This window comes from Lonchura striata, chromosome 2 (assembly GCF_050655825.1).
Source record: "Lonchura striata isolate lonStrDom1 chromosome 2, ASM5065582v1, whole genome shotgun sequence".
In the NCBI taxonomy this organism is placed as follows: domain Eukaryota; kingdom Metazoa; phylum Chordata; class Aves; order Passeriformes; family Estrildidae; genus Lonchura; species Lonchura striata.
Genome location: NC_140704.1, coordinates 74,731,201 through 74,963,809, shown reverse-complemented (window position 1 = coordinate 74,963,809; position 232,609 = coordinate 74,731,201). Strand labels below are relative to the sequence as shown.

General features: G+C 39.3%; 1 protein-coding gene and 1 long non-coding RNA gene across 40 annotated transcripts; one reads left to right on the top strand and one right to left on the bottom strand.

Annotated features, from left to right (window-relative positions):
• The first annotated feature begins 23,555 nt into the window (after positions 1 to 23,555).
• TNS3 (tensin 3) lies at positions 23,556 to 209,969 on the top strand. 39 transcript variants are annotated; one of them, XM_085571604.1, is made up of 32 exons: positions 23,559 to 23,855; positions 36,328 to 36,372; positions 57,522 to 57,560; positions 73,453 to 73,565; positions 81,756 to 81,809; positions 82,543 to 82,714; positions 86,736 to 86,786; positions 88,002 to 88,124; positions 89,624 to 89,688; positions 103,353 to 103,436; positions 106,592 to 106,704; positions 108,320 to 108,380; positions 108,534 to 108,609; positions 118,284 to 118,413; positions 119,355 to 119,420; positions 123,232 to 123,336; positions 140,283 to 141,533; positions 159,205 to 159,267; positions 160,568 to 160,743; positions 161,088 to 161,205; positions 161,295 to 161,378; positions 183,736 to 183,904; positions 186,590 to 187,230; positions 187,861 to 187,947; positions 191,819 to 191,947; positions 194,187 to 194,282; positions 198,116 to 198,193; positions 199,884 to 199,961; positions 204,428 to 204,596; positions 205,537 to 205,605; positions 205,710 to 205,736; positions 206,729 to 209,969. In XM_085571604.1, the coding sequence occupies exons 6-32, from the start codon at positions 82,565 to 82,567 to the stop codon at positions 206,871 to 206,873; spliced, it is 4,404 nt and encodes a 1,467-aa protein (XP_085427730.1). In that variant the 5' UTR covers positions 23,559 to 23,855; positions 36,328 to 36,372; positions 57,522 to 57,560; positions 73,453 to 73,565; positions 81,756 to 81,809; positions 82,543 to 82,564; the 3' UTR covers positions 206,874 to 209,969. The 39 variants fall into 39 exon arrangements, with proteins under 39 accessions (XP_085427752.1, XP_085427768.1, XP_085427770.1 ...); XM_085571614.1 differs by lacking the exon at positions 23,559 to 23,855 and adding an exon at positions 24,002 to 24,552; XM_085571606.1 differs by lacking the exons at positions 23,559 to 23,855; positions 73,453 to 73,565 and adding exons at positions 24,002 to 24,552; positions 24,691 to 24,910.
• LOC146768306 (uncharacterized) lies at positions 199,991 to 225,232 on the bottom strand. Its single transcript, XR_014952773.1, has 2 exons — positions 218,688 to 225,232; positions 199,991 to 211,775 (listed from the first exon to the last, which is right to left on the bottom strand). It is a non-coding gene; the product is annotated as an uncharacterized LOC146768306 (long non-coding RNA).
• Positions 225,233 to 232,609: the final 7,377 nt, after the last annotated feature.

The following is a 232,609-nucleotide window of genomic DNA, read 5'->3' as shown; positions in this document are numbered from 1 at the left end:
AAACCATGCATGTATATTAGCAAAGAGCACTGAGGTAGTACCTGTTGTGAAATAAACAGCAGTAAAAGAGTTTAATTTCATTCTTAACAGTTCTGCCCCCAGCCTGTATTATTGTTTGCCTTATATAAATAAATCTGCTTATTTAGTTTCTGAAAATATCCCTTGAGTTAGGGTCTGTCCTAATTTTTCTTATTTTTTCTAATTTAAGTAGGAAATGGTGTTAGTAAGATTCCTAAGAAAATACTTAACAAGAAACAAGGTTCAGTGAAAATAGTAATTAATATTAACTACCAAGCATTCCTATATTGCAGCCTGGAAAATCCATAGGAATGGTACTGAAAAAAAGTTACAGGTGATTATGGCATTAGCCTCTGTTTCACTGTCCCACCCATATTATGTCCATCAGTTACAATAACAACAGTACATTGCTGCACTGAGGAGAGTAAAGGTGTCTCATGAAAAAGTAGATGACTTGGTTCCAGATTATTGTTGGATACATCAGATAAACTACCAGGGTTAGATACTGTAACTAAAGAAGTGACAAAAGTCTTGTCAGAGACTGATGCTGTTATAAAGATTCATAGTTATGTAGATTATATACTTGTGGAAGGTCAATAGTACATAAAACACTATTGTAATTACCATTCCTGTTAATACATTGTCTGCATAAAAGTGGTTAGTTTGTGACCTAAATGCTATTGAAAGTAATAAACACAATGCCCTGGAAAACTACTTGAGGAACTGTCATACAGAAATGATGCTTTAGACCTCGAAGAATGTCTTCAAATATTTTGATAGATACAAGTGATCGTTGGCTCCTACAGTTGGTACAGGATGATTGCTTTTGGTACTGTGACAGCAGTGCTGTATTATGTGACAGTTATTCTCATGCCTACTTGGTCTCATGGAAGAGTTGGTGTTTGAAGGGACCTCTCAAGGAGAACCACCTAAATCTACTTGTCCATAACTACATCCAGGCAGCTCTTGAATGTCTTCTGGGATGGAAATGCTGCAAACTCCATGGGCAAGCTGTGTCATTACTTGACCAGTACAAAAGTGTCTCCTGATGTCCAGGCTATACTTTCTGTGTTTCACCTTGTGTCCATTGGCTTTTGTTCTGTCCCTGGTCACCACTTGCAAATAGTCTGGCTCCATCTTTTTTGCACCTCCCTTCAGGCATTTATAGCCATTAATAAGAATCCCCTCTGAGTGTTCTCTTCCCCAGGCTGAGCAGTCCCAGCTCTTACATCTGATGACTTCCATGCTGCAAGATGCACTTTGGATGCCCTTAGTCAATTTGAAACATTGTTTGCAAGGCAAATGATGTTTGAATTATATGGTAAAATACTGCAAGAGGCATATATCTTAATAAACATTATTTGTGGTTTCTTTAGAAATTATCTTAAACAATTCTAACCAGCATTATTTGAGTACAAAAGGTGATTCTGTATTCTTGATATCACTGAGACATAAAATTTGCTTGTAGCATAACATAATATTACATCTCCCACCACTTGTCTGTTTCTCATCATGTGTGTGACTAGTCAATATAATCTGATGAAAGACCATTTAAAATTTTTAGCGTTGAAAATCTGTTTCAGTAATATAAGGAAAGAAGGCTCAGAATGGTATATCCTAGTGGTTCTTGATTTTTATTGCAACTTCTCCAATTTTAAATAATTAAGCACACTTTGGACTTAAGGATTCTCTTTTGTTTTTGACACATCAGATCAAAACTGCAGCTAATTAGATGAGGATATCCATTTAGTCTTAGTATAAGTTTCTTCATGTAAAAGTTATTTTTGCTTATATCCCCTTAGACAAAAATGCTGGGATATTGAAAGAAAAAATATGAATGTCTGAGTGCAGCATTTGAATTGTTTGCTTCTATCAATATTGATATATAATACAGGATTTCCTGATACTGAGATAATTTTAATCAGTTAAGTTTGTACAGTGTACTGTTTCGTTTTGTTTCCATTCAGCTTAGTACCAGAGCATTTCTCTTCTTCTCTTGTGTTACCTGACATATTAATTACTAGCATACTTTTGCAGTGCTAGGCAGAATGTCTTAGTTTGATCTATGGCAGATTTTAAATTCTATTTATCATGGTTAGGTTTTTTTCATTTCTATGTTTTGGCTGCTCATTTTTCTTCTTTTCTTCCCATACTACTTACAGAGGGGCCCCAATACCACAGAGTGCTTACCTGCATCCAAATCAAAAGGCACTGAATTGTCATGTGTTACCCATGCAGGAGCAAAGCAGCAGGAAGCTGTGTGTGACAGAGTTCTATTATAAATTGCAATTCCCTACTTGGCTGTCCTGCTGCATCAGATAATTGATAACCTGATGCCTTTCCCATCCTGTACCTGTACCCTGGTGACAAAGAAATTAGCTGCCAAATAGCTGCTGTAAAACAAAACAAAACCAAACCAAAACAAACACAAAACAAGCTAAAAAATCCCAAAACAAAACTAACCCCAGAGGTGGGTACTCATTAAAAAGAATACTTTTCAGTATTATCTTTCAACCCTCTACTTAATTTAATCACTTATGACAATTGTCTCATGTCCTCCAGTTCTCTCCATTTTACACACAATTTAAGTTGTGCATCTGAAATGGAATAATCCCATCCAAAAGCAGGGCTGGGGCTGCCTGGGTGGAAACAGCTCAGGGGTCCTGGTGTACAGCAAACATGAGCCAGTATTGACAGAATGAAAGACAACAGTCACAAACTGCAGCACAGCCAATTCTGATTAAATATTGTGGATTTTTTTATTTTCACCACAAGAGCAGTCAGGTTTGGGAACAGGTGCACACTTTGGTTGTGGAATTTCATCCTCATCTATATTGAATCCTCACACAAATATAACCTTGAGAACCTGATCTATTTGGAATTGCTCTGGGTAGAGAGCTGGGCTAAATGGTCTTCAGAGGTCCTTTGTAACCTTAATTTCTCTATAGTTTCAGGATAAGCCATGGTAAGCCCTGCAAGGGTAACAGAAAGTACCTAATGAAACAACTTCATTGTTGAATTTGGAATAAAAAATGATGGTGTTTTTTTTTTTTCTTTCATGTATATAATTTTCAATATAAACTAAATCAAACTTAAATGAGACAAATTTTTCAGGAAGTCCTTTTGAATTTTGTTACTTTCACAATGTCTAGTGAATTTACTCTGGACAACATTTTAACCTGGTTTTTAGGATAGCTAGTGATTGTCTCAAGTTTTAGATTTTCAGCTGGGGCCTTATGAAAGGCTGGAGTTGTAGGAAGGAAATACTTCACACCAGTAATTATATATACACAAGTTCTGTTTCATTGGAGTGTCTTAAAAAGTAGGTTAGACAGGACTATTTTCAGGGTCTCAAAAATTGATATCCAAGCAAAATTTAGGTGAATAGGGCCATGGCAATAAGCATCTGTTTTAAGAATATTAGGAGTGTTACCTCATAAGAGAGAAGGATGTAGATTTCTCTTGTGCCATGATTTATTGTATTTTCCCCTATAGAAGGAAATATAATACAATCCTTGTTTGCTAATCAAGGGAGTTGACATGTAGAAACTCTGATGTTTCATTGGAAATTTTTGCCTTTTGGGTTCTGCCAGAAGGGCAAGACCAAACATCTGTGCAGTATTGATAAATGGATTTTAATTCCTCCAAGGTAACAAGGCCACTTTATTGCTTATATATTCTTGTATATATGCAAAAACCTATATGCATACATATAAAAAAATAGAACACGTGTTCTCTTGACTAAAAAATGAAACCCAGCAGAAATCTTCCCTGTAGGATTCATACATTTATAGGCTTATGATTTAACAGGTAACTTCCTAAATATTCCCTGAGGTATGTTGTTTCTGTCTAACCCAAATATGATCTTTTCTCAAGAACTCTAATTACCACAAAGGCAAAACGAGAAAGGGGAAAAACATCCACCACTATATATATGTCTCCTGTGTGGCAAATATGGAGGCACAAGCTTAATCTGTAGGGGTAACCCCATTTACTGAAATATTTGAACGTCACTCTTTCATGTCCTGTCATTTGAACATTGCTTAACAGTGTTGCTTTGTGGCATTCATTTCTGCATTTTCACTGTTTGTTTTGTTCATGTGTGCGGAATACAGTATTTACTACAGCCAAAAGCAACCAAGAGATGGCAGCACTGCTTTTAATAGTCTGTGCGCGCCATCTGCACTAAGTGGTACATCTGTCAGTAACACTTTTGAACTTTTCCCTTTGTACCTGGCACATGCTTTCACCACTTAGTGAGTAGTTCTTTCTTTACAGAAGACCTGTTAAAATTAGCGGCCTTACTGCTATTGTCTTTTCCCACTGCAAATTTGCATAATGCTGTCTCACCTCTTTGGCGGGAAAAGCCTAACAGACACAGGAGCTCCAGGGAACATCTAAGTTCCAGCTCCAGGGAATATTTAAGGGCTTTGGTCAGTGTGACTGAACAATCTTGCTTCATCATTTTCTTTTTTTGCCTTGCAATGATTTGTTTCATTTTTTATTCCAGAAAATAATTATTTTCATCAGACAAGGTGTTTTGGAATATAGGAAACTGAACTTAACTGCCCATGTTTAGTGGTTTCTTCTTGCCAGTATGCTTAAATACCTTCTACCCTTCTCAAGTGAACATCAGTTGCTTCAGTTTAATCCAAAGAAAGCCTCAAGGGGACATAGCCATCAAAGAATTGTTAACATTGTCAGCAGATTATTAGCATTTCAGTAATTGTTCATAGGCTATATAGAGTCACTTTGTTTCTTGTGCTGTGATGGTCACATCATGTCACTATGTGTATACAAAGACTCAAAAAAATGTAATGAACTATTTTTCTTTTCATACTGTATTTTAAAAGATTTTTTTAGCAACTAAACATCTGTAAAAGATGAGACAGTATAAATGCGGTGATTGAAACTACAAATTAAGTATTTGAAAATTAAATGAAATAGGTTGTGATACAATGTGAGGTTTGATACACCGCATATAAATGTGAGCATTATTCATTTTGTATTTAAAGAAGTCAATAACATGTATATGGCTGCAGTATCAAAATGATTTGGTCATGTTGAAAAGCAAGAAAATTTGACCCTCCTAGAATCAACATCTGTTTCTAGCAAACTGACTTTCAAATCACCTCTTACTGTGATCTGGTAATGTCCTGCTTGATTTTTGAGTTTTGTGGGTTGTGATTAGCATTTTAAAGCCTTCGGTTGTGCCAAGAAAGACACCATAACATGTAGACTACATATATCTTCCAGCCCAAAACCATTAGATGATTCAGAGTGATCTAGAATTTCTTATGCATGTGTGCCTAAACATTCAGAAAAAAAGGCAAAAGCTGATGGGCCTGAACCTTGTGGGTTTTTTGCAATATTTGATAAAATAGCTTGCTATGTTTCTGCTAAGAAATCAGTGTTGTCATGAGAAAATGAGACTATTTCTGGTATTGCTAATCTTCCAGTATTCACCTGGGTTGCTCTTACAGTAGCGCTGCTGAATGGAATAGACCATCATTATTTTAAAACAAGCACATTGTTTTTTTCTTTTATGGAAACTATATAACCCAAAATAATTATCCATATTCAGAATTAGAGTTCTGTTATTTCAGCATTTCTCTTTGCGGCTGCTCTGAAAGTGGCCATCACCAGGAGTCTTCAAGCAGCAAATTTTCCAAACTGCATGTGGGTAATTTTAAATGATCCATTGTAAGCTGTTTCTTTGGATTCAGAAATGGTGATGCCAGGAGGTAAGACAGTGAGGAGACATGGTTCAGGGACAGATAGGTGGTGGGAATCCAGCAGAAGAGTCTGGAGATATTGCCCAGGTTGCATGGCCACTGCGGCAGGGGTGCATGCAGAGGCGGCTGCTGCCACTCAGGCAACAACTGGCGATGCTCTGTGTGAAATCTGTGTGTGTGTGGGAGTGTTAAACAAGGCAAAGCACATAAATTATCAAGTTTTGGGTTGTTTTTTGAATAACTGATTGCTAGCACCTGTGCCTTGCTGCATTGTGGGTGTTTCCATTGACACAAACTGTGAGGAGAGGCACAGTGTGCATGAGCTGTTTGTGGCAGGCTTGGATTTGTGCTGGGAGCAAAAAAGGCAATAGTTTAGGGCTGCTGTTGAACTTAGAAGTTGTCAGATCAAGCAGGGCAGCTGAGGGAGGCACAGGAGGAGCTCCAGCCCTGGCATTGGGCACCTCCCTTGGGATGAGGTAAGGTCAGGTTGGGACTTGGGCCCATGCCTGGGCTGTGCAGGGCTGGGGGAGCTGGAGACAGGCCCTGATGCAGAGACTGGACAGCCCTAGGTGACTGACATGGGGTCCTGAGCTGTGACTAGGTTTGGGGAGCACCAAGGAAGACTGGGCAAGGACTGCAAGGCCTGATGAGTTCCTGACATGTCTGGGCAGCTCATGAATTGACCACTCATGATAATAGGAGTCTTTATTGGCAGCATCTTGTAGGGGAGGGAAAACAAAATGGACATCGCAAACAGCTGCAAGTAGATATTACAGTCTTTGCAATCAAATGTTTGTACACCTTAGACATACCTTCAAAAGCTACAGGAGAAAATGAAGCAAAAAGCTTTATTATGCAATCAGTATTGGTAAGTGGCAACACTAAAGAAAAGTCACTGTGGCTTAGCATTTCTATGGATTTGTGTTGAGTCCAGTGGAGTAAATCATAAGGATGGCATTAGGGCAGCCAGCTGAAGTGAGCAACTTTAGTTTCCTTATTGACCTGTATTTTCTTTTTTCAAAATGGATGTATTTTCAAAAAAATAATTGTTTGCAGTTGGGCTGGAGGGATGCTGTCTTTTCCATCACTTTGTTCTTGAAGTCCCCCTTTCCTCTTCTGTGACTGGGAGGGTGCTGTCATAAATGAAGTAGAAGCCCTGGCAGAATTTAAACCTTTTGAAGGACTTCACAGTCCAGCAGACTTTGATAAATGAAGACAAATGGGAGCACACTGGAAAGTGTTTATCTGAATGATGGTGAACAGGTCTGTCTATAGGCTGGGCCAGGGACAGAGACGTGTTCTGTCAGTGGCTCTGTTTGAAATGTATCCAAACCATACAGTAAAAGAGCTTTATAACAGTAATACTGGATTTTAAATTCCTCATGAAGCCTAAAAGCTTTCAGAACTTCACTAACTTGAAAGTGGTATCTCAGTTTCTTCATCACCTTCAGAGTTCAAAAGATACCACTATGAATAATATGAATGTTGATATAATCCCAATCAGAGAATGTGGTGGTGTGTCTTTAATTTGATTTTTGTTCAATATCTGTTCCCCCCCTCCCCCCCATCCCTAATCTTCTCTCCCTAGTTGTCAGTATTCCCTAGCTCTCCCCTAACCCCCTCATCTCCAGGTTGTCAATCCTTCCTTTCCCTGCCCCTTTCCCTGGAACCTTCCCTGTCATTCATCCTAGCCCCCTCCTCTGCTTCCAGAGCATTCCCTGTCTGTTTAGTGAGACTCGAAACCCTATTGCTTATTTTGTGTTATTTCACTTCCCTGCTCCCCCTGATAGGTTTGTGATGGGTTAATTCTGCCCTAAACTCCTCCCCTGCTGTTCCCTCATTGGTTGCTGTTCCTACACCCGTCTCCCTGAATTCTTGTATAAAAGCTCTGTTCCCGCTCCCGAGGGGGTCTTGGGGCTCACTGAATAAAACCATCCTGTTCACCCCCAAGTCCCGTGTCGCCTTCGTCTGTTCCCGCGCCACCAACTGGGACAGCAGAGCTTCGCAGGGGGAGCGGCCGCCCGTTCTCTTCCCTCTCGCCGCCCAGCACGGCACCGCTCGGGGAATCGCGGCAAGGGGAGTGCATACCGCGCTACAACAAGAGAAAATTATAATAATAGTTAAAACCTCAGTCATTGTTTTAATTCATTAAGTATTTGTAATAGGTTCATCCACCATTGCTAACTAAGCAGAAGATGCAGCCACTTTTAATAAATAAGGTATTTGAGCAACTTTATTGGCAAGTGACTTGAAAAAAACCTTGAAAGCATAAAAGTGATCAAATAAAGATTGGTGAAAGGTGCAACAAAATAGTTTGTGTTCACTGGTCGGAAAATAACTAGTGAAACAAAATCCTGAGTAATCTTTAACAGGACTTGAAATATGTCCAGCAAACCAATAAAGTTCTTCATAACAGAGATATGCAGTCATGCAGTAAAAGAATTTAAACAGCATTGCAAAAAGTATTCCAAGTGTAATAGTAAAAGTTAACTCAAGAATTTAACTCAGATTTGGATTAACAAGAAAGCATACTTTTAACAGAAAATTTGAAAACTTAGTTGAAGAAAAAGAAATTCTAATAATGAAATTCACATTGTGTATTCTACTGTGTAAAGTTTTTAGTCTTTTAGGCTTTATAGCTACTAAGATTAAGCTCAAATATTTATACTTCTTCCCAACACAAAATTGTAAACCCCTACAAAATTATATTTGAGCAAAATATCTGCCTTTTAAATTTTCCTCCGTCGAATCCAAAGTGATGAAGGAATGTCAAATACAGTATATGAAAGCAGTTACTTAGAAAAATTTAAAGTGAAAACTCTCCAGCCATGAAAACCAAGTGTTTTGTTTTTTCTAAGTATTCAGAGAATTAGTTTGCAAATAAATTACAAAAGATTAGTACAGTTATGAAAAAAGCTCACTACCTTTCCACATGTAAACAACAAGCTGAGCATAGAAGAAAATACTGGCTATAGTGGCAGTCTTGGAGTCTTGAACAGTTGGAAACACACACTGTAGAGAACTATGGAGAATGTATTCAAGGAAAGAAGCAATAAATTCTATATGTTTTGCCTAAAAAAGTGTTTGAGACAGCAAATCTTTTATGAGCACGCTTAAGGAAAGAATGAGTCTTTCTCGTGTAAGAAAGAATGGGTCTTTATTTGCAGAATTACAACAGGCTGGGTCACCAGCAATTGCTGCAACACTGATTGAAAAAGCCTTGTCTCTGTAATGGTATTAGTGCCTGAAGGTGTTTTATCTGACACCAGAGAATTTCTAGCTAAAGACACCTATGCAGGGGAGACAGAATGAGGGAGGGTTGAGAAATCTCATCAATGTCCCGCTGTGTGACCTTCCCAAATAGGATAAAATTGAATTTTGGATGCCAACTGCTCACAGTTCACTGACAGGCTGCACAGTTACTTTGAGCAGTTGACTTTAAGCCAGGTAAAATAACTTAAAGGATTAAGCATTGGCAGCTATGTGTTTGATATGTATTTAATGATCTATATTTGAATTTGATTTTTTAATATAGGTGTGAATATTATAGGGCAGGAGTTGAAAAAGGAATCGTAGAAGGGATTAAGAGCAACTAATACAGAAGGCAACTAAACAGTGCATTGTTTAGTTGCCTTGCATAAAGAGAAAAGTCCAGGTCTTTGACTTGCAGCTAGCCCTTCAATATTTGTCGTGTTTTGGTGACATAAAAATCAAATTAATGCACATTTCACAATCAAATGTAAGACCCAAGCGTAAACTTCAACAAGGTCTGCTTTTTTAAATGGAAAATGAAACTCTTTCTAAGAAGTATGCCTTCATCTGAGCAAGCATAATAAAACAATAAAAATTGATAAGGCAAACCTTTAATGTACAAGTAAAATAAATTGAATACTAAATTAATGACTCTTTCTCAGTGGTTTGAAGCATAGCATGATGTTAATGCACAAGGAAAGCTGCTATATTCAAATACTAGACCACACAAATCCATGTTGCTTGGTTTCCATCGTAGAAAGCATATTTACCCAGATTATGTGGGCTGCGTGCAAAAAGTAGTTTTGCTTTGGGTAACAAAGATCTTCCTACAGGCTTTTGTATGTCAATAACTGTAACCTCAGAGTTATAGTTGTCTAAATGGCTATATTAGTATTTTTTTATTTAGATTCTCTGGTTTTCTGTAGCTGGCTTAGCAGATGACCTCAGATTTAAATTCCCTGGAGCAGGGACCATACATTTATATGGGCATGAACAGTGAGGGTTTGATCTTGGCTGGAGCTGTAGGCTGTGACTGTGATGTAAATGTCAAGTCATAATAGAGTAAGCTCAGGCAATTTCTCTTAGAAATAAAACTTGCTGTTTTCAAATGTCACTAGGCTAAATAAATTTCAGCATAAACTGATGCTGAAGTCAGTGGGAAATATATTTATCCATAAGGTAGCTTCAGTATAAGTTATTTAATTATAAGATATATAAAAATTTTATTAATCCAGTTATGCTATATTGCTCACTTTAGCAGAACTATGCCATTTGAGAGAAAAAAAGCTTATTGGATGCCTTTGGAATTGCCACACTTCTTTCTGTCTCCCAGGCACTCCTTGCAATTTTTGGCCAGACAATCTGAAAATAAATAATTATAATTAAAACAAAAATATAGTAACATCTCTAAACATAATCTTATGTGTTAAATCAGCCATAATGCATATCCTTTTTAGAGAAGTCATGTTCTCGAGTGTCTCTTTACCAACTGTGCGATTTCCAATTCATGTTTTCTCACTGCAAGTCCCAAAAATTGTATGTCACCTATATGAGGAACAGTGATAAGTTGGAATGATTGCTCCCTTTTTTTTTTTTTAATTTTTTATGTCTACTTACCCAGAATCTCTAATAGTATTTATTTGCAAAGCATAAATTTTAGTAGTGCAGTTTCAGTGAATGCAAAGAACTCTGTATGTATGTATTTATGATCTTGGATTTTTCTTACAAGCAGCCTTTTATTCCTAGTGTATACCTTTTCAGACACTTAATTTATTGTATTTGGAAGAAGTCACCATACTCTCTCTTGCAGCTCTAGGGCTTCTTTGCAGAACTTAGTTAAGAATTCAGTATGGATTATACCTGAACTGTGAAGAGAAAAAATTCTGTGATATGAGATACAAAAGTTAATATTTGAATTGATACAGGTGCATGTATTTTATTTCTGAAATACATATGCAGTCACTCTCCTCAGTGGTGTCACAAATAGTTAATGTTTGAATTTCATGGCAGATAACTACGTGAAAATTAGATACTGCTGATTTGGAATCATAAAGTCCATTTATCTTAAGTTAAACAGCTGCCATGATTGAAGGGAAATAATTGTGAGAAAAATATGGTAGGTTTCAAAGTCTTTCAGAATACAAAGATGTACTGTGATTTCCTTATCTTTATGCAGACTTGCACATTTTGAAAAGCCTTGTTATTGACTCCAGTAAAAAAAAAAAAAAATTGAGGCATCTTGTATTGAGCTGCTGCATGTCTGATTCAGGGAATGATGTCTGTCATGATGAAAGATGTTTTTAGGGTCTTGGTCTTTTTTTCATGATCATAAAATAGGTAAAATTTCTGGGGTGCACACTATTTTGGATTGTCTAGTAGCAATCCTTCAGTAGGCATTGCTGTTATTCACTACAGCTGTAAGTTGTGACCTTTGCAGGGACAAGATAGATACAAAGGCAGGACTCTGGGTGTGTCTACATCTTTGAGAGGAATGGGAAAAGCTAATAGCAGAAAGCATGTCTCCACCAAATTAAGGCTTTTATGTAGCTCTGTCTACTCCTTCCTGGCTTATCAAAGTCTTTGTTTAAGTAGCTTTGAATAAGATCTGTATGATGTCCTACATCTACTGATATACTGTAACTCAGCTGTGAAGCCTTAACAAAGAGTGAAATTAATTGAATGTAGGTTCTTGGTGGTTTATGGAGCAGTGTTTGCTTGGCATATTTTTCACTGTAGAATTAGGACAGGCCTTGAAAGTATGCAGCTACACTCACATGCACATGTATTGCTAAGATTGCTAAGATTATATATATATATACACATATATATATATATATATATATATACATACATATATATATATATATATATATAATTAATCTCCTTATTGAAAAAAAAAATACAACAGCAAGAAATTCATCTTTAACCAAATAATTCTAAAAAAATTTATTGCATTATTTTTTAACCTGAAATTCCCAAGCTATTTTTTCTCCTCACTTGGCTTTCAAGTTGACATAGCAACTGCCATGGGTTCTCCTGCGTTGCATTCAGCGAGGGATGCAAGAAGTGGTGTCCTGCATAAAGTCGTGTTGATACAATAAGTTATCCTTGTGTTTTGGTCTAACAGGAAGGTTCTGAGGGGAGAGCCTGGGATGGGGGTGCAAGCCAAGGTAGAAATTAAGAGTCTTACAGGAGAAAGTGATAAGCTGCAGATTTATCTGTAACTGTAACACAGTATGTCCACAAAGAGATGTAAGGCATCTCTTGGGGCAGACAGAAGATGAATACTGAAATGCTACTATCCATCCAGGGAAAGAGCTGGTCAATGATTTGAGGCCTTAGTTTAATGTGAAGACCTGTGCACATTTCCCTAAAGCATTGAAGGTGGCAGCCTGTTAAGGCTTTCCCTAGAGTTTCCTGGAAGCCTCTGACCAAGGGAAATGTCTTTCTGGCACAGGTAGCAATTTGTGTTGCTACACCGTTTCCATTCTGTTGCTGCTCTGAAAACAGGATAGAAAGCAGATCAAACAGCCAGCCAAACCTCATGCAGCTTTAGTCTCTCAACAGGAAATTTTTTGAATCCTGTATTGCTTTAGGTGACAAATTGTCTGATGGTGTCATTTCCACTTTTAATTTGGCCTAATTGAACTGGAGGAGTGAGGCTAAAGGAAGCATTGCTGATCTGTTCACTATGGAAATAAAATGGGCTAGTCCTGAAGGAGATTAGATAATCCATAATCCAGTCTACCTTTCCTAATGAAAGTTCATCATTGACTGTCTAAAGGACAGTGTCCTTAACTAAGGACACTGGCTTTGAATCCTGTATCTGGCCACAAGTGTGGATATTTCTTGAAGGACTAATCAATCCCAGGGCTATTAAGTTGTTAAAATAATGAAAATAAAAGTCATTTGAGAACAAGGAATTTATGAAAAATGAAGATAGAGGAAACACTAAGTTTGCATAGAAATGCTTTAAAATCAGTGAAAAAACTGTAAGAAGCAAGTAATTTAGTAGACATCAGTAACATTGTATCTGCAATAAAACTATCAAGATAGTCTACAAGTTTTAATATCCAGAAATTGTTACAAAGTGAAAATATCTGTTCTCGTTCTTGTAATTTATATGCAAACACTGAAAGAAACATTTAAAAGGAATTATTTTAGTGGGCTGGGAGATCCTACTGACTGTAATAGTTGCTCGTACAACTAATACAACAGGTCAATGTGAGTGAAGTATTATTAAGTATTATTAAGAATTATTAATCTTAATCAATTTAGTAGTAGTAAAGTTGCTTGCTACATGATTTGATACTGTTATGACTACTTATCACTTCCTCAGAGTATTGCATTCCAGTGTCTCAGATTTATTAGTAAACTGAGCAACAAATTCTCCTTCACTTTTTATTCAGCCATAGATGAAAATACGAACTTTCTATTCAAATATTTTTTTGTCTTTTAGCAAATATATCACCATTTATAATAGTTGCAGTCATGCTCAATCACAGATGAACACTAGTTATAATCATGGTTAGTGATGTACTCAGTTCCCAATCTGAAGTGTACTGTGTTAAAAATTAGAGAACTATATTCTTTCAATAAACAAGAGTGCATTTCAAGCTTCAATGGAGTGCATTTTCTCCTCACCAGCTTCCCTCAAGGTAACTGCATTTCATCCTTACACTATGGAAAAATTGTTCTGAAATTGGAACATTGATTAGCAGTAAGCAAGTTATTGTATTTTTCATTGGTTTTTATATATCAAAGTGTGATTTAGTCTTAAGTCTTGATTTTCTGATTAACATTAGTACGTCTTCGAAGCCAGTTGGCATGGAAATTCAAGCATGAATATTCCTAATCTTTATTTACTTAAAAAAATTTTTCTATCTGGTCTAAAAAAGCTGATGGATGACTTTGGACTTTCCCAAAATTATTTTCTATAGAATTTTACTGTTTAAATCCAATTTTAAGGGCTGAAATGTCAAATAATGTGAAGACCATCTAAGATCTCTTGTATCCTTCTGTTCTGATCTGAAAGTTCTGTCAGTGAAATCATCCAGTCCACAACTGAAGTTCTGTTGGCAATTTTAAAACTTATTAACTAGTAATGCTACCAGGAACACGAAAAGTTATTTGAAGAAAAAGAAATGGTTGTGGTAGTGTAGAATTTGAAGAAGGGGCTTCTGTGCCATCTGCAATGGCTGTCCTGATAAATTGCCCCTCCTCTCAAAGCATGCCTTGCTGCAATGCAGAAAACCAGGCATTGTAGGATCTGAATGGTTTAGAGGATGACATTTAGGTCAAAAATTGACACAAAAGCTGATGTTCTTACACCTTCCATGGGAGTTTTTCATCTCTTACCCTAAAAAATGATTGCATAGTCACTCACTTAGGATATGATTTCTGAAGCTTCCTGAACTACTACTGCTTTCCATTCATACTTTCCATTCTTACTCAGTAGATTTTACTTAGGCAGGTACATCACTTGGTACATAACATTGAGATATCCCATGAATAATTTCTTTCCTCAAGCTTAGACATACAGTTAGCAGGGCTGCTGAGTCACAGAACACTGTATTTGTCAGAGTAATGACTTTAAAAAGCTGTAGAACCTCAATACTGCGTTTTCTCTCCCTCTGCAGTTATGAACATGCATTTCAAATTGATGCCACCTTGTTTGGTACTTAAACATGATCTGAATTTTACTAATTGTCTGATCCTTGTGACCCCATATTTCATACATGTACTTGCAACAGTTATTCTCCTGGCCATACTTCTTGTGGCTTTTTTGCATTGTCAGCTTTTGTTCTTTCTGTTACTTTTTTTCCTTGGGCTGCAGCTTATGTTAATACTGTGATGGCAGTGCCACGCTGATTACATGCGACACCAAGAAGCATTTGTTAAAGGGGAGGGGAAAACAGTTGCACCACAACACAAAAGCTTACTGCTGTAAGGTTTGCCAGCTCTACTTTGCTGCAGTGTATGTCACTCCTTCACTTTCTGAGGCAAGCACTGATGTGTGTTAGGAAAATGCATGAAGGAAAGAAGTTATGATTTCTTGTTTTCCCTTCCACAGACAGTAGTTTGTTTACAATTCGGATAGGAATCTCCATTTCTTAAAGTATATAAATGGTTGAGATTGAACACTGCATATTCATGGCTATGCCTGTATATGTCCCTTGCATTAATAGAAGAAACCACAGCCTAGCAAGCAGTACAAAATCTGTGCGGCCAAAAGCTTTTTGGTTGGAAATTACTTTGCTTCTCTAATGAAAAATGTTGCACTGGGTTTAAGGTAGAGTTATCACCTACTCTTATTCTTTGAATAAGCCAATAAATGGGAAACTGTGTTCTGCTGTGTCTGAATGCCGTCCCTTTAAAACCAAAGGAGATGTGCTCTCAGATCTGATTTTCAATTGATGAGGACAGCAGTTGATGAGTGAGTAAATGCTTAAAGTATTTTGGCAAGAATAATGACTTTCCAGGAGAAGACATAAGAATGCTAGGCCACTGTGCTATTAGAAGGGACAAAAACAAAAACCTTGCTGGTACATACCAATCAAGCTTTCTGTTTGTGGTCTTATTTTTCTGTGAGAAATATTAGCTATAAACACTTTTTAAAACCTTTATCTTTGGTAATGTGGCAAGATGTTAACTAATTTAGGGAAGTGGATCAGGTTGGCATTATTTGGCTGTTATTACAAGCCAATTTCAACAATCCTGCTCTATGGTTCTATAAATCCAGCTATCTAGGACACAAAAACTACTGCATAAAAAAAGCTTAATTCTCTATTCAATATAGTAATTTTTTAAATTTTAAATATTTTCTTATTAATTTATTATATAGAAAGGTGCATTTTTAAAATGTTGAAAATTATGGAAGCCCTATCTTTGATATACTTCATCATATTGAATTATTTTCTTACATTACTCTGTGCTGTAAATTGGTGAGAAGCAGAAAGGTGCAATTATATTCTATTACAATTTAAATCTTTACAGATAAGAAAAAATAGTAAAATGGCTATATTGATGCTTTTTGTCTTAATCCTAAAAAGATTTGGTACAACAGTTCTAAATTAATTATAGATGTAGAGATAAGATCGGGTCTAAAACATGCAAGATGAGGAAGGAGGTAAGAAAGTTTGTTGGAAATAAACTTTCAAATTCAGATGAAGTATAGAGGGCAATATGCTTATGGGTATTTTTTGCTCTTTTTATCAAAGGTCCAGTCCAGTGTTTTTCTCTAAAACTTACATGCAAAGAGACAAAGAATGGATTATTTGAGGTGAAGTTGTTGTTGTTTGCATTTAGCTAAAGTACATGAGTGACTTTTCTCATGACCAAAGCAAAAAACAAACAAACAAACAAAAAACCCAAACAAAAACAAAACAAAAAAACACCCCCAAAAATCCTCTGGCAAATCCCTTGGAAGTTATAATTTCAAATCCATTTTTTTATTCTCTCTTTGAAAAAAATCATCTTTAACCAGAGAAAAATCTTAGTTATAAGTTCATTTTTATACTTACTAGGTAACCACTATTTCCTAGTATTAACTTTCCTACATGTTTACTTAAGAGAACAGATAAATAACAACTTTTAATTTTTATAGCAAACATAGAAGTGATAGCATCTTTAGTAATTGCTTTAAGGTTTCTATTACTTCAGTTTGGGGGTAATATTATGAAGCATAATTTTGGCAGAAATAAAATAAATGAGCATCAGGTGAATGCCTAGTATAAAGCATTAAATAGGAATAAAATATTCATTATCTACATTCAACCATCTGTAATCAACAGGAGATTTGAAATTCAGAGCACTTTTTAACACCATTTCAAGTGCAGGACCTTTGTATACTTGTGTGCTGAAGACTAAAATCACAGTATGTCATATTGATGCATTTATGTTTCAGAAAGAAAAAAGTTTTTTAGTCTAGACTGCCAAAGCTGCTACAGATTTAAATCTAAATAGCATTGCTACCACAGTAGAAAATCAAGTGAAAATGGTAGAGGGTCCACCTGTAAAGGAATTTTAGATAGAAAAGGAATGGGTTATCCAAAATATATATAATAATAGCAAAATACTGGCTTGGAATAATGAAATCAGATGCACTGACCCTCCCCAGCATTTCCATTAACATAAATTGAATGGTCTATCTTCTGGTATCTAAATATTGCTTTGACACAGAAAGGTAAATACAGTAAGCAGCAGATGTAAGAACTGTCACACCGATAGAGCACACAAGTTTGAGACAAAATGTATGGTTCCTGAATAGTAGTGCTCATAAAGTTAAGCATAATGTTTAATAACTTGTAGGATAAATCAAAATAAAAGTTTTTTTCTTTCTTTTTCCATTGTGAAATATTAAGGGACAATCCGCTTTTTTGGTCCTGCCTTGCCAACATGGACATACCTGTCTTATTTTCCTGTGTTCAAAATATGTGCATATATCTCTTCTGACATCTGTTATCTCACAGTCAAATCCTACAGCTTTGATGAAATCTTTGGGGATGACTGGAATTTTAGCTCTGTAGAAATGGAGTTCTGGTTTTGAGATTTATCAGGAAATGCTTGAAGGATATTAAAACACATTCCTTGTGGATCTTGGTGTCCAGAAAAATAGTGTAATTCAAGATAAGGATGAGTTGTTATCATGAGACCTGTAGCCAAATATTTTTAGGGTCAACATAGTAATAATTGTAACCTATCTTTTGGATAATCCTGGAAAAATATATAGCTTTTAGTATGGTTACGTTTGCTTGTAGCTCATGTTTATGTTGTTACCTTCAATTTCATGTGTATAAGGCTCTGTGAACCCATCTCTGGTGTCCTGGGTTGTAAGATAAGCTTGTATTCTATTTGCCATCTGTTGAAGGCAAACCTGTTGGACAGGTTTTGTTATCTTTTCCAAGAACCGGTTTTGCTCCTAAGAGGTAATGGTTTGTTAGTGGGCCATTGACTGATTCAATGCAGGGCTGGTAACATAACACCATCCCATTGTGAGATGCTCCACCCAGAGGGGGAAGCAAAGCACTCTTTTATTTTTGGGGACAGAGCAGCTCTTTTTTTACTTTTGGGGGATTGCCAGAGAAGCAGCTCTCTTCGGCGGCACTCGCAGCGCTCTTTGCAGGATTCCGAGAGAAGCAGCTCTCTCTCTCTTCTTCGCGGGATCTCGCAGCGAAACAGCCGGGGAGGCGGCGGCGGCGGAGCTCAGAGGTGGCCCCGGCGCAGAGGAAGACCGGCCCCACTGCCACCAGATCTTCAGAGGAAAACTAAACCCTTCTAAAGATCACCACTGCAGCTGCAATTCATCAATCACTGCAAGGGGAGCAATCGTCCCAGCAGGACTGCTACTGGCACCCCGAATCCTCAGGTTCTGGACTTTTTCACTGGTTTTGTTTGTACCGATTGCATTTGCCTTTTTAAATTGTTGTCTAGTTTTCTCCTAGTAAAGAATTGTTACTCCCATTCCCATATCTTTGCCTGAGAGCCTTTTGATTTAAAACTCCTAGTAATTCGGAGGGAGGGGGTTTACCTTCTCCATTGCACAGGAGGCTTTAGCCCTCCTTCGCAGATTCCTGTCTTGTCAAACCTAGACATCTGGCAATCATGGTTTGGACAGGCAGATGCATAGACCAGTGAAGTTACCGCACTCCCAGACATTTGCTGAGTGTAGTGTCGCTTGGTATGCCTGGAGTTTTTCTAAAGTGCACTGTGTACCAAAGATTTTAAATGATGGCTAAAGTAGACATAACTTATCTTTAATTTACTGTTTCTTTGAGCTAAACCACATGAGCTTGTCAGTGTGATGTGGAACTATTGGAAGGAAAGAGGGCTGTGCAGAGAGACTTAGATTGGTTGGATAGATGGGCAGTGTCCAACAGCATGAAGTTTAATAAGTCTAAGTGCAAAGTTTTACATTTTGGCCACAAAAATCCCCTACCAGGTTACAAGTTGGGGACAGTGTGGCTGGACAGTGTTCAGGCAGAAAGGAACCTGGGGTTGCTGGTCGACAGCCAGTTGAATATGAGCCAGCAGTGTGTCCTGGTGGCCAAGAAGGCAACCTGGCCTGCATTGGGAATTGTGTGACCAGAAGGAGCACGGAGGTCATTCTTCCCCTGTTCTCAGTGCTGGTGAGACTGCATCTTGAATGTTGTGTTCAGTTCTGGGCCCCTCAGTTTAGGAAGGATGTTGAGACGCTTGAGCACGTCCAGAGAAGGGCAGCAAGGCTGTTGAGGGGCTTGGAACACAAACCCTATGAGGAATGTTTGAAGGAACTGGGGTTGTTTAGCCTGGAGAAGAGGAGGCTTAGTGGTGACCTTATTGCTGAAGGTTATTGACCTCCTGAAGGGAGGTTGTAGACAGGTGGGGTTTGGTCTCTTCCACCAGGCAGCAACTGACAGAACAAGAGGACACAGTCTCAAGCTATGTCAGGGAAGGTATAGGTTGGATATTAGGACAAAAGTTTCAATGAAATAATAAAGTACTGGAATTGTCTTCCCAGGGAGGTGGTAGAATCATCATCTCTGGATGTGTTTAAAAAAAGACTGGACATGGCACTTGTGCTATAGTCTAGTTGAGGTGTTAGGGCATAGGTTGGACTTGATGATCTTAGAGGTCTTTTCCAACCTCATTATTCTGTGATTCTGTGATTAACTCAGTACCACGAGACTTGCCTTGAAAGCACTTCTGGAGTTGGTGTTTTTTTTTCCTGGACTACAGTTGTGCTAGTATATGTTAAACAAAGCATCAATTATACAATATATTTTAGGCTTTTCTGCAGCCTTCACAATTTTAAACTTGCCAATTTCAGTGTTTCTCACTAGTTTCTTCTTAATGCTTTTTAATGCATGGAAAAAAAAAAAAAGGAGCAGTTCTAGGAAAGTGGAGAATAGAAAAATGTTTACGGGAATATGTAAAGTACCAGGCTTCTTTTGTTGTATCTGTTCTGGTTTGAAAGCAAAACCAGTGAGAGACTCTAAGTTAGAAATAAAATTTATTGGGAAAAGGGAAAAAAGACAAAAATACATGCAATGATACAAAAGGAAGACTACTGACAAAGTCACAATACAACCTGACATTCCTTTGGCCAGTGTGCTGGTAGCAGTCCAAATTGGAGTGGCTGCAGTCCTCTTGGAATGGCAGATGTGGTTGCTGTACCTTCTCGGAAATCTGTGGAAAGGCTGCCTCTCTGTCTAGAAATCCCCGGATTTATCCAGGTGGGAATTCCTAGCTCCTCCCCCTGGGTGGAGCATCTCACAATGGGCTGTTATTCTGAGTCACCCTTAATCACCTGTTAAACAGAACTGGCTCCTGGAGAGTATTACCTCTGAGTCATGTGGCAAGACATTGATTGGCCTATTAACAGGAGATAAGGAAAACTGTCCAGAGGCAACTCCTACTCCGATGGTACTTGGAAACATCTTGGTTCTTCAATCTTAGACAGTATCACAGGGCATCAAGTATTGGATTACATGAATACATATATAGTGCTCATTGTATCATAATGATATAAATGAGCCAACCTTAAAACTGCATAGTCCTGATTTTTACAATAATTTTCAGCATGCCTATACTATCTTGTAGTGGATAATGTAGACATGCATTTACAAGGGTTTGCCTTGTAAGCTGATAACCTGCAAAAATGTAATAATTTATTAGGAACATGATAAATCAGTACAGGAAGAAAATGTAATTACTGTGCAAGATTCTTGTTCTTGTCCATTTTTTATTAAAGAATCGAAGTACCAATAAGAATCGGATAGCTGATAGATTTTTCTGCAACATACTGTTGCTATGGACCTAAGTTATTCACAGTTTAGAGATTTTGTATTTTTATTTTGATTTTGTGCCAACTGAACATTTCAGAAGGTTATTGCAGATTGATGTTTCATTGCTGCACTTGTAACACAATCACGGGTGTGTTTGATAAATCAGCAGATTTAACATTAGCTTTTTAACCACCACAGATACCATGTATCATCTGTACCAGTAAGTCATTGATGGGAAATAGGTCAGCTGGGTTCATTCCTAGAACATAGAACATGGGGTTAAATATGGTCTGTTGGTGTGGTAGCTTGAAAATTTCTGAAATGGTGGTTTAGTGCCCAAAGCTGACATATGCAGGGGCAATTCATAAATCATAGAATGGTGTGGGTTGGAAGGAACCTTACAGATACCAGTTCTGTCAAAAGTACATGAATGAGATTAGCATTTGTTTTGCTGAAAATGAAAAGTCACAATAAAACCAGTCACCAGAGAACTCTTTTTCTTGTTACCAAAAAAAAAAAAAAAGTCGTGGTTGTTCATGCCAGCACACAGAGCTGCTGGAGAGACATTTATGAAACACTGTAAATTCTTACACTACTGTTTATGTTACATTTGGAGCGACTTACTTTGTGATCTCTAACACTGAAGTCAGATTACAAATTTATATTAAAATAGCCTAGTTTGAAAGAGTAAACTGAGTTTTAGGAGATTTGCTCAAGGGAAACTTGGTATCTATCAAGTGCTCTTGATGCAAATGTGATCAATATATATGCCTTATGAGTGATTATAAACATAGCATATGCCATCATTGTATGTATTTTATGCGCATGAAAGACTACTGTTCTGGTCTGTGTTATTTAAGCAAAATAGCAATAGGACTGAAATCATTGTTCTGTGCCCTGATTTCTGCATAACTTGCAGAACCAGCAAGTTCTTGGTTGCTGGTAAGAATAGATGGTTAGTTTTAATGCAGTGATAACTGAACAAGCAATCCTTCTTCCTTCTGATATAAAAACTTTATTTGATCATCTGATACATTATTCAAATTTGGTTTCTTCTCTAGAAACCAGTAAGAATAAAGCACATCAGGGCAAGTGGTAAGCCAGTATGAATCACTACCATAATTATTCTTACTCCATTCTTTGGAATATTTAAAAGTGTTTGTGATGTCATTAAAGTAGAAGACAAGACTATTTTGATAGCAGGTTAGCACAGCACACAGCAGATTTCTTGATTCACCAAATTTTTGTCTGAGGTGAGTATTTAATGTGGTCAGTGGCAATATCTCCAGGCAAGTTCAAAAACACTGAAACCTCTTCAAAACACAGATACAGATTTTCTCCTTTCCTATTCTTCTCCATTTCCATGAAAAAGCAATGAAGGGAGGAATTCACAATATAGAGGTGATAATTACAGTTGTAAAAATATAAGAAGGTAATATTTACCATAGACATACTGTAAAATGTAAAGAACATTTATGCTAGGCTAACACCACAGTATTACCCCTACACCATGAATTTCCTGGCACTGAGCCTTCACATTGCAGATACTGTGAACAAATAAAAAAACAGACTTAGCACTGAACTTTGAAACCCATGTCGGGGATTTCTAGAGATCTCTGTTTCTTGGTGGTCCTATGTCCTCAATGCAACGGAATTGTAAATATTAGCCACTGTATTGACTAAATCAGCCACAGGAAACACCTAGTGCTAGAATAGGCTGGCTGTAAATCTAGCCTCTAAGAGTAATAAAGTATTTACTATTGCTTATCACTTCTATGAGTTTGTTTCTGGAACAAGCTACAACAAGGTCACATCATGTTTACGTGGGGTCCTAGTCATAAGAGGCATGCTCAAATCCTTTCTTAACTAGTAATATGCATTTACCTCAAATGAGGCCTCAGTTACTATCTGACAGTGTGGTGCGTGTTAGCAAATCCCATCCTATTAAGTTCCATTTTGCTTCAGTTGATATTTGATTAACTATATATATATGCAAGGAATGGCCTCAAGTTATACCCATTTCAGCTAAATTTCAGGGTGCCTTTGGGGGTGAAATTCTACACCAAAGGAAAGATATGAACTCTCATTTTTTTGCAGCTGGAGTAAAACCTCTGCTTTCTGAAATGTGGAGCAAAAGGACAGCAGTACTTGTAGTAGTATTACTTCCCTGCCCTATTCTTTGGCTGCATTATGTCACAGAAGTTACTCCTTATGCAAGTGGAAGAAGCTGTGAACCAGCAGGTACAGAGTACAGTGCCGTGTGTTTATGTCCTGCAGAAACTCCAGGTGTGGAACTACCCTTTCTTGAGTTACTTCAAGGGAGAGGTAATTCTTGGCGTGTAAATAGCATAAATATCAGTGTAGTAAAGAACTGCACGTGCATGAACATATGTACACAGGGAATCTACAGCCTTACGTAGCATCTAAGCAGTGATTTTAGGGATCATCTTTGCATCTCTGGTGCTGTGCTGAGAAACTAACAGGTGCAGACCTCTCCGCACCCAATTGATTTTGGCTTCCTTACTGTGGCTGCTTTTCACGTAGCTGCTCATGGGTCTTAGCCTCAATCCTCTACCGGCAGCCACAGCAAGCCGTCCCAGAGAGAGGTAAATGCCCGTGTTCCAGGAGCTGCAACTTCTAGCCTTGCACTTAAGCTCAAAGTCGCCGAGGTACAGGGAGAAAAGCGAACCCATGCAGGGCCCTAGGGATGGCGGCGCTCTCCCGGCCTGAAGATCCCCCACCCCCATCCCAAGCAGACCAGCCTTCCGAATGAGGCAGTCAGGCTGCCGCGGGGAGATGGCGCTAGGTAACAGGCCAGAGGCGGGGGCTGGTGTCGCCGCCTCAGGGTGCGGGGCAGCAAGGCACGGCTGGTCTGCCCCGTACGTCCCGCCGCCCCAAGCCGGGAGCAGTGCCACGCGCCTCCTCCTCGCCTCCTCTACACACTTGATCGATACGCTGCAGGATTCTCACGGCGGGAGGGAGCGCAGGAAATAAAAACAAGTGTGTGAAGCGCTGGGGGAGGGGAATCCCTGATCCTGCTCCCCGGCCGGACCGCCTTGTCCTGTCGCGGAGCAGGGAAAACGAGGTAAACTGTCGGCCGGCGTGATCCACGGGAATGAGAACGCACCCAGCCGGTGCAGCGGCGCGGGGCTTTGTTCCTGGTGGGGCGGAGGAGATTCGGCAGCGGAGAGGGGAGGGAGGCCGCTCGGCGGGCCGCGGGGCCGCTGCGGTGGGGATTGAGGAGATGCGAGGCCCCCACAGTGGCGGCTACCGGGTGCCAGGGCTCCGCGCTCTCGACCCGGAGCTCGTTAGGGCGGGAAGGGCACAGTTCCCGATGGTGGGGCCGGGCGGGGGTTCGGACAGTCCAGAGGGACTGGGAGGGCCGTCCACTGGGACAGTATTCGGGAGTCCATGTTACCGGGAGGGTAGAGGTGGTGGAGCGCCGCCGTAGGGAAGGCAGGATGACGCCGGGGCTGAGGGCCGTACCGTCCGCAGGCAGGCTCCAGCCGAGAGGGCGGGAAGGCCCTCCCATGTCTTTGTAGTCATGCTTAGCTCTCTCTGTGCTGGGCAACGTAGTGGCCGGGCTTCTCTCTTAGAAAGTTACTTCAGCCTGTGGATTTGTCAGGCAGGGAGACCCCCTGGTCTGGGGCTGGGGTGCGTCCGCCAGCGGGCAGTTCCCCCCCACCGCGGGGAGCCCCCCCGCACCCTGCCCCGGGTCCGCTTGGCTCGTCGTCCAGAGGCAGCCCTTGCTGAGGCTGGCCTAAACCTCAGCACATCTGCCGGTATGTGTGATAAATGGTGGTGTCTTTGGTACCCACCCAGATCTCTCCCGGTGCCCAGCTTTTCTGAACTGTCGGCAGTGTCTTGTCATCGCTGACTAAAACTTCCAGCTGCTTGAAGCTTTCTGGTCCCTTTTTTAGATAAATAAACCTTACTGAAGACCGAGATTCAGGATCTTTGTATGTCTTCTGACAAACGTCCGGGTCTTAAACAGCTTTTGACATTGGTGCTGGCCGATAGTGCAGGCTAGGTGGCTCAGGCTCCATAGCTGTGATCCTCCGTGTCGGGTCGTCTCCTGAATGTTAAGGAGTTGCACGTTAAGCAAGAGTCTCGTTTCCAAGTCTAGGATTAGGTGAGAAGGTGAGAACTACAGTATTTTCTGTAACTTGAATTTTTTATTTTGGATTACTGCTTATATGTTTAACAGCATGGGGTTTCCTTCCTTTCCTTCCTTTCCTTCCTTTCTTTGCTTTTTAATGTAGAGAAGTGCCTGGTGGTAGTCATTACATTTGTAATTGCAGTGTTTACTTCCTACGAGGTATGAAATGAAACAATAGTGAAATCTATAAGGGCTTTTGGACTATTTTATATGATATTTGATAGGAAATTTCTGTATGCTGCTCAACTTCGACTGATTACAGATGTCTTAAGCTGGGTAATTTTTAAAAGAAACAACTACAGTTAGTCTAGGTTAAGCAGGACTTTTGCTTAAACAAATGAGATTTTTGATGAGGTTGAAGCTGTGAAAGAGAACCTCTGAGTTTTTGAAAGTAGTGAGTTTTTCTTCCTACATAGGCAGAATTGGCAATTGGCTTTTTTTTTTGTGTAACTAAATTGATAAATTGATTACTTCTAATAACTCATGTTTATTGGAAGGTTTAATTAGTCATGTAATTTGTTGGAAGTACATGTGCTCATGAATCAGTGCTGCATTACCAAGAGTTTTCTATGATTTAAGTTAAAAGATTCTATTTCAGTTCAGATTGTGCATGTGCCCCTGGAAATTATTATTTAGAGAAGGCAGCTGCCACAAGAAGTTTTATTTGTGTTCCTTGCAATCTCTGATTTAATCCAAAGTACCTTTGTGCAGGTTACGCTTTGTTTTACTAAAACAGCTGTGATATTTTTGGATATCATCACCATTGGCATAACCTTCTTTGACCTTTGCTTGTTTTCTGGTCATTCAGAAAATTTTTATATCTCAAACACAGAACTCACAATAGAGGTCTTTTTCTCTCTGAGTTGCTTGCAGGGAGGCGAGTCCGTTCCTCAGGGTTATCTGCCTCTGACTATAACCTCTATAGCTAGCAGATCAGAATATACCACTGAGATAGAGATGTAATAATGCCTAATATTGGAAAAAACAGCAATTTCTTTTGCATTAGAAAAAGCTGATGGAGAGTCTTTTAATATCTTGTCTGAATGAGTTGATATTCTTGAGAAATGGGTGGCACTTGTTTGGATAAAACCTTGTTAGTATAACTACCATGTGTCTCCTAAATATACTCTTTAACAAAAAGAGAGATGGTAAGTAAAATAGAGTAGTTCTGAAATTGCAGAACAGGTATAATGAAGGAGAACTAATATAAGGAAATTATTTTAGAAGTCAGTAAAAATGCTATAGAAACCTAATAATTGGTAGCATTTAATTTTAGGGCTTACAGTTCCATATTATTCCTGGTGAGAATTTCTACTGGTGTTTTTCTGCTACACACTTGACCTATTGCTGAAGAGTCTCTAGGAAAATACATCTTGATGGAGATTGTCCATCTGTGAAGGAAGATGTGTGATAGGAGAGGTGGGAGGGAGTGAACAATTCAGTTTCTTGGGGTTTTTTTGTGTTTTTTTTTTTTTTTTTTTTTCCTATTTTTTTTTTTTTTTAGTTTTCTTTTGGTTGGGCTGGGTTTTGGATATTTTGTTTTGTTGTTTCTCCTGGTATTAGTACCTTTGTGGGTGGAAGGTGAGAAGCAAACCACGTGCTTGGATGGCCTCTCTGAAGGTTAAGTTTGGTTCCTGCTTAGTTATTTCTTACACAGCAGGCCTGTAACAGGGATTTGTATGTAAGTATTTGCAGGTATTTGGCAGCAAATTATTTTAGTGAGGGGTAGGGAAAGCAAGCATCTGGGAAATGTCAAAGCTATTAAAGGTTTTGGCAGGCCAGCATCCCCAAAGCCTGCCATTTGATGATGAATAAAAACTGAGTTTTAGAGAAACAGCCTACAATATATTATTTTACACCTAGGGATAGAGCAGGCTGTTTCTGATAAAATATGTACAATATCAACAATTTGTTAAAAATTACATTTCAATTGCAAACATGACAGGAAAGTCCACCAGGTAAACAAAACCTAGCATATATTCTCAGAAAATCAGATGTTCCCAGAAGTACACAATACCCACAAATATATTCTTTATAGCTACTATTTCCCTGACACTGACTGTTTAGAAAAGTATCCTATAACAAGTCACTATCAGCATGAGGTAGGTCTGAGGTTTTCTTACATTTATGGTAGTGTGAGAATGTCTGCAGTGATAATGGTAATACACTTAATCCATGTCAGTGCCCCCTCACCCTTTTTTCCCACTTGATTTGGTCATCATCTGTACTGATGTATTTCACAATGTAACTGCTTTTAAAGTTGCTATTTTTTCACAACTTAAGAATATAACTGGATTTGCATACTCATGATTTGTTAATCTCTAGAAAAGCATATAACTTTTCTGTGCTTGATATATTAAGCCAGAATTTTCAGTCTGCAGGGTCTGTTGTACTGATCTGCCAGTGACAGGAAATTAACATTGCCTTGCTTCACAGGGATTAGGTGTCTACCTTTCTTCTTGCCTTTGCTCACTACTCCCTCTCTCATCTTGCCTACCCCACCATCTAATTACCCTGCAGGTACAGGCCTGTGTGATAACAGAATTGAGATAATCAATTGCTTGAGGCATAAGGTGGCAGATTGATATGCAGCAATCTAATGGACAGATGTGTTGATGCAGTCTGCTTTCAGTGTACATCCACTGAAAAGGATCTGAGGAAGTTAAGCAGCCTCAGAGACAGAGGAAGGGAAGATACTGTTATATCTTTGTAGTTCCGTGAGCTGCTCAGACACTCTCTTAACTTTGGGGATGGCAGAAAGAGGATGTGAATCCATTTAGGAATGTATTTATTTGTGATTTGGGGAATAAGAAAAAGATTGGTGGTGTTAGGTTTTATATATATAAACCTGTAGATCTTAGCTTTTTAACTTTCAGTCTTGCATTAATTTACTGAAAAAACATGACTTCGGTAATGATATCTTTTAAGTCTTGACCATGAAACAAACAAACAAACAAAAAAAGCAGAGTAGAGGGCATCCTTTTTCCTCTCCATTTAGTCAAATCTATCTGCTTGCAGATGGACTGAAAAGGTGATTGTAGACATCTGATTTTACTTTCAGTTAAAATGCTGTATTATGGTTTTTCTTGAAGGATAATTTTAGTTGAGGAAACTATGGAATCTGTGATGTGAGTTTGAGCTATTTTCAATACAAGGAAGAATGTACATTAGACCATATACAAAATTTTCAGTGTACCATACTACCTTGCATACCATGTCTCAGATTCTATGCTTTGTAAGCACATTATTGTTGATCAGTAGAAGAAATGTATTTACAGCTTCTTTTTAGTTGAAGTAAAATGGACGGCTTTCCTTCTTTCATAGGTCTTTCTGTACTTGTTCTTTTTCTGCAGCTAGTACTACTAAAATTCTTTTGAGGAGATAAGGTAAAAAGAAATCACTAGTGTCTAATTGGATGAAGGATATTTATATTTGTGTAATATTGCCTTGTTGGATGCCAGAGTCTCTGCTGAAATATTTTCTATATAAGTGTTTCTTTATGCCATATGCACCTTTTATCTTTTGGCAGACAAAAACGTCAGATTTTTGCAAGGCTTCTTGGTAGCCAAAATAGGACATTTTTATGTCCTAATCACTTTATTAATCTCAGTTAGTGCATTTTGGGACCTTATTTTATGCACTCAGGTTTCCATATCTCTTGGTTTAGTGGTTCAGCAAATTGCTGCAGTTAAAAGTTGCCGGAGCTCACCTCTAGGTCAGGGGTGGCTCCGTGTGGTGGAAAAGTCTCTCCTCCAACCCATGCTTTCAAAGAAAGACTCAGTAGTCTTCTGTTATCCGGTCTCAAGGTAGTTTATTGCATGTTATCTAAAAGATTTTCTTCTTGAGCTGCTGCGATCTGCTCAGGCAAAGGCACACACACACCCTGACATCCTCTCTGACTCCCCTCTTCTTCTTCTTTCCCCCCGCCCAGGGCTGATTCTATCTTTTATATGGTACATTATGTGTTAAATGTTTATAGTTTTTCCCCAATGCCTATTACCTATATTAAATGATGCACTTCTTTAAACCAATCTGTGAGTGCCAACATCACCAAGAACATGGAGGTAAGGAAGAAGAAAGAGGGAGGACAGGGCAGACCCAAATCCCTCCATCTTAAAACCTCTGACCCCCATGGACAAGACCTAAAACCCCCCTGTACAGCACTCAAAAATTCTTCCCTCTACTTTGTGATTACTTCTACTATAATATCTAAACTTTTGTGACTTCTTGTTCTTCCTTCAAGGTTGGTAAATCGTTCCGTGGTTCAAATCCAAAATCACAGCTGTTTTCAGCTGCTTGCCAGGGTCTCAAATGCTTCTGACCTGGACCTGGAACATCCAAAAATGTCTGAGGGACATTTTGAGTTCTGACAGAAAGTGACCCAGAGAACACTTTGATCTGACTTGCCACTTGTTCACTGGCGAGGATGAGGAGGGCCCAGAGAGCTGTGTTCTGCATTCTGCACCTTCTTTCATGCTGCTGGCCAGTGTCAGGATGCTGCTGTTGCTTCTTGTCCTTGCATAAGTGGCTGCATCCTCCTTCTCCAATCCTCTGGCAGCAGTAGTGTCAGTAGCTCAATCCACTGATATACTGAGGTTTTTTCCTGTGTCAGGGCTGTGGCTGTGTTTGTAATGGTTATCAGAGATAGCCTGCTGCTGTTAGAGAGGTAAGTTGGTAGTTTAGCAACATAGGGGGAATTGAGGCCAGCCCACTGTGAAGAAGGGGGTTAAAATTGGTGTTGGAATCTGAGACTAGACCTCTGTGGTAAATAATCCACTATTCAGAGAGCCAAGAAAAGACAGATACCACAACACTGTGTTTGGAGTGCTTATCTGCAATCTGGAAGAAAAGGTGAAAAGGAGCTTGAAGGTGAGCCTTCCACATCAGAGGACAGTGTACTGGCTTAGAGGTCTTCCAGTATGTCTCTTAGTATGCTGTACATGCAGATTTCTCCCCTTACTGCTTCAGTGCTTTAGTATGAAGAGCAATTGCTGTAACAGAAGAGACTGAGATGTGCTCAGGTCAGGCATTCCTGACTGTTTTATACCAACCACAAGTTAGTGGATTACTCCATTAGAGATTTCTTCCAGAGCTGGATGGTCTGTAATGCCTAGCTTTAGCAGTATTGGGTTCTGTACCACATTATGGGCATCCTTGTTTTCTGCCTCTCACGGAGCTAGTGGAGAGGGAGACATGATGTGTGTTCCGAAGTCTGGTGTGATTTTTACCGTAATTGTAAATTAGTTAGTCATGGAAATACAGCTTTTGTGCATGCAAGCTTTTGATGAATGGTTGATAGTGACTTGTTACAGGATACTTTTCTAACAGTCAATGTCCTGGAAATAGTAGCTATAAAGAATATATTTGTGGGTATTGTGTACTTCTGGGAACATCTGATTTTCTGAGAATATGTGCTAGGTTTTGCTTACCTGGTGGACTATCCTGTCATGTTTGCAACTGAAATGTAATTTTTAACAAATTGTTGATATTGTATATCTGTCAGGTTATGGGTGATTTTCTGTTTTTTAATTTATTATATATACATGAAGAAACTTTAGCTGCCTGGATTTTTGTAACAAACTGTTCCCGCTGGCTTTGATGAATGTGTTGTTACCTGATTATAGCTAATAAACACATACACTGTTGTAATGGTCAAGAAATGAGAACCTGGGTCTATGGTTTGATTAATTGCTGTTGATTTTAGTATGTAATCAATTTAATTTGTGCTTGAAAAACATCTTAAGACACTTCCTTCAAGAATACAAAATATTTCACTAAGTTAGAAATAAGTAATTTCTGAGGCATGCTATCTTTTTTTTCAGTCATTCAATTATTTTTGCAGTTATCAGCCACACTCAGTCTTTAGCATTGTTTTTATTGTCAGTTGAGATGGATTTGATTTGGAAGATGAAAAGTCAATTACAACCTATTACTGCAGGTTCTGGGAAACCTGGCATTTCTAGTGGCAAATTCAATAGGTTAGAGTGTTTAGGATCAAACTCTGGGGTGAAAATGTAGGGGTTATTTTAGTAGTAGACTGGATTTTAAATAATGAATGTTTGGATTAGTAGATTTTAGTTGAACCACTGAGACTGTTATTAGCCTATTTCCTAAAATTTCTCTCTGTCCTCTACTGGGGCTCTGGTCTAGCCCCAGTATTGGATTTTATTTGATCTGTAAGGTTATAAGCATCTAAAAACCACCCACTATCCTATTATAGCAGCTCTTGCTCTTTGAGTAGGATTTGTTGAAATAAAACTGGCTTTCAAATATCAGCCATATTCATGTTTTAGAAGTACATCTTCAATCTATAAGTAAAATAAAGCACATAAATATGGGCAAGTCTTGCATACTTTCTTTATGACTGTGGAAACAAATGACTGACAATTCTGTGCTTTTTGTAACTTTGCAGGTATTCCCTTTCAGCAGGTATTCAGCAGTGGCCTTGCTGCAGTTGATTCTAGATGTTCTGTGTTATTTTGAAGGCTTTTTTTGTTCTGCAGTAGTTTTTGGATGCTAGTATTCTTTTTGTCTAATTTCTTTCTGTCTTATATACTGTGGTTACATAAAATATTTTAGTGCTGCCCTGCTGCTCCTTTGCCTGCCCGCCTTCCAAAAGTATATTTAAATGTGTAAGCTTGAATCTTATGTTAAGATTTAACTGTCTATATAAAATTATGTATGTGTTTCAAGACACTTAATGATGGGGCAGAGGAGGAAATAGTTTTAATTCTGACTTGACACTTAATATTCTTGCTTAGAGTTCTTGCCATTTGCAGATTAAAAATTCTGCCTTTTCAGTATAATATTTTGCTTTGACTTCTGTACTGCATTCTGGAATGTGCTTAATTTGTGATGTTTTTTCCCCTCTTCCCCAGCCTTGATAAGCACTGGACTTTTCTCCAAGGAGTAGCTTTGCTGAAGCACAATAGTTTTATTGTTAGCATTGATAAAGTGCATAATGAAATTTATAGCTCCATCTAGGAAATGAACCTCTAGAGGAGTTATGCCAGAAGCTACTTAAAACTCCATTCCTCAGGAAGTGCAAGAGTAGCATGTCAAAAGCTTTTAGTTTTAGTGGAGAGTATTCTTTTGTTTAATACCTGCTCTGTCTGTTGTGTAAAGATAATTTGAAGAAAACAAATTTTAAAAAGTTGCAGTTTTAACTTTTTAATTCTATGTCATTGAAACATTTTTACTGTTCCCTGTGTGTATACATGCTGCTACTCTATTTTATTTTGAAACGCAGATGCTCATTCTGCCCTGAAAAGAGAATGTTGTCTTTGTATGTTAGGATAATAAAATGTATCAACAAGCTGACCTTTACTGAAAGCTGGAGACTACTTAATGAGGCACTCCAGCTTTCATTAAGGTCTGCAGGAGATTATATACCACTTTACCAAGAAAGAGGATTTGAGGGCTAATTGGGAAAGAGTGGCTGTGTTCAGCTCTGAGATCTTGAATCTGCAAGTACAGAACAGTACTTCTGTGGAAATCCAGGACTGAAGCGTTGATTCTTAGTCTAGTTTAAGACTAAAAGTTCAAAATAGTCAATGATCATGTGGTGCAAGATCACGTGTTGCTAGAATAATAGATAAATAATCAGAAAAATCTTTGAGAATTGTTTTCTAATGGCTTGTGCTCATTTGTGAAGAAGGCAGCTGCTAGTTGAATTAACTTCATATAAAAGATCCAGTTGTCCTGGTGTGCCTGTGGGGGAGGCGCTCATGCTGGTGCGGGTGAATGTTTGGAGGAAGTTGCAATCCAGTGGGAGACCGGATGGAGAGAGGGGTTCCCTGCTTCCAGGATGGAGCAGCCTGTCCTTGGAGGACTGCGCCCCGTGGAAGACTGATCCACACTGCAGCAGTTTTGGGAGGACTGTTTGTCTGTGGGAGGGACTCATGTTGCAGTGGTTTTGGAAATACTGCTGCGTGCGAGATTGGAATCACATTGGAGAAGTTAATGGAGAGCTGTTTTCCATGGGAAGGAACCCCATGGCCTCACAGGGGAAGGACTTCTCTCCCTGAGCAGTTGAAGATCTGAGGTTACAAACTGACCAAAACCTCTGCCCCCTGTCTCTGTGCACTGTTGGTAGGAAGGAGAAAGGCATTGGGGGAAAAGAAAGTGGTTTTAAGGACTTATTTTACTTCTCATCATCCTCCTCTGATTTTGTTAATAATAAATTTACTTTGTACCTCTAAGTTGAGTCTGTTTTGCCCTTGGAGTATCTTCTCAGCTCATGAACCCGGAGGGTGAGTGAGTGACTTCCATAGGTGCCTGGCTTTTGGCCAGTTTCAAACCATGACAGCATTCTGGGTAATCATTCTAATTTCAAAGACTTTAACTTTTTGCTCTGGGAGGGACTAGAGGGATATAGTATGTGTGGATGGGAGGTAGTGAACGTTCCTGAAGGGGATTAATTTTGGGGTGACTTAGACACTTTGATCTTTTCCATCTTCAGGTTGGCTTGTTTTAGCTTGCTAATATAGGGATAGCAAATTCCTGCATTCCTTTTATGTTTGGAAAATTGCTTATAGCCCACACATGACTCTGTAATTGGGAAGAGATTGTTCATTCTTGCCTGCTGGAAGACATTTCTCTGCTGACACGGAGTTCTAGACTAGATAGAGGGAATGCAAGAAGAATGTAGATGGGAAGCAGAACTACACAACTCCTAAGCTACAACTCTTGAAGAAATTGACACTAGTCCAGAACAACATCACATATTCTGCAGGGTGAGGGAAGTAAAATTGCTCAGTAGCACTCGGAGCTGCCTCTGTAATATTTGGTTACTGTGTAGAAACTTTAGTGATGTTTTTCTTGTTTATTTCAAATTCAGACCTCTTAAATGTGGGTAGAAGGGATCATATACATAGACAAGGGGCTGGTGATAGCAAAATTTATGCTCTGCTTCTCAACCAAGCATCTTGAAGACTGTTAAGCTTGTTCTCTGTTGAACATGTATTGCCCTGCCTCCTCTCAAGTTGCTCTTTTATAAGTCAAGATTTTCTAAAAGAATGAGGATTTTCTTTGCATTGTATTTTCTCAGAATTCTGCTTGGGTGTTTATCCTTCAGATAAGATAGCACTCATCGGGTTACGGGGAGATTTAATCCCTTACCTTTTCCCCACCCTAGAAAATATTTTCAAAAGTTTTTTATGTGCGCATGTGTCATTTGGAACGTTTCATCTCTCTGAGGGTATTTATTTCTTACTAAGATACAAGCTAGCAGCACATGAGTCAGAGTCCTGGCATAAGCTTATAGATTTTTTTAGTGGAATTTCCCCCAGTGTTGCTTCTACATTTAGAGATTTTTAGGAGTTTGCTTTGGACTGGGATCACGCTTTGATTATTTTAAGATCTTGCAGAATTTTGTTCAGAAATGTGTTTGACAAAGGCCGTGTCTAGGATGAATAAATGTAGTCTCTCCAGATTTGATTAGATGATTTACCTTGATGCTTTTGTAGTTTGTGGCTCATTCTAGGTGCATTGGGGTCCTAAGGAAGGGATATTAAGCGCTCTTCTCACCCACCTCGCAAAGATCTTTTTAAAACAAACCAGGGGCAGTTGAAACCTCCTGAACTCACAGGGACTGTCACCTGCTGGTAGCTAGGCCTCTGCTAACAGGAGATTGTGTACTTGGGGTTAAATTTGAGTAAACTGAATAAAGCTTTTTTTTCTTTTTTTTTTTTTTGTTTGTTTGTTTGTTTTTGTGTTTGAGAGACCTTGGGGGATATAGTAGTGTTAGAAAAATTAAAATTAAAAGAATTGACAGTTCTGCCATCTGCTACCATTTTTCAGGAGCAGTAAGTGGTTTCTAGTAATTGAATTGCTTTCTTAACAAATGTCTCTTTAAGAAAAGAAGCTGATGACTAAAGCAAGTTGAGTGAGTCAAAGAACATAAACTGCAATACCTGTAAAATTTTTTTTTTTTTTGAGGACTGTGTTAGTTAGATACTAGCACTTATTATAGGAGGACCTTTGGGGGACCTTGGAGGATAATTTTTTGTTGCTGTCTCTGTGGAAATATTTGCTTCTAGATTTAGATAGGGCAGTCAGTGGTGAAGAGGAAGTTTTAGCATAGGCCATGATGCAAGTAAGCATTGCAGTAGATGATAAGCTATACAAGCTTATGCTGACTGGAATGCTTCTAAATGATGCCATGAGTTGGACAACTATGAGTCTAAATTCCAGGTCATCTGATTCTGCTAGAAGTTTTTAGTTAGATGACCTTGTAGGTTTATCTTGCTTTCCTGAGAGTGGGCTTATTGGAACATTGAATCTCAGTTCAGGCAGCCTGATGGTTGGAGGATGCTTCACATAAACCAAGAAGTCTGTAAGGGGTTCTCTCCTTTTCACAAAGCACATTCAGTCACAGAGAGACAGTTAAACACAGCCATCCTTCAAGCGGCAGCGTAATAGAAAGATAATAAATTTTCTGCAAAGTGTTACTATGAGAAAGCGTATTTAGTCTGAAGACCTCTGTCGGTACTCACAGCACCTGCAAACAGTAAGAGCAAAAAGAGCATCTGTATTTTGTGGTACAGAAAGTATACAATTAATAGATTGTGTATATGTGCATATTTATCATGGTTGGGTGAATAGAATAGACTAGTTAAGGTTATAAAATCACAGAATTTGTTTTGGCTTAAATTAATTCTTAATTAAAAAGAATTTTATCACTTATTCTAAGAAAAATACTTTATCCTTTATTTGCTTGAAAATGTTATTTCTTTGTTAAAAATTTCTGCACCGGTATTGATGTGTTCTATCAGCAGTAAATTTTGATTTCCGGAGTTCAAGCTGCTACCATATATAAACACAGTATGCTTGTGACTGTATGGAGGACATAGAGACAGGTTGGAGTTTCGGATTCCCATGGTGAGCTATGGTTATTCAAGGTTGTGGAAGAATAACTGGAAAGCAAAAAGGTGGACAACTAATTGCAGGTAGGGGAAGGTGACAGTTGCAGTCAGTGTAATAACAGGCTGTGCATTGAACTTAAGCTGAACCTAACATTGGCTGTCTGGCATTTTGCTTTCCTTTACACATTTCCCCCTGTGCTGCTCCTCTTCCTTCTGCCCCCTGTAAAAAAAAATCATACCTAGTAGGATCTGATACAGGTCTGAAAATATTTCCTTCAGCTCTGCTAATAATATTGGGAAGCTTTTTCAGATGCTTTGGTAAATATTTTTATTTCTCACTTAACTGTTTTTTTGAGGTACAGAGGAGTATGTATGTACTTAGAGCATATCTGTGGCTGTGTAGGTGTTAAGTACTATTTAAAAATTGTTTTAGTGAGGGGAAAAGGGTTTCTAATTCTAGTGAAATAGTTTTGGAATTTGCCCTGTCAGTTAGTAATATTTCACTAATTGAAGCAACCCTTTATTTAAAACAGGCTCACAACAATCCATCTGGAGAATTGGCTCATGGACAAACTGAGGTATGTTCACTCATCAGCAATTCAACATATTTTATATGCTGTTGTTTCTTAAGTAATGCTTTTAACTTGGAAGAATGTAGTCAAATCTGTGCATTCCTTGTGGTTTCTCTACTGCTGAGAGTTGCAGCTTATAAAAAATTTTACTGCCTTACAATCTTTTGTGGAGTGAAAATTAACAGACAAAACAAGCATGTAGCCACTAGGCTCTCTGGCTGTTAAGTTTGTTTGGCAACATTAAGGCATTGTAAATTTTGCTGAAAGAACATTATGAAGAGGCAGGTCTCTCTTTTCCCCTTTCTCTTCTGTACACTTGCTTGGGAGAACAAAGTGTATTCTGACTCTAGTTTGCTCAATATCCTTACATGTGTTAGTAGGAAAGTGAGTTATTGTTTGGAAATTCTGCTTTTCCTGTAAGGGAAAGGACAGGGCCTGTGTTGATATATACTGACAGCTGAAAAATGTTACAGATTTTCCTGCCCTAAACTGCATTATGAGAAGAAAGTCACTGTCATGGTTTGACACTGGCACAATGCCAGTGACCCCATGAAAATGCAATCTCTCAATTGAATGCTGTGAAATGCAATCGAGAATGGAGCAAAACAGGCCCAAGCTTAATAACAGAAAAAAACTTTATTAAGCTACTACTATAAAAGAAAGAAAGGAAGAAAGAAAAAAAAACCCCACACACAAAGATCAAAATTAAAACCTTGCAAAGCATTCCTCCTCCCACCACCCAACTCCAACAAACCACAGTGAGACACAATCTGGACCCAAATCAGATTTCCACCCTCCAGACAATCGATACTCAGTCCACTGAGGGAGAGAGGAGCCTCTCCTGTGCCACAGACCCCCCAAGAAACACAGCTGCCACATCCTGTGCTTCCATGTCACACATGGCACCGCCCGGAGAAAAAGTTTGCCATGGTGACCTTTCTCCTTTCCATGCACAGTGCTCTCACCACCAATGCATGGATGGACAAACTGCTTTTAGGGTTTTTTTCCTTTCAAGGATGCCTGCCAAGAGGGGAGAAAAACAACAGTTCAGTTTTTCATTTTTTGGGACCACAGTCCCCCCCATGTTCCCCTGGGCCCGGGGGTCCAAGAACAGAGATCTTCTCCTTCTCTGAGGACAGGGGGCACCACCACAAACCCCCTAATTTCTCTGTTCACTCCACTTCTGTCTTTTCTCAGCTGAAGCAGGTCTCTTGGCTCACTGGCATCCTCCTAAAATGCAGTCTCTCTTGGAGGAGATTAATTCTGTCTGTGGCTACCAAGGAAAAAGTCTAGCCAAAAAGCCACTCCTTCACCCTCCCCCCGCCCCCCCCCCCCCCCCCCCAATCTAGAATTTCTCCTTCTAACATCCCAGGGTCCAAGGTGTCCCTCTTCCTCTCTTTCAAACTGAGGAGGAGAAAAATTTCGCAAAGCTTTCATTTCTCAAGGAAGGGTTAAAAGTCCGAACTCTCAGGATGGCTCGATGCCCAGATTCTCCTCTTCTCCTTCCCCGTGGTGAACTGCTGACAAAACTCCTGCTGTCTCTTTCTCTCTCTCTCAAGGGAGAGAAACTCTGTGGGGGGGAACAGAGACATCACAGATTTCCTCCACCCTTCCATCTGCAGGGGTCCAGCCCGGTTCCAGTCCCCTCCACCCTTGGGCCCACCTCAGTCAGGCCATGGGCCTTCCCCTCCCCACCCAGCCACGGGCCAGGCAGGGGAGAGGCTGCACTGCGGCTGACCGGAACCAAAGAGAGCGAGTTCTCCTGGGAATTCTGCTTTTAACCCCTCTGTGTTCTCAGAGACGTGTCTACATTTAATTGGTTAATATCCAAATTGACCTCTTCCTTCCGGAAAAATTATTTTTCTGTGTCAAACCACGACAGTCATGTAATTCTAAAAGGTCAACTGTAGGGAATGCTGTGCTCCAGGACAGCTTTGATGAATGGAGATGAGAGATCTCTGAAGGCTGCTCTTAGGATATAAAGTTTATTAGGGCTGGTGAAAGGTCTTGCTTGGAGCTGCTAGACACAGCATGTGGCAAGGCCTGAGGGGATGGGGGAGGGGAGAGACAAGGGGTAGAGAGGATGCTCTAGGAGAGGGTGGAAGTTCCAAGAGGGGGGAAGATCCAAGAGAGCGTCCAGCCCCTCGGAGACCCCTTATCAGAGGGCTTCAAGGTGGGCTGGAACAAGACTTGAGCCAATGGGGTCACAGACACTTGATGTTTCAGGGAGGGTTACAGGTGTGGGATGAATCATACATTTTGGGGGTTGAGGTGGAACAGTCCATTTGACTTTTGGACCTATCTGTAGGTCCAAAAGCTGGCTACTGTCCAGCCAGTAGGGGGGATTGTTTTCATCCTGGCTGTACTATTGTAAATCTTTTGCCAGGCAATTATATTTATCCATCCTTTCCAACAGTCAACATACAAATCTTGAATAGCTAACTGTACACTTGTAGATGGTGTTTTCCCAATACTGCAGAATCTCTGCTTGTTCTTAGTTGCTTAGTTTTGTCAAATAGCTTGCTGCTTGTTAAGAAGTATACTTTGCCAGATAAAAATATTTTGATATAGTAAAACCTCTAACCATCTGGCTTTTTGGGTGAAATCTGTGAAGTGATGAAGACGTTCTAATACTTTTGGCTGGACTGAGACTTGGTAGCTTTTTTTTGAAAGATTGCTTCTTCATTAACAGATGATTGCGGACACACCTCAGGTTTTGAGAAAAAAATGTGCTTTCCCTTCACAACGTTTATAAAAATGCCAGCCTGCACATCTGCCTTGTCAACAGACCTGCAAACAAACATGTCCAGGCAATAAAGATGCTTCAGAAGTTTTAGTTTATTTCAACAGCAATATTGATATACTACAATATTGATATACTCTGTAATAATTAAAATGTTACCAAAATAATTGGATGTCAAAACTAGCTAAGCCTTTTAAATAAGCATTCTGTGGTCTCACATGTTTTTTGTTATTAATTTCCACGAAATTTCAGATTTTGGCAAGTGTGTCATGTGACTATTGCTTTTGTAAATTGCTGTTAGAAAATTACTTTGTTTGAAGAATCTGTTCTAGAAGTGCTTTCTGGTTTTTTTTCCTGTGGGGCAGAAGGAGTAGTAACTGCTCTGATAATGAATGAAACCCTCTAAAAGTGCAATAATAAAATTTATCCTATGATAAATTAGAAATTATGAAGGCTTTAAAGGAAACTTGTTTTCTGAGAAAAGAGTAAAAAAGCAGAGTACTTTTCCAGTGTGCCAATATGAAAGTACTCTTGGTGCTACAGATCTGGATGGAAACCAGAGATCCCTGATGAAGTGATACTGATGAGATTGGAGAGTATTTGATAAGAATAAGGGTTTGTGGAGCTTTATTGTTGGTAGAAGGAATAAGTTGGTGTTTCAAGTGGATTCTTTGGGCCTTTGAAAAGGATCATGAAAATCAAGTTAAGCATGTGTCTGGGTGAGTTTTTCTTTACTTGCAGTAATAAGAGATCCTGATTTCAGTGCCAGAGAAATAACTAGGATAGCTATTTAGAAATTTAAAGTGTGTAGTTTTCTGAGCCAAAAGAAAAGAGCAGGTTAGTTGAGTTAAGCAACAGTTGCATTTTGTTTAATTTTCTTGATGTAATAGTTTAACTATTTGTCCTTGGGTGAGTGTCCAGGTTAATCAGCTACAGAGCCGCTCCTGTATAATAACTTCATAAATGTCTCTTGTGTTTGATTTCCTTTTCCACAAGAGCTTTAGGTCTTGTAGCTGAATGTGATCCTTGTACTTATGCCATCTTACATTATTCTAGTTCATTCATATGGTAGAGGAGAGGAATTGAAGTTCCAAGCCTCAGTCCAGTCGCAACAAATATTTTCTTAGTTGGATGAGAACATAGAGTGATCCCAGTTGGTTGCAGCCTGCATTTGTCAGTGACCTAAATTGATGAAATTTGTCAAGATGGCTATTTTCTTGTACTCTTGCTAGAGATCAACATTTGAATGAGAATAGGTAACTAACTGAAAAGGTAGAGACCATTTGGAAAGTCAGGCAAGGGTGTTATCCCATCTCCAGCCTGTGACTGGTGACTGTGAAAACAATTATTAATAAGGTGGGGTTAAGGTTAATGTAATTAAAATTCTTTTATGTATAAAAATCTGAGGTTCAGCAGAAGTAGGTATAATTATGTTTATTAGCTTGCTATTGATGCATTCTTTTACCATAAGAGGGTACACTTTGGTGCTAAATATTTCTTAACATTTGCTCTCTCAAATAGAGGTAAGGTTGAACCTGACATGGCAAGTGCTTTCCCTTTCTGTATGGCAGAGTGTGAGTGCATCTTGTGCTCAGCATGTCTGCCAAAGTCTGAACAGCCTACTTTCCTTAGTACTGATTGGTGTACCAGAGTGTAAAGGCTGTTTAGAGATGGAAGCAGTGTGCAGATTGGAAGAGGAGCCTTATTTTGCTGTTTGTCACAGTGAGCAGCAATGTGTCTGTTACCATCATGCGAACACTGATTCCTCCTTAGCATTTTTAAAAATCATTGTGCATCATGAAAATGTTGTTGTAATATAAATTATAGTTTTAACTAGAAAGTTTTGACAATAGTGCTTGCTGGTTTTTGTTTGTTTGTTTTTTTTTTTTTGTGTGTGTCATTCATGTTCTTCAGTAAAAAATACAAACCTACCTTGTACCTGCACTATCTCAAAGTTTCCTCTGATTTGCTTAGGTGGCGAGTGTGGGTTCTGTATATTATCTGTGGTTAGTAGCAATAAAGGGAATATGATCAAGGCTTTGATCCAGTATACTGCTTTAACAAGAAACACTTGTATTCAATGGTTAGTACCACCAATCTTGTATTATCAAAAATAATAATAATTAAAAAAAAAACAGAAAAACCCCAAAAAAACCCCAAAAAACCCAGAAGGTATGCAAAACCTACAGTTCCAAGTAGAGTGTTTTTCATCAGCTTGTGTTTTCAAAGACCACACAGGAACACCAGGAAAAATACAAAATAAATGACTAACCACCAGTTGTCTGCTCTCTAGTGAAAGTAAAGAATTTGCATCCCAAGCAGGATTATTGAGTAAACATTTCTGAGTTTTGGAGTGACACCTACCCTATAATTTTTTTTGTAGAAGTCTGTGTAATACTAGTTAGATTCTGTTTCCTGAAAATGGTTCATTATAACTTGATGGAAAAAAATTGTCAAAGCTTCAGTAAAAGAGCAGGAAAAAGTGAAACTAGATGTTATGAAGGAAATTAAGCTTTACCCAAAAGTGCATAATGGAGATTTTAAGTTTCCACATGAGGTTTGCTCCTGCTTCCTAAATTATTGAATAAAAAATTTTGTAAGCAAAAAATGTGGAGTCCTTGGGTTTAATGAAATGCAAAAAATGTTTCTATTTTAAGTTGTTATGTAAAATATGTTGGTTTAGATTACTGTTTGGAATAGTCTAAAATAAAAATAAAAAGAGGAAATAGATAAGGAAATAATTCCAGGCATACACATGGAGTGTTGTTTTCAATATGAGTTACTATCATTAGTGCAGATGGTAATCTGTATGGGATTGCTTAACTAGAGCTGTTTTCACATCAGAGCAGGAGTGTTTGGAGTACCATTGCTTCTGACCTAGAAGAATAATTTGAAGTACCTGCTTTGGTGCGGGGAGTGAAGGTATGGAGTGAAGATGTTTTGGCCACAGATGCTGGCTTGCACTCTGTTCTTTGCTTAGTGTAACTCCAGCCTTTCAAAGTATAGCAACCAGGTAGACTTCATGCAGTCCCTAATACTGTCTTTGTGAGTAGGTCTTATAAGCCATATTGATAGCCTTGGTTAAAATGAAGTAGGTAAATAAGGATATGTGTGGGGAGAGGAGGAAACTGAACTGAGATTACCATTTCGTCATCCTGCTGAATACCTTTAATGAGATCTTCCTGCAGACATGGACAGAATGATATCTTCTGCTTTTAAAGATGTAATGGTCTGACTGATGGCCTCCTTGATAAATGCACTTTCAGTGTTTATGCTTCCTTAGTACAGCAGCTGCTGAATGCACATATATATGCACTGTGCAGCTGTCAACTTCCTTACCTCTGTGTCCTTCTATGCTGGATGCTGATTTTTTTTCTGGTGGATAGTGGGTAGAAAAGATACATCTGTAAGATATATCTTATGTTCTGCACACATTACCAGCCTGAAGTGCTACACTAGAATATGTATTAGTGTAGCACAATTGCCACAAGCAGGATTGTTAGGGTAGGAGAGAAAACTCAAGCTGTGAGCCTAAATTAAATGGGTAAAAATATTCACTGCATTAGTATCAGTAATATTTTGTCAACTTCTGAGTGACTGATTTAGTGACATACATCTTCAGTCCTCTCAGCTGTTTTTCTTCTGACCAATGTTCTGACACATAGCTGCTTCTGTCTGTCCTTTCTCTAGTGCAGGTCTGACCTCTTCTTTTGCTTTCTCTCTTTTCTCTGCAGAGTTTGATAAATTTCCTGGTTATTCCTTTTTAGATTGTTCCTAGTTGTTTCCTTGGTTGATTTGCTAGTTGGGTTTTTTTGTGATTTTTGTTTTAAATTATTGTTTTGTTTGTTTTTGTTTTTTTTAATATCTGGTTCTTACCACATCAGAAATCACTACAAGAGAGCTCTTGGTAGCTCTTTGGTATTTGGCCTTGTAGCTGCATTATGCCACAAGAGGGTTAGGTCATGCATTGCTGCAGTCCTTTGTTGCTTCTGGAAGCAATCTCATTAGGGACTGTCAAGACAGAGAGAGGAAACATGTAAACTCAATGTGTTTGTGTACCTGCAAGAATTCATCTGCAGTGGGAAAAGATTTTTTTTTTGGAGATTCTAAGTGTAAGATGATTTTAAAAAAGCCAGTTAGCTGGCAACATTTTGAGGGTAGATGCCTGATGTATCTGAATTTTAACTTTTCTTATGCTTTTCATTTTATTTTTCTGTAAACAGAAGATAAACCAAGTATGTTCAGTTATGTCCTTTTCCCCCCTGTTATTTAAATACGTGAATTCTAGTCTTCAGCTGTGTAGTTCTGACTGTGTGAGAGTTCCCATCATTATGTAGTAAAAGCAGTGTTACAGTCTAAGAGAAGACAAGGTCAGTTCAGTTAACAAAGAAGAAAAATAGCCATTGACAAACAATGAAATTTCATGGAAAGTGAAGAATAGTCCTTTGCTACTTTCAAACATTTCTGTGGTATTTTCCCATACAGAACAAATGTTGGCTTGCCAATGAGATGGGGATAAAATATACAAGTTTTTCAGTGTCTGGAGTAATGATTGTCTTAATGGACTGCCCATCTGTCTCCTAATTACTATTCCGCTTACACAGATGCATGAGCAGTGGAAAAATGGAGGTGTTGAAACAAAAATGCAAAGAAGTGATGAAATGAAAACATGTGAGATCTGCTGCTATTTTATGTGAGGAGTGAACCTCAGGCTACCCCGTTTGTTCTTGTTGGGAGGAGTGGAAATGAACTACTGCTCTATACAGGTGATTGATTCATAGGGGTATTAGGATAAAAGAGAGCAGTGAGGATTTGGCTGAGAGAAGCAGGAAGGTTGCCCAGTGTGTCGCTCTGCCTCCATTCTGCTGGGAGGAATGTTAGACTACTAAAGGGCATGCATTCAGACAATCCTGGGTACTGTTTTTCTTCAGTAGGTGTTACCCACCTCTGTGCAGCTCTGGACCTATTATTATGGGCTGAAATCTCAGCCAAAATCATAAGGGGAAGAACTTTTTGGAAAATTGCAAACATGATGAAGTTTCTATTTGTTGTTTAAAGTTGGAGGTCGTCAACTTCAAAGTTTAGAAAGGGAAAAGAAATTTATCTAATTACCAGTCTTTTTCAAACACTTTATTCTCTTACGCTACATTTGCATCCTGTAGAAATAATTTTTCAAAGAAAGCTGATAGTGCTTTGTCTCAAGAATTTAAAATGATGAGAAAAGCACCTGCGATTGATGAAGGACCTAGATGGTCTAGATAAAGGACCTCCTCTGAGGTGGACTGTCTACAAAGGACAAATGCGTGTGAAAGAATTGTACATGAGACATAGATCTCTTATTAGAGAGCAGTGCAGTTGCTGTTATGTTTAGTCATGGGTCTCTCTGGACAAGTCACTTGGTAGGGTAGCTAAGGCTCTGGACCCGCATTCCATAACTCAGTGCAAGACTAGATTTGTTCTGCTTCTCTGTGGCATCTTGTGCTGCCTTGTGTCTGGCTTTTAACTTATTCAGAACTGTAAGTGAGAGAGCTCAGGTGAAAAGCTTTGTGTGTGAGGGCCAATACAATTTTCCTTTCAAGCTACCAAGATGGTTTTTTTTTATTCTGACAGCAGGAATGAGAAGCAGCTATGTCTGGAAATCTAGATCTAGAGAGCTAGGCTGTATGAATAGGCTGTGGAGCAAATTTATCATTTTGAATTGTTAACTTGAAACTTTGAATCATGTGTGAGATCTCAGCCTGTATAAAAAGCATGTGGTGGGGTTATGGAAATGGTCAAGGGGATGGAACAGTTGCTTTTTGGGAAGGAACTGATAAAATGAGGACTCTTCACTTTGGTTTTCCAAAAACATAAAAGCTGTTGGGTAGGTTAGCATACACAGCAAGCTATGCAGTCCCACAATGCAGAAACTAGTAAGCATCAGACACAGTGGGAGTTTAAAGTGTACAAATAAAAATACTCTAAACAAGGAGAATATGACTTTTTGGAGCATTCTGTTGCAGAATGTTGTGGGGCAGACAGTACCAGCATGTTCAAAGCAAGGATTTGACAGAACTAGTGGGAAATGGGTCCGTTAGCACAAACGGGGAGGATAGGTCTGTGATGGACCTTCTAGCATGCATGTACATGCAGGAGCATGAAGGGAGTGGGACACAGAAGAGACAGAGCTGGCTTGCTCTGCTTGAACAGTGTGTTTCTGAAAACCCAATTAAGTACTTGTGTGAAGGAGGTGGATGTTGTGCTAACCCAGTACAGCAAAGTTTATGTTTTGAGCCATGTTTTTTGCAGTTGGCTGTTGATACATTGAATAAACATTGAGTGTTGGTGCTTTTAACTTCTGACTTTTTTCTTTAAATCTGTATGGCTTGTAAGGTCACTTGGACAGAAACTTGCTTTTCAGGGGCTGTTTTTTTTTTTTTTTGGTTGGGTTTGTCTCTTTGTTAGTTTTTTAAAAGTGTTTAGGTTTGAAACCCTGGTACCTGGGCAGAATTTCTTATTAAAATAACGAAGACCTGGATCTTTAGTTTGAGAAACTACAAAGGCCTCTGCTACTTGAAAATGTAACACCAAATATTTTCAGCAAGCTGGGAAAAAAGTACTTTCTGTCATTTTATGTTATTTTTTGGCCCCTTATGCTTGTACAGTAAGGCAGTCTTATACTACCAAATTGCATATTTTTTTTTTATTTTTGACATGAACTTTACTCAACTGGTTTGGCGAGACATTTTTTTCCTCACTAACTTGTGAGGAAAAACTTCATGTGCTCTCACTTGAATGAAAAGTCGGGAGCAGACTCCACTTGGAGACATATGGCTGATTCAGGTTGTATGATCCTAAGTCATAGCTCTCTTCTCTAGCTTGGTCTACTTGTTTATCTTTCTGTGAAACATCTTGAATGAATGAGGAGAAAATGGGGTATCTATAACAAAGACTCCATTGTCTTTGAAATTGCTCTTAAGTTCTTTAGTAATAGTGTTAGTAGTATAACTAGCCACTTGTGTACGTTTAGGATGTGTGTGTAAAAATAAAACCATATTTTTATACATACATGCATGCATACATACCTACATGTATATACAGCCAGAAATGCCTTATTTCAGCCAGTGTAAAAATACTTTGGTGTTCTAATTGTTTCATCACCATCTCATATTCTTGTCATTTAGCATAGGCTCTACAGTATTTATATATTCACTGGTGGTACTTGTGGAAGTACTTAAGTGTGCATGATAGATTGAGTTGATTAGCCATTTGGTTAAAATATAGTGCTACTTTTGAAGCAATAATATGTTTTCCAAGAGACTCTCATATGAGAGCTGCAGGGAGTCTCATATGCCAAGCTCTTTGCTATTTCTGGGAAATTCTTCCTTGTATTTTCATATTATCCTTGTGTGAGACTTTTGACATAATCACTTTTTTTAGTCACCAAGAAGTTGCAGTCAGCCCTGTTCTAAAAGCCAGGTTTAGAGGAGAGATGGACAATATATGACTTGGTCTGTATGCACAGTAGGCATTCTTAAATATTTTTCTGGAAATGAAACCTGCAGCAAATGTGGAGTACTTGTTCAGGAGGAGGAAAATTAAAACATGCTTTTACTGCGTGAAGAGTAGAGAAGCTCTAAACTATTTTGTTTAATCAGTATAATACCAACTGCTGTATTCTGGGAAGCTCTGTCTCATCATTATTTGCTTGAGGAATGCTGATTATTGGAAAGTTTGGGTAACCTGAAGAGATTTTATTATTTGATTTTTCCCTGGGATCTTTAAGTAACTGGGCAGAAATCATGCAACTTCTGTGATGTATTTCAAGGAAAGAAGGAAGAGAGGAAGTGGAGAAGTAACAATGAGCAAACTTTACAGAAAGGGCTGAGAGATTACATTCCTCTGTTTGGTGTGCTGTTTTTTTGTTAGTGATATGGTTTATTTATATAGCTTAGTTTTGCAAAGGTTTCCTTTTTTGAACTGGAGCTAAGACTTTTCATGAAGACTTCTTTCAGTCATCTCTTGTCTGAACCTTTCTTTTGGAAACACCTATGGACATTTCTTTAGCTGATAAAAGGTGTTGAAATACCTATTCTGCTCATACAATGCTGTCCCCTCCCTCCATGTATTTAAAATAATAGTTGTAAGCATTATATAATCCAGTGGATTTAAAGCTGCCTTGGAGTGTAGAAGAATGCACAAGTAGAGTCCTAGGAAATTGCAGTATAGGTTGGTAAGTTAGAGGATAAAGAAAGGAATTTGTATGACCACAGGTGGGAAGTGAACAAAACATATTTTTGCTTTATATGATTCTGCTGTTATGCTAAGAGGCCATGTAGAATTCAGCAGGACTAGAGTCTGCCATAGGGAAAGTTAACAGGGCTTTGTATATTTATAATTTTCCTGTAGCTGGAATGTGACATGGATTTTTTTTACAAGTTTTGGAGATGGAGAAATAATGTGCAAAGAGGTTTCGGCTACCTTGTCAACACAGAGTAACACCTGAAATAAATTATTTAATTTCAAAAGTGTAATCATTTTATAGTCTCTTATGGAGACCAAAGATCAAGACTTAATATCTGTGTTGTTACCTTGATGTTTGCAAGCATTTGTTTGTTTTAGTGCATCCAAGGTATAAAACTAAATTCAAGAGAATAATCTTTGCTTTGTGAAGGACTTAGAGATTTTTCTGGACATTTTGGGAAATTCTAGTAAATACAAGTTTCAGTAGGCTAAGCATTTCCCATTTTAAATAAAAATGGTACATGTGCATTTGAAAATCACTGTGTTGTGTGGTATGCTGGGTAAATGCAGAATTCTGTTTTTTTTTTTTATGAAATAAGATTATAAAATACACAGTGGTAATTATATCTTTAAGTAAGATATTCCTTTTAAAGGGTTTCAGCACCTATATACATTCAATAATGACTAGTAATAATACTATAATAATTGTGGTCTATTGGTAGATGCAAAACAGTTTAGTAGAAAGATGTACTTTTTATTAGACCAGATCCCTCTTTGCACTGTAGTTTTGGTTCTCCAAATAGTACTTGCAGTATGGAATTCTACCAGTTGTATAAGAAAGAATCTGTTTTGTCAATAGCATTGATAGCTCGCAGATTTACTTGGGTAGGTGCGACATAGAACTAGAGTTTCCAGAAGTGATGATATTTAAATGATTCTAGGTACTGTTGTGATTCTTTGAACTTGTTTTGGAGATGAACAATTTAATATGTGTGCCTTATGATTAAAACAGGAAACTCTCATTTCAGCTCTCAGCCATTTGGGTGTTGACTGTTGAAAACAGTAGCATATGGACTACCAAAAATATATAATAGCCTAACACCTAGATAGTGACTGGTATGTTTTATGATTTTTGAATAACTAAAATGAAATTATTAGCATTTGTTACAGAATATTAAAAAATTATGAAAAAATAAAATTCAATTATCAATTATTTCTTACAGGAGGCTTATTTTCTGATTTCCAGAGTAGTTAGTCAGCACATAGCTTAAATTCAGGATTTTTCTATGAGTTTTTTTTCCTGACTACTTTCTAAGGCTCATGATTTCTGCACCCATCAGTGTATGTAGTTTCATGTTGTAATTGAGACAGTCACAATACAAAGCAACACTATTTTCAGAAGGCTTCAAACACAGTTTTACTATAGCATGCATGCTTTTTATACATTCTTACAAAACTCATAATTTTACACCTTACCCATTGTTCAGGAAAGACAAACAAGATGTTTATTGGAATAGACTGTTGCAGGTTTCTCTTATTTACCCTTCTTTCTTTCTTGGTTTCTATGTCAACAACCCTGGTAGAAAATTCTTTCAGGAGTAAACATGGATCCTCTTATCAAACTTCTCTCTGGCTCACAGAAGTCACTGTAAAACCTCTTCCACAGTTTCAGATAGTTGGTTGTGTTGTGTAAGACTCAGCTGGTTTAAAGGACAGGTGTCTGCTAAGGAAGGTGGGAACTTCCCTTGGAATGGAAAATGTGACCCTCTCCCCTGCAAATTATTATAACTTTGGACTGAGGCTTTCAGACAAAGATATAGGGAAAAGAATAATAGTTCTTTATTAGTGTATATATATATGTATCTGTATGTATGTATGTCTGTATATATGCACAACAAGGAAAACAAACAACCACAGTGGAAGCAACAACAAACAGAACCAGAAACCCAGTACCACCCTGTAGGAACTCAAAATGCCTCTCAGACATTTTTAGAGGCTCCAGGCCGTGGTCAGACGCAGTCTGGACCCCAGCAGGCAGCTGGATTTAGCTGTGATTTCGAGTTTGAACCATGGAATGAATTACCAACTTTAAAGGTAGAACAAGCAGTCACAAAGTGCTAGATAGTATAGTAAATGTAGTCACAAAGTAGAGGGAAATATTTTTTGGTAGTGTACAGGGGGGTTTTAGTGCATGTACAGGGGGGTTTTTACTTTGTACATGGGGGTCAGAAGTTCTAAGATGGAGGAAAGTGGGCTGAACCCATCCTTCTTCTTTCTTCTTCCTTGCCTCCATGTTCTTGGTGATGTTGGCACTCACAGATTGGTTTAGAATAGAAAAACACTTGGTAACGTAGGTAATAGGTATTGGGGAATAATTGTAAACATGTTATACGTAATATATCTTATAAAAGATAGCAGCAGCCCTGGGCGGGGAGAGAGGAGAAGAAGACACCAGACAGTCAGGGTGTCAGGAGTGTGTGCCTCTCTGCCTGGGCCGCTGACCAAAGGGCCGCAGCCCGAGAACTTAATCTGTTAGATAACTAGCAATAAAACATCTTGAGACCGAACAAGAAGAGACTGTGGAGTTTTCCTTTGGGAACGCGGGTTGGAGGAGAAGCTCTACCACCACACAGGAACCCCAGCCAAACCCGGGGTTCCGACACCACCCTTCTCTTGGCTGTTAGGCACTTTCCCTTTTGTTGTAATTTCGGTTACAGCATCAGGGGCGCTGGTGGCTGCTGGCCAGACAGGGCAGGTGTAATGATTCCCCCACAGCTGCAAGGGCGCTGTGGTGTGAGCTCAGCTGCCTCTCTCGACATGTGTAATGGTGGGCACACTGGTGGGACAGATAGATGAGGGACTTCCTTTACAAACTCACAGGGGCAGCTGGTCTGGTGAAATGGCAGAGGCAGGGACACCCCAGGTGGCAAGCAAAATGTAACAGAAAACTCCTCGCCCTTAGCAGGAGCACAGGGTGGGGGAGGGCTGGTTGGGTGGACCCTGGGTGTTGGGGTAGAGTGTAGCGAAAACCCAGGCAGCGGCAGGAAGCTGTGAAGCTGAGCAGTGACATCTGGGTTTCTCTGTAGCAGCTGCCGTACACAGCCGGGGAGATGCCTTGCTTGGGGAGGGGGGAGGGGTCCTGTGTTTTTCCCCTGAGGCACCTAAGTAGATGGTGAGGGACCTTTCCAGTGCAACTGGGTGTTACTAAGGTCCCAGTTCCCCAGCTGGTCTTATGAGCCATGGTACAGAAGAAGCAGAACCAGGCTGGGCTCCATGGTGGCAATGAATTCTTCCCATGGTAACAGGAAGTCGACTATTCCCCTCCTATCCTGAGGGTGAGAGAGAGGAGCCAAGCCCACCCATTCACCACCACCCCTCCCCCCCACCCCCCACCAAAATCTGGCTGTTATCTTTGTTCTTCCCAAGAGAAAGCCCCTCAGCTACAGGAGTGCAGCCAGCTCTACTGTCCCCCTTCTCCTTGACTAAATTTTTTTTTCTCTCTTAGGTATTGGTCATTATCATCTCCTAGGCATCAAATGGGACAAAATTCCCTTAGAGAAAATGAAAAAAAAAATCCTAACCTCCAACATATATGAATAACTTTGCGGTTGAGTTTTTTTGGTTGCTCTTTTTCTTTGAAATAAAAAAATATGCTGGCAAGGGGAAAAGATGTTGAGATTATATTTGTGAGAGAAAGAAACAGAATTGTGATAAATGGATGTGATTCATACTGAATAAGTTGTACTTATATCAGTAATTTGGGAAAATAATTGGGAAAATATATGTGATTATTGTTATGAAGCAGATGGGTTTCTTCAAGAAACATGTGGAAAGCAGGATGCAGGAGTTGGATTTGGCCTTGGGAATGGAGGAAGTCAGGAGCTGACTCCCAAACCAAAATTGGCATCAACTGAAGTTATAAGACAACTCCCAGAGCAGGATCGACCTTGAATATGAATAAAATTGGGACCATTCCAGATAGGGAACCTAAAATAGTGGTCTTATCTATGAAATAATAAGGCTCAATTGGAACATAATGCATCAAGCTCAATGCGCATGTGCCACCTGCCAGATTATTCAGAGGACATGTGAGGAAGACCTTTGGCCTCCCTCCAAGAAGACTCCTGAAGAGACAAGCAGACCCCATGGCAACAATGGGAGCATGTGCTGTGCAGAAGAATGACGTAGACTTCAAGAACTGAAAATGGGAGGAGATTTATGGGAACTATTGATGAATATGTATTAACATAAAGTATAAAAATTGTGCTTGGATTCTTTTGCCCTTTGTACAGATGGTAGGGTAGGAAACCCTCCCCATACCCCAATTGGTTTCGCTTATGCTTTATCTGAACTATTGCCAGATAACTCTTTGTAACCACTTCATTATATTTGATTGTATTATTATTATTTTATACCCCAATTAAAAATTGCTGCTAAATTTCAGTCTTGTGATTTATGAAATTGGACATATGGAACCCCATTCATAACAGAATGATTTCTGCTTGTCTTTGTTCACTACCAAAATATGGATTAGTTACTTTTTCATTATGGATTTGAACTTTCTACTAGATATCTCAGAATGCTTTAGAATGTTTTTAGGAGCTTTTTTGTTTTTGTTTTTTGTTTGGTTTGGTTTGGTTTAGTTTTATCCTCCCATGACCTATCCTGTTCTGCATAATTTGGGGTAAAACCTCTTTTTTGGTACAGTTATTAGCTGATTAGCTCTGATTCTTTTTGTATAGATGCAAGAAATCTCACACAGACTTGCTGTGTAACTTTTTTTCTTTTTTTTTTTAAGAAGAAAAGCATCCTTTAGATTTTTATAATAGGATCAAAGAACCTAGGAGCTATGCATTTTACATTGCTGCTGCTTGGAACTCTCCCTTAGATAACATTGCTTAGCTCATGCCACATTTGTTTCTGGGAAGTGGGAATTAAGTAGCTTACAAAAATATACCACTCATTTCTTCTTCAGTTTCTGTTACAAAAAGTTGTTTGCCCTTACTTACATTGTACTCCAAGCTTCTACTAAAGAGGCATTGACTGCACATGCACTATTACAACTAAAGGCAATAGCAAGATCTTGAAGGGTATTCTGAGTATCAGCAGTGGCTGTAATTGGGTAGCAGGCAAAATGCACTGGGACCCAGTGATGTGTAGCCTTCTGCAACATTGCTGTGTCATACTATATTGCTTTTGCTGTGCTGCTTTTATTTACTGTGTTGCTTTTGCTGGGTATTTTGATGAAGCATACATACACTGTAGAAACTGGTTGAATTCCTTCTTGCAGTATTGCATCTGAAAGATTTGACAGCATATATTGCAGCTGTCTTGGTTTGAAAGACAGGTGCCTGCCAAGGTAGGTGGGAACCTCCTTTGGAATGGAAAATATGACCCTCCTCCCTCCAAATTATTATAACTTTTAAATTGTGAGGCTTTCAGGGAAAGATATGGGAAAAGGAATAACAGTTCATTACTAGAATGCACACACACACACACAAACACACACACACACACACATATATATATATATAACAAGGCAAACAAACAAGAACAACAGCAGCAAAAACAAACAGAAAAAAACCACAAAAACCAACAGAAACCCAGCAACAGCCTTCTCTCAACTGTCAAGCACTTTCCCCTTTGTTGTGAGACAGAGTGAAAATTTAACAGGGTAGAAGTCCATTCTGCATGGTAATGGCAGCTTAGCCAGCAGGAACGATAGAAAGTTGCACGGGGAGCAACTGTCCCGGTACCCCTCCAGATGGCAAAATGGGCTGTAGCAGGAACCTCAGAACAGCAGGCTGGAACAGCAGAGGCAGGCACAGCCAGGGTGGCAAACAAAATGTACCAAAAATTCCAAAGCCATAGCAGGAGTTGCAGGGTGTCCCAGCAGATAGAGGGTGATGGATTAAAATGATTAAAATGAAGCAAAAAAAAAAAAAAGGCCTGAAGCAGTGTCAGAAAACAGTGAGGCTGGGTGGTAGCAGCTGGGCTCCCTCAAGCAGATGGGAGGTGCTCCCACCAGAGGGGAAGAGGGTCAGGGTCTCAGATTTTCCCCTGAGATATCTGAGTAGATGGTGAGGGTCCTTTCCAGTGCAATCAGATGTTGAATAGGTCCCAGTTCAATGGCCGCTGTTAAAATCAAAGGCTCACCCATGGTAAGGAGAAACTGTGCAGGACAGAACTCCATGGTAACAGTGAATTCTTGCTGTAGCAACAGTCCCACACTAAGATCACGACTGTCTCCCCTGTGATCCAGAGAATGAGAGGGCGAGTGAGGATGGTGGTATCTCTGCATTTCTCAAGAGAAAGCTGCCCAGTTAAGTGATGGTAGCAAACTGTACCCTTCCCCCGCCTCCTCCCATCCACATCTTTTGTCTCTTAAATGTAGTTACCAAGTGTTGTAGTTGCCTATATGTAAGAAAAACAAAAACAAAACCAAAAACAACCCCCCCAAAACAACAACAACAACAACAAAAAACCCACAAAAAAAAAAAAAAAAAGAAAGAAAGAAATTCTAAAATTCTAACCTCCGTCAGTGAGGAGTTGCCTTATTGGCTTGATAGAAGATTGAAAACTGGAGACAGACATAATGAATAACCACAATTTGGTGGAAACGGAATGACTGCATTATGAAGCTTTATCCCAGTACTGTTTATTCTGTTTTTTATCAGCTAACTGAAATGTCTTAAGTTTTGTTAGAATTTGCTTTTACTACTTCTGTTGACAATGTAGCATTTAATAGTATTTTACTAGTAATTATTTCTAAAAGGCTGCTTCCTTTGTCTTGTTCTGTGTAGCTGAAGAAAGCATTTAAAATACTTCCTATAGTTAAAGCATAATAAAGCAAATTCAGTCTTAGTCTGGAATAGCTAGTTTTGATGATAAAGTATGTATTTAAATGTCATTCTGCACCATTTTATTGCACTATCTCTTTTCTGAATAGCTGGAAAACTAAAGATATATTTGGAATATAAATGTTTAAGACTTTAATGTGTTCTGAGAGGAGGACTTTTTGAAAATTACTGGACAGCTGTTAAAGTCAGTATTGTGATATATGACAGTCAGAAATAATGCTGTAAAATTCAGCCGTAAAATAATGCTATTTCCACGTCAACCTCCAACAAAATGCTCTCCATCTCAAAAACAGGCGAATTGGGTCCTCACGGAGGGGACCGTATCTTTAAACCATGACATTTTCCCACTTTTTATGGGAAAGTGGAAGGGTCCCGCTTGGATCACAACTCTATGGGCTAGTTTAGCTTCCTCTGGCTTGCTAAGCAGCATATTCCTAAAGTGTTTGCAAATGTTTTCTATAAACTTCCTGCTGGAGAGGTCACTGCCCTTTTTGACATGATTCTTGGAGACCTTCTGTCACAGATTGAAATCAGGCCTGTGCTAAATTGCTGTATGCATCTTATACAAAGAGCTATCTTTCCTTCTTATGATTTAATACATTAAATACTAAATTTACCTTAGAAAGATGCAAAGAGTCATCCTGTAGATGGATGGTTTTCAACCATCCAATGTAGGGAAATAAAGCAAAAAAACCACAATGACCCCCAAACTAATTTTTGATTTTTACTTTTTACCAACAAGTTTGACATGTGTCTTCTGCCTTCATATCTTTCTGTGATGTTGAGTAGAAAAGACTGACATGGCTGCCTTCTGGTGTCCTTCTCTACTACCCCATTCCTTTCTTTCTTGTAATATATATTTTAAAAAAGAAAACAACTCACACTTCTCCCCCATTTTAACCTGTGCTTATTGTTTAAGTATTCCTTTTACATTATCTTTCATCCTTTTATCTGATGAGCATAGATCTGTCCCACATCCTAGACGTACACTAGATGCAGTGAAATCTGTGGTCTGAGCAGTGATATCTGCAGTTTGTTGTGACAAAACTGTCTCTTCACCCTAAAACTTCTGATACTGTTGACTGAAATGCTATTTATGACCATAGGAACCATAATGTCTAAAGCTCTCATCACTGTAATTCAGATGTTTGAAGCAGACTGAAATCCTGAGAAATCAGACCGATACATGTGTTATAAATCCAGAATTCTGAGATACAGCCGGTCTGGTACACTGTTTCCATTCAAGAAAATTCAATCCATGGTAGTTTGTTCCTTTGGGAGAGGAAAATGTTTGCAGAACAAAGAACCCCTCTGCTTCCTGATCCCCTCTGTATCTGGTAATGTTGCAAATTTTGTTTGGCTTTGCAAATGAAGAATGTTTTCTCATGGAGATTGTATCAAAATAATACGTGGCATCCTTAATGGGTAGCATAGTTCCCCAAGAAATCTATGCCTCAAAAAGCTTGAAGAGGTCAGATCGGATACAAAGAAATCAGAAGTTAAGTTTCAAACAGATGTATACAATTGTCAAAATTAGGACTTTTTAGCTGAAGAGGCAGCAAAATGAGACATTTTGAGCAAGTATGCCATATTTTTGCACTTATTTGTGTTAAATAATTTTAACCTACTTTATAAAGCTCTTTCATCTGTTAAACAGATTAAATGAGATGGGGCACTAGCTGGCATCTACAGTTCAGGTTGGCAAATTAAACCACAGTGCAGAGAGCTAGTGCAAAGTCCAGTAAAATCTAGTTTTAAGGTCTTGGTTCCTGCTGTCTGGTTTAACCCCTGTTAGCAACACCCTAATTCTGACTTTCTTTTCTTTTGCTTCTGAACTAATTCTAAACAAATCCTATTATTTGAAGAAGGAAAGGACTTCATCTCTGTCTACTAGTTTACAGTTACCAAGGGAAACTCATCAATTTTTGCTTCTAACTACCTTCTGTTTTATTAGACAATTTAAAGAATTTTTTCCCCCAAATAACCTATGTACCAAGTGTCTTTGCCTTGTGTGTATTCTTCAGAGAACTGAAGAACTTCCATCATGTAGGTCAGGACTATGGCATTGCAAAATAAAATACCACAGCATGCAGAAATTCGGCATTTGTCTTGAGTGTTTTGGAGGATTGGTTGGAAAAGGGGAACAATAACTGACAGGCATGCCAGAAGAAGAAAACTAAACAACTAAGCAGATTTTTTTTCCCCCAGGCTTAACCTGAGAGTTTTAGATTGGAATAAAGAGGTTTGTGTCATATTTGTAAAAAAGAAAAAAAAAAAAGGTGATATATTGTAACATTCAAAAAAATCTCCAAACATTACTATAACTTCACAGTATTTGCAGGATGTCAATGGCTTCATTTTGCTGGTCTTTTCACTCTTTCTCCTCCATTTTGTCACATAAGTAGTGACCTAGAGTGAACATGTTTTTTAGTAGGTTACTTTATCGGTGAAGATTCTTCCCCCTGCACATTGTTTGTGTTACACATAACCTGTGGCAAACATGCCAGAATTTCTTACTTGATAAAACTGTAGTTTGGAAGAAAGTACTTGTTAAAGTGAGCATGCATGATGACTACTACTGTAACTCAGCTGAGTGGTATAAAGGGATAAACCTACAATCTTTAGACTGTATGTGTGAGATTTGAGGGTGCCTGCTATATGAGATTGTAGAAATAATCTAACACTTAGTTTTTCATAGATTGTCCTGCAATCCAAGTTAGTCATGCTTTTCCTGGCTTTCTTTCGTGTTTTGGTTTCTGAATATCAAAATAAGGTGGTTTGGGTTTTTCTGGTGTGATGTATACGAACTAGGTTCTTCATAAGAAGTGTTTTTAATTTGGAGACAAATCTGTGAAGATATGTGAGTCCACAGAATATCTGTTCTGCTTTCTCTGCTAAATCCATGACCCAAAGTCAGTTCCAGAACCAAGGATAAAGTGTTGGGAACTGCTGAAGTTCTAGAGTTCTTGAAAAGCAGAATATTTACTCACTGACTAAAACCGAGGTGATGATTAAAGAATGCTATAAAGGATAGAGGAAGGGATAAAAAAAACCTTCATGTTTCCCTGTATATGTGATGTGAGGGAAGGCATTACTCTTCAACCTGTTTCAGTGATTAGAGTATGCGAGCAGGGCACTGAGTTTGCATTGAGCTAATGCTCACTTTTTAGGGAGCTGAGAGTAGATAGAACAGCTGAGAGCAGCAGTGGATGCTCAGGCTCTGATCTGATTGGTGCTTCTTTGTCTGGACAGAGCTTAAACAGTGCAGCTGGGACATCTCCAAAGGTACTATCTTCTTTTCCTTATTTTATCATCATTTTTTATTGCAGGTGGTGACACCCTGCTTTCTTCCAAGGAGCTATGAGCTGGTAAGTATTTTTGGCACTACTGATAACCATCAGGTTTTATTAGGTTATAGGTTAGATTATTCTTGTAACCTCTTATGTCGCTGTGGGACACGTGAAAGCACAACGCGGACCACCTGCTGCTTGCAAGGTAAAAAAGGGACGTTTATTATCTGACTCTGTCTTTTATACGTTCCCAAGTGTGACATTGGATTGGAGAGTGAATGGGCCACCTCTCCAAAGACATTGGACAAACCACCAGTACATCAAGTGTTCTTCACCCCCATAAAAGAATGTAAACAATATGTTGTTTACAGAAATTGTGTGGGAAAGTTCTCCAAAGGAATAAGAATCAGGGTGACACTCTTATTATTTCAGTACTGTGCAATCACCTTTCCTCTCTGAAGGCTTGACAAATCAAGACACTATTTCTGAAGCTTGTTATTGTGTGTGTCCTGTCCCATGCAGGAATCCACATGTTTTATGCTTTTATTTGTATGTTTTATATATAAAAAATACTTCAGTAGTTATTTGTTTCAACATACTGATGTCTCATGTCAGTTTGGAAGTACATGTAGTGTAAGATTATTTGGGACCTGTTTTATTTTTTTTTTTCCTTCCTGGTGGAACCCATATTTAGTTTGGATAGGGAAATCTTAAGCCTTTTCTGGCTTGCAATACTGTATTTGGTTGTTTTAGCTCCAAGGGTAATATGAGTGATGCTTGGAAGATGGATTGTCACGGTTACTTATTGAACCAGCACTGGCAGCTGATAGTGTCATTATTAGGACTAAGCAGCCAACAGATGATGCACAAGTGTCAACCAAGAACTCTGTGTATTGTAGGTAAGTGATACAACCACTGGCAATTAGGAATCCTACATCTCACTTCTGCATTGCTGTGTGAATTGGCCAAGTTACTTTTATATTTTTGTGTCTTGATTTCCCTGCTGGAAAAATAGAGGTAATGATGCTTACCTATCATGAACCACAGAAGTCAAAAAGTGCTTTTAAAATTATTATCATGTAAAGCAAATCCTGGAAACCAAAACCAGTAATTTCTGGTATTATGAGGAATGTGAATATCAACTCATTGGAGGTCTCTCTCAGATTTGACTCAGTAATTTTATGAATTAACCCATATCAGAGTCTGAGGAACTTATATAGCATCACTGCTAAAATTATAAATAGAAAAGAAACCCTTTCTTTGTAGCTCACAGTATTAGGGACATATTAGCAATTGCAGTTGCTTTCTTTTGTGTTGTGCACACAACCCAAGTATTGATTCTGAAATGCAAAACCAGTTACTTTGGTTCAAAAGAAATTTTAAACATATAGCAACCTGGGATATGTTACTAGTCATTAATAATTCTGATTGAACTTGGTTTATGTGAACTTGGTTTATGTGTACATGGGGCAATGCTGATAATGTAGTCCCAACAGACTTTGTGATCTGCTGGCACATAAAGAGTGTAGATGGCATAAGTGGCCTAACCTGTTTCAGTTTACTATCATGAATGTAGACAGAGGTATATTCAGTCACCAAATAAACATTTACTAGTTTGGGCAGAAGGGGTGGAATTCTATTTAAATGTCTTGCAGGGATATCTGTAGGTGAAATACTTTCACTACATAGTATACAATATGTTTTATTGCTGAAAGAGAGATTGAATAATGTGGTTTGCTTTTGGTGAGAAATGTGACATTTTTATATTAGGAGTCTTTGTTCAGCACAAGTAAATTTTGTCTATTTAGTGAAGAGTTCTGTTGTTCTGAAGGAGGAATAGCTGCAAGCAGTTTCTTTTACAACTGTTTTGAGTATAAAGTTTTGATAAGATCAACAAAAATAGTTGAGAGATTTAGATAATAGGGAAGCCAACTTCTATGCAAATTAAGCAAAACTTTGTGGCATCATAATTTGCTGCTGAACCATGGATTTATCCCCATTCACTCCAGCCAAGGAATTCCAACCTTTTAGTTTTCACATGAATAAATAATACATATGCCTTCTTTAAATCAGTGTTGCATCTATTTAGTCAATGTAAAAGTTGCCTATATGCGCTCCTTAAACTGGCTTATAGCAAGATAGTAGTTAGACTCTCAGTGACATATTTCTTGGAAGACTGTTGAAGCCTGATGAAATTTACAGATGTTATTTTTCTTCAGAATATGTATTTTATTGAATTTTTTTTTTTGTCTGTTACCAAATGGGCCCTTCCCATTTCTTGTGAATCACATGTTGTGAAGCTTTGTAATGACATCAGGAAGCTCATATATCAACTCAATGCAGCTGTAGATGCTAAAATACAAAGCAGTTCCTGTGTCTAACACTACTTAGTTTATGGTATCATGCACATTCCTCAGAATGTGGGATGATGTTAGTTTAGCTCTGTTCATTCAATTAAAATGTTTAGCAAAGATGATATATTCTGTTGCACTTAATTTTGTTTCTCAAAGAAACAACGGACTATTTGTGGAGATGGTCTGTCATTATGGAGATCTATGGCTTAACCCAAAAACTGAAAAAAAAAAAAAAAAGGGGTGGGGGAGAAAAAAGTGGCATAATTGGCATGGTTTCTGTGTTTGTTTGTTTTTACTTTAGAGATGAGTGAGTTTATAGAGATGAGTGAGCTTATATAGTACTTCTAAAATGAAATAAAAATCAAAGATGGTAGGTATGTTTAAATGGCCTTTACTGGAATTATTTGATCTTATTTTGAAATATTGTTAGTTATTCAGCTGATAGTATTTCTTAAATTGATGTTTTTAATTTAAAAAAATGCTGACAACTTTAAGTCTTTTTCTCTAGTGCTGTCAAAATAAGAAAATGTTTAGGCCCTAACTGTAAAGGTCTGGATACTTGTTTTATCGATTACTTAAAAAAATATAAAAATTAAAAGGAAAGCCAACGAAAGGGGATATTATTTTAGAGATAATTTTTAGATTCCAGGAAATAGTCTAGGGTATTTTAGGATGCTTCAAAAGGATAGTAAGCTAGTCTTCTTCATTGAATTTATTTTTTGTCCTTTATGATCTTTAAAAATAATAAAACAAATTAACATTAATTCCTCAAAGTGCCATCACCTATACTGCCAAATTTCTTTGAAGTAAAGAAATGTGTGAAATCCCAAACCTCTTATTTACATGAATTCTTATCTTAAAATTACTTCCTTGATGAATGATCCTTATGACTGCATGACTTGGCAGTTTTAAGACACGTTTAAAAATTGATCTTCAGCACAGGAATTTATGATTGAATTCCCCCCCCCCCTTTTATTTCTATTTTTTTTTTCCAAATGGTACCAAAGAATTCTGCATAACTCTAGTCTGCCACTTAAATATCACTTTTCATAACTAGCTCTAATAATGCGGACATATTAAATGGGCACATACCTGTAAAATGTATTTTACCATAACAGTCACCTCAAGCTGAAGTTTGTCTAGTTGTTTTGCTAAGTCTTGAGTGGACGTTTGATAATTGTGATAGAAATTGGAGAAGGGCATCAATGGTTCTGATTCCCACCCCCTTGTCCTAAATTATACAAGCCTCATTTCTGCCTGTAGAAAGAAAAATCAAAGACTTGAACATTCAGGCCCCTCCTAACAAACTAAAACCTGATTTTGAACAGTGAGTCAGATTGTGCTCTGTACTGTTTCAAAATAGGAGGAGAACAGAATAAGAGTAATTGTGGGAGAAATAGAGATTAGTTTGCTTTGGGTTTTTTGGGGTGTGTGTATTTTTAATTTGTTTTTTTATAAGAAGCTGGAGCATACCTTGAAAAAAATTGCTGAAAAAGTGAGTGTGAAGTTACAAAGGCTTAATTTCAATTGCCTATCTAATTTTTAACTTGAAATCCATGGTAGTTTATATATACACCTACATACATTAAACCTAGTGCCAATATTTTCTCAAAAAAAAAATTAAAACTATGAACTGAAAATCCATGTTGATACATAAAAGTTAAACCAAACTCCCAGCTATATATGGGTAAAGTGAGGAAGAGAACAGGAAAGTTTAAGAAAATTCAGTACTCTTAACAATGTTTGAAGGAATGCTTGTCCCCTGTTGCAAAAGAATCCTTCCTTTTTTTGGTGCTGTTGTTTTCATGCTCTCTGGAAGCTTTGTATAAGAAAGATCAGTGAATATGAAAAAATGAATTTTTATCCCTACTGCATTCATTTTTAAACGCATGTTTTTAGAGAAACATTGTGAGACAATCTACTATTCCCATGGAACACAGTCAGTCTGTTTTTAATGTGGGCGTGCAAGAGATTTTTTAAGAAATGGGAAGTTGAATAATCATAATATTGGGAAGGTCTGTGTATGTAGATGAAGGATTGCATTCTCCAATTTCATTTTAAGTGGGGTCTCATTACTAGAACATGTAATATGTTAATTTGCGTTAGTCAGGCATTACCTTCAAACACAGTGGAGTATGATGACAGTAACTAAACTGAGCTAGAAACTAACATATACAGTGATGTTTCTCTGCCACCTCTGAGTTTCGTTTCTGGCTTACATCAGTAAAAGCTTTTGTGAAAAATTTTTGAAGTGGGTTTGTTTTGTAATTAATGTCTGTGACTAATGGCTAACTAGTTCTCATTTTTCCTGCCTATATTCTTCCAAAAAATAGTGTGGAAAGCTTATGGAAAATTAGGAACATGCTCAGCTTTATTTAGGGAAACTTCTTTTTTTTTTTCCTATAGGCTACATTCAAACTTTAGCTCACAGGACCTGTGAGATGCATGCAAAACAAGCATTATATGCATATTCAGGTATGATTTGGTGAAGGTGAAGGACGTGCCAAATCTACCAGACTTTCCCATTGATTTGAACTTTCCTGGCTCATTCCAAGACTGTCACCAGAGCAGTTCTTATGGGAGTGCTGCAGGCTATAGCTGCCGGTCTCATGCCTGTGCCTGTGCATCATGGGAGGGTAAACACAACAGCCTTGTTCTGTTCTCTGGTTTGTTTGCAAAGGGTGGGAATATCCAGTAGAGGTTTGTATTTGTCTGTTCAGTTCCTGCTCTGTCACCATCCAGAATCATAGTGCTCATGTCTCCATGAAAACAGTGGGCTTTGGATAAGTGTTAAAGGAGGAATGTTTCTTCACTTCTGGTTCTAACAGCTTTCCTGAACTCACAAGGAAGCAAAGGTGCCTTGAAACTTTTTGAAACTTTTTCTTAAAACTCTTGCTGTTCAGTTTTTCTTTATTGAATTTTGGCCTGTGCTTTTATATTCCTTTCCTTTTTTTTTCTTTCAGCTTCTTAAAGAGATTTTCCTAATTTTCTCAATTTCTTGATTTGTAGTCATAGATATGCAGAAGAACAGACTAATGAGAGCCTTTCTTGACAAAACCTGTGAGCTGATTCCTGAATTGAAATACTTGATGTGACTGTGTTTTAAACATTTTTGGATTTCAGTTCTTCAGAAGTGGGCTGGTGTGGGCCTCCTTATAATGCATTTCTGTGAAGTTTGTTTTTTAGTTTTAGATTTCAAGTGCTTACCAGAGTAAGGCCATACTCTTCAGAGACATGCAGAGTTGAGGTTCCAAAATGCTGTTTTAAGTGTCAATGCCTTGTTCTTAAATGTCTCTGACTTAGAGACATAAGAGAGCACAGAAAATAAAACTGCATGAATTGGCTACCCCAGTCCCTCAAATTAATGAAATGCAGTGATCCTGGATTGAGTTGCACAAGGCACACTCAATTCAAAAGCTAGTCATTGCATTTGCCAGGAGAGAGGGCTCACATTGTTTCTAGGAATATTAGAGGATTACATGATTTAATAGTAATTCAAATATGAAGTTTTGTTATAATACAGTATGTTCAGTTCCAGGCATTCATCCAAAATGAAATGAAAAGTAGTCTTTGAACAATCGACAGAAATGGAATCAGCAAGAGGGAAAGGTTTGGTAGTTTCCAGAGCCAAGTTCGCTTGCTTGTTTATTTTCTCCAAATTGACTTCAAACTTTTCTACTGAGTGTAGTACTTTTTCAAGGCAGAAGCATCTGCTTTTTAGAAGTGTAACACTAATTACTATAGTAGATAAATCCAGAACCATGATGTTCTTTGAAGGTATAGCATATTTCTTTCTGCCTTCCCAGCTTTCTTTTTCTAAAGCAGTGTTATCCATGTTTCAGATTTCTCAGTATTGATAGTTTTTAGATGGCATAGAAATTTTTCTTTTACGTTTGACTTCACTAAAAAGCAAATGGGCTTGCATAGGTTTAGCTTGACAGCTCACACTGGAAAAGAGAAATACTCACTAGGTGTATATTTTTCTGCTTATCTGCATATTTTTCTATTCTTTCATAGCTTATTCTGAGAGTGACAGATCTTATGGCCCTTGTAAAGATGGCTCTGGTTAATATTTGAAAATGATTTTTCAACATGGAAATGTGTGAAAGGAGAGGACAGTACTAATGCCATCACTATAAGGGAATGCTGGCCAAATACTGAAATAATAAATGATTGTGGCATTAGTTATTGCAATGTAATTGAGGACTGCCACTTGTCTTTCAAAAGGAAAAGACAAATCTTTAGTGTTAATTTAAAAATCAGTTTTTCTTATGGTCAGAATTCATTGTAATAAGCATAATGAATCATGTATCTATGTGGATAATCCTTCTCTTTAGATAGAACTATGAAGCAAGTATGATACTTTAGGTGATATTCTGATGTTTGGTCTGACTGCTATATAATGGTGGATTCTGTTTATTGCTTAACTAAACTTCAGCCTCTGGCATCCCATTTAATTTTAGTTATCTGTCATGTCAGAAACCATACTTGTTTCATTTAATTTAGATTTTTCACATTGGTGCAAAAATTTAGTACTTGCTCATAAGTAAAATGGTATGGCAGAAGTGTTACATATGAACTTGCTTTTGATTGTTCTCATTTAATGTCATTGAATGTTGGAGTCAAACCTCAGGCCAGTTCCTTGTAGAAATGTCACAACACTACCTGGTAGATTTTGAGGGTGGAAAGGGGAAATTAATTGGGTTTTGGATGTCCTTGAAGTGCAATCCAAATGAGAAATGTTCAGGGTAAGGTAGCCCTACTGATGAGTGAAACAAAATTAACAAAGGTGAAAAACTATAAGTGGTGTCGTTTTATCTTTTGCTGTAATAACTTCATTTTTCCTCCAGAGAGGCTGTGATGGTTAATTATTTTAGCTAGTTCTATGTGAAAGTGGTTTTTATTTCTAACCGCGTCAATCTAATCTCCTTTGAACTGTCTTTATTGGGGGGTGACAAGGATGTTTTGTTGTGTTTGATACTGAAAGGCTATGATCAGTGAGGTGCAGAGGTAGAACCATAGAATCGCAGAATAGTTTGGTTGGGAAGGACCTTAAAAGATTGTCTAGTATCAACTCCCCTGCCGTGGGCATGGACACCTTGCATTAGACCAGATTGCTCAGAACTTCATCCAGGTTGGCATTGAACTCTTCCAGGGATGGGTAGCCACAGCTTCTCAACCTGTTCCAGTGCCTCACAGTAAAGAATTTCTTCCTAATATCTAATCTGAAGCTACCCTCCTTCAGTTAAAGTCATTCGCCCAAGTCCTATCACTGCATACACTTGTTAAAAGTCCCTCTCCGCTTTCCTTTTAGGCCACCTTTAGGTACTGGAAGGTTGCTTTAAGGTCTCTCTGGAGTCTTTTCTTCTGCAGGCTAAACAACCCTGTCTCCTTCACCCTGTTTTTATAGGAGAGGTGATCATCTTCATAACCCTCCTCTGGATCCTGCTGCACTGGGTCCACATCTTTCTTTTATTGGGGCCCCCAGAACTGGATGCAGCACTCCAGGGTTCTCACAAGAGCAGAGGGGCAATCTGCCTTGACCTGCTGATCATGCTGCTTTTAATGCAGGCCAGGATATGGTTGGCATTCTGAACTGGAAGCATGTTTCTTGAGACATATCAAGCTTCGTGTTCATCAACACCCCCAAGTCCTTCTTCCCATGGTTGCTCTTGATCCATTCTTGGCCCAGACTGTATTTATGTTTGGGATTGTCTCAACAGGACTTCGGGTTTGCCCTTGTTGAACTTCATTAAGTTCACACAGGCCCACCTTTCAAGCCTGTCTAGGTCCCTGTGCATGGCATTTTTTCTCTCCAACATGCCCATCACATCACACAACTTGGTGTTGGCAAAGTTGCTGAGGGTGTATTTGATCCCACTCCATGTCACTGAAAAAGATGTTACAGTGCCAGTCTCAATAGCTACCTTAGGAATGCCACTGGTCTCCACTTGGACATTAACCTATTGACTGCAACACTGTGCCTATCCAGCCAATTCTTCATCATCCAAATGGTCCATCTGTGAAATCTATGTCTTTCCAATTTAACGACAAGGGTGTTGTGTGGGATAATGTCAAATTCAATGCACAGGACCAGGTAGATTATATCAGTCACTTTTCCCTCATCTGCCAGTTCTTGTAATGCTGTCACAGAAGACCACCAAATTTGTCAGGTGAGATTTGCCATTAGTGAAGCCGTGTTGGTCATCACCTTGTTTTCCATGTGCCTTAGCTTAGTTCCCAGAAGGAATTGCTCCATGATCTTGCCATGCACTGAGGTGAGACTGACTGGTTTGTAATTTCCTGGGTCTTCCTTATTTCCCTTTATAAAAATGGGGGTTATGTTTCATTTTCTTCCAGTCAGTTGAAACTTCAGTAGAATGCTACAACTTCTCAACTATGATGGATAGTAACTTAGCCACTTCCGGTTCCCTCAGGACCCATGGATGTTTCTCATCATGTCCCATGGACCTGTGCTCCTTCAGGTTCCTTTAATGGCCATGGATCTTGTGGTCTTCTACAGCAGGCCTTAATTTTTCCAATCCCTGCCTTTACCTTCACTGAGTACCTAAGCCTTTTCCATGTCTTGGGTAACCAGGTCTCCCATATTCTTCCTGAGAAAATGCACATTTTCCGTAGTCTGTCTTTCATCACCAGTATACCTATGGAAACTTAATTTTAATGCCCTTGGCCAGATTTAATCGTGTCAGTTCCTTGGCTGCTAAGACAATTTTTCTGTTTTTTTAGTCTCTAGCTTCACCTTTTAGAGTGTACCTTTTTGTGTTTGAGTTTGTTCAGATGCAACTTGTTCATCCATGCATACCTCTTGAAATTTATGCCAAATTTCCTCTTGGTAGGGATGCATTTCTCTTGAGCCAGGACAAGATGATCCTTGAATTTCATCCAGCTTTCTTGAGCCCCTTTTCCCTCCAGGGCTTTAAGCCCATAGCATTCTACCAAGGAGATCCCTGAAGAGTGCCAAGTCTTCTCTCCTGAATTCCAGGGTAGTGAGCTTGTGTTATCATGGTGTTCAATATCTTATATTGAATTGAAATATAATGACTACACATGGGGCTAATGAAATGTGATAGGCATCAAATCTTCTGTTGTCTCTGATTTCTAGTGTTACATCTGGAAAATAATTCTCTTAATACACATCACAGTTTCCCCATGTAAACCTCCTCTTTCACATAGTATTAGAAAAAAACACACCAAAAATGATGTGTTTTCATATTTGGTGATGTTTTTCATGTGATATATCAGACCTTTTGCCTATGGCAGTATGTCTTCCAAATGGAAGAGAACTCAGAAACTGGAAACAGCAGCCATGAGATGAATAGGGAAGGAGAGAAGGGAGTAACTTTCACGGTTTTGTTACAGAGATTGTAAAATTGGTTTGAATATTCTTTTTTTTTTAATACATTTTTTTCCTTTACTTTTTTCCACTTGGATTTATGTGTCATCTCTTCCTTTTTATTTTTCATTAGGACTTAAAACCAGAAAGATTTATAGTTGACACAGCTATCTCTTAGAGTGGTTAGAATGGTCACCCCATGTCAGTGTAGTAAATAATGTTCAAGTTTCAAAGGAAGTGTTAAGCCTTCACTAAAACTTTAGGAATTTGAAGTTTAAGTCTTCAATCTCAATGAGGCTGATAGTCTTGGTTAAGATGTTTAGCTTGGATATTAGAATATACTTTCAAAGCCCCTCTTCATATGTGTTCAGTCAGAGACTTTAAGCTGGTTTATCCACATCTCTGACAAAGATACCACAGAAGTTAGCTAGTCAAGGAGTTTATTTGTAATTTTAGTACTAGAGCTGATGAATAGGCATCAGGAATAGCAATATTTGACTTAGGGGCAACAATTTTAAAGCTGTGAAGGTAGTGTATGAATGCTTGAGTGTAATCCCTTACTACATACAGCGTACAGACACTCCATGTGTATACAAATGCATCTGTTTACCTGGGATGGTTCTTTCAGCACAACTCATTTCAGCAGTCTTCCCCTTAAGTCAGAAGAAAAAGGAAACAGTGTAATCCTGCACTGAGATAGTTATGTCAAGCCCTGTGCTTTTAGCATTCTGTGTTTCGCCTCAGTACAGGAAAGAGCTATTGTGTCTAGCAGCGTGAGAGAATGAGACATTTCAGTAGAAGCTTGACAAACTGGAGAAGAAATTCAAAACATTAAAAAAGAAAGAGAAGAAGAGCTTCTTGCTTCTTATTCCGTATTCCACTTTACAGCTATCCTAGGAAGCTTGCAGATTACACCAATCCAATGCCAGACTGAGAAATACATGACAAAACCCCTTTTAATTGGCACACATTTAGGTGTAAGCCTCATTTATGTCTCTGTATGCAATTACAGAAATAGGCTTGTTATGGAAGAGTGGATGCTGAGTTCAAATTATGTATGAACTTTCTTGTGAAGGGCCAAAGTGGGCAGTGTGTTTTCCCAAGTGCTCTGCTCGTGCACCTCATGAAATCTCTTTATAGAGATTTCCAAGTGAATGCAAAAATTGTATTTTGTGTGTTTTTCTTTTTTAGGTTTGAGTCTGTGTATTTTTCCTAGGTAGCAGTGGATGTGCTAAGACTGAAATAATGATAATTAAAATTACAGTTATACAGTTGTTTGTCCTATATATCACCTTTAATCTGCTGATAAGAACCTGGAAGTTTCAAACAATAGGGTTCATGGGTTGAGTTAACAGCACTGATCAGTCTATATGTTAGTTCATCTGACTAACACATTTGTACTTTCAACACTGTGGAGATTTGATAGCTGATAAGGTAAATCAAGCTTTTAAGTAATAAAATCAAACAAATGCAAAGCCTGTTCTCATGGATTAACTGTGAGCCAGTCTCACATTGTAAGCATTATAGTTTATGTAGGATGTATGCCCAGGTAAATTGTGTGTGGTTCATTTAACTAAGCAAGATTTTGAAGGTGTTGGAATTTATACACACTGAAAACCTATAGCTCTTTCCTGTTGAGATTTGTAACTAGAGTGTGTCTGGACTTCAGTGACAAAAAAAGTTGACAGTTATGAAACTGCTTCTCTAGTTCAAAACATCTTTCCCACAGTAGGATTGAGAGGCCAATTTTTAGTTGTACCACTGTTTTAGACTTTTTATAGTAATGCATTGGCTCTTTCATTTTAAAAGGTTTGTTTTAAGCCTCCATTGATACAATTTAGTATGCTTTAAAGCCTTGATAAGATTTTTTTGTACCATACTTACAGAAAATTCTCAGCAGTTTACTTCATTAATGTCCACTCAAGTGTCTGTTTTAATGGAAAAGCATAAAATGAGAGATTGGGTAAAAATACAAAAGAGAATAAGTGGTTAGCAATGTCTATCTCCATAGATATTGTACCTTGGAATAAACACTCAGTAGCTGAGTACTGTCATATAGACCTGAATATGCAGGACAATAATGCAAAACTAATTAATTTTCCATATCTGTTTGAAAGGTCGTTAGCTTATTAATACTGTGGAATGAATATGTACTTCTGAAAGATTTTTTATTTGTGTGTATGTGTATGAATGCGTGTATATGCCATTAGGAGGGGATTTCTTAGAATGTACTTAAGCTATCTGGAGAATTAAAGTAGTTTGTGTTAACTTTTCTCCTTTGTGGGCTAGTAACTCTGAGATGGTTAAAAATCATGTAACCAAAAATGTAAGTAATTTATTTTACTTATTCTTTTTTCTTTTACTTGACGTGATTTATTTTCCTCCTTGTGCCTGCTTATTTGTATCACATCTTCATAAAGCATTTGTTGCTTGCTATTTTCAAAGTACACACTTTGGTTTTTGTACTGTGTACAATTAGCTTCTGATTAGGACCATTAGTGTTTTTTTCCACCACTGAGTTTTTACAGAAACAATGAAATGAACTCTGCATACCTTGTTTTTAAAATCAAACAGGGGAGAAGTAAAGGGAAATATTATAGTCTTCATAGACTGAATTGTATTCAGAGGCATTCAGAAAGTCAGGAGATTCCTTTTTTCAGTAAGGATAAAATTAATTCTTGTAGTGTATTCAATATGAAATTGATATTTTAGCTTATATTTGTTCCAGTTGCTATGCCATGTTATTTAAAAAACAAATTAGGTATCACTTCCTAACCCTTCATTACTATGGCTGTAGTACTCCTGGTAAAAGTAGTATTAATGACATTTATTGAAGTACAGTAGAACCCAGTTGTCCAGTTGATGTAGAAATTTCTGCAAATAGGAAGTACAGCTTATTTCAATACTAACAGCATTTATAAGTATACTTTTAGCACAATTTCTGTAAAATAAGTAAGACAAAAAAGTAAAATTTTTAAAGTTCTTTGGAGTTACCTTTTTACAGAGATGTCAAATATTGTAGATTTCTAAATTAATCATGGGAGATGCCAATAGTTAACTATCTACTAGTAGGCAACTGTGATGCAGGTGTTTGATTCGCCACTGTGAAAATGAGGCTAAAATTTAAAAAGGGACAGAAATAAGGACTTGCAAGATGCACATGGTCTTCCCCGATGTATTGTTCAATTTCAGACCAGCTCTCTATTGCAATAAATGAGCATCTGTTTCACAGTGTTAGTCCTGTGTGCATTGCAATTATTTTGTGATGCTGTCTGTGGTTCAGTGCTGCAGGCTTCTGCTGCTGCCACTCTGTGCAGGGCATGAAGAGTTCTGATCCCTGACTACCTATGTAGACAGGAGTTGTTCAAAGATGTTACGTTTGTATTAGCAGCATTTCCCTTGGCTGACAATAAATGTTTTTCTGCAGCCAAGGGTATCTCTGTGTTGGATCCATGCTATTATCTACTCTGTTTCAGTAAAATTAGAATTATTTCTAATTGCTAGAATGTATTTGATATTGAGACCAGCTAAAATGTCTAGTGACATGATTGTTTCTCCTTTCAGTTCACTGTTCTCCTCCTTAACTAGACAAATAGACTAAAATTAAAAAATCAGAAAAGAGCAGACCTCTTAGTTATTTGCATATGAATAATTGGGTTTGACAGCTGTTTATAGTGAAACAATCATGAACCAAAATAATGAGATCACTCTCTGATCTAGTTGGTAGTTGGAAGTTTTTAGCATCTTTGTATTACATATGAATACTTCAGAGGGATTCCTATTTTAACTGGTTGTTACATAAGCCAAGATTCTTGGCTTTTTTTTTTCTGTACATGTAATACTTTGTGCACAGACATTTTGAATGCAGCCTTAACAGCAAGCAATGTTTTTTCATCTGTGCCTTTTGTCTTACTGCGTTTTGCATTGATTATTACATGACCATTAGCAAACTTCCTGATATTGTCTGTAGTTACTTTCTTTGAACCAGTATATTCCAAAAGCAAAGATTGACATGGACTGACATGCAGAAGGAAGGTCCAATATGAAACACAGATATCTATTTGGAAAAGAGAGGAGGTGTGAAGCTACAGGGCTGGGTGATTTATAGAACACTGTCCCCAGACGGTGGGGCTGGATGCAGCCATGAGATAAGGCTTGGCTGAGGCTTTTGCAAGTCTTGTTCTGTGACTCCAGCACACATCCCATCTGTGTGGTGCTAACGGGAGGTGCATCTTTCTCTTCTCTTCCTTCTAACTTTGTGCCATGCTACTTGTTCTTTTTTTTATTAACTAAACTGGAAGAAACTGCTTTAACTGTTTCTTGTCTCTGGGATTGCTCCTTTCTCTCTCTCCTTTGCATATTATTTCATGGCATCTGGTCCAGGAAAGAAAAACTCTCTTGCTTTTTTTCTGGCAATGTGTCTGCTAATGGAATATTTCTGGTGTCAGCACTTACTGGTTTATAGGAAAGTTGTGCGAACATCAGCCAAAACAGTTTTACCTTGGCTGTGATGCTACCTAGAATTCAAAATTTTGTTAGCTTTATTCTAGTGTTCAGGGTAGCTCTGAGGCATGGATAGCACATTCTTACTTGGGAAATCGAAAGTGCACTTTCTTACATTTAAAGGACTTCCTCATGGAATGTTATTTTATTCTTAATGTTAGCATATTTAAAACAAATAAATTGAACTTCCTGTTTCAGCTAAAGGCTAACAGAAATTATTCTATCACTTTCTATTCAAGAATTGTGTGCACATAATTTGTTTAGGTGCTCTAAATTCGTGGTGAAAGTTTTACTTCAGTTTTGATCACTTGCATCTTAACTAGGTCTGAGAAAAACTCAGGAGATCACTCTGAAGGCTTTCCCTCTGCTGCCACCTTTTTTTTTTTTTTTTCCTACTCTGCACATAACTATCTCTTTAGAGGAAATAGAGCACATACATACAAAAACTTTGTGTTAGCTGCTACTTTGTCATGCCATACAGAGCCTCACAATGTGGTAGGTATGAATTAACGTAGAAACCTTTACACTCTGCTGTGTCTGTTGTGCTTAATTACATTGCCTGTGAATAGTACTCATTAAGAAAACAGTTTCAAAGTTCTAGCATAATTATGAAACTATGCTACAGCTGGTGCTGGAGCACATACATTATTTTAGTCAGTTGAGGCAAGCTCCTTTCCTAATACTTAAAGTAGTAATACTTACATATGGATATACTTATTTTCCCCATAGATTTGTAGAGGAACACAGTCACTTGAATGTTGACACAACTTTGATTCACCCAGGCAGGTGTGCAAAAGACAATAGTGCTGATTAGGGCTAGGTGCTAACCTCACAAAGTTTTGTGTGAACTCCTATTCTTGAGGTATTGTAGAACTAAGGCTTCAAGAAATATGATTCCCTAAATGTAAGCATGTATACGTGTAAAATTTTACAATAATTAAGACACAATTATATCTCATTCTCACGTGAATAATGACTTTGCATGCATTCAGTATTTTCTTCTAAAGAGTCCTTAATAGCAGAAATGTGCTACGTGCCTTCTCTCTGTTAGCCCAACTTTACAAGGAGCTTTCAGGCCATGAGCAGGGCTGTTTTCTTGAATCTAAGTTGGAAGATAATCTTTCTGCCCTGGTTAGTTCCTTCTTGCCCTGGCAGATTGGTAGGTAGAACCCTATATCCAAGGGCCCAACACATTTTTTTAAAATTGAGGTGGACTACAAAGCCCCACAGTGAACTTGTTTGGGGAGCCTGGCAATTTTGGATGAAGTGTTGTAGGAAAGAATCATGGGAGCAGTTTGCCAGCTACTAAGAGACAGAGAGAAAGCAAACTGGGATTTATAAGTTGTGTTGACACTGCCATTTGCAAAGGTCACATCTGTCTGGATTCCTGCTGTTACACTGCACAGGGGAGCAGATCAGGATTTTGATGGACCACGGTATACAAAACTAAATTTGCTCACAAACAAATAGCTGCTTGTAGTAGAAATAACTCTCTTCTGTGGAGTCAACTAAAACAATATTTTAAATTAATATTTAATACTTAATATAGGAATTGATACACAATAGCATAGAGAGAGTTTTATTTACAAAGCATGAATACTTTCTGCATTTGGAATCATTCTAAAGGCAGAAGCCAAAAGATTATGCAAATTATGGTTCTCATCCAAAACATTCAAGCATATTTCACTGTATCAGTAGGAATTATTATGGTGAGCAGTCCAACGATCAGTGTAGGTCATTGTCCTCTCTTTTTCTGCAGTATGCTGGAGTGTATAGAACTGTTACACTATGCCTTGAAGAGAATTTCTTCTGATTCCTGTCCATGTCTTGAGGAATGAAAATGCATCACAGAACTGGTTCAAATGCACTCAGGTATCCTGCTGATGAGTCCCTCTATTTGTATTTTTATTTATGCTGTTTGAATGGTGAACGATCACACAGAAAAAAGTTTCATAAAATGATTAAAATCTGTGTAAAACCCATGTAATTTTATGCGGATTAGCTAATCAAATCTTCTGTTGCTTATTGCAGCATTAAAAATAGGCACAAATAAAATACTTATATTTGAAGTAGTTATGTGTCATTCCAAAATGTCCTGATACCTTTAAGCCACAGATTTGTCATTGATTGTCATTTCAGATAGTTGTAGTTTCTACTCATCAATCCTTATGCTTGTTAATACTTTCATTCAAGAGCGAACCCAGGAGAGGAACAGATGAGGTGCATGAATGCATGCTGGATCTTGTAGCTCTGAGTTTGCAGCAGTGCAGTTCCTCAAAGGAACATGTTGATATACAGCTGACTCAGCTGTTTAGAACAACCCAGTCCTTGAAACCAGATTTTCTTACATTCTGCTGAGATAATTTTTAAGCAGATACTATATCATTCTACTAATACTATTGTACTGTAGTTCAGTGCCAGCAACAGGGTCTTAGAAAAGGTAGCTGCTTGATTTTTCATTTGGCTTCCTTAGCCTGTCTTTTATTCCAGTCTCAAAAGGGGCAAGTCATAATCCCACGTAGGATTTCCTAAGCCCATGTGTGGCCCACATGTCTAGTTTTACTTTGGTATTGGAAACTAGTAGGTCACATATTAGGTTTCTGATTTACTTACTTTTCCAGAGCTGTGTAGTAATTCAGTATACTGCAAAAATGTAAGTGAATTTGTCTGAGGCAAAACTGAACTCTCTTCTATGTTGGGGTTTTTCACAAACGAGGCAGGACTGCTGGGATACATTTCTTCAGCTTTACTGCAGCATCAGCCTCATTATATGGTTAAGACAATAGAAAGATGTCAACAGCTCACATGCAACTGGCAGCAGCCAAAGATATCTTTGTTACAGAGCATTTAAAAAACTTTTTAGCCAATAGCATATTGCTAAAGCTTACAGACAATTGTTCTAGTCAATCACTAAAAGCGTATGTATTCCTGCTTCACACAATGCTTACATGTATGCCTTCTATTAACAATACACAATACACCATTATTAAGCTTAAAACCTTCTATTATCTTGCTAAGCATATTTTCCTGCAGTCTTGAGATCTATCTTAGCCAAGCCTCAAGCTATTGTTTCATGTCCTTGCTTGCTGTACTATTGTAACTTTTTCTGCTTTCAGACTTTGCAGCTGCAGCTAGCTCTTAAGTTTTCTGTTCTTTCCGTTTCTAAGGCCTGCTTTTACAGCTTTCTGGAAATCTTCTTACCTTTACTATTTCCCATGTTTCCCTCTCTTGGTACAACTACAAAGTATCTTTCTTAATTTTGTAGTTTATTACCTACTGTGTGTTACATAGCTCTATTATAATACGTATTTCTTTTTGTTTGTTTGAGGTACTCTTCCTTGTTTTAAGCATTGCTATTTTACACTACAGCAATTTTAATGCTGTAAAAAATCCGGTCTATTCAAAGAATATAAGTCAAATCTGGTAGTAGTTACTATTTACTGTTCTAATAAGTCCTGTTTGTTCCAACATCTTTACTTAAAGCCTTCATTTATGTCTATGCTTGCATCTACTATCTCTGTATGATCTTGAGAATTTTCTGTGCTTCTATTTCTTACATCTTTCTCTTGTATGATAAAAACTTCTTTGATATTTTGTCTATCATTTGTTGCACACACTGAAGTATACAAGATACTACTACTAGTATCACCACTAAAACTCCTAACACATATAAACGTATTTTATAAAGTTTCTTTAACTAAGGTGCAAAGCTCTATCTTTTGAACAAATCATCTAACAATGATCTGCTGTCTTCTTTGATTTAAGCTGTTAGATCTTTCAGCTTTTGTATGCTTTTGTGAATGGATTCAAAATGGTCAGACAGATTCATATTACATAATCCTTCAAATTCCTCACAACGATGTCTATGTGTCAGTAAAAGAAAATCATTTGCTACTCTATTTTGAAGGGTAGTATGTCTAACACTGCTGACATCTGTTAGCATATCACTAATTGCAATGGAGGTGGCATTGGTTTGTTTGCTCAGGCGACATATAACAAGATATAACTGTTTTGATGCCATGGCAGAAGTAAGTTGGGGTAGAAGCAAACCTACTGAAACTCTTCACAGCTTTCTAGAGCCTAAAATCCCTGTTACAGTTTTCTTCATATTGATGGGTGAATCTTTTTCCTCTATGTTTTTTCTTAATTACTGTTTTAGTACTAGGTGCTAGCACAGTAAGTTGTCTAATACTGCATGGACTACCTTTAAGGCATGGTGGAGTGCTTTGCTTACCCCTAGCTCCACAAATGAGCTAACATCCTTTTGGTAATTGTCATGGATATTGTTCAACCCTGGAAAATCCACCCCAACTATCTGAGTAATTACACCAAAACCTCAAGTTTCTGTAAGCAGGGTAAGTGGGAGTGACATTTTATTTTAGAGGATCATTGTCTCGCTAATTGCTATCTAAAAACATAAGACAGAAATCTATTGTTAAGGAACTAAGAATCTCCAATTCCTGGGGTTTAGAAGGTGCTTTAGGAAGTTCTTTAGTGTAAATGTCCCAATTAACTATAGGATTGCTCCCACTGGCAACTTCACCTGGCTTACAATTGTTTTTTGGTCAAGAGCTCATAATATATAGGTATTGGCTAATCTTTTACTGGCACACTGACTAGACAGGTTGAAAAAGGCTTTTCCGTGTTCAAATTGGACAGGCATATGGTGTCTGAGCCTGCTACCTTGGCTAAGGTCACCCAGACATTTGGTTTTGGTTGTTCTACAGACAAATCTGTACTCCAAGAAGCAAGTAAAGCTAGCCAGCACCAGTATAACACTCTATTTTGCTCTGTACCTTTCATGAATTGTTTTTTGGCAAAACATTTCCCCATATATTTCAGTTCACAAATTCTGCTTTTGTTACTTCTTAAAGTTGCGTGAAGACTAAACAACTGTGTTCAAAAAAAAAGTGTTCTTTTTGTGTATTCTTTCTAAGTCCTGCTTTTACAGCTTTCTAGAAATCTTCTTACCTTTGCTATTTCCCATGCCTTCATCCTTTGTCCTTTTCATAATCTTTCTGGTGTCAGAAGCTCTATTACAGCAGACTTTAGCTTATGAACTATGTAAGCCTAATGAGGTATGTAAACCTACTGGCTGTAACCCAAGTTTCCTTATTCTGTTCTTGGAAAAGTTGAGAATGATCATCTATCTGAGATAATGACTTTTTTTACTATATGTTTTTGGGTTTTTTTGTGTTTTTTGGGCTTTTTTTGCAGGCATTATTTTTTATTCGATTGTCTCAATTTCTTTGAAAGACAGCCTTTCAGCATAGGACAGGGGATGCAGATTTAGCAGAAAGGTTATTTCTTATTCCTTCTGTTTCTGGACTTGTAGAAAAGTTATCTCAGTGCCGTCTTTGTGCCACATGGTGTGAGATGTCATGTATATGACCTTTGTCGTGTTTTTGCTCTGAAGCTGTGAAGTGGGTCAAAGTAAGATTATAAAGGTATGGGATGTTGCTTGCTGTGTGGGACAATAACAAGCTTGCTATTTGAGACAAGCCAGAAAATCCATGAAGAAATTCACCCTCTTTGGTGTCAGAAGAAGGTGAATAAACAGGGCTGATCTCAAAAGTCCACTTTGTTCAGTCTGTGCTTTAGTTTAATTGGACTGCTTGGCTCACTTTCTACACTTGCATTGGCAGCAGGCTGTACTGGGAAACTTAACGTCTAGTGGCTGTTGTGAACTGGTGAAAATGATTCAGAATTAAATATGGGACTATTTCTTAGTTTCTGTATCATGTCTTGGCTGTAGGGGACCCTGGGATAGTGTCATGGTTTGACGCTGGCCCAATGCCAGGCACCATGAGAGTTACTTTCTTGCCCTCCCCTACAGGTGGGCAGAGGAGAAGGGAAAAAAGTTAACTAGGGATTCATGGGTTTAGATAAGGACTGAAAGAAAACACTTCAGGGGCAAAACAGGCTCAACTTAAGGTTGCAAAGTGAAATTTATTACTAACAGAATCAGAGGAAGATATTGAGACGTAAAATAAGCCCTTAAATCACTGTTTCCACTCAGCCCCTGCCTCCTTCCCACCGACAGTGCAGGGAGACAGGGCATGGAGATTTAGGTCAGTTCATAACCAAGATTTTTCTCCCACTGCTCTCGGAGAAGAGTCCTTCCCCCATGAGACTGTGGCGTCCCTCCCATGGGAGACAGTTCTCCATGAACTTCTCTGGTCTGTGTCCACTTTCACAAGCAGCAGCCTTCCACACCTGCTGCAACGTGACCCCCTGCAATGAGCAGACAGTCCTTCCAAAACTGCTGTGGTATGGGTCTTCTCTTTCCATGGGGTGCAGTCCTCCAGGAACAGGCTGCTCCAGCCTGGAAGCAAGTGCTGTCTCTCTCCACTGGGTCTTCCATTGGATCACAGCCTCCTCCAGGCATCCACCTGCTCCAATGTGGACACCTCCCCCATGGGCTATGAGTGGATCTCTACATCCCCCATGGACTGCAGGGAGACAACCTGCTTCACCATGGTCTTCACCATGGCCTGCAGAGGAATCTTGACTCCAGTGCCAGGGGCACATCTTCCACCTCCTTCTCCACTGATCATAGTGTTGCCATGTTTTTGTCCTTCACATGTTCTCACTTCCTCTTCTCTGACTAGGAGCAAAACCTGTGACTTTTCCAGCAGCTCCTGTGGGAGCCATCTTTCTGGTCCCCCTGCTACCAAAAACCAGGCTGTGCAAAATCAATACAGATGGTTTTGTCTGAAGACATAATTTTGAGAAAGTTGGCATCACAACTCTGTGATGACTCCAGTACTAGGTGCAGGAGCCAAAGGTGGTAAAAGAAGGAATACAGTGTGTGTCAAAGGAGAGAGTTGTATGGCTTGAGTTTTTACTGGAAAAGGGAAATGACGTAGTACCTTGGATGCAATGAATTTGCTTATTAATTCAAATTTATGACTGGAGAGAAGATGTTTGTTTGTTGAGAAGCTATTGCCTCTACCTGCTGGCTTTCATACAAATGCAGGTAAATTTGACCAAATGGTTCCTTGCACTTGCTTACGTAGAGGTAACTTCTATGTGGTATTGTTTAGAATATCAAAATTGCTTAAAACTGAATAAATAGGTTAATAGAAGTTGTTCAGTTTATTGAAAATTGTTTCTTTTATGACTGGTTATATTGTCAGGTGTAAAGGTTATGGCAGCGTTGCCAGGCATTCCCAGGGAAGCAGGGGAACAAGAATCATGGGGAGAAATTAACAGAAGAATACTCTCAGGGTGGTCTGTCCTACTCACAACATATCAAGTGCTAGTTTCACTGAATCAATTGTAGTTGCAACTCTAAATTTTTAACCAGGTATGGTTAAAAAACTCCCTATGGAACCACTGTTTTTTGTTGCCTTGCATCTTCTCTACTGTTGTTAGTTGTCAGGAAATTAAAATCATACCTAGTTTTGTGAGATTTTCTGTCTACTTGTCCATTCTTGGATATGCCAGATGATATTTGCTGTCTTGGAAGGTTAGTAAAATTTTTTGCCATTATCCCTCCAGTATGTAGCAAGAAGCAGTGTTTGTTTTCACTTAGATGGAGATGATTTACCTTTTTGGATGGTCTGACCTGTGCTGCTGAATCCTCTTTGGGGAAACTTGTATTCTGATGGTTTAGTGACACAGCATGCATACAGTATATATCACACTAATGGTTTTTTTTTGCTAATGATTTGCATTATGTTATTGTTCATATACTTACTTACTGCATGCTGCTAGGATTTATTCTAGTTTATCTGGCACAACAGTGTGAAATAGAGAATTATTTTATCACTAACTTTATTACCAGAGGAAGCTGTTTTAAGTGTCTGATTATTTAGGATACATGACAGTTTAGTCATCATATTTTTAGAAAATCACAGAAGTACTTCTTAAGCATTGGATACATCTGTCACCAACAGAAAGGTGTGGTACCAAGGAAGTGTAGAGTCCTGCTTCTAATTGCATTCTATTTACAAAACCAAAACAAAATACACCAAAAGCTATGTCTTGAATTTCAGGTATAGTTATTTACTTGTTTTGCCACCCATGGTATATTATCTAAAGCCTTTAAAATTCTAAGAAGGGATTGGGTAAAAAGAGGCTGAAAATAACATGAAGTTTCCTCCTCTTCTGTTGTCTAAGTAAAGACAGAAACTAGTGAAACTTGGATCAGACACTTACATGAGGTGCACCTTATGCTATCAGTTGTGCTTTAAAATTTGCCAGAACAGTTCACTTTGAGAAATTTTGAAAGAAAATGTACCACTTTCATGCTTACATGTTTCCTAGCTATTCCCAGATTTTGATACACAGCATCATTTTATGGAAAATTCTAAGGCATCTTCCATTCAAACTCAGTTTATTCGCTTTGGAAATATTTATGGTCTGTAGCCCAAATAGATAGGGTTTATCAATTTTTCAGCATTAACTCTTAATAAATAAGATTTTATGTGGATATGTCTATATATTAAGCATGAATTCAGGGCTGGGAGAGGAAGGGAGTACTCTTTCTCTTATTGATTTACTGATGCATGATACTAAATTGAACTTCTGATTTTCTGTATCAAAATATATCAATTTCTAAATGCTAAATTAAAAAATATATAAAACACATGCATTAAATAAAATAAAATATACACAAGCTAAAAATATATATAGACATAGTTAAATGTAAATTGAATAATATAATTTATTTTTGTTTACTGTTTTTATGGTAGTAGCTGTCTTTTTGTCGGGATTTTTTCTTTTTAAACCTGTCCTGGAAGGAAGGGATACTGCCCCCTCCAGATGTCTCTTTCTGTTTGTTGCATGTATAACACATTGGGTGACAATCACACTGGAGCTTAAATCTAAGACAACTACAATTAGTTGAGACAAATTCTATTACTATGGTTCATATGGGAGTATATTTTTACACTTTTTCATTCATAGTTACTGAACAAATGGAACTACAAAAGTAAACTACTACACATTCTCAGGAATAAATTCTCAGGAGTCTGATACAGGGGTATATATTTCAATATTGTCATAAGAAGATCAGTGGAGAGGAACTTCTTTTGCAGGTTCATACAAAAATTCAAGTTACATTTTCTCAAAGCCCACTATGCTTTCTCTAATCTTAATGCCAAGAAGAGCACTAAAAATGTCACAAAAGACTTTTCTGGCAGTAGTGAGTTGGAAGAGGCTCTTAAAGACAAAACTTGAGCATAACCACAGTGTTTGCATTCAAAACATAGGGCAATGATCCTCTTGTGTGAGAACCCCAGCCTTGCTCTGGGGTCTCATATGGTGGTGAAATTCCTCCTTCAACCTGTGCTTCCAAAGAAAAACTCCGCAGGCTTTAGCTGTTTGGTCTCAAGGCAGTTTATTGCTAGTTATCTAACAGATTATGTTCTTGGACTGCAGCTATTTGATCAGCGGCCTGGGTAGAGGCACACACACACACTGACATCTTCTCTATCTGCTGTCTTCTTCGTCTCTCCCTCCGCCCAGGGCTGCTGCTATCTTTTATAAGATATATTACGTATAACATGTTTATAATTATTCCCCAATACCTACTACCTACGTTGCCAAGTGTTTTTCTACTCTAAACCAATCTGTGAGTGCCAACATCACCAAGAACATGGAGGTAAGGAAAAAGAAGGAGGAAGAACAAGATCAGCCCACTTTCCTCCATCTTAGAACTTCTGACCCCCATGTACAAAGTGAAAACCCCCCTGTACATGTGCTAAAACCCCCCTGTACAATACTAAAAAAATTTCCCCTCTACTTTGTAACTACTTTTACTATACTATCTAACCTTTTGTGACTGCTCGTTCCACCTCCAAAGTTGGTAATTCATTCCATGGCTCAAACTCAAAATCACAGCTGTTTTTCAGCTGCCTGCCAGGGTCTAAAATGCTTCCGACCAATGCCTGGAACCTCTAAAAATGTCTGAAAGACATTTTGAGTTCCCACACTCTTGTATCCTCTTGTTGTTATAGTCTTTCAAATCATAAATGAGGAAAAAAGGGAGAAACATTGACATCAGTGACAGCAAGTTAAGGTTCTGGACTGATTTTTCTGCTTTCTTTGTTCCAGAATTCCAGCAGTGTTTTGAAGAACTTGGTCTTTCAGTTGTGACAAAGTATCACGGCAAGTATTTCTTTCAAATTTATGTAGCAGTGTCATGTGGTGCAGCAGTGGGCGTAGGCTTTGTTGTTTGTGGTTGTGATTTCTGTGAGTTCAGTCTTCTGGAAGATATGATCTGCTATGCAAGTTCCATTTTTACAAATATCTTTGTGAGACTAGATGTATTCACTGAGCTGATCTTCTGGTATTTTATTGAGAAGGACAAAGTTATGAAAAAGTTCCATCACCTGGAAAAGAAAGACAAATATTTGTAGACTAACCAGTGAAATTAATTTAATTACAGTGATGTCTGTTGTACTTTGGAGACTGGTTTTGGATTCACTTCAGTTTTACTCAGAGCATGCTTCAAGATCTGCAGTGTTTTACAGATTGCTGGTCAAGCTTCCAGTTTGTAAAGCATTTGCAGAATTCTACAGAGAGATATGTACAGACAGAAGTACCTATACATTTCTATTTGACTCACAAATTTGTTGTGCTAGTATTTGTCACATTGCTTGTATTAATTTTCCACATTACTGTTTGCATAGGTTTTTTTCCTACCGTTTTGTTGTGAAGAGGTGAAGAACTCCATTTGTATTCTGAACTGAATACTTTGAGCTCTGTAGGGATTTAATGAGTTGTAATTGTAATGAAATTATTGGAAATATCTGGTGCTTGGCTGTAGGAGTCTAAGTTGCAATTTCTCCTTATTAATATGCTGCATTGCTCTAAATTGCCACATCTAATTTCTTCCCAGAAGTGCAGACTTTGATCACATTATGGAGGAAGGCTCTGAACTTGACCTCACATACATCACAGAGCGGATTATTGCTGTGTCCTTCCCTGCTGGCTGTTCTGAGGAAACTTACCTCCACAATCTACAAGAAGTAACACAAATGCTCAAATCCAAACATGGTGATAATTACTTGGTATGTGTAAGATCAGCCGTTTGTGACACACCTTTCTTTGTCATGCAGGAAGACTACTTTATGTCCACATAAACCTTAATAAACTAAAAGTCACTCTTTGGGCCATCTTTACAGCCTTGTAAGAAAGTTCAGGATTTTCAATAGCATTTTAAGCTGCTAGATATTAAAAACACTTTTTTTTGCTGGGACAGTACAGTCTCTGTGGTGATGTGGTGATAACACGTAGACAAATGCTGAAGAATAATTTCACTGACCATTTCTATTGTCCAAAGCATGCTTTTAAAAGATACACACCCTTCAATGAGGAATGTGTTCTTCATTTGTAGCAGTGACCTACATCTGGGTTCTCAGGTGGGTATCTGATAGTCTCTCACTGTCATGTCTTCAGTTGTGAAGGCAACATTGAAAAGTAGGATTGCTGTTGATGTGTTCTGTCCATCTCTTCCTCATTAACATGTTTTAGGTGTATTTTTCATGCCATTTAATTTTCTATAAGAAATCAAACAAACGTATAGTGAACTCCATGTGCAGATTTATTTTTTTTCAACGTTGATAAAAAACTGTTAATCTCCTGTGCTGTTTACTGGCTACTGCCCTGGCCTGTATTGTCTCAGCTTGTTTTATGATGTTGAATTTAAAGCAAGGCCAGTATTTAATTTTTTTTTTCTTGTACTGTCTTTTTAGGTATTGTGTGTAAACTGTTAGAATTAAATCCATGACTTCAGGAACATTAACTTTACTCACAGTGGAAATTAGTTACTGGAGAGATTCCACTAATTATTTAAACATATTATGTTCTTCTCACAAACTGAGATGTCATAGGTGCGTTATAAACCAGACTGAACTTGTGATGTGGACTGATGTCCTCAGCATGCTGCCTTGCTGCCTTTGGCTTCCCTTCCACCAGGCACTGGTAGCTTATAAGGCACATGATAATAAGTTTGAAGGTGACCTGTGTGTAAAGCTTTATAGGTTCAAATTCACCTTTTCTTTTGCCATTTTCATGTAATAACAGTGTAAGCTTGTAGTATCTCCACTACACTTAATCTCACTTAACACTGGATTATATTACAAATATTTTATATATGGTAAGTCTGGTTTAGCGTCTCAGAAGGATTGTAGTCTCTGCCTCTGAGAGGAGTTAGTTACTCTTCAAAGTTGAGGTTTATTTTTTTTTTCGTTTTAGTTCTATTCTATTTATTAATTTATTTTCTAATGGGTACTTTGGAAATTAGCTGTCTTGATAAAAAGAAAGCTTGATGACATCTGCTCCAAATGTGTCTCTGCAATTTTGCAAAATAATCTGACAAAGCACTGCCAGGTTGTAGATTCAGAGAGCTTGTTTTTGAACTACCTTCTGTTTCTCATATTTTGAATACCTCTTCAGCCTGCTCAAGAGGTGCATGTGAATCATCAAAGAAAAAAAACCCAAAACCTCCACAAAATAGTATTCAAGTCAGCAGTCCTGCTGAAGTTTATAGGAACAATTCTACTCTTCTATTGGGTCAGGGTCTCAGATAACAGAACATATACTACAGATTGGCATTTGTAATTGTTTTCTAGCTGTTTCCTTTCACTACAGTGAAAGGAGCGAGCAGAGTGCTTCCTGTTTGTGTCTGAGTTTGTTATGAAGAGTATGAAAAAGACCCGTAAGTATCTAATTTTCTTTAACAGTAGAGGATTATACTTTGACAGTCTGAGAAGAGAGTCCTTTAGGGAGAGATTAAAGTCTGTTGATAGCTTACAATGAATTTTTCTCTGATTTGACATCCTAAAAAACAATATTCCCTGTAGGCTTTGGCTCCCAGAAGAAACATGACTTTTCCTACAAATGAAAAGTAGAAACTGAAGTTAATGCTCCTCTTTCTTGTACCAAAATATAAGTAAGTAGACCTAGAATATGACAAAGAGGAACCAAAAGGGATGCAGTCAATCTTCCAGTGTGTCGTTTCTTAGCCCCACACAGCTGCTCACTTGCTTCCTCACCATTCAAATGGGGGAGAGAATCGGAAGAGTAAAAGTGAGAAAATACATAGCTAAAACAAAAGCTTTACACATGAGCAAAGCCAAAAAAGGAATTATTAATTGCTTTCTTTGGGCAGGCAGATGTTCAACCATCCTCAGGACAGCCAGGCTTCATAAGCCAAAATGATGACTGGGAAGCCAAACACCACCACTCTGAATGTCACCACTCCCTCCTTCCTTAGGCTTATATGCTGAGCATGTTATGTGGTATAGAAAATCCCTTTGGTCTGTTGAGGTCACTTGTCTTGGCTGTGTCCATTATCAGCTTCTTATGCACCCCAAGCCCACTCACTGGTGGGGTGGTATGAAGGCTCTTGAAAACAAAAAATGTTCTTGAAAAAGAAAAGCTCTTGACACTTTACAAAGTGTCCTCAGTCCTCAACAATAATGAAAACACCCCTGTTTTATTAACACCATTTTCAAGAAAAGCCAAAACACAGCCCCATATGAGCTACTGTGAAGAAAATTGACTCTACCCCAGCCAAAAACAACACAAAATGGCATCTATTTGTACCATATAGTTCTCTTCAAAGACTTCTGTGATGTCTTGCTTTGTTGTATGCAAAATGTTGGTTCCTGTACCTTCTTGTCTCTATTTTGTGCTGTTTGGATTCCTGGAGTATCTCAGTGTGATCACTAGCTTGACAGGGACTTGGGTACAACAGCATCTTTGAGTTTGGTGTCTGACCCAGAAGTTACAAATACCCATCATGAACAGGACTGTATCCTGACACAGGAATTTAACATTATTTTTAAATATAAATATAAGAAGAAAGATTAATTTTAAAAGTTTTTGTTAAATACCCCTTCTTTACCTGTGGAAAATTTTAGGTAATCAATTTCATAATATAGCTTTAGCACTCATTTTAAGAATTCAGTATTGAGAACTGTGCCTCTCTGTTGCTTTATTATCCAAATATGAAATCTAATGGAAAATTACAAAAAAAATTGTGTCATTTATAGAAGACAATGTTCATTTAATTCCTGTTTTACTATTGGTATTTCAGGAAGGATAAGTACAGTGATGTAGTTGCTTTAACCTGTTCAGGTTTTGGCTTCTTTGCTTAGACAGGTGATGAGAGTGCTGGTTAATACGAAAGGGTAATACTTTAAAAGAGTGTTACACTTTGGAAAAGGGTTCTTAAATTGTCCTTGGGTAGTACTAAACTGTTTTATGAACTTGCCTCATATTTACTCTTTCTTATATTTATGACCTGTTTATTCCATTCTCTCAATGTAATTAATGAGACTTTTCCAATGATTATGCCGTCTGTACATAACTTGGCATGTAAAATAGCCATCCTTTGAAGGAGAATGTGCGTCATTAGCATTGTTTCTGTTCTTGAATAATGGTATTTGTTACTGATTGAAACTAATTTAAGGCACTTTCTAATGAAAGAGTCAATTATTCTTGTATACACTGCTTTCTTTTGTTCATTTTGCAGTCTATCTTTTAATTTATTCCTTATTAACCACTAAGTGGAGGGTAACTTGAATACCTCTTCAGCCTGCTCAAGAGGCACATGTGAATCATCAAAGGAAAAAAACCCCAAAACCTCCACAAAATAGTATTCAAGTCAGCAGTCCTGCTGAAGTTGATGGAACAATAATTCAAATATTTAACAGTATACCACTACCAACTTCTCATTGTTAATTCTGAGAAGGTCTGCATTATATTTCATGGTAGCCAGGTCTCTCAGTATACCTCTGATTCAAAGCCACGTGAAATAAATAAGGTGTAGTAGAATTTAAATTGTCCTTTTTTCAAAATGTGCATTTAAGTTTATCTTTAGGTTTATTGTTAATAACTGAATATCTAAAATACATTTGCTAGTGCTACCTAATGTCAAATGTTAATTTAGTTTTGTAGAACAGAGGGCAAACCTGAAGCTATATCATTGTAGTTTCTGGTAATTTTTATGTTTCAAATACATCTATTTACTGCATAAATTACAGAGTCTTGATGGTTAATATTTTTTTCTTTCTTTCTGAACAGGTATTAAACCTCTCTGAAAAGAGGTATGACCTTGCCAAGCTTAACCCAAAGGTATCAACTGTCTTCCATAACATAGCTTTCTAGTGTTAAATACAACTTAAATGGCCTGATAAGCCCTGAAGATATACAAGTGTTGATATACAGAGTAAGAGAAGAAGTTTTGGAAGATACTAAAACACCCCGCATGCATTCTTTTTTATGTTTTCTCAAGTTCTGTTTTGTGTCTGTTAGATCTGTGTTTTACACAGCTGTTCCTGTTGTTTTCTTAGACTTTGTATATAGGACCATAAGCCTGTTGTAACTTCTGAAAAATGTCTGTTGGATGATACAAATTTTACTTAAAGTACACTTTTTTTGTGCAGTCACAGGATACTGGGGTTGTATACTGTAATGTACAGTCCGCTGAAGCTAGTGAACTTGATTCAGATAAGGACTTTTGTACTATCTTTGAGTAGGTGCTTCTCTGCACAATAGAGACATAAAGAATTTCAAAATGATTGATGTCTGACTCTTGTTCCTTCTCACCAATTTGTTTGTTGTAAGAAGTGGTGTGCAGGTACACTTCAGCACTTCAGCATCTGTTACAAGGCCAGAGAGAGTGGCACAGATGCATATTTACAGCAGTAGATTTACGGAGAAAAGCTAACTGAGGAAAGTACTAAAATGCCTCTTAATTTTAACTTTTTGCATGCTTTATCAATCACGAAGGATGGATTTTTTAATATTAGACATATGTTGAATTCATAATATGTATGTATTGCATATGTTTTGTTAGTAAATATTCATATAATAACAATAGGCTTAGTAAACTGTATTATGTAGTGAATAGAAAATCTGAAAAAAATTTTTATATGCTGTAATCATGTTGCACATGAAGGAATTAAATTGAAAGTAAAATGAGAGCCATCAAAAATCATTATTTGCTCTAATTCTAATGGAATTTACTGGTATAAAATACCAGAAATTCTACATGAAAAATCATGTAAGAAATCAAGACCTTCAGAAATGTTTTCAATTCTAAGTGGTTGGTGAGATTGGGATGGGTGAGGAGGAGGAAGTTTTTTGTTTATTTTTTATAAAAATGCTAGTATCTTAAAAACCCACAAATTCCCTCTTCCCCTGCAAGCATCATGACAATTGAATTGCATGATTATCTGAAATGGGAAACATTGAGACTTTCAATCATGACATTTATTTGAATCCAGATTTTCGTATGTGATACTACGATCAAGGTGTTTCTCGTAAATGTTACTTATTTAATTGCAGATTATGGATGTGGGGTGGCCTGATCTCTATGCTCCACTTCTTGATAAAGTATGCACCATCTGCAAGGCCATGGAGTCCTGGCTGGACAATGATCCTCAACATGTGGTGGTGATCCATTGCAGAGTAAGTGCTGTGGACAAGTTTGTATTCATTTTCAAAAACCTTGTCCTTTACTCTTCTTATTAAAAAAAAAAAAAAAAAAAAAGATCAGTTTTCAGTGTTGGCAACAGTGTGTCAGATGTTCTGTTGATGTAAGTAAGCTTAAATCCATTGATCTTCCATGCTTGTTAAAGATTTCTTTTTTATTACTTAAGTCCTAGCCCTTGCTGCAGGTATAGTATGAACTGATGTTACTTCATCCTTCAAAGGTCACTGTTACTTCTGTAAATGTATTTAGAAGCTTGAGGTTTTTCCAGCTTGATGGAAAACTCTCCATGTTCTGTGACACTCATTAATTTTGTGGCTGGAAAAAGATAGGCACTGTATCACAGATCATCTCTTTAGACTGTGTATAGTTGTAGGAAATAAGGTCATTAAGGACCTTCTGGATGCATTTCAAAGGTTTTAAATGAAAGCATCATTGCATTGCATTTGAGCTAAGCTAGCAGTGTGCTGTGTTGCTTCCTCCTGCTTGCTCACAATAAACAGAAATAAAGAAAGACCTTAGTTAAATTTGGATAAAATGAATTTAGAACTGGGTTGGTAGCTGTGCTCTTGACACTTGATGCAATCTTGGTATCTCTGTATCACTGGCACATGTTACTCTCAACAAAATGAACAAAATGATGGTGATAATGGGTTGGAAACTTCAAATCATGTTGTGTAGTCTCCAGTCCCAAATTTCTTCCAGGCAGAATGTCATTGTATGAAACACTGGAAATCTTACTAGTTGCAGGAGTACAGCCAGGAAAATGGCCCATACGTGGGACAAAAGGGAACAAAGTATTTCTAGGTACATAATCATATACAAATTGATAATTCATATTTTTGATTAATACCTTATGCAAATATAGGTTTCTAGCCACAGAGGTAGATACAGACAACTACTATCAGCTGAGAGACTGAAAATATTTTGAAATCTATGATAATGACTGCTTGTTAAATTTTACTGCATTTGTCATGTAAACTATTTAAAAGTACTTTAGAACATTTTAAAAATTATCCATAGAAAATCAGTTACTGTACATCTCAGGTGCTGGGGAGGTAAAAATGTGAAAACATGCCAGAAAGGCCTATTCTTTCTAAAATAAGTATTTTATAGCATTTCATCCTGGGAATTGCAGCATTGTCTAGACTTGTTGTGCATGATCTCTGGAAAAAAAATACAAAATTAGTGTTGTTCATACATTTTTTTTTCTTTTTTTCCAGTTGATTCCTCTTAATTGGTAAGATTTAACAGGCATGCACATAGAAATCCTACTTAGTGGGTTTTTTATGTCATTTGTCAGCCAGCTTACATTGACAGATAAGCTGCTGCCCATTATTTCCACCATTCCAGGGTGCATGAGCAACAGGACCCTCAATTACTTGCCTTGAAATTGTATTTAGTATGATTCTTAAATATAATAATGCCCAATAATGTAATACGTAATATAAGTTATGTTCCCTTTTTCCTAATACAGGGAGGAAAAGGAAAGATAGGTGTAGTCATATCATCATATATGCACTTTATCAATGTTTCTGCAAGGTAAGTGTGAATAATGCATGTTGTGTGTTTTTTTACAATAAACATTGGGAAAATTGCCTTTTAGTTGATTACTGTCTGTCAGCTTACTGTTTGTCAGGTTTTCTTCTCAAAGAGTTTTGGAGCATGTCTTTCTTAACTGAGTCTGCTTTCATGATAGTTTTCTTGTAATCCTGCTTGCAGTAGGAGACTGGATTAGGTGACAGCCTAAGGTCACTTTGAAACTGAGATTTTACTGGTTTGCAGAAAACTTTTCTGAAGGATGTTTTCAGATGAATGATAGAATGTACAATAAACTATTTTTAGGTCATGGTACTATCTTTATTCTGTTAAACCTTTCTGTTTGCCACTTCCATCAAGTGGCCTCTTGAATTGGTGAGGAATTATTACTTAAGTACTTAAGAAAAACTGTTATTAAAATCTGGAAAGAGTGTTTGAATAGGGAATTCCTAGACATTGATCTAAGTGCAGAATGGAGTGTAAGGAATAATCTAGACTTTAGTTTGCAGTCAGTTCAAACAGTAGGTATCTGATTACTTAGTTTTAATAGTTTCTTTTGGAGTCCTCAAATTATGAAATGACAATTGACAATTTATATCAAAAATATACAATTTGATAAATGGTCTCAAAAAGGATGAAATTCATTTTGGAGATTTTTGTTGGGATCCTAATCATATTGTTTTCCCTTGGGGTTTTTAAATTTATACACATACATAAATGTATGTATATACATTTTATATACATACATAAATGTGTTAAAATAAGGATACACTCTAAATGTCATGGTTAAATTAAATTTGGTCCTGAATTCACAACAGTATGGCAATAATAGATTTGATCCACTACTGTAGTTGATGGAGTCTTGAACTGCTAGAGGTTGATGGCAGATTATTCATGGATGTCAGGCAAATTAGAATCCAGGAAAATAATCTGTGTTCATTTGGGTAAACCAAATTTATAAGTAATTAGGGACCCAGAAATGAAGTGCATTGTGTACACTAATATATGCTGAAAAAACCACTTGCTTCAGTGATTGCCACAATTTGATATTTTATTGAGAAGTATTGTGAATGACAAAAACTGTCAAGTGAGTGTAGTACAGTTGTTGTGGTGTGATTTCAGTGTTGCCGTATTATGTCATCCTTAAAGGTGGTACGTTGCTATAAATATATTATAATAACATCATTACAGTGTTGCCTTCAGGTGAAGGCAAGGCGACCTGGTTGCAAGGAACAGCACGGCAGCCCGGCCTAGCCCGGGCTACTCAGGCCAACAACAGATGCTGACATCAATGTGGTGGACGGTCGAAAGCGTTTATTATCTTATCTCATGGGTTTAAATAGTCTTGAGGGACTTTGCTACGTCAGGGGGGGTTGGTAGGGTCTCTAGGGTTAGTCAGGAGTGGAAAACTACTGGGTTAGGTGTGGTTACATTCTTTGGGGTAATAGATAACGTGCTGCAGGAGGAGAGGGGGAAGGGGTCTTTCTTTCTGTCACATCCCGAAATCTTCCGTTCGCCTGTCCCTATCTACTATATCTCCCCCATCCTTTTCATAAATAAAATGAGGTAGTCGTAGATATAGGCACTGGAGTGAGGTACAAACTTGTAACTTGGTAAGGAAAAGGGGGTTTGGTAAATTTGAATAATTCTCGCAAGGTGAGTTTCGAAGGCTTTTGCGACTGACTGTGTTCGCAGTTTTTGGTTTACAGCATTTGTTGCTGGCCTATGAACAGAATGTTCGCCCGTTCTACACGGGCCTGAACAAACGAGACTAGTTTGTTCAGCAGGCATGGTCCTATGGTAACAGCTAAAAGCAGTATTGCCAGTGGACCTACCAGGGCGGAAATTAAAGTGGTGAGCCAAGGTGATTGATTGAACCAGGATTCGAACCAGCTCTGCTGGGTTTCTCTGTCTTTCTTTCTCTGAGCCAGTCTATCTCGGAGTTCTGCCATGGAGTCTTTAACGACTCCCGTATGATCTGCATAAAAGCAGCATTCCTCTTTCAAAGCTGCACACAGTCCTCCTTGTTGCATGAACAAGAGGTCCAGTCCTCGCCTATTCTGTAAAACTACTTCTGAAAGCGAAGAGACTGATTTTTCTAGATAGGAGATGGATTTCTCAATCCTCTGCAGGTCTTCGTCGATGGTCATTTGCAGCTGAGAGAGTCCGTGCTGTTGGGTTGCGATGGCTGAGACACCCGTGGCTGTGCCAGCTGCTCCCAGGCTGAGCAGCATTGCGATAGTGATACCTGTGATTATTTCTCTTTTGTGGAGTCTGTCGGGTTCCTTGAAAAGGTGATACACCTCTTCGTCTGAGTGGTACAGGACCCTAGGAACAATCAGAACTTGGACACAGAAGTCGATAGAGTCGTTAAATTTGGCAAGGAACACACAAGGACTCACTCCTGACCGTTAGCAAACTCACATCCCAGATGCAGATGGGACCACCCACTTAGTGATCTTTCTGTTGGGCTTGACAACTTTAGTGCAGAAGTTGCCTTTCTGCTTTGCTAAAGCTGCATTGCCAAAACATCTGCCCTGGCCTGTGATTTGACTCAGGGTGATTCCTCTGCGGGGGGTGTCCCATCTGCACTGGTGGGGGGCACTGGCTGTGGAGTAACCGAAGGGGCTGTCTGAAGCAATGCCTTCGTAAAAAGGGGGTTTAACATCATAGCAAAGCCAACAGGAATTAGTTAGGTTTGGTTTGGTTTTGTTTAGGGTTAGAAAGGTAGCTTCTAGCATGCGAAAGATTGGGTTTGGGTCTGACTCAGCTGTGCGGCCTATCTGGAGGGATTCCGCATGGCCGGTCGGAGTATCGGTGACTTTTGGGGGCAAGGTCTTGGGGTGGGTTGTGTTTTTCCCTTTTAGCACGTTCTTGATAACTTTATTTGGTCCTACTGGTCGAGGTGCTGGTGGTTGGAGCCTGATAATTCGTACATTCACCCACCTTCTCGGTCCTCTGAGGACCACTGTCCACGTTCTACCTGTGGTCCAACTAGGGTGGTCTGGCTGTAGAATGGTCATGTTATAACTTACACATCCCCGATATCTAGGCTGTGCATTGTGATCTCCACAGTCAAAAGGTGCCCAGGTGAACTGTAAAAATTTGTTGGGCTCCTGCGGTTGCCACCCATCTCCCCATGGTCTGGCATCTGTAACAATGGTTTCGCAACCCCAGTATCTGCAATGTCCCCACCGCAGGTAGTCACAGTACCTTTTCCCTGGGTTGGACGCTGGGCACCAGTAGGATATGTACATGAATACGATACGTGGGTTTATGGGCCGTAGTTTTGGTTGTCTCGGAAACAGATCAGCTATGTGGAACACGAAGGATGGGGTGTTCGCTGTGGTGACCTCTTGTCACTCTAAAGATATTGCATGACCCACCTGAATGGCTGGTATGGGTAGTGGCCTGGGTCGGCTTGCCCCCCGCCACAAGCCCCAACAGCAAAATCGCACAAAGACACTGTGCATGTCTGGGTCTCACTGGTGTGGCACTCTTGGGTTTTGTCTGGTGGCTTGGTGGTCTGTCATCTCCCTCTGGAACAGGGGTGTACGCGTCATGGGGACGATCCACGAGCATGTCCTGCAAACAGAAACTCACAGTTTTTCATTAGTTTCATTCTGAAGGTCAGGTTTGATTGACCTGAGTGGACACCACCTGATTCTGTCCTCTTTTTTGACTGCCGTGTACCCTCGTCCCGTAAGCACCAGTCTCCAGCCCCGTTCCCATTCGCCTAGCTCGTTTTTGATCATGACCTGCAGGCCCTCCTCTAGTGTCCGGGTGGCCCAGTGCTTTCGAATGAGACTGTTTGTCTCATCTCCCCTAGGGAATTGGTTCAGTGCTAGCAACGTGGTTGCCAGCATGCGCATTTGGTCTCCTGAGGGAATGGAATTGGCAAAGCCCTCTGCCTTTGTCAATACTTCTAACTTGGCTTTTAGGGTCTGGTTTGCTCGCTCAACAATGGCCTGTCCAGTGCTGTTATATGGGATCTCCTGTACTAAGGTGATGCCCCACACCGAGGCAAATTCCTGCACTGATTTGGAGATAAAATTGGAAGCATTGTCAGTTTTAATTTGCTTGGGGATACCAAGCCATGCCATAACTGTCAGCCAGTGCTGGATTGTGGCTTTAGAGTTGGATTTGAGGTGCTGTGTTGCCACGATCACTCCGCTGTAAGTGTCCACTGTCACTGCAAGCCGTGATCGGGGCTTCAGCAGTTCGCAGGAAGTGAGGTCTGACTGCCAGATTTCTGAGGCCTTGAGACCTCTCGGGTTGACCCCACCGGTCCATAGGGGTGACTTCTGGCAGTGAGGGCAAGTGGCCACCACGTGCCTTGCGTCTGCTGTCAAGATCCCGCATCTCTTCGCCAGTGCTTTGGCTCCGATGTGGAGTGACTCGTGCAGTTGACAAGCTTCCTGCAACGTCCACACACCCTTTGCCACGGCATCTGCTTTGTCATTGCCAATCTGGAAGAAGCCCTTGACTGGGTTATGGCTGTTGATGTGAATGACAGACACAGTGCCTTGTCGTGAAGAGAGTGCCTCTTCAAGCATCGAGGCTGCTGCAGATGTTGACACACCTGGTCTCGACATGGCTAGGCAAAGCTTTGCCACGAATATAGAGTCTGTTATGATGTTGAGGTGTTCATCTTGGAAGAGTCTGCACGCCAAAACCACTGCTGCTGCTTCTAGCTGTTGCACTGACAGTGTGGGGTCACATGTTTTGACGCAATGCCATGTTTCTTCTGCCTGCCACACCACTGCTGCAGTAGAAGTCGTGGAGGAGGCATCTGTGAAGACCGTCGGTCCTGGCTGCGGTCGGTCCATGACCTTTGGTGGTACGTCTGTGTCGACAATGGTCAGTAGCTGGGTCCAAGGTGGTCTGGTGGCGTAGGAGATTTCTCCTCCGAAGCCAGTGAGAGCAAGGGCCAGGTGCTCCAATATCGCGGTTGACTCCATGGTCAGTCGCTTGCGGAAGGGGAGGTGGATCCTTGCCGGCTCGGTCCCCAGGTGTCTCAGGGTGAGTTTTCTGCCTTTCACGATGAGGTTAGCAACACATTTGATTCTTGGTGAAAATGCATGAGTTGGTCTTCCGAGGACCACCCATTAGATTGGTTGGGATTTTTCGGAAGGTCTTTGGGCCAGTGCTCCCACTCCTCCTTTCTGCGTGAAGTGGATGTATAAATCTAGCGGTGCGCTTGGGTTCCACCTGGCAAGTGTGCCAGTGGACATCTGACATTCGATGAAGTTGAGAGAGTCTGTTGCTTGTGGCGTCAGCTCCTTGGGGTCCCAGGTGTGTTTTCCTTTCAGGAGGTCATACAAGGGGTCTATGACCTCTGGAGGAACTAGGATGACATTGCGGAGCCACTGCAGAGATCCCACAAGGCACTGCATGTTATGGAGGGTCTTGATGTCTCGTCAGACCTTTACCCTGGGTGGAGTCACGTAGGAGTTTGTGATCCCCACTCCTAGGAAGGTCACGCACGGTCCTCTCTTGATCTTCATGTTCGTGATCTCAAAGCCGTTGGCCTGGAGAGTTTCTGTGATTGTGGACACTAGGTGGTCCACTTGGCTTGCTGATGGTGCAGCGACAAGGATGTCGTCCATGTACTGAATGATGGTTGCAGCAGGGTGGGACTGTCGGACTGGCATTAGTGCCCTGTCTACGGTGATCTGGCATATGGTCGGGCTGTCCACAAGACCTTGTGGTAGCACCTTCCATTGGAAGCGGAGGTTAGGTCGCTCGCCATTTGGGAACATGACGGAAAAGGCGAATCGTTCTTTGTCCTCAGCATGCAGGGGTATCGAAAAGAAACAGTCTTTGATGTCCAGCACCGCGCATGGCTGCCCTTTGGGGATGGCTGAGTTCGTGGGCAGCAGTGTCTGAACTGGACCCATGGGTTGGATTGTCTTGTTCACCTCCCTCAGGTCGTGGATGAGACGATAACCTTCTCCAGATCTCTTGGGGATTACAAATACAGGGGTGTTCCACGGGCTGGTGGAGGGTTCTATGTGACCCTTTGCAGCTTGCGGTCGACCAGTTCCAGCAAGGCTGCCATTCGAGGCTTTGACAGGGGCCAATGCTCAACCCATATGGGGTCTGCTGATTTCCAAGTCAGTCTGATTGGCAGCAGTGGGTGTATGGCAGTGGCCCTCATTATAAATTTGTAATCCTGACTCCTAACATGGCAAGGACGTCCCTTCCTATCAGGGGTGGAGAGTTTTGCAAAGTGTAGGGGTGGATTGCTACTGTTTGTTCTGGTCCCTTTTTTGTATGAAGTGTTATAGCTACTAATTGGGTGCTTTTTCAAGCTCGGGACGGCCCTCCCACTCCGTTCACTGGGGGGATTTCTTTGCATTGCCAGTGTTGGGGCCACAGTGCTTGGGGAAAAATTGAGCAGTCTGCTCCTGTGTCTGCCCAAAACTGAAGCCCTATGATGTGGGGGTCCTGACTTCCATAAAGGCGGCATGTCCCACACACCTTTGGGGGCTCCTTCCCTATTTTCATGGCCAGGGCCACCCAGGGGTCCCGCTCTGGGGCGCCCCTTGCTGGCCCTGCGGCACAGGCGCTGCTTGCGGTGGTAGTGGGTACGAAGGTACCGCAGGCTGTGTTGCAAAATTCTGCAATTGTGTCGCTGGCGGGGGTACGAAGCTGGCTGCCTCCTGTGGGGGTATGGGGTATAAGGGCGCCCCGCCCCACTGGGGGTTGGCATAGATGGGCCGCCTTGCATTCGCGGTGGGAGGAGGCTAAGTGCGGCCCACGCGCCCCCTCCCTTTCCTGTTTCCCTGGGGCCAGGACCTGCATTCCTTAGCGAGGTGCCCCTTCCTCCTGGAGCCCCAACAGGCTCCTCTCGGGCGTGTTTGGGGTGGAGGCGTCGCGGCGGGCTGCCGTGTCGGCTGGGGACAGCTCACCGCGATGTGACCTGCCTCACCACACTTGAAACATGCCATGTCACTGGTCAGGGTGTGGACAGCTGCCTGAATGGGTGTCAGGTGCTCTTCCCTTACTACATGTCTGATCATGTCAGCCAAGCTGGCTCCGGCTGGCAGGGAACGTAAGATATCCTTGGTGACAGAGTTGCACTGCTGGCGCAAGCAGTCAGCTACCACGGGGCCCTTTGCCTCTGCCAGCAGGGTAGAGGAGTCTATTGCTGCCTGCAGGTGATCTACGAACTGCGTGAAGCTTTCGCTCTCTGCCTGCCTCACGGTGGACCACAGCAACGACTTGGCCACGACCTGAGAGGTGGCACAAATAGCCTCCCTAGCAGCCCGAGTGGTCGCCCTGACCTCCTCAGCCTGCATCTGCGTGGCTTGTTGCAGAGGCGTGATCATATCATCGTGCTTTCCTATCAGCCTGGATAAACTCAAGCCGTGCAGTGGTTGCCTCGCGCCAGATGCTTGGGCTAGTAGCTTTGTACAATTATCCTCCCATTCCTGTCTAAACACAATCATTCCTGCACCCTCAAGTATCATGCGACCTATTCGTTTAGTATCAAAGGGAAGCAAGTTGTCATTACCAAAAAGACCATCGATTAAAGTGGAGACCATGGCCGAATTGATTCCTTTTTCTGCAATGGCTTTGACAATTGACTGTACATCTTTTGGGTTTACCTCTGGTGGTTCCCTTCTGGGCCGGTGATCCTCACCGGGAAGGCTTGTATGGCAGCCGCTGGGGACCATTCAGCACAGGCTATTTTTATTTTTCCCCAGTCGGGCTGGTTCGTATTGTGGTTGCTTTTCGGTGCGGCTTAAAGCTTTACTTGGTTTTGTTTTAAATCGCATTGGCTCCGTTTCCTCCGTTTTAGAGTCCCAGCTCGCTTCCGTCAGCTTTTCCGAGCTGCTGGACCTGCTGCTGGACTCAGAGCCGGAAGTCGAATGCCAGCGAACTTCCGGGGCTCGGTGCCTTTTTGCCTGGCTCTGAGCCCTCTCCTCCCCCTGGGGGTGGCATTGCTCCCGCCCCCCGGGCTTGCCCTGCCTCCTGCAGGGGGAGGTCTCTCCCTTAAATGGTAGCAGCGTCTGACGTGGCTGCCGATTGGCTCCATGCCCTCTGCCGCTCTCCTCCTCTTTCTCCCCCATACGTGCATTAGCAAAACTCCGTGCCTCCGGGCTTTTCACGCTGTGACCGCCCGCGCCCCACCCCTCTCTATGGCTGCCAGCTCCATTTTCAACGGAGTAGGGTGGCGGCGTGGTTGGGATTTTTTCCCAAGCCGCGGTTTCTGTGTCTCTGGCTTCCCTCGCCAGCCCCTGCCAAAAGAACTCCGCGTGCTGCTGCACCTCCGGCAACGGGTCACTGATCGGTGGCGGTGGGACGGATGGGGAAGCCGTGGATTTTTGGGAAGGTTCCGCGGGGGTGTTTGGGCTCTGGCCCGGGGAGGGGGGTGACGCGCCGGGCCCCCCCGGATCCCCGCTCCCGGGCGGATTGCCCTCAGGGGCAGTTTGCGTTGCCACTCCTACCCCTAGCTTGGGTGTAACCAATAAACACGTGCGCGCTGCGCTCCATGCCTCCTGCTCTTCTATTGCTCTGCGCAGGGCTTTCTCAACTTTGCCCCATGCCTTAAGGCTTCTGCCACTGCCTGAGGATTTCGTGTCCTCAGCCAGCGTTTTTTCCCATATTTCTGGATGCAAAACATCCATGGGGCGGTCAATTGCCCCAAGCACAAGGAGCCTTGCTATAGCAAGATAAAAGTCTTTGAGCCTGCACTCAATACTGCACTGCTTATGAATCGCACTTACGACGCTTGCGATGGCGTCCATGACGATCGCGGGTCCCGGGACATCTCCCTCACCGAGATACGGTTTTACCGCTCCGGCCGCTGTTCTTGTCCAGGCGACACCCGCTACCCGAGCGAATCTTTCCTGGGTTTCGGCACCAGATATGTCGCCTTCAGGTGAAGGCAAGGCGACCTGGTTGCAAGGAACAGCACAGCAGCCTGGCCTAGCCCGGGCTACTCGGGCCAACAACAGATGCTGACACCAATGTGGTGGACGGTCGAAAGCGTTTATTATCTTATCTCATGGGTTTAAATAGTCTTGGGGGACTTTGCTACGTCAGGGGAGGTTGGTAGGGTCTCTGGGGTTAGTCAGGAGTGGAAAACTACTGGGTTAGGTGTGGTTACATTCTTTGGGGTAATAGATAACGTGCTGCAGGAGGAGAGGGGGAAGGGGTCTTTCTTTCTGTCACATCCCGAAATCTTCTGTTCGCCTGTCCCTATCTACTACATCACAGTCACATTCAGGTGGTGTTGTGTTAAGCCCAGCAATGAAAGGTACTACCTTTTACCCCAAACAAATTTAGCATTCCTCCAGTGAAGTTGCAGGAGAGAAGTGAGCTTGGAAGCCCTCTTTAACTTTCTGGATATCTGGCAGTTGCTATCCAAAGCTTAACTTTTCTGTGTAAGGATGAGGCTGGGTGATTCCCAGTTAGGATTTGTATATCCCTAGCATCATCAAGACTCTTGAAAATGGTACACAGCAACCTTGCAGAAACAGAAATTACTGCAGATGCTGCTGTTAAGGGTGCCATCTTCTGTGTCTGAATTGGTACTTAGAAGATGATACTTATCTTTTTTAGCCAGGTCTCATAAGCTCTCACAGAAAAGTACCATACAAAATAGCTCAGCTATCTATAAAAGCAGCGGGATGGCTTCTGCAACAGTGTTGTAAACAGAAAAGTTTTAATTAAAGGCAAAATAACAAAGCTCTTTACAGAGAACAACCGAGCCAGGGCAAGAGGTTCTTGCGCCTGCTAAAACACTTCACAAAAGTGATTACTTCTTTTGTTCTCTTCTTTGTCTAGTGAATTGCTGAGGCGGGACTTTTTAGCTTCTGTCCAGTTAACTGTCCTTAAGTTTGAGATGAAGTCCCCAAGGTCCTATGAGGTGTCTTTTAACCAAGTTGAGGAAAGAAGTTTCTAGGCTTTTTTCCTTTTTAAGGAGACAAAGAGTAATTTGTTCACTCTGTCAACAGGGAGCACATTCGTTCAAGAAGACCTTGAAGATGTTGGCACTAAAGAAAGCTCATACTTGTCAGCATGCATAGATGTCCTGGTTCTGGCCAGGACAGGGTTAATATTTTTAGTATGCTTGAGGGAGCATGGCTAGTACCCAGAGGTTATTCTATACCACCTCATGTCATTGCCAGGTGTGGGGGGAAGGGGATCCTTCAAGGGAGAAGGGGTCCCTTCAGTTTGAGAATGTGTGGCAGACGGAGCCATCCAGCATTGTCTATTGTTGGGGATTTCCACAGTGAGCAATAATTTTTCCTTTCTTCTACCCTCTGTCATTAGTATTGTTGTTACAATTCATTTTTTTCTCTCATTCCTGTGTCCAGTAAATTGTTCTTATTCAAAGATCAAAACCTCTGATCTTTGCCTTGTGGCTCCAATTCTCCTCTCCATCCCACTGCAGGGAAGGGGAGAGGAGGGAGGGAACAAGCAGCAGTGTGGTTTGGAGAGCATCAGTAGGACTACTAAATTAGGGAATTCCCTTCCTAAACCATGACAACATGCCAAAAAGATCTAGGCTTAGTGAAATCCTGTGAATTTATGCTTAGCACCTCTGCTGTAAAGACAGGCTAAGAATTCATGTTGGGGTTGTTCAGTCTGAAAGAAGAGTAGGCTCCAAGGAGACTTTCTGGTGGTCCTCCAGGACGTAATGGAAGCCTATAAGATGGGTGGAGTGGGACGTTTTCAAGGTAAGGCAGTGATAGGACAAGGGGGGAATGGCTATAGACTGAAGGAGGGTAGATTTAGATTAGATATTAAATATAAAGAATAAATTCTCTACTGTTGGTGTGATGAGACACTGGAACAGGTTGTCCAGAGAAGTTGTGGATGCTTCATTTCTGGAAGTGCTCAAGGCCAGGTTGGATGGGGCTTTGAGTAACCTGGTCTGGTGAAAAGTGTCCTTTCCATGGCAAGAGAGTTGGAAAACTATGATCTTTAAGGTTTTTTCTTAGCTAAACAATTCTGTGATTCTATGAAAAATCCTTATTGATGCACCCCCCTTTAGTTATATCTTGTAATATCAAATTTTCTTATTTAGGAAGGAATAATGTGTCATCAAATTTAATGAGGTCAAACAGAGTTCTTTGCAATTGTTGGTAAACTCTGTTTTAACAAGTGAAATGCTAGCAGTTTTTGGCTATTATGTAGAGACAGGCAGCCTAAATTCTGGATGGCAGCGTGGATGAAGATGAATGAAAATACAAAATGGATTGGGTGAGAAAGAGGCTTTGGGTCAAGAATATTTTAAGTACACACTATGTAATTTTTAACACCCATTAAGAAAATGCTTGAGTTTCTAGCCTGATCCAGCACCCTGTCAAGACAATTGACATCTTCTGATTAATTTTGGAAAAGGCATGAATTTCATTTTTATCCTGATATGCATATGTGTACTTGGCACAGTTTTTTTTTCCTCTGAACTCATTTAGGTTGATCTAGTTGGGGAAATTAAAAGTTGAGATTTTAGTGTGTTCTTATATTTTGGATGAGCCCCCAATTGAATTGAACAGGGCTTATGCCTTTATTAATGTTCAGATCTTTATTAAAAAGATCAGCTGGGCAGGGGGCTTGACACAGAGCTCACCCTCGCTGTTGTAGCTTTTTCCAGGTAGCCAAAGGGTGAAGAGGTGTTGAAGCGATACGCGGAATAAATAAATAGACTCCACAACTCGATGTAGTTATGAAGTGGGTATGTATGACAGCAGCCGGCACAAGTGAGATCGCTCTCCAAAATCTTGTGCCCCGAGCTGGAGTTTGTCCCACAATTTTATTCACAAAGGTGTTCCATATGTAATACATTACACAACTTTTCTATGCATATTCAACCCCTGGCCCCGCCTGTCTTCGCCTCTCATGCTAAATAGGTCCACGCCCTTCTGGGCATGCGTGGTTTTCTGTGGTGGTCTTTATGGGGATCTCTGGTGGTCTTCTGAGGCTGAAACCATAGTCTTCCTCTGCATTGAACTTTTGAACTCTTCTCCTCTGCGCATGCGCTTTTGATCTTCTGCTATCTTATCTGGGTAAGTCCATCATCCTTGACAGAGGGGCCTCCTTATCTGAGTTCTTTGCATTCCTGGTCTTCTCTGGTATTTGTCTTTTTGCAAGAAGCTTTAAAGAATTTTTTTTTTTTTTCCTCTTCTCTCTTTCCTATGTCTTTTTTTTGCGCCATGGCAGAGGTTTCTTAAAATTCAACACATGATTCTACAAACATTTGATACATTCATTTTTGATACATTCATTTTTGATACATTCATTTTGTTAGCTCAAGTGATCTCTGGAAAATCTCTTATTTCAGTGTGCAGTCTGTATCTGAAGTCCCAATCAGCAGACCATCCTCTCTCCTTTCCTCATGACACCCTGGTAGGGTGAGGGGATGTGCAGAGCCTGTTGCTGAAGTCCAGCAGCAGCTGTCCCTTCTCTTTTCCTCCTGGTAACACCAGGAAGAGCTGCTTTTGTTCCTGCTTCCCATAGCCCAGTCCAGTCCAGTCCTCTGGAGGCTATGGTGACAGGTCAAACATAGACTAGGGATGTGGTTCCATTTTCCCCAACCAGTGCACCCGTCCAGTCCCTCCACTGTGCCCAGCCTTCCATTTAGGGGTGTTTTCATCCCCAAAACCCCCTTCCATGATTCTACTGGTCCCTCTATTTTGCATCCCAGTCCTAGAATGGCAGTGTGGGTGGGGGTGTAGGTGATCCCCAGGAGCAATTAGCTAATTAACATTTCAATATCAGTACTTAGCTCAAGCCATCAGTGTCTCAGTATTGCCATGGGAACCAGGAAGGCTCTTTTGTTCATAACAATGCAGATCTTTTTCGTTCTGATGCAAACTAAAACTGTGAACTCTATCTGTTATGAAACACATTGGTTTTTTAAATCTGGAATAGATATAAAAGAATCACAATATAAAAGAATTGCATGTTACTTGGCATACCGATGAGCAGCATTCTTATTGATATTTTTCGCGTCTTTTTTTTTCTTTTTTTTCTTTTTTTCTGTAGCCTCTTGCCTTCCTTCACCCAAAACAGACCCACATAAGAACCATTCTGGATAAAGAATAAAATAAAATATATTTTTTGGAATATGTTGCTCCTTGATTGTGTGTTTGATGAGTTTATGGCTTTCTGATGTAAAATAGTTCCTTTTCAAAGAATGTCTCTTCCTTGATGGCTCAGGGTACAGCAAGCAAAGGCTGAATGAATTACTGACTTCTTAAATTAACCTCTATCCTGGTACTAAAGTTCTTTCTGAAAAAGAAAATAAATTTGTATATTTTAGAGAGAATTCCTAGTGGCACGTGCAAGAAATTATGGCAAGTATCCTTCTTTGGGAGCGTAAACGATTTGGGTCTGCCAAAGGTTTTGCATTATGATTTCAATGTATTCGTGTTGGAAGTATGCAATTCAGTTTATTAAATAAGGAAGTAGATGCTTTGCTCAAGAAGGAAACTGTCTTGAGATTTTGAATAAGAAGGTGTCAGTGGAATAAACATCATTGTCCACAATGTCCAAATTACTAGATCTGCTAGTTAGGTGCTTGTTTTTTTGTTTTTCTTTACTTCCCTCCTTTTTCCTTCCAAATATTTTTGCATGTTTCAAGCAGTAGCCTGCTGAATTTTTGAGCTAACACTGAAGCAGAGTAACATGTGTCTCTTTCTTGACAGTGCTGATCAGGCTCTAGACAGATTTGCTATGAAGAAATTCTTTGATGATAAAGTTTCAGCTTTAATGCAGCCATCCCAAAGAAGGTATTCAATTTGTTTCTAATTTATATCAATAGGAAATGTCATAATTATCTTCTCCTCCCATCCCTTAATCTCTTCCCAGGTATGTGAAGGCCATTTCTACAAGACCCTCCAGTGCTTCCTGAATTCTCAGTACTTTATCTTATATTATTATTCCTTGATTGATGACATCTCTCCTTCCGTTCCTGCATGTGGTCCCAGACAGACAAGACCTTTTGTACCACGCTGTTATCTAAATGGGTTCTCGCTGCATTGTTTATTAACAAAGAGATGTCACAAGTTTGATTGTTCCAAGATAACAATAAACTAATTTTTCTGTGGTGTAATGATGAGTATGGGAAGTTTGCTGATTAATGTGCAATAAAGGTTTTTTTACGACTTGTTTAGAGGATCAGCAGATTATGCACTTGACCCATGTCCATTCTAGTAAATGTTTGTCAGAGCATGCAATATTCATTATGTTTATCTGGATGTGTTACCTTTTCAGTTTGTCTGTGTCACAAAGGTTGAATTAGAATTTGAAGTAATAATCACTTTGGAAAATGAATAGTTCTGGGATTCACTGTGTACCTTGTTTTTATGACAGGTAATTGAAGGATTCAGTACCAAAAGAGACTGATATTCATTAGACAAGTAATTGTGATATAGGTGAATCTCTTTTAGAAATATAAAATACCATCTAGGTTTGATTTGGTAATTATTGTTTGGGGTTTTTTTTTTTGGTCTTAAACCATGTGTGTGCAGTAGGTTGTTTAGAAGTGGTTTAAAGTATAGGAATTTGCTAGTAATTAAAACAGAAAAATCATTAGTAACAACTAGTGTAAGGTGTTTGGTTCTGTTAATCTCTAAATAAAAACGTACTATTTTCTTTTTTAATCCATTAGGCGACATGCACAGCTCCTTTTAACTTGAAAAATAATAACAGAACATTCCATTTGACTTGAAATAAATTTTTCGTTAGTAGAAATTGACTGGTCCTTTTTTGTTTCAATTTTGTGATTGCATTTGTGTATTGCATTTTAGCAATAAGGATTTGAGAATGCTGCCTACCAGACAGAGAAGTGTGAACCATAGCAGCAAAATGGAAGAGATATTGTTAATCTTCCCATATAGAAGCTCTAGACAGCAGGCATATTTCAGTGAGAGCCAGGAACCTCCACAAAAACCTGTGAATTGTGCATCAGGGCAGTTTTCCAACCATGTTTAAGGAAGCTTCAGTAAATACTAACTTAAGTGAACTATGTGTGAGCCCTAAAGCTAGATGCTAGGTATAAATGGTTGCATCTATCTTTCCTACACCCCCTTCAAGGACACTTGATTAATTCTTCTGGGGGGTAACTGGAGGAGAGGGCCTCAAAGATACTCAGTTTGCTTCTTGACTGATGGAGTCAACATCTTTGCTCGCCAGTACTGAACTTGAGCTGCCCATACCATCTTCCAAACATATACACATACTTTGGCGTGTGATTTCTCATGAGAACAGGGGTAGTTTCCAAACTGTTTGTCACAACTGTTTTCCCAAATCTCACCTCTCCTACTTTGCCTGGCCTGGCAGTGGCCACTAATCTTATTGCAGAGAAAGGAAAACCAACTCTCTTAATATTTGTGGATATATTCCTGTGTTCCCATTCTGATCAGTCAGTGGCCTTTTAATATGCTTTTTCTCTGAAACCATTGCTGGGTAATTAATTAGTGATATCCTTGTTAAAACCCAGTTGATGTATAAATGGGTATAATTTAAATGGATCTCAAAATTGTGAAATATGAAAATATACCCATTTTTCACATTTTGAAACCTCTTCTCCACTGAATCTTGTCCAGATCAAAATAAACTGTGGCCATTAAGTCACTTAGCTTTTCCCTGCTGCTAGTTGGGTATTGTAACAATGGTAAGAAAAGTAGCTGTAGACCAGATCTATTTTGAATCCATTCTCAGATAAGCAGTTGAAGATTTCTCTGAATGAGAAATGCAGATAGAGACCCTTCATATGAAAAAAAATTCTCATAAACCTTCAGGATAAATCTTTCAACGCTCTTCTCAAAAATAAGCCAGCTATCTCTAGGCCCCTTAAATGCACTGCCTACAGAAAGGTTTTCAAAAATTCAGTCACATTTTTGTAATAATTAAAAGCTGGTAAAGAGAAAATGTTCACATTGATAATAATTTATTAAAGTCGTGAGAGGTCACTGACAAAACATTTTAACACATTATTTTTTTGTCATGTTAGGTGTGACAATTTGTGCTTTTGATGTATCAAATCCTTTCAGAAAGACTGAAGGAGAAAACAAACGAAAAAAAAGTTGCCTTTTCTTAGCATTTAAAATAAATAGAGCTTTGCAAGCTGTCTGTAAAATGAAACCTATTTTAAATTACCCACAACCCCTATTCTGGGGTAGTACAGCTGTTGTTACTTGGCAGGATACCCTTCGTTGTGGTATTACCAGGAGTTCAGTTAATGAGATCTAGGTGAAAAAAGGTGATTTTCCTCTATACATTCCTGAGAATATTAAGGAAGATAAATTAAGATCTTCTCATAGCCGTGGAAAAAAAAGGGACTCAAAGCCAGTCATGATGCAGTGTTGTTTACTTGCATGTATTTACTCATGAGCTTGTGACCAAACCATGTATTAAATCACATAAACAGAATAATTTTCACATTGCTGTGGTAGTTTTTCTCTTGTTTTGTGCAGAAAGAGATCACTTCTTATTATGAAGATGTTAATTGACCACATTGCTCTTAATGTTAAGATATCTGAGAAGGGCATTTCTTGCTATTGTTTTAATGAAGATGACTTCAGTGTAAATTGGATGGAAACCGTATCATGCTGCTGTGAAATACATTTAGGACTACAGTTGTAACTAGGAATGTGTACCAAAACAATTGACTTGACTCTCTTCTACTTAATTTCTTACTTAGAGTAGTAATGTAAATAACCAAAATAAAGCTATCAACAATAGCAATATAACAGTCATGGATTTAATACAGGGGTAAATTAAAGTGTCTTTTCATGCTGTTTTTTGAAGATTATTATTTTGGAGTTATGTGCATTATCACAATGCTATTCATTACCCATAATCTGGAAATGCCATTGTGTAAATAATGTATTTCCCTAGTATTAGTAGTTTTATATAATTCAGATAAACTTTTTGTTTTCAGATATGTGCAGTTCTTAAGTGGCCTTCTATCTGGATCTGTGAAAATGAATGCAACCCCTCTTTTCCTGCACTATGTTATTCTTCATGGCATCCCCAACTTAAATGCTGGGGGAGGTAAATTACCTAATTTTTCCTGTTCAGGTGTAGGATCAAATTCTTGTTTCATTTTGGAACTTTCTAGAAAGCCTGCATGAATCTCAAATTAGAATTAATATCTTCTTGATATGCATCCACATATTGCCAATAAAGTAGCCAGAAGAGAAGCATTCCAAGAGTAAAAATTGGAGCAGATGAAATAAATTTCTTGTTCTTTGTTAAATGAATAGTTGATGCTATTCGTGTCTGCCTATCTCTGAACAGTTGTGGTCCCTGTTACTGCAAGAGATCTGGGAAGCTGGTCAGCTTTCACAGTAATTTCCTCTTTGTTTTGGGAAATTATTATAATCTATTTTCTGGTTTGAGATTGGATTTTGTGTGGATAAGCTGTTTGGATAGGGTGTACTTGCAGAATTACACATAATCATTTAGTTTGGAAAAAGACCTCCAAGATCATCGAGTCCAACCTTTGACCCATCATCACTTTGTCAACTAGATCATGGCACTAAGTGCCATACAGGGATGGTGACTCCACCACCTCCCTGGGCATTCCATTACAAAGTTTAACAGCCCTTTCAGTGAGCAAATTCTTCCTGCTGTCCGAAAGGAGCCTTCTCTGTGCAGCTTGAGGCTATGTCCTCTTACTGTGTAGTTCGTTGCCCAGGAGAAAATCCCGACTCCCACCTTGCTACAACCTCCTTTCAGGCAGTTATATGGAGTGATAAGGTCTCTCTGAGCCTCCTTTTCTCTAGGTTAAACAACCCAGCTCTCTCAGCCTCTCCTCACAGGACATGTGTGGAGACTCTTCACCAGCTCCCTTGACTTTTCTAAGCACACCACTTCAGTGTCTTTCTTGAAGTGAGTGGCCCAGAACTCAACACAATAGTTGAGGTGTGGCCTCACCACTGCTACTAACATGGTTTGCTATCCTAAGTGGATTTAAAATTAAAATGATAGAATGAGATAATGTGCTAGAGCACAGTGAAGGAATACAACTTTAATGGTTGCACTTGATGAACTTAGAGGTCTTATGATTTGTGTTTCTGCATTTTTATTATCTGAAGGTAAAATAGCACTTATCTTTTGTAATATAATCAACATGATTTTGTGATGACTATATTGTCATTGCTGTTTACTTGGATTTTATTTCTAAAATAACTGCTTTTATAAAGCCAAGGTATTGCTTGTTCTAGGTAAAAATTTAAGGGCCTTAAATACTGATTTTGAAACAAATCTGAAGATCAAATAATTTGTTTTTTTTGGAAAATGTTTTTATTTTATATTGGGGGTTTGCTTTCTTTTGGCCATTAACATTCTTCCTTTATTAATTCTGTTTTCATGCAGAATTTGTTTTCTTCCTTACTAGAATCCTTTAAAGTCCCTCCCTATTGAATTCAGAACTAGTATAAAAATAAAATAAAATAAAATAAAATAAAATAAAATAAAATAAAATAAAATAAAATAATAAAATAGGCTAAAACGTTTTAGCCAATTTTGCTTTGAAGGGTATTTTGACAGTTCAGTATTGCCACTTATGTGCCATTTTGCTCAATCTGGATGTGCATGAAACTTCTAGGTGTAATTGCTTCCTGTATATGAATGTTACAAAACATTTTTGTTTGCTTCTTTTCAGCTTGTTGGCCTTTTCTGAAGTTATATCAGGCTATGCAACCAGTTTATACATCTGGAATATAGTAAGTTCTAAGCATTTTCCACTATGTTTGAATTTAGGTTTTAATTTCCATGATTGCAGAATTACATAGCCTTTTTTAGTTTTGTTTATGAGTTTCTTGTTTGTTTTGTGTTTTTATGTCTTTAAATCATGTCTTTTTTTTTCTTCTGTCAAGTAGCATAGGGTCAGAAAATCAAAGTCGAATCTGCATTGCTATAGCCCCTGCCCAGCTTTTGAAAGGAGATATTATGGTGAGTTAATTGTATGGAATGAAAATCTATTGACATGACAGTTTACAGTTTCTGACCTATTTTGTGTTGTAAAAAAAAATTGTTTGGTTAAATGCCTGGAGATAACAGAATAATTTAGATTAGTTTAGTCATCATCTTTGGCTTTCATGGGAATAAAAACTCCTGTAAAACTTAAACAAGAAGGTTTTTAGGAGCAAATTGTTTTCAAAACAATTGCTTTTAGAATTCTCATTTTATGGCATCACCAAGTCCAGTAAGGCCTGTATTGCTCTTTTCTTTATAAAGATTACTTTGGGGAGTATTTGTAATTTGGCATTAAAATATCTTGCCCTATAATTTGGCAGGCAGTATGCACAACTGTAAAACTGTCTTCTATAATGAAAATACCTAGGTAATTCTAAATTGTTCTGGCACTCAAAAAAATGTGATACCAACTAAGGGATAGATATTGTCCAAGGTGTGGCCAGCATAGGGTTACATTTTGCAGTAGCCAGACAGAGCATGATTTGGACCCAAAGGTTATTTTGTATGACCTCATGTTATTTTTCAGGGACAGGGGAAGGGCTTCCTTCCTGGTCAGGTAGCATGATGAAGGGGAGTGCTCGGGTATTGCTGGGGTTTCTGGGAGGTAGGGGGAAGGAAGAATGGGAGACATCTGTGAGTAATCATGTGTGAATTGTCTAAGTTTTGTTTACTTGTACTCTCTATCATTTCTATTGTTGCTGTTACTGTTTGTGCATCCAATACTCCTCTCCAACCTGCTGTGGGGGAGAGGAGGAGGGGTAGTGCTTGAGCAGTGTGCGTGGTTTGGAGTGTTTCAGTGGGAACACTGAATTGGAAAACACCATTCCTGAACCACAATAGTCTTATTTGGCACCCAGTGTGAGACATGAAGGGTTAGGATGGCAACAGGTCTGCCCAGAGTGGGTTTGAAACAAATTTTCATCTAAGCATTTTGTTGCATTAGGTCCAGAGCCACTGGTCACAATGTTGCTTGATTTGTCCATGTGGTGTAGTACCTGACTGTGTATATTTCCATACCTCATGGTATTTTTCGGATCAGGGATAGGAATCAGGATTGTTTTGTTGTATACTATGGGATACAAGCTTACAATGTGGTAACATCAAAGACAATGGGGGTCATTTGGGATGTGTATTGAGTGCTTCTGTCCTGCCCTTACCTCCAGCACTGTCTTTGGGAGTCCATTAATAATCATCATACCCAGTTTGTGGGGGAAACAAGGGAGAATGATTTTCCCCAGTTATTCACCTCCTTTTTATCTTTCAGACCTCTTATAACAGTTTTTGAGAATTTTGAATTCCCCTTAGATACTTAGGAAAGCTTGTTCTTGTGGCTAAGTCTGCCAGCTCTCCTCAGTATGGTTCACATGTTAGACTAACAGGAAATGTTTAGGAGGGTCTTTCAAAGATCTGCCCTGAGGGTATGTCTTCATGAGTGGCATGGAAGGTAGGAGAAAATGGGCCAGCTTCTGAAGGACTGTCCTGCTCCAGTGGTTTTTAAGTTCACCTCTGAACAACTACAAGACTCTGTTGAAGTGCTAAAATATGCAAAAGAAGAAATGCTGTGTCAGTTCCAGAGAGGAATGAAGTTTTGCAATGTGCTGGGCTTTGTTGCTGTTTATTGGACATTGCTCATTAGCAGACAGCATCCTCAGAGGGAAGGGAGGAAAGCAAATCAACAGGCACTGTGGCCACTCAAACTGCAGCTGAACCAGGGGAACAACATGTGCTGGTAGCAGTAGCCCCTATACAGAAGAAGAAATACAAGACTGAATCAATTGAGGAAGAGGAAGAAGCAGGGCTAGAGATAATCACCTGATCTCTGTCCCTGGGTGAGCTATGAAGTATGAGTAAGGATTGCAGCCATCAGCTGGTTAGCCCCTGGTGATGCGGCTTGTCCAATACTGGGATATTGTGGCCCATGATATGAAACCAGCTGGTAATGAAGCCAAGCTGGGATCCCTGTCCTGGAATGTGTACATTGGGATTGGGAAGAGGACAGCGCCTCAGCTTCAGAAGGTGACTCCTGTCAAATATAAGGAGAGTCTTGTATTTTAACAAGGGTGATATATTAGTGCACTGAGAGAAGTGGAACAACATGGAGAAAGGTATCCAGTACTTGAGAGAATTACCTGTGCTGGAGGTACTTTATGAGCAATTCTCTATAAATCTGGATTAAGTCTGGTGTACACAAACACTGCATGTGGTGGAAGTTCCTAGGAAGTCACCATTGCTGTGTATGAACTCATTGACAGTGATGTCATGGAAAGAAGGTGAACAAAGAGTGAATAATTTGGTTGCCAAACTCCAGCTATATGAAGAAAGTACCTTTTCCTCCCTATGGGTCTGCATCTTGTCCATGGAAAGGCTGTCCCAGGATCTCCTGCAATTTAAAGAGGACTACCAGCAATTTAAAGAAGTGTCCCATGCCCTGCTAGTACAGACCAGGCTCTGCTATTAGCAACAAGCGTTGTCTTACTCAAGAGAGAGGGTACACACCACAAAGTAACCTGTGGTTTTACCTGCATAACCATGGGGAGGATATATGGAGGTGGGATGGAAAGCCCACCTCTGTCCAAGCAGCACTGGTGTATGAATTGAGAGGAAGCACAACTACTGCAGGAAATTCTTCAAGGGTATATCCAGCTCAGAGAGAATAGGAGGACTGATGCTACTTCCAATGCTCTTGAAACAACCTCCATACTTAAAAGAAATGAGCAACAAGTACTGTTACCAGCAGAAGCCCTACCTTCAACCAGGTGTGGGAAAGGGACAGACCCACATGAGTATAAGGTTTTAGTGACACCAGCATTCGATGTACCCTGATGCTTTCAAGGTATGTAGGGGAAGAATCTTTTGCTGTTTCTGGGGTGACAGCTGACTGTAATGGAAGTTGTAGTGAGCCTGACTGGGAATGAATGGCAAAAACACCCAGCTGTGACTGGACAGAGACCCTGTGCTTCATTGGCATAGATTACCTTAATAGAGGGTTTGAGGACCAAAAGGGCATCACTTGGCTTTTGGTATAGCTGTTACAGAGACAGAGGAAATTGGACAGATGAATACCTTGCCTCGTCTCTCAGTGGACCCTTCTGCTGTGGGACTTATAAGAGTTGAAAAACAATAGGTACCGATCACTACCACAACAATGTACCCACAGTAATGCAAGAAACTGTGACACTGTGATTGAAATTATTCACCCTCCAGAGAGCCGAGGAGTGGTCAGCAAGGCTTGCTCATCCTTTATTAGTCCTGTATGGCCAGTGCATAAGTCCATTGGAGAGTGGAGACCACTTCTGAGTGCTGCTGTACTGGGCATGCTGGAACTTCACTATGAACTTGAGTGCAAGGCAGCAAAGTGGTGTAACTTTTCATAATGCTAATGCATTTTTCTCCATTTCTTTATCAGAAAAGTGCAGGTGACAGTTAGTGTCCAGTATACCTGAAACTGACTGCTCCAGGACTTGAAATAACTCTACTCTTTGCCATCAGTTTTGTACTGATCCAGACTGAACTGCAAAAGGGCAAGGCCCAGAATACTTGCAACACATTGACAACATCATTCTGTGAGATTACACAGCAGAGGAAGTTTTTGAGAAAGGCGAGAAGATAATCCAGGTCCTCCTGAAGGTCAGATGTGCTATAGAGCAGAGTAAGGTCAATGAACCTACCCAGGAAATTCAGATTTTAGGAGTAAAATGGCATGATGAGTGTTGTCAGGTTCCAATGGACGTAGGCAAAAAGCCAGCAGCTGTGTCCCTGCCAGCAAGAAGGAAACACAGGCTTTCCTAGCTGTTTTTGGAGGATGTATTTTCCAGATTTCAGTTAGATTGTAAGACATCTCTATCAAGTGACCTGGAAGAATAATGATTTTAAGTGTGGTCCTGAACAACAACAAGCATTTGAACAAGTCAAACAAAAGATTGCTCATGCAGTAGCTCTTGGGCCAGTCAGGACAGGATAAGATGTGAAAACTGTACTCTATACCGCAGCTGGGGAGAATGGTCTTTCCTGGAGTGTCTGGCAAAAGGTACCCAGGAAGACCTGAGGAAAAGCCCTAGTGTTCCATAGTCAGGAATCTAAGGCCTGCTACACCCCTTATGAAAAAGAGATCCTGACAGCTTATGAAGGTATAGTATAATATTTATATTATTCTAGCAGTTCATGAAGGTTTGAGCTGCTTCAGAAGTGACTGACATCAAAGCACAGCTCCTCCTGGCACCTTAACTGCCAATGCTGTGTTGCATGTTCAAAGGATATTTCACACATGCCACTGACACTTCATGGAGTGAGTCATGCTGATCACAGCTAGCTTGAATAGGAAACCTCAATTGCTGAAGGATCTTGGAACTCAACACAAACTGGCCGGAAGGCAAAAATTTTATACTAACGTCAGAGAAGCAGGAGAAGGTGACATGCTGAGGAGGCTTCACTATATATATAATCAGCACCAGAAAATGAAAAGCAATATGCTCTTTTTACCAACAGTTCCTGCTGTATTGTAGGGATACATTGAAAACAGAAAGCTATGGAGTCCTATGTGACAAGCTGCAGAAGCTATTGAGGGACAAAGTGGATCAAGTCCGGTCACAGAGCTGAAGGGCATCCAGTTGGCTTTAGGTATGACTGAATGGGAGAAATGGCCAGCACTCTACCTGTACACTGATTCATGGATGGTGGCAACTGCACTGTGGTAGTGTCTGTACCAGTGGAAAAAGATTAATTGGTATCATAGAAGTAAACCTATCTGGTCTGTTGAATTATATCAAGACATTGCTACCTGGACAGTTGGCTGCAAAAGTACCTCATGTAGATGCACACAGGCTGAAGAGTCAAGCTACTGAAGAATGTTGCACCAACAAGGTGGATCAAGCTGCCAAGATTAAAGTGTCTCAGGTGGATCTAGACTGACAACATAAGGGGGAATTACTTCTGGCTTGGTGGGCCCATGACACCTCAGATTGTGAGGGAAGAGATGCAACATACAGATGGGCTTGTGATTGAGGGGTGGATTTACCAAGAGCTCTGTCTCTCAGGTTATCCATAACTGTGAAATGTGCTGCAGTCAAGCAGGATAAGCAGGTAAAGCCCCCATGGTATGGGGGACAATGGTCAAAATACAAATATGAGAAGGTCTGGGAGATTGATTGCATCACACTCAGGCAAACCCATTGAGGGAAGCATTACCTTCTTAAAATGGTGGAAGCAACCACTGGAGATGTGGTCTGTGCCTCACGCCACTGCCAGGAGCACCATCTTGAGCTTTGAAAAGCAAGTCCTGTGGAGACATGCCACCCCAGAAAGAAGTGAGTTGGACAAGGGGACTGATTGCAAAAATTGCCTCATAGGTACCTGGACCAGACAGCATGGTATGTAGTGGGTGTATCATACTCTTTATCATGCACCAGCCTCTGGGAAAATGGAACATTACAATGGACTGTTAAAGCCATATTAAAAACAATGGATGGTGGGACCATCAAGCATTGGGATATAGAGGAGGCTACCTGGTTAGTTTACACTACAACTCTACCAGTTGAGCTGGCCCTGCCCAATCAAAACGTCCATGTACTGCCGAAGGGAATAAAGACCTTGTAGTGCATGAGGAGTATGTTAGGCAAGACAGTTTGAATTAGTTCTGCTTCAAGCAAAGGCAAACCCATCCATTGTTTTTACTCAAGGACCTAGGTGCACTTGGTGTGTAATGCAGAGGTACAGGGGAAATGTGGTGTATACTTCAAAGGGACTTGATTTTTGGGTGAGAACAATAATACTGAATTGAATAATGTTGGTTGCTGAATGACACTGCCAGTGTATGTCGTAACTGCCATGAACAGTGAGAATGGACTGCTCCAGATACACCAGTCATGAGCTCCTGATGCAGCTTGCAGCCACCCAACAGCCCAACAGCCCTTCTGCATTAGAAGACACCTAGGACAGATGGAAGTGGCAGTTATAAACTGAATTAACTCAGCAGACAACTTGGAGGGATTAGGCCAGTGGCTATGGAAATGATACCTGTCCTTGTGTGTGTGTGTATGTACACACATGTGTATATATATATATACATACATATATATGTGTGTGTGTGTGTGTGTATGTATGTATGTGTGTGTGTTTATGAATGGAAGGGTGTGGGTTTTGGGCATGATGTAGATGGCATAGAATAAGGGGTGGATAATATCCTGGTCCTGGTCAAGACAGGTTTAATTTTTGCAGTAGCCAGAAGGGACATGGCTAGGACACAGAGGTTATTTTATACCACCTGGTTTCATTTTTTGGGGATGGGGAAGGGCAGCTTCCTTCTGGTTTGTATTGCATGGTGGAAGGAGCAGTTGGGCACTGCTGGGGATTCTGTTGGGGGGAGATTTGAGCAATTGTATATGCCTTGTTCATTTTTTGTTGTTGTTTTTTCTTGTACACTCTGTTATTATCCTGTACACTCTGTATTGTTGCTGTTACTGTTCATTGTCTTATTTAACTGTAAATTGATTTTATCTCAGTCTGTCATCATTACCTTTTGTTACTCCAATTCTCTTCAGCATGCTGCTGGGGAGAAAGAGAGAGGGTGTGGTTGAGTGGTGTGTGGTTTGAAGTGTTTCAGTGAGAACATTGACTTGGGGAATAGCATTCCTAAACCACAGCAGTGATCTTGGTATCGAAATATTTTTATTATTTTCCCTCCCCCTTCAGTTCTGTATATGTTTTTTAAAATATACTATTATAAATTGGCATATTCTGAAAGTTTGAGACAGTTTCAAATTAAGGGATATTCTGCTACTTTTTGAAGGACTGTTGGTGCCTAAGGAAATGGAATAGATCACAACAGAAATCAGTCTGAGATAAACTCAGTATCTCTCAAATGAGATTTTAGAATGGAAAAAGAGCATGTAGCTTTTCAGTAATGCATAATTTTAAAAGAGATAATCTTCCTTAATCTCATGCTATTATTTGAGATAATTCTGTGCAAACCAGTGTATTTTTCAGCACTTCAGTATTTCCTAAACAAAGACTTCAGTTTTGATTTTTTTATTATGTCTAAACAAAATTTTCACTGGTATCAGACAAAAATAATAACCTGTATGATGCTCCACCTCCAATTCCAAAAGGTTTAACTACTTGAAATGCATGTTTGGTTTTTTTTTTAAAGTAAATATCCTCTCTTGCCTTAGATTTAGGGAATTTGTTAATATCATGTGAATAGCATGTGGTGGTAAAGAACAGATGCAGCTGTTGAAAAGCTGCACTGACATCTGTAAATGCATATAAGAATTTTACAGCACATTACAGTGGCTTGCATTAATTCTTGATTATGGCATCAAAAGGTAGTGAAGTCAGAATTCAAAGTTACGCTTAGACTTCATTGAAAGTTTATTATGCATACTGAGCACTAAAATATATTTTTAGTCTGTGGATATAGAAGTAAAATATTACTGATTGTAAGAGAACAGATTTTCATTAAAAATTACAATTCTCTGTGGGTAAGTTTTTTAGAGCAAAAATTAAGTTACTTTTAACTTAAGTGAATTGAAACTTTAAATTATTTAATTTTAAGCTAACCTACGTTAAATCCAAGGCTGGTACTTTGAATTGGAAAGTAAAAAGAAGGAGGAGCTCCTCTCCTTCAGCATTTTTATAAATGAGATTATGTAAAAGACAGTACATTTTGAGTAAATCCAACCAGTTTGCAAAGCCAAAATGGATGAATGTATATAAACTTAAAGATGCTCTTTTCAAGTATTTTTGCTCACATAATACAATTACATGGAATTATCACAGTTACTTTCATACCAGTTCTACATTTCGGAGCAGGTTAATGTGGGAAATAGATTTGTAGAGACCCACGAGGGTTAGTTTTAGATTATGAGCTTTAAAACATCTACATCATAGTGTGGCAAAAAGCTGATAGGCCAAGAAACACTTATAGTGTATTGTAAGTGAGAAATAGTAGGCTTCTGATTGTGATGGTGTGAATTAGAACATCTGTAGTGTCTCAACCTTCTCAGGAGACTGAAAATAAAACAAAAGTTTTTAAAACACCTCTCGATTGCCCCATCTCCAGATAAAAAAAAAAAAAATACTGTTCAGTCCAACAGGTTAGCTCTAATATCTCTCATCAGGGCTCTCTTAATTCTCTTTCTGTCCATTTTTCACTTCTGGGCAAACTTGCCCTTTTCATCCTTTATGATGGTGTTTTGTCTTTACAGAAATGTTTGGCATGCTGGAGATTGAGCATTTGTTTGTTGACTCAAGCAGTCAAACTGTTACTCATACTTTACCCTTTGGTAATTAAGAGTAGTGAAGTCATGCTGGTAGTTGCGTTGGACTAAAAGGAAGTAGATCCCTTTAACAGGGGTGTGTACAGAATTAGTGCACGTAAAGCACTGTCCAAAAAAAGAAGCAAATACTATTTTACCTGGTATTGCCAATATACTATAGGGAATTCTCTTAACACAAACGAAGAAAGAAAGAAACAACCTTCTTCCTTTCAGATGAAATAGAGATTGCATGCATAGAGGATCTCCCAGCCCTTATAATAGTTTAGGAATATGTGATTTGCATACAGAAAACGTGAAAAAAAACATTTCTGGCATATGGGCTGAAATATTTCAGAAGTTGCCCTGTGAGCCAGGTATATAGTGAGTGCTGATTGACTTCTGGAATGTAGGATATAATTAGGTTATTATAATGAAGGCTAAATATAATTTTTCAAATTTTGTAGTGAGAAGAATTTCATAAGTGTGTTTTAACCCATACTTTCAGAAGCATTGTTCGTAAGCTCCTACATCTTTCTTGTATTATTTCATTTAAATAACTATTCTGTTGTTTGGCATTTTCTATCTGATGCTTTTCTTATTCTGATTTTAATAAAAGTGATATTTGTTTTCTTTTTAATGCATTTGAGTAATATCTGCTTTATCATAAAATCCTGATATAATCAGGATAGTATAGCAAAATTTTCATTCCTGTGACTTAAGGTTGCCAAAATTTTTACATATTCCTGTAAGAATTCTTAGTGCCTTTGTATGACAGTAGATTTAGAGAATTACTAGGTGAAATATCAATAGATTTTGTCTAAGGGAAGCTGATGTTAAAGCATGGCTATAGTATTCACTTGTAGCTACTGAAATTCATACTAGATGTTTTTGTAGAGTTCTGTGTTCCAACCAAGGTGTGAAAACTACTATCAACTTCCTTATCAACCTAAAATAAGATCCTGTCATTAGAGCAGGATTTTTACAAGTCCTAAAATAGATATAATCATCTTGTGGGCTTGCTTTGAAAAAGTCCTCATATTCTTTAGTTATTTGGAAAGGGGTGTGCTGAAATTAATTAATTTGGTAGGGAAGAAGTCTGTATACAAGTCAGAATTTCAATATTGTACTGCCAGATATTATGATTCTGGCTCATAACCTACTGTTATGACTGATAATGGTGAAAATAGTGATTATTATTTTTTACATATCTAGAAGTATCCTGCCTTGGGCCTCTATAATCTTAAAGAATTGAATAACACATACCCTGCTTGTTCCAACATCAGAGGTGTCTACAATAAATTGTGTTGTGGCTGCTTTAATTAGCAACTAATATATACACATTTGTTCAGAACTGTAAGAAAATACTATCTGACATAAAACATTGCTCTGTCTTTCTAGATGAAGTGTTATTACAAAAAATACAGGTCAGCTACTCGTGATGTGATTTTTCGCCTTCAGTTTCACACTGGAGCTATTCAAGGACATGGCTTGGTGTTTGGCAAAGAAGATTTGGATAATGCCAACAAAGGTACTTGTCTTCTGTGGTTGGTTGGACGTGTATATGTGTGGGCATGCAAGCATATGCATGTGATGATCTTCTTCAGCACCCGTTTTCAAAGGAATTCTTTTTTTTTTCCCTTACTTCTTTTTGGGGAAAAGGAAACTGCTTTGAGTTAGTTAAATTGTAGTGTGTAATATTAGTAAAACCCTAATGACAGAAAAAGCTCTTCAAGCGAGTTAACTTGTCAGAATAATTCAGATACTCCTACACAGTCCTTATCACCTTTTCCCTCATTTAAATGCTGACTCACTTTGTCTTCATTGAAGGAAATAAGATGAGCTAAATAATTCCCTTTTCTGGCTAATGAAAACAGTCATAAAGTCTGATAATGTGTTTGTGACATAGTCTGAGTCTTTAGAATATCAAAGAATGGACACAAAGTTTTCAGACACACCTGAAAATGTGTCACACTAATACTCATATTTTCCAAATCATATTGTCAGTTTTATTGTGTTTATATGCAGGATTGGAACTTTCCCAGCCTATGTTACTAGCAAACTAAAATCAAGTGTATTTTTCTGCAGCATGCAACATAAGGATACCAAAAGTTTTGTGGTCAAGTATTGTGCTTTAGGCAACATGGAGAAGAATTTTAATTTTTTGGGTGTGTTTTCTTTATAAGTCACATCTGTCTACTGTCTAGAGAGAGGGTTAGGAACTGTACATCTCTTCTGCTTATGACTGTTCTAGAAAGCCAGCAAAACTCCATCTGGCATTTATATGGACTCTTCTGGAGAATGTATGGCACAAAGAATGTGGCTTTTAAAAGCAGATCAGTAAGCTGCAAGTGGGAAGGGAAGAGTGATGAGGGTACATGCATAGATTGCCATAGAGAATCCTGATTTCTGAGTGCTCTGAAACTGCTCTCCTGTGAAACATCTTGCTGAATTCCTGTCCTTTGTTCTCAGATGACCGTTTCCCTGACTACAGTAAGGTGGAATTAGTGTTTTCAGGAACTCCAGAGAAAATTCAAGGTGAGCATAGAGAACCAAAAATATGCTTGATTTGAAAATAAATTACATAGAAATACACATTTAAAAAAAAAAAATCCTTTCCCCTCTTTTCTTCCACTTCTCTTGTAAAAAATACGGAATTTTACTTTTTCATTAAAATATATTAGTTACTGGTTTAAATTTGGAAAAGTTAATAAAGACTCTGCATTTATATCAGCATAGAACTCACCAGATTTTGTATTAAAGCTATACCAGAACACTTGCTACAACTAGTAGAAAACATTTGTGTATCTGTGTAGAACATAGATAGTAGTGGTTTGGCTCAGCATAAGTGACAGAAGTGACCTATCCCATAACCCTTTCTGGATGGTGTTATAATAGATTATGTTTGCAGTATTGAAGTTTGGACTGTCTTCAGTTTAGCATAAAGAGATACAGCTGTAGTTTTCTTGGAAATGCTTCTGCTTTGAAGTTGGCTTGTAGAATATTCTTCATGCCTTCAAAATTCTGTTTTAATGTGTTTAAGATTATGTGATAATTCTTACTTGTAGTAAGAATTTAAGATTATGCAGATTATTTCAGTTTAATTCTGTTAATGAATGTGTTCTTAATAATTTTATGTAGTCTCAAAATGTATGGATTCTGCCTAACACTGATTGAAAATCAAATACTCTTTAACTGTCTGTCTCATACATATTCCCATTTCGTGTCCTCGCTGTCCTGTGAATTGCATGTTTTCCTCTTTTTTTTTTTTTTTCCACATGAGTTTGATAATCTATGAAATTATGGCCATAGCCACTAAGAAGTTGGATTCTGTCCAAGTGAGCACAAAAATCTCACTTAGCCTGTTTGAAAGCCATAAAAGAAAACCAGTTCTATAAGTGATTTTTTCTGGCTTATTCTAAATGTTTCTGAATAGTTTCTTAAAGACAGGCCAGTTAATATGTCTAAAAAAGCACCAAAATTTTTTTAAATTTCTCTTCCTTAGATGATAAGTGAGAGGTGTGGATTTTTTAGTAGGCTTCAAGCTGTTGAAAAGTAAGGTTCTAAGTAATTAGATATTTCTATTCATTTGCTGTCTGAGGAATTAACTGGCTAGGAAGAGCAGCTCAACCTTGTTACTCAACAAGTAATATTTTTTTAAGAAGTCTATGCAGTGGTTTGGGAAAAAAAAATTGGGAAAAATTCTTTAACTTTAGCACAATAGTATATGATCCCAGTATAATGGTTAATGCTTAGTTTTGCACCATACAGTGCTTAATACAAATACCAGAGATAAATGTGACCTTATGTTAATTCTCTACATCTGTGACTAACAAGTTTTGTGCCAGCTAATGCTTCTTTATTTACTTACATTAGTGATTAATATGCTGTAGTAGAGATCTTAGTTTTGAGAACAAGGATCATCTGTCAAAACAAAACATGATAAGAGAAGTACATTATGACATCACAACATGTTTGAAATACTCTCAAAGATAAAAGAGTAATCAGAAAATCTGGAACCATATTCAAGTAAGTCCGCAGAAATAATTAGCATATATGCATGTATTCAGAAAATGTGATGAGTATGTGTTTGTTTCAGGAATATAACCTGGTCTGTTAGGTTACTGGGAGTACCTGCTTTGAGGAGAAATCCCCATGCAGCCAGTGCTGCTAGTAATGTTGACTTTCTAACCTATGAATTGGTTGGAGAGTTTATTTCCTGTTTTTTGGTGGCACCTTGAAATACTTACTTACAATTTCTACAAAATGAGTTTTCCATATCTGAAAATATTATAGAATTACAGAATCTAGTATCTCTAGTCCATACTCCTGTAGGGAGCACTGCGCCCCAGGACGGTTTAGATGAATGGAGACTAGAGATCTTTGCAGGCTGCTCTTAGGATATAAGGTTTATTAGGGATGGAGAAAGGTCCTGCTTCGAGCTGCCAGACGCAGCACATGGCAAGGCCTGAGGGGATGGGGGAGGGGAGAGACAAGAGGATGCTTAGGAGAGGGTGGAAGTTCTAAGAGGGGGGAAGATCCAAGAGGAGGGGAAGTTCCAAGAGAATGTGTGGCCCCTCGGAGACCCCTTATCAGGGGGCTTCAAGGTGGGCTGGAACAAGGCTTGGGCCAATGGGGTTACAGACACTTGATGTTTTAGGGGAGGGATACAGGTGTGGGGTGAACCATACATTTTGACGGTTGAGATAGAACAGTCCAATTGACTTTTGGACCTATCTGTAGGTAAGGGTATTGTCCAGCCAGTAGGGAGGATTGTTTTCATCCTGGCTGTACTATTGTGAATAATTATATTTATCCATCCTTCCCAACATCCTCCTGCTGAAACAAGGCTCATTTGTGGGATCAGACCAGTTTCCCTGGTCTTTGAGGTCTTTGAAAGCTTTGTCCAGTCAAATAATGAAAAACTTCCAGGACTGAGACATCACAGCCTCAGTGGGTGGACTATTTAAATGTCTGACTGTCCTCACATGGAATTAGTTTTTTCTTATGGTGATTCTAAATTTACCTAGATTCAAATTTTGCCTGTTTCTTTTCCTTCTGCCTTGGTCCCAACTGTGTCTCCTCTATGGCCTTCAGGAGGCTGCTGTCAGCTCCTTGTCAAGACTATCTAATCTCCAGACTGAAGCCCTGACCCCTCAGCCTTTCCTCACAGGGAAGGTCTTTTAGTCCTGGGCACCCTGGTCATACTCCCCTGAATTTACTTCAATTTATTAATATAATTCTTGTATTCTGTAGCTTGAAGCTGGACACAGTGTTCTAGAACATAACTGACAGTGATATTTTTAAGAAAGAATGCAGTTGCCAAGAATATAAGATCCCTGAATATTTAAAAATAAAGTTTATAAATCTGCCTTGTGACAAATGCATCACAGAAACTCTATAGATGGCTTTTTCCAGGCTGCACAAAGGTACAGGACATTCTTGTCCTAATTGTAACTATTTTTTAAAATGTCACAGTATGTGCATAATACTGTTGCTTTAGAAAAAATTTCATTAGGACTTGCTTTGTAGACACAGTCAAAGGTTTGATAACTGAAGATTTCTTTGTTCCCTAATCTAGACAGAAGAGAAAAGACAGTCTGTTTGATTTGTATCAATATCAAAGCCAAGTTCAAGGTCATGAATTCTTGATGCCTGTGCTTTGCTTTTGAATCACTGAACTATGCCTAAATTCCTCACTGTATCCATTTAAAACCTGAACATTATTTAATGGCTTGTTAAGGGCACAAAAACATGGGTTACTGCTGAAAATTGCAGGTATGTTCAGCAGAACATACTTAAATGCAGCAAAACACGTTGAAATCCAGCGTTCTAGTCTCAGATTCTGCAGAGCTGCCATCTTGGGGAACTGGAAGGGACATGAAATCACAGTTTTCCTCTCTATTCATCCTTTGTTCATAAATTGCTCTGGTATCAGAATGATAATCTATATGAATCAGAATGAAATCTGCAATAAAGTCTAATTTTATCATTCCTTTAGAACCATCTCCTAATAGATACTCATGGTTTCATTCTCAGAAGGTCTTTATCATGTCTGACCCTCTAGGGCTGGGTGGGTCATCTTTGTTAGTTGTGTTTAGGGACTGATCCAAGTTATCAGCCTACATCATAATCAAAAAGCTCAAGTTAAAATTCTCTGAATGATAAATTAAGGTTTTTGTCTTTTTTTTTAACCTTTCTTCCCCTTTTGATGCTTCTTGAATTTCAGAATAGGGTATTGCCATTCAGGGACCAAACGTCCATCAGAAGGCTACATACATACATCTGTGTTTGCATATCATTACATATGTAACTGATAATTTTTGGTTTCAAACACATCTCATTTTAGGGTGTGAACACCTTCAGAATGATCATGGAGTAATAGTTGATTACAATACATCAGACCCACTAATACGCTGGTATTCCTATAAAAATATGAACCCTGATGGGGAAGGTGAGTAATTTTGTCACATTAGACCAGGGCAAAATCTTTTGCAACAGTTCCATAGTGTTTGAAAGAAGAAAGGAGACCTCATTTACTCGAAGCGATGCTACTTTACTGATACGTGAAGTAGCTGTCTATCCTTCCCTATTTGGCGTTAGTGGTTCTATTTTAGGAAAGAAAGCTGTAGTAGTTAAGTGAGATCCCTGTCAATACACAGAATGAACTGAGATACAACTGATTGATAGAAGTTACTTTATTACTTGTAAATTTGCCTAGAGACTTCTTCTCTTTGTTCAAAAGCTTCTAGTTGGAATTCTAATATAGAATTTTAAGAACAAAATTATATGGTGAGTTTGTAGCTTTTGGTTACTATGTTATCTGGAGTATTTCAAACGTGCACTAGGCTGTTAACAAACAAACAGTAAAGGATATGCCTATTTTCATATCATTCTTTGTAAATATACTTGTTTACAGGTTTTTTAGATTTTTGTTTTTTTGTAATCAGGTGGTATGTACAAAAGATTAAAGCCTCCAGTAGCTGCCTTCAGATTCTGACTCCAGTGTGAATGGTTTCCTGATGTTTTGTTTGAGTGAATGCTGTGTGTTGAATGGATGTAGTTTTCATGTAAGGACTCAGAATGTTACACCTTTGGCTACACATGTCAGTGCACATATAAGCCTGACTTCTTACAAGTAAAAATATGAGATAAGGTATTGAATAGATGCCAGAGTTCTTGTTTTTACAACTTGCCTGTTATCAAATCAGAGATGCATGAAGCTAGGATACTTAGGTAGCTGCTCTCTGGATTCAGTTTCAATTGATTTTTATAGTCTGGACTTAGCATCTAATGACCGCATCAGTGAGGGCAGAAGCTTACTGGGAGCTTGACCTTCCACTGCCTCACTCTTGTAATAACAGTATTTCCTAATGCACAGCAGACTACCATATGCAGAAAACTGGGGGAATAGAGAGGGTGGAAAGAGAATAGTCATTGCATGTGGCAGGTAGACCACTCCATATGGAGTCATAAGTTGGATGAGACTGTGCAGTGTATTTCAGGAGTAACGGCAGAGAGACTGAATCTTGACTGGAGGTGATGTCTGAATTCCTACCCATGATGTTTCAATATAATTTATTATTCCTTTCCCTTCCTCTCTCTGCCATCCTTTCCCTCTTCCTTTGCATATACCTAGTCCTCAACAAGCAATGCATTGATGTCAAATATTTTTTAATTGCTGAGATTAGTTGGCTAGGTGGATTTGACCTTCCCATCCTCATGCATTGCATTGTAGGTAACTACAACAGTACAGGAAGTTGAAAGCAGAGATAAACATGCAGGCAGCACCCTGTTGGAAGATACAGAACTGTACGCTGCTCATGTCTTCAATAAGAGTTGGTCAGAGACCATTTACAAGCACAATCAACTTGTTTGCCTGCTGTTCAGAAGTCATATGTGCTATTTAATAGACTTTTATATCTAATTTGTGTGCAGGGTACTTTTTTTAATTACCTGAGTTAAAACAGAAATATGATGTGATAGCATAGATACTGAGAATTTCATTGTACATCTGCAAAAAAACCCACTTGAGTTTAAGCTAGAAAATATACCACAAGATTAGATGTATATAGTTATTCTTTTCTCAAGGAAATATTTATGAGGCAGACTGTTACCTTATGATATTCAATAAGGGAATTGCAGGCAGAGCAATGTCTCTTCATAGGCTGGGCAAAAGATCATGAGGAGCACATATACAGGCGACAGCTGTATTTTTCTCTTAAGGATGGGGTCTTAACACAAGTTTGAGCTTAGTCTGCTGCTTAAGGTACATACAGTGCAGTTAGGTCATCTTCTGTGCAAGATTTATAAACACCAGGACAAGCTTCTCTTTAGGGTTTGTGCAGATTTTTAGTATCATGCTTGTGTGTTAAAAACGTGTATTGCATCCTTGTTTTCACTAAGGTGAGAGACTAAGAGAAGATGCTGATTTCAGAGCCAGAATGTGATCAAAGTCAATAATGTTAGACTATGAGGCCTGTAGTTGTAATCCTCAAGTCTGAGAGAGAATCTCTTCTGTACTTTAGAAAATATAAAGGTGCAATATATGGTACATTTGAAAGTGCTTAACAGTGGTGAAATATTCAAGGTGCAGGGAAGTCTTACATAGAGTGTATTTTTCAGTTCTACTTTACATTTATTTAAACTCCTAGCCTTATGTAGGAGCTTGTCTTCATGGATTTACTTGTACCTGTTTTACCACAGGGATTTCAGTAGGAATAGTATGAGATGTAAGTGTAAGATGATTCTTATATTACAGTTATACACCTTTTTGTTAATTTCAAAAAATGTGGGCCCATGAAATTCTTTACCAAGTTGGTCAGGAAGGCTACAGCAGAGCCTTGTGAACATGAATTGTTTTGTAGGTATATGTGCGTGGAATGTGTATTTCCAAGTTGCTGTGTTAAAATGGAAATTAGAAGTGAATTAGAGACTAGTATCTCTTTTGAAATGGTACAACTATTTGACTTTATTACCAAAAGAACAAAAGATGGGAAGACATGATAAAAGAAAAATATTCCCAAAGGCTCTTGATTTACTGGCATGATACAGTATTATGGATATAATCAATTGCCTTTTAAATAATCTTGAATCCTTTGTTAATAAGATTGTGTATGTAGGTATTGAGTGTAGCCAGGCTATATTCAGTTTGTTATCGGAATTTAGTTCCTTATTCTTCATTCTTAATATTCTTAAGGAATTTTGACAATTGGAAAGCAATAAATTATTTGTATTTCTTCTTATAAATACTGTTTTCAGTATTTATAAGAATAAATTTTCAGATCCCTTGGGAAGTGGTCCTCCATAATAGATGAAAAATTATATTAAGTTCCTAATTTTCAATTTATATCAGATTTTCTCCTTCTTTAGCAGTACATTAGCACAGAGACTTCTGTTACACTGATGTAAAAGTATGCAATTAAGTGTGGTATTTGGAACAAGAAAAATTGGATCTTCCCAATGCCATGTAGAAGTCTCACATATTTGCCATTGCTTTTCCTGTGGTTTTGAAGTTAGGAAGTACTTTTGTGATAGAAAGGAACAGAAATTACTTTTGATCTTTCTGAGCACTCTTATTTTTTCTTCTAAGTGTCACTTACCACACAATAAATGTGTATGGATTTACAAAAGGTTGTTGATGCAAAATAGCAAGATACCTGTGGCCACACATGTAGTATCTTTTAAAATCTCTCTCAAATACAAAATGACAAATATTATTGAAAAAAATTCCCCCGACCCCTCTCCCCAAACCAGAGGGATTGAGGTAAACGGTAAAGGTTTGATTTGTCTTTTGTTGAGGAGTTGTCTTGGTTTGACAAGACAGGAGTCTGTGAAGGAAGGCAAAAGCCTCCTGTGCAATGGAGAAGGTAAACCCCCTCCCTCCGAATTACCAGGATTTTTAAATTAAAAAGCTCTCAGGCAAAGATATGGGAATGGGAGTAACAATTCTTTACTAGGAGAAAACTAGATAACAATTTAAAAAGGCAAATGCAATTGGTGCAAACAAAACTAGTGATAAAGTCCACAACCTGAGAATTTGGGGTGTTGGTAACAGTCCAGTTGAAATGATAGCTGCTCCTCTTGCAGTGGCTGATGAATTGTAGCTGCAGTGGTGATCTTTAGAAGGGTATAGTTTTCCTCTGAAGATCTGGTGGCAGTTGGGCCAATCTTCTTCTGCACCGGGGCCGCCTCCGAGCTCCGCCGCCGCCGCCTCACCGCGCTCCGGCCGCTTCACTCGGGAGTCCTGCCGAAGGAGCTGCTTCTCTGGGAAATCCCGCAAAGAGAGAGCGAGCTGCTCTGTCCCCCAAAAGGTACCCCTTTTATCCAATAAAAGAGTGCTTGGCTTCCCCCTCTGGGTGGAGCATCTCACAATGGGATGGTGTTACGTTACCAGCCCTGCATTGAGTCATTCAATGGCCCATTAACAAACCATTACCTCTTTGGAGCAAACCATTGTTCTTGGAAGAGATAACAAACCTGCCCAACCTCCAACAGATGGCAAATAGAATACAAGCTTATCTTACAACCCAGGACAGGAGTTTATTTTTAATTTTCAGTGATAATTTCCAGGATAATTACTTGGCATAGTGCATAAGAGATACTGTTCTTAAACACTTCTCTTCTGCTGAAAATGCAGGTCTTTTTTGAATAGGAACCATCAGTTTATATGAAACCTGCCAGTGAATCCTGGTAAAAGCCTGGGTTCTGAAGTGTTATTAAAATGAAATCAGATTTTTAAAAGAGATGAAAATAAAACTATATTAAAATAATATATATTACTAAAGAACATAAACTCAATTTAATAGAAAAGGTGAATTACTGGAATAACAGATTAATGCTGTTCTTCCTTTAGCACTGTCTGATTGCTTTATCTCAAGTTTATTCTAAGTATCCTGATAGCATGCTAAAATTATTCTAGAGAGAAAATGCCATTTGTGTGTATGGCATTCAGTTGCCTGAGATACAGGATTTTAATTTTTTTTTTTAATAAAGAAAACTGGTAATACCAAAGTTCATTGTTGGCCAAAATACTATTTGTTTTGGTTCAACTGAATTCAGTGGATTTGCAACAGGAATGCACATGGTTCTTGTTCAGTGTTCCATTTTAAGACATTTCACTTAACAACTGCTAAATCCCTTTGCACTCTTTTGTCTTCCAACTCTACAGTCTGTGGAAAGAGAAGCACATGTACATGTTAGAATTGCTTAAAATGACAAATGAACGACTTTGATTTACTCTTTACAAAGCAGATACTTAAATATCTTTCTCAACAAAGCCTGCTCAGTGGTGCTTGACAGTTAGAACAGAAAGAGCTTTGGCATAAAAATGCTGTTTTTAATCCAAATAGGATAGAGCTGAGTGAATCCAAATTCCCCTGTTTCAGGAGTGTTGCTTTCCAAATTTTCTAGTCTTTTGTAACTGTAATCCACAACAATCAATCAAAATTTGCCAAATATTTATAAATTGGTTTGCTCCAGCTTTTTTTTTTTTTTTTTTATCATGAAGTATTTGAGAAATGTCTCCATGTACGCAATAAATGTTTCCATGGAGGAAATAAATAACCAACATTCTGGTATGCACCCATGTCATGTGACTAGAGAGGATGTTTGACTTTTACTGATATTTTTTTCTCCTCTTCAACTCAAAGTAAATAGCTATTTAGTAGGGAGGTGCCCTCTTATGTTGTTAAACACTTGTTTTTCCCAGAGGACCCGTTCAATATTGCAAAACTTAAAAGTTAAGGCAAAACTGCTTGGTTTTGGTGCCTTAACAGGAATGCAAATAACTACCAAAGAAAATGTCAGCTTTGATGCCATTTATGGTGAGTGAAGCTGAAGAACAAATTCCTAGTGAATAAATGTTAATTTCAGGTTTTAGTCACCAGTTGGAGGCAGTATTTTTTGGGACAAAGAGAAATTTGGTTGAACGTAGGGATAAAATTGTGTCCTCTAACAATTCCCCTCTATTTGACAGTAAAAATAGAGAAGCCTATAGAAGATAGACAATTTTACACTATAAAATGCTGCCAGCTTGAAACAGTATCTGAAACATTGTGGAGTGTCTTCTTTCAATTGACTTTTCTTTGAGAAAACTTAAGTCTTCTATTTCTTTAAGTTTTGTAAGTTCTTTTTTTTAACAGATCTAATTTAAATTAGTTCATCCACTTAATAATGAAGCTGACAAAGAGTTAGAGAAAAATTAGTATAAGATGGTTTCTTTAGTATGTTATAAATATTGAATGGAAACGTAGGATTACAAGGTTTCATTTCTTAAGTGCAGCAACAGACAATTCTCTTTTGCCTTCTTCATTAGTACAGCATTAATTTTAACAGTACTATGGCTTGGATTTTTTGTTACCTCAGTATGATAAGGAGTAAATATAATTTCACACAGATGTTTTCAAGTTTGTGCTTAATAAACTAACATTTGTCTGGAATGTATTTTCTCTGGATTTTTGCTTTGGGGATTTGGGATTTTGGTTGTGTTTGATTTTGTTGGGGTTTTTTTGGGTTGCCAAAAAGAAAATTATTATAGTATTTTACATAAGTTAGATAGGAGCCAACAGTTAAGTGCAGCCAGGGGCCACACTTTCAAAGGATTTACTCGTTCAGTTACTTTCTTGTCTCTTTTAGGAATATATCATAAGATATACTGAGCACTTCATTGAAATTCTAGTGTTCACTTAAGTGCTAAGATGAGCTCCAGAACTTTGCCTGTCCAGTTCTGTTGAAAATTAGTTTTTTCCTTTTACCCAAACATATAACCATGTTGATAAGACAGTGTCTGAAGTGAGAAATTATGTGTAATTTACTTAGTGCCCTGAGACAGTGATTTTCTTAGGTACCATTTGCCAGTTCTGCTGAGTTTAAACTTAGATAAATAGAGTATATTCCCCAAAATGCTAAGGGCAAAAGAGGAATAGTGATACCTTACCTAACTATTGAAAGTCTTATATTTGAAGACAAGAAGAGATGAGAACCAGGGTTCCCCAGGCCTCTGGATTTTTTTCTGTGAGCCTCCTGCCTCTTACTACCTTTACTTCCATTTCTGGAACACTTGCCTCCACAACCCTTGGTATCAATGTTTTTAAAAACGCACAGGTTTATCTGAAGCACAGGTTGCACTTGTCAAGTATTTCCAAGCTACTGCAGAGCCAATTTTTTTCTTTCAAAAGAAAAAATGCATTTTAATGTCCTCCAATTTATTTCTGTCCTGTCTCAGTAATAAGCAGTATTGTTATCCCAAGGATTTATTCACTAGCCCTTTGTCAAAAGCTTTTATTACACTTCTAAACCCAAAGACCATAGTGTGAAATTTGAGTGGTTTAATAGATGTTAATGTAGTTTATGTGACATTTAAATGTTCTCTGCAGTTCTATTTTCATAAGAGTGTGCAAAAAATCACTCTCTTCAGCACAGCAGATTCAGATAGTAGAAACTAGGAGGAAGGTAACACATGTGACTGTGACTATGTGGTTTTGGTTTTGGTTCAAAAACAGGGCAGAAACAACAATTAAATGTAGTGGTTTTGGTCTGCCAATCTGAGTTTCGTGGCCAATGCAGCAATGTAGTGGGTCTAGTGCTAGCCAAATCACCAGTGCATCCACTAGAATTATTAACTCATTTTCTGCTGTAAGATAAGGATTAAGAGGAGGGCAAAACAGGCTTGAAACTTTAAAGGATATAAAGAAAATTTATTAACAGAAGTAAAAAAAAAAAAAAAAAAGAAAATCAGAAAATCAGAATAAAATTTCTGTTTAGAACACTTCTCCTCCCACACCCTCTTTCACACTGCCAATGTAAAGACAAAACCGGGGACTTGCAGTCAGTTTGCCACCTCTAAAATTGTGTTTTTTCAGCTCTCTTACGAAGAGGAGTCTCTCTTATCATGCTATGGAGACTTCTCCACAAGAAACAGTTCTCTTGTGGCGTTAATGTCACAGCAAATCAGCAGGCATCCGGAAATCTGCAATCACAAAGTCCCTCCCACGTTTTGGAAGTTTTTTCTCATAATTACCGCCATAGGTCATTTCAGCTTATTGGGGTACTATTTTAAGGATGAGCTGTTTTAGTATAGAAACACAAGTTCTCTTCTTTTATCTCTGGGAGCAGAGGTTTTCTTCTCCCATCCCTGGGGCATTTCTCTCATCTCTCCCTGTTCAAGCTTCTCTTTGGATTGCAGCTACTGCAACATCTGCTTATTTCAACACTGGTGCTTCTGCTCATGGTTGTAGTTAGAATACTACAGCCTTCCAATATATTCCATGAATTACAGGGAAAAAACAAAGTCTAATATATCAATTATATCTTCACCATAGCCTTACCAGAGAATTTTAGCCCAAAACCTAAGGCATCTCCTCCCATCTAGAATTTGACTCTGTCTTCACTGACCTCAGTGTCCCTTGTTGTTTTCTTTACATGTCTTCACCCTTGCCTTTTCCTGATTTGGGAGAGAATTGGTGTTTGTAGGTTTGTTTGTTCTCAAGCTTTATCAATTAAAACAGTTTTTACAGAGTTCTGTAGCATTGAAAGGTTAATAATCTTATCCGCGCTCTGCAATCAAGGAAGTGCTGTGTTTCTTGCTGCTGATCATAGGGTCTCTGCTGGCACTGCTCAAGTCGTGCTGGCTGATGGTGCTGCCCTGCAACTTTCCTTCAAATGGGGTGCGCTGGAAAAAGAAAAACTGCCACTGCTTTTGTCCTTCTGTCTACAGCATAGCTGGCTAAAAGCAGCTAAGCAAACAGAGTCGATGGTGAGCCATGTCGACATAGCTGTGGCCATGTGGCACCCCCCTGGTTGTGCCAATTTTGGCCGCGCAGTCCCAGCCACATGGCCACTCCTGGCCTTGGGGCCACTCCGAGCGCTGGCCATGAGGCCACTCCTGGTGCTGGTCCTGGCTGTCTGCTTGTTCCCAGTGTTGGGATGGCCCCTAGTAACATGGACTGACAGATTCTGCTGGGAAAGGGCCTCGTCCCGCCGGGAAGGGCCCCTAGCTACCCACCAGTATGGGGCTGGCAGACTTCTCAGGAAGGGGCCAGCCTGGACAGTTATCTGTTCAAAGGCTGGAAATAAGAGAGCTTTTCCCAGGCCTTGTTTGTTTCTGAATGTGTTTTTCCACAGAGGAGTGTTCAACTCTTTTAAGTGGTTTAACCAGGTGTCAATCTTCAAAACTAGCCCATTGACTGATTCCGCCAGGTCCCCACAGAGAACCACCCCCGGAGCCCATGGACTGCCTCCCCAACTGAAAACCAAACAATCTGTTAAAAACCACGACAGACTAGCTTTAACTTAGGGACTACATAACACTGCTTTTTCAGCCAAGTCTATATTTGCCCAGCTTATATTTTTTAAGTAGGTTTGTATTTATCTTTTAGCATGTGCCTGTTTCTTAGTCGTGTCAGCTTCAATCTGTGGTTGTTAATGTTGTTTATTTAAACACTTATGTCCAAATCAATATCTCTTCCCATGTACACATATGACAGGAGAAGCCTCCTCATGCAATCTTATAACCTTTTTAATGGACCAGGTTGAATAAAAAGTTGTGAGGGGTGATGCCTTAAGATTTTAGCCTTTTTAGTTTTCAAATCCTGTATTGCATTAGTGCACAGCTCTAAACTCCATATAAAGTGTTAGCTTCTGTCTACACATTTTGGTCAGACAAAACAATTCCTCTAGGCCTGAAACTCAAGGACACCCAACATGTGTACATTTGGACTTAGGTTTAGAGTAGAAATTTGTGGGCTGCTCTGTGGTGAGATACAGCTGTTACTAAAGGAGGAACTAACAGCTTCACTTCCCCTAGTTTGAGGTGATTCATTCCAGAGACAGGGAAGGTAAAGTCTTCTGGGATCTGGGAGCTTGAGAGCAGCAGCTGCCAGATAAAAATAAGTGTTACTGCTACAGGACTGCCAGAAAACTTTTCCTGCCTGAGAATTCCAGCAATACACAAATTCTTGAAGATGTGGATGAGTATCTAGCCTGATTGGTCAGTGTGGGAGAACAACTTCTTCTAGCAGCTGTTTATTTTGGGAAGAATGATGTCAGTAATCAAAAAACTGAAATTCACTCAGCTTTGTTTGGATATTCGAACAGAATGTGAAAAGAACCACTGTAAGGGAATAGCTTGTAGACTGAATTACCTTTTCAGCCAACTTGTTTCCACTTCTTTGCTGCAGTAGTTCAGATTTCATTGAACATGATTGCCTCCTCTGGCTCCTCCCATGTGTTTACATTTTCATTTGCTTTTTTTGGCTTATATAAGTCTCATGATTCTTTAGCAAAACTACTTACCTCCAGGAGCAGAAATGGTGGCTGCAGCTCAAACAGCAGGGGTAGAGACATTTCTGGCCTTTTTAAGCTTGGAGATTTGCCCTGACTTTTGTTTTCCTATGTGCAGAGTTTTGCTTAGGGAATGTTAACTGATGTAAATAAGGCAGTGATTGACTATTGCAGAAAATTCCTGGTCATGCCTAGTAAAGAGGTAAGCGGCTTTGTTGTGGTTCAAGAGCTGAAAATACAAAACACATGTATTTCTCCATGGATTTTGTAGGAGTTACACAGGAAGAGCTTGTAACTCTTTGTTAGAGAGGGAGAAAGGAAAAGACAAGCACACAAAAAATAATTTAACTTGAAAAGAATGCAGCTCAGGAGTTACCCAAGTTTGCCTGAAAGTAAAAATATTTATTTATGAGGATGATAAAAGATAATCCAGATCTTCTGTAATGTTTCCTGCTGCAACATGAACAAGAGTACAGTTTGAAAAAAAATTGTGTATTTGCAATCAAATCTTCTTTTTGTTCAGGTAGACTGGATCAGAACAGCTCTTGCTGAATTTGTGGTGTATGGGTTTACCTAGCTGGCTTTCATTTGTGTGTGTTTTCCCAAGTGATTAATGGACAGTGGGTAGCTGTGGGGACAAGTCAAAAGGCTTAGAGACTGAAATATTTTTAATTCACAAGCCTGCCTTTGGATATTTGGATTTCAAGAAGAGAAGTGCCAGGAAAACACAGGCTTGGAAGGATGTCACTAAATTTGGTATGTGTTAGTATTTCAGGTCATAATTTTGAAATAAGTTACTCTTTGTGTATCAGGTAGAGGAGTGAAAATACACACATAACCTTTCCTCTGAGATTTTCAGTTAGGAAAATAGATAGTGTGTGTGTTTAATTCAGATTCAGCATGGTAATGTTGTTGGACTTCAGTGAGTTGGGACAGTTCAGAGAGTTGGAACAGCTTCTGGGAAGAGTGGTCAGGTTGAAAGCAAGTGGGCCCCTTTGGTTTAGTTAATTAAATTCCTGCATTACTTAGGTCACCTCTGTTGTGATCTTGTTTTTCGACAGCTGTATTACTGTGCATTTTAAAGTGTTGCTTCCTTGGAAAAATGGTAGCAGGGATTGAATTGTGCATGGAGATACTGAATTTATATGGTGTCTGTGGTACCATAATTTAGCAAGGTGTAAAGAATGAAATTTTGCACTGCTGTTATTACATTTTTTCATTTTCTTTTGTCCAAACTGTTCCCTGCCTATATGCATAGCTTTGCTTTTACAATTAAGTTGGTTGTCACATGTTTTGGCAAACACATGGATGAAGACCAGGGTAAAGCAAAATCCAAAAGTTTTAGTGCAGAGGTGTTCTGAAATTGCATTTAAGAAAGAGGTAGAATATGAAATAAAGATGTTATGTAATAGAAGAACAACTAGAAGCACTTGTATTTTGTAGGTTTGTAGTATTTTAATAGTTCATTTGTCCTAGTTTTGTGAACAAACAAACCATATATGTATATAGCTTTAATATATTTTTGGTTGTATATATTTATTGGTTTCATATATATAGTTTATAGTTTAATAAGACCAAGTGCAAGATGCTGCACCTGGGCTGGGGCATCCCCCAATATCAATACAAGCTAGGTGATGAACAGATCCAGAGCAGCTCTGCTGAGAAGGACTTGGGAGTGCTGGTGGTTGAAAGGCTGGACACAACCCAGCAACATGCTCTTGGCAGCCCAGAAAGCCATGTGTCCTGGGCTGTGTCAAAAACAGTATTGGCAGCAGCATGAGGGAGGTGATTCACCCACTCCACACTGGCAAGATCCCACCAGTAGTGCTGCATACAGCTATGGGGTCCTCAGCACAGGAAGCAGGACCAGAGGAGGCCACCAAGTTGGTTGGAAGGATAGGTGGTTTTCCTTATCTCCTGTGAGGAAAGGCTGAGAGAAATGAGTTTGTTCAGTCTGGAAATGAGAAAGGAAAAAAAGGGTGACCTAACTGTAGCCTTCCAGTACCTGAAGGGAGCCCACAAGAAAGATCAAGGGCGATTATTTACAAGAGCATGTAGTGACAGGAGAGGCTTTGAACTGAAAGAGGAGAGACTTAGATGAGATACAAAGAATAAATAGAGGGTGGAGAGACACTGGAACAGGCAGCACAGAAAAGTTGTGGATGCCCCATCCCTGGAAGTGCTCGTGGCCAGGTTGGATGGGGTTTTGAGAAACCTGGTCTAGTGAAAGGTGTCCCTGCCCATGGCAGGGTGGTTGGAACTAGATAATGTTTAGTCATCCCTTGCAATCCAAACCATTTTATGATATATTCTGTGGTGATAGTTAAAATTAAAAACTCCAAATTAATCTAAGAATGTTTTCCTTCAACTGTGTAAATTAGAAAATAATTTTGATATGTGCAATATGCATTTTATTTTCACAATTAGAAGCTGCAAGTTTAAATATCCAGACGCCTCAGGAACAGCTGGATTTTTGTTTAGCTATGAGTTTCATTCTTTGTTATATGTTTATAATGCAGAGTGGTTATATTTTGGTTCCTCAAAAGGTAGCTGTCTATTAGAGTAAATTGTCTAGTTGCAAGTAAATTGTCTTGACCCACAATCACAGTTGTTTTCATGTGACGTCTAATAATATTGCATTGATATTTAAATTTAGAGCCAAAAATCAGCAGGTCCCAAACTCTTCTATTTCTCATTTCATTTGTAGACAGATAATATGGCTCCTCAAGTTCTAGCGTAAATATCAAAAGTAATGTCTGTCAGGCTCACCATCCTACTTGTGATCAATGAGACTTCTGTTTGGGAAGACATTATTTCAAGAAATTGCTTTAGGGATTGTGAGAAATGACTGCTCACTTTAAAATTTTAAAGATTCTTTAAACCTTAACAACACAACAAAGGACTGAATAATGAAAAAGGGATAGCACTGGGAGAATGGCTGACTGCCAGAAGCTCATCCACAAAATGGCTGCTGCACCTTTTATACCCCTGGTGTTGCATCAGGCAACCCTAGCCCCTCCCAAAGTCTGCCAGTCAACTCTTCTTTGGTATCCATTGGTGGAAACCTTCTTGTAACTTCATTGGAGGTGAGATGTTCCCCATTCCCAACTGCTCCATGCAAGGGATATATGTGCATGCTCTCCCTCCACATGTCCTAACAACTAAGGCTGTCCGGTGGCAACAATACAGTAGGGGGGAAAGGGGACTATGGGGAGAACAAAAGGTGTCCAAACAACAAACTACGATGAGATAACCATACATAAACAAAATTTCTCTTAACATACACACAATATTCATCCCTTAATTTTGAGCGCTAATCATCATATTACCCGACTATAACAGGATTTTTGAAACTTGGTAGTGGACCAGACTTTCCTCACTGACGTCTTTTTTCCTAAAATGGTGTCCTGGCATCAATGTGGGGTGACCTGGCCCTGGGGCTGGCTCAGGCTTTTTGCTGCTGACAGAGTTTGCAAAATTTACTCCAAAACAATTTCAGATTGTGAAATTCAGCTTTTTGAGTTTGTTGGTTTTTTTTTTTTTTTTTTTTTTTTTTTTTTTTTTTTTTTTTTTTTGTGAGCCCAGAAGAACCTACCTGAAACAACCTCTGAGGAAATCAAGCCTCTGCCTTCAGCAAAAGCCACCAGGGAAAGAGAACCTGGCTTAGTGCTCCAGCTTTCTAAAGAAACCCAGGCAACCTCTGACTCTTTTTCCAGCCACAGAACTGGGTCTTAAGGAAACAAGAACAATCTTGGACACAGATAGATATGGAAGGCAATAAAATTTTTGTTACTCTGAAGAGATAGCTTTTAAGTAAGTTTTAAAGCTATTTATTTATTTATTTATTTATTTATTTTATTATTTAAGTATTTATTATTTATTAATTTTTAAAAGCTTTTAAACTTACTTTAAAAATGTCTGAGAATCCTGAAGTAGTTTAAGGCTAAGGCTAAGTTAAGGTTACTAACACACAAATGCAGTACTTAATTTTCTATTTGTGGGTTTTGCTTTTTTGCTTTTGTTTAGGGTTTTTTTTGTTTTTGTTTTTTGTTTGTTTTGGTTGTTTTTTCCTAAGTGAAATTTTAAGTAAGCTGTACTTGTGTATATTCTTCAGAGTGGAAGCTGTACAACTCACAGCTGGAAGACCCCTAAATATTTGAGGTTGCCTAGCATTCCTAGCAAGATGCAGAATAAATTTGATAATTTTGTATTAGTGGAAGAAGTAGTGGACAAAATTATCTCTGAATCTTTCAAAGTGCACATGTGCAAGACCCTTGGGTCAGTAGCCTGCTGTCAGTGTGTTTGTCTTTTTGTCTGTACTTCTGTCACTATGCTTGTGTGGTAATAAATGATGATAGTGGAAGGACCATGGCTGTACTTGAGAATTAGACAGTTTTTTTGTACTTAACCATTTCTGCAAGGAGAACCAAATCTGCATATTAGAATGTTTGATCTTGTGTAAGGTATTGTATCTGGAGCTGGAGTTAATTGTCCTTTGGAAGCTCTCACAGTGCTGTGCTTTGCATTGGTAGCCAGAAGGTGTTGACTACACACCAGTGTTTTGCCTGAAGCAGCACTGGCACACCATCAGTGCTGCCTCTTTAACAATTCTCTCATATCCTCCTCCCATCAAGTGGGCTGGGAGTGGGCAGTACTCTGGAAGGGGACAAAAGTAGGCAAAAATAGCTGACCCAAATTAACCAAAGGGGTATTCCAAAACATATGATGTCATCTCAGATATAAAAGCTATGGCAAGGAAGAGGAATGGGGGCATTTGTTATTTTACAATGTTTGCCTTCTGGAGCAACTGCTTTGTGTGGAAGTCCTGCTTTCTGGGAAGTGGCTGAACATTACTCTCTGCTGGAAGATGGCAATTACTTCCCCCCTCCCCCTTGCTTAAGCACACAAACTTTCTTTTTTTTCTTGCTTTAATAAACTGTCTTATCTCAACCTTTTCCACCTTATTTTTTTCTCTGGTGTCCTGCTGGGAAGGGAAGTTAATAGAGTGGCTTGGTGGGCACGAGACCTTGCCATGAGAGCCAAGGTCAACCCACTAGAGTGTTTAGGCTGACTAGCATTTTTAAAGCACAGAGCCTAGTTTTGAGTTACAGAACAGGCAGAGAAGAAGACTTTGTAATAGTCAAGTGTACTGGTTCTGTATTTACTTCACTGCATTCCAGTTCAGACCTGTAACTTTTTCAAGTCTGTGTTTTGTCAGGATATACAACTATTCCAAACAAAGCAGGGTTTTTTATTGTTTTCTGGTTTTTAAACTCAAAACCAATCATACAGTTAAAAAAACCCACCTAATAGTTACTCCTGGTTCTGTTTTATGTTTGTTTATTTGTTTTGTTTTTAAAATCTTGCACTTTATTGTGGTAACTGTATCAAAATACTTCACATGAAACACCAAGTATGCTTCATAGTCCTAGAAGGTTGTGAGAGCGTATGAGAAGTCACAGCATGAAAGAGCCTGAGAAACTATCTGTTGGCTTTTGATGCATCTTCTTTCAAAAATGTTGTTTTTAAGTATCTGTATACAGACATTCAGCCTCATGCATAGCAGCCCTTTTCAACTTGAATTTACACATCAGACTTGATCCACAGAGAAATTTTACAGCAAGGAAAGTTGCTTTTCTTTTTGCTCAGCTTGATAACTTTTTCTGAAAAGGAGTATTTTGGTATTTGCATGTGCTGTTTTTAAAATCAACATCAGACAAGTTCCTAGTCCCTAGAAAGTAAAAGATTGTTCTTTACTTTAGCTGAAATCTATTAAAACTATTGTATATAAAACTTTAGTATGTAAGTATTTTATCTGATGGAATCTTGTCAGTGTGTCCCCAAAACTTTTTCCAACCAGACCACTTTTCTTGCCATTATAAAGACAAATTAATTAATTACCATTGTGAGTACAATTTCTGCATAATGCTTTTTCTAAATGGATATTGCCTAGAAAAGTTCCTAGTTTGGAAATTCATGATCATGATGACATTTTACATATATTTTGAAAATGTGTGGCAAAGTTGATGTTGAAATGCATTTGGCTCCACATGGGACGTTTGATTCTGGAACTACAACAGATGTAATTGATGGTTACCTTTGAGAAAAGTCTGCCTGATCCTAAATTGTAAGGGTTTAATTTTCTTAATCTCAAACCATTCTCAGACTATGAGTAGGAAAAGTTTTTCAGAAATATCTGCTTAATATAAATATTCTGATAAATTACCATTAAGTCCTTTGAAAGTGGAACTACTTACTTTACATTCTTGGCTTTGCAGACACTAGACATATTTATTCCTAAAACTTTCTCTGAAAAATAGAATTGTGCTTATTTTCAGCACGGGATAAAAATTCAGTAGCCATACTATAACCTCATGGTTGGTCTAACCTCTTAGTCTAACCTGTGTGATATGTTAGATGGGAGTAAGACAAATATAGTTACTTCTGTGGAGGCTTCCACTTAAGTTCATTAGTCCTTCTTTGAAACAAAAACATGACATGCATACCAGGTCCTCCATATATGTAGAAATGTCATACTCTAAACATTTACTTGTGCCTTCTTTGTGAAGAGGCTTTATGTATATTCCAAGGATTGCAACTCTGATTAAAAGCTTATATTTTCCTTGCAACACCAGGAAAAGGAGAAAAGTAATCTTTGTAGTATAGTCAGACCATCAAGTAAAAATGGACAAAGTAATAATTACATACTATATATATATTAAAGGCAAGTATTGCTGTTAGGTTTCTACCATCCTAGCTCTCAATGGAATGCATAGTAGCTATCTCTCAAATTTCTAGTGCTATAATAGTGGGATTCTTTAAATTAGTATGAAGAATTTGTGGAGCCATAAACATGCACTCAAAACAGTATTAAAAGAGAGGATTTTATTTGATCTTAAGCAACAAATGGCATATTGTATTTCCATCAAGAAAAGTCTTGTGAAATTAAAGAAGATAATGTCATTGGTCATTGGTATTTGCTGTAGTTGTAGAGTTGATTTAGTTTTGCAGAAACAATACCATTAGTGTTAACAATACTTGTGGCATAACACTAGTCGAAGCCCTTATATGATGCCTTGTCCTTATCTTGCCTTTTCCTTTTCACTTGTATCTCCACAGTATTGCATACCCAAGGTCCCATTGATGGCAGTCTGTATGCAACAGTGAGAAAGAAGAGCTCTTCAGACAACAACATCTGTGGTGTTGTTCAGGGTATTCATGTTACAGGCAGTCCTGATCACAGTGATCATACCCTGTCTGTCAGTAGTGATTCTGGACACTCCACAGCTTCCATCAGAACAGACAAGACTGAGGAACGCCTTGTCCCAGAAGTTAAACGGGGTCTGAGCCCACAAGAGAAGGCAGAACTAGACCAGCTACTTAGTGGCTTTGGACTAGAGGGTTCTGTCAGCACCACCAAGGATATTACTGATGCTCAAAGCAAGTACAGTGTTACTCACCACATAGTGCCAGCTCACATTCACATGAATGAAGTCACCGAAATGAAGGACAGGGAGACTGATATTCTGGATGATGAAATGCCTAATCATGACCTTCACAGTGTGGACAGCATTGGGACGTTTTCTTCCTCAGAAGGGCAGCACTCCACCCACCTAGGGAGCTTCAGTTGCCACAAGAGCAGTCAAAATTCACTTCTTTCAGACAGCTTTGGAAGTAATGCTGGGGAAGAGCATCACAATGCTTTTGCTGCAGATATGGGAATTGGTGTGGATTCCCTCTTTGAAAGATCATTTGGAAGTACTGAGCCAAAGTCATCTGAGCAATTGCAACAGAATCCTTCTGTCTCACCCCATCTACAAGCCTATTGCCCAAGTAACTACTCTACTCAGACCTGGGTACGCCAGCAGCAGATGGTCACTGCTCACCAATATGGTTTTGCCCCAGAGAATGAAATTACAGTTGGCATTCATTACACTGTGGAAAATTTGGGCAGTGTCCAGAGGCAGTCCCAAGTCCCAGATGCTCCAACACGTGGCTCTAGCAGCAAAGATGCTGTGCAAAGAGGGCTAGGAAGCATGCTGGGTGCTGCACAAGCTGAAGAACATGCAAGTGCTGAAAATTTTAAGTCAAGTCAGGGGAACACAAATGGCCTGGATCTAGGACAAAATGCTGGAGATGTACCAGCTTCTCCAATTTTGGATATTGATCAGTCTATTGAACAATTGAACAGGCTGATCTTGGAGTTAGACCCTACATTTGAACCTATCCCAACCTCCATTAACACTCTCACCAGTGACAGAAATCAAGTAAATGGCTTCAGCAGCCTTGGTGCACACATGGAAGAGCTTAACAGTAGGTCTGGCTTCCATGACAAATTAGAGATCAGAAACAGGAATGCCTCTGGACATGGTAAGCTGTAATACTTTCTGAAAATCATTATTTCTCTAGCACCTGTGCGTTCATTACATTGTACAGCAGGACCCTCATATCATTGCTTCAAACTTTGACAGTGATTATCAAGGGGTTATTTCTGATGTCCTCTTTACATAATAATCCAAGATATGGAATCAAATGATGTAAGGTGAGTTTTGCAGGTACTTGACTTTTGGCTTGAAAAAAGTGCTTTTCAGCAAGTTCTTACCTGTTATAGATCATCGCTTGGGATTATTTTGCTGCTGTGAATTTAACTTATAAGGGAGCAGAATTTGTACATTGCGACATTCTTAGAAGGCATTGGTGGTGTAGGTTTTTCATTATTACAATTTCCATTTAAATTAGGAGAAAAAGTTCCAGCCACTTTATCTTCAAATACAGAGTAATGATACTGGCATTAAATTTCTATGCAATATTTTCACAAATAAAGTAATATTTGCCAGTAAAGTATTTTAAGACATGCTCTTTTGGAAAGTTTTTTGTTTAAAAATGTACAAGTCACAGTGCTTGTTTGTTATTTCTGACTCTGAAATGATTACAGCTGATAGAATTAAATACACAACACTTGCTGACTATATTACCTAAGTAATGCTAGTAAAACTAGCAACTTTGTAAAAGAATGAGTAGTCTACCTCTGGCTAAGTCCACTAAACCTATTATTAATAGTCAACCTAAAATTTGTGACAAATAAGCTCTTGCCTGTCCTACTGTCATATTTGAAAATTTTATGTGGTCTAATTTCTCTGGCAAAACATATACCCTTGCCTCTCTTTCTCTCCTTTCATCTTCCTCTTCCTCTTCTTCTTGTCTCCAGTCGTGGTGCAATGAAAGACTTGCTTGTGTCCCTAGGATTTGACTGAGTGTTAAGCCAGCATGACAGAAGATCTGCCTATAGCCTCAGTGGACACAAATGAGTTACTCCAGCTCAAGCCCCGCAGGACATGCTAAGCCATGAATATGCCTAACTAGCGTGTGGTGTCTGTTCATGGTCAGGCCTATGTGATCAAGGATGGTGTATTCTTGCAGGGAAGTTGAAATCACAGTTCTGTGTTTAGAAGCGTAACTGAGGAATGAAAAAGTCCAAAAATCCATGACTAATAAATGTGAGATGCTTCACTTCTTATTTTTAATACACAATAAGTTTTTTGTGGCATTAGTTTGTAATTCTCTTGAATCTTTCCAAATTATTAGCTGATGGTCAAATTGACATTTTTCCAGCAGGAGAGAACTCTTTATGTACAGTCAATCTAGTGAAGGGGATAAAGAGATAATTTAGAATAAGCCACCTTCTACAGTTCAGTGTTTGAATATATGAAGCTTAAAAGAGATACTTGAAATTTTCTCAGAGATTCTGGTCATCTCAAAAGATGTAGAAGTCACTGTAATTTCCCTTCCATTTTTAATGTCAGGTAAATAAAGACCAGTGAAAATGATTGTACTTGGGGAATGATCTGGAAGAGGATGTATTTTAAAGAATTAAATTATGGAATTTCTGTATTTAAGGGAATTAAATATAAGTGTATAGACAGCATTTAAAATCCTGGATATTGGAGGGGAGGTATCAGAGCACAGTATAAGAGGAAAGACTTTAATAGTCAGGAACATAAGAATAGACTTTAATTAAACAAAATTAGAAAAATAATTTCTATAGCTTTAGAACAGTACTATTTTTTTTAAGTTCGTCTTTATGTCAAGTGCTAAAATGTTCAATTTCTGACTTCTGCAACTAACATTCAATTTATACTAGCAAGAGTTTGATTTTAAAACTACTCAGGGTTCTAGAGGTAAAACAACACATATATGTGGCATGCTACCACCTCTGGTTGAGACTAGAAGGTCACCAGCACATACTGATTTTCTAAGTGCTGTAGAATTTATTTATTTATATATCTGGATTTACCCCACTGAAATATACAGAATCATACATTTATTCATGTGTGGTGTGCACAAACCAGCATGGGGATAAAGCAATTTACCTGAATGAATATTAACAATAAGGAAAACTCATTCTTACTATTCATTCAGGTAAATTGAATTAATGTTTTTCCCTATATAGATTACTGTTCTGAATCACTGGATTGAGAACTGGCTGCATATCAGTTCTCAGGGGGTTGTGGTCAGTGGCACAGTCTACAGGTGCCTGCAGTTCAGGTGTCTAAATCCAGTTTTGTTTAACTAATTAATCAGTTGGATGAAAGGGTAGGGTGCCTCCTCAGCAAGTTTGCTGATGCACAGAGATGGGTGTCTTAACTTGAAGGTTGGATTACAGGAGGATGGTGGAATTATCTGGTTTCCTGCATGAGTGTGCAGAAAATACATCTTAAAGGTGTGTATGCATGTTTCCAGTTCCCTGCAAAGCTGGAAGAATGTGCCTAAGAATGATATGTGTGTGTCAACTGGGATGTACATTATGGTGCATTCTTGCTTCTATTTGCTCATATGATTCTGCACTGACTGAGATAGGGAACTGCCTATCCTTTCATGCTTCTTCCTGGATGTTCTTATACACATATATCCTTAGCATAGGTCAACCTGGCACAAACTACTGACTGCCCACGCAACAGAGTTTTGGGTTCCGTCTGAAATGATTTCTTGTGTTAAGTGCTTAGCATTTTTGGATCACTGAATTTCTTTTTGCTAGGATGTATCTTTATGAACCATGCAGAGCAATGGTTGATGACCTTTTCTCTCCTTCAGTGTCATGTGTGTTGCTTATCAGGGGTGAATCACTGCACTGTTTATTTTTTCAATTTTTATCTTTTACTTGAGCTGAGTTATGCACAGATGAGTTCCTGATAGTGAACGAAGCTACCATTTACTAGTAACACAATGCTACAGGAGTGCTTAATTCTAAATGACAGGAAGTTCATAGCATGAAAAAAAAAATTGATGTGTGTATAAGCTTTTCTTTCAGCCTTACGTTCCCCATTTACTTCACTCTCTGTATATTCTTTTATGCCTAATAATTAACACTTGACCTCAGTCTACTGCTAAAGACATTAGTAAGACTTATTTTCTCAAATTAGCTATCTTTTATCACAAGGCTGATGCTTGTTCAGTAAAAAAGGAAAGCTAAATCAATGTTTTGCTTCAACCTACAAAACCGTAAAAGCAAGAATTTAATAAATGTAGAGAACAGAAAGGTTTTTATCCATTTTCATTATAACCGACCATCATTGTCACCCATGTCTCATCTGTATAGCCCACCTTTTCACTGTTAAAATGTTACAATTTGCATCTTTAGAAAAGTACTAGATGCAGGTGAGGAATTATGTGATCAAGTGAAGGCAGAACACAGAAATGCATGCATTCAGTATTTGGGGTATTTTTCAGTGACTGTGACCAAGATATACATTTCTATCTGAATTTGCCGGCATGATGAAGAGAGGTTCTGTATTTTGCCAAAAGGTTGAAATTATATTCTTGCTCTCAGGTAATTCTAATTCTTCTGCATGCATGAGTTATGGTGTTTGACCATCTCAAAACTTCCCTAGGTTACCTACTGTAGGAATAACAGATACACAATTCATACAGCCTTATATTTTGCTTGGAGTTTATCAGCTCAAAACAAAATTGAGCATTAAACAAAGCCTCCGTCTCTCAAAAAAATAATGCAAAATGAATAAAACTGAGGTGACTTAGGATCTGACTGCATGTCTGGAATACCTTCACAGATCTTTCCTCTATCAAAAATAAACCTTTGGAGATGGCCCAAGATAACAGTATTGTAAATCATGCTACAGTGTCTGTTCAGACAGAGGAGAGAGAAAGAAATCCTTTTTGCATACCGTGTTAAATAATATTTTTAAATGCAGTGAACTGTTGCAAATGTTCCCATTTACTGTGCTATTCTGTGCATAAGCACAGTCCCTCTGAAATAAGTTGTGAAGTGAGAGAAAAACAAAGCATGTCCAACTTCTCACCTGCCTTATTTGTATGTACAATACACTACAAAACTTGTAATTTCTGTTGTACAGGAAAATTTTGATGCCTGACTTGCCTGACTTGGGAGTTAATTTTACAATGGTTAAAAGTAAATTTGAGTTTTTAGGTAAATTAAAGATAAAAATTGAATTTTAAGTTATAACTGAACTAGAGTCAGTTTCTAAATGAAATTAAATAACTTTTTAAGCTACAGTTAAAACCTGAATTTTAGTTACATTTAGCAGCACGATAATTTTTAATTTATGCCATATACTTACACCACAAATTTTTAAGAGTATTGTAATTTTCAGCATATGGGCCTGAGTCTGCCATCATTATGAATTCTTTCTATGGGTTTAGAGATACCAGTTCAGATTTTGCACTGGGCTTGCTCCCCATTCTTAGCATAATGTAAATGGGCTATGAAACTGAAGTGATAGATCTGCAAAGCTGCTGTGTCCTATGCTTGATGGTCTACTTGAATTTGGGATAGAGTTTAGATATTTTCATTTGCTTGTTAGACTAATTGGTTATAAGGAGTTTAGACTCCTAGTCTACTAGCTGTTAGAAATTGGGGTTAAAAAGAATAGTTTGCTTATTAATAATTGCTTTTTATTTGGTAGTTTTTCAAGAATAAAGGGATTTTCTGACTTCAGCAGCATTTTGTGTTACATTTTAGAATGTAACACAAAGTGTTTAGAATGTATTGAATGTATAACAGGCACAGCACAGTTGGCTTTTTTCCTAAGTAACACTTTTGAAACAGTATTCCTAAAGATCTGGGAATCTGAAAGTTTCGCGCATATCAAGATCCTTGTTTAGTATTTGCATCACAAATCCACCAAATTCATGGGTTCAATCTTCATACTTCATTTAAGATTTGGATTCAGTGATCCTGCTTGGTCTCTTTCAACTCAGAAGATTCAGAGATTTTGTTTTTCAACTGGCTATATATTTGATTATCCTTTTTCCACCACAGCAATATTTAGTTCAAGTTTTGTCTTGCTTTCTTCAAAGATGCTTTTTCTTTCAGTATGTAATAATGATTGTAAAGCTGAGTCTAAATTTTTAAAGTAGATTTGCTATGGTCTAAGAATAAAGCTGTTTTGAAAGTTTGATCATTACATACCTTCTTTAAAAATATTAAACTTTGTAGAAGATAAATGGCGGCAAAGGAGGAGATCACTTTTGGTTTGGATGGCATTGTTGATAACATTTTTAGTATGTGGGATACTCCCTGAAGGCTCCTTTGTTAGACGTTAACTTACAGACTTATTTTTCCTTATTGCATTCTTAAGCCTCATGTTGTTTCACAGTAATTGATAGGTCTTTTTAAACTGCTGTGTAGGCATTGACTTCTGGACCTTCTGCAATGCTAACACAGTTCTCCCCAGAGTGTTATTTTAGCCTTCACGCCTTCTGCTGATGTCTGTGAAAGAGACACTGGAAAACCAGTTTTGTGGAAATTTTCACCATTCCTTTCACAACAGAGCCCTGCATTTTATTGCTCTGTGGGTAGAACTGGTAGAGCTTCTAATGTCGTGCTAGCTTTCCACACCAGTTGGAGCTGTGGTAAGAAGCTCACTTGAAGTGCAAACACTTTATCTTTTCCTCTCTGTGTGTAACATGCTTGTGCACAAGCAATGAATTCCAGCTTGTCTGTGTGCAGTCTGTTAAGTTGTATTGATTGGTTGATTAAGCATACATCCTAGTAAATTTTCCTTTTGTTTCTTAAAAAAATATATCATTTTGTTAAACCACTTAAAACTGTCAGATTTTCTTGAATGTATAGATGTTACTTGTTTCCTCTTGTGAAAGGGTTAGAATTGAAATTAAATGCAGGGGGTCTATGTACAAATCATGAACAAGATGGGACTGCTGAGGAACAGTGTCAAAGACCACCCTAGATTGTGGGGTGGCTTCGTGTGGTGGAAAAACTTCTCCTCCAACCCATGCTTCCAAAGAAAGGCTCAGCAGTCTCTTGTTGTTCAGTCTCATGGTTGTTTATTGTAAGTTATCTAAAAGACTGTCTTCTCAGGGTGCTGCGGTTTGCTCAGCAGCTCAGGCAGAGGCACACACACACCCTGACATCCTCTCTGTCTGCTGTCTTCTTCTCTCCCCCCGCCCAGGGCTGGTGCTGTCTTTTATATTATACATTACGTGTTACATGTTTACAGTTTTTCCCCAATACCTATTACCTATATAAAATGGTGTTTTTCTGGTCTAAACAAAACTCTGAGTGCCAACATCACCAAAAACATGGAGGTAAGGAAGAAGAAAGAGGGATGACAGGAGGGGCCCAGATCCCTCCATCTTAAAACCTCTGACCCCCATGTACAAAACAGAAACCCCCCTGTACAGGTGTTAAAACCCCCCTGTACAGCACTAAAAACTTCTTCCCTCTACTTTGTAACTACTTCTACTATAACATCTAAACTTTTGTGACTTCTTGTTCTTCCTGCAAGGTTGGTAAATCATTCCATGGCTCAAATCCAAAATCACAGCTGTTTCCAGCTGCCTTCCAGGGTCTCAAATACTTCTGACCGGGACCCGGAACCTCCAGAAATGTCTGAGGGACATTTTGAATTCCCACAGAACAGCAGTTTACAAAGCTGTTTATTTTCCAGCATCAGTCCATGGTTATGGCAGTGGGAAGATGCCAGCATCTCACATCCCCAGCAGCAAAGAACTTAATGTTACAACTTACTTTAAAAGCACACAAAATCACACAAAGCAAAAGCATATTGATAGTATTTCTTTCCAACCACTATAAGCACATATACTGAAATGAACAGGGCTTATGCCTTTATTAATGTTCAGCTCTTTATTAAAAAGATCAGCTGGGTAGGGGGCTTGACACAGAGCTCACCCCCGCTGTTGTAGCTTTTTCCAGGTAGTCAAAGGGGGAGAAGGTGTGCAGAGTCTGTCCCTGAAGTCTTCATGGCACACTGGTAGCCAAAGGGTGAAGAGGTGTGCAGTCTGTATCTGATGTCCCAATCAGCAGACCATCCTCTCTCCTTTTCTTGTTCCTTGTGGCACCCTGGTAGCTGAAGGGTGAGGGGATGTGCAGAGCCTGTTGCTGAAGTCCAGCAGCAGCTGTCCCTTCTCCTTTCCTCCTGGTAACACAAGGAAGAGCTGCTTTTGTTCCTGCTTCCCATAGCCCAGTCCAGTCCAGTCCTCTGGAGGCTATGGTGACAGGTCAAACATAGACTAGGGATGTGGTTCCATTTTCCCCAACCAGTGCACCTGTCCAGTCCCTCCACTGTGCCCAGCCTTCCATTTAGGGGTGTTTTCATCCCCAAAACCCCCTTCCATGATTCCACTGGTCCCTCTATTTTGCATCCCAGTCCTAGAATGGCAGTGTGGGTGGGGGGTGTAGATGATCCCCAGGAGCAATTAGCTAATTAATATTTCAATATCAGTACTTAGCTCAAGCCATCAGTGTCCCAGTATTGCCATGGGAACCAGGAAGGTCTTTTTGTTCATAACACATACCTTTGGTTAAAACAATGCTTGCTTATTTTGAATACAATACCTGCTTGGAAGCCTTAAACTACAGTGCACAGAGCTCCATTATTAAGCTTAGAACTTTCTATTATCCCACTAGATACACTTTTCTGTAGCTTAGGGAGTTATTCTAGCCAAGCGTTGTTCTATTTGTCCTTACTTTTATACTTCTTATATAATTTTTCTGCAGACAAATCTTATGGCTACTGCTTAACTCTAATGGCAGTTCTGCTGTCTCTGAGGCCTGCCTTTTGCAGATTTCCCCAAACCCTCTGATTTTAAGGATTCCCACACAGATGTTACTTGTTTGCTCTTGTGAAAGGATTAGAACTGAAATGAATTGCAGATTCCAAAAATCCTGCTATTCAATAAATGAAGTTAAGTAAGTGAGAAGCTCCCTGTGAAATAATATAGTTAACACTGCTTAAGCTATATCCAGAGAAAATAATCTTAACTGTTGCTCAGGTATTGATGATTGAAATTCAAGTGGTTAAAATCAGTTTTACAAATTCAGACATTTATATTTCAATACTATCACAAGGAATTATATTTGCAACCAGCTGGATAATTGCTAATAAATGAGATACACCACTGTTATTGGTAAGCCACTGGAGACGAGATTTTAAGCTTAGTGTTGTTTTCTTTCTAATAGTTATAAATACCTCTCAATAGCAGTTGAGGAAAGCAGTTAAAGAAACCAAACAATGATTAACCTTTAACCCCTGGCCATGCTTCTGTATGCTGTAGCTTTTGCATGGTGATGTTATAAATGAAAATTAGTACAGCCAAATTAAAAATGAAATAATAAAAAATTTATTTAGGATCGAATTCTCTCTGAGCCAGCCACAAGAAAAAGGACAGCGCTGAGCCCGGGTTCGGCGCTGGGTGCGTGACAGGAAGGACGCCTCTCGGCAGAGGTTCCCCTGGACACACACGCCACCCTCCTGGACCCTGCAGTTCTTATAGGAAATTTTCTGCCCAAGGCCAGGATTTCAGCCATCCACCTTTTCTTTCTATTCAGAATCCCACATATTCATAAAATTCTTTTCTCTGAGCCAGGGTTGAACAAACGATCCAGGTCCAGGTGTGGACGATTTTTCCTAATGGTTACAGGAACCGTGGCATTCAGATGTATCAGCCCGGAGGTTTCCAGGGATCCCAATCTTGGGTCGTTACCAGAATGATCAGCTTCCAGGTGTTCCAGTATTGCCTTTTGGGACAGCCCATCTCCAGACTAGCCACATGTATTAGATTGTAAATGAGGCATTGTCCAGAGCAACCAAATATTGGGGGGGGGGGTGGGGGGGGTGGTGCAAAGGGGCAGCTCACAGTGCCGGTGTGTGTATTTTGTAATAACTAAATATTATACATGCCAAATCATATTTCCCTTGATTCCATACAATATTTCATTGGCACAAGTTATAATAATACATAAAAATTCCTCCCCTTTTACATTAATCTTTACATTAATCCATTAATTTGCACCCTAAAAGAAACTACATTTGTTTCATCCTTTATTTTTACAGTAGCAAATTTCACATTTAATTTTCCCCATCCTTGCCTGGCACCTCATGATAGAATTTATATGACTTTCCTTCTCTTATCTGACCCTCAAATTTTGCCAGGGCTTCTGCCGCTCTGTGGTGTGGGTTGTCTTTCCCTAATTTCATTATTTGGGATACTTGGGTAGTTCTTCCTATTGCAAGTTCCAGATCTGTGGGCATAGCCACTACTTGCATTCCCTGCACCACTGAGTGTATCAGCCGGATAAAGCAAGGTGTGTGACAAGGTAGAAAAATGAACCCAGCTACTGAACATAAAATAAAAAATATTATTTTCTTCCACCATGCTCCGTCAAACAAATTATCCCACCAAGAGGCCTGAAGTATTGAATTCCATTTTTGTACAGGGACATGGGCCACCTGTTTAATCTTTGTGGCTAAATCTCTGATAGTTTCCCTGTAGTCATCTATTTCCACACATCATTGTGATTTGTTGAACTTTCCACAAACTCCACCCTCCTTAGCAAGTAGGTAATCGAGGTCTATTCTATTTTAGTAGACAAATGTCCTCATATGGGAATGCTGCTTAGATAACAATTTGAGAGCATCAAAGGTGCGATTCGATACAATCTCCACCTCAGTCTGTAATCTGATGAGACAGTTCAGTAAGTAAATTGGGGTCCTATATCCCCACGTCCCATCCTGTGCCCAGGTGGCCAGGCCATAATATTCAATAATTCTTTCAGCAGGCCATTCTTCCCCACCCCAAGTTTGTCATACATTGGGGCCCCCAATGAGCTACTTTTGGATCGGGGTAGGGTGAAGAAAACGGGTCTTATCAATCCTACCATACATGATCCATTCCAGCGCTGGGGAAGTTCACCATAAGCTTTTTTTTCTTTAGATCCAGTATAAACCATTCAGTGCTTTCCACCTTATTTTCCCAGTACCTACTTAGTTTGCTTAAAGATTTGAAAGGATTTGCCCCAAGGCTTGTATACCAACAAAGTCCCAACCTCTCACTCTGTTCACACTGATCTTCTCTCTTTACTCAGTGGTGCTTTCAGGTTGCCAGATCTTACTTTTCCCAGTGGAATTTACAGTTAAAATGGATACACACGAAGCGTACCCCACAACCTCAGAGTACTCCCCTCCCTCTTGGCTGAGACAGAAAGTTCCAGTCATCCTGATATCCAAAACCCATCCTTCAGGTCACTGAGTGATTTTTGGGGCTTCATCATTTCTCCAATTCAGTAATTGTTCTGGGGTTAAACTTTCACCCTTCTAGGGCCATTTCTCGGCGGACTTAAGTCTGCCACAGATCCAGCAGTTAGACAGGCCCAGTTCTGTAGCAATTTCTTGCATTAAATCCACAAGTAAGTTTTGATCCAAGGCTGGTAAGCCCCAATTCACATATTGTTTCTCTAATTGATCATACTGTTCACTTAGGGTTCTTAATCTCTCTTGTTCTACTCTCTTTTTTTCTCCTTTCAGCTTCTTCTCTTTTTATTTCTTGAGTTACCTGTTTAATCTTATTCTCTGGTTTATTCCTTCCTTGTCCCTTGCAAAATGTTCTCTTATATTGTAGGCAAGCCCTGTCATCCTGATCCTCCAAGAGATCCAGGATGATGAGCTCATTTTTAAGGGACTCCCTTTTTTTTCATATTTTAAATTGTTTCCTACTCAGTATGTTTTGCCCCCCATCATACAAATTTCTAGTTCATTGGAATCATAACATAATGCATTTGCTTGGGAATAGGCTACAAAAATTGATTCCCTCTTCCCTCCAATCTACACTGTGTGGTTACATTTGTCACAGGCTGGAATTGATATTACCTCAGTATTCTTTCTATGTATTTTGTGCACTGACTGCCCATCTTTAGGGGTCGCCTTCAGTAAATGATCCTTTTTGTTTCTTTCTTCAATTCGTATGTCCCCTGTTGAGTGCCGTTTGTGGAGCGATGCTCATTTGTTTTACCCTTGCTGCAGCTTCTTGGGGCTGGGAATGCCTCCAATTCCCCTTGTCTTCTCTGGGCAGTCTGTATGCATGGTATTTCTTCGCTGCCAGGGCCTCATACATCAGTGCTGGGTAGACAACCTGAATGCATACTAATTTTGAGGTACATTGCTAGACTCAGGATCATCAGGACCCCCACTATGAAAACTCCTCTGCCTTCGCCCAATCTGGGTTGCAACCAGCAGCGGGGTAAACCGTCTTCTCGGCAGCAGGAGTAGTCGTCTGTGGTGTCGTACCTGGCCCGAGCTGCATACCTCTGTTAAAAGATGCCCCACCTTGATAGTTTAACTGAGTCTGCACTGCAGGGTACCTTGTTTAATTTCTGGCACTCAACAGTAATGATCTAAGTTTTTGACCTCAATTTTCCCCTTACCCCATTTTGGAATAGGCCAAACCACACCAAGGATACCCAGACAAGTGGCAAGCCCTAAAACAAGGCTAGTCAGGCACTGTTCTTGTTCTAAATACTTATGACCCAATCCTTTCCCCCAAACCCCCTCCCTGCAGTGTGTAACCCAAACCGCATTACAGTATTAGCAAATGAAATGCACAAATGGATAAATTCACAATCTGGTATAGAGCACCTGATCAAGTCACTGTCAGTCATTTACTTGGCCAACGCAGAGTTAATTTCAGGTCTCCTGGGGGTAGGTGACTCCCTTTCTCGCAGCTTTGTCTTTCTTCATCTTCACTCTTGATGCATATGTCCACCCCTTCTCTGCAGTTCATATTGCTGTGCCTGTATTGCTGTGTCTGTGGTCAAAAGGACAAGATAGGGGTGGGCCCTCCCAGGCCTCCCTCCAAGTCTTTATGAGTACCTTGTCCCCCCAGCTGTATTTTGTGTATTGAAAAACCCAAGGGGGCTGTTCTGTGATCACTCCTTGCCTCCGCAGTTCCTGGAGATTTTTGTTCAAGGCTGTTAAGTATAGCTGTATATGTCCATCTTCTAATCTTGGATGCCCTATTGGCATCCCATGTGCATGGGGCATATAATTCAGCATTTCAAAGCGGGAGAGACCTATTTCAGAGTGCGGCATTGTTCGGATGTTTAATAGGGCCAAGGGGTGGCATTTTATCCATCCATGTCATTTTTGTCTCTAACATTAGCTTTGCCAATTGAGCCTTTAAAGTTTGGCTCATCTGTTCAACATGGCCAGAGCTCTGGGGGTGACATGGGGTGTGGTATTCCCACTGAATTCCCAGAGTGCCAGCTAAATTTTTTATAATTTTTGAAGTGAAATGTGTCCCCTGGTCTGAGTTGATGTAATTTACCAACCCATATCAGGGTATGATTTCTTCTAATAAGAACAGAGATACTGTTTAGGCTGTAGCCCAGGAACTTGGATAAGCTTACACCCAGTGGAAGTTTCTACTATTACTAGTAGAAACTTATACCTTCCCACCTTTGTTAAATCAGTGAAATCGACTTGGATCCTCTCAAAGGGTCGGTAAGCGGCTACTGAGCGGCTCCCCAGAGCTATCTGTCAAGAGTTTGCCCAGTTTAACTTTTGGCATATTAAATATCCCTGTACTTCTTGCCTTGCCAACTCATAAATGCCCTTGCATCCAAAAAATCTCAGAAATTGTTCAGTGAGTGCTCGAGCCCCCCAGTGTGTTTGTTGATGTAGCCATCTCAGGATTTTCTTAGTATATTCTTTTGATAATTCTCTCCCATCTGGTAATTTCCACTTACCATCTTCCAAATGACCCCCAATCTTCTGATAAATATTTGCCTCCTTTGTAGAGGGGAGGGGGGAAACTCTTGGGGTTCCCCTTCGACTTTTAAGTTGTTCCCTCAAGTCCTAAATTGCATTCTAATTTGATGTCCCCTTACATGGAAAAGGGCAATGGCCTTTGGTTCCCTAATTGCTGTCAAGATTTTCCTGATTATTTCTTCATGTACCAATCCCTTTCCCCAGGTGTTAAGAAGTCTCCTCTCTTCCCAAATTTTCCTGAAGGTGTGTACCACTCCAAATGCATATTTTGAGCCTGTATAAATAATTCCCCTTTTGCCCCTCAGCCCTTGCAATGCCCTGTACACCGCATATAGCTCACAAGCCTGAGCTGACCAACCTGCATCCAGAGGTCTCGATTCTATCACTTCCCTGTTTTTTCCATCAATTACTGCATACCCAGATATCCCTTTTCCACTCTACGACCCTCGCCAACCCATCCACAAACCATTTCTCTCCCCCCTCAAGTTCCTCTTCTAAATCCGGTCTAATTTTGGTTTGTAATTCTACTACTTCAGCGCAGTGGTGGGTGGGGGTCCTTGTGGTTCCCCAAACAGAAACTGGGCCGGGCTTTGGGTGGAGGTAGTTTTCAATTCTAATTCATGTGAGTGAATTAAGATGGCTTCATATTTTAGGAGCCTTGTGTCTGTCAGCCATTTGTCAGTTTTTTGTTGTAATATATTTCTTACACTGGGGGGTATAGACAATTAATGAGGCCCCAAAGGTAACCTTCTTGGCTTCTTCCACCAATAAGGCTACAGCCACGATTACTTGTGAGTGGGCCACCCCCTGCTGACACGATCAAGCGGCTTTGACAAATACCCCACAAATTCCTGGTTTCTGCCCAGTCCTGAGTTAAGACTCCATGTGCAGTGTGGTTGCTGACATCTACAAATAATTGAAAGGGCTTTTTTTACATCTGGGAGACTTAGCACAGGAACTGTTGTGAGGGTTTCTTTTAATTTCTTAAAGTTCTCTTCATCTTGGGTAGTCCATTTTAGTCTATCTGTGGTAAGTTTTTCCTCTAATCCTACCTTTTTACTGTAGCCTTCAATCCACTACCTGCAGTGTCCCAAGAGTCCCAGTGTCCCTCTTGGTTTGTGAAGGAGGTAGGGTGATTATACCAGCCACCTGGATCTAATTTCTTCTTTCCCTTTATTAACCAGTGCTCTAGGTATTTTACCTTGGGTTCTGTAAACTGTAATTTAGATTTTTGAAAACTTTAAACCTTTTTTTCCCAAGAAGTTTAATAGGGCTATAGCTCTGCCCTTACATCCTCCTCCTTAGGACTAGCCACCAATAGATCATCTACATATTGCAACTATTTTGTCCCAGGAACTTGGCACGAACTCAATAATTTTTCAAGGGCTTGGCCAAAGAGATTAGGTGAGTCCACAAACCCTTGAGGGAGGGAGGTCTAGCGTAATTGCTGTTTTCTTTGTGTCTCCAGGTCTTCCCACTGGAAGGCAATGTAGTCCCAACTTTCCTGAGCTAGAGGACAAGTCCAAAAGGCATCCTTTAGGTCAATTACACTATACCAAGAGTCTTCTGGAGATACGTTATTCAATAGAGTATAAGGATTAGAGACCGTGGGGAACAGGGTGCTGATTTACAGCCCTTAAATCCTGCATCAATCGGTAACTGCCATCAGGTTTTGAATTGCCAATATAGGTGTGTTATGTCTGGATATGCAGGGTTCCAATGTACCCTTTTTTAATAAATCCTCAATTATTGGCTTCAGCCCCCTCCTCCCTTCTAAACGGATGGGTTATTGTTTGATCCTTATGGGATCTTCTGTCTCTCTGTTTCTATATGTATAGGTTCCATGTCCAATCTCCTGGCTGCCTCCAGAGTGAGCCAGACCCTGGGATCAATCCTTTCCTCCTCCTTAGTAGTTAATGTATACAGACTTGCCATAAGCTGTGAATCCCTTGTGATTACACATATTTGTAATACTACCATCAAATCTCTTTCCAATAAATTATAATCTGCTTCCTCTATCAACAAAATATCACCCAAACAAATTTTATCACCAGATTCAATTTTCACATCCTTTAAAATGGGAACTTGGAAGGGTCCCCTTTTGCCCCAGTCACCATCACAGAGTCTGCTTTTTCAACACCCAGAAGACAACTGTTGAACTGTAGTCCTCTCAGCTCCTGAATCCACCAGAAAAACCAACTCCTGCCTTTGGGGTCCAACTTTCAATTTTATCAAGGGCTCTCCAGATGTCCTGGACTCCAAATTGTAGAGCCCTTGACATTTCTTCTTCCTGAAAAATAATTTCATCTTTCATTCTCTTTTCTCAATCGCTCCTCATGTACACCTTTTGGGCTTCCCTCAACAACTCCTCTTACCAATTCTTTATTTTCTCTAATTTCTTACTAATGTCCTTCCATGATTTTGCCAAATTGCGTTTTTAATAGAATCCCCCTTTTGGCACCGCCCCCTCCCAAAAAACTCACAGCACAACCTTATACTCACTAAAAACAAAACAAATTCACTACTAATTTCCAAAACCGGTGGCTGAGAAGCGAAAGCATTTAGATATCAGCCCTGCAGAGCAGCAGCAGCTTCTAAAACTGCTGGCTGCAGGAACAGGGGCTCCTCCACGCCACGTGGCCGAGCGGTGACCAGCGCTGCCGGCTCCTCGGCACCCACGCCCCCCCGCCGCTATCGGGGTAGGCAGAAGCCCGCTCCCTCCCCCTCCCGCCACGGAGAAGCCAAAGCCGCTCCGCACCGCTGCGAAGGCGAGGGGCGGGCGGAGCCCCGCTGCCCCCGAGCCGGCACCGCCGCCTCTGCCGCTGCCGCGCGGGCTCTAAAAACTGCAGAGCCGCGCTGCCGGCGGCTGCACGGGGCTGCGCAGCTTTCTAACATTAACCCCCAAGGGGCTTTCCCTCGGAACCTCGGAAAACCCGCCCCTTCCTCCTTACTCAGGTTTTACAGTTTTCTCATGGGTTTTCTCCTGAATTTGACTTTTCTTTTGTCCCATGTTTTTAGATTCTCCTTACCGTATCTCCGAGTCGGTTTTTCCGCGATTCGTCCAAGGCCAGTTAGTCGATTTCCAAGCGTGGATCGGTCTGTCTCCTGACCATGCCTTACCAACCTACTGATCCCACAGCGAACCAGTCTGTGGGTGTTCGGTTTTGGTAATTTTGAGCTTTCTTACCTGTGTATTTTTCTGCACTCCCCGAGTCCTGGATCGGAGGGGTTTACCAGTTTCCCGAACCCACAGGAACGTACCTTCTTCCCCCGAATATGTGTGTGTGGGGCAGCTTACAATGCTGGTGTGTGTATTTTGTAATAACTAAATATTATACATGCCAAATAATATTTCCCTTGATTCACTACAACGATATTTCATTGGTGCAAATTATAATCATACATAACAGTGATAACCATCTGATGAGGTTTTTCTGATGCCAGTTTGTTGGAATGTTATTATTTGGTCATCGGGGAAAACAAAATTACTTTTGTAGGGAAAAATTACTTTTCACATGGGAAAAGAGAGAAAGGACAGTATATTAAGTGCTTTCTAATAAATAAATATGTGTTCCTGGGATATTTATGAAGCTCTGCCAAAACTTTAAGCTAAATGATAAATCAAAAATGAATTTTGTAGCTTCTAGGAAGTCTTGGCAACTGACACCTTACACTGTAAAAGGTTCCTTTCAAATTAGTAAGTCTAAAATATTAAATTATTATAATATTAAAATATAAGTCTAAAATATTATGAAGTACAGTTTTGAAACTAATGAAATAAGTAGAAGTAATTTTTGCTCACTCCTTCACTTAATTTTAATCTCTTAGATTTATTTGCTTTAAGCTTTACTGAAATATATCAGCTCAACTTCTGCTCTCTGTTGTCCAGCATCTGATGGTAATTTGGTGTGTAAAGCACTTTCAGTCTATTTAAGGAAAATGTCTATTTTCACAGAGGGACCTATTTGTAGCTTTCTGGGGACTACATTAACTTTGTAGAAATTACAAGCTTTGTAAGTGTATCAATATTATTGATGATGAAATCCTCTCATTAGTATGACAAGCAAAACTTCCATTAAATTTCAAAGGTCTTTTTTGACCCATCCAAAATATAGATATTCTTTATCATAGTCTACAAGGCCATGTTAACTAAGAGAAATATTCAGAAAAAAAATTATGCATGCCTTTGTAACTTGGTTACAGATGGAGTGAAGCTCTTTTGTACTGTTCCTGGCTCCTTCTGCCTCCTGTGGATAAGTGGTGGTACTGGGAGTGTCTGGTCTCAAATCATCCGAGATTCTGTAGTGATTCTCACTATTTTTTCTTTACAGAAATTACAAATAAGAAAGGAAATGCAATGCAAATGTTGGTAAATGCTGGAATAGTATGAACTCAGTCTATATTCATAAATGTCTCAAATTTCATTGAGTTCACTGTGACGGTTTAGTATTGTGTAAGAGGTTTAGAAGATATTTGTGATTTCATGTCCTTTTCTGGCTTTGAAAATCTTGAGTGATGCATCTAGTTTGCTTACAGGGTCTTCAGCACATACTCCTTCCATAAATGAGAGATCACACATAAAGATTCAAGTTGAGGGAAAAGGAGTTAAATATGGATGCTTAAAAAGTTTTTGAGTTTTCCAGTTTGGAGCAACCATAAAAACAGAATCTCAGTTGGTGTTGTGGTGTTTTTTTTTTGGTTTTTTTTTTTTTTTTTTTTTTTTTTTGTTGTTGTTGTTGTTGTTTTTCCTAAATGTGCTAGGTTTATAAATACTGACTTGTTAAAATTAATAACTGGCTGTATTTGGACCCTAAAATTTAACCTTACTGGTGGAATTCTCAAAAATTACTAACATCATTTTATGTATTTATTTATTCGCTTCAATAGTAGTTATTATAACACTGCCTTGAATGCTAGTAGAGATGGGATTTTTTGTAAGTGTCTAATTCTGTAGTTTAACAAGAGATTTGTAATATTTTTAGGACAAGCCACTACTTGCCAGCAAGTTACTCAGGTTGATACATACATATGTCAATGCAGAATCAGTTAAGTATCATGAATTTTAGTCTAAAATCCCTGTTTCAAGCTTGAATAAAAACTGTTCAACTATACAGAAATGTATTTGTGAATTAATGCTTTATAATTGTGTGGTGTAATCAAGATGGAATGTCTACAACACAGACTTGTATGCTGCATGCCAGATATTACACCTTAGCTTCTATCAGCTACTTCAGATTAAGAAATTGATTTGTGTGTAAAGTGTATGCTATCATTTTTCTCTACCCAAGTTGCTGATTAAGCCATCCTGCTGGTTTAGATGTTATGGCTAATGTTATGGCTCCATGGTCAGGGAGTGTAAGAGATGTGCTTCAACAATACATACTTATAGTTGGTAATTACTGTAAAGGTTTAAATGACACCAAGCAATTAAAGTAACTTCTTGTGGAAATACTCAGCTCTTTTAAGAGAAATAGCTAATACTCAAAGATCTTTTTGCATATATATAGACCATAGAAGCTTTCAGAGGAGTATTTGAAAAGTTGCTATGCATGTGGTTGTTTTAGTGACTACCCAGTAAGTTCTATGGATCCTTATTGTTGATTTAAGAAGGGTTGAAAAAGCAGTTGTTGCAGGAATAATCTGGAAGTGCCTGCTGTTTTGAGTGGATGACCACATATAAAATCCTGCTAATCATAGCTCTGTATCTAGTGACATGCTCTTAGCATCTTTGGAAACAAATAGTGCTTTATAGTCTTGAATATCCTGGATCGTTCTGCTGGTTAAGGTTACTCTTCTGTGCTGTTCCTCAAAAGGATTACAGCTTCTGTGTGTAGCTAATACCTAATTTTTGTTATTGTGATTGCTGTGTGTGTCACAAAAGGTGTACAGTGAACTGAGTTTATAAGGTCCAGGATCTGATTTAGCTAAAAATAATCTGCTTTTGGGAGGGGAAAGATGGGGGAAACACAGTCCTGGACAGCAGCAATGGTTTTTCTGCCAAGAGCCACTGTATGTCAGAAATGACAAGAGAGGCTTCTCATTCGAGTGCCAGTAGTGGCCTCTGCTGGCTTGCTCTTCCAATTGCACTGGGTGTGATCGCTTCAAAAATGAGTATCAGGAGAGCTATGCTGTTCAACTTACTCCTCTAGAACAAAGGAGACTGCGAATATTTTCCAACTGGTGTCAGCAAAGAAACTACAACTGGTATCTTTTCCCTAACTATGTGGTTTTGTAAAACAGTTTGAACATTCTTGTTTATAATGACTACAGACAGAATAGTGAAGTTTGTTTTAACAGTTCTAACTGAAAAAAAATTAGTTTTGTAATCAGATTGCCTGTTTTCAGCAACAGGTATGCAAAATGATGATGCAACAGGGAGAAGGCTCAGAAAGTTAAGTGTTGGGCAGTATGACAGTGATATTCCTGGGGAATTGTATAACATGTGTGGATGGATGAAGTCTCCTGCTAGTCACCAGGCTGTAATTCCAGGATCACCAGTTGCTGGAGGGAAAACCAAGGAGGTAAACAATCAAGAATTTTTCACTAAATACTGAAGTGAGTGGCCAGTAGGAAGTCTTATGTTTTGTGTTCAAAATTAATGTGAAGCAATTGGGCAGTTGCATCATGGCAATAAAAACAAGTAACTGCATTCACCTCAGAAATGCAATTCAAAGTTGAAGGATGCTCTTGTCTGTTCTGTTTGCATGTTTTCAGTGTTCCAGGATCTCTCTGCTGGAATAGTAGATTGCATTATGCATCTGATTACAGAAACTTTTTGTAATTTGATTAAGAGTGCTCCACTGTGTCACAGAGTTAAGTGAAAATTATCACACTGTAATTTTGCTTTTTTTGTGGCTTCTCTTAGATGATTGTTGTACATTACCAAGATGAAATAGATGGGGGAGTCTTCTCCACAATAAAAAATGGAAATGAAGCTGTCACATTCACATCAGCTTTTCCCCTGTCACCAGAGGTGAAATATGGTAAGAAAACTACTCTATTTATTTGTTTATTTGTTTATTGACATTTTAGCAGTTAACTGAAGAGAACTGCCGTTTTCCCTCTCTCCTAGTGACAGCACCTCCACCATGCCATCAGCAGATTCCTTCCAGCCAAAAGGTCAGCAGCCCATCTGAGCTGTACAGAACCATTTCTGGTAAGATACCCCTCTTTCCTAAGTCATGTGAAAATGAACTGTGTATGAAGGCAACTAACACAACAGTGGTTTATAAGTAGGACATATAAATGGTGAATTTAGACATGCAAGTCAGAGAAACGGATTTTAGCAGTCCTATTTTAATCACACCAAAAACAAGTGAGTAATGAAGAATGATCCAAGAAATATTTAATACCTTCCAGATTTTAACTGCCAACAGGGAGTCCAATGTTCACATTCATTTTGCAAATTTAGTGTGAAGCAATTAGACAGCTGTGTCATGGAAATAAGAGGAAATGCAGCTCAGTCTTTGAGGCTATCCTGCTCTTGTTCTCTCTGTGTTTGCATGGTTTCCTCAATCTTTCTGCTGATATTTGATGATGTCAAAATACCACTGTCAGGAGACTTGAGTTCTTTGTGATTTTAAGCAGATTTTGTCTCCATTTGAGGAAAGGCAGGTGATATCCATGTTGCCATCTTTCCAGGCAAGTGAAGCTGACAATAGAACTTGACAGTATCTATGCTCAAGTCAAGGAGATCCTTTATCAGTGGAATGGATGTTCTGAAGGGTTTTTTTGCCATGATACAGTCTGTATCATGTAAATACGCAACCATAGGTAGTGGATGATTATGATTTTTTATAATAAAGGATGGTTTTCAATGCCTTAATTCTGCTAATAAAAATAGCCGCTAAGCTACTGTTACCTGTCACGTTTTTTGTGCAAAATTATTTTAAAACAATAGGATTTAAAAGAAAAAAAGTATTTCTGGACTGCATCAGAAAGTGATGGACTTAGCAGAAAGCCAGCTAATGTATTTAAAACTTGAATAAAAATCACAGTCATTAATTTTTCATGTTATGTGATGTTTACATGAAAATTCAGAACTTCTTTCATGAAGTTTTACTGCTTAGGCTGTTACTCCCTTCTTCAGGAGGATCTTGATAGCAGACTTTTCAATAAATCTGATGATGGGTTTTGATGCAGTAATAGCATTTCAGTTTTAATTTTAAAAACCCTTTATGTTCAATTTGCCTCACTTAATAGTTGTCAAAAGCAAATAACATCAACATAGAATAAAATTATCATTAGCTTTAGAAAAATCTTCTACACGGTTCAAGACATCTCTTTATGGTTCTCCCTACTTCTAAATAATTACTGGCAGATATCCCCCTGAGGACAACTTCATCAAATAAATTATAGGTTGATCTACCGAACTTTGTTGATAAATGGTTTCTATTAATGTTGATAAGGGCTAAGACTTACCCTGAAAAAATATTTGGCTTTCAATGTGTTTCTCTATTTTGATTCTCCTGCTAAATTTTAAATGATGTCATCTCTCAAATGCTGGTTCTAGATACTCAGTTAAAGAAACACTGAAAATAATTATTCTAACTATTAGAAAAGGAGGCAATTCTTCCTTTGAGTGCCTGTTTTAAAATGAAGCTCAAGGTGTACCGAATGCTGCAGGTTAAGTGCTCATCTCCATGCAGCTTTGGTTTTAGCTGTAAATATAATGTACTTTGACATTAAAGACATTAGTTGTTATTTAGGTGAAGTTAGAAGTTGTATGAGATGGGTCAGCTAGAAAACATGCAGTAAAGACACCTTTTTGCAAGCATCTCCTAGCAATGTTCATTGGGTGATCTTCCCATCAGAGCACAGAAACTTCTATTGTCAGAGGCAAGTAAGAATCATACTTTAAGTGTTTTTAAATTTTCTCCTCCCTACCCCTCCTCCCCACTCCTCCTCCTCCTTCTTCACTTCTACTATAGTTATTGCCTGCATCTACAGTAAGTATATACTGTATCTACTTGCTTCTATGTCTTCTGATGTATTTCGCAAGAAGTGCTTCTTATTTCTTCTACCAATCCCTAATCCATGCCCTGAGCAAGAGTGTTAATATTTTGTGTGTTGAAGAGGCCAAGAATCTGAAGGGAACAGACACAGCTGTTCTGGGTTCAGACTGCTTTAATGCACATGCCATAAAAATCTAACTCTTTCAAAGTGCACACACTCTAACAGTGTGCACTTTGCAAGAGTTCTTAACAGCCTCAATTTTTAGTACCTTCCCTTGCAGCACAGCTCTTCTTTTAAATGCTTATGTCATCTTTATTTTGGTACAAGTCAGGAAACATAGTGACTTTTTCAGAAATTTTCAACAGCGTAAGGCCTTTTGTGTCATAGACTCTGGAGTCTTAATTTCTGCCATTAAGATATTACTACTTTTGTTTCAATTCAGATCACCCTTTGTTATAAATGAGAATTTATTCAGCCAAATTAAAAATAAAAATCATTTTATTTGCGGTCAAATTCTATCTAGTCAGCCACACGGAAAGGACAGAGCTGAGCCCGGGGTCGACCCTGGGTGTGCAACAAGGAGTCAGCCTCAGCAGAGGTTTTCTCCTATGCCCACACACCTCCATCCTGGCACAAGCGGTTTTTATAGGGAAAATTCCGCCTGAGGCCAAGATTTGAGCAGTTAGTCTTTTCTTCTATTCAGAGTCTATAGGTTAATAAGATTTTCTTTTTTCGGTGATGAGGAGAAATAATTCAATGTCCGGAGTAGTTGAATTCTTGAGGAGAGTTTACGGGAAGGCTGCATTCACATGGATCTGTCTGAGGATTTCCATGATATCCATCTTGGACGATCAGCACTGATGATCGTGATGATTAACACCTGGAGCCCAGACATGGCCCATCTCCTGGCCAAGCCACATCCTTTTACTTGTAAATCAGTTTCTAATATACATCCAGTCTTGCCTATAAAGGGGGCGGGGTGGAACTAATACGACGGGCATGATTTAACAAATATCCAATATTACATATTTCATACGAGGAATGGCGCGAATTATATTTATTACACATAACACCCTTGAATTCAAAATTGCTTTGTTCTGCATCTCAGCTTTGCTGTTTATCTGCTTTTTAAGTTATCAGGGAGGATGCCATAACCTGGTTACCAATTAACTAGATGTATTACTGTTTTATTTCCTCCCTGTTTCCTTGTGGAGAATAGCACTCAGTGTAATTAGCACTTACAATATCAGGAGATTCTGTTGTGCTTTTAGAAAAGTCCAAAAGTGTATATTTTAAAAGAAAGAATAGTCAGTAATTGCAATGATATCCAGTCCTTACATATAAAAAATTATAAAATTCTCTCTTCTTTAAGTTATTAATATAAACTGTGTATCTAGTATCTTGAATGCATCTGATTTTTAACCTGTTTACGTAAGGACACTGTCTTTAATAAAGTCTTATAAAATGGAGTCTGTTATCCCTAGAAATCTTAATTTTCTTTCTAGTCTAGTAGTGCTATGTATCTGCCTCCCTTACATTAGCTATGCCTTAAGTCTTCATTCTCCCTGTACATTTATTTGAGATGTCCTGCATGTAGGATTTCAGACACCTTTGTCAAACAGGTATAAATTTAACCTCCCTCAGTCTGTATGCATGCAGTCAATTTTGTGTCAGTGCTACTGCTCCAGTGATCACTTGCTGCTATGGTTTCATAGCCCTTTTCTTTACTTCATGTAGATTAAAAGTAATACTGCACCCACAGAATTAATTCTGAATTGTCTTTGAAAGACACCTTGTTTCTTGAGATGAACCTAAGTAGTCTATAAATTGTTGAGTGGACTATAAATTGGCTAGTTTTATAAATGCCCCTCAAAAAATAGGGCTGCTGCACGTAGAACCCAGATACAGATCTCTGGAATTTCACAACAGCTAATGTATATTACATGGGAGGGAGAGTCCCACACATCAGTGAAAGAACTGAAGCACTATTTGTAGACCATTTTGAAACTTATAAAGGCTCTTTTTTCTCAGACAGCAGACAGCTAATTCAAGTCCTTTTGTATATAGAAGTAACAATAAAAGCGTAGCAAGCTCTTTGCCAGGGGACTGAATGCTGGCTCACTGCCCTGCCACTCCACCCCTGAGGCTAGATGTGAAGAACTGTCCCTTCTTCAGCCTTGGTCAAAGCATAGAGAGAACTTTGCAGAAGGTCTGCATTCACAAACAGGCACTGTCTTGCAACAGAGGGGAGGGATCTGTGGAACAAGGGAAGATTGTCTATAATCCTTTATCAATGTACTGACAAAGAGAAGACATTATGTCACTTTTCCCCATCTTTTCTGAACAGCCTAACTAGACTCAACTTGTGTAGCTCAAGCAGTGCAAATGATGAAATTGAAAACATTGCTGCAGGTATAAGGAATCTCTGAGCCTTCAACCATGTGTAAAGCCTTGCCTTCTCATCTCTTTCATGGAGCTTAGACTATGTTCTGTACCCAAAGCTTGTGTATGAGCTGCATCTATTCTAAAAATTTTAGAAAGGGCAACTTTTTTCCTCATACCATCATGGAACACTTCAAGACCACATACTGGAATATTTCCACAATTTTTCTCATACAGACTCTGTTTTTATCTGACAGAGACATTGTAGCCCTAATTCTCCTCATTGACTAAAACAGACTTACTATATTACATCATCCAGCAGAGTGATGACTGTTTAATAAATGTATTTGAAGGCAAACCCACGACCTAAGAGCCTCATTATTTCATAATTCCATTACTGATAAGAATTTTATGCTGTTGTGATATCATACTGTTATTCCAGGATTGTCATTTCTTCTAGTCATTGAGTTGCAAGGGAAATGATAGATACTGCTTAATTTTTTGATTAAAAAAATATCAGGGTTCTAAACTGAAGGTCAGTTTGGGAATAAAAGTGAAACTAATTTGTGGAAGGGAAAAATTCCCTGTTTACGATGGGCAAAAACTTTCTCCACAATGTGAAAAGCTTGCATGCAATATTCATTTATATTTGTCTTTCTCTCCTCCTCTTACCTGTTTTTGTAAGACATACATGTCCAAAGCAAGTAATAGATTCAGAACTTATCCAGACATCTGGGTTCATTTGCTTAGAACATCAATGCATCCGCTTATGTGGATCCTTAATATAAACTCTGTCCTCCTGGAAATGGGTTAATTTTCATTTTTGCTATTGCAATTTTCATATTTAGTTTTATTATTATTATTTGTTTATTTTAGTGGGTTTTAATTTGTTTATTTGTTAAGGCTATCAAAGAAAAATAAAAAATACAAGTAGAGAAAGGGAATTTATGATTTAATGCTAAGCAGATACACCAGATTTCTGTTATGTTTTCCATTGTCCTGCAATTGCCCTTGACATGTTTATGTTGTGGCTGAATACAGTGTTCATCTACACAATATTTATAATTAAACACCTAATGTTTCTTAATTATTATAAAATAAACCATTTACTAGTGCGTAAGAAGCCTCCATAGGCTTCAGGAGCAAACAGGAAATTACTCGGATCTCCTGTTGGGATTCTACCAGCATGAACTTAATAAGGGCTTCCTGAAAGAGCATTTGGAATGCTGTAAAGCAAAATCATAAATGTTCAGAGACCACTTATTGGTTGTTGTAAGGACGGAAGTCAATATAATGGGACTATGATCTATCAGACTTTGCTATCTCTGGGTTACTTTCATTGAAACATTCAGCTCAGTAAAACTGATCTAAGTTTTTATTGCAGGAAGGTTGGAGATGACTTGATGTGTTTTCAAGTCTTCATTGTCACAGATCTCCTTCCTTTTGTGTCACTGGATTATAATACAGTTAACAATATATCTTTCAAATACAATCATGGAAATATTCTATTTCTTTGGCCTGCAGAGAAATAAGCAACACTTATTATCACTCTAGTAGTCCAAATTCTCAGAAAATGTAATAATATTCCATCTCATGTGCTAAAAAGCTTAACCATTTCATTTGGTTTATATCAATTTGAATGGTGGAAAATATCTTGTAATAATAGAATGGAATTGAAACTGAAAATAACTTAAAATACTTGTAGTCTATGCCTCCACTGAGTGGTATTAACTACAATCCTTACAGTGTGTCTACAACTGGGCTTATTTGATAATCAGCTGTAATTGAGCTTTTCCTCCCGCCTCAGTTTGTCTAAGATTTTCATGGGAGGAACTCTCCCAGTCTATACTACTTAACTTCCCAAAGTTTTAGAGATTAAATTACTTAGAATTTAATCCATTTAGCTAGCTAGATATGGACAGGTTTTGTTTACAGCTATATGTTTCTACATAAAACTTAAAAAAATCTTCACATATTTTAGCCACTGAGCAAACATTCTAATATGTCATTGATTCAGAGGAGAAAGGAATATTATTATACATAATGGAAAATAAAAAGCTAGGGCATGCCAAGTCCATGGCAGATAGTATGTGATGATAAACCAGTGGGAAATATAAATGGGTGTTTTCTTTGGCTGATACATTCAAGCTGACAAAATAGACCACTCTCGTTACTGGATTTTCATAAGAAAACTCATTCTCTAAAATATACTCTCTCTTCCACTGGCTACTAGGATACTACTTGGATACTCTAGCTTGATAAAATATTCTGGAACACAAATACATTTTGGTTTGTAGCCAGTGTTGTATCTGATCACAGACTCAATAATTCTTCAAATCTGATGTTTATGTTAAGACAAAGATATTTCATTATTAAATGTTCTTACAGCTACCCGAGCTAAACTGCAAAGGGACACAGTCTGCTGTAGCCTGCAATGTTGAACATCACATTGAACGTAAGAAAAATTCAAGTACTACAGATGGTCATGGAAAATACTGTGCTAGCAGAATGCATAATCTAGTGCACATGTATATAATTCCATGTGCAGCTTCTATGTGATAGTGAAGAATTTGAGGGGGGGGAAAAAAAGATAGGTGTTTTTGGAGGTTTTTTTAATGAACAGGATGGGACTGCTGGGATACGTTCCTTGAGCTTTTATTACAGCATCAGCCTCATTACATGGTTAAGACAACAGAAAGATGGCAAGAGCTCACGTACAACCAGTAGCAGCCAAAGATTTCTTTGTTACAGAGCATTTAAAAAACTTTTTAGCCAATAGCGTATTGCTAAAGCTTACAGACAATTGTTCTAGCCAATCACTAAAAGTACATGTATGCCTGCTTCACACAATGCTTGCATGTATGTCTTCTATTAACAATACACAATACACCGTTATTAAGCTTAAAAATCTTCTACTATCTTGGTAAGCATATTTTCCTGCAGGCTTAAGGTCTATCTTAGCCAAGCCTAAAACTCAAAAAAACCCCTTCTTACCTTTACTATTTCCCACAGATAGTTCTTCAAACATTACATTGGAGAGATGTTTTGCAACTATTCACTGTCTCCTCTTCCTCCCTCCCTTGCTTTTATGGCAGGATTTGCATCTGGGCAGAAACACTGTGACCATAGATCAGAATGGGCCTTAAACCATTAAACCTGCCCTGTTAAACTGATTTGGAAAGACTTTGTTTTATACTGTGTGTTTAATTTTCTGTGCAAGTATTTACATTGATTTGTTTGTTTGTTTTAATGGATGACTTTTCATTCCATGTGGGCAAAGTGCTGATAGATATGTAAATCAGAGAACTGAGACTGTTCTCCTAGAAATGGCCCTCTCAGAGGTCCCTTGGCACTGCTTGCATTTTCCATTTGAACGAAGGCACTTATGAAAAGTTACATGGAGTCTTCTGCCTCAACCAGTAAATGTGAATTAAGTTTTCTCACGGGAAATGAGCATCCAAGTATTGGAGACCCTAAATACAGAAAGAGGCTCTCTATTTTCTCATCCATTCATTTTGTCCTGAATTCAAATGTTGAACTGAATTAAAGGAATGGCAGATCTTGTAACAAAAGAGTTTTCCTACAGGAGTTAGTATGAAATAATATTTCTAGCTTGGGACATCTTTAAAGTCGCTTGCATCTTATGTCTTTCATCAATGGTACCTCAACAAGTCTGATTGGTCCTTGATCCCTCACTACTAGCATTAAATCAAGCAACTGCTGATAGGTTCTTCATTAAGAACCCACCCACCCTCTATGCACTTCCCTTAATTAAGGCACCACACTTTAATCCAGTCTGTATGTTACTTGTTTTGTCTTGACTAAACTTTGTCTTGACTTTTCATACCACTGTGAACTGAAAATTAAACAACTGCCTTATTTCAAAAGGATTATTAACTGAGAAAAAACTTGAAGTTTTGCATAAGACATGTTATTGCCTGTTGTAGTTTCATTCAGGAACCAATACAGCTGAAAGTTTAATTGTGCAGCCTGCAGCTTTCATCCTTCCTGTAGCTCTAATCCAAAGGTATTTTCTCTAGAGAGAAAGCCAGTAGCATTTTCTGGTGCTTATTTATTTTTGTGGTTGTTTTTATTTGTTTATTTTTTAAATACTTGCCATACAAGATAACTGAGTGTACTTGGAATATGCATTTATTAGTTGAAAAGATGATGGCATTCCAAGAGTGCTGAACACAGTTTCTTGTTATGTTCACTAGTATCTGTGAGAGCTCAAAAATTCTAAAATTCGGGCAATAAAATAACCTGTATAATTCTGAATTTCCAAATACCAAAAAAAGTTGTTTATATAATCAAATATTACATGGGAAAAATATGTTTATACAATGCTTCAGTGTTGTTACTTGATCATGGTCTCAAAGTGTATGTGCCTCTTCAGGTAAATTTGAAATGCAGCCTGATAATGCACTGGTGGGTGGTGGTGGTGGTTTGGTTTGGTTTTCTTCCTCTTTCTTTTTTCTTGCTAAGAACCACTGAAAAAGTGATTACTTGAGAGGTTTTTAAAGCATTCTGTTTTAGAGAGTTTGGTTTCTCTTTCTTTTGCTTTCCATGGGAAAAAGTAATGCATTTCCCCACATAAATCAGTCATTTGATAAATAACTATCTTTGTATATATTCACTGAAATATAGATGAATAATATCTTACACATATATAAAATTCAAAATAATCTGAAGCTGAGAAATCCATCACTAATATTTGTTTCTTTTGAAAATGCAAACAATAAGTCATTGACAGAAACTTAAAAACAATTTTCATAGAAATATGGGATTGGATGAGCAGACATCCTGGCAGATGTGTTTGTTTTTACACATACCTGAGGTTGCTTGTTTGCAGTGCATGTGCATAGCATACATTTTTGAGGTATTGCTAGTCACTTTGTCTGGAAAAGGTTAAATTAACAAAAACCATGGGAATGACTACTGCTCTTGCTATGATTCTATAAAATTTTTTCAACTTTTCCAGGGTGAGGCCTCCCACTGTATGACATGGCACTTCATGACTGTGATGTGCCAGATTAATCCATGTAGTTTGAGGGAAGGCAGAAGAAGAGACCTCAAAAAATCAAAGTACAGCTGTGAGCACATATTTTCAAAAAAATTGCAGTTTTAAAATGATCCTCTGTTTGAGTGAATGGGAGGGTCTGTCTACTGCATTCACAAGTTAAAGATATTCTGCAGTTTCAGAATGACAGACCTTCCAGTGTTGAGTGGGAACACAGAGGAAATACACATTCAGTTCCACTTAATTGTTTATAGTCTAAAGGTTGTATTGCTCTTTGTTTTTTAGGATGCTGTTCTCCCCTATGTTAATTTTCTTCATGCTTATTGCCTCTTGCAGAGGAGGAGAAAAACAAATTAATCTGTGTTTTTCTATGCCTGAGTAAGGCATCTTATTTCACAAAGACATTATATTCAGGCATCTTGTAGACAAAATCTGAAATGAGCAATCTTCTTGACATTGACACCTACACTTCTGTCAATCATCAGAGCAGCAGAGAAACACATGACACATGACATTCAATTATGGAGTTTGCTGAATTTATGTGAAGGACACGGTATAGCCACTGCGCTTCAGGGGTTCTTGCTGGAGAAAGGTGCATGTTACAATTCAAGCCCTACATTTTAAACAATTTTCATTTTAATTTGCAGTGTAATGGTTCTGATCAAACCAGGAATGTTATGAACTGTATCTGGCAGAGATTGAAAGACCTAATCCTGACTTGCTGTGCTGTGCCTGGAACAGCCATGAAACCAATTCTTCTTGCCAAATAACAGACTTTTCCCTCTTGAGATGGCAGTATCTCAGACACTGACCTAAACCAAATCAGTTCCTCATTGGAGACATCCAACACTGCCTTTTCTTCCCTTCCTAACTCTTCTTTTGTGTGCAATCAACCTTGCCCTTTCTATCTTCTGGCTTTAGAGTTTCAGACTTCTATCTTCCTTGGAGAAAAAAGTCTCATTTGGTTCAAACTTTGAATTTGTGACAGAAAAACAAGCAAAAGGTGAGATTTCTGTTATGTGTCCTTTTGTTTGTTATTAATTGTCCATGTCAGAGGGTTTTTCTTGATGAGTAGCCCCTTAAGTATAACTGAGTCTGTTAGAAGGATCCATGCAAAAAATCTTTAAAAAGGGTGAATTTGATAAATGCTGATAAAACTCAATTATATTAATATTTTTAATTACATCATTTCTACTTACATTACATCCTCATGTTACTTTGGAAAGTAAGTTTCTTACTTAACCAACCTTCTTCATATGTCATCTCAGACCACTGTTATCTTCTTTGTTAAAGGTTACTATTCTTGTTCCTTTCTGCCCTGGTGCAGGGCAAATCTGGGACAGAACCCCCAAAGCGGTTCCTCTAGGAAGCAGATTCAATCAGCCCCTCCCTCAAATGGTTCAGGAAAAATACCTCCTTGGAGAAAAGCGGAAAAAATTTTATTAAACAAGAAAACCCAAACAATATTAAACAATAAAATCTCTTGCTGCCCCAAAATAGATGACAAACTCAGAAAGTCCCCTCCCTGGGTTGCAGCTCAGCTCACCCAGTCTCTCTTCAGTCCCTCCAGCACTGGAAATGCCGTGGCCCAGGCCCAGCCCGGTGGGCCACAGGTGTGAGCTGCTGGTGCTCCTCTGGATGTTCAGTCCAGAGCAGTTTTAAACAGGTCCAAAGAAAAGGGAGAAAAACCCCACAGTCCAGGGAACTTCTTTGCCTTGGCTAGCTAAAACTACTAAAAGCAAAGGAGAGCTCTGTCCTGCTGTCTGTCCATCCATGGGCGGCACAGTCCAGGAGCAGGAATGTGGAGGAGTTTTCTGAAAACAAACGGTGGCGTGCTTCTTCTCTCCCTGCTTTGCTCTCAGAACAAGTCTTAAAGGTGCAAAACTTATTATTGAGCATAAACAGAAAGGACAATTGGGGATAAAAACATCATACAGTCAACCCAGGACACCCTTTAATTCAGCAAGTGTAAATAGCCAAACAAGCAAAGCTTTCAAGATTTGAAAATCAGGGAAGAAATAAGATATCCAAAGGTCCTGTGATTACAGTGCTTTTTATGTAGAGACAGGGATGCTTCCTATGGAGACAAATTTTCTCTAATCATTATTCTTTATAGGAGTGAGAAGACTTTGCATCTGGCTCTGCCTGGAAGCATCCAAGACAAAGTGTAGTTGTATAATAAATTATTCAAAGTAACTAATGTCACTTCTGAACTGCTGCATAATAACCTCTTGTGACTCTGTGGCAAGGATTTTGTCTTCTTTTTACCCGATAATATGGTGTATATCACAACTAACCTTTGTTTTTGGTTCTTCTGAGTGCAATCTTCATGCAACTTGTTTAATACAAGCAGCTGCTATGAAGGAAAACAGTGGTAGGAATGAATATTCTTATAAAGGAGTAGTTTGATTTACATTATGGTCTGTGGAAGAAAGCAAAATGCAATTACTTTGCCAGTACTCATCTGTATAACCAAGTCGGCTTGTGTATTTTAATATTATCAAAATGGTTTAGTACATGCATTCAAACCATGGTACCAGTAGAAATTTGAATGCAATAGAATAATTCATAATGGGAAAGTTTTAAGTGGTTGTATATGTTTCTGTGTAGATCTAGTAATTTCCTGCAGTGATCCTTTCTGAAAATATGGTGTGCTGGGCACTGATGAACAATCTGAAAAGGAAATGTGCTGCTCATTGTGGAGCTGCACTGTTTGCACTCGTCTTCCTGACCTGTGAATAAAACCTCCTCAGAACAATGCTAAGGGGATGTTGAAAGCAACACAGTAAGTCTTGGGAAGCAAGTAAAACTTTATTTGGAGTTCTGTATGCTAAATTTATCCGAGAATGTTGGGCCATTTTGGTGTATTAGAGTAGTTGGGCTTTGGTCAACATTAAAAAGCACTAATCTGACAATTCTTGGTTTTGTGTTTTGCATCTCTCTGAAGGAAACAAAATAAGTGAGGTGGTGTTGAATAAGTTAAGTGGTGGGGGAAGAACAACACCCGCCCCCACCACTCAACAAAACCCCAAAAATCAACCAAATACCACCACACACACCCCCTGCCCCCAGCCCAAATTCCCAGACTCCCTCGTTCGTGTGCCGGCCGCTCGCTCTCCGCCTCCGCAGCGCTGCACGGAGCGCAGCACCCGCTAGGAGCGGCGCCCTGCGTGGAAGAGGCGGCGAGAGCCGGGCCGGGAAAGGTCGGGGGGGCGGGAACAAGTCAGACGTAAATGAGGAGTCAGCACTGGAGGCATACACTCAATGGGCAGTCGAACTGAAGAGCCAGCGGGAAGCCTAATCTAGTAACTGTCGGGGAGTTACTTTCTGCCTGGACGAAGTGAACTCTGGCCATTCTTTAATCTGGCTGGCTGTATTGAGACAAGGGAGCCTGTGCTTCTTTCGCCACAGACACTGGAACCCACTTTGCGGTGAAGTTCTAACATGCGAGGGAGAGTGGCGAGTGCTGGCATGTGCGGGCAGTAGCTTTTCCTAAGTCTCTGCGTGGCGGGTCGGCGCGCCCCGCCGCCTCGATGCGGTGAGCCACAGGCAGTATGCGGCACGGAGGAGACGGAAGGACCATTTCGCACGGGCCCATGGGAGAGCAGCTGTCACGATGGCTTCCATAGGTAGGTTTGTGGTTCCCTGCGTCCCTGCTTTGTGCATTTTCCAAAGTCTGAAAACCGGTCTTGTGTTTGGCTGGTTGCGCTCGCCGCAGCGGCAGGAAACGTGACCCCGGGACAAGGGGAGGGCGGCCCGGGTTCCTTAAAGCGAGCCAGCCTCAGATAGAGGCCGCCGGGGCCGCTCCGCTTGCAGGGTGGGGAGCTGGGAGCACGCACGCTGCCTGCGGCCTGCTGCTACTGCGAGCTCTGTAGAAATTAAGTGGAAGGAAGAGTAGTAGTCATGTAACAACGTTGGGAGTCTGTCCAGAAACAGAAGGTTTGCAGACAAGGAGTTCTGTCAGTATGAGAGTTTTCTGCAATCGCTGACAATGATTGAGTACATGAGGCAGGGCTCGAGAGTTTTGTCTAGTCACTTTACTGCCGAAGAAGCCGTGTAATTTTTTGTGTGCCGTGTTGGGTCTTTTTCAAAGTAGAAGAAATGAGGGCTGCCTGGAATATACATAATTTCTTTCTACGTAGAAAAAATTTCTTCAGGCTGAGTCTTTTTCCTCCCCTTGAGGAATTTTTACTAATGTTATAGCAGCATGAATTTCTTTTCAAAAAAATGAAAGGTGTAAGATTTTGTAAACATTTTAAGTCTTACTTAAATGAGGAATATAGCATAGCTTTTCTGCTTTCTTGCTTAGTGAGAAAAACACTTTGTCGTATGTGCCATTAGGACTGGAAGAGTAATTGGTCTAATTTATGCATCTAAGACAAAGTGTGTTTGTTAATACATGTAAAACACTCTCTTACTTCAGATCTGAATTTTCCATGAAAATATAATAGAGTCTTAGAGCAGTCAGCTATTACATGCTACAGTGTACAGGATGCAGCAGAATAAAGAGCCTGGTTCCTACTGCCTTAATACAAACAATTTTTCTATTCAAGCAGTAGCAGCACATGGTTGGGTAAAAACTGCAGCCCTAAAAGGAGAGTTACTGAATCACAGTTCTCGAGAGACAGACCAAGAAAAAAAAATGCAAGACGTTCTCAGTCATGTGTTTTGTGAACAACACTGAAGATAAACTGAACTGAGTTTGTTTTTACCAGTTTCAATTTTAGGTTATTAAAAGCAGCCTTTGAAAAGTCAGGGTTTTTTTGGTTTTAAAATAAAATGGTTTAGGTATACTGCTTGAAAATCAAAAACAACCCTCACTTTTGTTATTCAGGCTGCAGTGAGCTGGGTTCAGCATTTTGTTGTAGGCAAGCGACTAGAAAAGTGAACAGGTTGAAGATTGTCACATTTAGGCAGAATTCTGCTCTAGCAGAAGAACAGGACCAAAGTGAGAGTTTTGATAGAAGGTCCAAACATTTTGATTGCTTCCTCTTGTTCTGTGAGGCAAGTATGCCTCAGACATCAAAAGCTGCATACTGGGACCTCTCTGGTTCCTCTTCGCACCAGGGAACTGGACTGAGACAGAAAAAGGGGAGTTTAAACTCCTTCTTTCGCTCTCTTTCACCTTAGGAAACGTATATAGGATCATAATACAAAATGGAAAATGACAGTGAGTCTTTGTGCTTGCTTCTCAGAAGTGTCAAAAAGTCAGGCCCAAGCTCTGTCCCTTCTTCTTTCATTCAGTGTGCCCTCTCTACCTTCACCCTTGCCTCTTTGCCTTTGGCTTTGCAGTGTATCTTGTCAGTAGACATGAGTGGCACTTTCCAATTCAGCCCAGACATCTTAGACCCGCATCTCTGTCATTTCAAGCAATTTTAATTGGTAATGAACTTTGGAATACAAGGCCGATATTTTACTCTTTTCTTGAAAGGTCCTTGGTCTTTCAGTGCATTCTGCCTGAAAAAGTATTACTGTTCATTGGAAGGTACCATTTGCATGTTTGATAGGTTCTTTTTTTTTTTTTCTTTAAAACTATTGCAATTTAATTTTATGTTTTGATGAAAATTTTCATATTCAGCAATGTGAATGTTTGAAATTCCATTGTAAGATGAACCATGCTAAGAATTGAATTGTCTGTCTCTAAAGCCATTTTACTAATTTGCTGTGTAAAATTAGTGTGGACATGTTAATAATTGTGTTCTAATTGTTTTATTGGATTTTTTTTTTTTTCACTACTGAGTGTACTACTGCTGTATGTAGAGACAGAATAGGGGTACTGATAGTGATTCTCTCCTAAAGGGTGTTTTAATCACATTTTATGTTACATGTGATCTGGAAGTCTTAAGGACATGCCTCTGCAGCTGATTTGCATTCCTATGACAGCAAAGCTTGCTTAAAGTCAGTAGCACAGCATCTGCAAGATCTTTTAAAATACATGAAAAGACATATGCTACTGATTGCTTTAGTCCTTGGGAAAGTTTCTTTTTTTCCCCTGGTACTACTTGGGAGAATGAAATGAATTAGTATAAGAAAGCCTTTCAGAAAGTCATGATAAGGATTTTACTGCTTTCAAGATGCTGTATTGTTAATTCTGTTTAGCAAGTAGGAGTTATTTGTATTTTGATGTTTGAACGAATGTATGATACCAAGTTACCTGTAAAACAGTCTACCTATTTTCTCAGAAAATAAGCCATATAGTACAGGTGTTAGGGCTTTAGGGTGGGGTAAAATGTGGTCTGGTAAATCATACTTTTGATTCTGATTGATGTGTCAGCCTGTCGTTGCCTGGAGATAAGCTGACACCTGGCATAGCTTCAGAGGCTGCATATGGCTGGTTACTGGCAGGCTGTTACGGGAGCTAGAACTTGCAGACGACAGGAATGTAGCAATACACTCCCACTTTTGTCATGAATCTCCTGACAGGCCAGAGTCTCCACTGATGGTGGTGAAGTGCTGCAGTACTGGCTGCAGAAGACTGCTGTGCCAAGGATGCTTCCTCAAGGGGCGACAGCTCTCTTTACAACTCTCTTTAGGGCATAAGGCAAGAATGATTTTTTTTCTTAAATTCTAAATTAATCTTACAGGTTCCCAAAACGCAGTGAACACTTTTTAAATGCACACAGTAAATAATTGCATGAAGTTAAAAACCTTCAATACTGTAATGTACATTACATTTAATTATTAGCAACTTGGGTTCTGATTGTTGAACATATTTTTTCTTCCACCAAATAAACATCCCTGAGAAATACTTTACTACTTCTCCAGATGTGCTGTTTTATTTCTGAGGTTGTCAGCCATTCCATTGTTGTATTTTCTGTAATATCCAAGCATGTAATACATATTCCACTGAGATTCTTCTCAGATGAAGCAACTAAAGCTGACCTTTTTTTGTGCAGAGAGATTAATGCCTGGATACTAGATCCACTGTCTTAATGACTTGCCCCAGGTTCAGCCTGACTGATTACTTGCAAAGAGAGTTGGTCCACTTAAAACAGGCATTAGCAGAATCTCCTAGCAATAGTAATTTTGTCTTTTCCTTCACAAACATGAAAAATCCTTTTACATTTTCTCTGCTTGGTATTCGTGGGTTTTCAGGATGTGTGGGAACCAAAGGTGTCTCTGTATTGGTACATGACATGTACTGCTTCTGAATGAGAAGTGGAGCTACTTAAAATGAATAGGAAAGTGTGTACTGTGTAAAAGACAATAAAGTTATTCCATTCACTGGTATCTGAAATTATAAAAGACAAGACTTTAGACTTCCTTTATTAATTTCCACGCATTCTGTGAAAGGGAAGGAACAGTGTGACCAAAGTTGATGGGTTTAATATAAGGGAATAATCTGGTTCACTGTATTTTAGTGAAATTGAAAGCACAATGTAACAAGTTTAAAAGGTCAGAATTTCAGTGAAGTTAATACTTTGGCCAAAAGCAGGAGAGACTGTTGGTCTCTCTTACTATTTTTTGGCACCTTTATATTTGGAAAAGCAAGGGAATGAAAGAGAAGATAATAACCTGTAAGGATCTTGGAGTGCAAATAGACATGGAAAAGCATTGGTATCTGGCTCAAATGGGCCGTTACTTTGGCTTAGTTCAAAACAGTATTATTTTCTCTGTCCATTCATACTAGCCTCAGGTAGTTGTGAGGTAGTGAACTCAGTGTTTTGGAAGCAGAATACTGACTTAAAGCCCCCTTTCCCCAGAAGATGTAACTGAGGATCTTTACTTGAGTTTTCAAGCTAATATAATCCACATTAACTAGCACCTTCTCATGAAACGGATTACAAAGTTTGAAATGTATGAGAACCTACTAAAATGCAAGGAATGACGGCTTTTACTTCCCTGCTATTGTTGGGTGATTGTCTCTAAAGGCATGAGGTAATTTGCCTTTCAGCTGATGCAGGAAAAGAAAAGGAGTGTTGTTATCTATCTTTTATCTGGACCATAGTGTGGGTTAAGCTACTCTGGGTTTTTTCTTTTTCTGTAGGTTGTTTTTTTGAGTGTGTGTTTGCAATTTTTTTGTTTGTTTGTGGCTTTTGTTTAATTTTTTTTTTGGGGGGGGCGTTCTTTGGTTCAATAGGTTTAGTAGATTAAAGTATGGGTTAATCGGTAAGATCTTTTTATGTCTGTGTTGTTGGCACACCCAGCAGTTTCTGCTTACAACTGAAAAAAGCCTGCAACTTCTACAGATTTTACCTCTTGCTGCCAAGTAGAAGAGTGGACTAGATATTTTTGTGCCTTGCATGTTGACACAATTAGTATTATTTTATTTTCTTAATGTCATCTTTCAGTAGGGTATGGTGCAAAACGTCCAGCTCCTTTCTAAGGTTCTGCCGTTAAAGTTGATGGTTAGTGATAGCAAACATAAGTCTGACCTGGGTGCATGAAGAGATACAAATGTGAATGATCCTGGCTTTGTCATCTCACTTCCTGAAGTAGGGAGCTGCACTTTCACGTTGTCAGTGTTTTCACAGCTATAAATAGCATGGTAGGGGCCTGAACCAAGAAGAACTGATGCTTTGCTTTCTGTCAAATGTGCCAGGCTAGTTAATTCTCTAGAAGCTATGAAATTGCAGAATTATTGATTCTGTGAGGTAAAGGGTTAACAGCTGACCAGTGAACTCTGCATCAGACAATGAGAGGACATAGCTGAAATATCCAGCCTGTTTGTTTTTAATTGAAGTAAAAATAAGGCTACTTTCATGGGAAGTTCCTTTAAGATATACTTGTTTCTAGCCTGGGAAGAGTTATATGGAGTTTGTGTTTTTTCTGCAGTTTACATGCCTGGCTGCCAGTAGCTTTTCACTCTGTGTTTTATATTTTACACCTGTGAAAATGGGGTGTGAAATGCATCTGTGAGCATGACAGTGGTTGTTCCCTCAAGCTCTAAAGATAATAGCAACAATCCAAGGCCTGAAACAGGGAAGAATCAAGCCTTGGTCCCTTTATTCAAGTAAGTGCTGTGGAAGGAATGGAATTTGCTGTGTAAATCTAACTCTTGGAGTAATTTATGCACGTAGTTGAGCTTGTATTAGAGTGGGAGATTTTAAGCTATTCCAGAAGGAGTGCCACTCCCCTGTTTGCCTCCAAGACTCTTGGTAACTGGATTCCAGTGACTCCCCTATATAGTCTGGTATCAGGAGAACAGACAGAGACATGAAAACAAGCAAGCATGTGGAGAGAAGCTTGGAATTGTAATTCCTGTTCATGTGGGGAATGCATTCAGAAGCAGAATCATCTCAACCTGCAGTGTAATTGGGAAGTATCTGGGCAAGTCCATGTGCAGAGATGAGATGCTTGTTGCACTATAGATACTTTGTCAAATGCTGGTCTCTGGAGATTTGTCAAAGTTGTGTGTCTGGGGAGGGTCTAGTAGTCTTCATATGTACGTCACTTTGACTGATACGGGTTTGTACAGCCAGCTTTTCTGACTCCTATTTGCATCAGTATGAGGATGACTGTAATGTAGCCGATCTGGTAAAGACAGATTCAGATTTCTGTAGCTCTTCCACATGAAACATTTCTACAGTATTTCCTTAAAGTTCACTTCTATTGCTGTTATGAATATCATTAAAGTAATGGGGTAGTTAAAAGATGGTTTCTATTAAAAGGCAGTTTTCCGTTTCCCTCATCCAGTTAAATGTTTGCTCTGTTCAGCGTGTGCTGTGTGATGAATTCAGGTGGTTTATAGTCAGGGCACTAACTTGCAGATTTTCTTGTCTCAGACATATCTTTTAGGTACCTTGCACACTCCTCATTCAAGTAATAGCAGAATCAACCTCTGCCATGAATTGAAGGGAAAACAATATTCATTTTGACTTGTTTTCAGTGTTTTTTTTACAGTAGGAAAGGTGCATTTGTGTGATCTAAATTCTTTGTAGGAGTGGAATTATTCCCTCACTTCCTTGGTTTTGGGTTTTTTCCCCCTTCCCTGATTCTTTGGAAGTGTATCAACTCAAGACGCAGTAATTAGAGATAGTTTCATCTGTGATTGTCTTACTGGGTTTCGGTCCGGCTGGTGTTGAGGTCAGTAGGACTATTCAGGTGAATGAAGCTATTCAGATGCATGGGCATTTGTAGTGTTATAGTCTTCTGTCATAGAAAACAGTGTGGTTTAGCTTGGACCTGTGTGAATAGGTGTTGACATTTTAATACTAATACAGAATAATTAAATGTAATCGCCATTAGAGCTTGAGTGATGATTTAAGTGTACCTCTGAAAAACAGGGTGCAACTGTTCCTGTATAAAGCTCTGCAGTAGTAGCATTTACATTATTCCTCGTCTACATGCGTCTATTTTAACTATATCCTATAGCATTTATGTGCTGTATAATTAAGATGAACATATTTCATATTTCAGTCAGTTTAGAAACCAGTTACTCTGATGCTGTTTGCAGGCTATTAGGAAATAATGGTTACAGTTGTTTTGCCTCTTTGTCTGTGGTGTGGACAAAGTCACACCTGAAAACTGTAGCTGCACAGGTGTCACGGTTTAAGCTCAGCCAGCTGCCAAGCCCAATGCAGTTGCTGGGCACTCTCCAACCCTTAGGATTGGGGAGAGAATTGGAAGGGTAAAAGATAGAAAACTCATGAGTTGAGATGAAAACAGCTTAAGAGGGAAAGCAAAAACCCTATACACAAAAGCAACACAAAACAAGGAATTACTTTACTTCCCATGGGCAGACAGATGTTCAGCTATCCCCAGGAGAACAGAGCCCATCACATGTAATGGTCACTTAGGAAGACAAACGCCATCACTCCAGATGTTCTCCCCTTCCTCCTTCCTCCCCCATTTTGTATACTGACTGTGATGTCATGTGATCTGGAATATCCCTCTAGTCAGTAGGGGCCACCTGTCCTGGCTGTCTCCTCCCAACCTCCCATGCACCTCCAGCTGCCTTGCCATTGTGGCAGTATGAAAAGCAGAAAAGGCCTTGGCTTTGTGTAAGCCCTGCTCAGCAATAACAAAAGTATCTATTATCATTACTGCGTCAAGCACAAATCCAAAAGATTCACATACTAGCCTCTGTGAAGAAAGTTAACTCTACCCTGGACAAAACCAGCACAACAGGTAAACCATATGCTGCTCTATGCTGCTAAACTTTCAAAGGTTGTGTACTTTTCTCATCCTGTGAGCAGAAGGCACCTTTGTGCCTTTACATCAGGTTTATATACACAGTGATAATATGCCCCTGAGCTTTCTTTTCTCCAGGCTGTACAGTTCCAGCTGTCTGAAGCTCAGCTGCTGCTCCTATGAAAGGTGCTTCAGTCCCAGTGATGGTGTCTTTGTGACCTTGTGCTGGACTTATTCAAGCAAATCCCTGTCTCTCATGTACTAAGAAGTCCATAAATATGCTTCATATGTGGTCTCTAATACTAAGCAGGAAGGAAAAATCTGCTGGCAGGACCCTTGACCTGCTGACAGGACTTTGTGATGCAAGCTGGGGTACTATTGCCCACCTTTGACATGGAGTAGTATTGCTGGCCCATTGTCAGCTCATTGTCCATGAGAACCACGAAGTCCTTCTCCACAGAACTGTCTCCAGCCTGTCAGCTCCCAACATGTACTAGTGCCACGGATTATTCCTTCTCAGTTGCAGGGGTTTGTATTTCTTCTTTTTGAACTTAAGATTCCTTTTTTCCCATTTCTTCCATGTCTGAATAGCAGCACAACCATTTGGTTTGTCAATGACTCCTCACAGTTTTCTGTTGTGTGCATAACTTGCTGATGACACCATCCCATTATCAGAGTTGTCAGTGAAGGATGTTGATGACTATTTCTCCTTGTACCAGCCCCAGGGTATAATGCTGTGACTTGCCTTCTAGTCAACTTGCTGCAGCTGATCACAAGCCTCTGGGCCCGGATCTTCAGGCAGTTTTTATTAGATCTCACATCCACTTATCAAACCCTTGTTTTATCAGTGTGTTCATGAGGATATTATTAAAGACAAAGATAAAAACCTTACTAAAGATAAGGAACATCCACTGCTTTTCCCTTAGCCACTAAGCTAGTCAGTTTACTGAAGAAAGTTATCTCAGTGGATATGCATTATTCCCCTTTTGTAAATTCATGCTGACAACTCTCAGTCCTTTTTCTGCCATGTGTTTGGAAGTTGTTTCCAGGGTTAGTTACTCCGTCGCCTTTCCAGAGACTGGGGTTAGGTTAACCAAGCCTGCAATTCCCTGGATCATCCTTAGTACCTTTTTTGGAGGAATGAGTGATACTTGCTCCCTTCTTGTTATTAAGAATCTCTCTGTCATTGAGACCTTTTAAAGATTATTGAGAATGGTGTTGAAGGGTATCAGCCAGCTCCCTCAGCTCTCATGTGTTCAACCTCTCAGTCCTCAGTGGACTCAAATATGTCAAATTTGTTTAAGTTTTCCTTTGCTTAGTCCTTCTCCACTGAGGGTATGTTTTGATCAAGATTTTTCCTGTGGTCTCAGGGGCTTGAGGTTCCCAAAGGCCTTTCTCACTGATAAAGACTGATATGAAGAAGGTTGTTCCTCAGTGTCATCTGTGTCCTTATCCACCAGGTCCCCTGCCCAATTCAGCAAGTGGGTCGCACCCTGAGACCCTCTAGCTTGCTACTACCACCCCCTGTTCCCTCTTACATGCTTTCTTAACCAGAAGGGACCCTTTCTCCCTGGAAGAGACTCCCTTTCCCCAACCCCAGCAATGACATGAGGTGGTATACAGTAACTCCAGGTCCTGGCCATGGCCCTACGGTGTACTGCAAAAAGTAACTGTTGTGGCTGAGACCAAGACACCCAGTATTCTACTGGTATTTTAAGTGCAAATGGTACACTTGACTAGACATACCTGATTAACACTGTGGACTGTGAAATGCAAAGCATCTTGGAACAAACAGTCCATTCTCATCTTTAGGGCTAGAGAATGTATTCTGGAGAACTGATCAAACAGTTTGAGTGTAGCAATTCTGTAATCTCTATTCCCTCTGTTATGTGACCTGCTGGATGTTTTCAGCAATCAACATACTTCTGTGAAATAATATCTACTACACAAGCAAACAAAAAATCTTCCTTATAATCTTATTAAGAGAAAACCAAACTATTTTATGAGTACTTTCTTCAGTACAAGGTTCATAAAAATGCATGTTGTTTTTAAATTTGCATTTATTTTGTTTTCTTTGCTGCAGAATCTCAAAGTTACACAGAAGCCATTAACCTCTCTGTGGTGATGTCTGACAGCACCGTGGGCACTAACTCTTTGCTGAGGGCCAACATGCAGACTGATCCCTCCTTTCAGAGCTATTTTGCATCTTCATGTACTCTTGCAAGTAGCAGTCCTATCCCAGGGGCAGGAAGGTAGGAAAAGATTCATCTACATTATTGTTTACTTCTCACAATGATAGTTCCCAGCCCAGACGTTATGCTTGCATCTTCCCTGCAGCATTTTCTAAGAACTTTGAGGTGGGTTGTAACTGCAACTCTCTGGCTACAGAAGGCAGTACACAACTTTCCCAGGCATTGTCCTGGGGAAAGCTGTGAGAAGATAGAGAAAAGAATGAGAAATAATTTTTATCTTCACTTGCTGTACTTGTTGTTGTGAACATGTAAAATGTGTTAAAGAGATTAGTGTACCAAAGAGTGATTTCTTAATTGGCCAATAGTAATAGTGTTTAGATTCAAAGACCAATCTAGTCTGTATTGGACTGTCTGAAAAGGCGATAATATTCTTAAAAAGTATAGTATAGTGTAGTATAATAAAGCGATTGATCAACCTTCTAGAATCATAGAGTCAATGCTAATTACTACCCCATCAAGGACATCATGCTATGACAGTGGGTTGTGACATTTAATGTTGGTGTCCATTGGCTGGATTTTAACACATACACAGGTGTTACTTTTATGTGAGTGACCCAATTGGTTTTGAAGATAAGTGAGAAGACAAAAATAAATAGAATTTTAGAGCTCAGCTATGTTATTTGTTCTAGCACAAGCTCATATATATTTTTCTGTGTGCTTAACTGGCATCTTTGATGTTTAACTTGAAAATTCACTTGGGAATAAGCTGTATATGAGAGAAAGGGAGCACATTTCTCACTGCAGACATATGTTTTTAGTCAGTAAAATGTCAGTAGATTTGCTTTGGTAGTGTATAGCTTACTCAACTGGTTAGCAGGCTTAGAAATTTTATTATTTTATAATGAAATTGTGGTAAACATGTAGGGCTCTGGACAATTGTGTGAATACTATAAATTTACAAAGTAGTTCTTGTACAAAGGAGCTTACAGCATAAGCTAAGAAATGGCAAGAAACAGCAAGCAAACACGGAGTGCCTAGTTACTGTTAGAATACTGTTAGAATGTTCAGAAGACAATAACAATGCATGATCAGTCATTGGCTGTGCACAATATTTACTCAATGGACAAGGTGGTACATTAAACCTGAAGAAGTTACCTTTTCTATCACTCTTCAAAAGCATTCATTTCTGGTTAATAATCCTATTCTTCTTTTTGGCTATTTGGCTCCTTTATCACAGCAAGTATTTGGGAATACTTCCGGCTATTTACTTTTTATTTATCTTCCAATCTAATTGGTTTCATTTTCAATTGGTATTAAGACTGTGACAGAATGTTTTGGTTTTGTGATTACAAACGTTAAGAGGGAACAAAATATGTTGGTATTTGCTGCAGAAGAGGTAGTGTAACAATTACAAGTCAACATGTATTAAAAGCTTATCAGGCAGTTCAGTCATTATCAAGTTTACATTCCTACTTAAGACTTTATCTAGAAAATTTTGTAAACTTCTTTATAAATATTTTTTCTATATTTTTTTTATTTCACCTAGGAGGTAGCTACAGCTCTAGAGTTTTTTTTTCTTGCAGCAATGCATCTTTCCATTTGCTTACCTTCCATGTCTTTAATGGCCTTTCTGATTTGAGCTGTTTAAATGTACTGGCATTCATTTCCACAACTCCTTTTAATTAAAAATCCTTTCTCTTTTGATGTATATCTTATGTCAGCTTTTTATCTTTGCATTTTGCAATGAGTTTGTTCTCTCTGGATTTGGTAATATTAGTGATATTTTCCAGCTACTGCCTAAGGGCATTTGCGTTTTAGAAGCAAGGAGACAGCTTAAACTTTTACCAAATGATTTTATCAGATGCTTAGTTTCCTTTGTTTGGAAGGACATTTTTTTTTTTTTTTACTTGAACACGTAGAATTGCTACCCAGTAGAAAAACAGAATGTTTACTGTTGAAATATTTAATTCTATAAATCAGAATTTTTCCACTGTCAAATAAATTAACCACTGGACCTGCCTCCTTTCTTTTTGTTTTTTTAATATAAATTGTATTGAAATAATCTGGCCCACAAGTTATTCCTTGTGAACTGTGTTCTTGCCATTATCATAGTTACTGATTTGTTGTGTGATGGTGCATAACCACTTCCTCAGCCCATTTATTTTCATTTTTATTCTGGTGAGTATAAGACACTGCATGAAAGAACTGGTATGGTCGTGTCATATTTATTCCATAAACCTCTACCTCTAATGCAGCTTTGGCATTAGAAATTGTTGCCTCATATTGTTATTTTTCAGGTAGCACTTTAAAAGCTCATCAGGACCACTGTATGTGAACCAATGCTGCAAACACCCTCACTAAACTGATATTAAAACTAACCCCCTCAAACAGGGAGAAGTATTTTTAGCTGTCATTAATTTAATGGATTGGTTTACAGTGCAAACTCAGAAACTATCCCATCCACATGGCTAGGTGAAGGATGAGATAAGACAGAGCATAATCATATACATTGAAGAAGTTACAGGTTAGGGTAGGGTTGGAATCCTTGATCAACTGCATTGCCTGGTCCGGCATAAAGAGCACCCTGAGATTTTTGTCCTGAGTGTGATGTTTCATTTCTTTCAATGACTACTGAAGTATGGGTTGTACAGTAACATTTTAAAGGAATGATATGGCTGGTGTTTCATTTTTGTGTTCAATTTTTAGCTTTTTTTTTTTTTTTTTTTTTTTTTTTTTTTTTGACAGCTCTTCTGCAGTAGAATATCCTTGGCTTGAAAACAGCTCTAAAGCTTCCCTGTCAACCCAGTTTTCAATGGCCAACACCAGGCAGCCAGGAGGTTACCTTGTGCCCTCTGAATTTTCAAGCGCTGTGCAGGATGTCTCTCTCCTGTCTCATTTCCAAACTCCAGGAATGCAGATTGTCACCCTGAGCAACCTGGAGAGTTCACCAGCAGAACCACACCAAGAACATGATATCAGCAGCAGTGCCTATGCCTACCTGAGCTACAGTATGGGTACCAGGGACAGTAGCTCCCCTCAAGAGGAGACACAAGCTACTTACATAGCCAATGCTAGCACATCTAAAACGCTGAGCTCATTAGTGGCAAGTGCTGATGACAATGACTTTTCGACGCCAAACTTTGTTACCATGGCCTCTGGACACAGCAGCCAGAACAGTACAGTTTTGCATCACCATGGAGGGAACCTACATGCTCAGCCACCTCTTCCAGAGAAGAAGAGGTCCTCTGAAGGAGAACGTTCCCTTGCCTCTGTGTCACCTTCTTCAAGTGGCTTCTCTAGCCCTCACAGTGGAAGCACAATCAGCATTCCCTTCCCAAATGTCCTCCCAGATTTATCAAAAATGTTAAGCCCTTCCCCGGTGCCAGGTAGGTTCTGTATCAGAGAAATGCAAAATACATTAGATTTTATATGAGTTTATAAAAATAATTATGGGGGTTTTAAAAGTGGAGAGGGGAGAAAAAAAGTAGTGGAATGAGAATTCCGCAGAGGACTTGAATGTTTGCAGTAAATGGTGCCAGTTCACTATCTTCAGATTCATTATTCAGGAAGCAAGGCTTCAGATTTTCTTCTGCTTCCTAGAAGTCAGTGATTGGGCAGCCTACCTTTTTAGCTGTCAGACTACAATGGACCAGTATTGAGTCCAATTTCTTTTAAAAAGGGCTGACTTCTCTCTACACCTTTTAGAGTTGTACCAGGAAAAGTAAAATATGTACATGTGTGTTCATTGTGCCCTGTTGAGAAGTTTGTATTTAATGCAGCTTTATAACTAAAAGTTTTTAATATTTTATAGATTTTGCAAAATCAAAACATCAAACATGCTTTCAGAATCGTAGTGTGTGTTATTATATTTGCTGGTTCTAAAACAGCTCAGTTTCTCTAAACTGGCCTAATGATGAGTTTTTTGAGTAATCATGGTGATTGGAAGCTGGAAAGAAAAGTAAAAACTATTTTGTATTTTAAAAAATTCTTGACTTTCTTTCCCTTTTATTTCACAGAAAACACAGCTGATAAACATGTGACTGTAAAATTTGTTCAGGACACATCCAAGTTCTGGTATAAGCCAGATATTTCAAGAGAACAAGGTATATCAATTGATAAATATTCTGACATATCTGTTCATAGAAAAGCTGGTTGGTAAAGTCTTGATTTTAGATACATACCTGATCTCCAAAAGAAATATAAAACCTAGAAAGGCCACAGACAACCCCTCCTGTTTCTTTTGTTGAAAGCCTGAATTTGAGTATGGAGGGCAGTCAAATAGTCATGAAAAATATTCAGTTAATCAAGCAAATTATTAGCCTAACTGAACTATGAAGTAATACAGATCTACATGTGGTAGCTGCTGCAAATGCTCTTTGATGTGAAGCTGCAGATTTTCTAATGGTAGATATGCATGAAACAACACCAAATGGCTGTCTGCTCTCTGAAACCTTTTGAGTATGTGTTCTGACATGATCTCAGAATAATTCCTTAGCTAGGTCACCACAAAGGTATCCTCACCCACCAGTACTTTTGTAGCCTGAATTTCACTGTCAAGTGATATACATTATTAAGTGACATACATTAAAGATCACTACCATGGAACAACATCTTTATGATGTATGATGCAGATACAGTACTTTTATATGTAGATGTATTATTGAGTGAACTGAAGAAAACTTTTATTACCTATGTGAAAATTAATAATCATGAGCACCAGGAGTACTGCATCTGGCATATAGGAAAGACAGACAGACCTGTTGGAGCTAGTACAAAGGAGGGCCACCAAGTTGATTAGAGGAATGTAGTATGTTTCTTATGAGAATTTTTCAGTCTGGAGAAGGAAATTCTCCAGACTGAATTCAGAGTGATCTGATTGCAGCCTTGCAGTACCTGAGGGGAGCCTATAAGAAAAACAGAGAGGGACTTTTTAAAAGAACATGTAGTAGTGACAGGGCAAGGTGAAATGATTTCAAACAGAAAGTATGTTTAGATTAAATATTAGAAAAAAATTCTTTACTGTGAAGGTGTCGAGGCACTGCCCAGAGCAGCTGTAGATGCCCTCCGTCCATGGAAATGTTCAAGACTAGAGTGGATGTGGGTCTGGTGTAATTAAAGTTGTCTCTACTCATGGCAGGAGCACTGGAAGTAGATGATCTTAAAGGTTCATTCCAATCCAGGCCATTCTTCATGATTCTATGAATTTACAAACTCTCCCTCCAACACTACGTGTATAAGCATGCTGGGTGCTTGTTACAATCCACTAATCATAGAAGAGCAAAGTAAAGTTAGCTCTCTGTGGATTACAGATAGAAACTTCAGGTTTGAATATTCTGTGAAATGAGACTAAAACCAAACAAGGTTAAATGTTGTTACCAAAAAATTGATATATTTTATTTAACAGTAAATGAGAGAGAAAGAGAAAGAAATAGAAGAAGAGGTTGTGGGGGGACAGGAACAGATTAAGTAGAAGTATATCACCCCTCTGTGGGTCCCAGGGTTAATACAAGTAGGGCCAGATGGGAGTGCCCAGGTACCTCCCCTGAAGGGGGACAAGTTTGCTACTCTATCTTGCAAGATTCTCAATCTGTTGCATCACTTTGCGTCATGTATAGGGCTGTGGTGCAAGGCCTCAGGAATGAGTCGGGGGAGTGCTTTAGGGGTCTTTATTGGATTATGACACTTCCTCAGCTTCCCCTCACGTGAGTGTCTTGTGGATGTGGCTTTCCCAGAGTGGGGGGTTTTACAGCTGAGCCAGTTTGTGTAATGGAGGATGGATCTTCACTGCCTCTGACCAGAGGTCATGACGTACACCTGTGGGCTATGGCCTCCACCCTGAAGCCATCTAGGGATGACTTTCAGAACAGCTGCTGACCTTGGCCCTCCTGTGAATGCATCCTTCTCCCCCAGCCTTATCAATTTCTTTGCAAACCTGAGATGATTGAAAAGCAGTGTCACTTCTATCTTATCTTAAGCTTTTTTAGGTGGTTAAACTCACAGTTCAGGGTTTCAGTCAGGAGGTCCATTCAGGGTGTGGTGGGCTTTGGTGGTGCAGCTTTGTTACACACTTTTGCCATAATGGGCAAAAGTTCTTTATAACAGTGTTTCAGCTACGAAACAATACCATTTCAGTCTCTGACAGTGCTTTCAAATGCAATTAATCTGACTGCGCTTGTGTTTATACTATAATACTCAGCTGTAGTGAATTGTGATTAATGAGCTAAAGCAGGACTTTAAACTGGGATTTTTTTAAAATGTGGTTGTCAGGAAAAATCACTAACTAGCTCTGCATTGAGAAGGATATTTATACTAAATCAAAATAATGTGAACTTCAGCTATTGGCAAATGTTGAATTTCTATGTCTGTCTAGTTACTAGGTTCTCAGATGGTGAGGATGTTCTTTTGTAGTGGTAAATATGATGCCAGAAGAACAGTGATTATAGAAAATAGAGCATTAATTCATTTTTGGATGATACATTGCCGGTCCTTTCACTCCAGTCCCCTTCATGTTATCTACTCACCACTCATGATGAGAACTGAGTGCTTAAATATACAGAAAAATACCTCATGTGATGTCTGTCCAGTGAGGGAAGTAGGTATAAAGCAATTTTAAATCTAACTGTTTGAACAAATGAAACAACAGTCTTCCCAACCTTTTAATATGCCTATTTTCATCTTTGAAGTAAAACTTCTTTAAAAAATGTTTTAAGGTACTCTTACTGATCTTTTTTGATCTTCTTTCCCCTGTGTTTAATAGACTGCTCCTGTGACAAATTATTACTAAATAATTACAAATTATTTAGAAGTGTTACATACTGCTTAATTGCAGGGGTTTGTGTATCCTCTCAAAACAAAACGTATTGTGAAAAAAGGTTCTTTCCTTTACCATCTGACAGATGAAGAGAATAAAATGCATATGTGTTTGCTTTAATTGCTTTGACAGAAGAGATAATTATGTCTGCATTTTCCTGATTTTTTTTTTTTTTACTTTCCTTTTTTCATGAAAAGAACCTTTGCTTTGTAAACATTGCTCAGGCCTTGCAAAATATGCCTTTGTGCCCCATATGCATAATATCCATGTTCTGTATGAACAGTCAGTTAAGGAGTCTAGCGTCCAATTTGGCTTCTTTCTAGGGTTTCTCTGAAGGCATCCTGATGGTTGGAAATTCTAGAAACAAAGTATACTGGTATACACAAGTATTTCTAAAACTTGTATGAGGGAGAAAAGAAAGCAAAGTACAAAGATTTATTAAGATAAATAATTAGATTAACTTTTTGTCTCTTTTAAAAGTAAGTTTAAAATTTTGGGCTACTAGATTTCAAAGTCTGCAAGTGACTTGTGCAAAGTAGCAGCAATTTCCCTGGAAGTGTTCCCTTTTGGAGAGGACTTCATATTGCACTTTCAGAAGAGATCCAAAATACAGATGAAAAACACTTCAAAGAGCAAAATATACACTTACATTCCTTCCTTTGCTTTAAAACTCCTAAGGCAGTAAGGTATCTTTGCAGGGACAAAAACTTGGTGGTGGATGAAAATGAATCTGTTCTGCCTGTTGAGGCTGAATAGGAAGTGAAAAACAGTGCTGTCTAGTCAGTGGGAATTACATAGAACTATGCACTCTTTTAACAAATTGACAAAATCTAAGCAGAAGTAGACTTCCTCTTGCACTGGTTGTAGGAATTCTGGTGATATCTGAGCACTCTTCTTAGTTTAAAAACCAGTAAAAATCAGGGTTCTGTACTTCAGGCTTCTTTTAAAATAAGTATTTGTGAGATATGGACAAGGTGTTTCTGCTTAGGTCCCCCAAATATGCTTGATTGTGTTTTGTTGTACAGCAATGAGGACAGAGAAAAAGCTCTTACTTCTTCTGGTGTCCTATTCATTATACATTTGTACTAATGTACTTTTTGAGTGTGTGCATTGTTCTTAAAGTGTTTTTTTGTGTTTTGTCTCTTTTCTGGAATCCCTTGCAGCCATTGCTGTTCTCAAGGAAAGGGAACCTGGGTCTTTCATTGTTCGAGACAGTCATTCTTTCCGGGGAGCCTATGGGCTGGCAATGAAAGTTGCCACACCACCTCCTTCTGTGCTACAGTTAAAGAAAGGTACTTCTATATATTATTTTAAAAGCTATACATAGTATGTAGTCCTTATTTGTGGGTAGCAATCTGTTGGAATCTTCCCCTCTTCTCATAAGTGCAACTTGAATTGCAGGTTACATTTGATGTGTTGTTAAATGAGACTGGATACGATGCCTGTTATACTATATGGTTTGACCTTGATTTCTGTTGTGGCTGTGCATATGTTGTACCTCATCAACCTAACAAAAATCAGTGTAATCTCAGCAATTGGTCTTCCCTAGCAATCAGAAGTTTGCATTTGATTCACAGGCTACAATGTAAAGTTTTCACTCAGCTGGAGGGCTGAATATTTTTGATCCCAAAGTTTTGTTTTGAGACAGTTCTATCTCAGATATAAATCTGAAGAGATTCCTAAGGGTTATTCAAAAGAAGTGGTGATTTATACATCTACTCTGTCAGCTCTAGTGCCTCCATGTATAGCTCATGCCTGATAGTTGTGAAACATAAAGTGAGAAGAACATGCAGAAATCTTTACTTGGTATATGGAAACTCAACAGCCATTATCTGTAGTGTTCTTGGTTCCATGTGTACTACTGCAAGGTTAGTGGGGTGGTTTTTATTGCTGCTGTTTTTCTTTTACAAAGCTTATTTCGTTTCATTAGTACACAATGACTGGTGAGGTAGGCAATTAAGATTACAGGAAAGCATTTATTCTTAGTGCTGTTTTTATGGAAGTATGGTTTTGGCTGGTTTTATTTGTTTTTTGTTTGGCTGTTGATTTGCATTTGCTTACTCTGCGGCAACTTGATCAGTTCACCTCTATCACGGTAACACTTTGAATTTGTTTTAATCTGGTGTCTTGAAACACTTTTTAGTAACAACTTGCCATGTAGTCCTTTTTGTTGCCAATAAACATCAGCAGAACCAGTCCAATGACTTAACTTAATGAACTCAGTGTAGGCGTACTGGGGTGATGATAGCAACAACTAGGAGGCAAATTGTAAGGTGGCATGTAAGTAGTCTTTTCTTACAATCATTGGTAAAGTCCAGGAAGACATGAAAAAGCTCAAAATCTGCCAGCCTTTAAGAGACAGTTTATGTTAGTAATAGTAAGACTAGCATTCTTCCACTTCTTGCTTCATGATACTTAGCATTTTTGGTTTCTGCTGTTTAATCCCAGAAGGCACACATGGTTGTGTTTCCTGTAGTGTTTCTTGTTCCAGGCTTTTCCTCCCTATATATCTTGTAGTAATTTATTTTTAATTTGTGAGAGCATAACAGCAGTAAGCTATTTGAAAAAGTGATCAGTGCAATATTTGCCTGCATAGCCCGTATTAATATATTCATCTGTATTGGCCTGAAAGTCAACCTTTGACGTGTTTCCTGATAGATCAAAGAGAACACCTGTTTGTAGCTCTTTTGTTAAGGTTTGTATGGTTTGTCCTGTTGGTATGAAATAACCTTTTAACTATTTGGAGAAGGTTAGTTTTGTAGTCAGTTATGAAATACTGTGAATCCATCTTCCAAGAAATATTTGTCTTACTTATATGTCTGCATATATATGTGCGTGTTTAAAAGAATGCTAAATCTCAAGGGAATTTCTACATGTCGTGGACTTAGAATCTCCTCTTTTAATCCAACTTTATGGTTTTGGTTTGTCTTAGATTCCTGAGATTAAAACTGTCTTAAAATTCAGTGAAACCTTAATGCTTCATGTAAATTTTTATTTTCAGGAGCAGAGACTTAGCATGAAACTGCAAGCATTTGGAAATGTAAAAATGCCCTGAGAGAATTACCATCATTACTTTTGTGTAGTTTACTATTCTTTGAATCTAGGGAGCTTCTGTGAACAAAAATGTCATTGGAAATGGGAATATTTTTTCATACTTTTCTTTCTTTTCACTTTGGATACAAGTTCTTTTAGTGGGCAAATGCATCAAAATTTCTAACCATTCATTTTTCAAATTTCTGTTCCTGTCTGTAGCTGGGACCATATTTGGACATTTTTGGACACATGTCAGTCATTTAAGAATATAAAACTATTTCCTCTGGCTGTCTTAAAAATGAGCTGTCTGCTTGTTTGTTTTTTGAAAAACGACCTTTTAAATACATCTTGTATCTTGTAGAGTAGGTCTAATTGTATTCTTTTTATTTTGTATATAAAACATTTGGTAGTAATGTGGAAAAAGTGCTTCATAAAGACCTAGTTTGTGAGAGGTGTCTGTTAATTGCTTCTTTTCATGAACTTTCTTTTTCAACACAGTTGGAGATTTGTCAAATGAACTTGTAAGGCATTTTCTGATTGAATGTACTCAGAAGGGGGTACGCTTGAAAGGATGCCCAAATGAACCATATTTTGGTAAGTACTGTGCATCACAGAGACTGAGAAGATGGAAACAGTAGGCATTTGCCAGTGCTGACTTGGATGGAATACATATGAGAGACTACTTTGTTTGAGTTCCTGATGACTTCTGTAGGAGCCCATTCCAAGGTTTTGAGAGCCTTTTACACATTTACCGTAAGCAGATGTGCAGGGCACTCTAGCATAGATGCACATGACCAGGCTTCAAACAGTCAAGCTTGTCTATCACTACAATGTTTCTGCAGAAAGCTGACCTAAATCTCTGCTATCATCCTAATGGATTCAGGACCTTTTGTCCAGTTTTTATTTATGCCACATATTAGGTGGCTAAAAATGACACCAGAGTGAGATAATCACAAAGTACATTATGCTATGTCAGTACAGTATTCAATATAATATGATGGAAGTACAATACCTGTCACGGCAAACAGCCGAAGACCTACCTAGCTGTTGACTCATTTGCTTTCCCCTCATTTGGGGTAGGAGAGGAAAACAGATGTGAGAGTTTATGAGTTGAGATGAAAATAGGGATGCTAACCAGTTACAGGGCAAAAGAAACTCAATTGGAAAAAATTATTTTAATGTTTTTCCAATTAAAATCAATATTCAGGCAGTCAGATGTTGAGGGATAAATTTAGTGAAGATAGCTGGATTTGCAAGCTGGAAGTGCAAACTGCAGATTGGTCTATGGTTGTCCCAGGCAAGAAGGAGGCCATGACCTGCTGACTCTTTGCATAACAAAGGGCTCCAGGACCTGTGTGGCCAGGTGACCAGACAGTCAAGAGGTGCAGCAGCAGCAGCCAACCCCTAGACTTTCCTGTCTTTTGATTTGTAAGAGTATCTCTCCTCTGAGGCACCCAGTTTGAGCTGTTAATTTGTTATTAAGTTGTTGCACCAAAATTAAATTGTTTGAGCCTGAGACTGCTAAGGGAAACCTGGGGTTGAGCTTCTGAGGAAACATCTGTGTATATACAGTGTGTATATAAGTGTGGAGTGTGTAGCTGTGAAGAGGCTTTGAGCACCCGCTCACGTGATGTGAGAGTGACTGCAAGAATGGCTCCTGGATGGTCAGACAGGGAAGTTTCCTTAACGTGAGGAAAAAAGGCAAGTATTAAATAACGCTTTTCCTTCCCCTTTTCCAAGCTCAATTTCACTGCTTCCTCAAAGACTCCTCATGCCCACTGCAGTGGGTTTGAGTGCATATGGTCATTACTGAACAGTTCCTCTGCTGCTTCATCCCTCTCCCAGTTTTTCCTTCCTGGGATGTGGGCTTTCCTTGTAGGCTGCCATCCTGCAGGGAAAAAAAAAACTGTTTGAGCATGTGCTCTCTGTTAACCACAGAAAATGTCCCATCTGTTCCAGTTTGAGGTCTTCCAGAGGCTACAGGGTGGGGGATGGCAACTTGGATACCCAGAGCATCTCCTTCTCCTCCTCCTCTGTCCATGGCAGTCTCTCTGCTGTATCTCACCCAGCCTTTTTTTCCATAGGTGCCCTGCAGTGGATCTGCTGGAATGGGCTGTGTTTGGCATGAAAAGCCCCCCTGAACTTTACCGAGAGGTCATCCTGCAGCCCTCCCAGCCCTTGTTACAGGCCTTTTCACGTACACCAAATATACCTGTGAAAGGGTCATCTACTATAAAATTAACAGATGTGAAATTAAAGTAGTATTTAAAATAAAGGTGGATTGAATTTTATCAGTATTTGCTATGAGACTTACCTTAAATGAGAACTTTTAGGCCATTCCTACCTCAATCTTGTTTAGGCACCTATGTAGCCCTACTAGTGATTTAGTTTGAACATCTCCTAGTCTTTCAGTTTGCACAGCCTGTGCTGGTTTGAAAATAAACCACAGTGAGAGATGAACCCCACACAAATACCTTGAGAGCAGGTCAGAGTTAAAATTTAATAAAAAATATTACAGTAAATACAGTGATACAGAAAAGCTGGCTTAAATTTACTAAGTCAGAGTACAATCTCACACCCTGTTGGTCAGGGTGCTGGTTGTAAGCTGATTAAATACTGGTTGCAGTCCTGTTGAAGTGATGATTGCAGTCTTTTTGAAAGCCATGGTCCTGTGAAAGGTCTGGTCTTCCTCTGGGTCTGTTGAGCAATGGTGGTGGTGCCTTAAGTCCCCAAAACTCGAGATGATAAACAGTCAGGTTCAGGTGGTACCTCCCTTGGGATGGGGAGTTTCACAATGGAATGATGCAATACTCTTTGACTCATTGCAGTCATCCATTCTTGCTGGGGTCATTGAGTCTGGGATGGCCTCATGATAGCCCCTGAGCAGAGATGACCTCCTCAGGATGGGTGTAGTTACCACAGCCTGAGTTAATTGTGAAGACCATTGTACCTTGCAGGGTTTGCCTCTTCTCCCTTATCTAATACCCAGCTTGCAGTCTGAAGGGTTGAGTGTACACTGGGCAGCTGTTAAAAATGACCCATTGTTAACACTTAATCAAGAATTATATAGATGGGCGTAAGACAGGAAAACTGGACAGAACAAATGCAGATCAGGCCAATGTGGTCAATCAAACATTCTCCGTTTATTAGTTAGAAGATGGCAGTTTATATACACTTCAATATAGTTTACAGTTTACTAAGGCACTCTCAATGGCAAGGTAACATTGTTTGTCTTTGTCTTAAGGTGAACTAAATTCCACACTATAAACCTATACTAATTTACACCCAGAAAACCCAGTGCTTCATGTCCACACCTTATAATTTCTAACTGGGCCACAAACTCTTTTACTGTCATAGGCTTTCAAGGCCTCACAAGGCCCATACCTGAGGCCTAGGCTGGAGTAGCTCAAATCTCATTCCAGACATAAATCATGCCTTCTCTCTCTCAGAAATTCTGCAACAGATGGGAGTAGAATACATAGCTTGGTTACACCCCACATAGTAACCCAAGATGTAGGCTCAAAACTGGTTCACAAAGTAGGTTAACAGGCACTATTACACGTGTTTATGGGTAAGATTGTGAAGGGCTAATAGTATCGAACAGTCTTTGCATTTCTGTAAGACCCTTGTAAAATTGGGTTATCATTCTGTTTCAAAGAAATTTTTGATGGATTGTAAAGATGTGGTTGGTTTTGGTTGAACTGGGATTTTTCTCCAGCACATGGTTGTAATGTTAGTAAGTGGGATTGAAGAATGTAGTTTTGTACAAACAGGCTGATGAATATTATGCCTTCTTCTCACTCCTTATAGTCTCACGTGCTAATATCAAAGATAACTAATATTGAATGACTTCAGTTAAGCCAAGACCAAATTGCAAGGGTGACTTTGAATAAAAAAGAATAATCATTTAATAGAGAATGCTATGTACATCACTTCTGCATTGAAGAGGTTTTACCTGGACTATCCCTTTCAAAACTTTCAAAATTACAAAATAGAGGTGTGTGTGGACAGAACATGAGGAAGACTAGGTGGCTAAGAGGTAGAGCTTTCTTACCTCATCATGTAGCATAAGCAACCTCTTGTGCTCTTGCCACCTTCATAAGAATTTACTACATTTAATGTAGCAGAAGCCAAGAGCCTTGAAAAGAATTTGCTGACTTGTGTATGTTACTGATTCTGTAATTTTTGTGCTTTCTTCATTTGAAGTACAGACATTTAGGTTAGGATCTAAGTAGTGTATATAGCAGGGAAAGGGAACATATGATTGTGATTAATGAGTTCAAGATCTTGGCTTAGGTCCCAAGAGATTTTTAAAGTGAAGCAGAGGGAGCCCTTATTCTGTAAAATACTTGAGAGTAAATATAACTTAAGCATTCTTGTTGCCTACCAAGTTAACTGTGCATGTCTTGTTACTTTTCTGACCACAGGGAGTTTGGCAGCTCTGGTGTATCAGCATTCCATCACTCCATTGGCATTGCCCTGCAAGCTCCTCATCCCAGACAGAGGTATGCTTGTTGAAGTACAGATGACATATTCCCAGCCAAGTTTTGCTTCAAAGTGTCAGTGTCTGAAGGCAGGTGAACGTGTCACAAGTTGACATCTAAGCAGAAACTCACCGAGGAGGAAGCTGTGGTGTTGTCTTCAGTATTGATGATGACCCTTTATCCAAAGTGTGGTTATGAGCATACTGGTACTGTGGTATTCCAGTCATAAACATATATTCATCATGGAAATCCATGCAGTAATTTACCACGTGGGAAGACAAATATATTTCTTAGGCATAACATTATGCCCATGTATGGTTAGGCTCAACCACTCATTCAAGTCCAGATAGCAAAAGGACAAGTAGATGAAGAGTAGATGGTACCCTGAGTGCAACACTGGCAGGAAGAGTGTAGCAACTTGCACAGGTTCAAATGTTGTTCAAGTAAATGATCAAAAAGCCTATGTTGCTTCATGGGATTATGATTCTAATTTTGCTTATACCGATTTCATAAACCACTCTAAGACAAAAACAAAATGCTCATGCTTGTACAGTAATTCAGTTGTCTTACATTCTCCCACATGAAGTTAACCCTAGACACATTATTGAAATATTAAATGTTTTTTTGGTTTATGACTTCAAAGACTTTTTTGAACCCTTTAAACTTTTGTCACAGACCATATGTTAATATACAAAAATAGCATTTGACTTATGCAAATACATCAGTGAAACCATTTTAGCACAAAGATATGCTGTGGTTGATGTGACAAGAGATCTCATGCATCTATATGGCAAAACTGTGTGAAGGTTGGCTTGTTCTCTTTATCCCCCCTCACCTAAGATGGAAAACTTACTCTGTTCTTCCAGAGGCATAGGTCTAGAACATTTGCCTTGTCTTGAATAAACATACTAAAGTGAAATTTTATTTTGCTTTTTTTTTTAAATCAAATTTGATAATGCATTTTCAGACGATCTTCTGTAGTTAATGACATGATACAATGCCTGGAGTATTTAAAATGTTCAGAAAACTGTAACTAACCATATGAATAGTGTTACAAACTGTATTATGGCTCTCTTCCTCATTTGATTATATTCAGAGACAGCATGCCTCATGCTAAATGCAGCAGTGAGATCTTATATGCATTTATATAACTGAAATAACATGCTGGTGGACATTTTTCTTACTACATTTAACAGTCAATTGGGAGGAAATGTTCCACTGCTATTTTAATGGTTCAGATGGTTCTTTTTCAACTTAAGAAGAAAGTTTTGTTGTCATCCTCTGCATCAAAATATAATTAATTGATTTCATCATGGTAACACAGTCTTTCTGTATAAATTACTGTAAATTATACAAATCAAATTATATAATTAAAATCACACTAGTCAATATATTTTTGGCTGTAGTGAGAGAATAGAGCTATAAGTATTGTCTTAATATGTAATCATGTGAGTCCCTACAGCATATGCCTGTGTTATGTCTTTTATTGTCAGGAAACAAAAGTTAAGCAGCCTGCTTTCAGTGCTCAAGGCAAAAAAAAATCTGATGCAGCACAAAATGTACATAGATGATTATAATTGCAGATAAAAGGTGGTTTTATGTTTCTGGTCAAGAGTTGTCCAGGAAATGAGATAAGTGTAACAGCTCATAAATGACTGTGACTTTGGTTTGTTGATTTAAGTCCCTACAAGACAATGTTTTCTGTTTGCAGATCCCTTGGAGGAGGTAGCAGAAACTTCCCCACAAACTGCTATAAACTCAGCTGCGGAGCTTCTCAAACAGGGTGCAGGTCTGTTAAACTTTTACCCTTTTATTTGACTGTTACCAAAGTTTGTATCTTACAGGCTGGGAGAAGCTGAAGCTTAGACTGGATTAGAGGATATGTAAAAGTAGCAGCTAAATTTATTGTGCTGGGTAAAAGTGTAAAGGGTATTTTGAAGGTATGTACCAAGTTTCTTATGTTTTCTGCAACCAGGTCCTACATTCTACAACCCTGTGTTTCATTTCCCATCATGTGTCTCATGAGAATATGAGATATATGTAGGTTATTTCAAACATAGCAATTTTTAAGCGGGACATTGCTTTCATAACTGATAAACTTTAAGAGGATCTTCTCAACCTGTGGTTGCAGAGGTTCAAGAAGACCTATGTGTGAGGTCTGCAAAAGCCAACTAAGGAAGGTGTTCAGTTAGGATTAAGTTCTCACCATAGGAGTTAACAATACCACTGCAAAACGCTTACTGTTGCATCAATCTGAAAAAGATATTAAAGAACAGATTTTTTTTTACTTCACTTGGTGCTGCATGTTCTTAAGAAATGTCATGTGTCTTTTCCACTGGATGCTTTTATGGATTCTTACACATAGTGCATCACCCATTCTGGCAAATTGAATTGTGTTACTGCAAGCTTATTTGATGTGTTAAGAGGAACCATGACCAGAGTATGTTCAAATTATGTGATGCTATGCCCTGTTACCATCTGTATGGCTCTAATACTGGGGTGTTTGCAAGGGCTGTATAAAGGTGTGCTCTGCTTCTTATCTGCTTTGTTAGTGTGCAGCTGATCCAGAGAACTAATTAAACAGCCTGTCTGAAGAAGTGTGGTGGCATTCTAACTCACCTTGTTGGATGATGCTCCAAGAACTCCTGCATAATCTTAAAGTTGTACTTGGTAGAAATGCAATCAATGGTGTTACTCTGCTGTACATTGGGCATGTCCAGGGGATCCTGCCCATGTCCTGCAGTGGTGTTTGGTTTTCAGGTTGCTATGCATTCTCCTCAGAAGCCACCCAACTAGTGACATTAGAGCACAGGAATACACTACATTTGCCACTTTCTTTTGAGTTTAGCCTACCCCTGGATCCACAAGTGAGTGTTGTGGCAAAGCATGTGTTGATAAGAATGCTGCCTCATTGCCCTTATGCATTTTTAGAGCACTTCTGAAGGGGCAGTTGTCAAACTAGCCAGCTCTGGAGAGAGTGATGCTCCTTGCTTCTGCTATAATTTGCTTTGACTTCAAAACTTCAAAGAAAAAGAAAGAAGTATTTCTTCAGCTGGGGCGGTAGTCAGATAAGTCTTTATGGGAGCTGTTGTATCATGGATCACTTAGGGTACTTAGTACATTTGATTTTAACCTGTTTTGATGATTTTGTTGATTTTAAACAAGGATTTGGAACCCAAATAGATAAATTAGCTATGAGAGGTTCTCAGAGGTTGTTGTTTGTTTGGGGTTTTTTTTGTTTTGGTTTTTTTTTTATTTTTTTGCCTTGATACATCAGGGGTCCCTTTCCAGTCACAGAAGCATTCAAGTTGTGGAATTCAACACTGAAGTGCAGATCCAAACCATGTAAATTGAATCCTTTCAGAGAAACTTTAAAGCACATACACTTTCTCCTTGCCCTTCTATACCCACACTTCTCTCTCTCCACAAGCAAAAAAATGATTATTTTTGTATAGCTCCATGAAAAACCTGATGAGCATTTTCAGGTTCTAAGTGCTGAAGCTGACTAGAAATCCTTTGCTTCTTAGACATTGACAATTGAAGTCTGGAAACCATACAGATAAGAGGCTTTTCCTTAAAATATACCTTGCTTTTTTAATCTTCCTGTTCAGCAACAAAATTTTCTGCTCAAATAAATTACAGTTCTTAATTCTCTTTACGCTGATACAGTCAAGAAACTAAGCATTCTGAACAAAGGACATTCCCAGTCTGAAAGCAGCATTGTTAAGCTGTTGCTGGTGGCACAGATGTGCTCCAAAATGTCACCTGTGAAAGACAAAGGCAGCAACATTGCAGCTGCATTGAACAAAAGGTCTTCTTTTTGTTGTAGCTTGGAGCATGGTCTCTCCAGCATTACTGTTCTCAATATCTTGTCCAGCCATGCATGATGTTCTTTAATAACAAATCTTTCTGTGTTTCTCATTATCTCTCCTCTCCTTTTTAAGCTGACATGTTTTCACTTTGCAACACTTTCATAAAAGTTTCCATTTATTATCTTCTGTGCTACAGAGGCAAAGGATACCCTGTATTAGGTAACTGCTGTTTGAACTATCACTTTGAGGGCAATTGTTGTGTTTTTTTCCCTTAAATTGATGTTTATTCAGTGTTTGTTCATTTCCTTTTTCCCTAACCTCCTCCCCTCCCCAGTTGTCAATCTTCCCAAGCTCTTCCCTCTCCTTCTCCTCTCCAAGCTGTCAATCGTCCCTTTCCCTGCCCCTTTCCCTAGAACATTCCCTGTAACTCCTTCCAGTCCCCTCCTCTTCTACCAGAGTGTTCCCTGTCCATTTAGTTATTCTCAACACCTTGTTGGTTACTTTATGTTATTTCACCCCCCTATTTCCCTGATATGTTTATGATATGTCAGTCCTGCCTTAGATTGCTCCCCAGCTCTACCCTCATTGGTTATTGTTCCTACACATCTCCTCCTGAGTTCCTGTATAAAACCTTTGTTTGCCCTCCCAAGCTGGTCTTGGGGCTCCATTATCTTCACTGAATAAATCCACCTTGCTACACCCCAAGCCCTGTGTCGCCTCCATCTGTCCCTGTGCCGACAACTGGGATTGCAGAGCTTGCAGGGAGATGGCCACACCTGTCTTCCCTCACCGCCCAGCATGGAACCGCTCAGAGCATCCCGACAGGACACAACACAACAGGCAATCTAGATAAAATGCTTGGAAATTTTATTTAGAAACAAAACCTGAAAACAGTCTGTCGACAGCAATGCACTATGTGACAGAAGAGGAAGGGACTCTGATGTGTGTGGCTGTAAAAGAAGGGAAACTTCCTGTTCTGGGGAAAGACCCACAGGATAGTGCTTTAGATCTGTAGTGACCATACGTAGTAATGAGGCAAGAAGAAGAGAGCTTATGGTTTGGAGGGTTCATTACAGTTTTAGGTTGTTACTCATCATCTTTAGACTTCTCTGCATGAGTTTAATTGATTCAAGCAAAAATTATGGCAATTTTCACAGCAATGCAAAAATGTATTTTTTAAATTTTAGACTTGCAAATCAAATAAATGAATTCTCAGGATCCCTTCCTCCACTGATGGACTCCAGAGCTTGAAGTTACTGAGCTGATCATTATGCTGGAGTCAAACATAGGCTTATGCACTTTTAAACTGTATGATTATTTGGTTGTCTTGAAAGTGACAGTGTCTAGCTGTATAATTTTATGTAGATAGTCATAGGAGAAATCTTAATACAGGTTACAGAATAACTAAATAAAAAGATAAATTGTTAGATTTAATTTAATCTTTGCTTTCATAGTAATGTTGGCAAACCAAATGAAACTGCTAAACAGATGAAATGTAACCATGGTAATTTGTATGTGTCAACTGACAGAATTGTAAATTTTGTCCTGGATACCTACACAAGTGTTTTTACCAAACACATCTCTTGGTGCTAGTGTTTAGCTATGAATGTGTATAATCATTCTTGCTTGTTCTTAATTTGTTTGTAAATTTGACTTTGTACCACAGTTCTATAGTAAACATGAATCATTCTGTTATTTCCATTTAATAGTTCATACTTTAGATGGCACTGTACTATGTAGTATTATACAGTAGTACAGTACTACTATATAATGCTATATAATATTAATACATATTTTTGTAGTGTTCACTGCAAATTTGATACAAAACTGTGTAAAAAAAAGTAACTGTTTGGTAACCTTAGAAACCAGTGCACATCTATTTTATAGAGATATTTCAGAAGCTGCTAATATCTCTGGAAGAGGAATAGTACTTTTAGAAGTAAATGTATGCTGAAATAAAGAAAAGGCCTAAAAATGTATGTCAGTAATTTTTATCAGTATGGAAATTGTTTTACTTGCTCTAAAATCATTAAATGTACAGAACACTATTAATGAGAATTAATGAGAAATGAGCTTTGAAATAATCCTCAGTTATTTTTGGTGTGAAAACAGTCTTGTCTTGACAATCAAGTGAATGGTTTCCTTTGAATATCGTTTAAATTTGAAACTGTAGATCATGTGAACATATGCTGCAAATGTGTATTTTCTTACTGGCTGATGTATTTGAACTTAAAAGCAAAATATCCCCATTCTTTCAGGAATGCCTTTGCTCCAGTACTACCTACATGTGTACTCTCTGGTGTTGTCTTGTACATATTTTAATTTCAGGATATCTATGGGTAACAGATAAATATAGTCATTGGCTTTGATATAAAAGTGTTAAAACCAAAGGGAGACTAAAAGGTCTATGACCTCTCAAAATCTTTTCCCTCTTTCATTACAGCTTGTAACGTTTGGTACCTGAATTCAGTAGAGATGGAGTCCCTCACAGGATACCAGGCAGTACAGAAAGCCTTCAGCCTGACGCTGATGCAAGATCCATCTCCTATCTCAACCACTGTCCATTTCAAGGTTTCTGCTCAAGGAATCACACTGACAGATAATCAGAGAAAGTAAGCAAATAAAGATGGGAAGGGAATATCTGGCCTTGTCCTTGTCAGGTGTTGGCCGCTGTTGATTTGGCATTCCTAGTGACATTTTGCAATCTCCGTCTCAGAGGATACCAAGACTATAGGAATGATGGTGACTGTGTTAAGATGGCTGTAGTACAGGAAAATACATTTTTAAGTTGTGGACTTTATTTCCACCTGGTGTATTTTACCTTTGGAAGGTCATTTTGATATGATATTTTTTGTTATTTCTTAGGAAAGTAATGGCTTTGCTAGCATTTAATATTGAACCTATTCTGTGAAATAATTTTATCTTCATGATGTCTTTCGCCAGTATCACTGAACAGACCTGACTTAAGCAAATTATGTATATCTCCAGGATCTGAAACAGGGTTTTGGATAGCCTGTAAAAAACTATGACAAAAGGTTAACTTATATTTACTTTGTTCTAAGTGCTAATTAGGCTACCACAAACTTTTCAAATTCAAAAAATTGCAAAAACAAAGGAAGGACAACAGGAATTCATTGTAGGTTAAAAAAAAAGTGCCAGATTTCTTAATTCCATGGGGTTTGCAATCATTTGTAGCAGATCAGAGAACCTTTACCTTAATTGTAATGCCTAGGAATATTTTGAAACGTAATATGATCAAATTATTCATAAGTTCCACAGGGTTGTCTGTCTCACTAAAATAGTATCTAAATGGCCAGTTTTTCATACTCCTAGCTCTTAGGTTGAGAATCAGTTTTCCTTTAGTTCAAAAAACTTCATGTTAGTCTTTCAAATGTATTTATTGGGTTGAAACAGTTCAGGTAGATTTCAAAGTCACTCAAAGATAGCAAAAAATATTGTATTAAATTAAATACAATTTATTTTTCAGATTATTGTTTAGAATTGTAAGCATCTGTACTGTTTCTGAAATTTGTTTTCTTTCTTCCTATCCAGACTCTTTTTTCGGCGACATTATTCAGTCAACACTGTTATTTTCTGTGCTTTGGATCCACAGGACAGAAAGTAAGTATGACAAGCAGCATTTTTAATATGTTATTATTACAAACTAACTAAAACGAATATTTTTATTTCTCCATTCTATGTTTACTGCTTTCTTAATGGACAAGGTGGTTGAAAGATGGCCTTTCTGCAAAGTAAGTAGCATCTCTTTTAACTGAATGTTTTAGGAATATCAAAGTGATCAGTTTCTTGGTGTTCTAAATTACTTCTGTCTGAGATGTGGAAGGGAAGGCGTCTGTTCAGAGACAAAAGCCTCTCCACCCTCTGTAATTGGTTACTTCATCTACATCTCTGCAAATTTGGGCCTAATTATGTGATGAGTGGGGGTGGGAAGTCTGGAGCCAGAGCTAGCATTGTTTATTTAGATTTCGAGTCTGTGATTTGACTGTGGTTTCAGGCATCGGAGATGTTTGTTCTCTCAGTTTTGTGTTCCACCTGTCCAGTAAGACTTGACATAAGCTTTTCTCACTTAGACTCATAGCTTTAAAAAAAATCTGTCTCCTGGTACATAGATGAAAACACTCCTACTAATATTAGTGTGTGGCATAAATACATTATTACCTTTGGATTGCAGATTGTTTTCTGTTGAAGGCAAACATTGTTGTCACCCTTTAATCAAAATAAATAACTTAGGCTCAGCACTTGTTTCTGGAAAAGAGCAGAAATAGATGGCTTAAATCCTTTTTCCAATATTCTGTCCACTGAGATGTGTGCTCCTCAAAATCCTCTCTTTGGGCAATCCCTGACACACCACACCACATGCCCCCCCAAACTAGGTAGAGAACAGCAGTATTGAATCAGATTATATCTGTTATATAGAGATATATATATTCTGAGATATATATCAGAAATACATCTCCAGGGTTAGCAGCATGTCTCTGAGAGCAAACAGTACAGGATGCCATATGGACAGAGTAGAAGGAGGGGGACAGTCTGCTTCCCTGATTCTGTCATGAGCTGGCTGGTCCATATGGACTATTGTGTTTAGCACCACATGGAAACTTGTCCATCAGAACAGAGAAGTCTGCTATGTGTGCTTGGTTTCTGCATTATCTTTTCTGTTTTATGAAGTGAGGCAATGCCTATCTGTCATTTCTCTGACATACTTTGATTGCTGCCCTTGCAGAGTGTTTGGGTTCATTGCCAGGAAGCAAGGCAGTGCCACAGACAACGTATGCCACCTCTTTGCAGAGCATGATCCAGAACAACCTGCCAGTGCCATTGTAAACTTTGTATCAAAGGTCATGATTGGATCCCAGAAGAAGATCTGATGCCTTTCCATCCTTGATTCAGAATTCATCGCTGACTTCACGGAAGGAAATCACTCGGAGAGGGAGAAAGGCTATTCAGCAACGTCTGAATATTGTCATTCCCAATAAGGAAAGCAGAGAATGATCTGTGTATTGTGTTTGTGAGAGCTCAGGCTTTTATTTCAAGATGCTTCACAAAGCACTATTTCTTTATTTTTATATCAGAGGACAAAACAAAAGAAGCTGGGTGCCACAGTAAACCACATAGCCTTTACATGAAGCATAAATGAAGAACTTTTCTCCTGATGGGTTTCTAGTGTATCTTCATATGCTGTTTCTCATAGTTTATTGGAGCAGAAATACTTAGTAGATTGTGCTACTTTTTTGTTCGGGAAGTGTTTTGTAAAACCTCAGCAAAGGCACTTGCCATGGTTGCATCAATGGTAGTTATAGGCATTGCAAACATGCTTTTAGGAGAATGATCATCTGAGGAAAATTTGCTCTTCCCTATGTTTTTGTGATCAGTGATGATAACTGAATGGAGAAAGGGGAAGATGTATGTGAAGAGAAGTTTTGTGCAAGTTGTTTCCTGGTAAGAAAGGAGTGGCAGTGTGGAATATTCAAGAAGATTGCTCTGTATTTAGTGTTAAGAAGGCTGAGCTGGTTTAGTTTGAAACTTTTTCAATAGAGCAGAAGTGGCAGAACAAAAAGAGGTGTGAAAATCTGCTCTATTATTAAGGGGGTTTTTGTATTTTTTTTAATACAGATAACTAAGCAGGGGAGATTAAGCATTTTGGTAATTACCGGATAAAAATTAGGAAAAAGCAAAGAGGAAGATTGTATAATTTATGCATTTTTACCAGTGACAGATTATTTATAGTGGATCTCAGATCTTGGTATATCAGAGAGGTAATTCTTAAACTAGACCACTGTTAAGCTTTACCTTCAGCACTATTTTGTGTACGTAAATGTGTGTGTAGCTTGTGCCTTGGTAGAGGCAATAGTTGGATATTTTGTCTTTTGTCTTACAGTGACAAGACACTTCCCATTTTCTGCCTCTGCAATACTGTTTTATTCCCCTACATTTATTTTTATTCCCCTATATTTATGGATTCTTCTACCCCATTATTTTGCTGGAGTTTTGAGGATTATTTTACCTTTTTTTCTTTTCATCTATAGGAACTATATTTGATTTGTTATTCCTATATTTGATTTGTTATTCCTTGTTATTCTGAAAGTGAATGGAATTTATTTTGTTACTTCATCCCATTTCTTGAGAGCATTTATGTCATGATTTCTACATCCATCACACTTGTACATATCTCTTTATCTTTCTTAACACATTGATATTTGAAATGCATAAGAAAGTGCTATTTAGCTTTATAGAGAATCGATGCAGTAGGTTACAGTGGAAGCCTGAACAAGGAGAGTAAGCCACTGAGATCTCCTGTGTAGTTCCCATTCACTCAAAAAGAGCAGTACTAGACCCCTGTATGAGAACTGATGGTTATATTGCAAGTTCAGTGTGGCAAGTGCTGAAAAAATTCATTGCTTCTATTTCTTTCATGTGTAGCTGTCAATATCATGTTAATAACCTGAGGAATAAAATAACATCCTGTATTTCGCATGTTGATAGATGAGCCACTTCATTCACATGTGGATTTTAATCCTTCTATCCACCAGTTTGAACTACATTTGTCCTGTATAAAATATGTGTTTTTATTTTAACAGCTCTCCTTGTATTTCCTGAAGTATTAGGACCGTGTTAAACCTTACTCAGTGACCATGGCTGAAGTGTTTACAAATTATTTGTGTAACTACAATTTTGTGCAAATAACTTTATGTTTTTTAAGAGGAAAGTGGTGAGGAAGAGAGAGAAGAAATATTTGAAGTTTATTGTATTTGGACCAGTAGGCATTGGATATCTGTAGAACGGTGAAGCAATCCAAAGTGTGGCATTTAATAGCTACCATTGAAGCAACAAAGGCAAGTACCTCTGATTAGTAACATATAATCCTGTTCTTTTGACACAGAAGTATACTACTTAAACAGTGTTTATGTACCATCCAAAAAAAAATAAAAAATGCAGTTCGTATATCTAGGAGCTTTGCTCCTTTTATAAAATGTGAGAACAAGTTTTCTTTTAAGATTCTTTTGGTGTACAAAGATTCCAGTTGCCTAATCTCATCACCCTGTTGGAGCCCACAGAAATTCTTCAGCTGATACCTCAAGTAGATTTAAGTCTCAATTAGATTTTGATCTGATGTGTTGTAAAAACTGAAATGAGGAGGATTTTTTTAAACTATATTTTTTCACTTATGTAGATAATAAATTCTAGTGTGTCTTCTTAGACACTAAGTGGTGGCCTTAGGGCTGAAAATAAAATATTTTTTTTCCCCGTGTATTGTAATTTCCATTCACAACCTTATTTTTTATTCCTTGTGCTTGAATTCAAAAGCATGAGGGATTGCATGCTGACACTCCTGGTGGTATTTTCTGGGAGTTTAGCTCTACTTGCTAAGTGGGAAAAAATAAGTTACCTTGTTTCTAAGGGAGATTTTCTATTTTGCATTCCTTTGGATGGTATATTGCCATGTGCATTTGCTGTTTAATTAATTAAAAAATTGACAAAGCAAGATAGTTCAGTATGTACCATTATATAGTCTGTAGAAAAATATTCATGCAACTTACATGTTCATAGCAAATACAAGACTAATATTTATATAGCACTTTTTAAAAAGATTTTTGGTAGATGTATGTATACAATTTCATAACTAATGGCAGCAAGTTGGCACATAATATTTAGCCAGACTCCTGCTAATGTGGTTCGTAAATACACTATTATAATCATACAGTGTTAAACTACAAAAATTCTGAAAGCCACGTTTGTAATTAATGGTTTCACTGTATCCAATACTGTCATTAAATATTTAATGTTTCTTTCTTAGTTTTTCCTACTAGTGAAAATTTTTACTTTTTTCTTGAAACTGTAAAGAAGCCTCTAAATGTCTTCATTATACAAATGAATGTTCTATAAATGCTTTGTATAGTCATTTTCTCTGCTCTTCAGATACCATGTCTTTCAGATTATAATAAAATTATGAATGTGAAATTCCACCACACAGTGTCACAGGGCAGTCTGTTCTGAATGAAGTTACCGTCTGGCATTTGAAATCAGCTAATAAGCAAAACCTTCTTCATTAATTAATAATAATTTGCATGCTGCAGTTTAGTTATAAGAAATATTTGAGATTTCTTTCAAGGACTTCAGATGATCTTGTATTAGTGGTTCAAGTCAGTTGAAGCATATGATTTTCCTAGTTAATTTGTGGTTATAATGGTATAAAAGTATCTATTGCTTGCATTGCATATTTCAGTGTAAGAAGGAAGAATATGATACCATCCTCTGACATATTGTAACCATTTAACTTCCCCTCCACTGACCTTATGCTGGAAAACCTTCCAGAGGGGGCTGAGAAAACCTTCCAGAGGGGCCTGAGAAGTTTAACCCCTGGCTGAAACAAGTACAAAATCAGTACATCAGACAGACAGTGAAGGTTATACATGCTTTATCAGGGTTATTTCTGAGGCTGATAAACTCTGGTAGGTCATGTTTATGCCTTTTCTGTGTCTTGGTTTGAAAAGACAGGTGTCTGCTGAGGAAGGCAGGAGCCTCCTCTGAAATGGAAAACGTTAAACACCCTCCCTTCAAATTGTTATAGTTTTGAAATTAAGGGGCTCTCAGGTAAAGATATGGGAGCAGGAATAACAGTTCCTTATTAGGGAAGAAAATAAAAATAAAATAAACAGTGCAATAATACAAAACAATACTGACAGAGTCAGAATATGACCTGACACCCTGTTGGTCAGGGTGTTGGTAGCAGTCCAGTTGAATGTCTGCAGTCCTCCTACAGTGGCAGGTGTGGTTCTGTTGAAGCAGTGATCCTGTAGAATGGCGTAGTTTTCCTCTGAAAATCCTGTGGTGGTGTAGATAGGCCTGATCTTTTTCTGGGAATCCAGTGGACAAGAAAGCTGCTCCTCTGGGAATCCAGTAGAAAAGGCTGCCTGTGGTGTTCCAAATCTCAGATTATATCCAGGTAGGAATGCTTGGCTCATCCCTCTGGGCAGAGCACCTCACAATAGGATGATGTAATTTTATCCGTGAGTCTCAAAGGCCCATTAGCAGAAGTTATCTCCCTGGAGGGAGGATTGGTTGTGGAAGAGATGAAGAAAAACAGAAGATAACTGCTCCCACCACTAACGGATGATAATAGAACACACACCCCCACCCACATCTTGCAACCCAGGACAGTGAGGCATACACTGGCAGGAATTTTTCATTCAGTGTGCTTGGCTGTCATTCATCAGTACAGGTGATTGCGAAGTTTATGCATGGTTGTAAAGTGGGATTTATCCATTAAAAGTGTTGGTCTTTTATTAGAATAGATTAAAATGTGGAACAGATGACAAGGATGCAATAGTGAAATGATTTTCTGTGTCGAGTGCAGTCTCTCCTGTTAAACTCTTGTCCTTGAACCTGGATGCCTTTGTGTATGTGTGCTGCTGTTGGATGCCTTTTAAGGCTGCTCTGGAGTCTCTTCGCTCTAGTGGAAGAATATCTGCTTTTAGGATTCATCCTAGATATTTTCACAATGTTTATATGCAGTTGTTCTTATTAGCAGTGTTCCTCATAGCATCAGTAACTGTTCTCCCGTTGAGATATTTATAGCAGGAAATCTGCTTCCCCTTGTGTTCCTCAGTCTTCTTTTGGCAAGGCTAAACAATTCAGCACTCTGTATAAAAGGGGCAGAAGCTGCTGCCTTGTAATTTTTTGTGTGTTTGTATTCGAAAACTCTTGGAACAAGAAAACTTGACCCACAAGATAGGCAGGGTAAATCCCTCATCTGTTTCTGCTGTTGATGCCTAGAATAAAGGTAACAGTAGTGTAAACTGTATCAAGCAGTGTGGAAAAAGGAAATAAATTACAAAGGCAAATAGCTGAAGAAGTTTTTTAAAACCAAAGTCAGAAACAGGAAGCTTGCAGGAGACCTAGCATATCTGGCAAACTACCAAGAGGGTAAAGGGGAGCTTTTTAGAGAATTAAAAGATATTGCTGAATAACTGAGAAAAGATTTGCATCATATATCACAAGGGATCTCAAACCAGAACCCTTTTTTTGGAGACATTTAGTGTTTCACAATGTACAAATGTTTGGACCAGTTTTAATGTTATATTATTTGCATAATCACAGGGTGGTTGAGGGTGGAAGGGGCCTGAGGAGATAATCTAGTCCAGCTCTGTTGTTTAAAGAGGGACATCTAGAGCCATTTGCCCAAACAGCTTAAATTCACCAAAGCTAGCATCTCCAGTCTCCCTGGTCAATTGGTGGTAATTCTTAGTCACCTTCACAGTGTTTCTTAATATTCAGAGGTAATCTCCAGAGTTTCAGTTTGTACAAATCACCTCTTGTCCTGTTAAGGAGCACCACTGCAAAGAGCCTTGCACCCACTATAAATACAGTGTGTATTTATACACACTGATGAGCTCCCCCTGAGCCTTCTTTGCCAGGCTGCACAGCTTCCACAGCCTCAGTTTTGTGTCATCGACAAACTTACTGAGGATACATTCTGCCTGATCATCCATCCAGATCATTGATTAACATGGTATAAAGGATCCGACCCAGTATAGAGCCCTGGGGTAGAGCACTAGTTACTGGCCTCCAACTAAATCTTGCACTGCTCCATCAGCAGTGTTAGTACCCAGCTATATAGGCAGTTTTCAGTTGTCTTTATTGTCTGCCCATCTAGCTACATCAACAGCTTGTTTATGAGGGTGTTATCCCATACAAGTGTCAAAGGCCACACTGAAGACCAGGAAGACAGTATCTATTCGTTTTCCCTTGAGCTAAGCCAGTCATTTCATCACAGAAGGTTGATCAGCTATGACTTCCCCTTAGTGAAGCCACGCTGACCCCATAGAGGTGGACAGAGGGCTGGAGTATTTCCCCTATGAAGACAGGCTGAGTGACTTTGGATGGTTTAGCTTTAATAAAGTGAAGGTTCCAGGGAGACCACAGCCTTCCAGTATTTAAAGAAGGCTTACAGCAAAGATGAGGAAAGATTCTTTATCAGGTAGTGTAACGATCGAATGATGGGTAGCAGAGTAATGGCTTTAAACAGAAAGTTTAGAAGAGGAAATTCTTTGAGTCAAAGGATGGTGGGGTGCTGGAACAGGTTGTCCAGAGAAGTGGTGGATGCCCTATCCCTGCAAGTGTTCAAGGCCAGATTGGATTGGGCTTTAAGAACCTGATCTAGTGGAAGGTCTTCCTGCCCTTGTAAAGATATTTAGAGATCTTCTCCAACCCAAAACCATTCTATGATCTATGGTTCTGTGGCCCACAGACAGGGGGTACTTTGCTTTGTGAAGATTCCTTCTCTATGTATACATTTTGGCAGTGTTTTATGGAAGGTGATCTGAGTTGCAGCTAATTACTGGTGCCTTTACAGTAAGATAAGCAGTGTTTGCAAATGGTTTCACCTCAAATTTCTGCATGACCTTTTAAAAAAATTAAGTCTTTAAAATCATTAAAATACATTTTCATAATTGTAAAAATCTCCCAATGTTTTTGGTAGCATTATTTGAAAAGTTGTTTAAAAAGCAGAACTAGCTTTTTATGTAACAATTACTTACTTCATGTTACATACTGTCCTCAAATTTCATTGTACATATCTACAACTATTTGTATCCACTTTAATTAAATTTGACTTTTAGATTTTTTTCTGTTGCCACTTATATTATATACAAGTCACAATTTGTTTGTAAAGCAGATGGCAAGTATGAAAGTAAATACAGGAAAAACTACCTTGGATGAAATATTCTATGGATGGGGCATCAAAATGAGGAATTGAATTGGCCCAGGAGACCTGTACACTTGTGTTTACTTTAGTAGATTAATCCAGCTTTAAAAATAAACAGGACTATGTTGATTGAAGTGGTCGTTTCAAGCCTTTCTGTTTGCAAGCTAATGTGAAACTCCCACTAAAGCACATGGTAACCCCTAATACCTAGGGTATGTGAGTGATGAGAGGAGGCCCTCAGATTTCAGCAGGAAGCTTCACAGGACACAGATTTCTCCCTGCATATGAAAATAGTTAAAATGCATTTGTATAACTTAATTCTACCATAAACTTGGAGTCAAATTCTCATGTAAAAGCATGTTTTGCCCCAGCTGACAAAAAGACAACCCCTAAAAGTAACTACTAGATGAAATAATTTTCCTTGTTGGAGCACTCAAACAACTTCTAAACACTTCAGTCTCTTTTCATAACAACTACCTGGTACCAGGTATTTCAAATAGCACTTAAAAGTCTGTTAAAGTTCTTTATGAGGAAATGTGGCTTAACATGTGTCAGTAAATTCTGTCACAAGGCAGTTAAGAAAAAATCCCTAACGGTGGTATTGATCATGTAGTGGCATAACTACAGTATATGGTATATGCATGCTCTGAAACCTGTATGTAAATTTGTTCCTGTCAAATATATATTTGATCGCATGCCAATTGAAGAACATCCAGGTTTTTTTCTGTATTACTTCTTACATGGGACTCATCCATACGTGTTTCTCAGCAGAAATGGAATAAAAATTGTTTGAATCTCTTCAGTGGTAATATTTAGTCACCCTTCACTGTAACTTAAAACTTTTGTGCCTGATTTTGTTAGATTAAAGTGGTGAATAGCTGAGAATTTTGCTTGCTCGTACCTCTGATACATTTGTTTAGTGTAGAATACTTCCATGCCTAAATCTTAGTCCAGTTCTTTGAGTGATATACAGTCTGAGTATACATTTTCCTGTGTGCACTGTTACACAATGTATTGGTATTGCATGGCCTGGTTTTTGGTAGCAGGGAGTCCACGGAGGTGGCTTCTATGAGAAGCTGCTAGAAGCTTCCACCATGTCTGGCAGAGCCAATCCCTGATGCCTCTGAAGATGGACATGCTGCTGGCCAAAGCTGGGCCAATTAGAAAGGTTGGTAATGTCTCTGTGATAACATATTTAAGAAGAAAATCAAAACAAAGTGAAGGCACAGTATTTTCTAGCCTATAAAACTTAGATTGAAGTTACAAAGAGCTTATATAGCTTGAGTTATATCTATATAACCTGGTATGTCTATATAACCTGATATCAATATAACCTAAATAATAACTTTTTATATATCTGTATAATCTGATATATATGTAACCTGAATCATAACTTTTATACCTATATAACCTGATATAAATAACTTTTTATACAAAGTAATGGCTAGTATATAGTTAACTAGTTGCTTAATGCTGAAGAGACCAAATAAGAAGAAAAAACTTACCAGGTGTATAACTTTAGAGATAGATAAATATAGTGCTAATGAAAAATTGGCAAATACAAAGCCAGTTAGCCACAAAAAGAATTTAAGCTGGCTAATACTGTCAGACCGAGCAACACCATAGCTGTGATGCTTCGAAGACAAAGTTGAAAAGTTCATATTCAAACAAGACTTTGGAAGCCTTCATCAAAGACCCTGACGACCCCTGAATTGGGGAGATGCAAGTGCAGTGCAAAAGAACTAATAACCATGAGATCATAAAATGTAAATTAGTTCTGGCATGTACATGATAATGTAAGTACATAGTGATGCTAAGCAGTACTTACTGTATAGATATACCACAGTGTGGAGGCCTATGAGCCTATTAGGGAAGCTTCTAGGGTATTTCCTTGGAAGAATTTACTAGAGGCTTCAAGAATATCCACTCAGGGTGAGTCAAAAGGGGCTTCTCCCATGATGGCCTGTAAGCATTATGTTAATATGCCCTTTCCTCATAGGTCACTGCCCTTTGCCCTGCCCTTGTACTACCCCTGTGCCCCCAAATGATTGGCTCCTGACCCCATACTTAACACAGGGCCCTGCAATGTTTGCCAGTCTTTGTCCCTGGAATCCTTCAGCGTGACTCTACAATAAACCTTACTGGAATTCTATACAGAGACCCTTTCTGTCTTTCTTTGCTTACCTATCTGTGGTGTGTGTGAGTGTGGATTGAGTGACTGACTGTACTTGCCGAGTGGCTTTCTCAGAAGACACTTCGGGAAGGTAGCAGCTACCACCATCTGTATTACCACGCTGCTACACCGCAGCACTTGACAAAGGTGGGCAAGTTAGGCAAAGCCATCCCACTCACCACCACTGCTGCAGTAAACAAATACCTGCTCTATAGAGCAGGGTACTAGGGATTTATTTCCAGCCTATCTTTCAGGCATCACAGAAGAGGAGGCGGTTGAAAACATGTGAGGAAAAACAACATGGCAACACCAAAGGTCAATGGAAAAGGAAGGGGAGAAGGTGCTTGAGGTATTGGAGCCAAGACACCTCTGCAAGCTGTGGTGATTGATGACCATGGTGAGGCAGCTGTCCCTTGCCACCCATGGGGATCCACAGGGGATGCAGAGATCCACCTGCATCCCATGGGGGAGGTGCTCATGCTGGAATGGGTGGATGCGTGGAGGAGGCTGTGGTCCAGTGGGAGACCTAGTAGAAAGAGGAGGCCCTGGCTTCCAGGCTGGAGCAGCCTGTCCTTGGAGGACTGCACCCTGTGGAAGAGTGACCCACATGCAGCAGTTTTGGGAGAACGGTTTGTGAGGTTGGACCAATGCTGGAGGACTGTCTCCCATGGGAGAGATCCCACAGTCTTACAGGAGAAGGATTTCTCTCCCTGAGCAGTGGAAGAAGATCTGGGGTGATGAACTGACAAAAACCCCCATGCCTGTGAACATTAATACTATGGTAAATTTGTGAATTGTGATTTCTGAGGTGGGTGAAATTGTAGGGGTGTGTATCAAAAAAATAATTACTTTAATCTATTCCTCCTATATTTAATTGCAGTAACAGAGGTTGACTTGGTATCTCTGGACATGTTGCTCTGTTTGTAAATGTTTGTATTCCAGAGCTGGCTCTTCTGTCCTTAAACCTGTGTGCTCTTACAGCCACGTAGAATCTTGCCCACTATTGTCAAGGTCCTTTTGGCAGTACTGAGAAAGGAAGAGCACCATTCCTAGAGAGAAAGATTAGCAGTATCGTATGATGTGAAAAAAACATAAAAACTTGAGCCTTGGAAAAAAGGAGGCTGCAGAACTAGATCTAGGGTTTTTGGAAAGTGGGATATTGTGAACAGGGAGAGTAAGTGGGAATTTAATTCTTTTTCTTAACACTTATTTCTACTCTAGTTAAAATTTAGGTAGTTGAGTGTGGTATTCACATACCCTCTGAACAGAGAGAGACTTTGCTTTCTCAGAATTTATCCTGAGAACTGCTGTGAGAGAAGCAGAGAAGAGAGAATCAAAACAATTCTTATCTCATTCACTGCTCCTGTGTTTGTGCCCATGTGAAATGTGGTATGGAGATGGTTTACCCAGGGTGATTGCTTGATTGGATTCTGGTGATGGTGTTTGGATTCATTGACCAATTGGATCCATGTGTGTGTCAGGACTCTCAGGAGAGAGTCACAGGTTTTCCAGTTAGTTAGTGACAGTTCTTATTAGTGTAATATAATAAATATTGTTATAGTATAATAAAGTAATTAATTAGCTTTCTGAAATAATTGGAGTCCTGCCCATCATTCTTCCCACAGGTCGGACAGCGCATTTTACTGTAAGTGGTGACTTTGGACATTTGCTGTAGCCTAGACTGAAGAACCAGGACCCTGATGGTTCAGGTGGAGTTCGCAGCCAAGGCTGAACATGAGAGTTCTGCTGAACCCTCTTGGAAGGTGCATCTGGAGACCCTTTAAGGAGTCATGGGATGAGAGACACTGCTGGGACCCTCGCTTGGACCCTGCGGAGCCCTGAGCAGCCTGCTTGCAACTGGACCCCGCCTGCTTTCCTTGGAGATGTACTGATGACCTTTCCCAGGTCTCCCTAGAGAGGAGACCGGTCTCTCTCTTCTGACTGTGTTTTGGCCCGGTTTTCCCCTGGGGTGGGGAAAGCTCTCCCGACAATAGCACTGTCCCTGACCTGGGGTGGACTTGACTTTGTGAAGAGATGTCTGCAGATTTGAGCACTTGATATTCCTGGGGAGAATGACTCACTTTGGAACTGTGGAGGCTTCTGGTTCATGACTACAGGGTTTCTGTGTTGACCAAAGCACTCTACAACTTTTTTGAATGGGCAAGAGGTTACGGCTTATCCATGGGCATGGATTCCTCCCAGGATCCCTGGGCCTGGGACACCCTGGATGTTTACCTTTTGGGGGAGTTTGACTGAACTGGGAAAATCCACTGACAACTGCCAAGCTGGGTGCTGCTTTTCAGATTTGTGAGGGGGAAGGACACCCCTTTGAAAAGTGTATTCGACTCAGCCGGCACGTCGTCTCAGACGTGGAGGATCGCCTTGCCCCGCGAGGGTGCCCACCAGCCCCCCTGGCACCGTCGGCAGGGGAGAGATCTGTTCAAGGACAGTCTCCTCTGGTTTCTCCCCCCATCACGGGACAGGGGGGCACGCTTTTCTCATGGCACAGCCAGAGCATTTTCCTTGTGCTTCCCTGGAGCATGCACAAGAGGGACCGAAGCCTTCAGCGGCTCCCTTTTCTCGATCAGTAATTGTTTCGAGTGGATCTGTGGTGCCTTCTGCCCACTTGCCTTCACCAGCGGAGGAGGGACCACCGCGTCCTCCTTCACCCCACCCCGGGACCGAGAGAAGCTGCCGCAGCATTTTCTCATGCGCTGCGGCCCCGCCGCCCACTCAGGCGGTGGCGGCCCCGCCTCTCACGCCATCTGTCATAGCTCCGACCACGGCGCCTCTGGCTCCACCCACCGTGCCTGTGGAGAATCTAGAAGCGGTTTTGCTCTGCGCCCCGCCGCTTCCTCCTCCTCCTCCTCCTCCTCCTCCTGTAGCATGTGGATCAGCGCTGCCACTGCATTCTCCTCCTCCTCCTGTGCGGCAGGAGGTGTGGAGCTGCTCCTGCTGCCTCCATCTGCCCCGGCTCCAAGCCGTGACACTGAGAAGGATCCCCAGCCCGCCTTGCCGCTCCCGCCTGCCCCACCCCCACTGATTCCATCGGGTCGCCCGGCAACGCGGGCAGCGGCAGCAAGGCGCACCAGCAGCCTGGCTCTGAGCAGGGTGTGCCCCCACGGCTGGGCGCCAGCCCAATTCATGCTGTGAAATCTGAAGATGCCTCTGGGGACAACGCCTCCCCTGCCGTGCTTTGGAGCATCCCGTGTGTCCCGCTCCCTTTCGCTGAGCGGGAGGGACGGGGCCCCGAGAAGCTGTGGCTTGGTCCATGGCTGGGTGGGGCAGAGGGAGGGCGAAATGCCAGGGGAATTGCTGAGGCACTGGCAGCATGGTGGGGTTGAGCAGTGAGAAAAAACATTAGAAAGGGTCACCCATCTGTTGTTGGCTGTGCCGGGGACCCCAGGTTCTGGAGCCTCAAGTGACACCAGTGAGAAGATGGCGGGAGCGACTGAGCCGAATGAATCTTGGCAGAGGGGCTGGGCTCCTCGCCCCACCAATGGGTTTGGGTCCCTTGGTCCGCCCACCCGGACCGGGTCCTCCGCCCCGCTCAGTGCCCCAGGGTCCTAAGACCTGCTGCTGCTGGCCTTCTTGGGGAAAACAAAAAAACGTGGAAAGAGCTACCAGCTCAAAGTACTGGAAAATCACGAGTCAGCCGGCCCAAGTGGTTGAATTGGAGGCTGTGGCCATGGCATTCCAGAGATTTCTCAGTAGTGCTTGATAGTTAGATAATATCACGTCTGATGGATTTCTAATAGTTTTAGTGACTTTCTTCAGCTGCTCTCTGTTTCAGGATGAAGAAGAACCTTCAAGGATGTCGAAGATCAACATCTCCATTCAATGGGCCTTCTGAAACTTGGCTGTTTGGACTTGAAACAATGAACATTCTTTGCATTGTTGTTTGGGTTTCTTATACTGTAAACCTTGTTTTAGTGATATGCTAGAGGTAGATACAGGTAAAGAATCTCCCTGATCATTCTACATCAGCATCTGATTGAGGTTCTGATTGACAACCAGCAAATTGCTAAGAGCACCTCTCGAGCTGTGTTTGTTCTCTGTTTGCAGGGCCCAACAGAAAAATTGCAAACACAGCTCCTTTTTTTTTTTATTATAGTAAATAGGGGGAGATATGGTATTCACATACTGAACAGAGAGCTTTCTCCAGATGTCTCCTGAGAACTGCTGTGAGAGAAGCAGAGAAAAGAGAAAACAATTCTTATCTCATTCACTGCTCCTGTGTTTGTGCCCATGTGAAATGTGGTATGGAGATGGTTTACCCAGGGTGATTGCTTGATTGGATTCTGGTGATGCTGTTTGGATTCATTGACCAACTGGATCCATGTGTGTGTCAGGACTCTCAGGAGAGAGTCACAGGTTTTCCAGTTAGTTAGTGACAGTTCTTATTAGTGTAATATAGTTATAGTATAATATTGTATAGTATAATATTGTATAATAAAGTAATTAATTAGCTTTCTGAAATAATTGGAGTCCTGCACATAATTCTTCCCCATCGGGGATCATTGTGATTACTACAGTTGAGACTTTAATTTGCCTTACATTTAGATTTGCATAAGGGCAGTGATATAGGAAAAAAATTGAAAAGTGGAAGATCTAGACAAAACCAGGTCATTTAGGGAAATGTGAAATTTTTTTCCTGTTAAAAAAAAAAAAAATGTTGGCCTTGAGAAATGAAAAATTGCAAAGAATATTCAAGAAATCAGGAAAGATGTCCCAAAGACATCTTTGTGGTTGCTTTGTGGTTTTGGGGGTTCTTGGGTGCTGGACCTCCAGAAGTTCTTCAGGGTTAGAAACATGCTTGTTTTTAAAACGTAGAGCTCAGCTTCTCATGTAATTATCAATCTCTGAGACCTTTATACAAGGCAAAGTGCAGTGAAAAAAATGCAATAGAAATCCTGATTTTTTTTTTTTTTTGCATTTTTGTCTCTTCCTGATCTGACCTCTTGCCAGCTGATGGAATGATGTAGACACAAAGCTGTAGTGATGCAGCTCACAGTAGCACAGCTCTATGCAGGTTTCCTGAGCAGCTGTCTGGGAGCTGTTACTGTGTTTTTTTACTTCTTGGTTTGTACCTGTTTGCAATGGACACAGGAGCAGCACAATGGGTAGCAACAGTTTCAGGAGAAGGGACACAGATCAAGAAGGCAGAGCTTGTCTGAATGAAGGTTGTTCCCCCAGCAGATCCTGGACCTGCTGATGGGCATTGGCAATACAAGCAGTGACAGCCCCACATAGCTGCTCTCTCACTCTCCTTCAGTGGAATGGGGAAGAGATTTGGAAGAGTGAAAGTGGGGAAACTCATGGGTCGAGTTGATAAAAGACAGGTTAGTAGGTAAAGCAATAGCTGCATGAACAAGCAAAGCTAAACAAGGAATTGGTTCAGTATTTCACATGGTAGGGCTGTTCTTCAGACAAATTGTGCAGCTGTGGGATGAGTGGGTTCATGGTGCACTGGGTGAAGATCTGGTTGAAGGACAGAGCACAAGGGTTGCAGTGAACAGGGCCACATCTGGCTGGTGACTGGTCACCAGGGGTGTTCCTCAGGGCTCCATTCTAGGGCTGGATCTGTTCAATATATTTCTCAGTGATCTGGATGCAGGCTTGAATGCACCATTAACAAGTTTGCTGATGATTCCAAACTGGGAGGTGCTGCTGGTGCTCCTGAGAGACAAGATGGCTTGCAAAGGGATCTGGGTAACTTCGACTATTGGACAGTGATTAAGGGGATTGAATTTAACAAGTCTAAATGCACCTAGGATGGAGTAGCACTTGGCACAAGTCTAAAATGGGTGAGGAGTGGCTGGAGAGCTGCCTTGCAGGAATGTGGCTAGGATTGCTGATTGGCAGCAGGCTCAATATCATGCAGCAGTGTGAGCCTGGACAGCCCAGAGGGCAAACCAAGTCATGGCATGCATCAAACACAGTCAGTCCAAAGAGGTGATTATCCTGCTGTATTCACTGTTGGCACAGCCTCGCAATGGGATATTGTGTGAGACCCACCATGTAAAAAGAATGTGAAGGTTGTTGAATACATTGGGAGGAGGGCAACAAAGCTGGGGAAGAGACTGGCAGGTATTTTCTCCGAGGAGCAGCTAAGGACACTGGGCTTATGTAGTTCAGAGGGAAGGAAGCTCAAGGGTGACTAGAGTGCTCTCTGCAGCTTCCTTAGGAGGGGTAGTGGAGATGTGTGGTGGCTAACAGCTGGGCTGGAGGCCTCACAGAGATAACCCTAATTATATAACTCAACCAGTCTGGACCATTAGGGAACCAGTTTAGGCTGTTAGGGACAGAGATAGCTATTGGCCATTAAGTGGGGTGGTAACAAAATTCAGCCAGTGGGGACCAACCGCATGGCCTTTCTAAAACTATATAAAAGGAACTCAATAAAAGTTGGCTGTTGTGGCATGAACCTCAAGTTGTGTTGATTTGTGTTGCTGGTCCATCTTGACTGCGACAAGTGGTGATACCCAATGTGATCGGTAATAGCCAGGCTGTGGGGATAGTGGCAGAGATGGAACCCCAGTGGAGAAGAGCAGCCAGGAAGAGCTGCCAGCAGTGGGGTTTGCTGCAAAGGTCCGGACTGTGTAAATACAAAAAGCCAATGGGGACATAGGGACACAAGTTTCCACTGAAGAAAATACAATGGTATCAGTATGGACCCTCTTTTTATGCAAATGGGAGATAAAATATGTATATGAACAGATTCTACAAGCCTTGCTGTCGTGGTGTGAGAGCCATAGACTGGACACAACCAATAAAAATTTTTTAATGACCTGTTGTCTGGTGCTGGACACTTCAAAACAGATGAGAGCTGCAGTTGAGGCACCATGGGCCCTGCCTGCAGGAACATCCAGCAGGTATGGAGAGCGGGGTGGAGCGCCAGGCAGAGTGAATGCCATCTCAAGCATGCAAGTGGAGAGGAAGGGCAAGAAGCCAAGTAGGGAGTGACTGTTATCCAAGCTCCCTGTCCCTGTGGTGCTGCCTTGCCATGCCACCGGAGATCCCATGCCACCACCACTATTGGCAACATCTGCATCGCATGCAGGTTCACCCATGCTGCAACTGCCCAAACTGCCAGCAGCATCGGCAGAATCTGCATCATGCTTGGGTTTGCCCATGCTACAAGTGCCTGAGCCACCACTGTCAGCATTGAACAGGCGCACATGACACAGTGGTCTTGCCCATTTCATGGCCGCCAGAGCCATACAAATCTTGTTTTACATCCCATGTCACTGTCAGTCCACTCAGCACACCCCTGCCTGCAGCTGATTGGGTAGCCCAGCCACTGCTTGGCACACCCATTTACAGCTTCGATGTGCAGGTGGAACTCAGAAATCAAGCGACACTCAGCACTAGAAGGGCTGGTGCGGAGCCGTGGCCACCCAAACCTGGAAGCACCGGCAGGAGGTTGCCAGCAGCTGGAACCACGGAACACTGCATTCTGCCGTGTCCTTGGTTGGGGCTTGAGAAGCTTGGGAGACACCATGGCAGACAGCGCCACTGTCATGTCCTGAGTGGCTGGAGGACCCTACTGGCTGCGAGGGGCCCTGGGGACCAGTGGACCAAAGCTACATGCCGCCGAGAGCCACCTTGGAGCAGGCGATGAGTCACATCGACTAGCAACCACCGTCTACAGCCAGAGCCCAATACAGTGTTCTGAACCAACCACAGCTGTACCAAGGATTATCATCCTGGAGGGGCCCAAAGCAGCCATCCCCACCCTGGGACTGGGGAACAGGGCATGGACTAGGTAGCCATAGGGAGCTGTGGGTGGCACCTTTCTGACTGCTGCAGCCTGCCGTGGCCCTCTTGCCTGTGGTGCTGTGGGTGCCTGATGCATAGATGTCCTGGTTTGTAAGATAAGCTTGTGCAGAGGAAAACCGGCCCAACTGCCACCAGATCTTCAGAGAAAACGATACCCTTCTAAAGATCACCACTTCAGCTGCAATTCATCATCCACTGCAAGAGGAGCAGCTGTCATTTCAACCGGACTGCTACCAACACCCCGAATCCTCAGGTTGTGGACTTTATCACTAGTTTTGTTTGCACCAATTGCATTTGCCTTTTTAAATTGTTATCTAGTTTTCTCCTAGTTAAGAATTGTTACTCCCATTCCCATATCTTTGCCTGAGAGCCTTTTAATTTAAAAATCTTGGTAATTCGGAGGGAGGGGGTTTACCTTCTCCATTGCACAGGAGGCTTTTGCCCTCCTTCACAGACTCCTGTCTTGTCAAACCAAGACAATAGAGCAGACCCAAACTTATTTACCAAGTTGAGATGCATTGAGGAAGGCTCCTTTGGTGAGGTCTTCCAAAGAATTGATAATCAAACATGACAAGGCAAATGATTACCACAGAAATTCTTAGCCAGGAAGTTTCCAGTAGAAAGACACAACAACAACCAACAGCTTGCTAAATTTTGAAACGTCTGGCATTATGGAATTTAAGGACCATATCCGTGAGTTGTTAAATATTATTGATGTTTGCCAAGTCTTTTTTGATATTGCTGTAAATTTGAATGCACAAAAACTACTTAGATGTGATTATGGCACAACTCTAATGCAAGTCTGCTTTATTAAATGTGAAATTATCTTGCAGCGTTTAACTATGCACAGGAATGACTTCTGGAGATTCTGGTGTTTAATTCTGCTAACTAGTTTTAATATTTACCGACTTAAAAATAAGCTAAAGGTTTTTAAGGGTACCTTTTTGGAATTGGTGTAAGATCATGTCAGCTACAGATTCCAGAGAGGGATGTTGTTAAGTGTACTGATGATGCATTTGCAAAATTTAATAATACTTGACAAAATTGAAATCAAAATCTGAATGTCACCTTGTCTCTTAAGTGTGTGTTTTTACTAAGCTTTAAACTTAATGCCTGGCACACATAGGGATCCAACCATAACATATTATTTGATGTTAGTTGTGTACATTCCTTTGATTTTTTTTTTTTTTTGGTAAGTTATTTATGTTTAGAAACTTTTCCTGTGTATATTAATAGAGGTTTGTTTTTAAGATATGTTAGGGAAAACCTCCCATCCAAGGTGTTGGCTCTGGCCAAGCCATGGCCCTGGCTGGCAGTGGAAGTATGCCATCAAGCCCAGGAGGGTCTTTCCAAGTCCTTGCTAGGAAAAGGGGCTCCCCAGCTATGGCAGACCCTGGGTGATGGTAAACATTTAGACAGTTGTAGGCATTTTTGTGCAGTGGTGTTTATTATTTTGTTGAATGTATTGTTTTACTGTTCATAATTGGATAGGTGTGTGTTGTCCTGAACATCCATCTGAATTTAATAGGTTGAGTTATGCTGATTGAATTATTAAGACTGAGAACAGAAGTGGGTACTGATAACCGGAATACATCTAAGTGGCACTATATATGTATGTATATATATGTGTATATATGTATATAAGTATGTATTATGATTGACTAGTGCTTACCAGGTCAGGGCCTTCACAAATATTGAAACCTTTTAAATGACTCTATTTAAAAAACTATTGAACTCCAGCCTGACAGCCAGCATTCATCTTGGGTGTAAGTTTAAGGCTTCTTAAAAGATTATCCAAAGATACCATAATTCACTGAATTTTTGATCAGTGAGGCTGACTGTGGATACTGAGAATCTGGTGAGAGAAAGAGTCAGTTAAACTTTCCCAGACATACTTCTGGGAAGTTTTGAGAAAGCTCAAAGTATTAAAACAATCCTGCAGCTGGTGTTTTGAACCTGTTGTTTACTTGTAAGAGGTGCAAGAAGGGTGTTGTTCCTAATTAGCCAATGGTGTGAAGGGTGTTGATTAAGGATCAATCAGGTCCACCTTTATCGTAACTGTCTATAAAAAGAATGGGTGGTTTCTAATAAACTTTGCATTTTGCCTTCTGAGACCTCGGAGTCTACATGGCGCTTTATTCACCTGCCCTCAATACAACAGCGACATCTGGTGGACTCTGGACGTGACTGCAGCCAAGCCTGAAGAACCGTTGGAGTAGATGCTCTTACGGGGAAGGATGTCTTTTCTAATCCTGATGTTCAGGATACCTGGGACCCTGGGATTCTCGAGCAGGGTCAAAATATAGGCTTTGGGTCACTGTTAAAACTGTAGAAAAGGCTGCTCTCAGCCCACGATATGTGGCAATAACCCAAGAAATAAAGGAACCATTTCTGCCATTTGCTGAGAAAATTGCAGCAGCCTTAGAAAAGCAGGTTGAGGATAATGACTTGAGACAGATTTTATGTAAGCAATTAGCAAAGGATGATGCCTGAAGACTGCAACGAAAAAAGTGATTTAAAATAACAGGACTGTTCAAATTTTGTGGCACTGTAAGGTGATTAATTGGATATAGAGATTTTTCCAATTGGCTGTGAGGGGTTTCTCCAGGCATTCCTTTTTGTTTTTCAAGAACATGCTTTAAAGTACCATAAGCATGTTCAACAATAGCTTAATCAGTTGGAGAATGCAGAATACCAAATTCATGCAACACTCCCCATAAACATAAAAACTGCTGCGTCTTTTGTGAGATGTAGGTGGGACCATTATCAGTTTTCACAGAAGAAGGTATACCTAAGATCATAAAAGCCATCCTCCAATGGGCAATAACATTGTGACTCTTTTCTCCAGTATGAGGAGTTGCCCACATAGCAGAGGAGAAGGTGTCGATAGACAGGTGCACATACTTAAGTCGGCTAAATTCAGCAATATGGGTGACATCTGTTTGCCAAAGCTGCAAGGCTTTTAGGCCTCTGGGGTTTACCTCTGCTGGTAAAGGTGCATCCAGGCCATAACAGCACAAGAACTGACAATGTTACAAGCCTCTGTTGGCATTAACTGAAATTGTTTCTGCAGAGTACATGCACTTTGATGGAAAAAATCATGCGATGCTTTGGCTTGCACAACTTTGGCTGAGGTGCTACCCATGAAGGATTAGCTAATCTGTCAGGCATTACTTCTGTTATGAAACCTGGTGAACTGTTGTGACTCCAAATGTGCAGGATGTAATATGGATGAACTCGGACCTGAATTGCACACCACAAAGTTTTCAACAAATGAAACAAAGCTGCATTATTGATTTCTTTCAGAAGTGAACAATCTAAACATTTGATTATATCTGCTACATAAGCAGAATCAGTGACCAGATTCAGAGATACCTGAGAAAAATCACTGGAATGCCATGGCAACATCCTTCAATTCAGCCAACTGGGCTGAGCCTGACTCATGGTCTTCTAGCACCTGCCACTCAGATTCATCCTTCCAAGTAACAGCTGACTAACAAAATTTTACCCAAAAGTCACATTAATCTCAGCAGCCCAAACTATTTACAAAATTGTAGGCTGCTATCACTGACTCACTTGGACCAGACTATACAGCTGAACATGCATGAAACAGCTGCCTTGACACTTATCTGTGAGGAGAATCTCCTTACCTGTAACACTAAAGCTGAACTCAATTTTTAAATTAATTGCCTTAGTAATTGTCAAAGAACTAAAACAATCATGGAATTCTGTGAATATGTGAACTATTTTCTCCTTAATTTCAATGGACAGCATTAACGATTTCTTCTCTTTGGTAGGCTGATTGTCCATCCATAATCCATGCAATCAGCAGTAAGTTTCTCAGCCTCACCAAGTTCAGACCAGTAAGATGCAAATACCAGATAAATTGATTGGCAAAGTTTACAGTGGGCAGCTTCTCAAACCTCAGTTAGAGGAGGTTCACTGAATACCATTACATTATAATAATGCTGGTTAAATTTGAACACACACTAATGGTCTGCATGTATCAAATGTGCAGTCAAAGAGCCTCTATTAAATGTATCTGCAAAGGTAATTGAGATAGTAACAAAATTATCATTGAGTTTAAATTCATTTTAGTATCTGCCCTAATGTTTTTAATATATAACTCCCTTCCTTTTGTGAGAGCTACAAATTTATTTGGTGTAGCAGTTTGGGTTTGCCAGCTTGAGGTTTCCTGGCTAATGTACTAATTATGTAGTGGATCTAGCACTGGCTAAATTGTCAGGCACCTACTAGAATTATTTACTAATTGTCTGCTGTGAGATAGAGATTAGGAGGAGGACAAAGTACGCTAAAACTTTAAAGGGTATAAAGAAAACTTTATTTACAAAATTAGAAGAAAAATAATAGTAAAATCAGAATAAACCTTCAGAAGACTTCTCTTCACAACCCCCCCCCCCCCCCCCTTTTTCTTTCCCACTGATAATGTAAAGAGAAAAAACTTGTGACTTTCAGTCAGTTTACCACCTCTAAAATAATCTTTCTTTAGTCCACTTAGGGAGAGGAGTCTCTCTTGCCATGTTATGGAGACTTTTCTACAAGGAACAGTTCTCTCTTAGCTTCAGTGTTACAGCAAATCAGCCACCTGGGAAAGGAAAATCTGTTCACAGTGAAAGTCCTTCTCATGCTTTGCAGCTTCCCCACAGCTGCGTTCATGGGCCATATCAACTTACTGGCTATTTTACAGATGAGCTGTCGCAAGATAAAACAAAAAGGTTTTCCATCCATCTCTGGGAACAGAGGTTTTCTATTACTATTCCTGGGGAAAAGTTCTTAATTTTTCTTACCTCTTTTTGTTCAAGTTTCTCATTGGATTACAGCAACATCTACTTTCTTTAATACTGCTGTTTCAGTTTACAGTTGTATTAGAACGCTACATCTTCTTTATGCATTTCCATGAGTTTGAGGCAAAAACAAAGTATGATATATCCAATATATCTTCACTATAGCATTACAAAAAGAATTTCAGCCTGTCTTAGGCATCTCCTCAATCTCCCCCTATCTAGAATTTGACTATTTCTTCACTGATTTGAGTTTCATGTTGTCTCTATCCTTTTCTTAACTCGGGAAAGAATTGGCATTTGTTATTTGTTATTTGTTCTCAATATCTCTTTATCAATTGAAACAATTGTTATAGCGTTCTGTACTGTTGAAAAGTTGATCTCATCTAAGCTCTGCAACTGAGGAATCACTGAGATTTTTGCTGCCAATCATGTGGTCTCTGCTGGCACTGTGCAAGCTGTGCTAGCTGCCGGTGCTACCCCATGCTTTTCCTTCATGTGGGGTGCTAGGAAAGCGTAAGAAAAAAAATCTGGTGCCACTGCTTTTGTCCTTCAGTCTGCAGCATAGCTGGCTAAAAATGGCTAAACAAATAAAGTCCATTGAGAGTAATGCCAAGGTATCTGTGGCCACACAGCTCTGCCCTGATCCTGGCCACGTGGCCCTGACTATGTCACTGCTCCTGGTCTGGGATGGCAGCAGCTGCATGGATGCTCTTGGCCCCAGGACAGCGGTGGCTGCACGGCTGCTCCTGGCGCTGGCCTCTACTGGCCTCAGGACCACCCCCAGTGCCAACTATGGGGCCATTCCTGGCCCTGGTGCCCAGACCCCACTGGGAAGGGGCCCTTGCTACCTGCAGGGATGAGCCCGGCAGGCTCCCTGGTGAGGGGCTTGGCAGCCTGCTTACCATCCCTCCAGGGACAGAAAATCTGGCTGGGCCATGCAGAGGCTGCCCTGACTGGGTGGTGCTGCCACGCCCTCCCCCAGCCATGCACAGGGCAAGGTCAGTCAATTTACCTCTTCAAAGACTGGAAGCCAAGAGCGTTTGCCTGGGCTTTGTTAATTTTTAAATGTGCATTTCCACAGGGGCATGTTCAACTCCTTTAAGTGGTTTAACCAGGTGTCAAATCTTCAAAACTAGCCAGCTGATTGTCTCCAGCAGGTCCCCACAGGGAACCACCCCCACAAATGAAAAACCAGACTTCCATTAAACATGACATTGGGAAAAACAGGGCATCCAAGAATTAAACAGTAAAATATTGTGCCTTACCACTACAGATCTGGGTTTTTTTAACCTCAACTTAATTCAGTCCAACTCAATTTATGTACCATAAATGAGTGCTAGAGACAGCTGAACAATATCACAATGCATGTTTAAAAGAAATCAGACTTTACTAAACCAACAGTTATGGAATTGTTTATATAAAAAATGGAATAGAAGGGGAACATCTAGTGCTTGCTTGTATGAACTGCTGGAAAGAATATAAGAGAATGTAATTACAGTATTAACTAAAAGGAAGACATTGTCAAGTGTGCCAATGGCCCTTTAAAATGGATGTTTAAAAAACAAAGAAGGGGGATTGCAGGGATGGTGTATATCCCCATGAAGTCCTTGGATGTTCTTAAAATTCTCAATCATGACCTAAAAAACCGACAGTTGTTGGACTAAGGATGTTGTCAGCAATTGTGGGACAGTTTGCCCATTACTTCACTCATCAATTGTGGACAGTTTACCAATTGCTTCACTTAAACTTGAAGATCAAAGAATTTAAGGACAAGACTAAGCAGAAGGATATATACCCTCAATATGAAGATTTGCCTACAACTTCCTTTAACTTCAGAATTGGAAGTTAAGAATTAGAATAAGAATCAGACATTTTAAAGACAGGACTGAGTAGAAGGATGTGTATTTTATATGACACATTACCTCTGACAGTTTTTGAATGTTATGCCTGACAGTGTTTGAGTTGACTTGTTCGTAACTTTCTTAAGTTTGTATAATTAGGCCATAGATGTAAATAGCCTGAGACATACCACCCTGCAAAGCTGGTTTTGATGGCTCCTGGACATGCTTGTAAAACCTCTTGTGTGGTAAACCAATGGCTGGTAAGACTAGACTTGTCGAGTTAGGTAAAGAGCCTCATTAGAAGTAGAAGTATTTTCTGTGTCATCATTAATATTCTGTACATTGTGCCATGTTTGTCATCCTGTCTGCAAGGGCCCTGCAGAGGATGACAGACACTGTCTTTGAATTTGAAAACAAAAAGAGAAACTGTGGTGGCTAACAGCTGACTTGGAGGCCTCCCAGTTATTGATAACCCTAATTTTATAACTTGATCAGTCTAGGCTCTTAGGGAACCAGTTTAGGCCATTAGGGACAGTAGCTGGCAGACATCTATTGGCCAGTAACGCGGGTGGTAACGAAATTCAGCCAATCAGGACAAACCATGTGGACTTTCTAAAACTATATAAAGGGAACCGCCTTCAATAAAAGTTGGCTGTTGTCACATGAACCTTGAGTGTCATGTCATGTGTCCATCTCGACTGCAACAGAGACACAGGTGCTGATCTTTCCTCCCTGGTACACAGTGCCAAGGCTGGGAATGGCTGAAAGCTGTGTCAGTCAGTAAGGTTCTGACTTGACATAAGGAAACATTTCTTTACCAAGACCAAACCCTGTGGAACAGTCTTCCTGGAGAGATGGTCATGCTTGACCTTGCCTTTCAGCATATACATTCATTTGGACTTGACAACGTGCTTTAACCTTTGGTCAGCCCTGAAGTGGTCTGGCAGTTGGATTGGATGATCAGCCAACTGAGGTAAGTGCATGAAATAGGCAAATAAGAAACTGGAACATGATCAAATGTCACTGTTGAATCCTCTGAATCAGTCCCCCTCAGGGAAGTCCCCAGGGCATTGCCTTGGAAGAATTTACCATAGAGTTTCTCCAACTAGTTGGACAGAAAAGACTTCCCCGTGGAGTCTTGCACAACACCATATGAATCACTCTAGTTCCTTCTCCCATATGTTCCAAATTCTAGTGGTTTCTCCTTTCCCTGTTTCCTCCTTGGTTGTGGTATCCCTGGTGGCCGGCCCCATCTTCCCTGTAGGCCAGTGGCCCCTGTCCTGCCCTTTGTACCATCACAGTGCCATACCATACTCAACCTTGTGTAAACCACATGATCTCATCTTTTGTCCCTGATTTCCCTTCAGTGTGCCAGAATAAACCTTTGCTGGAACAGAATCATACAAAAGGCCCTTTTGCCTCTCTTCACTGAGCTCTGGTGAGTGTGGCATGTGGACTTGACTGCTTTGCCTGAATGCTTACCCAAGCAGCTTTTCCACAGCAGATGCTTATTGAGGAATAAGTATAAGTATATAAGTATATAGGTAATAAGTATAGCAGTATCCATCATCTAAACCCCACTGTCAGGGTTTGACACTGGTGCAGTGCCAGTGCCCCCATGAAAATACACCTTCCCCAAATGAGTGCTGTGAGATGTAACCAGAGACAGAGCAGAGCAGGCTCAAGCTTAGAAATAAAGAAACAACTTTATTAACATACAACTATAATAAAAGACACGCACAAAATTCAGAATGAAAACCCTCCAAAACATTCCTCTTCTCCCCACCCAATTTCCAACAAAACACAGTGAGACAAAACTTGGACACCTTAATCAAGTTACAACCCCTCAAATAATCAACTCTCAGTCCATCAGGGGAGAGAGGAGTCTCTCTTGTACCATATACCCCCAGGAAATACAGTTGTGGCCTCTTGTGTTTCCATGTCACACATGGCACCACCTGGAGAAAAGTCTACCAGTGTGACATCCTCCTTCCATGTACAGTGCTCTCACCACTGTGCATGGACCAAGACTGCTCACAGGGTTCCTTTTAAGGATGATGTGCCAAGGACCAAAGAACAACAGTTTCTCATTTTGGGACAAGAGTGCCCCAAATTTTTCTCCTCCCCTGGGGCTGAGGGTCTTGAGAACAGAGATCATCTTCATCCCTGAAGACTGAGGGCACAACCACACTCTCCTCAACTTTTCTCTGTTCACTCCACTCCTGCATATGCAATCACTGCAGCCAGTCACTCTCGTGGCTCAAACCATTGCACCCCCCTAAAAATGCAGTCTCTGTTG

Coding starts and splice junctions, on each gene's coding strand:
- TNS3 (XM_085571617.1), top strand. CDS start 82,565: ATGGAGGAAGGCTCTGAACTTGACCTCACATACATCACAGAGCGGATT. Junction 89,689..103,352: donor TTTATCAATGTTTCTGCAAG/GTAAGTGTGAAT, acceptor CTTTCTTGACAG/TGCTGATCAGGCTCTAGACA. Junction 160,744..161,087: donor CTGGAGGGAAAACCAAGGAG/GTAAACAATCAA, acceptor GGCTTCTCTTAG/ATGATTGTTGTACATTACCA.